This window comes from Poromitra crassiceps, assembly GCF_964638095.1.
Source record: "Poromitra crassiceps genome assembly, chromosome: 7".
NCBI classification, from domain to species: domain Eukaryota; kingdom Metazoa; phylum Chordata; class Actinopteri; order Beryciformes; family Melamphaidae; genus Poromitra; species Poromitra crassiceps.
The window spans coordinates 43813691-44051190 of NC_139628.1; the positions used below are offsets into that span (position 1 = coordinate 43813691).

The window sequence follows — 237500 nt, forward strand, 5'->3', positions numbered from 1 at the left end:
GTCCCTGTGACGAGAGGTTCCGATACTGCCAGACATCAGTCTTCTGCCGTGGGGGAGGGCCTTGGAGAGTTTATGACCTGGGTGGGAGGGGTCGGCCATGATGTGTCAATGTGTTAAATGTAAAACGCCGTGTCTTTAATTCCAGAGACGAGCACGGTGGAGAACGGCAAGCTGAACGGCCACGCTAACGGCTCGGTGGCTAACAGCCCCGCGGCGGAGGCCTCAGACGGGACCAAGCAGGCCTTCCTGCCCCTGGAGCCGGCCGAGCGCCTGGAAGCCAAGTCCTCGGTCAAGGAGGTCTTCAAAAAGGTCTCATAGCACAAGGCTGTCATTCATCCACCATGTTTACTTAAGGCTCAATTAACGTCTACGGATACAGAAGGAGGCTTCTGTCCGTACTCTGCGTTAATTTCATATGTGTTTGTGCACATTTTCTGAAAGCTTACAGATATGGAAGAAACAGCTGCTGTTTCGGAGTTTGAACACTGATAGAAATAAGCTGATGAGGGCTACTGCACGGTCCCTGACTCTAGCTCAGTGAGATAAACAGCTGCTTGTTGTGTCGCTTGTCGCTGGTTCAAACCCCACCTTTTTCACAATTTATGGTTGTGCTCGTCAGTGTGAAGACTTGTAGAAATCTGAAGCTGAAGTCCAAACAGCTCACAGCTCAGCAGGATGGGTAGGTGACTCTCTGTCTCTACCTGACAGTCAGAGCGTGGTTCAATCCCCAATGGAGAAGATATGCCTTTAACATGCCGTGTCTTTAACATGGCAGATCCACAGAAACACAGTGTGGACAGCACCTCCTACAGGCAGATCCACAGAAACACAAAGTGTCGACAGCACCTCCTACAGGCAGATCTTCTGACTTCTCTGTCTCAAGCCTGGCGGCCACACTGGCTCACCCTGACCTCAACCCATAAAAAATAAGTCAGTAAAAGTTCAGCTGTCTGTGGTTTCCTCTCTCATAGCCCCCCTGCTCATGTCTCTGTGGGGGACAGGGGGAGGCCAGTCCCCGCCCCCTTGGCTCCGGGTGGTGGTGAAGGGGGCGGGAATTGAACCGGCCACCCGCATGTTCCATGTGGTCGACATATCCATCGCACCACCGGCTCCCCTTCGCTCTCACAACTCTTTATCTTGAGTGAGGCTTGAACACACAACCTCTGGACTTTCACACAGTTGTCAATCTGTGCACCACTGAGTCTTACAAGGTCAACTCATTTCTGTGTCAAAGCTTTTCAATCTTCACTTGGGAAGTTGTTCTTCAAAATAGAAGCTTTCACTGAGGCTCGAACCCACGAGCTCAAAAATGGCAGAGGCTCATTCCCACAACCAACTCTCTGCGCCACTGGATCAGACTCCTCAAGGCAGGTTTTCTCCGAGCGTTTCAGTCTTTCGTCTCGTTGTCAACTTTCAAAGTCTACGAGTGACTGAGGCTCAAACACACAACTTCAAGGCCTTCACACAGTTGTCAATCTCTGCGCCACTGCGTCTTACAAGGTCATTTGATACGTATGAGAAAATCAAAATCAGCTTGATGTTTCAGCTGTTTACAGTACTGTTTTACACAGTGTTTGTGGCAGTTTACTGTATGTGGGGGAAAAACATTAAATGAATCCTGTTATTGTGTTATTATTAGGCTGTGTGTAAATGTAGTCAATGTTTCGTCATGTCTAAAATAATATCACTTCTTCCTCTTAACCAAAGGTGTTTAACACTTTCTCTGCCTTTGTTCCTTTTCAGGTGTGGGTGATGGCGTTCTGCGTGACGTTCGTGTTCACGGTCACTCTGTCCGTCTTCCCCGCTGTCACCGTGGACGTCAAAACGCTGTTTCCAGGCAGATGGGGTACGACCACAGACCACACCTGACCATGAGATCAGACCCCCACTGCACTAAAACATTATGCCCATATAAAACATTATGTATTTCTTGGGCCATGTAGCTAACAATAATGGACTGAATTGAAATGCATTCCTACCTTGTAACTGGTGTTCTCCTCCCCCCGCTTCAGACCGCTTCTTCATCTCGGTGTGCTGCTTCTTGATATTCAACATGTGCGACTGGTTTGGCCGGACGATCACGTCCTGGATACAGTGGGTGAGTGTGTCAAACAGTGCACCAGTGCTTCCCCTGCATCCGGTCTGCACCTCTCCTATGGTTGAGAAAACTGTCCTCACCACTAGCAAAATATAAAGTGGTGCTGCAGCTTAGGGCTGAACAATGAATCGAAATATGATCAAAATCACAATATGGCCAAGTGCAATATCCAAATGGCAGGAGCTGCAATTTTTTTGATAAATGTAAAATGTGTCCCAGCATAACATTAAATGAAGCGTTGTGATGCTACAGAGATGGCCCTCGTTTGGTACAGACCCTAGCAGAAATTACATAATTATTTTTATATAACCCCCCCCCCCCTCCCTCCCATAGTGAAAATGAAATGCAAAAATTACCGCATTCCCAATAAAATCATGACCCATATTGCAATTGCAATATCTGTCAGATCAGAATATGATTATTTTTTTCTGGCCTAGCTGCAACAAATGATGAGTTTGCCTGTGATTCAATTATCGATTGTTTTATTTATAACCAAACAACATTTCAGCATATTTACACACAAACAATTCTGCATGACAGCTATTGTTGTTATTGCGTAAAGCTGCCGTGACGTGATAAACGATCTTCTCTTCTCTCACCGCGAGGTCGAGCAGAGAAAGGTCAGCGGTAAATAGGTCAAAGTTTAAATAATTTGAACTTTGAGCGCTGCGCACGGTGGAAGTTCGAGCTGTGCGCAACACCAACGGTAGCTGCCACATTGTTGGGAGGCACCTCTCTCCCCATAGAAAACAACGGCACAGCGGGCGCAGAGCTGTTTTACCACAGATCATGTTTGGGGGGGGTTTAAGAATTTGGAGTCCTGGAAAGCCTGCACTATCAATACAACTTTTACATTGTTGTTTTTGAACGCAACTATTCCAAAGTTGTTTAACCTGGGTCGAATACTTGCCACAGTACGTCACATCACCACTGAGCTCATACTATTGGTTTTCTGATAACAGTTTTTCGAGTTTATCTTTATCAGAGTTTCTAGAAAATAAGTGACGTGCACTGTTTGGTTTGGCCTTTCTATAGCCAGAGTCAAATTAAAGCAACACATGAATATGCGAAATCAACAAATTGCCATGTCAGTCTATGTGCTGCGTCCCCAGTGTAGACTAGAGGCAATAAAAAGTTGTCATCTGGCCAAAACCAATACATGTGCAGCATGAGTCATACTGCATGACCAGTCCATACTTCTCTGTATGGATTATCCAAATGAGAGGTGTTTTTTTAACTAGAGGATATTGGAGCTGATAATGAGAATAGGAGTTGGAGTGAAGCAGATTGTGCACTCTGACAAGCTCCACCCATTCTTTGTGTTGTGCCAGATGGTTGATCTCTCCCACACAATGCCTCAGCTCCCAGGCCTACGCAGACGCAGACGCAAATCTACCTCCTCACTCTCCATCCTCGCCACTCTCACCATTTATCAACAGAGACATATTCCACACACAGCGGCGTTTGCGCTTGTGATGTTCGCATCGACAAACATCACAACAGCTCTCATTAGTTTTGGTGACGTTTGTGGATATGTGCTTTGTGTATTGCATGCACTTACTGTGGAAAACCCATTTCCTCCCCAAGGACAATAAACTATCTTCAATGTTCCTCTCTCTCCCTGCCCCCTGGTTCTCTCTCTTCCCCATATCCTCCTCTCCCATCTAAAACTCTGCCCACTCTCTCTCTCTCCCTCTCTCTCTTTCTGCCCCCCTCCCCACCCTCTCTCTCTCCTCCCCCTCTCTCTCTCTCTGCCTCCCCCCCCCCCCCCCCCCCTCTCTCTCTCTCTCTCTCCTCTCCAGCCTGGTAAGGAGTCTCGTCTGTTCCCGGTGCTGGTGGTCTCGCGGGTGGTGTTCGTGCCCCTGCTGATGCTGTGCAACGTGCAGAGTCGCTCCTTGCTGCCCGTCTACTTTGGGCACGACGCTGCCTTCGCCGTCATCATGATGCTCTTTGCTCTGTCCAGCGGCTACTTCGTCTGCCTCTCCATGTCCTACGCCCCACAGTGAGTGCAAACCACTCAATGCGGTCCCCACTGACATTTTAACATTTAATAGCTACGTTTGAGTTAGCCTGAATTAACACGACAGCCAGATATCAACAACATAATTTTGACTAGTCATAGTTACATTGTGTGTCCAGTCTGAATTTTCATTCGCGCTACGTCCTGCCAGTAAACAGGTGTATCGGAGGAAGCATGTGCTACTCTATAACTCTCCCCAGATCGGCAGAGGGGGTGGAGCAACGACCGGGACAGCAGGGGGAATTGGCCAATTGGGAAGAAAAACCGAGAAAAAAATAACGTTACTTGATTAAACAAAGGGTCAAAACGGCTTGCCATAATTTAGACGCTCAATAGATATTGTTGTGACACTGAACCCCAACCCATCCCCCCTCCCCGCTCTCTCTCTGTTTTCAGGTTGGTGGAGCCTAAGGACGCGGAGACAGCAGGCGCCCTGATGACCTTCTTCCTCGCCCTGGGTTTGTCCATAGGGGCGGCGCTGTCCTTCCCTCTCCGAGCCCTGGTCTAAACACACACACACACACACACACACACACACACACACATACAGTATATGTAAATACTGTAGAATCCACTCGTGCACACACACACACACACACACACACACACGCACACACACCTCGCCAGGGGAAAGCAGCGTGATAAATGGTTTTATCGTCCATCTCTCCCTCCTCGAGGACCTTCCACTTCTCACGCTCATCTGTCGAGTGACGTTCTGCTAAAGAAAGAAAACGGACTGCTTATGAAACGCCACCGCTGGCCACAGGAGATAAGTGGCATAGCAGGGATCTGTTGCCCCCCCCCTCACACACACACACCCACACACACACATTCAGCTAAACGACTCTTGGAAGTATAAATAAGGGAAATATGTTACACAGAATGCAGTCTAGTTTCTCATAGGAAGAGCACGGGCACCGTGCCAAAACCACAGCCTGAAAGCGTGTTGCTATTTATTTTATTGGACCTTTTTTATGTCGATGTGTGTGTGTTTCTCATTTTTGTGTTTTATTTAGGTTTGTAGATTTTTAGGGCATTATTCTCCCTGAAGGGAAAACCTTCCATGACCCCCATCCCACCAATAAGTAGATCATGACTTCATTTTCACCCACTGAAACCAGGATTATTGTTTCTGATAGGAAAAGTACTTGTTTTTACTTGATCAGCTTTTGATATGAGATTGGATTTTTTTTTAATACATTATACTATAGGACCTAGCGTGAATGAATGAATCTACTTTCTGTTAGATTAATTTTGCTGGATATTCCTTCCTAGATTTCAGATTTGCCAATGCACTGGCTCTATGCCACAGAGCTAGAACAAACAGTCTTTTCGTTCATCGTGCTTTTATTTACTGAGGGAGGGGTTGACTGACCAGGCGTTACCAGCGTTACCAGCGTTACCTTTTCCCTAGTAACCTGGCCCTCCTGTGAAGCACCTGCTACAGCCACAGTCTTCTACTGGTGACCACGGCATGATTCCACTGGGTTAATATGAGTGATCAGAGAGGTACGTGATCACTGGACAGGTGACCTGTCAGTCACGCCCCCAAAGCATAGTCTGCTTTATCGTCTATTTGACTGTAAATGGGGGCCATAATTTACAAAATGAACATCATGCTGTATTGAAGAAGACTTGAAACTAGTGACTGAAACCATAAACTCATTAGGAAAGTGTTTACTGAGGCCATACATCAAGTGAGAATTAGGGTCATTTTCCCATTGACTTCCACACAATCTGACTTCTTTTTGGAGCCATCGTTTGTTTGTCTCCAGCATGAAGGCTGCTGCTGCTGCCCTCTACTGGCCACAAAGGGTTTTGAGCCCTTCAGTGCTCCAACTTGCACAACTCCACTACTACCTGAAATGAGTAGGGCATCTTAGTTTCCTGTCCTACACTATTGGATGAACTGATTAATGTCAGGTGTGCCTGATCACTGTTGTTGTGACTGCAACAGTCAGGCACACCTGACATGAATCAGTTCATCCAATAGTGTAGGACAGGAAACTAAGATGCCCTACTCATTTCAGGAAGTAGTGGAGTTGTGCAAGTAGTCTATTCCTTTCCTCCCATACATTTGTATGCTCAAAAATGTTAAAGGCCAACTAATAATGGTGTTAAATGATGGTATATAGCAGTGGTTTTCAGTCTTTGTGTGTCATGAATGAACACCTACAAACTCTTGGGTTTAGGAATGAATCCTACAGGTATGTAGAACGGACAGAGGATGCAGTACTCAAGGTTTATGGCCCAGCAGACTTGTCTTAATGACAGGAAGTGGATCAAAAGCAGGTGGTTTTGCTGGCGAGTCTGCATTTTGACGATCAGGTTACGGGAGTACGACCGCATTCCTCTCCCGTTCCTCACTTCCTCTTCTGTCCTGCAGCTCAATCTTCACCGAAAGAAAGATGACCGACTTCTCATGTACTTTACTTCTCATGTAGTTTACTTCTCATGTTTCTCGTGACTTTGAACAAATGCTGAACTGCGTTCGCGCTGTTACATGTAATCCAGTGTTGTGACTTTTTGTTAGCCAGTGATAACAATACTGCGGTTCAATGTAATCAAATGTGGAAGTTACTGTTACAGTTGAATTTACTGTTACTACACACAGCCTGAGTAGCTGTCCTGTTCAGTATAGTTGACTGTATAATTATTAGTAATGCTGCCGTAACAAAGTCTCTGCCAAACACTTCACAATGTCAAAGGATAATGTTTTTGTTTTTATTTTTGCATTACCTGTGTGCCATGCAGCACTGAAAAGCCTACAGCAGTTTTAGTGGGATATCTTTTTTCTATCTGTGAATTTATTTTGGCACCTGTTCTGATTCCTAATGTAGATTTGGTAGTTTTTGTTTTTGTTTTTATTTTTTGAATGGAGTGTCACTTGAGGTATCATGTCAAGCGTTCCTGTGCTCCGGCCCGGTTGTGTATCACGACGGAAGTTCTCTGTCATCTTTTCATTGTTGCTGATCAGCTTTTCTCATTCAATTTGTTTTAGTTGAAATGAATCTATCAGTCCCTAACCTTGCGTCACCAGAGCCTGGTGTCTGTTACTGATCAGTTTGTCATCCCCGCCTGTATCCAGCAATTTGTTTTCGGTTTGTGCTGCAGTTTTATTGTCCCCCCCCCCATAGAAAAATTGTTCTATATGGTTTTAGTTCTTTTTATTTTTGCATATTAGCGACATAGCTAGATAACTCGCATCACATGAAGCCCTGTTTTCAGAGCAGAATTGCTTTTTGGAGCACAGACTGTTTCCATATCTGCTGGATCCACAACTGCCGTTTACGCTTTTTACCAGGTGAGATGCAAAGCTTTTAGCACCATCATCATCACCATCACAATCATTCCCTTCATCTTTTTGATGACAACATCAGAATCCCAGAAGTCTGAGAAGTCCCAAGTTCCCAAGTAACATTTGCCATGAGAAAGCTGAGGTAAACGGTATTTTCTAGTCGTAAGCGCATATGTACCCTTTTCCCACATGACCTGAATGCAGCATGAGTGAGAACTGGTGATGTGTGTGAACTCTGGCTTCATATATCTAAGCCTGTTGTGTGACTGACTGTGCACCATGGCAGAGAGTTCAAAGACACCAAATCATTATTGAAGATGTTAATTGCATCTACTTCTATTCCTGACAAACCTTTCTTTTCTATACAAGTTGGGTGATTAGATGTAGATACTAGTAAATGGTAGTTACAACTGTTGTTCTATCATAATTGTAATGATGAGGTTTTGCTCATGTCATCAGATTCCCTGTAAATATGATCTACTGCATAGGAAAACAATTCACATGGTAATTTACAAGTAGGAGGTGGGAATATTTTGTAGGCTGTGATATTTCCCACTTGGCCTCATGAACTGCAAACACGTGTCAAATGTGGCAGGAATGTCAACAGTCCACGGTAATAAACACACTTGTTTATGGTTGACTTTAAATAAGTAAAAAATAATTTTGGACAGGAATGTTTCCGTACCACCACACCAACTACCATGCATCACAGTGAAGGGAATCATGCCTATGCATGTTTGTATTGTATCTGTATAGTTTGGACTGTCATTAAATGGATTATTTTATACACTGATGTGTTCTGTGTGGCTGTTGGAGCTGAGGCTGTACTACAAAGCAGTATTTGGGGTTAGCGAGGTATCTTCAGGGTTTAGATTTGTGAGACTTTCCAGTCTCACAAAGGTGGTTCACTTCTTACTGGGGTAGATCACCTTGGTAACCTGCTACGGAGCAGGTTACGGAACGCCATCTGACCAATCAGCTCTCTGGAAACAGGGAGTCACCATTCCTACAGGATCCCGATATGGAAAAATAGGCAATAAAAATCACAATAAAAAAAACTAAAAACCATTAATGGCCATTTCTGATTTAACCAACAGTAAGAAGTGCTGTTGGCAGGGCGACGTGTTTACAGACCAGTAGAATCATGTTTTTTTTTCCATAACTTATATCACTGCTATATCTGTGATATATAGCAGGTAGGCTACTTAATTGACCATATTATGAAGTTACTGTTGCATTATGAATTACACTGATGTTATTAAATTGGATTCCTGACTGTGTAGGTCAATATCAGCTATTTCACATTCCATTACAGACAACCCCAAAGAACATGGGGCACATTTATGGATAGAAAATCTTTTTACAGCGTCAATGTGTCCACAAACTATTTTATCAATGAAAAATATTCCATAATGATGGGGAAGTTACTCCAGTAATCCTCTCTAGCCTTGGAAGTAGAAACAACAACTTTTCCAAAAACCATGCAAACTCCACACACAAAGGACCGGCTGGAGATTCAAACCCACAACCTTCTTGCTGTGAGGCGACAGTGAGCCACCATGCAGTCACACATTTAGGCCATTCTATGTGATCTCCTTTTGATAATGACTGTTATATTTTTTTCACTTCCATGCACTGGGCCTCCCCTGAAACTGTTTGGAGCCCCCCTGGGGACTTGCTTGTAGTACATGGTTTCCATTTGGACTAAAACGTTGACCACAAAAAGCAATTTTTTAGATCAACATTTTTTATTTGTGTTTTTTTGTGCGATACATTAACACAGGAAAGAAAAATCCACAGTACAAACTCGCATAAAGAAAGACTCAAATCCTTGAGCAATTAAATTATTTCTCACCTGTGTGGACTATCATGTGTGTCTTCAACTCTTCTTTACGACCAAAACCTTGACCACAGACTGAACAATTATATTGTTTCTCACCTGTGTGGATTATCATGTGTCTCTTCAAGTGTTCTTTACGACCAAAACCTTTACCACAGACTGGGCAATTAAACTGTGTCTCTCCTGTGTGGATTATCATGTGTCCCTTCAAGTGATCCTTGCGACCAAAACTTTTACTACAGAATGAGCAAATAAATTGTTTCTCTCCTGTGTGGACTATCATGTGTATTTTCAAGGCTCCTTTTTGAACAAAACCTTTACCGCAGACTGAGCAATTAAATTGTGTATCTCCTGTGTGGATTATCATGTGTGCCTTCAAGTGTCCTTTACGACCAAAACCTTTACCACAGAATGAGCAAGGAAATTGTTTCTCACCTGTGTGGACTATCATGTGTCTTTTCAAGTTTCCTTTATCACGAAAACTTTGACCACAGGCTGAGCAATTAAATTGTTTCTCATCTGTGTGGACGATTATGTGTGTTTTCAAGTGTTCCTTACGACCAAAACCTTTACCACAGACTGAGCAAATAAATTGTTTCTCACCTGTGTGGATTATCATGTGCCCCTTCAAGTGATCCTTACGACCAAAACCTTTACCACAGACTGAGCAATTAAATTCTTTCTCTCCTGTGTGGACTATTATGTGTTTCCTCAAATGGCTTTTATGACGAAAACATTTACCACAGAAAGAGCAACTAAAGTCTGTATTCCCAATAACTTCACTGTTTTTCTGTGAGTCTAAACCTGACTGAGGTTCACTAGTTTCCATCCATTCATCATCACTGTATTCAGTCTTGTCAGCACTAGTAGGTTGTAAATGACTAGCTGGATACGAGTTCCTGGATAGTTCTGATACTGCACAGTCCTCTCCATCATCTTCTGTTTTCATCTGTTCAGTTGAGCTGCTGGCTAAAGGCTCTGCCTCTCTGTTCTCCTCAGTTTGGCTTTGATGAAGCTGTGAGGACTGAGGTTTCTCTTCCTCATATTCACTCTTCACAGTGACAGCAGTGATATCAGCCTCCTCCAGCCCTTGAAGCTGCTCTCCCTCCTGACTGGTCCAGAGTTCCTCCTGTTCCTCTTTAATGTGTGGGGGCTCTGGGTCCTCCTGAAGTTGCTCTCCCTCCTGACTGATCCGGAGTTCCTCCTGTTCCTCTTTCATGTGTGGGGGCTCTGGGTGGGCATGACTTTTGAAGTTGACGAGCTCCGCAGTGTCTTGTGACAGCCTTTTGTCATAACTGAATTCACTATCACTATGTTGTGAGGCTGATAGAACATGCTGTTTGAGATCCATAATTCGATACCTGAGTTGCTGTGGGGTCTCTTTGTCCTGCTGTTGAGCATTACTCAACTCGTGGAAGAGTTCTGTGCTACTTTTCTCTCCGATGTGAGACCAGAGAAACTGTTTTAAGTCATCTACTGTGAGGTCATCTTTGTTGGTTAGCATTTCTCTGAAGTTACCTGGTTTGGTTACTTTTATCACTGTTCTAATAACCTCGGATTCACTGAAACCTTCCTTCAGACCCTCGTTGATTTGTTTGCATATGCTGTTGTATGGGATTTCAGACCCTGAATCAGATAGTTGACCACCGTGGATCTTAAACTCTCCACGGGGTAACAACAAGCCTGAAACATCAGTAAGTCTTACCACCTGATCAGAAACACACGAAGATGTGCTGACTCTAACACCCTTCTTCACAGAGTCTCTGACTGGAGTAGTAGACGTGGCTGGGATGACTGGAGATGACTGTGCTGATGGGAATGAAGGTATATGATGCTGGGAATCAGCATCTTCATCTTCTAACCCATCTTCCGTGTGAGCAGTGTCCGTAGTATCTTCCGTGTGAGCAGTGCTTGTAGCCGTTAACAAGCCCTCCACCACATCATGGAGAAGCAGCAGACAAGACATGCCTTCATCTTCCAAGTTCTTGAGCTTGTCACTCCTTATAAAATCGACAATCACATCAAACAGTTCGGGTTCAGTTATTGTGGATGTATCGATCTCTTCTTTTTGTTCATTACCGATTTCATGTGCCACAGTTTGTAGTTGACTGAAACTCAAATCTGGCAATTTCTTCTGCAGTTTCCAGATCAGTAGCTGGGAATCTGAAGGAGCCGTCATGACTGGATTTCCTGAAGGCGTGGCTCTCTGGATGACGCTGTGGAGGGCAGTTTTCCTTGAAGCTCTGGAAACAGGCGTCCGCAGACGAATCCCAGATGAGCCCTCAATTGTTACTGGCCTCAAGCCTATAGGGGTACCTGTCCTGGGCCAGTAGCTATTTAGCTACGCAGTCCTGGATGGCTGTGGAGCAGTAAGAAACGAGACAAGATTATCAATGTGTAACCGACTCGCCACTCGTAACTGACTAACTTTATTCTGCGTCTGACGAGCCATTTCAAGTATATTCACTAATATTACATTCAAATTCATATCGCTGTATCAAACATATTTCCGTATTAAACATTTCTGTATCAAAAACAAACACACATGCCCATTTAACTGATACTATATTCTGTAAAATCACATTTCAGTCTTATATAATGCGACACTTTAACATACAAACTGGCCTTCATTTCTAAAGAGTATGGTTTACTGTCCTGACTGAAAATAAGTTGTTTCAACTGTCACATCTTGGCACTAATGATAACTTGTGAAATACTATTGGACAAGTGCAATGTCAAATAAATGCGTGAAAATGAAAGAAAACAGTTCAATTGCATAACTGCAATGTAAAATGAAAAAATAATTAAAGAAAATAAAAATAAAACATCTCTAGTCTAAATGCATTTCGCTTCATTGCATTTACACTTGCAACTCATGGACTCAAAATGGACTTTCCCCCTCTTAGTCCGGGAGCCAAAGGCTGTTGTCGAATACAGTTTTTTTCTCTGCTGATTCTTGTAGTTTGGGGGTACCTATTCAAAATACAGGAGGGTGCCCAGTGAGCACCCTTGAGCATTTTTAGATATTAACCCCTTAAGTGCCAAAATCCCATAAAAATAGGGATTTATGAGTTTTCATGCAAAATACTCAAATTAGTCCGGGAGCCAAAGGCTGTTTTTTTATGAACCTTGTTTCGTTGGATAACGTTTTTTTCTCTGCTGATTCTTGTAGTTTGGGGGTACCTATTCAAAATACAGGAGGGTGCCCGGTGAGCACCCTTGAGCATTTTTAGATATTAACCCCTTAAGTGCCAAAATCCCATAAAAATAGGGATTTATGAGATTTCATGCAAAATACTCAAATCAAATGCATCCAATTTGCTTTCTCCAATGTTTATTCATAAAGGAGCAACAAGGTCATGTATAATCTAGCCTATTTGATTCCCACGCCATGTGCCCCTAGCCTGGTAAACCAGCCCGTCACATGAACTCACATTTAATTTGGTTCTCCGTGACCAAATGAAATGTGAGTTCACGTGACGGGCTGGTTTACCAGGCTAATGTGCACCCCCCACCCCTAATAAAAAACATGAAATTAGCAGAGGACTTTTAGTCTGATAAATCACTCCTAGGTGTTGAAGCGGTGCAGGTTTGCGCAAGTCAGACCCTTCTCCCCCACTCCCTTCTCTCTGCCAGTGTGTGTGTGCATGCGTGTGCGCACGTGTGTGTGTGCGTGCATGTTTCACCGGCTTTGAGCCGCAGCACTTTCTGTCTCCACTCTCAATTCCTTGTACAGCCGGGGGACAGGGGTCTACGTGCACTGTTCAAATCCTGTGCACACATCTCGGCAGGGGAGTTTCTAGGGAGTGGCCAGGGGCGGCACTGGTCACCCCTTAAATCTAATTGGCCACCCCAAAATCCTGAGGGTGCTGGCATCTGTGGCCAACAATACTGTCTTTCAGAGGCTGTAGCGGGCTAATTGTTAAGCTAAGCTAGAGTGACGTTAGGCTAAATTTTGGTGAGGGAAAACCTTTCTACATCCTTCCTAAATGCCGCAATCAGTGCCACCCTTGCTTGAGTCTGTGCCCCACCTGGGCCACCCCACTCAAAAGGGCTGGGACACTGCATCTCGGCTCAGACACATCTTGCCTGAAACAGACACACATGTCACTTATAGATGTGGCTGTGCTGCTTAAAGCGTCTTGGGGGTATGCACGCATTGATGAGTTTTGTTGGGGCTTTATGTTCACTGATGGCTGATAGTGGGCTCTCTGGAGTTCCGATAAGAAATTTCCAGAAAGCAGATGACCTGATGAGAGCCTTCAGAGGATCAGATTGTGAGTCAGACCAGAACAGCCAAACTTTGGGTTTAGGTCTTGGTGAAACCAATGATGCTGATGTCATACATCTGGGCTGAACGTGAGGGTGATTTGCTTCTTCATCTGACCACATTCCAGAAGATGCTTACCTACTACTTTGCAGCTGGCCATGTCAACCATGTCTGGTATGGCCTCTACTATCTTTGTTCCAGGGAGAAGCTTCCTTCACAAAGGAATTTTCTCCAGGGGCAGCATGTGATGTGACACATTAGTGGAATATGGAATGGCCTGTGGATCAACCAGTTCATAACCACTTTCATGAAGTACGGCCACAGTGATGGAGGGATCATTGGAATAACCATGAAGCCAGAGGCACTGAAGATCTGGGCCCTGAGCCACCACATATGCTGCAAGATTGAGTCAGACATTGAAGGAGATGGAAGAGGATGAGACAGATACTACAAAGGTTCATCTCTATCACAAGGAGGCTAAAGCCATGAGTTAAGCAGATGCCAAAGTCATGGACAGGGCTGGACTTTGTCAGAAACTGGAAACCTGCCTCCATCCATTGGATCCCAACGAACATCCAGGGGAAAGCATCGTGAACATCAAGATCACCAACACCAGTGACAGTGCCGTAAAGATGGGGGGGGGGGGGGGGGCAATGTTAGAAGATTTTGAGAAGACCTGGCCAGAGGGATTTTACAACACCATCTCAAACAAAGTAAAGACAATGAAAACAACCAAATCAATCCAAGTTGACAACTCCACAATTTATGACCTAAATGCCATGGATTCAAGGGTAATGGACTGGCCAGCTGATGGCAGGACTGGCCAGCTGATGGCACCATAGCTGATTTCATCAAAAATGTTAAGACACGGCTGAATTCATACCTATATCAGACAGTGACGCCTACCTCATCTTCGGCAGGTACTCTGATTACAGTACTGTATCAAGTCCATCACCTGAGATGTCACAGAAACAGGGGTCAGCTAGAAACACAATCTCTTAGCTCTTATGTGAGGAACCAACCCAGGAAGGATCAGCTTTTCCATCTACAGACGACAAGCAAACACAAGTTGGTGCCGGTGGTGACAGGGGAGGAGCCATGTGACAGGTGAGGTGACAGGGGAGGAGCCATGCCCCATTGAGATCAGGTTGGAAGAAAGAAGGAGCCAATATGCTCTAATCAACAGGAAGAAACTGACACCATCATTGTCCAAAAGGTCCTGAGTTGTGCTGGAGAAGCCCATCAAATCTCGTGGTTTCTGATGACACAGATGTGTTCATCCTACTCCTTCAGCATTACCATCAGGAAGGATTGGATGTACACCACACATCATGGAATCGCCCCACAAGGGCAATAGTGGACATCAAGTCAACACTGGCCAAGCATTCACAATTGTGAAGAACCTTTTACCAGCCCATCATATTGGGATGTGACAGTGCACTGTAGCATCTTACTATGCGTTAGGAAAAGGCTCCGTCATCAAAGTCCTCAAAACTGTACGAACTATCTGCCATTAGCAATGTGGTTGCACCATTCCAGCAGGTCCCCGCCCACCCAAGCCACTGCCTTCATCTCAGCCTGTTCTGGTATAGAGAGCCCAGACATGTCACACACAAGGCTACTTCTCTGGGAGGAAAAGAATGGGAAAGGACACGTCTGCTCCAAACTTAGCTGCTCTACCCCCAGTGAATGAAGCATTCATTGAGAATTTTAAGAGGGCCCACTTTCAAGCAATATATTGAAATATCAATGTAAATCTGCCACTAGCATTGAACACTGAGGAATTTTGATGGAAAAAAAGACACATGCAACAGGTCACTGAGCCCAACCACTCTACCGGAAGATTGCAAACTTGTCCCAGACTACATTTTGGAGATGATCAGGTGTGGCTGCAAAACCCTTTTAACTCCAATAAGTGCAACTGTGAAGTGCCTGGTTTGCCATGCACAATGTTCTGTGCATGTTTTAGGGTAGGGCGCTCAAGATCCAAATAGGCTTAACTACCATCAGACCATCAGCAGCAAAATGTGCCCTTCACACCTCCCAGTGTGTATCATCTACCGTACTCTGAATCTCTACATGCCAATGAGCATGGGTACGGTGGCTCAGTGGTAGAGCTGTCGCCTCACAGTTAGAAGGTCCTGAGTTCGATTCTCGCCTGGGACACTGTGAGCGCTGTGGTTGTGTTCCCCCCCATATCTTCAGTGCCTACTGCCCAGGTGGGTTATCTCGTCGTAAGGGCCTTTCTCTCTGTGTGGAGTTTGCATGTTCTCCCCGTGCTCCCCCAGGGGGTTCCTCTGTATATAACCCCCCCCCCCCCATTAAAAACATGCAGAAGATCAGATCGTCATCGTCATCCGACCAGTGACGACAACATCCGAAGTTGGTCCCCGGGCGCTGTACGAGAAAGCGACCACTGCTCCTGGCCTGCCCCTCGGAGGAAAGGACATGCCTGGATGGGTTAAATGCAGAGGACACTTTTCACTGGCCACCGTCAGCATGAGTGTGTTGTGGCCGCATGCATGTATTGTGGTGTTCGTGTGACAATAAAAGACGGGCTTGTCCGTTACGAGAGCAAAGGCTCAATGGATGTTCTCATCCAGCACAACCCCTATTGTCATAAAACATTTGTTTTGCTGGCACGGCCTAAAATGGTTAATATTATGTAGTGTGGAATTAAATACATTGTACATGACCTCCTTTATGAATAGACATTGGAGAACACAAATGGGATGCATTTGATTTGAGTATTTTGCATGAAATCCCATAAATCCCTATTTTTCTGGAATTTTGGCAATTAAGGAGTTAATATCTGAAAATGCTCAAGGGTACTCACCGGGCACGCTCCTGTATTTTGAATAGGTACCACCAAACTACAAGAATCAGCAGAGAAAAAAACGTTATCCGACGAAGCGAGGTTCAACCCCATGGCTCCCGGACTATCTCTCAATAAAGGCCTAAACATGATACCTTTTCACATAGCGTTAATCTCAGTTATTTCAAGCTAGCAGTGAAACAATAGATGCTAAGATGCTAACGAAAATACACTTGACCCAAAACAACATCCAGCTCAGTCTTTGAGCATTTATATCGCCCACAAATGTAGCCGAATGGTTATCTAACACCTGGTACTTTGTGAACCCACTATGTGTTGTTTTAAACCACATTTAGCGGACATACCTGCGGAGCAGTAAGAAACGAGAAAAGAGTATCAATTTGCAGCCAACTCCGACGCCATGTTTATTCTGCGTCTGACCTCTGACATGACCGACGTCACTGACACTTCCTACTGAACGTGGTATTACAGCGACACCTACTGTCCGAAGAAGTACTAGCATTTGAACCAAATGTATTATAAAAAAAGACGTACTGTATGGAGAGACAAACTTATGAAGTAGATAAAAATGAGGTGTAAATTTTTATTTTACGATTTTCCAACACTTATACTTATACACTTGTACTTTTCCCGGCTGAATCATCTTACTTTTGCTCTGTAAGAATCTAATTTCTCCATGGGGATGTTCATCTTATCTTATTCAATCTGATCTGGATCTGTCCATGTTGCATGTGATTGGCTATTTTTTACAAACCCATCCTCTTCCAGGGTGCACACCCCATGGTGCACGCGCGCTCATAGCTGGATAGATAAATCCTGGGTTAACAGAGCCAGTCAATAATAAAGATGTAGGACCAGTTATCTGGATTGCTAATGTTAGGTTTATTGAAGCCGGATTACTCAAAGATACCCTGCCTTTGTAGTACATGGTTTCCATTTTGACTAAAACTTTGACCACAAATCGCATTTTTTTATACATTTTTTGTGTGATACAAACACAGGACACACACACTCACAGTACATACTTACATAAATACTCAAATCCTCCCCATAGCAATTAAATGTTTACTTTCCTGTGTGTGTGGATTATCATGTGTCTGTTCAAGCTTTCTTTACGACCAAAACCTTTACCACAGTTTGAGCAATTAAATTGTTTCTCACCTATGTGGACTATCATGTGTGTCTTCAAGTCTCCTTTATGACCAAAACCTTTACCACAGAATGAGCAATTCAACTGTTTCTCACCTGTGTGGATTATCATGTGTCCCTTCAAGTGATCCTTACGACCAAAACCTTTACTACAGAATGAGCAATTAAATTGCTTCTCTCCTGTGTGGATTAACATGTGTCTGTTCAAGCTTTCTTTACGACCAAAACCTTTACCACAGTTGGAACAATTAAATTGTTTCTCACCTGTGTGGCTTATCATGTGTGTTTTCAAGTGTACTTTTTGAACAAAACCGTGACCACAGACTGAGCAGTTAAATTGTTTCTCTCCTGTGTGGATTAACATATGTCTTTTCAAGTTTCCTTCGTGACCAAAACCTTTACAACAGACTGCACAATTAAATTGTGTCTCTCCTGTGTGGACTATCCTGTGTCTTCTCAAATTGCTTTTATGACCAAAACCTTTACCACAGACTGAGCGATAAAAATGTTTCTTTCCTGTATGGACTATCATGTGTCTCCTCAAATGGCTTTTATGACCAAAACATTTACCACAGGCTGAGCAACTAAAGTCTGTATTCCCAAGAACTTCACTGTTTTTCTGTGAGTCTAAACCTGACTGGGGTTCCATCCATTCATCACCACTGTCTTTGGTCTCAGGTTCAGAAAAGTCTGCAGTCTTGTCATCACTAGTTGGCTGTAAATTACTAGCTGGATATGAGTTCCTGGTTGGTTCTGATACTCCACAGTCCTCTCCATCAGTTTCTGTTTTCATCTGTTCAGTTGAGCTGCTGGCTAGAGGCTCTGTCTCTCTGGTCTCCTCGGTTTGGCTTTGATGAAGCTGTGAGGACTGAGTTTTCTCTTCCTCATCTTCACTCTTCACAGGGACAGCAGTGAATAGGAACTTGGTGAGCTCAGTCTTCCCCAGCCCTTGAAGCTGCTCTCCCTCCTGACTGCTCCAGAGTTCCTCCTGTTCCCGTTTAATGTGTGGGGGCTCTGGGTCCTCCTGACTGGTCCAGAGAGCCACCTGTTCCTCTTTAATGTGTGGGGGCTCTGGGTCCTCCTGAGGCTGCTTTCCCTCCTGACTGGTCCAGAGTTCCCCCTGTTCCTCTTTAATGTGTGGGGGCTCTGGGTCCTCCTGGTCCAGACTGGGGCTCCACTCCTGCTGCTCAGGGGACACTTCTTTAATGACCAACAGCTGCTGGAGGTCTGGAGGCAAGGCTTCGCAGTGTAACCGCACAGCGTCCAGCAGTTTTCCTTGTCGGTCGATCTCATCTTGTGAACGAGTAGCTTCCTCCTCGTACTCTGCTATCGTTTTTTCAAACAGCCCAAATATCTCTCCAACAGCAGCAATTAGGCGCTGCTTCACCACCGCTTTAGACATTTTTATTTTCAGACAGTGACTGGAATTTTTCCTCAACGTTGTATCCTTCAAAGCCCCAATATCGTCACAGTTAACGTTAGCTTCACAGCTAAACCATCCGAGTCCATAAAAGAGGAACTTCTTCTTCCCCTCAGAGTTAAACGGAGCCCCGGTCTTCTTCCCCTCAGACTTAAACGGAGCCCCGGTTCCAGTTTATATAGTCGTGATAATATCAACCGCACATAGTTCTGTTTGTAAATTAAACTTCTTAAATGATTTATAACCAGGAAATACGCTACGCAGCTACGACCGACTCAGACTCCTTCTTCCTCAATATTGATTGGCAAACAACGAATTCTTCTTCTTCTTCTGATAGCTTTCCGGCAGACTAGATGCCTTACGGCACATTGCTGCCTCTCACTGGTCGGCAATATTACTGTTTATGGTGTTTCTAATTCCACAGGCGGCGATGAATTCAAGGACTGCTTTCACAGTCCTTGCCTGATTCTCAGTGGGATTCAGCAGGCTTTTTGTTTGTTTGTTTGTTTGTATTCAAACCTTTAATAGCAAAACACAAACCTTTACAAGAAAATAGACTATCAACATTTTTTATGGGAGTTGAAATACTATTTTGTGTCAAGTACAAAATCTGAGTGATTGATAAAATACTGCAGTATAAATGTATGATATTAACATATTCCACAAGTATAAGGATGATTCAGTACAAAGGACAAAGAATAAAATAAAACTACACATACATGCCGTCCTAGAATTAAAGTGCATAGGTCTGCATACATGTGTGTGCATACAAAATACATTATGTTCATTTTTCTCTAACGTGAATTGGCCTATATCTCCCCCCATCATTTGTCTGGCAAAGAGCATAGAATGCTGCATCTCCCCTTTATTTGTCAGTGACAAAGTAATAATTCAGTGCTTGCTTTCCAAGCAGATGTAAACATCATAACTTTGAATGAAGCTACAAACACCAGCATGTCTCTGCACTCAGTGCATCTTCTGAAAAAACCCTTGGTTAAGATATTTTCAAGTCTGTTCATTTGTGCCACTCACTCCTCCTTCAGCCTCCTCGCTGTGGTCAGTAAAGCCAGAGGTACAATGAAAGAGGCTGAACTGAGGATGAAACAGGTCTCTGCTCCAGCGATCCAGTAAACTGTGAAGATAACAACAGTTAATAGTTATATTAACTGTTATGTTAACAGTTATATTACAGTAATTTATTATACTATGCTTATGCTATGTCTTTAATATCTGTATACTCCAACATGAGTATGAGCGCCTGGCCAATCCCGGCGCTTGACTGCTGCGTAGGCGGGCACAGGGCGTGGTTTTTGCGTAACCTATGTGCGATTCGAAATCACGCTGCAGTGAGTGCGTGCACGGCGTGCAGCAAAGATGGCGGCGGTGCCTGGTGTTGTGATGATGTTAATACTACGATACTGGCACACATGCATTCAGCGACGCAGAAATGCAAGGCTGAAACTGGAAAGGGATATACGTCTGAGCAGAAGAAGATACGAAGCAGCTAGACGCCGTGCAGAAAGAGCCCACAGGAGAAAGATAGTCTCAGTGTTTGCGTTCTATGCGCTGCAGCGTGAGAGAGCCGTGTGGAAGCGAGGGAGACCGGATGGAAATCGATTCTGGCAAGATGCGTTGAAGAACTTTGACGACGTGGAATGGAAGCGTCATTTCCACATGTCCCGGTCTACGTTTGAGTATGTGTTAAGTCTGGTGGAACTGGCGCTAACACGAAAGGTTACACGATGGCGAAAACCACTAGAGCCACGTTTGAGACTGGCCATTGTTCTTTGGTGGTATGGCAAACCGAGTGAGTATCGAACAATCAGCAGTGTCTTTGGTGTAGGACTGTCTACTGTGTCCGCCCTGGTGCGTGAAGTTTCGTCTGCGCTAATGGTCCATCTATACAAGCGTTTCATTTGCCTGCCGGAGGGGGAACGACTTCAGAAGACCCTAGATGGATTTGCAGACCGAGGTTATCCAATGTGTGCGGGCGCCATCGATGGAAGCCACATTCCTGTTATTGCTCCGAGGCAGGATACGACTTCCTATTACAATCGGAACGGCTGGCATTCCATTGTACTGCAGGGGGTTGTAGACCACAATTTCTGGTAAGATGTGCTAGTTATAATGCGTAGTCTGCTTTACACTTGGTTTTAAAATGCGACCATTATCCAGATAACTTATCCGGATACAGATCGCATTTAAAAAGCAGGTATACATGGGGTCTTATTCTATTGTTATATGCAATGAGAAGGTGCCAAGAGTCAAGAAGACCCAATAATTGTACACCATAAGGGGATGATACAATAAAGTAATCTCTGAATAACTAGAATGCAATGCCGTACGTTTTGCTCATGCTGGTTGCTTTTGTTCAGCTTCACAGATGTATACGTGGGTTGTCCTGGAGGAACCCATAATGCAGGAGTGCTTGTCAACTCTCCTATCTGGAAGAAGGCGAAAGCAAACAATGGATACTTGTTCCCCCGTGAGGTATGGCAAAACCACATGTCTTGTGAATGGCTATGTGTAAGTTCACCACACGTGCGTGTTCTCCACCAGCACCTAAAGGCCCAATTGTACTTGTTAAAGACAGAGATGGACAGAGCCTTCTGTCCGTACGTATGAAACGCAGCAAAACCACATAGTTTATACACTCATGCATTTGACTACTGCCCACTGGTGAATGTATTGCTTAACATGATACCAACGTGAAAGACGCATGGAAGTATGTGGGCAGTGACGATTACATCGTTTGAAATGGACGCATCTATTTACATATGAAAATGGAGTATAAATGAGCCATTAGTGTGGTAGAGTAACAAACTATCTAACCTGTACTAATGTACTATAACTGTAATATATTTTTCTCCACAGAAATCCAGGACTGTAAACGGTGTGGAGGTACCCGTACATCTCATCGGAGACGCAGCGTACCCTCTGAAAAAGTGGCTCATGAGAGGTTTCACCCATCACAGCCTGACACCCGAACAGGACAACTTCAACTTCCATTTAAGCTCAGCTCGAACGGTGGTGGAAACTGCCTTTGGACGCTTGAAGGGCCGTTGGAGGTGCCTGGCCAGGCGCAATGATGTGCTCACTGCTAATATGCCAGACATTGTTACAGTTTGCTGCATTCTGCACAATGTTTGTGAGGTACACAAAGACAATTTTCTGGCTGAGTGGAACATTGAGGATGCAAGAGACCCACAACAGCCAGACCCAGATGTCTTGCATTTGCCCCGGGCAGACACACAACAGATCCGAGAGGCAATGATGAGCATTGTTCCCCCTGGGGTCCAAAATTAAAGCCAGCTTCCTACGTAAGCTAAAGTGATAAGACATGTAAACAACACTGTAAAATAATGTTTTTAATTTCTGTTCTGCAGTCTATTTCCGTGCTGTTGTGCATGACACGTGCAACTAAGTACCTAGCCGCGACACGCAACTCTAAATGGATTCTCCTTTAGAGTTGCGCATGGGTGCCGTGGAAGTCAGACCCAAAGCAAGCTCGACTGGCTTCAAACATGCACGAATCACAAAGACAAAAGTACTCACACGGCCGCCTTTCAACTGCACGGCAGCGCCACGCCCCCAGAAGAAGAGTCTCTGAAAAGGGAAATATACCGTTTCCGGCTACACAAATAAGCATCGTACTCGTAAACTGAAAGTTAACAAACATCGTTGCCAGTCCGGTGTGAGGGAAGACACCCGTGGCTACGTGTGAGTACTTTTGTCTTTGTGATTCGTGCATGTTTGAAGCCAGTCGAGCTTGCTTTGGGTCTGACTTCCAAGGAGAAGGGCAAGCCGTGCGCAACTCTAAAGGAGAATCCATTTAGAGTTGCGTGTTGCGGCTACTAAGTACCTAAACAAAACAATATCGGCTGATTATGTTCACAGGTCTGATATAGATCTGCCAAATGTTGCTCATCCATACATAGTGCAGTACCTGTTTGCAACGTTTTTTTATTTTTATTCTTATTTCTTACCTTTTTTTCCCACCTTTGTGCGCCCTGCAAGCTATAATGCAGGTGATATTAACATTAGACACAAGGCATGTGGCTTCATGGGCTAACGGGTCATCTTTTGCTACATTGTACACACATTGTACAATAGCTTTGTGTGATTTGTTAATAAAGTTCCTACACTTTGCTGTTACCCCTTTTCTGCTGAATGGCGTCATTGCTCAAGAGTTTCCCAAGTGAGAAGGGTCTACTGTTCCCAACTCCCAGGCTATGTAAATAGCCTACAGTAAGCAACACATGTGACTAAAGTGTGTAGGCTTACTAGGCTACAATAAAACAGAACAGACAGGTTACTGATATGGGATTCATGGCTTTTGTTCAGAATAGTTTATTATGTAGAAATAAAATAAAAAAATGATCTGGCCACTAGGGGTTGCACGTGCATCCGGTGCACCAACGTATAATCGCCAGTTCACTCACTTTCATGTCACCACCTGCTCTCCCTTTAGGTCGTTTTACACTACAACAGACAGCAACAGAGGCAGAAACACTGAAATTATTTAGTCTTATATTTTATTATCTTATTATTATAAACCAAACATCAAAAATAACATCACCCTCTTTGCTTTGCTCATAGTCTTCAACTAAACCCTAAATATCGCAGTATAAAACATATACAACACATTTTAATCATATATATATATATTTTTTAATTGACATTACATTTCCAATACAAAACAGCAGAGGGTGCTGCAGACCACAAGCACCCCCACTTCCCGCCCCCTGGTCACCACTTGCGCACAGGCATCCAATGACACTAATCATCAGACTTAATCTTCTTGGAAACAAATTTTGGTCTTAGATTTGTGTCATAGTTCTGTGGAGCCCAACATGAGCCCGACCAACAAAAAAAAGGGGTTTTCTTTATTTTTATTTTTTGGAGGGCCCCTGGGCCTTGCTAGTGATACAGTTTTCAATTAAGATTTATTTGAACACTACATCAGTCTCCGTAAAGACCATCAAAAATTGCCAATGCCGACTATATTTCAAGTCGTCACGGCGGGGTATTGGGTAAAGTTTTCAACCAGCAATAATCACGCCTCGGATAAACCTCATAGGCTACGATACTGCCACTGCGCAAGGATAAGTACGGAGTGGCACCAGGAGGGGAGTCTCTCCGCTGGATGACGCTCTCTGTCATGGTTTCTCTCTTTAGTAGGCTAGTGGTTTAAAATAAACCCACATTTTAAAAGTAACCAACCTCTGACACTCTCAAACCCACCCGACCTCAGAGATAACTGCAATTATGATCACCTGTAGGCTGGTAAAAGAAAGTTGATTACAAAACGCTAATAATACCCAGGCACACCCGGGGGCACGCAGACAAACACGCGCGTGCGCGCTTACGCACGCACGCACGCACACGCACGCACACACACACACACACACACACACACACACACACACACACACACACACACACACATACACACAATCAGTAGGCCTATCAAAAAAATGTATCTACTCATAGGTTTGAGAGACCTCTACTGTCCATGGAAATGCATTGCAAAATGTGTATATTCATTTTGGTCATACAATGCACTTCCATGGAAATACTATAGTAGCCTACACTGTATAATATTCAAGCGTTATAGTATTTAGGTGTTGTTTTATTGCACATACAAACGAGTCAAATGTGATAGTAGAAGGGATATAATTACTATGTCGGTCAGACAACATTCTCAAACAAATGAACAAGGAAGAAGTCAGCTGTGCCACAAATGCACAACGGCTGTACTAAATTTGAATAATCCTACCAGAGAGAGTGAGGCTTTTTAGACGAGAAAAACGCTAGCGCACTCACTTCTAGGTCCAGGTTGACCAAAAACCTACTACGGGGCAAGTTCATTATTTTATTTTACAGAGAAGGAAGCCCCGCCGTTAGGCAGGGCATCAAAAAATTAGTTGAAACTCATAATGTTCCTCTCCACGGAAATCTTTAGTAAAAGGCGAAAGATTTATACGATCTGAAGAGAAACAAGAGTGTACTAGATTACTAAAGCGTAAGGACCCGACCCCATTCTCCGTGTTACCAGCATCGGTTAGGGTTTAACAGTTAGCCTAACTTTTAAAAGTAGCACAAAATAATACACTTCTTCTTGGGACATGTGAGAGAAATTCATGTCCAATGAAAGTCATCGAAATGTTTTAGGAAACTGGCAAATATTACTAAATATAACTGCTATATATGCGCTTTGCATTATGGGAAATATGACGACGACCACGCGTTTGCTTTTTGAAATAAAACGTTTCCTATCACGGCTTCCTTTCGCTGAAGTAGCCAAGAGGCTATTGTGTTTTGGTAGCGCTTGTAGCCTAAATTATAGATGAAAGTGAGGTGAAAGTGTAATGTTTACGCCATAATTCAGTGCCTTTTCGTTTTATACTGGGCTGCTTTTACGCATGCGCACTACCCACTTTATCAAGTGTGTCTGGTCTGACCATTCTGACCCACTGACCTGGTGGTCTGACAGAGCAATCTGGGTCTTACCACGTGAGACTATGGACATTGGACAGCCTGGCAAGGTTTTTCCTGCCTGTTTCAAGTAGACACATCTGTCAAAAGATTATTTGAACAGAGATGAGAAGTTACAATGAAAGAAAGAAAAACTAATAATGGCCTCTACCAATGTCCCTTTTAATTGTTGCAGGGTGACTTGTGGACAACTATAGGCCTACTGTAAACATAAAGAACAAAAATTGCTTAAACTGATTTCAGATACAGAATAAATAAACTTAATAAACTTTCTTGTACTTGTAGTCCATTTTGTATACATGGTGTGGGTACCGGTAATAATGAATACAATATTAATTAATTTTGGCACCCCACTGTGGTGATACAAGTGTAATACAACTAATCTCTCTGCTGCAGACTGCGTGTAAATCTCTAAATTCATGTTTACACTCCATTGACTGTATACTCATTGGCATATACTGTCCAATGAGCACAATGAGCAGACCCTCCATGACCCCCCCCCCCTCACACACACACACACACACAAGTAGATTATGACTTCATTTTCACCCACTGAAACCAGGGTTATTGTTTCTGACAGGAAAAGTACTTGTTTTTAAATTATACTTATGAGATTTGATTTTTTCTTTTTATATAATTTATACAGGGTTCCCACACCTTCCTCAACATCAAATTCAAGGACCTTTCCCCCAAATTCAAGGACCCAACACGGCATAGTTTGAGACACGGATCAAGGTTAATTACTGTTACAACAATAACAATTTTTAGGATATGATAAGAACTAGCAGAAGCTCACAGACAATTAAAAATAGAGAGGCTTGAATGTGTGAACACTTCTCAACTGTGCTGTGTTAGTGATGGCAGGCTATGTGGTCTCTTGCCTTCTCAGCACAGCAAAAAGGTATACTGTGGAGACATATGCTACCTTTTGATTGATTTATTGATTTTTATTTTGGATACAGAATGACAAAATCCAAGGGATGACATGAAAAAGTGTAAACACTTATTTCCATGGTCCCTGGTCTTATAAAAACACGACATACAACATCAAATAAACAATACAGAAAAATCAAGGGCAAGAACAAGAGAGACATAAACCAATATACTATTACTCATCCCTCATTTGTTTGTTCTGGGCTTCTTTTAACCTTTTATTTATACCACACCACAGTAAGGCAAGGCAAGACACATTTATTTGTATAGCACAATTCATACATGGATGCAATTCAAAGTGCAGTACCAAGATATACAGGTATAGTCATAGTGACATTGGATTAAAGACGTAGCTAAAGTCCTCATGGTCCTTCTTGTCCAGGAACTTTGATATTCTTGCCAAATACTTTGTCCTTGTCCTTGAGTGAATTTTCCCAATGACAGAGAGGGCCATGGCTTCACTCGTCACACTGATCCAGTTGACTTCCCAGATAAACTTTTACCACAAATGGACATTTTTAGATTTTTTTTTATTGTTTTGCGTGTGATACATAAACACAGACTCTTATAAAGAGTTAAATCCCCCCTCCACTATAGCAATTGCATGTTTACTTCCCTGTGTGTGTGTGTGTGGACTATCATGTGTCTGTTCAAGGTTTCTCTACGACCAAAACCTTTACCACAGTTTGAGCAATTAAATTGTTTGTCACCTGTGTGGACTATCATGTGTGTCTTCAAGTCTCCTTTACGACCAAAATCTTTACCACAGACTGAGCAATTAAATTGTTTTTCACCTGTGTGGACTATCATGTGTGTTCTCAAACTTCCCTTTTGAACAAAACCTTTACCACAGACTGAGCAATTAAATTGTTTCTCTCCTGTGTGGATTATCACGTGTGCCTTCAATGTGCTTTTACGACCAAAACCTTTACCACAGATTGAGCAATTAAATTCTTTCTCACCTGTGTGGACTATCATGTGTCCCTTCAAGTGATCCTTACGACCAAAACCTAGACCACAGACGGAGCAATTAAATTCTTTCTCACCTGTGTGAACTATTATGTGTTTCAGCAAACGGCTTTTATGACGAAAACATTTACCACAGAAAGAGCAACTAAAGTCTGTATTCCCAACAACTTCACTGTTTTTCTGTGAGTCTAAACCTGACTGAGGTTCACTAGTTTCTATCCATTCATCATCACTGTATTCAGTCTTGTCATCACTAGTAGGTTGTAAATGACTAGCTGGATATGAGTTCCTGGCTGATAGTCCACAGTCCTCTCCATCATCTTCTGTTTTCATCTGTTCAGTTGAGCTGCTGGCTAGAGGCTCTGCATCTCTGTTCTCCTCAGTTTGGCTTTGATGAAGCTGTGAGGACTGAGGTTTCTCTTCCTCATATTCACGCATCACAGTGACAGCAGTGATATCAGCCTCCTCCAGCTCTCCCTCCTGACTGGGCCAGAGTTCCTCCTGTTCCTCTTTAATGTGTGGGGGCTCTGGGTCCTCCTGGGCCAGACTGGGGCTCCACTCCTGCTGTTCAGCGGGAACCTCTTCTACAATGACCAACAGCTGCTGGAGGTCTGGAGGCAATGCCTCTCTGTGTAACCGCACAGCGTCCAGCAGATTTCGCAAATGTCCTTGTCGGTGGATCGCCTCTCTTGAACGAGCAGCTTCCTCCTCGTACTCTGTTATCGTTCTTTCAAACAGCCCAAATATATCTTCAACAGCCGCAGTTAGTCGCTGCTTCACCTCGTCCTCGTATGCTATGGTGGTTTCAAACAGCCCAAATATCTCTTCAACAGCCGCATTTAGGCGCTGCTTCACCACCGCTCTCAGCTTCTGGACTTTAGATATTTTCATTATTGTCACAGTGACTGGAACTTTTCGTCCTGAACTATTTACTGGCACACTTTATCCTTCAAAGCTACAATAGCTACACAGCTAACGTTAGCTTCACAGCTAAATAAACCATTCATCCGAGTCCATAAAAGAGGAGTTTCTTCTTCCTCTGAGTTAAACAGAGCCCCGGTTCCACTTTATATATTCATGATAATATCATCCATACGTACGAGTCTTCCGTTTGTGAATTCTGAAAGGATATAATCGGGAAATACGCTACTGCTACTACTTAGCTCCTTACAAGAACGTTTGCATACAACGGCCGCCATCTTGCGTTGCGCGACGTGCCGACATCACAAGACTAGTCTGGGCACCTTCCACCCCGCTTTTTGTCATGGGGGCGTAAACCCCGGACCCAGAATTAACACCGGATGGCAATGCGCCTAACAACGTCTTTGTTGCCGTTAGCTTGACACGGTGATGTTACCTAAACTAGAGTCTGATAAAAACAAAGCTAGCGTTACATAAAACAAAACGTTTATGCAATATGGCATCTCCGCCACCACCGCCTGACACACCGGTCAAAACGGTGAAAGAGGATTCTGATACTTGGGTCAAATTGTCAAGTTAACGTGAAAGTTGACGAGCTAGAAACGCTGCCATCCGGTCTAGGGCGGGCTCTAGGCGGGAACCAGTAGGGTGACAAAATCAATTGTGGGCGGGAGCCAGGCTCTTTCTCGCCGAGAAGAGCCTGGTGACGCGAGGTTATCACAAGACAGTGCGGCCCTTCTTCGGATTTGATTGGCGGTTGGTACAGTGCGGCTCTTCCCGAGGAGAAGTGTCTGGTACGCTACTACAGGCAGTATGTCCCGCCCCGTCTTCCGGTTCTGTGTTATGGTCCGCAGTGTTTTCGTCCCCCCCATAGAAATGCAGCAGTAGGCAGCCTAACCTCGCCAGTCGCTACGAGTTAGAGAAACCATCGAAGAACCATCGACATACCAAATGAAGTATTCAAAGAAGTACTTAAAGGGGGACTAACCCCCTAGATATGTATCAGAACAGTGATTTGAAAATACCTATGGAAAAAAACAAGAAATGACATATGCTCTTGTCTATAGACCAAATCACCGTGACGTCACCATGTAAACAAATTTACTTCCGGGTACCACTTGGGGAAGGCGGCAGGTTTAAATGTGCGTGTTGTCAAATAAATGCTGTCAAACCCTCTCGTTGTTTTCAGCCGACTACTTTCAATTTAAATGGTTAAACGGTTGGTAAACATGCTTGTCCGACGTATCTAGCCTTTCTTCTGTGTTTGTTTTATGTAGTGTTAGCTAGCTAATAGCGTTTGTTTGTCTGTCAAACTCGCTGTTTTTTTGCAGTCGTTAACGTTACAGAGTAACCTCGCGTCACTAGGCTCTTCTCGGCGAGCCTGGTACAGACAGAGATACTGACGCCACGTCAATTTAATTTAGCTTCAAGTCTACTCTAGTCTGGTCCAACAGGTAAATTAGCTAGTCTGGTCTCCACTAACGTTAGTGAAAGTGTTGTTATGAATGATATTAAACAACAACACAACACGGACGAACCATTTTTGTCTTCTTTGTCTGTTTTTGTCTTCAAAACGTCAGTTTGTGCCGTTCACCGCCATTATAATGTGTGGACCCAGGGGTACCCGGAAGTAAATGTAAACATCCCGGTGATTTGGTCTATACTAAACTCTTTGGCTGTGTTCAAGTCAATATTTTTTTTCAGAAATCGACGCCATTACAGTTTGCCTACCACCTCAAAAATAATTTTTTTGAGAGGGGCAATATCTTTATAAATATCAACAACTAGCCAACGCTGGTGGCATGTATGGAAAGAGTGTTGCTCAAAATTGTTGATAGTTATATCAATTTGGTAATTCAGTGGCGAACTAGAAATTTAATTATTTTTCTGCATGTATCTCTATGGCAGGTGTCAAAACTACGTTACGAGAGCAAAATGACATGGGCTCGTTACAGCAGCACACCGCACAATAGGAGAAACCCCCCGCTCTGGGGTAACACAATGCGAGATTTCTCCACGTCATTCCCTCGTACAATTAGCGATAAACCGCGCAATGAAATCTGTTTTGAATTTACGTTTTGGGGCTTTTCGTGATTCTTGTTAAAAGTTGTGCAAAAGTTTTCCTCTCAGCGCAGTTGCAGGCTGCACCCTGGCTGGCGAAACAGCCTGGCTCCTGCATGCATGAGGGCGCTCTGTAACCTCACGGAGCAACAAACAAACACAGACAGAAATAGCTGGTCTGCAATTTTTCTTTGTGCGATTGAGGGAATCCCGCATCTTTTTGCGAAGGTGCGACTGGACAGGACGCTTTTCACAGACGGGCACAGTAGCTGAGTAGCCTGCGGATCTCTCCTCCTCCTCCTCCGCCCATTCACAGTCTGTCTGCTGTGCGCGCACCCGCGGGTGCATGAGAGTGCAGACTCTCCCGTTTGACTGGCCGAGAGAAAGTGCTTCCAAGTCGGACTGATAATATAAACAACATAATTAGAGCTTATCCAGGTAAGATATTTATAATGTAATGACACATTCAGCGATAAACTGTCTACAATGAAGACATATGTCAAATATGACAACGTGTTCAGTATTTTAAGAGCACAGGAGCTACTTGCTTGATCAAACGGTCAAACCCAATCCTGCGCGCGCCCCCGGAGCTTGGAGCTAGTGCATGAGGTTTTACAGTACGACTCCCGCCTGCCTGGGCTGGAGACAGCTGCTTCCAACTCGGACTGATAATATATACATCATCATTCGAGCTTATCCAGGTAAGATATTAATAAAGTAGTGACACATTCAGCGGGAAACTAACTATAATTAAGACATGTGCCAACTTTGACGACGTTTGGTTCAGTATTTTAAGAGCAAACTTCAATAGGAATAGGCTTGGAGTTCTGAGGAGCCGAAAGGGTACAGGGGGGGTAGGGGAGTAATTATCTTGAAATCCCATAGTCTTTGGGGGCACTGTGACGTCAGTGTGCCCCTAATCTCCCATTCATTTGAGAGGGAAAAAAAAAGCAGTCTCCGACCCTTAGAGGGCGCTTATGCCAGATATGCTGCTGAAAAATGATACAAATGGTCAAATGGCAACAGTTTGGTGTCAAATGTGGAAATTTTGACCAGAATTCTTCACACATCACCCCCAAAGTCATATATATTGGTTAAAAGCTGAAAAAAAGTGTTTTGGGGGTTAGTTACACTTTAACGAAACTTGCCGGTTCCATAACATTACGTCTGAACGGAACGCAAGAATTGAGCGGAATATTTTCCTGGAGTACAGCACTTTGGTTCCTACCTTCCGCCCATAGCCGGAAGTCTCGGAGCGAGGTTTTTCCATCCAGACTAGCGGAGCGCGTATGCGCGCGTCATACTTCGAAAGCCGTCTGTCTATTGTATGTCCTTGTGTGTTAAGGCAGAGGGAGTCAGAGAATGAGAATTTCATTGTATTTATACATAATGACAATAAAGCTGAACTTGAAATTGAACTATATGGGTTTTCTGCTTGAGGGATAGTTAGGTCTATTGTCTCTGGTTTATTTTTTATCGTGTCTTTAATAATTATTGTCAACTATTGCTATTACAGGTTTTGCACTTATATTGTAGACTATATCCTTTTCCCCGCTGAATCATTACTTTTGCTGTGTAACAATCTAATTTCTCCATTTTATCTTAATCAAATTGTCTGATCTGAATCTGTCCATGTTGCATGTGATTGGCTATTTGTTACAAACCCATCCTCTTCCAGGTGCACACGCTCATAGCTGGATAGATAAATCCTGGGTTAACAGAGCCAGTCGATAATAAAGATGTAGGACCAGTTATCTGGATTGCTAATGTTAGGTTAATTGAAGCCGGATTACTCAAAGATACCCTGACTTTGTTGAACTTGTTTGTTTCCATTTTGACTAAAACTTTTACCACAAATCGCAATTTTTTTTAGATCAAATTTTTCATTGTTTTGTGCAATACATAAACACAGGACAACACAGACACACACACATCCACAGTACAAACTCGCATAAAGACTCAAATCTGCCCCTCCACTACTATAGCAATTAAATGTTTACTTTCCTTTGTGTGTGGATTATCATGTGTCTGTTCAAGCTTTCTTTACGACCAAAACCTTTACCACAGACTGAGCAATTAAATTGTTTCTCACCTGTGTGGACTATCATGTGTGTCTTCAGGTCTGCTTTACGGCCACAACCTTGACCACAGACTGAGCAAGTAAATTGTTTATCACCTGTGTGGACTATCATGTGTGTTCTCAAGTTTCCTTTTTGAACAAAACCTTTACCACAGACTGAGCAATTAAATTGTTTCTCTCCTGTGTGGATTATCATGTGTGCCTTCAATGTGCCATTACGACCAAAACCTTTACCACAGATAGAGCAATTAAATTGTTTCTCACCTGTGTGGACTATCATGTGTCCTTTCAAGTGATCCTTACGACCAAAACCTTGACCACATACTGGGCAATTAAATTGTTTCTCACCTGTGTGGACTATCATGTGTGTTTTCAAGTGTCCTTTTTGAACAAAACCTTTACCACAGACTGAGCAATTAAATTGTTTCTCTCCTGTGTGGACTATTATGTGTCTCCTCAAATGACTTTTATGACGAAAACATTTACCACAGAAAGAGCAACTAAAGTCTGTATTCCCAATAACTTCACTGTTTTTCTGTGAGTCTAAACCTGACTGAGGTTCACTAGTTTCCATCCATTCATCATCACTGTATTCAGTCTTGTCATCAGTAGTAGGTTGTAAATGACTAGCTGGATATGAGTTCCTGGCTGGTTCTGATACTGCACTGTCCTCTCCATCATCTTCTGTTTTCATCTCTTCAGTTGAGCTGATGGCTAGAGGCTCTGCCTCTCTGGTCTCCTCAGTTTGGCTTTGATGAAGCTGTGAGGACTGAGGTTTCTCTTCCTCATCTTCACTCTTCACAGTGACAGCAGTGATATCAGCCTCCTCCAGCCCTTGAAGATACTCTCCCTCCTGACTGGTCCAGAGTTCCTCCTGAATGTGTGGGGGCTCTGGGTCCTCCTGAAGCTGCTCTCCCTCCTGACTGATCCAGAGTTCCTCCTTTTCCTCTTTAATGTGTGGGGGCTGTTGGTCGGTGTGGCTTTTGCAATCAACCAGCTCCGCAGTGTCTTGTGTATTAAACATTTCTGTATCAAAAAATAAACAAGACATGCCCTTTAACTGATACTGTATTCTGTGAAGTCACATATAATGTAAATCTCACTTTAAAGACCCTGGAAACCCAACATAAATATGCATTTTGAGTTCATCACACCACAGGAACCTATGTTAATAAGCCACCAGCCAAATTTGAAAGATGATGAATGTCGCAAAGTATATACATTTAGGTTTGAAAGTCATGGAGAAACAAGCAGAAATCTCCGGTGTCTCCTTCTAGGATTGTGTGGACATGTCGCATTGAACCTTTGTGTGTTTGTGTGTTTGAAAGCCATAGAGACACTGCATGTAATAGGCCACGCCCATCACGGGGGAAGAGCTCCGTTCATTTCCACACACCAGCGTCATTTTCCTTGAATTAAACATAGCTAAAAGCTGTTGTGTGGTGGGCTGCGCAGACAACAAATGTAAAAAATCGCCAGTTAAAGTTTTTTTGTACTCCTGAGCAAAACAAGGAAGCCATTGAGAATTGGCGAGAAGAAAAATATGGATCTAGCTGTCAAGAAGTAAGTTGGAGTGTGCATCTTCCGTATATACGATATTTTTGTGCAACACGCAACCATGCACGTGACATAGGAGAACGCCAGGATTGGACAGGAGTTTGTGTTTTCCCCTGTCTTGGGCATGGTTTCTGAATGATGACGCATTACGCAGTGTCTCTATGCTGGCTCGCTGGCCGGACTACTTCCTCAAATACTGGCCGAATCATGAGCGAGGCAGACCGCAGCAGATCGCGCGCGTACACCGCACTGGGACCGAACAGATATTAGAAATCAAAGTTTTACCACATGGGTCAAGAAATGTGGTCATAACACGGCTCAGTGTAGCCTACTACTTCATTTCTCTCCCGGTCTCTCCAGCTCTGCTGAGACCCGATCATAGAGAAAGTGAAAGTGGAGCGGGCTCGCTCAGAGACTCGGTCTATGTTTTATAAATGTAAAAAAAAATCGAAAATACCCCACAACAGATACAAAAACATGAGCATGTACAGACTTTTGAAACACTAATTTAAAGAAACGCGATGCGTCACCCTGGAGGTGAGGACCGTCTCCCAGAGTAATTTCCTCAAATGCTGCCTGGCAGAGCAGCACTCTTCCATGCGTTGGGGCTCTCTTCTGGCTCATGGAAGCCGACTTTGGTGCTTAAAATCCGGGTACAGGTGACCTCGAGCTCCTGGCTTTATGGAGGGGGGTGCAAGTCTTGGTGGTTTGTACCTGCCGAGATTTGCATCCCTGGTTTTAAGTTAAAACAGCCCCAAAATATGGTGGGGGTGCAAAACTCGGCATAACACCGGCCCGATTCAGACAGAGTCCCAGCGGGCTGCGGGAGCATGAAGGTTTTGTAGAATGGACAACTGCAAGCTACTTTATGATTGGATCCGCATCCTGATGTCAGGAGACAGTCATTTTTGGAGCCATAAGCACCACCCAATTCAAATCCTGCCTCAAGAACAATTGTAAACAGGGAAATCGTGACATTTAGGATTTGAGTTGAAACTAGACTAGGTTGAAACTAATGTCTCAAACCTTTTGAGGCTTACAATTAGTCACATAAGACCCTAAATTACATAGTTAGAAGGTTTTTCTGGATTTCGGTTTCCAGGGTCTTTAAAGTCGAACTGAACCTGTTTCAAACAAACTGTTAGAATATAACGAGAGAAGTAGCAAGGGCAGCTGTTTTGGGTCTGTTGCTACGGCCGTAAACCGTTTCGCTCTGTCTAGCAACTGTTTACAGCTACCGTAAACCGTTTCGCTCTGCCTAGCAACAGACCCAAAACAAGAAGGACGGCTTTCCCCTCCTGCTGCCCTTGTTACTTTCTGCTCTCGCGAACATCTCTCGTTATATTCTAACAGTTTGTTTGAAAGTAATTTAGTAATTTTGTGGTTATGGCCAAAGTGGCTGCCGCAAACCGTTTCATTTCACTTCCTGATGACACCGGCCCGCAGACAGACCTTTACAGTCTATGAGAGTGAGACAGACTAATCATCAAGACCACACTCGCCGATTCACTCTGCTTTCAAGCGAGACTACTCTGCGTTGGTCTCGTGTAATATTAGAGGTAAGATGTGAGGCATCGATATTAAATTTAGACTGTTTAATAACATCTTGCTCATAGCTGCTTTAAATAGGTGCACTGAATACCCAGGTATTTGAACTAAAAGAAAAGAAAAGTCATTTTTGGGTTCAGCTCGACTTTAACATACAAACTGGCCTTCATTTCTAAACAGTAGTATGGTTATAACGGTTACATGCTGCCAGTCCGAAATATCGGCACTCAGAAAGGGGCTCTATATTCCCCGTTTTTCACTAACCTCTCCCAGCCCCCACGCCAAACCTAACCTCCCCCCATGCCTAAACCTAACCTCCCCCAGACCCTAACCCAAAACTTAACCTCTCCCACCCCCACGCCTAAACCTAAGGTCGGCATTGCGGCTTCTAAGGTGAACGACCGCCAGTCCGAATAATGGAAGTTAACGTTCGGAGTGGCAGGGCTTCGGAAAGGCAGAGGAACCCCGGTTATAACTGTCCTGAGTTGTTTCAACTATCAGCATCTTGGCACTAATGATAACTTTAAGTTAAATACTATTGCACAAGTGCAATGTAAAATGCATTAGAAATAATTTAAGAAAATGAAGTAAAAATAAAACATCTCAATGCATTTTCCTTCTCTCTACCATCTCAGTCTGTTTACATGAACCAACGTGGAGGTGTAGTGGCCATTACTGTAATTACAAACCACAAAACTATCACCAATTCGTTCATTGCATTTACACTTATAACTCATGGACTCAAAATGGAATTTCCCCCTCACTCAATAGGAACTGTTGTTATCTTCTGAATGTGGTTAAAACGAACGAGCCTAGAAGACTATACCTTTCACATCATCTTAGTCATTTCAAGCTAGCAGTGAAACAATAGATGCTAACGAGAATACACTTGACCCAAAACAACATCCAGCTCGGTCTTTGAGTATTTATATCGCCCACAAATGTAGCCGAATGGTTATCTAACAACTGGTACTTTGTGAACCCACTATGTGTTGTTTTAAACCACATTTACATACCTGCGGAACAGTAAGAAACGAGACAAGATTATCAACGTGCAACCAACTCGGACGCCATGTTTATTCTGCGTCTGACCTCTGACATCACCGACGTCACTGACACGGTTTGAGTTGGTGTTTCCTACTGAACCTGGTATTAGAGCGACACCTGCTGTCACAAGAAGTAATAGCATTTGAACTAAATGTACGGTATTATAGTATTACAAATATATAGTATGTGAAGAGACAAACTTATAAAGTAGCTAGTTATTTAAATAAAAAATAATAATGGGTTGTCCGTTTTTATTTTACTTTTAATAAAGGCCATTTTACAACCCTGTATATTTGTTACAATTCCTCTTCCAGGTGCACACACTCTTAGCTGGATAAATAAATCCTGGGTTGACAGAGCCAGTTGATCAGTTATCTGCTAATGTAGAAGCTATTCATGGGCATGGCATTCTGTTTCTTAGTTCAATGGTTTTAGCCTACATCAAGTTTTCCACCGGGTGGCAGTGTGGACCGTGGTGTGGACAGAGCTGGTAAAGTCTATACAGTATGGTGTCACAGGTTTGCAATCATGCTTGTCTGATGGGGAGATCACAGTTTTTACCGCTTATCAGGTTTATTGCAATAGATTCAGATTATCCATCTCAATAGTTAACAGAATAAGTTTGCTGCCTGTAAACATAAATGGGAACCCCTCACACAAACTGCAAACATCGCCTGGAGATCAATGTTTTGAAGTATGTCAAAAACACCTCTCCTACACCCAGCTGAGTGACTATTGTTGGACCCAGTCCCAGGATCACTATAGCTAAAGTTAGGTTTAGTGAACCCGGATTACTCAAATATACAATGACTTTGTTGAACTAAAACTTTTACCACAAATAGCATTTTTTTTAGATACATTTTAATTGTTTCTTTTGTGTAATACATAAACACAGAACACACACACACATTCACAGTACATACAGTACTTGCATAAATAAAGACTCAAATCCCCCCTATAGCCTATATTAAATGTTTACATTCCTGTGTGTGTGGACTATCATGTGTCTGTTCAAGCTTCCTTTACGACCAAAACCTTTACCACAGTTTGAGCAATTAAATTGTTTCTCACCTGTGTGGACTATCATGTGTGTCTTCAAGTCTGCTTTACGACCAAAACCTTTACCACAGACTGGGCAATTAAAATGTTTCTCACCTGTGTGGACTATCATGTGTGTTCTCAAGTTTCCTTTTTGAAAAAAACCTTTACCACAGACTGGGCAATTAAATTGTTTATCTCCTGTGTGGATTATCATGTGTCTCTTCAAATGTCGTTGATCACCAAAACCTTTACCACAGACTGAGCAATTTAACTGTGTCTCTCCTGTGTGGACTATTATGTGTCTAATCAAATGGCTTTCATGATGAAAACATTTACCACAGAAAGAGCAACTGAAGTCTGTATTCCCAAGAACTTCACTGTTTCTCTGTGAGTCTAATCCTAATTGAGGTTCACTAGTTTCTATCCATTCATCATCACTGTATTCAGTCTTGTCATTACTAGTTGGTTGCAAATGAATAGCTGGATATGAGTTCCTGGTTGGTTCTGATACTCCACAGTCCTCTCCATCATCTTCTGTTTTCATCTGTTCAGTTGAGCTACTGGCTAAATGCTCTGCCTCTCTGGTCTTCTCAGTTTGGCTTTGATGAGGCTGTGAGGACTCCCCATCATCACGCATCACAGAGACAGCAGTGGATGGGAACTTGGTGATATCAGCCTCCTCCAGCCCTTGAAGCTGCTCTCCCTCCTGACTGGTCCAGAGTTCATCCTGTTCCTCTTTAATGTGTTGGGGCTCTAGGTCCTCCTGGTCCAGACTGGAACTCCACTCCTGCTGCTCAGGGGGAACCTCGATGACCAACAGCTGCTGGAGGTCTGGACTCGGCAAGGCTTCGCAGTGTAACCGCACAGCGTCCAACAGTTTTCCTTGTCGGTCGATCTCCTCTTTTGAACGAGCAGCTTCCTCCTCGTACTCTGCTATCGTTCTTTCAATCAATCCAAATATCTCTTCAACAGCCGTAGTTAGGCGCTGCTTCACCACCGCTCTCAGCTTCTGGACTTTAGACATTTGCACTAATCCTTCAAAGCTACAATAGCTTCACAGCTAACGTTAGCTTCAGAGCTAAACCATGAATCTGAGTCCCTAAAAGAGGAGCTTCTCAGAGTTAAACGGAGCCCCGGTTCCACTTTATATATTCGTGATAATATCATCCGCACAAACGAGTCTTCTTGTTTGTAAATTAAACTTCTTAAAGGATATAACCGGGAAATAATACGCTACTGCTACTACTCCTTTCAAGAACGTTTCCATACACCACCAGCAGCCATCTTGCGCGATGTGCCGACGTCACAAAAAGACTTTGAAAGCCACGCCCATCGTGGGGGATGCACATGTGAAAGCGCCCGTCTGGGGAAATACTGCCCACTGAGCAACGGAACTGTAACATTCAGAAGCTAATTATCCTGACACTGCTAGCTTTGAAACAGTCTGCTCAGAAATTAAATTCAGACATAGAGCTGGATCAGCAAACACTAAACTCTGGACCTGAATATGTGGACTGGCTGCTCTTTACAGCTCCTTTTGAAGCTGCATATGGCCTGATGTAAGCCTTCAACACAACTCCTTGTCATTTGGTAGTGGATACACACAGCACACACATTTCAAAGGATATAGGCTACCTGGCTTTCCTTTCCACATGTTGGTTCCACCATATGATAAGACCAACAAAATTGTTCATTGACTAATTATAGGTGTCTCTACAATGCTAGGGGAGTGAAACTCATTTTAGTTCACGTTCACATGGTACCCAATTTGGTCTCAAGTGGGCCAAAGAGGATCAATGCATAATAACCTATACATAACAACACCTCAAAATGTTCCTGTTTCTTTTAGTGCAATCTGGGCACGCAGATTCTATCAGTCTGATGATCTATCATCAAACTGATAGACTCTGGGTTCTGATTGCTTTTATTGTAAAGAAAGTAAAGATTGTAAAAGACCTCCATGTGTACATTTTAAGAACACGGTTTCACGTGGGCCTTATCTCAGCTACCATAGGTCTATCATATCAAATATACAATCTGTAAGTGTGTATTACAATTGACGGTAACTGCAATTCTTCTCTATATTCAAGGGTAATGAAAATACCATTTAGTGATGAATAGGCCTACAGAAAACATAAAATGAATAGGCTACATAATATTGTAATTTTCTCCTTAAACCTGGTACGATTAATTTTAGGTATCAAATCCTGAGCTTGAAAAATTGGATTGAAGGAATTCTCAGTGCAATTTTCCAACTTTGCAAAGTCATTATGTGGGTCGGATTGGACCCTTTGGCGGGCCGGTTCTGGCCCCTGGGCTGTAGGTTTGAAACCCCTGCATTAAGACCAACAAGTAGGGCCTACCGCTGGTAATACCCAGCTAGCAGATCATGGGCAGGTGGTTTGCTTGTCCTTGTGCATCGGTTATACAGCGGGCCACCAAGCGGTTCGCCAGTGGCACCAAAGTACAAAGCTAGCGGTCCTTGCACAGCGCATTGGTGGCGTGCCGCTGGTATTGCAACCACTACAGGCCCCTGGTATTGTTTATATGAAACTGATTTGAATACAAAAAACATAAACTGGAAGACTTGATAGGATGACTACTGCCTTGAAAAAGTCAAGTTCCTGGTGTTAAGTCATTATGAACAGTGTCTGCGCTTTGTTTATGCAAACAAATGGTGGCAATCTATTGTCATTCCTGTTTGTTTGCTCAGTAGAATAATGATAATGTGACATTTCAGACTTTTTAATTAACTCCCTGGAGGAACAGTCTCCTGGAAGAAAACACACCGAGCATCCAAATAAAGGTTTATTCCCCGTATTATTTATTGAAAACCCAGCAGTCATCATTACCTGTTGTCTCTGTACAGGCAGGGGGAGGGAAGGGAACCAATACCTGTTGTCTCTGTACAGGCAGGGGGAGGGAAGGGAACCAATACCTGTTGTCTCTGTACAGGCAGGGGGAGGGAAGAGGACTAATACCTGTTGTCTCTGTACAGGCAGGGGGAGGGAAGGGTACTAGTTAATACCTGTTGTCTCTGTACAGGCAGGGGGAGGGAAGGGAAATAGTTGTCATTCTGTTGTAAAGGCAAAAGAAAAAAAGCAAGGACAAAAAGACAAAAACAACATAGACTCTGATATGCTGACAGAATGACAACCTTGTATTGTTTTCTCATTTCTCTTTTTGAACACTTGTTTTTAAAATGGTTCAAGGTTACATGGATGCAGAGGAAGAAGAGAGCAGCGTGACAGAGCAAGTTCAGAGAGGGAGATACAAATAAAAAAGAAAGAAAGAAGAAAAGAGGGGTTTGGTGTCCGAAATCAAAACGTTCTTATTTCTCTTCGGCCGCGAGTGTTGCTTTTTTTCTGTTTTGTGTTGTGAAAAGCCGACAAGGGACGACCACAATTGTCCCCCTCGCTCGCTCTCTCTCTCTCTCTCTCTCTCTCACACACATTCTCTGTGTGTGTCTCTCTCCCTCCCTCCATCCTTCTTCATCGTTTCTTTGGAGGTTGGGCTGTGCGGGGAGGGGTGACGGGCCGGCCGGAGTTCATCCCTCCATACTGGTACTTTGCTTTCTTCTCAGACGGCTTCAGGATCTACGCAGAGGCCACAGAAACACAGGCTCAGTTTGTATTGGAATACATTACAGGCTAATGCAAGGCTTCTCAATTGTTTTGTTTTGTCCCATTTTTGACCCGCCCTATCTGGGAAGATATTTGCTTTTGATTTTATATTAAACTTCAAAATGGTGTATATTATGTCTATATGTAGAGATGATAGTGGTGAGAGTGAAGCCTAATGATTTGAAAAGTCATTATCCATGTTCTAATTGGGATGTCTAGTGAATATACATATATCTGGAGCCCCTGGAGGTGGTTGTGGAGGGAAGGATGCTACAAAAAATCATGGATGACACGACACACCCACTTTACGACCTGCTGGCTGGACAACGGAGCGGGTTCAGTCAGAGGCTCCGTCAGCTTCCCTGCAGCAAGGAGCGTTACAGGAGGTCTTTCGTACCCACCGCAATAACAATTTACAATAACTCCTGGACACGCAGAGAGAGGAGGGCCCTCCTCTCCCTACCGCCCCCTCCCCTCCCGCCCTCCTGAACATTGAATCCAATGCACTGTGCACATGCCCACATTGCACACTCACTATGTATAGTATGTATAGTCATGTCAATCATTATATAAATAACAAACTGTACAGCTTTAGTTTAGTTATAGAAATAATAGAAATATAAATAATAGTATTATTCAATACTATTTAGGAGTATTTAGTTGATTTGATTTAATTTACCTACAGTTTCTGGGAAACGTAAGATGTAAAGGCGGTGGAAGTAAAGTGGTATATATTGTATATTGTCGCGTATTGGTTTGTTTCTTTTCTTATTGCAATATTTTAATACTGCTGTTTCTGCACCTTACCTTAGTTGTGTAACTTTTTTTATTTGTGTAACTTTTTTTATTGTTTAATTGTTTAATGTCATTGATGCTCTTGTCATTGATGCTCTTGTTGCTGTCATTGATGCTACTGCTGCTGTAACGCCAGAATTTTCCCTCGGGGATGAATAAAGTACTCTATCTATCTATCTATCTATCTATCTATACCAATAGTAAAGTTAAACTGTTCCTCATTATAATGAATTATATATATACATATATATATATACATATACAGAGTTATATGTAACAAATGTACATATTTCACAATTATATACAGCAAATATACATAATGATACACCTATATACACAAGTAATAATAATATAGTAATAATAAGTGACCCTGTCCGTGTGGGGTGGTGGGGGATGGTTAGCCCAGGGAGGCATTGTAGAGTCTGATTCTGTGGGCAAGAAGCCGCTGTGTGGTGCACCAAGGCAGAATGAGCCTGTTGCTAATACTGACGCCGCATTCAGGTCATATGGTAAAGACTGTAAATACAAGCTTTCTAAATGCTGTTCACCTCAGCATTCAGGTGGTAAATAAATACTACTAATGACTACTAAAGAAACCGTCACGTCTTAGTGACGGTTATTCACATGACATGTGACCCTGAATGCAGCATTGGTGCATCCACCAGAATGGTGTAATAACCCCAGCCTGGTAAAACATCCTGATCCAGCACGCCCACAGCCATTTCCAGGAATCAAGATGTAACCAGGCCAATCAGGGACCTGCCTCATAGTTGACAACATAACTGGCCAATCAGGCAAGCTACTGGCAAAACAGTATGACGGCTCTTGTAGCAACGAGCAATAACATTAACATTAGTCGAGTAAACACAGTCATAAGTGCAGTTATTGGATAAATAGACTCAATAACAACAATTAGACAATAACAAGAGTATGCGCCAGCGGAGTTTCGCGGCGACGTTTTCGCCATTCGTCCGAGTTGATGATGTGGTTTGGATTTGGCGACGCTGATTGGCTGGAGGAGTTGTCTGTCAAGGCAAAGTACCACCCACTGAAATCACTGTGGAAGTCCAGACTGATACGTAGAGCAAAGCAGAATGTGAGTCACGTTATCAGGATGGCTCTACCAGGCTAGAATAACCCTGTCCTTTACCAGGCTAGAATAACCCTGTCCTTTACCAGGCTAGAATAACCCTGTCCTTTACCAGGCTAGAATAACCCTGTCCTTTACCAGGCTAGAATAACCCTGTCCTTTACCAGGCTAGAATAACCCTGTCCTTTACCAGGCTAGAATAACCATGTCCTTTACCAGGCTAGAATAACCATGTCCTTTACCAGGCTAGAATAACCCTGTCCTTTACCAGGCTAGAATAACCCTGTCCTTTACCAGGCTAGAATAACCATGTCCTTTACCAGGCTAGAATAACCATGTCCTTTACCAGGCTAGAATAACCCTGTCCTTTACCAGGCTAGAATAACCCTGTCCTTTACCAGGCTAGAATAACCCTGTCCTTTACCAGGCTAGAATAACCCTGTCCTTTACCAGGCTAGAATAACCATGTCCTTTACCAGGCTAGAATAACCCTGTCCTTTACCAGGCTAGAATAACCATGTCCTTTACCAGGCTAGAATAACCATGTCCTTTACCAGGCTAGAATAACCCTGTCCTTTACCAGGCTAGAATAACCATGTCCTTTACCAGGCTAGAATAACCCTGTCCTTTACCAGGCTAGAATAACCATGTCCTTTACCAGGCTAGAATAACCATGTCCTTTACCAGGCTAGAATAACCATGTCCTTTACCAGGCTAGAATAACCCTGTCCTTTACCAGGCTAGAATAACCCTGTCCTTTACCAGGCTAGAATAACCCTGTCCTTTACCAGGCTAGAATAACCATGTCCTTTACCAGGCTAGAATAACCATGTCCTTTACCAGGCTAGAATAACCCTGTCCTTTACCAGGCTAGAATAACCATGTCCTTTACCAGGCTAGAATAACCCTGTCCTTTACCAGGCTAGAATAACCATGTCCTTTACCAGGCTAGAATAACCCTGTCCTTTAACAGGCTAGAATAACCATGTCCTTTACCAGGCTAGAATAACCATGTCCTTTACCAGGCTAGAATAACCATGTCCTTTAACAGGCTAGAATAACCATGTCCTTTACCAGGCTAGAATAACCCTGTCCTTTACCAGGCTAGAATAACCATGTCCTTTACCAGGCTAGAATAACCATGTCCTTTACCAGGCTAGAATAACCCTGTCCTTTACCAGGCTAGAATAACCATGTCCTTTACCAGGCTAGAATAACCCTGTCCTTTAACAGGCTAGAATAACCATGTCCTTTACCAGGCTAGAATAACCATGTCCTTTACCAGGCTAGAATAACCATGTCCTTTACCAGGCTAGAATAACCCTGTCCTTTACCAGGCTAGAATAACCATGTCCTTTACCAGGCTAGAATAACCCTGTCCTTTAACAGGCTAGAATAACCATGTCCTTTACCAGGCTAGAATAACCATGTCCTTTACCAGGCTAGAATAACCCTGTCCTTTAACAGGCTAGAATAACCATGTCCTTTACCAGGCTAGAATAACCATGTCCTTTACCAGGCTAGAATAACCATGTCCTTTACCAGGCTAGAATAACCATGTCCTTTACCAGGCTAGAATAACCCTGTCCTTTACCAGGCTAGAATAACCCTGTCCTTTACCAGGCTAGAATAACCATGTCCTTTACCAGGCTAGAATAACCCTGTCCTTTACCAGGCTAGAATAACCATGTCCTTTACCAGGCTAGAATAACCCTGTCCTTTACCAGGCTAGAATAACCATGTCCTTTACCAGGCTAGAATAACCCTGTCCTTTAACAGGCTAGAATAACCCTGTCCTTGGTCGTACCTGGAAGGAGCACATGAGGGTTTCGTCCACGCTCATCATGCCGCCGGCGTTGTCGAACTCTCCGCAGTAGTTGGGAGCCGAGAACAGAGTCACCAGCTGCCGTTTGGCAAAGAACTCATAACCATCTTCTACCACCTGGGGGCGCCAGAGACACAGCAACGTTACACCATGCAGTGGAACTGTGACTCTGAATCACAGGCTCCCACACCCTCTTAAACATAAAATTCCAGGACTCTTCAAGGACTTTCCAGGCCCAATTCTCTCAAATTCCATGACTCAGCACAACATAATAATTTTTATAATGACAACTAGCAGGCTTTACAGAAGCTCAGCCTCACAGACACCCATTAAAAATAGAGAGAGAGGCTTGAATGTGTGAACACTTCTCAACTGTGCTGTGTTACACATTAAGTACAGGTAAAACAAATATCAAAAGAACCTGCATTTCTATTCTCGCACAAAATATATAAACTCAAGCACTTAGTAGTGTATTTTATATATATATAAGCAATATAAGCAATTGCAGGAATGGAGTCAGTGTGTGTGTGTGTGTGTGTGTGTGTGTGTGTGTGTGTGTGTCCTACCTAGTGGGCTCTGCAGATGAGGTCCAGTGTGTGTGTGTGTGTGTGTCTGTCTCCTACCTGGTGGGCTCTGCAGATGAGGTCCAGGTCGTGGCGGTTGAGGAACTTGCTGACCACGTCAGCGCCGAAGGTGAAGGAGACACCGCGGTCGTTCTCTCCCCAGCCCTGGACGTCTTTGTCTGGGTCCGACCACAGCAGGTCGCACAGCAGGCCTAGAGGAAAACACACACGCATGCACGCAAGCACGCGCACACACACACACACACATGCACAGGTAAACTTCAAGACACACACACACACACGTAAACAAGATATATCACTTCTGGATGGCGTCTTGGATGGCATCCTGCTGAACACAAATGTCCACTCCTATAAACTTTTGTTAACCACAGACCTTATTTCATGCATTTAATCGAAATCCCTATACTAAAATCCAATTCACTTTTCCCCTTACCAACCGAAGTGCTACTTCCGGACTCATTATATAGACCCCTTTCAGTTAGAAAACATGATGTTTTTTGTGGGTGGACCGCAGGTGGAGCCAGAAAGAACTTGTTAGCCAACACTGGCTAGCAAGTTTTGTTGGCCTGTTTTTTAACAGTGGCTGGAATATGTATTATGTAACATCATGGTCACTCACTCTCCGCGACCGTGAGCATTACTTGAAAAAGTTAACATTAACCAGATTGGCCGACTCTTCCTTTAGATGCCTATAACTATGTCCTGAATGGTCATGTAGGTTACAAGACTTGAAATACAAAAAATGAAGAGATGAGTTTTGTGTCATGCAACTCAAAGTTCTGCCTTGTCAGCAGCAGACAACCATGTGTCAGGCTTGGCTTTCCTGTAAACAGGGGTCATCATGTCTGCTGTTGAGTTCTTCAAATGTATTTTTCGGCGCTTTGAGCACCACAAGTGCCATCCAGTTCCATTGTATTGGAGAGAAGGCAGACATCTCTATGGCCGATATCTGAAAAACTAACACCAAAATCATCTGGATGGATAGATAGCACTACAGGTAAGAGGAAGAATATGTATTTTTGATTGGAGTGAACTGTTCCTTTAACATTAGCAGTAAGAGGCGGAGCAACACTGGAGAGACAGTAGTGTTTCAACATCACATTCCTGAAGTGAAACTGAAAGCAACAGAGCCGACAGCACTGCTGCAGTTAGAAGTTTCTCTCTTTCTCTCAAAAGAAAAATAAACCTAAGTTCAGTAGGCCTTTCTCAACAATACAGCAGAGTCTTATACATACACAGGTGAGTACAGCAGATCATATTTACTGTTTAAACGGAGAGCAGTGAGACATAATTGAGCTGTATCCAGATGGGATGTTTTTATTTTGCACTGATACTTGTCAAATGACATTTCCAACGAAGTGCAATTTAACTACATAACTCAAAATTACTTTTGATAATATTCCAATAATCTATCTTTGATATGTTCTAATATGAATATCAAAGAATTGTGTTTGAGTATTGTTATTTCATGCTTTCACTTTAGGTCTTGTGTCTAGATATGTCTGCTGCCAGCTGTCTCCTCTCTGAAGATCAGTTTCTGTGCTCCATCTGTCTGGATGTGTTCACTGATCCAGTCTCCATACCATGTGGACACAACTTCTGCAAAAACTGTATCACACAGCACTGGGATGTTCATGCCCAGTGCAAGTGTCCCATCTGTCAAGAGGTTTTTGACAAAAGACCTCTGCTGCGGGTCAATACTTTCATATCTGAGATGGCTGCTCAGTTCAGGAAGTCAGCTCAGATGAAAGCCAGCAGCTGCCCAGACCAACAACGTGCCAAACCAGGAGAAGTTCCATGTGACATCTGCACTGGGACCAGGCTGAAGGCCCTGAAGTCCTGTCTGGTGTGTCTGGCCTCCTACTGTGAGACTCATCTGGAGCCTCATCAGACAATGAAGGGCCTGAAAAAACACAAGCTGATCGATCCTGTGGAGAATCTGGAAGATAGGATGTGTAAGAAGCATGATAAACCACTTGAGCTGTTCTGCAAGACCGAGCAGATGTGTGTGTGTCTGCTCTGCACCGTTTTAGACCACAAGTTACATGACATTGTCCCCCTGGAGATAGAATATGAAGGAAAGAAGGCTGAGCTGAGGAAGACAGGGGCTGAGATTCAGCAGAAGATCTGGGAGAGACGACTGAAGATCCAGGAGATCAAACAGTCAGTAAAGCTCAGCAAGGAAGATGCAGACAGAGAGATAGCAGACAGTGTGCAGGTCTTCACTGCTCTGATGCAGTCTGTGCAGAGAGGCCAGGCTGAGCTTATTGAGACGATCCAAGAGAAGCAGAAAACAACAGAGAAACAGGCTGAAGGCTTCATCAAAGAGCTGGAACAGGAACTCTCTGAGCTGATGAAGAGAACCGCTGAGGTGGAGCAGCTCTCACACACTGAAGACCACCTCTACCTCCTCCAAAGCTTCCCATCACTGAAGACTCCTCCACACACCAAGGACTGGACAGAGGTCAGTGTCCATCACTCATCATATGAGGGGACTGTGAGGGGAGCCGTGGCTCAGCTGGAGGAGACTCTCAGGAAAGAGATGGAGAAGCTGTGTGCTGATGTTGAACTGAAGAGGGTCCAGCAGTATGCAGTGGACGTGACTCTGGATCCTGAAACAGCACATCCCTATCTCATCCTGTCTGAAGATGGGAAACAAGTAAAAGGTGGTGGTGTATGGAAGAATCTCCCAGACAACCCAGAGAGATTTTCTCCTAGTACCTGTGTCTTAGGAAAGCAGAGCTTGTCTTCAGGAAGATTTTACTATGAGGTTCAGGTTAAAGGGAAAACTGACTGGGCTTTAGGGGTGGCCAGAGGCTCGATGAACAGGAAGGGGACCATCACACTGAGACCAGATAATGGCTACTGGACTATATGGTTGAGGAATGGAAATGAGTACAAAGCTGCTGACCCTGATATCCTCCTCTCTCTCAAGACAAAGCCTCAGAAGGTGGGGGTGTTTGTGGATTATGAGGAGGGTCTGGTCTCCTTTTATGATGTAGATGCTGCAGCTCTTATCTACTCGTTTACTGGCTGCACCTTCAGCGAGAAACTTTACGCGTTATTCAGTCCCAGTGTTAGTTATGATGGTAAAAACTCCGCCCCTCTCGTCATCTCTCCTGTCAATCGCACAGATCATTAGACTAGTGATTTGCTTCTCTTGGAGAGGATTCACTGTCAGTTAACTGCTGCATTCACACAGGGCAGGGGAAACAAAATGTGATTTATATCCATGTTTGACCTGCGATGAAACACTCCTATCTGGGTCACAGCATAATGTAACCCCCCATTTGTGTCACCTTTACAGCGTATGTTGTTCTGTGACAAGACAGGGCTGTGGTCAGTGTATAAAGTGCCACAGAATTAAACTCGGCGGCTGCCCTATATACACATACATTCTTAACATCCAGACACGGAGACTCACAGAACAACCATAAGAGGATCTGAGAGCAGAGGGCTGCCATGGTCTGATGCTGCCGGCCTTATAAGGGCAATAAGTTCTACCACGTTTAATGAAGAGGGGCCGAGGCTTGGTCAGAAACCTAGGGCTTGATGTGGCTCGATTCCACTGAGCTTTCTATTACTTTAAATGTACTTGATTTCTTAGGGGAGCAATATGTGACATCAAAGTCAAACTGGCTAAAGGTAGATAGCATAATGTCACAACAGTTTATGTGTGAAACTATTGATTTTTTGTAAATACTGACCTGAAAAATTAAATATTTTACATTTGTGTCTTGTGTTATTTGCCTCAGGAAATACTGCTCCCTACTGGACAGTAAGCAGAGACAAAACTCTCAGGTGTTGTTTCAGCTCGGTTAGCGTTTTAATCATAATACAATCACCACTTCTAAAATATTTGGACTATACTCATTTAGATTATAGTTCATTATAATGTTCATTTTCATGTCACATTTTCTCGAGCGGTAGTGGAAATTCCCTTGCTATGGTGGCGCTGCTGGCGCACCAACATGAACAATAGCTTAATTTCATTATTATTCAATTCACTAGCAATTATCTCAATTGGAGAATGCAGAAGAATAACTTGATTCATGGCTCTCACTCTCTCACCACATGCAGACTGCAGTAGAGTAGTAGTAGGGTAGACTGCAGGGGTTTTCGGAGCCGTTCATGTGAGCTAACCAGCTCCTGTAGTTTGGTTCGTTTTGGTCAGGCGCCATCTGAATTCAGGTGGCAACAAATAAGCCCACCCATAGCCTAAAGTCCCTCACGCTCCTTAGACCTAGCATAACGATATGAAGCGAGAGCAAACCACCATCTGGACTGATGCTCATAGTCAGCTATTTCTTCATGTTGTTCTTACCTGGTATGACCACCAGAGAAGGTCAATTACGCCAAAGAGTGCAGACAAGTCCATCAAAGTGACGGGGACTGGTACTTATTGGACTGGTACTTATTGGACTGGTACTTATTGGCGGTGCCTCGCTCGGCTATGTCTCGCCCTTAAGCCAACACCAACAATAACCCCGTTCTGTATGGGGGTCTGTGAGACGTCTGTCTAACTTGGGGTCTATGACATGAAAACGTGTGTGTGTGTGTGTGTGTGTGTGTATGTGTGTGTGTGTGTGTGTGTGTGTGTGTGTGTGTGTGTGTGTGTGCCTGCGTGTGTGCTGCCCCACCTGTGTCAGGCACGTCTGTGGGTCTCATGATGCGTCTGATCTGCTCCATGGACTGCAGGTCGGGAGAGAGACCTGCGGGACACATGACATGTTCATAAACTCATACATCTCTTCCATCTCTCAATGTCTTCCCTGCGCTCATCCAGGTATTAAACTGCACCCGTGATATCAGCGCAGCTCTTCCAGGTATTAAACTGCACCCGTGATATCAGCGCAGCGGGAAACTTGCCCTGATCCATTTCCTTTGCGTCGGATTAGCGGATGCCACAAAAGCAGACTGTACGGTTCGTGGGGCCGGGCCCGAAATAACCCAGTATTGAAACTTCTCCAGTCAAACGATACCTGCATTCGATCCTTTTTGTACACAGATTTTTTTTGTACCTCCATGACAGCAGAAGATCTTCTCGTCCACTATGGCGGCGATGGGCAGGCAGTTGAAGCAGTCGGTGAATGTCTTCCACAGCTTGATGTTGAATCTGCGTTTACCTGCAGAGGGAACACGACGGCACTTTAAAAGTGACCGTATAAGGCTGTTTTTTTTTTTAGAGAATTTATTCCAAGCCCCCATACTTATTACACTGAATGTAATAAGTCACCAGAAAGAAAACAACCACTCTCATCTTGAACTGTGAATGTACCCGACGCTCAAATATAGTCTTGAGATAGTGGGATGAGAGAAAACGCTTGTGGTAACAGAACAAACATTAAAAAAAAAAATGCAGTTTTATTTCTGTTGTGTAAAAGCAACAGGCATTTTTCTTCATTGCACATCCTTAAATGCAGTGCTGCATTACAGTGGAGCAGGTCAAAATACATAAAAATTAAAAATGCTATGTTTAAATATGCAAAATCTATCATATAAAATGTAGCATGCATAAACCCCATCAGCATCACATACTATATGCAGCTGGAATGAGCTTTTGGGTTTTTGCTCATACAGCATTAGAAGTGGCCTTGGGCACTTATGCACATTATGAATGTATTATATTCATTATGATTGCATGAAAAATGCCAGTGGTTCTCAACCTGTGGTACCAGTACCACTGGTGGTACGGCGGGCTCCCTCCATCTCATACTTTCATATGGTGGTCATTCATGAGGTGGTACTTGGTGTAAAAAGGTTAAGAACCACTGAAGTATGCTATACTATAGTACAGAGCATTGACATATAATATCTCAGACCATATGAAAACCTTTTGGGTGTGAATATTTCCAACTGCAGCAATTGTGTTGCTGATGACAGAATGGTTATAGTGTGTTATCACAAGCAAGGATTGGGACTGCAACTAATGATTATTTTAGTATTTTTAGTATTTTGGTCTATAAAACGTCACAAAATGGTGAAAAATCTCGATCACCTTTTCCCAAATAGCAAGATGACATTCTTAAAATGTCTTCTTTTGTCCTGACCAACAGTCCACTCCACAACCCAATAATAATATAAAGATAATCAGTTTACTGTCATAGAAGACTTTAAGAAACCATAAAATATTCACATTTAAGAAGCTAGAACTTTAGTATTTGTTTCTGAAAAAATAATCAAAAATAATTGATTAAAAGAATAGTTGGCGATTAATTTTCTGTCGATCGACTAATCATTGCAGCTCTAGCAAGGATTATAATGTAGTGTATGTTTTTTGCAAGCAATCCTACATCCATGTGTGTGTGTGTGTGTGTGCGTGTGTGTGTGCGTGTGTACGAGGCGGGCACTCACACTCGTCGTAGAAGCCGTAGATGCGGTTGATGGAGGCACACTCGTGGTTGCCCCGCAGCAGGAAGAAGTTCTCGGGGTATTTGATCTTGTAGGCCAGCAGCAGGCAGATGGTCTCCAGGGACTGCTTCCCTCGGTCCACGTAGTCACCCAGGAACAGGTAGTTGGCCTCCGGGGGGAAGCCGCCGTACTCAAACAGCCTGAGCAGGTCTGTGTACTGGCCGTGGATATCACCTGGAAGAGGGAGGGAGAGGGAGGGAGAGAGAGAGAGGGAGAAAAGGAATGGTGTGGGGAAGATGGTGAACATAATGGCATCTACAGGGTTCCTACACATTTTCAATTAAAAAACATCCATACTTTTTCCAGACCTTGATTTGTTTTGAAGATTTTGTTTGCTGTTCAATAGCAAACAATAGACATCTTGCCCCTGCTGACTAGCTCATGTCACTCTATAGATGAAGATTGTTCTTCTCACAGCCACAAATATCAGGATATGTGATGTGATTGCCAGAGTTCCTGCACACTTTCCATTTTAAAATTCCATATTGTTTCAGGCAGACTCACTCTATGTTCTTGACTGGATGTGATTTTTGAGGCTATTTGATATAATGCATGCTGACATAATAAGAGCATCCATCTATCTGAACATTATTCTTCACATCAACAAAAACTGTGGACTCAAAGTGGGCAAAGTGAGCCTACAACAATATAAAAGCTATAATTATATGTGTATATCAGACCTGAACCACAACATTTTCCATACTTTTCCAGACATTCCCAAACTATTCGAGGCCTGGAAAATGATAAAAATGTTCATACATTTCTTTCCAGACCTGCTTAGGAACCCTGCATCTAAGACAGTGTTACGGTACAAATTGATTAAAAACACAATGCAAAAGTTGAAGTGTTTGACGGCCGGCCCGGCGGTACTGACCACAGATTTTGAGCGGAGCCTCCAGCTCCAGGAGGATGGGCTGGCTGAGGAAGATCTCCCGGGACTTGATGCAGAGGCCGCGGACCTCCGCCTCCGTCATCTGGACGATCTTCCCCGGACGACATCCTCGCACTGAGGGGGGAGCAGGGGAGGAGGAGAGGAGGGGAGGGGAGGAGAGGGCAGGTTAAAAGGAGGAAAGATGCGGACACACAGAGCGAGCGAGCGTTAACTACAAGCCGCAAATCCTAAACATCCAATGACACTCTGTCACGTTCAGACTCTTGTGTTTTGTGTTCACACTTTATTTGGCCCTTGTGCTGTAGTGTGTTTTGGACAGGTAGGAGGCGCGTCGCGTCGGGGGTTTAACAAACTAATCCAGTCTTCCAGAGAGTCTTCCTCGCTTTCCCGTTCCACGCTACTTTTAATATTTCCTCGGGCTCTAACTGCGTCCATCAGCACGGCATGGCGCCGCGACACAGAGCCCTGCGGGTGAGTTTTTAAATGAACTTCAAACTAAATACGGGAAGGCAAGGTTTAGTCAACAGACGCCAGACGGAGGCTGCAAATAGCCTGCGTGGGCGTTGTTGATGTTAAGAGTTTTTTGGAGAAACTTCCTGTTGTGTAATTGGCATTCAAATTCATACAGCCCTGTATAAGTGAAACACAGGACTAAGCTTCAAAGTTCATTTAAGTGCTCAGCACAACAGTGTTGTCAGAGACCTGTCCTCTCCTCTCCTCCTCTCCTCGCCCCCTCTCTACCTCTCCCCTCCTCTCCTCTCATTCCTTCTCCTCTCCTCTCCTTGCCCCCTCTCCTCTCCTCGCCCCGTCTCCTCTTCCCCTCTCCTATCCTCTCCTCCCCTCCTCTCCCCTCCACTCCTCTCATTCCTTCTCCTCTCCTCTCCTTGCCCCCTCTCCTCTCCTTGCCCCGTCTCCTCTTCCCCTCCCCTCTCCTCTTCTCCTCTCCTCTCCTCTCTCCCTCTCCTCGCCCCCTCTCCTCTCCTCCTCTCCCTCTCCTCTCCCCCTCTCTACCTCTCCCCTCCTCTCCCCCTCTCCTCTCCTTCCCTCTCCTCCTCTCCCCCTCTCCTCTCCTCTCCTCTCCTCTCCCCCTCTCCTCTCCTCTCCTCTCCTCTCCCCCTCCTCTCCTCCTCTCCTCCTCTCCCCCTCTCCTCTCCTCCTCTCCCCCTCTCCTCTCCTCTCCTCTCCCCTCCTCTCCTTCCCTCTCCTCTCCTCTCGGTGAGCTGCAGAAACTGGGCCAGAGCTGACTAAGACTGTCAGACGACACCGCAGCAGCCAGCAGCAGCATGGAAATCCTAGCAGACAGGCATTCAAAGCAACTTAAGATGTCAATCAAATCATCGGGTCAAATCAATGTGAATGTGGTCGGGGGACAAAAAGCAGCAAGATGATGCTTTTGTGCTAACTCAATGCTACACTGTATCTCCTAACCTGCTTTTCTTCCTCCTCTGTAAGGTAGAATGCAGAGCAGACGCCTGCAGGTGCCCTGCAGCTCTGAAGGTATTTTACATCTAAAGGACAACACAGTGCGCATGGCAGTGTGTGTGTGTGTGTGTGTGTGTGTGTGTGTGTGTGTGTGCGTGTGCGTGTGTGTGTGTGTGTGTGTAATGTAAGTGACCCTGCTATTTCTGCCCAGAGACCTTAAGGGCAAGGATGGTAAACATTCTCTCTCCCCCCCACACCCTCCCCCCTCCCAGCCAAACACAACCTGCTCTCACGCACACTCCACCTGAACAGGACTAGGTCTATGTTAAAGGAGCCCAGTCTGATACTGTAGGCTACTGAGGTGCTTCGACCGCGGATGACCTGGCTGACGCGCTCGCTACAGCTGTAATATATACGATAACATTGCATTGAGTGCTGCATAATAACAACGAAGAAGGCTTGTCCTTGATGTTCGGAACCCATCCATTTATTCCATTATCACCGATGTGAATACAGCAAAGTTATTCTCCACAGAAAGTAAAGGCAACAGCACACCAAACAAATGTTCCCGCTGCTGATAGCAACACGTAGCGACACGGTCAAAAACCATTTGCCCTTCCGGGTCAAAACACCTAGTGAACAGAGGTGAAGGCAGCACCTATATAGAATACCTGAGCCCAGGTAACACGGCACAGCGACACCCCATGGACATATAAAACATTACACATAATAATCATAGGAAATAATAGCAGACAAAATTTGGCTCCTACAGTCTATATTTAGACCGTCCAGCACACTCCACCTGAACAGGACTAGGTCTATATTTAGACCATCCAGCACACTCCACCTGAACAGGACTAGGTCTATATTTAGACCGTCCAGCACACTCCACCTGAACAGGACTAGGTCTATATTTAGACCGTCCCGCACACTCCACCTGAACAGGACTAGGTCTATATTTAGACCGTCCAGCACACTCCACCTGAACAGGACTAGGTCTATATTTAGACCGTCCCGCACACTCCACCTGAACAGGACTAGGTCTATATTTAGACCGTCCAGCACACTCCACCTGAACAGGACTAGGTCTATAATTAGACTGTCCAGAGGTCGAGATCAACAAGTGGCCCGGGCCAAAAAATGAGCAGCGCTTAGGTGAAGGCCAACAGATTTATCCATCTTCTAAAAGCCACAACACAACAAAAGACAACACAACACAGCACAGCACAACACAGCACAGCACAACACAACACAGCACAACACAACACAGCACAGCACAACACAGCACGCAACACAACACAACAAAACACAACACAGCACAACACAGCACAGCACAACACAACACAGCACAGCACAACACAACACAACACACTCTTCAATGAGCACAAAATACAAGCAGGAGGGTGTGTGTTTGTCTGAAGGTGTGTGTCCACTAGGGCTGGGCAATATCGCTATGAGACTATATATCATCTTAGATTTTGGATCTGGTAATATGGTGATATGCCATGGGTGTTGTCTTTTCCTGGTTCTAAAGGCTGCATTACCGTAAAGTGATGTCATCTTCTGAACTTATCAGGCTGTTCTATTATTTGCCTTTACCCACTGAGTCATTATCTCCATTACTGGTGATTATGTATAAAACATCTCATTGTGTAAATATTGTGTGAAAGTGACAACAGTCAGTCAGGGACAGAAACCCTGTGTTTGCATTTTATTTTGATCAGAGTCAAATAAAAAAAGTCAGTCATAAAAGTGCTTGTGAAGTTGTGGCTTTGACTTACAACTGAACATTTAGCCCACTTTGTAGAAAATACCGAGATATGTATCGTGTGTATCGCCATTCAGCCTAAAAATACAGAGATATGATTTTTCATCCATATCACCCAGCCCACTCGTGTGTGTGCGTGTGTGTGTGTGTGTGCGTGTGTGTGTGTGTGTGTGTGTGTGTGTGTGTGTGTGTGTGCGTGTGTGTGCGTGTGTGTGTGTGTGTGTGTGTGTGTGTGTGTGTGAGATTTCACACCCCTCCCTTTGAGCTCGGCGGTGACGCGTTTGCAGGTCTGTGTTGGCTCAGCTGACATGAGGGAGGGAGGCCTGATATAGGACAAACACACACACACACACACACACACACACACGAGCACACACGCGCGCGCACACACACACACACACACACACACACACACACACAGACACACACACACACATACACACATACAGTACAGACACACACACCTTAGCGACTGTAACCAGCACCGAAAGTCCTACCAAGTCTAGAAGGATCCCCTTTCAGCTTATGGGTTGGGTTAAATGGCCAGAGACAGGTGTGTGAGCCAGGAACACGCACGCACACTCGCACGCACACTCGCGCGCACACACACACACACACACACACACACACACACATAGACAGTGCTCCAGTGACCTTGACTTAGGAGCGTACCACTGTCAGCTTGTGGGGAGGTACCCCCAGCATCGTTTCTGCCGTCATCACTGCACTGCAGCTTCCCCCGGTGAAGGAGGTGAGAGCGGCCGAGAGATGCCGACAAGGAGAGAGAGAGAGAGAGGGGGGGGGGGGGGGGGGGGGCAGTACCACATTACCATTCCGCCCTGAAAGGTGCTGCTGAGCGCTCAGTATCTCAGTGGGAACGCAGCTAATTTGCAGACAAAGTGGCACCTCCCTCCACCAACCCCGCGCCCCGCATACTAACATGCATCGCCTCTGAAATCCTTCCACCAAGTAACACACACACACACACACACACACACACACACACACACACACACACACACACACACACACACACACACACACACACACACAGGCAGGGAGGACTACAAGTGCACTGATGCATCTGTAGCACCAGGATTAGCGATGATCCAGCTCCCAAGCACTTGTTGACTGGGGAAGTGAACCTGCCTGATATCAATACTTGTTACAGAATAGTCAACTTCAACCGATTTATCATTTAAATAAATTAAATAACACTAGGCAGCAGCATGTATGACTGTCTGTAACTTAAGTAGTGCTTGTTGGATTAGCACTTGCGTTGGCCTACCTACTTAATCAAACACTCAAAATACATGTAGCCTACTACTAGGCTACATCCAAACGAAAAGACCCACACACGCTCACAAAGACAAATCCCAACAGACACACTGTGTTTATCAGACAGAGTGTCACTCACTACTTGCTTCCTGGCAGACAGCGAGTGCGAATGAGCCAGATCCCCGCATGAAACAGCTGTGAAGCCTCACTTCCTGTCAGAAACAGCTGTGAAGCTTCACTTCCTGTCTGCCTAATTTGAATTGGAGGGAGGGGAAACGGAGGTTTCACCTCCCAGCTGCTTCTTCTGCTGCTGCAGATCTCAACTACAGCCTTTCTTGGGAAACCTCTCTCTCCACGTTCCAATTCATCACTCCTCATTTGGCAGTGATCTTAGGTTGGTCTTTGTGGTTTGTGGCTTGGTTTGTGTACATGTGTGTGTATGTGTGTGTATATGTGCGTATGTATGTGTGTGTGTGTGTGTGTGTGTGTGTGTGTGTGTGTGTGTGTGTGTGTGTGTGTATGTGTGTGTGTATGTGTGTGTGTGGGGGGGGGGGGGGGGGTCACAATCTGACCCCCGTCAAACTGAACGCTATGTCCTTTCTCTAGCTCATCTCCCCCGCTGCCAAATCAGATCACAGTGTGCACTGCAGCTCCCTCTCCATTCTCTCTGTCTACCTCTCTCTCCCTCCTCCTCCTCCTCCCTGTCACTCTCATCTATTTTGCTTTAGGTTGCATTCTTGGCTGCGGCTGGAGAGTCCCGGGTCAACGTCCTCCTCCGCCTTTGCGGGTGGAGGAGCCCAGCCTCACAGCCCTCCCACAGGAGTCTCCTCTGCATTCCAGGCGCTTCACAGAGGCTTGAAGCCTTAGTACAGGGCTTTACAGCCTGGGATACACCTGGATCAAAAGCAAACTGCCGCAGCTACACTTACCACACAAACTCACCTGTAGCACTTGCTTAGTCATCCACATACATAGATTACTTAGAACTCATTTCAAAAGTTTTTAGCTTTTAAACTTTTGCTAGTGCAGCGATACATTCCCTGGCTACCAACACGAGGGTCACAGGTTCGAGCCCCCGTGTTACCTCCGGCTTGGTGGGGCGTCCATACAGGCACAATTGGCCGTGTCTGTGGGTGGGAAGCCGGATTAAGGGTATGAGTCCTGGTCGCTGCACTAGTGCCTTTTCTGGGCAATCGGGGAGTCTGTTCGGCGGGGGGGAGGGGAACTGGGGGAATAGCGTGATCCTCCCATGCGCTAGGTCTTGCTGCCGGTGAAACTCCTCGCTGTCAGGTGAAAAGAAGCGGCTGGCGACTGCACATGTGTCGGAGGAAGCATGAGCTAGTCTACAACTCTCCCCAGATCGGCAGAGGGGGGTGGACAGCAGGGGGAATTGGCCAAGTACAATTGGGGAGAAAGGGAGGGGGGAAACATGATAAAAAAAATAAAAAATAAAAGCTTTTAAACAAAGAAGAAGAAGTGGGCATAAAAGCACCTCACTGAGACAATCCAAATCAAAAGAGAGATATATGAGATATTGTGCTGATCGTTTGAGGTCCAACTAGAGCGAGCCAACGTTCCCTAGAAGTGAAGCCCAGTTGCCCGGGCGCTATGCAAATCTATTCTCTCAATGTTTGGGAGGATCTTGAATACTGCCCAGCCCGCCATTGTCTTACATGGCTGAGCCACACCAGAGAGAGAGAGAGTGAGAGAGAGAGAGAGAGAGAGAGAGAGAGTGAGAGAGTGAGTGAGAGAGAGAGAGAGAGAGAGACAGCCATCGGTTAACCTGACAGATTGTGTGAACAGTCTGAAAGACAATGAAGCCAGCTGGGAGACAGAACCAGACTAGTAGGCTAGAGGCCTACTGTATCTATAAGACAATGAAGCCAGCTGGGAGACAGAACCAGACTAGTAGGCTAGAGGCCTACTGAAGCCAGGCGCAGCTGGGAGACAGAACCAGACTAGTAGGCTAGAGGCCTACTGAAGCCAGGCGCAGCTGGGAGACAGAACCAGACTAGTAGGCTAGAGGCCTACTGAAGCCAGGCGCAGCTGGGAGACAGAACCAGACTAGTAGGCTAGAGGCCTACTGAAGCCAGGCACAGCTGGGAGACAGAACCAGACTAGTAGGCTAGAGGCCTACTGAAGCCAGGCGCAGCTGGGAGACAGAACCAGACTAGTAGGCTAGAGGCCTACTGAAGCCAGGCGCAGCTGGGAGACAGAACCAGACTAGTAGGCTAGAGGCCTACTGAAGCCAGGCGCAGCTGGGAGACAGAACCAGACTAGTAGGCTAGAGGCCTACTGAAGCCAGGCGCAGCTGGGAGACAGAACCAGACTAGTAGGCTAGAGGCCTACTGAAGCCAGGCGCAGCTGGGAGACAGAACCAGACTAGTAGGCTAGAGGCCTACTGAAGCCAGGCGCAGCTGGGAGACAGAACCAGACTAGTAGGCTAGAGGCCTACTGAAGCCAGGCGCAGCTGGGAGACAGAACCAGACTAGTAGGCTAGAGGCCTACTGTATCTATCTATAAGCAGCTTTGAAAAGAGAGCAGGCACAAAAGGGAGCTGTGACATTTCAGAGAGTCCAAGTCCCTCAGGTTCACTTGGTTGTACTTTTCATTGCTGTGGGACAGGTTTGGCTTGGCCCAAAACCGCCAGAATTTTGACATTTTGGAGATGGAGAAGTTTTACAATGTGTAAATTGCAGGTAGTCTTTGCATCCAGCTAAACAAAATGTGGCAGCAGAAAGACTTCAGTCCAGCATAAAAGGACCATGCAAGCGTTCACAGCTGTTGCTCAATGGAGGCTGCTGTTCAGCTCTCATCTCTTCTGCTTCCGTGGCTGCACAGTATTTGGAAAGGGTCAAGGAGGTCAACAAGTTTTCCATTCATTTACAAGAGTTCACTTTAAACGAGAGAGAGAGAGAGAGAGAGAGAGAGAGAGAGAGAGAGAGAGAGAGAGAGAGAGAGAGAGAGAGAGAGAGAGAGAGAGAGAACTGAATCAGACAGATTGCTTCTTGGAGGCATTACCATATATGGCCGCTCCGGGCACTACTACATGGAAGGAGTAGGTACTAGGCAGGACAAGAGAGAGACGGCCCGTTTCCAGGCTCCACCATCTGATGCGAAGAGACCGAGACTAGCCAGGCACTGGGCTAGTCAGTGATAAGGGGGGGGGGGGGGGGGGGGGGGGGGGGCTGTCAGTGATGGGGGGGGTTGTCAGTGATGGGGGGGGGCTGTCAGTGATGGGGGGGGCTGTCAGTGATGGGGGGGGCTGTCAGTGATGGGGGGGCTGTCAGTGATGGGGGGGCTGTCGTTGATGTGTGTTGATGAGAGGGGGGCCATCAGTGATGGGGGGGGGGCTGTCAGTGATGGGGGGGGCTGTCAGTGAAGGGGGGGCTGTCAGTGATGGGGGGGGCTGTCAGTGATGGGGGGCTGTCAGTGATGGGGGGGCTGTCAGTGATGGGGGGGCTGTCGTTGATGTGTGTTGATGAGAGGGGGGCCGTCAGTGATGGGGGGGGCTGTCAGTGAAGGGGGGGGCTGTCAGTGATGAGGGGGGCTGTCAGTGATGAGGGGGGGCTGTCAGTGATGAGGGGAGGGCTGTCAGTGATGGGGGGCTGTCGTTGATGTGAGGGGGGCTGTCAGTGAGGGGGGCTGTCAGTGAGGGGGGCTGTCAGTGATGGGGGGCTGTAAGTGATGGGGGGCTGTCAGTGATGGGAGGCTCTGTCAGTAATGGGGGGGGCACAACAATACAGGGGCTGTCAGCTACAGTGAGCAACGTCATCCCATTCACATCGACAAGAAAACACACACTGACGTCACTCAGAGCTATTATCAGAAGGCTACTCAAAGAATGGGGTTGTAGTAACTTTTTCAGTCAGCTGGTCGACTTTAGTTTAAACATCGCCTACAGTGTGTGTGTGTATGCGCTGAAATCTGTTTGGCATGTCTCTCAGTTATTGGCATCAGACATTTTTATGGTGTTCTTACAGGGATTAAGGATAATTCTGATTATTTGACAGGGGGGGGTTGTATCGGTTACTCATCAATAGTCAGAGAGTATTATGTACAGTAGATGGATTTCAGTCAGCGCACTCCCAGATGGGAGCAGCAGAGAGCAGTCCCAGACTCCCAGCACAGAAGCAAATGAACTACTGTAAGAGGGGTGAGCTTCAGCAAAACCTATTGTAGGCACCTAAGAAGGCTCATAACAAACCAATATCAGTTTAAGTGTGTACGCTATATTAACAAAAACATGTTTTTACCTTGACGTCAACCTTTTATTTGGCACTACATCGTCTCAACCGTAGAACTTGCTCAAGGACACATAGCTGTTGATGGACAGGCACACATTAGCTAGAGTAGGGCGCTACGTTTGCAGATTTGTCAATTAAATCAATTGGATTCAACCTATTCAAAAATCATAGAAACCACTGACTATCAGCTGAATCAGATTTCTCACTGTATTCTGATATTCCTGTCATTTGTTATAAATTGCATATATAGTAATATTTTTATGAATCATCCATTTTTACACTCTACTGCTGCTATTTTGTACACCCTCTTATTGCTGTCATCTATACTTTCATTCGTACAACTTGAGTGCTGGACCAGAAAATGTGACTATTCGCATGGTATTCGCTTTTCTATTTTGGGATTCGGATTCGCTGTTGACTGAGCTACTACCAAATATCAGGAGGAGCCCAAAAATGGTATTCGGGCCAGCCCTATACAACTTAATATACTATACAGAGTAGACTACGTATTACTTAATATGTTCTACTGCCTTAATTGTGATTGGTTCGACTCCTACTGCCACAAGGCGTCTCTGCTGATTCGGGCACAAAAGCTTTCAGATAGATCAAATATTTCTGACCTTACCTTTAAAAGGCAAGAGAGCAACAACAGTAAAGATATTTAAAGGCGCCACCAACGGGTCAAGCGGACGCCATGAATCCTAAGCAGGGATGACTGTGCATGTTTTGGTTGCTGGTGCACCTAGATGCCCCGTCAGAGCGCTTTTAGCCCTCCACCTCCGTTCTCTGTCCCTTCCAACTGGGCACCGGTCCAGCAGTTCCCCCCTCCACTCCTCCACCCCTCAATCCCTCCATCCAACCCCCCTCCTCCCCTCTCCCACACGGGGGACGATGGAAAACAGTGACCCCCTCAGTGGACCGGGAACACAAAGTGACTCTGGCGCGGCGAGAACGCATTCTGCAAGCGAAGAAATCCCAACTGCAATGGCATTTTCCGAGCGCGCTTTGCATTTTCTGAGGACGTTTTGTCCGCATTTAAGTGCCACGGATGAATGGTCGCCATTGTGGGGCCCGAAGAAAGGATGAAACTGAGCGGAGGAGGAGAGAGAGAGAGAGAGAGAAACAGACAGACAGGCGGGCACAGATAGAGATACACAGAGTGGGAGAGAGACGGAGAGAAGAAGCAAACTGGAGAGGGAGAAAATAAGGCTTGAGTGTGATGGTGGTGATGGTGGTGGGGGAGGGGGGGGGGAGACAGAAAAGGCATGGGAGAGAATTGGAGAGAGAATGGGAGCAGTTTATTGGACAGCCTGGCTGGCGGGACCGCTGAAAAGCCTGGGTTCAGCTCCCTGCGCGGCGCGCCTGGTGCCAGGGGGTGAGCGCTCCTCGCCACACAGGCTCCACCATTGTTGTTTCCACAACAGTTTGCCACGCCAGCAGCCTCAGCACTTCTCCCACCACCGCCGCCACAACAACAAGCAGGGTGACGCTCGCTTCGTTCAAAGTGTCTCGTAGAGGAGCGCACGCACGCACACGAGCGGCCTATTAAGTCCAGTTATGATTATTACATTATAATAATGAATGATTGTTTAACTGTTACTTAACTTCCCTCAACTCAATGAGATATAAATTGTCCGGGAAAAAACACGAGAGTCGCATCACATAGTAGTGTGTTTAGGGTTCAGCCGATAAGACATTTTTGTATCAAAAGCCAATAACCAATACTGTATCTTCAAATTGTTATTAGCATTTCCATGCCAAAATAAATGCTGGCATGCAGTGTTTCCCCCATAATTGTATTCTTGTCAGGGTGGAAAAGATTCTGAAAGCAATATTTAGGTCTTCAGGGGCCACTAAAACTGTGAAAAACCCAGACTAATGACATTATTTTGAGGGTTTTTGGCAGCTAAGGAAGTGAGAAGTAAGTCTTTAAATGGACCAGACGAAGTACTGTGTCCAACTGGATGCAAAAATGCCCAAAACAGGAGCCGTTCTCAACAGCTCCTGCATGGAGAAATCCCCTATTATGGGATTTTATGTAACCATACTGGGCTGTAACTTCGCTTTGCGTCTTTGCCTATAAACCGAAAGGACAGAATGGCTATGAGCGAAGTGCCACTTTCCGTCCTCCCTCCTGCGTGGCCGGCTTATGTATGGGCCCGGGGTGACGATTGTGCCACATAAAGCCAACGGGCCACCTGGGCTGGCAGGGCAGACAGAGGGGCTGTTGTTGGTAAAGCCAGGGCCAGCGTGGGCTTAGCCCGGGCACATTGGGCTGTGTGTAGCTGCACTGCTGGATCACCTCACATATAGACCCAGCTCAGCAGCACTAATAAAACCTAATGACAAGCCGGAGGCCGGGAGTGGAACACTCGAACAAACAAACAGAGAAATGCTGCAGGGTTAGCTCACGACCTGACGTTACTGTAGTACCGCAAAGGTAGAGTTTCTTCTTGTGAAACCCGAGTCTCGCTGCTGAGGCATGCTACTGTCAACGACAGCAAGTGAGGGATTTCTACCATCTACTCTGGAAAAATACAACGTTAGCTTAAACGTGGCTGTCTCTTTACAGTACTGACTTTGCTGTGAAAACGGTGTTTTTGCTGAGGCATGCTGCTGGCAACTGATTCCCCATGATGTGATGTGATGTGATGTGATGTGATGTGATGTGATGTGATGTGATGTGATGTGATGTGATGTCTAAGGCTACGTTCACACAGCCATCCTTAGTGCTTGAATCTAATCTTTCCCCCCCTAAGTGACTCAGGTCAGTCTTTTTCATGACTGTGTGAACAGTACAAGTCACATTGAAAGTGACTTTTTTAAAGACGACCTGGGCTACTTTCAAATGTGGAAAAACATCAGATTCGAATCTGATGTTTTGGAATGTGACTCCAGTGTGAACAGACATCTGGCCCATATCTGACTTAATGCTTCAATGTGATTTTTACGTCATTCCAGAGCGACATTCATCACTATTCTGCGCTGGCGGGAGGAGGGAAGACCAAGCGGGCAGATTGTGATTACAAACATGGAAGACAGCTGTGAGGGAGCTCAGTGGAGGGACAGTGAGGTTTTAGACCTTATAAGTATTAGCAAGAAGTAGCAGCTATTGCTCCACAGAAAGCCATCATTCAAATGTTTTCTAAAGGCTCTCTTTCTCCTCCTCCTCGCTATCATCTGCACCCGTATTCGCTGGCTTCCACTGCACAATAACTTGTAAATTAAACCATAAACAACAGATGAAACAACATCTTCAGCTACCTCCATGTTTACTGCTGTCTTCTTCCGGGTTTATGTAGAACAGCAGTGCGCTGCGTGTGACGTTATAGTTGTTCTTCTGCACATGCGGGTCACTTCAGGTCCGCAACCTGTTCACACTGGAGTCTGATATGGGCCACTTTTAAAAAGTCTGTGTGAACAGCCACACAAAAAATCAGATGTGAGCAACAAATCAAATTCAACCACTAAGGATGGCTGTGTGAACGTAGCCAAAGTGTGTCCAAAATGGAAAACCTAGCTTGAGTCCACTGGGATACAGCCTCCACTCCCACTGTGGACCAATGACAGGGCTGACAAACTGTACATTCCACTAGACTGCACAAACTTAACATGCAGAAATAGATGCACAGACACATAAATAATGCCGTACTTAAATTAGATAGACCGAATCACAATGTTTCTTTACAATAACACGTAGAAAACTCCTGCGTCCTGTACGTATAATTTAATGGCGTGGAGCAAACGGGGGCAAGGAACAACTGAGATAAAGAGAAAATGGTGAAGTCTACTAAAATACACGTTTGATGGCTTCATATCTCATTAATAACAACACTTTGACTAACCTTAGTTTGAAGACCTAATTGACCTGCTGGGCCACAGAATAAAGACAATTATTACCACTTGAGTTCACCCAAAAACTGCGGTGAGATGTCGCCGTTGGGTAGATCATGTGGATTATCAAAGATGCTAACACAGTAGACTACAAGCACAGCCGAAACGTCAGATAGGTCTACGCAAACCTTTTCAGGTTCCATCTGGGCCCTTCTTGATCTAACTTCGTTCTCTCTCTTTCTTAAAAAAAAAAAAAAAAAAAAAAAAAAAACTAACCAACCTTGTACCACTAACCTAAACTTGTACCACTGTTCCTTCAGAAGTTGTAGTTGTCATAGACTGTGCTCCATAGTTGATTGCTCTATTGCTGACAAAAAATGTGTTATTGTAAGTCGCTTTGGATAAAAGCGTCTGCCAAATGACGTAATGTAATGTAATGTAATGTAATGCAAATATCTTTAAATGTTACAGTGTGCATGGTGCAGGTTAGACACCACTTTGCATTAATATGTGGGACTTTTATGTAGCAATTAGAATTCTCTTTTGTTTTTTGTTTTACCCCACACATAGCTGCAGCAAGACTGGTTTTTGTGAAGCATTTGGCACGCGCACATAAAAATCATAAAAATCTAGCAATAACACATGTGACGATTTAAATACTCAATAAACAATTAATGTGGATCATTACCTCCGTACGCCCGGTCTGTTCGTCCGTCGAGAGGCCGCAGCCTAAACTGCTCTCCTCCTGAGCTCCAGAGTGCCACTTGCGTCCGTCTCCGACGATAAAGTGATCCACCTGATACCATTGTGCAGCCGGGTTACACGAGCTGAGATGGTCGGTCCGCTGTGCCTTGCTGTGGCTCTCCAAAATTATATTTGCAAATAGGCGTTATTTTGAAAAACTGATTGCATATCGGGGGTCAACTAGTTTTACTACTTAGTTACGTTTGACTACTGAAACTATAAAGTGCCATATTATTAACCATAGAGCCCAAACTAAACAGAAAGTAAACAGTTGCCTTTGGGGGGGAAATAAAGCAGAGTTTTCTTCTTCTCTCGTCAATGCCGAAATGCATTCTGGGCAGTGTCGAATTATTGTACCAGAGGGTCAAAATGCTATTAGTTTTGGTCGTAAATTATCGTAGAGAAATACGATAATTATCGTACGTCTGCCACCGCTGATTCCGCATGCTGTAGCCTACACATTGACTGTATATTATTATTATTACAGTAAGTACAGTAGCCCGACTGACGTCACAGGTGTTATCGGCCCAGATGGCTCTTTTTTTTTGGCTTGTGCATTATAATGCCACATTTTCCTCCATATTTCTGCCCTGGGGGCATGTTTTAATTTTGTTTTTTACCTGCACCACAGTCTTTAATTAAGGCTGAAAATGACAAGAGAAATAAACAAGTTTGTCGATATCTCCGCAATTCAAATCATCGGCAGTTGTCTACCTGGAAATGATTGTTGTTGTGTTAGTCATGGTCATGGTGATTCAGTCAGACAGACAAACAACTTCACAAGTAAACAATTTCTACCATTGTGTGGCCTAACTTGTAACTCTCAGCCATAAGACATGCGGTGACAGGACAGTGACAGCTCTTTGTATTCACGGTGACAAGCCGAAACCTGAGCGGGCAGAAACCTGACGCATGGTGAGGCCGGAGAGGAGGAGGCAGCAGTGATTGTAAACTGTGTTGTCAGTGGATCAGGTTAGGCCTGTCATAGAGATGAACAGTCACGTGACATCTCTTGCCCCGGAAGTGAGTTTCCCATTCATTTTCTCCATAGACATTTCAATCCTTATATAACAGGTTTTAAGGCTGGAAGTTGGAACCAAGCCAACCCGTGACCTACCGAATCATGAGTGACCATAAAACATTTCAGTAATGGAGCAAAAACAAAAAAAATAACGGGGGAAAAATCGAATGTTTGTCTTTATTTTTTTGTATTGTTATATAAGGATTTTTCGAAATGTCTATGGAGAAAATGAATGGGAAACTCACTTCCGGGGCAAGAGATGTCATGTGACTGTTCAGCTCTATTTAGCCCTTGCCTGTCAAGTCCTCCACAAGCACTGTATATGATGCACTGCTAATGTGTTTAATGCATTAAATGTCCAACAAATAGCCTATCATGAATATATTATTGTCAAATTAATTGATACCTTGGTGTAATTACATAAATAATATGATATGATATGATTGGTACTAGCATAGCATACACATCCATCTGACTCACACCACTGGTATTCTTCATACTAGTGTTTCTCAAAATGAAGACCATATTTGTCATAAACTCCTGTTGCAGAGAGGATATCCCTTATTTGGTCAAAGGTTTTCTCTTCACTGAATAGGATAAACATGCTGGAAGTGATTTTTCCAACAGCCTTTCACTACCTGAGGGAGAAACAGAGAGAGCATATTCAAGTAAATAAGTGGAATAATAAAACGGAAACCCAGAGCTGAAGATCTCAGGGGTTGTCAAACTCCGGACCGAGGTCTGCATCCGGACCCAAACTATAAATCAATCCGGATCGGACCTTCTGTCAAATTAGTGACTGACGCGTTGTGTGATTGAACGTGCATTTAGTTGTGTGCGCGAGGCCGCGAGCACGTGTGTGACACACTGCAGAGCGAACCATCGTTGATTTTTACTTTCACAGAGCCGCTTGTGTGTGCGTGTGTGTGTGAGTGTGTGTCTGTGCGGCGTGCCCGTGCACGTGTGCGTGTGTGTCACCAAAACGGTAGGTAGTAATTTCTACCAGGGACAGCTGTGCCTGTTGACATTTAATGGGAGATCACAGAGCACTCTCAGTGAGCATGTGTATACTGTGTGTGTGTGTGTGTGTGTGTGTGTGTGTGTGTGTGTGTGTGTGTGTGTGTGTGTGTGTGTGTGTGTGTGTGTGTGTGTGTTAGGGGTGGGAATCGCTGAGTAGCTCACGATACGATATCGTCACGATACTTGGCCCTCGATAACGATATATCACGATACTGCGATACTGCGATACTGCGATATATTGGAAGACGATACATCACGATACCTGTGTAACAAGTGAAAAAAATACCTCTGAAGGCAAAAAATCATGTATTATGCATTTATTAGCAGAATTGACATGAACTCTCTGAGTTCACTCACTCACTCATACCATTTTCAATACCACGGAGGAAAAGTTACACATTAAGTCTTTTTATTATTACTATTAAAACAAGAAAACCTATATAACCTACCTACCTACCTATATAATTTCTAAAAGTAGATATTAATGATCAAACATTTCCATTCATGTAGCCTACAGTAGTTATGTTTTTGTTTCAACTACAAACATAAATAAAGTCAACTTGAAACTATGTTTCAACTACCACACACAGCATAATATTTTAGCCTGTTTATTTAAAAAAATAAAAAATAAAAAAATAATAAAAAATAATAATAATAAACATATCGATACTTGGCGCCAGTGTATCGATAACGTATCGCGGGTGGAAGTATCGCGATAACGTGGGTATCGATATTTTGTCCCACCCCTAGTGTGTGTGTGTGTGTGTGTGTGTGAGTGAGAGAGAGAGAGAGAGGAAGTGTGTATGTATGCCAAACAAATAATCGATTACTCAAGAAAATAATCGACAGATTAATTTCTTAAGTAATCAATCAATGAAAAGAATTGTTAGTTGCATCCCTAATCCTCTGAATGCTGAATAATATCATTTTTCCTGGATGAAAATTGTCTAATTGGAAGATGTTAAACGTTGGTTCCAATCCAAAAACATTAATAGCAGCTTTCGAAAAACCCATTACTGTCTGGTCTGCACTGCAGAGGGCAGACCTCTCAGATGTTTGACCGTCTGTATTTTGCTGCCAGAAATGGGCCAGTGGGATGAAACCTAGCAGAAGACGGCAGAAGAGTGGCTGAGAAGAGCTGGATGATTGGATATATACACAGCCAACATCTGGAAGCCTTTAGGACCAGATCCGGCCTATTTCCCCCACTGAGGTTTCCTCTGCTCTGAATAAACAGCAGCCAAATATGTAACCAGCTAACTAGATAGCCTGACCTAGCTGTGAACATAACATGGGCTCTATACTGCTAGTGCTAATCGTATCGATCTGTTACTGTTCAGCTAGCACACATAAAGAGTAAACAAACACGATTATGTAACGCCACTCGCCAATCAATCTGGATGATTACGTTTTATTGACATATCCACACACACAGTCTCTGTTGATCTACCCTGTGTGTTCATTAGCATAGGCTCTGTGCCAACCTGTGTGTGTGTGTGTGTGTGTGTGTGTGTGTGCGTGTGCGTGCGCGTGCGTGTGTATAGTGTGTCTGTATCTGATTTCCACCACAATGCATCTGTGTGTGTGTGTGTGTGTGTGTGTGTGTGTGTGTGTGTGTGTGTACGTGCATGTGTGTACATATTATGTGTGTCAGTGAGAGGATGGGGGGGGGGGGACAATTGATCATTACTGTTTGTACACCACTGTCTCTGCCAGTCCACATGTTTACTGAAGACACAGAGGAATACTGTCTCTCTGTGTTTGCTATTTGCTCAAGACAGAGAGAAAGAAGGAAAGACAGACAGTGAGTAAAAGAGAGAGAGAGACGGGGAGAGAGAGAGAGAGATACAGGGAGAGTGAAAGAGAGAGACAGAGAGAGAGAGAGAGTGGGGTGAACAGTAATAACAATAATAACAAACTATAGTAAAAGTAGAAACATGACTAGTAATAACAATGCACAGTAACAAGGACGTGTGAGACAGGCAGGGAGAGGGGGGGGGGGGACAGACAGTGAATGAGAGAGAGAGAGAGAGAGAGAGAGAGACCCAAATAGAGAGAGGTTCACCTATCTCTCAGGATCCCTTATTTAGCCTGTCTCAGAAGATCATCCCTTCTACCTAAAACAAAATAATGGTCCCACAGACAGACAGGCTTTCTTCGAAAGTAATAAGGTTACTCTGGTGCAATATTATTAATAGGCTCGTTCTGTGGTCGTTCTGTGTTGCTCTATAATGTAACAGCCTGACAAAAACCCAACGGTTGAAACGCGTTGCGGTATTTATCTTGCCCATATCACCTTCATGAAGATGTACTCTGTTTTGTTAAACTCTTTGTAGTACACAGGTACAATTACTTCCAATTAAATTTTGTCATTTAAATTCCTAACAGCTCCTTTCTTCAATTTTTGATATTCTACTGTGCCTGCTGAGCTGTTTTGGTCCACACACTGTGTGTTTTTCCTTGCTCTATAATGTGAAAGCTGTTAAACCCAGCCGGATCAATTGCCTTCCCTTGTATCTCACAATGGAAAGAATTCTCACTGACAATCCCCAAACATGCCTGTTGACTGGATGAATCTATGGGAATACATAGATGCACTTTCCTTAATTAGAAACGACTGTAATATTATGAAGAGGTTTATATATAGTACATCTGCGGTTGTCAGTAGGGAGTTTATAGTGATCCTATTATACATCATGGTATTTTCCATGATGTGATACCGTGTTGAATATAATATCCCTAAAGCATATGATGTGATATTTGTATGGTATCCTATAACTAAAAATAACTATGGTATAGTTATTTTTCATAGGGTTAAATTCAGGGGTTTAGTAGTTACATTTGGATGCGTTGACCTTACATTAGAGCTAACATGGGAAAACTCTTCAAATTCCTTGATGATGATGATGATGATGATAGATGAGGTCATTACACAATTTCCTGTCCTTTCAGTGACACTGCCAGTAGACAATGACTCAAATATTATGCTGTGTAGCTACTGTATTACTGAAACAGCTTTGACAAATTTGTTAACAACATAAGGGCCATTACAAATCCTATGGAATAATGCTGACAAATTCATTCACAGTTGGGTCAGGCTACTTCATTTTGAAAGGCTTACAAAATGCGAGAAGGGTTAGGGTGGATTATTCCCAAACATGGGGATACAAACCACACAGCCATCATAGTTCAAACTGGCACGCCAACGTCCATCCAAAAGCCTGTCTATTCTTGTTTTGCTTATCGACAAACGACATAGCCTACAACATAGAACAAGACTTTAGACCTTTTGTGATTACATATATTGATATGATAACATTACATCTTCTGGTAAATTCCAGGCGTACAGCTGATCAAAATACACTTCATAAGAAATAGGCCTTTTAGTTTAAAAAAGTTTTAAAGGTTGAAGTTTGTGTTTGAATAGGCGTTGGTTGGTGGCTTTAATCCACTGGATTATGAATGCCGAAGTGATGCAGAAATGGTAGCCAGTAGTCACGCATACTGTGGGAGGTAAAGTAAAGTTATGTAGGCTACTTATGCCAATAAGCGGGGGGGGGGGGGGGGGGGGGGGGGGGTCGTTAAATTGCCATATTTGTGAACTATACGTTTGACGTGACATTCTCTCCCATAGCCGATGCAGCCTGTATCGGACTACAAAAACACTCTTTACTTTAACTTTGTTACAAGCTGTTACAAGCATTTCCATTGAATGAGAGGACTTCAGTGTCCGTGGCTGTAAGTTTATCATAACTTCATTTAAAATCAACGACATTGTGAGCAGAGTGACGTTTGGTTGAAGCTAAAATGTGTGCCTATACGTTTGGTAACGTTACTACGGGAGCAGTTTTGTTCACCCCCAACAACAACACAGCACCGGGCATGCTAGCAACTCAACTCGCGACAAAACGACAGACACCTGAAATACACCCACTTACTTTAGCCTCGAACTCAACAAAATACTGTAGAAACAGAGTTGTGAACTCACCCTCTAAAAGCCTGGAAATCAACGAGTCGACGTCCAACTCCCCCTCCGCCATTTCTGTACTGAGCTGTGCTGTGTGTGAGGGACTCAGTGCTGCCCGCTATCCGCAGGCACCGCCTCGGTGTTCCTGAACGCACCCCAGCCGCCAACAAGGCCTCCCGAAATTATGCTGCCTTCATGGACTCTCGGAAAACTCCACTTTATAGAGAGCTCAGCTGTAGCCGGACGAAACTTGTTGAATGAGGTGTTTCATCTCACCAAACCCTCTTTAGCTCCTTTTAAACATGCAATGATGAAGACTTTCACACATAGTTCTTCCCAGTCAATTACTGGAATAACCTTTCAGGCACTGTTATTGATTTTCACCATCCACACATGCAGCTACCCAATGAGCTACCCTAACTGTAAATAGACTAACTAAAATCTACGGGTATAAAGAACACAAAACCACTTGTGTGTGGTCTTTATACACAACAGGTTCTCATTCCCATCTGCGAAAGGCACTCACTATGGTCATTCAAACACTGGTTCTGACAGGATGCTTTCCTCCATGATTAAGCAAATGTGAAAAATAGATATTCTTGTTAATGGAGCATTATTGTTTTTATAGGCCTAAACATTTAATTCATGTAAAAGTAATGAAGCAAAGACAAATAAGGTCAAACTGATGGATGGATGGATGGATGGATGGATGGATGAGAGTATGTGAAAGTGAAAATGCTAATTGGATTATTTCATTTTCATTTGGACTCAAATAACATATAAGCCGACATATGTGGGGAAAATTATAGGTTATTGCCTATTGTGGAATTACATTTTTATTTCAAAGTTTACCTTATCATCATGAATATAGTCCCTTCTCTGCTTCTATAGTTATATAATACACCCATAACTCATCTAGCTATTTACTCTTGTATCTAGGTCAAGGCCCAGTCAAAGAATATTCAGAGACCCCTGCACAGTGATATGGGACCCGAATGCAAAGGAATGTGATGTATTGGCTCACAGCGCCCCCCTCTGGCCACAATGCGACTGGGAAGCTGAAAAGTCAAGGTGATTTGTAATAGAATTTTCCTAAAGTGAAAACGTCTGATAAAAGCAGCCACGTACAGACTTTGTGTGTTATAGCCTACCTTTACCAAATTAATTTATTTTATTTTTATTTTAAGATTTGCAGGTGAACAAAGCATACAGCAGTGTTAAGCAAGTGAATGACACCAAGTATATTCTTAGGAGTAAAGGCTGGACCCCCATTCTAAAATCCTGTTCCCAGGCTGTGATGATAGTTCTTTTATTGCTTCCCTCCCACTCACAACTTATTTTTCTGTTCGTTTAAAGTGCGTCATCGGGGTATTTCCGCACCGTTTGAGTGGGCGGGTGGCGACTTGGAGAGAGAACTCTGAGTGGGCGGGTGGCGACTTGGAGAGAGAACTCTGCGAAGGCGGCGTCAAGCTGGCCGGAGATCAACAGGAACCGGTGCGGTTTCGGCACTTCAAAATAACAGCGTAAAATATGTCACTTGTGGGAATGAAAAAGTATGTCAAGTGTGGATATATATATTTTTTTTTAAATACAGTAAATGTCGATAACTGTTGATTATTAATTTGATTATTATTTGATTTAAATTATGTTCAAATATATTAAATTATATATATTAAATTATGTTCAAATATAAGTTATTATAACTTAACCCTAACCCAACCCTTAACAAACACAAACAAGCAAACACGCAAGCAAACAAACAAACAAACAAGTCAATCAATCAATCAATCAATCAATCAATCAATCAATCAATCAATTAATAAGATTATTTCATTATGCATAAAGGGAGCTTACATAACAAAAATCGCTACAATTAATCGATTAATTGTGTAGCGCCGATGGACCTCCATTCTTCCATTTTCACACTTCTGCCCTATATTAGCCTTCTCAAAAAACAAAAGCTTCTACATAATCCCCAATTAGGCTCGTGTTATTTTTTTTCCTTTATTTTTATTTGTTTAACCGGAAAACATGCCTCACTCTTGCTGCATCTAACTTCACAGCTGACGTGGGTGGAGCAGAGAAAGCGCAGCAGCTCTGTCAAGAAGTTTGGGAGCCTGCGCTCTCGCTGCCGCCGTGTTTGTTTGCGGCTGATAATTAGTTGACAAAACAAACATCGAATAAACCAACGGTCTACCAGACGAAGACAGCGTGGCCCGGACTCGGTTACACAGCCATGGACGGTGAGTGGATCTGTCTTGTTTTGTTTTTTGTGTGTGTTTACTGCGCTCACAGAGCTGTAGGTGAAACTGTACAGGGAGTTGTTTTGCGCACAGGGGAAAGCCCCACACTGCCTGCCATTGAGCGCTTGAGTAGGTCAGTCTCAATGGAGATCACACCGACAGACAGCAGGAAGTGAGACATAGCACTTTTATTACAGCCATAGAGAAATATGACTTTCCCTGGATGTGGTATCTTATATCGTAGCGTTTATTATTGCGTAATTCACCTGACATAATGCAGATCGAACATGTTGCCATTAAGAGGCCTGTTCAGATTCAGCATGGGGTTCCCTGGCCGCTTTAAATGCTATAGATTCCACAGTCCACTCCACACATACAAATATTCGTAAGGTAGCTGCTTGAGGATATCTCTTGGAGTTAGAAAGGTTGGTCTGTCTTCACATTTTATCCCATGTGTGCTTTCGCTGTTGTAATGAAATTGTCAGATTTTTTTTATTGTGTTTTTGTGTGACGTTCTCTACTAGGGATAGGGGTTCCCACACCTTCACATCAAGGGCTCCCCCAAAATATATTCACATTGTTGATAGCTGTGATTAAGTGTATTACCCTATATCCATGTTTATCATGTGATCAGAACAGTAATTATCATACTGGGCCTTCTTATTGCAGTGAAATAATAGTTATTATTATTGCTATTGCTATTATTATACCCCCAGACCAGTGTTTCTCAAAGTGGGGTCCGGGGACCCCCAGGGATCCTTGAGGGGGTTCCAGGGAGTCCCCAGCAAAAAGGGTAATCATTTATTTTCACCATAATTCCATCCATAAGTAACACAGAATTAAGGTTGGCACGATGGACGATGGCTTCGACCACCATCAACCTCTGAGCCTTCTACATCGGACCATCGTGATGTCCATTTGTGAGCGCAAATGTGGCAAAGAAACATATTAATAGATAGTAATGACTAATTAATATATCCTACACAGGCTAAATAGCCTCAGTGCTGGTCACAGTTTCAGTTTCAGTTTCAGCAGCAGCCCCTCCGCCTCCCCCTTTCTGCTGAGTGTTGTGTTGAGTGTATGCCCAAACCACCCCCCTCCCCCCTTTCTGGTTTAAAACATCTAAAAGCAAAAATCTTATCAGATGGGGGACCCTGGGACAACATTTTCTCAAATGGTCTAATTTGTGTCCGTTTAGGGGTCTTTGACTTGAAAAGGTTTGAGAACCACTGATCTACAGAGATTCATCCATATCACAGTAACACGCCCAGCCACCCATTGGGTATGTGTGACAAGTGGTTTATGTTGTTAATGAACAGAGGAAGCACAGGAGGAGTTGGTTTTGGCAGCTTGAGTGAAAGTGACTGATACATTGCAATGCTTCTGCGGATGCTTCAGGCCTGGGAAGGTTTCAGTATGAATACATTTCTGCTTCAAGTACGTTGAGTCATGTGTGAAGCCCAAATTATGGCGCTAGACATTTATTTTCACTTTGTTGATATATGTAAGATTTCATTTCTAATCTATTGATCGGTAGATTCCTTGCCTACCAACACGAGGGTCGCAGGTTCGAGCCCCCGTGTTACCTCCGGCTTGGTCAGGTGTCCATACGGGTCGGGCACAATTGGTCGTGTCTGCGGGTGGGAAGCCGGATGGTTATAGTCCCAAGAGGACGAGCACATGGACAGCTGCGGACACCACGGACGAGTAGTAGTTCTGTTTATACTAGTTTCTGGAGTCAGCTTGGATGAGGACGTGTGAAGAGAGAGAGAGAGAGAGAGAGAGAGAGAGAGAGAGAGAGAGGAGAGAGAGAGAGAGATGAGAGAGAGAGGAGAGAGAGAGAGAGAGAGAGAGAGAGAGAGAGAGAGAGAGAGAGAGAGAGAGAGAGAGAGAGAGAGAGAGAGAGAGGAAAACTAAGTGCAGATCTCACTGGTTTACCTACTTTTGGATTAGTGAGAAAGTTGCTAAAAAGGAGAAAAGAGATACTATGAGTGCTTGAGCAGAACTACTGTAGCCTACCAGTATTCGACAGACATTGACAGTGAATGTCATTAACATTGACTGTGACAATGGCATTGAACATCTAAAACCGTTACCCAAGATAAGTTGTCCACTTTCATCTTGCATTGGACAACTTTAAGGACTGTTGGGTTTGATTCTCTGGACAAAGACTGGGAGGCCAAGACAAGTGGAATTTTGTGTAAACTGTGCGCGTGTGTGTTTTGTTTTCGTGAATTTGGATTTTGAACAACGAGACAATTCAGTCAGCTATATAGGCCACAGTAGGCTTTATGGTTGTTCCACTACATTCTTTCACGGCCATATGCTCCCAATATCTATACGTATTGCACTCAAAGAGAATGTCCACGCTCCATTGCTTTGGTCTGAGGCAGAGAAGCAGGCATGTTAAGACTTGGAAGGCAAGCCTTTTTTTTTTTTTTAAACGAGCAAAATGCACGTAGTCGATGATGGGGTGGAGCTCTGACCACCTGGGCTTACCGTATATCACACCTTGCATCTCTTTATGATTCTATTCTCCACAATGCACAAAGTAAACACCTGAAACTAGAGTGCTGCAGTGAGTGCACACACCCCACTGAACAACTCCAGACACACTGGTAGAACAAATAGCTTCTTCACAATAAGGGTTGGGGTAATTTGACACCGATATCATAGCTCGCTTCTTGTCTTTCTTTGCTTTATTCTGCAGTCCGTCTTCTCTATGAGCTTGGCAGGCCATTTATGAGGAGCAATTATATTTAGCTGGGTGGGAAGCTCTTGTGTTCAGCGCCCTTTGACCCTTTTGGACGCTGCACTGTCCAGTAGATTTCCACTCCCCTCACGCCGCAACCAAGGACCCTTTGCCAAACCACAAATATGTGCTGTAGCAGTTGTGTTCGTCACATACACAGTTACACACTGCCACTGTGTGCTGTGTGTGTGTCATTTAGATGGAGGATCACTACTCGCTAAACTATTTTTTAATACGTGTGTTAAATCTCTTTCGTTTTCTCTCTCCCCACCATAGGACTGTTTGGATGGGGGCAGGCCCCACTGAACCAAGGTATGAATAATATGATTACTAATGTGATATATTGACTGATTGCAAACTTTCGATGAGTAAACATTTCAAAACTCTGGTGCATTGATGACCGGTGAGCGAGCTATGTTGCCTTCACATGCTGACACAAGGAAGCAGTTCTAGGCACAGGCAGTGTTGTGCAATCAGGAGAGCATGTGTTTTTCTCTTAAAAAGTAACCGACACTGAATGGGAGCCACATTGTCTTTTTTACATGGCTATCTGCTGGGATTTAAAGTAGGGATGGGACAATATATTGAAATGCAATACATTGCAATACAAAAATGTGTCTACGTATGTATCCGATATTGGCTCTATTTTATTCTGCTGTAGTAAACACAAATACGATTTGCCCATCACAATTTCACAAGCTCTCCATGCATCCATATTATTTGCACTTTCTAATGACATTTGTACATTCTGGGAAGCCAATGCCATTGCTAGAAAGATTTGTGGCTCAGAAGTAAACGTATTTCTGTGAAAAGCATTTGTCTTTCTTCTGCTTATATGATGAGATCGATAATTGAACAATAATCTTCTTTGATGCTGCATTGATGTATAGATGCTGGTATGAAATGCGGCAATATTCCCAAACAAGAGCAGAGGGGGAACAAACGCACATTTTCTGCTTTATTTTCTTTTTAGAGCTGCAACCATTAATCGATTGGTTGCCATGGCAATGTATGTCATGTCAATCGCCAACTATTTTGATATTTAAGAAAAAAAGTAAAGAAAATGCTCTGATTCCAGCTTCTTAAATGTGAATATTTATTTACTCCTCTATGACAGTAAACCGAATATCTGTAGGAAACACAGATCAACATTTTTCACCATTTTCTGACATTCTATACACCAAACAACTACCGGTAATTGATTCATTGAGAAACTAATCGACAGATTAATCAACAATGAAAATAATTGTTAGTTGCAGCCCTAGTTTTTCTTTGATAGCAGAGTAGAGATGTTTGATCTGGGAAATGATCTGCTCGTCTTGAGTGCCTCCTCAGGGAACCGATCCTCTGTATCTCAATAAACAGCTGAAATATCTCTTGGCCGTCCAGGTAATCCCTTCCTGGAGATCATTGAGCAGCCGAAGCAGAGGGGCATGAGGTTCAGATACAAGTGTGAGGGCCGCTCGGCGGGCAGCATCCCCGGAGAGAAGAGCAACGACACCACCAAGACCCACCCTGCCATCAAGGTCAGCCCAAAGCCACTTTGACGCTGTGCGTCAGGCGTGCCCAAAGTCCGGCCCGGGGGGCCAGTTGCGGCCCGCGGACCGATTTGGAAAGGCCCGCGGCTTGTCTCCCAAAATATACTATATGTGGCCAGTGGCCCTCCACACAGTGTTGGTTACTCAGGCAAGTTCACTTTGCATTTTGCCCCCGGTCACCTAACGATGACAACACTATCACACAGTTTGTAGACAAGCACCAAGTAGGAACAAGGCAGGCGGAACTAATATTTTCAGACGGTAAACGGCAAACGTTTTTGAATGGGGGCCAGATTAGATAATGTGAAAATACTTGGGGGCTAGCTGCTTCTTGCATCATATGGGTTATTAAAAAAAAATCACATGCAATACAAGTACTCTATTTCCCCCCAGTGCCATAATATTAGCCCTTGAATCAGTAGGGCCGTACAATCGCTGGTATGGATTTTGCTTAGTCTCGTAATGCCTCTTCACATTGAACTCTTTATTTGACTTTCCAGCGCTCCTGAAAGCGGCGGCCCTCGCTGTCAACTTTACGCTTCTTTGCTTTGGCCATGTCCGCTGCCCAGTGGGAAATATCTGTTGCTAGGTAACCGTTTGTTTGCTGTTTACCATCTGGAAACATTAGTAACGCCTGCATTGTTCCTACTTGGTGCTTGTCGACAAACTGTGTGATAGTGTTGTCATCGTTAGGTGACCGGGAAATAAATCGCAGAGTGAACTTGCCTGATTAACCAACACTGTGTGGAGGGCCACATATAGTGTAAGCCATACCCTAAGCCATGGGACACAATTGATACGATTTTTGCTTTTTGATTGCATTTTTGATTTTTGATTTTAGATGTTGGGCTACAAAAAAAAAAAAAATCCTATTAATGACAATGTACAGTCGGTGTAGACCAAGGCCTGAGATTGATTTTATCCACCAGCAAACAGTAGGAGGTGAATTAATGTTGAAATGTAGCCGTCACCTGTACAGGTTTTTAGTCCTTTTTTGAGTAGTAAAAAAAAAATCTAAATTTTTGGTTGAGCATAGAAGTAACAAATATACCAACCAAGGCCACACTCACACACTGGCTGATCAATGGCTGGTGGCTGAGCTTCATTCCAACCCTGATTACTCATGAAGATAATGTCAAGATGTTACTTCCGCCAAGGAGGTAATCATTCACTTTTCCACTCGATTGGCCAAAAGGAGGCATGGTGGTGGTGGGTGTGAGATCTCACCGAAAGGTGCAGAACTTCCACGTGGGGTGTCTACTGAGCACTAATCTAGCTAGATCTGTAATTATGATGAGCTATTGGAGGCTTAAACGCAATGCCGTCACACAGCGAGGCGTTATGTGAAGCTTGTATACTTACTGTAGGTAGCGGGGTGACTAGAGAGTCTTAGTTGGAGACCCCTCTTCAAGCTAAAAGCATTCTTTTGGGGGATAAAAGTATCCCATTACAGTACATTATCTCCTCCCTACAGGTGCACAACTACAGCGGTCCCTTGCGTGTCCGCATCTCCCTGGTGACCAAGAACCCGGCGCACAAGCCTCACCCCCATGAACTGGTTGGGAAAGACTGCAAACATGGCTACTATGAGGCCGATCTGCAGGAGAGACGAGTACACAGGTAGACTGGAGAGTTTGGTTGTGGTTTACATGTGACAGGGATGTCATGTGACAGGGATGTCATGTGACCAAACTAGGGGATTTGCAAAATGGCAGCAAAGCAGAATAGAAGGAAGCAGCAGCAAACCGGTTGTTGGACCCCCCCCAAAAAATGGGTGCTGGAGGGGGTCCAAATCCAAGGAACACCTGTAGATCCATCATGTTAGCTGATGTTAGCTACTTCATTCTGTCAATGTTATACAGTTTTTTATCACCAAACCAACTAGGTTTAACTCATAATTATTGCAATTAAAAGTCGTATCTATAGTATTAGTAATATACTAACTTCATGTGTAATGTATCCCTCATGGCACTTCTGACAGTCAAACTGTTTAGACGTGTCAGTTAGCTAACATTAAGATTGCGTGACTTGGCTCATGTTGTACCACGCAATGAAATTGGGGGAGGCACTATGGATCTGATTGGCCCAAGGTGGACATACAATTACAGCTCCAAGTAGTAAGCTACAGTAGTCAAACGTTACTTCGGATACACTTTCTCATTTAAGTGAATGGGAAGGTGTGTTCACACCTTTGACTGGTTCCGTACTTATTACCGATTGGCAGGACAGAGATTTTCTGTGGGTGACATTGACATTGTGATGACATTCATTGTTGCCTTGTTAAAACTAATAGTCCGTTACAACTTGAGTCTGGAGATAAATAAACGTTAACAACATGAACTAGCTGTTAACATAACTAACATCTCAACGTCAATCCAGTTGCTAAAGTTTTTTGACATTCTCCAGCTTTGCGTAATTCTCAATGATATCAAATTATACTTTTAATTTGGGTGTTTTTCGTTTGATCCAAAGACCGGTTTAGACCCTGTGTCTATTTGTCTGTCTGTCTGTCTTTATCTCTGTGTGATGAAATGCAAACACACACAATGTCCTGCCATCCCATGTCAGTATGTGATACAGAGTGAGGAAGCACACCGGTTTACTTTAGTCACCTGTTTTGTCACGTCTGGGTTAGCATTACATCATACATCACATGATGACATCATACAGTGCATTACAGACAGGGCTGTAGTGGAGGGGATTAAATCCACCTGAACAGAATAGAGTTAGAATAGAGTTTTAGGTTGAGATAAATGCACAGTCTACATCAGTGGTTCTCAACATGGGGACCGAGGACCCCCCAGGGCTCCTCGAGGGGGTTCCAGGTGGCCCCCAGCAAATTGATGAATTGTTCAACTTCACAATTATTTCATTTACAAGAAGAATACAATTAGAGAATGTAGAAGATAATAATAACTATTTTGATCATAGTTTCACTGTTATCTCTCTACCTACAATATAGATATTTTTCTAGACCAAATCATATCCAACAATATGAATATTCTCAGATTTGGTTCCGAGAGACAAAAACTAATCAGCTGGGGGTCCGTGGTGGCTCTGATGTGGACTAAATTAGGGCTGATGTAAATGTTTTTAAAAAGCTCAAAGTAAATCACAGGTGAGTTAAAGAGAGGTTTCACATATTGTGGCAAATGAGAGTACATGTAGCGGGTTGTGGTTTTACTGTCACTCGTTTTCTTTCTCACTCTCGGCCTGCTTTCAGTTTTCAGAACCTGGGCATTCAGTGTGTGAAGAAGAAGGATGTGAACGAGGCGATCACTTGTAGGCTGCAGACCCATAACAACCCCTTCAACAGTAAGTAGTCCTCTTTACAGACCAGAATATTATGGCCACACAAAGACCTCACTCCACTTTCTGTCTCATGGACTCTTTTCTTCTGTCATTATGTGGAAAGGAATGGTGCTGTGCTCTCTACCAACAGAGGTGGAAAGAGTTGCAAAATGTCCCACTCAAATACAAGTATTGTTTTTTTTTTCTTTCAGAGTCAAAGCTACCAACGTTTTTACAAAATAGAACACAGTTGCATATGCCCCCCCCCCCCCCCCCCCCCCCCGCATATTGTTATAGACTGTTTTGACCATTCTAAAACTAGCTAGCAAGACTTACACAAACAAATAAAACTGTAGCTTGATACATGGCTTTTTGGCTACTATTGTGGAAACATTTTAACCAATTAATGTCAGTTAACATATTCTCAAGATAGAACAAGGATCTCTCCGATTACCACTTGAAGTGAAAGTGTGTTTCATTTTACCAGAGAGTTTACAAGAAGGCTATGTCCATTTCTTGCTACTGTAATTAATGTGTGACTTCCACCTTTTGAGTATCAATGTTTATGAGAGGATGTGGTGGTTTGCCAGACGCCGGCCGGTGTTGTTTGACTGTGCGCCACACCCACCCACTCTCTCTCTCTCTCTCTCTCTGTTGTCTCTCTGTCTGGGCTGTAGTTCCTGAGGCCAAGGTGTGGGAGGAAGAGTTTGACCTGAATTCAGTGCGGCTGTGCTTCCAGGTCTCCATCACTCTGCCTACAGGGGAGCTGTTTGCCCTGGAGCCAGCTGTGTCCCAGCCCATCTACGACAACAGTGAGTGTCAAGTTATCCTTTATTCTTTATTGTCCCCGGGGGGAAATTCTTCCCCTGCCTTTGACCCATCCTCTACTAGAACAGCGGGGCAGCCGCAGTGCAACGCCCGGGGACCAACTCCAGTTCAACTCCAGTTCAACTGCAACTTGGTCAGGGGCAACATGCCTTGCTCAGGGGCAACATATGTGTCTTTTGATGGTGGGCGGAAACCCACATGAACACGGGGGAGAACATGCAAACTCCACACAGAAAGGACCTGGGACGGACCAGGGTTCGAAGCCGGGACCTTCTTGCCGTGAGGCAGCAGTGCTAACCACTGAGCCGCCGTGGCGAGTGGGCAAGGCCAATAGCCAATAGTCATTATGTCTTTCAATTAGATTTTTCATACCAATAACTCCAAGTAGGCAGAATTTCCTCTAGAAGTGTATTGTTGTCAGGGTGGAAAAGCCAGACCATCATGGCCAATACCGGAATTTTAATAAAAAGCCAATATTGACCCAGTATATTAGTAAACTATCTTTCTAGTCTTAATACATGTACATAATTATACTCATAGATTTCTGTTGACATCAAACAACTGTTGCGGCGCCATCTTGAGGACTAATTTGGAACAACAAGATGCCCTCTGCTTGCTGGCAATTGGAAATGGAGTGGACCACTAGTTTGTCAAACATTGACATTGTGAGTGAGAGCAAAAGTAGCTGAAGGGTTTGATGTACCATAATATAAATTATGTATGTAGTGTCAAAGTTGTGTGAACTGTCACTGTTTTAAAATGTGTGAATTTGGTTTAAATAAAAAGTGCAGCCTGTAAAGTCTGGTAGAGTGAATCCCAATTTAAAGGTTGAAAAAAAGGATAAAACTTGAACTGCGATTTCTCAAAAAGTACAAAAGGTATCAAGAAGCTGAATAAGAGTAATAAAGACAAGTCGTACGAAAAGTGTTGACCCGTTTAAAGTTTGAATGGAGTTTGAGGTACAAAGTATGAAACAGTAGTTCAAAGAGGGCAAGGTATTCTCCCATAGACTTAAACAGGTAGCCTACTAAAAAGTCATGTGCTGCGTTCGGTCCTCACGATGGCAGCCACAACAGAAACGTCACATGACTGAAACCCATGAATACACCTGCAAACATGAACTCTCGCATATATTTCTTTGTTCCTCTTTGCATGTTGACTTTTCTTGTCAGTCTGGAATCATTTACAAGAATCAGTCCGACAGTTGAAGCTGTGACTCTTTTTTTAATGTTTTTATTTCAAAGTCCTCAGAAATGGAAGTCGTCAGGGAAAGCTTAACTGTCCACGTGGGGATATCTGTCTTTGGCTTCACTGTGGTAGAATTCAAGTGAGACAACAATCAAAAGATATAAGACACAAGAACAACATTTCAGAGTTTGCATAGTCCAGTACATATTTACAAAAATGTACTGCAATCCCTGTCAGAGAACTAGTAGAGAATGTATTCACACTGTATATAGTGCATGAAGTGTTGAGTGGATTTCACAGCAGAAAGAATGTCCTGGCTGCCAAAGTAGTTTGTAGAATAGAAAAGACTCGACTAGTACAGGTTGGCTGCCTGTCTGAATGGCTTGTAAAATCCACTTGCCAGCCACAGCCCAAATAACTCTGAATTCAACAGGTGTGTGGCGTTAATCTTAAGTCTCGGCGCTGTATTTATTGATACCTAAAAGTTGTTCTCTCGTAGGGGCCCTGAACACAGCGCCTAAAAGTTGTTCTCTCGTAGGGGCCCTGAACACAGCGCTGTATTTATTGATGCCTAAAAGTTCTTCTCTCGTAGGGGCCCTGAACACAGCGCCTAAAAGTTGTTCTCTCGTAGGGGCCCTGAACACAGTGCTGTATTTATTGATGCCTAAAAGTTGTTCTCTCGTAGGGGCCCTGAACACAGCGCTGTATTTATTGATGCCTAAAAGTTGTTCTCTCGTAGGGGCCCTGAACACAGCACTGTATTTATTGATGCCTAAAAGTTGTTCTCTTGTAGGGGCCCTGAACACAGTGCTGTATTTACTGATGCCTAAAAGTTGTTCTCTCGTAGGGGCCCTGAACACAGTGCTGTATTTACTGATGCCTAAAAGTTGTTCTCTCATAGGGGCCCTGAACACAGTGCTGTATTTATTGATGCCTAAAAGTTGTTCTCTCATAGGGGCCGTGAACACAGCGCTGTATTTATTGATGCCTGAAAGTTGTTCTCTCGTAGGGGCCCCGAACACAGCGCTGTATTTATTGATGCCTGAAAGTTGTTCTCTCGTAGGGGCCCCGAACACAGCCGAACTGAAGATCTGCCGAGTCAACCGCAACTCTGGAAGCTGCAAAGGAGGGGATGAGATCTTTCTGCTGTGCGACAAAGTGCAAAAAGGTACGATGGCTCTGTCCAGTTGTTATTCAGACACAAGTGGAATATCATTTAAAGTAGATACTATGTCACTTATTCTCTAAGTGGGGTATGTGTACCCCAAGGGGATACTCGCAGTTACACCGGGGTATGAAAAATACATCTGTAGCCTCTGGATGTTAGGTGGAAGACTAGTGGATCCACAGCTCCAAAGATCTGGGACGTCTGGTCACCTTAGCTCATTAGTTAACTCTGGCATATTTACATTGATGTGGGAACTGAAATGTTTATGAATGTGCACTGACCCTGATAAGAAAAACAACAACACACCATACGAACACACCCTTGTGAAGTGATTTTTTTTGGGGCTTCCACTAGGCATGGGTCGATTTCCGGTTTTACCGGTTCGGTTCGGTGTACGAGCCCAAACCGGTTTGATCACGTGCGAACCGAAAAAACCTAAAAAAAGAAGAAAAAAAATCCATTCTGATTGCACTATTGTTCGTATTGGCCTCTTCTCAAGTTGCACTAGTATGCAAAATTCTTATTTTGTTTATTATGTTGATGTTTGGAGAAAAGTTAAGCTGAATAGTTATGAGAAATAAATACAGGGTGTGTGTGTTAACACAGGTGTCCTGCTTCTTTTTATTCAGTATCATTGCTGGTTGACAATACCAGCTTAGAGGTGTATTATCGCTATCAGGTGGACTGAAGTTGCACTACAGACAGTTATGGGCCACACTCGGGAGCCCTGCTTAAAAAAAAAAAAAAATTAAATGACAAAAAAAATCGGTATGCCGGTTCGATCCGGTTTAGACGGCAATATCGAACCGGTTTTAAAATTTTCAAACCGACCCAGCCCTAGCTTCCACCATAATCAAAGTGTCACATTGTACTTGGCTGCTTGTCACAGTGTGGCGTGTCATCTCATTATCGCTATCTTGATGATGCAAGCCGAAGCCTCTGAGCTACTTTCATCTCAAACCAAAAGCTTTTGTAGCGCCCCCTCGTGTTAACCAATGAAAAGTGACACTAACATTCACCTAGGTTCGGAAGTAGATACCTTGGAGATAATTGAATAACTCACGTGGAGAGAGCTGATATGAAGTTGAACAGTTGACAATTTTTATTGCCTCACAATGCAATAACTGGCAGTGCTAGCACACAATATAGAAATAAAATAAAATACAAACTTCAAAATTAATAAATAAATAAAATAGAAAAGTTCAAAGAAAATAGTCCGTTTAGTGGAATCCTCCCTTACGGAGTTAGAATTCAGAGTTCGCTTCCTCTGAGTTGGGATACTCCTTTAAGGAGCAAGAACGTGTTCCGTTCGGTGAATGAAGTACTCCTTTGTTTGCGTTCGCACACTACCCTATTACTACCCGGGTAGCTAACTAGGGTTTGTGTTCTTATCTGTCCTGAATGAATGGAATGAGTCGAGTTGAGTTGGTCAGATGTCCTCTGAGGCCGGATCCTACGGCTGGCCACACCGCTTTGCTGGCCCGTCCTCAGTCTATCGTCTCTGGCTTGGCTCGCCACTGAACCCTCCAGGGTCCAGGAAGATTCAATCTGGTCAAAAAAAACAATCTAGACACATACTCCAGAATGTACAAGTTACCATCTATTTTCTATTTCCGTTCATCATTCAATCTCATTAACTTACTTCCATCATCCGGAATATCTTATCATATATAACCAATAGCTGAGGGTATTCAATCAGTACTTCAATCATCATGAAATTAATTAACATGCATCACTACAAAAGTATTTTAGTGCAAATAAAATAATTATCCATCATGAATTACAACATTAGAATTGGTATTTTAAAATAAACAAATTAAATTATTTATCCTTTTAAACCTCTTTTTAAATGTACATATTCCCTTTTAAACATATACATTTTTTTTTTTACTATATATTCCCTTTTTAAACATCACCAACATGTTTTTAATGGACTGAATTATCACTTGTATTTTACTCAACATATGTATTTTAATAACCAAAATTAAATAACTATTTGTATCACAGACATGTGAATGAATACTTCTTTGAGCAATGTATTTGTATCACAGATATGTGAATGAATACTTCTTTGAGCAGTGTATTTGTATCACAGACATGTGAATGAATACTTCTTTGAGCAGTGTATTTGTATCAGACATGTGAATGAATACTTCTTTGAGCAGTGTATTTCAATATAAACGTAGATTGATGCAATGCACCTTTAACTGGACCATGCTATCACTGCTTCACTCTCCAACCGCATTTAATGCAGTAATAGCTAGCTTTGCTTAGCTAGCCACAGTCCCTTTGCTAATACAGTGTTACCACTGTTAGCAATTAGCATCGCGGCTAACGTCGTTAGCATCTATTTATCACGGCTAACGTTGTTAGCATCTATTTAGCAATCTTTTGTAATCATTCTAGAGCATTCACAATGATACAATCTGCACCACTGTAGTGTTTAAACATTAGACATCGTTTCCATAGCTCCGATTGGTTTTATGAAAAGTATCTGAAGGTATTGGCAACAGGCTAACGGCATTAGGCTAACATGGTGGTTTGTCATACTAGCAACCATTTTCTCTGCTTACCGAAGCTCACAGTGAGAGGGACCTTTCAGCAGAATGGCTCCTCACGTTCAGTTTCATGCACAGGATTCGGTCCTGATAAACAGACAACTTATTAGTAGTTGATATGAGGGGAATTAATCAAGAATTATGACGTTTGTGTAACGTTTCATACCGGGAGTTCTTAAAGGTGGGTCATAGCGTGCTCACCCCCCAGTGACTCACAGAAGCTAGAAAAACAAATGGCGAAGCTACAAGCCCAAATGGCTTCTCTAAAGGCATCATTGAGTAATGGTTCAGGCCAGGCTTCTGCTAATCCAAATAAGAAAAAGTATAAGCCCAAAGCTTCCACTGAGAAACCCTCACACCCTGCAGAGTCAAAACTCACAAAGAAACCTCGCCCATGGTATTGTTTCAAATGTGGTGAAGACGGCCATATCGTACCTTCCTGCAGTAATGAGGCAAACCCTGAACTAGTCGAGAAGAAGCGCAAAGAGTTGAAACAAAAACAAGCAGCCTGGGAACAAAGTTTAAACTGAATGCAGTTGGGGGAAGAAGGATCCTCCGAAAAAGAAAGCGGTCGTCAGTGACGACGACACCAGCTTCGCCGCCGAGTCCAGCGTCGTGATCGATGACAGCGACATGGACTCCCCAGCCCCGCCTCCTAAAGCCACGAAGAAACTGGCAAACAGCAGCTCGGAAATAGTCAAAGAAAGCAAACCCAATGCTCAGGCTAAGCCCAAGGCCAAGGAGGCGGCAGCCAAGAAAGAGGGGGCACCCAAGAAACCTTCAGCTGCAAAGAAAGCTGCAGATGTAAAGCAGCCGTCCATCTATAGTGTTACCACTGTTAGCGATTAGCATCACGGCTAACGTCGTTAGCATCTATTTATCGTGGCTAACGTTGTTAGCATCTATTTAGCGACCTTTTGTAATCATTCTAGAGCATTCACAATGATACAATCTGCACCACTGTAGTGTTTAAACATTAGACATCGTTTCCATAGCTCCGATTGGTTTTATGAAAAGTATCTGAAGGTATTGGCAACAGGCTAACGGCATTAGGCTAACATGGTGGTTTGTCATACTAGCAACCATTTTCTCTGCTTACCGAAGCTCACAGTGAGAGGGACCTTTGAACAGAATGGCTCCTCACGTTCAGTTTCATGCACAGGATTCGGTCCTGATAAACAAACAACTTATTAGTAGTTGATATTAGGGGTGGGAATCGCTGAGTAGCTCACGATACGATATCGTCACGATACTTGGCCCTCGATAACGATATTATCACGATACAGCGATACTGCGATAATCGATATATTGGAAGACGATACATCACGATACCTGTGTAACTGAAGAGAAAAAAATACCCCTAAAAGGCAAGAAGCAGGTATTATGTATTTATTAGCAGAATTGACATGAACTCTCTCAGAGTTCACTCACTCACTCATACCATTTTCGATACCACGGAGGAAAAGTTACACATTAAGTCTTTTTATTATTATTATTAAAACAAGAAAACCTATATAACCTACCTACCTATATAATTTCTAAAAGTAGATATTAATGATCAAACATTTCCATTCATGTAGCCTACAGTATTTATGTTTTTGTTTCAACTACAAACATAAATAAACGTCAACTTGAAACTATGTTTCAACTACCACACACAGCATAATATTTTAGCCTGTTTATTAATTATTATTATTATTATTATTTTTTTAAATAAACATATCGATACTTGGTGCCAGTGTATCGATAACGTATCGCAAGTGGAAATATCGCGATACCGTGAGTATCGATATTTTGTCCCACCCCTAGTTGATATGAGGGGAATTAATCAAGAATTATGACGTTTGTGTAACGTTTCATACCGGGAGTTCTTAAAGGTGGGTCGTAGCGTGCTTTCAGCTCAGCGTCTTAGTTAGAAAGGAAGCGAAAACCCAGAAAGGACGTTTCTAAACAGTCGTTAACCTGAGACCTAGAGCGTGTGCGCCGCCCTCTGGTGGAAACATAACATTACCCCCTAAACTACATATACAGGTTTAGTAACCATATATTTCATGTGGGTTACACCCTCCCGCCTTGAATCTGCATGAGTCCCTTCATGAGCTGGTCTCTGGTTCATAGGGGAACTATCATAGTCACCGAGTGTGTCAATTGCTTGGTTAAAGCTTTGTAAGAGACTCTGTGCAAAGGAGATTAAGGGTTTCCCTAACTGGATGTAGTGAAAACGGTCAGGGGGTTGTCGTGATCTGTCAGATCTCCGTGTAGGGTCATTTGTTTCTCCATTTGTCACATTTTCACTTTCCTTCTCTTTATCAGTTGCCTCGGGAGTTGGTGCATTGTTCAGCTCAGCATCTTGTTGGACTTCCTCAGTTTCTCCATCTGCTGGATCCTCCATATTAATAGAAGATGCATCCTTTCCATCATCCACAAGAGCTGGATCTCCATTTGTTATGTCCGGTTGATTGTCATTTGTCATATCCGGTTGATTTCCAGTTGTCATATCCGGTTGATTTTCAGTTGTCATATCCGGTTGATTTTTAGTTGTCATATCCAGGTGATTTTCAGTTGTCATATCCGGTTGATTTTCATTTGTCATTTGTCATATCCGGTTGATTTTCAGTTGTCATATCCGGTTGATTTTCATTTGTCATATCCGGTTGATTTTCAGTTGTCATATCCAGTTGATTTTTTCATTTACTTGCTGTCCCCTTGGGATTTCATACACTTGAACAAATCTTTCCTCAGGAATGACAGATGACTGGGTAGAATAGATCTGTTTCATCCGCTTCAGATAGATCACCACAAGGGAGTAGGAGATCCCTATGTAGAGTTTGGGTGGGGCCATCTCCACTGATGGGCTGTACTTTGTACACAGGTAGGTCCCCCTTTCTTTCCAAAACTTTATACATAGTTGACTCCCACTTATCCGCAAGCTTGTGTTTATTCTGCAGCCACAGGTTTGTCCTTCTGATCGACGCGTTCTGTAGAGAACGTCATCTCTCATTTCCAACCTTTTCCATTCCCTGAGCATTAGCTTGAGCTCTAAAGAGTTGGGAATAAGGTCTGGGTCGGCTTCATCTCCAGTCTCCAAGACTTTGACAACCTGTCCAATGACTGGGTCAGACCTCTGATGTTGTTGGAGTTCTGCCTGGCTGTAGGTAGGTATGGTAGAACAACCTAGGGCTTCCTCATCTCCGTAGATGTCTGGTACTACATCAGAATGAAGAGCGAGGGATTCCACCAAGGTGATAGAAGGTAGGTGGTTGTCAGCTTCACCTTAGGAGATGGCGTTGACACAAGACTGTGACTGTGTCAGCTGGTAGGTCTTGTTGGTCGGGAGATGAAGAGAGATTGTAGAAAATGCTCCATAATGGCCCACCATCAGGCCTGTTCTTGGGGCAATTGACATCCACGAACCAAGGCGCCAACGACGCAATGATGATGTCACCGCCGTGACATCGAGGACGATGTCAGAGTTCACCTCGTGAGGTCATCGGTGATGTCAGAGTTTCCCCTGTCAGGTCATCAGCTATGTCAGACGGTCTAGGCTGACTCAGAGCAGAGTTCCGACATCTCCATTCACTCCAATGGGACCAGTTTTTTCCAGGAAGTAGAAAGTGGAACTCTTGAGTAAAAAAGGCAGCACTGTCGAGTTGCAGCAAAATAGACAGTTTGTGTTGTACTTTGAAAGGATTTTTCATCCCTTGAATCAAATTTTACAATATCAGCTTTATTTTAGCATGCAAAAGTAGCGCGAGACCCATTCCTGGATGTTCATTGGCTAATGAGTCTCGCATTTTGGTCCTCCGCTGACGCCACTCTCTTACTAGAGGACACTAGGCTGACTGTGATGGCAGACGTGACTTTGTGAGGTCATCAAACGATGTCATACCTCGAATGTGGGGGGATTATAAAGGTGTTGTTCTGCTATGATATGTATGGTCCTGTTCCCTTTCTGCAACCTGTATGCCACTCTGTATACTGCTTCTGCCTGATATTCCAAATAAATTAGCCTGAAAGACATCCCTGTGGTTCTAATCGATCACTGCCCATGAGCCCTTACCTAAGATCCAGCAACTTCACACTTCACACAAGGCAAGCACACAAACTTCCTTACAGAGATGGTGTGAAGCGAACTTTAGACTGTGTTATTCTGTCCTTCCACTCTTCCGGGAGAGGGGAATCACCAAAGTCAAATGTGGGCTCTGACTTGGCATGTTCCTTGGCTGGTTGAGGAGTAACAGCACAACATTTTACAGTGTCAGCGTCTTTGTTTGAGTCTGGTATGTTGTCATAAATCTTGTCAGGAGTATGAAGCTCGGCAATGACACAATTTGAAGGGAGTGTTACATCATGCTCAGTTTCATTTCTCACCCACACAGCTAATTTGTGTGGACGCTGCTTGGGCAGGGTGACAAGACAGCACTCTACAAATATTCCACCGGGCAAGGCAGATGATTCTGGCTGTTCGACTATTGCACATTCGCTGGTGGTATTAGCTCTGACATAGCCTTCAAGCCAGACTCGCTCTTGAGCAGGTATTGCTGCACTTTACCCTTGAGGGTTGTTAAGCCTATTCTCCCTGTGGAGTTCACCTTGTTCCTGAGCTTGAGTATAATCTGCCTATAGCCATAGACTGAGGACAACTTGTTTGGGTCTTCGTCATTACAGTGTTCCTCATATAAAACATCGAGTGCATTTGTGCCAATGAGTACAGGTAAATTAGAATTACTGCGCAAATCTGGGACTACTACTAAAGCAGAAACTTCAGGCTCAGTTTCAACAAATTCCTTTGGGAACTTAGGAATACAGCTAGATGCTTATTATGTAACTAAGTGTGGTCTTTGACTGAATTTCAATCATGAAGACCAACCTCTACAACATAGTTTAGAGCACCCCATGCGTACATGCCCCCGGTCATTCAGGGTGTGTAACTCCTTAGTGACATCACTGATGACATCACAATTGCTTGAGTGACATCACTGATGACATCACAATTGCTCAAGTGACATCACTGGTGACATCACAATTGCTCGAGTGACATCACTAGTGACATCACAACTGCCCCTTTCCCAATATCCAATCAGCTAAGGACATCTGTCTCCTGATGTCTCTGCTGAACCAATCACCTAAGCGGTGGTGGTGGTGGTATATAGAGAGAGCCCTTGCTACTACATCATTACTCACATTTGGCACGCATCTGGCTGGCCCCAAGTTATTCGGTATCTAACTTGGTCTATTAACTGCACGTGTTTTTAGCTCCGCTTGTGAACAAGAGCATATTAGCAAGTGAAGATGGAAGAGGTAGCAACGTTACAGTTACTAGACTTACTCACCGATGATGTCACAGTTGACTGGAACAGCATCATCGCTGAGTGCATGAACTCGCCACAGCAAGGCGGCGTCATTCAGCACGCTCCAGTACACCCAGATACCTCACGGTCAGCAGATGGCGACCGTGGTGGTACAAGGTGCTGGAGACGGGGACCACCAGATCAGCACAGCAGCAACCTCCAGCTCGCTGTCATCACGGACCCGCCGAGTGAGGACCGTCACTCCGGTGGGACTGTCTCCAGCTGGCATGAAGGAATACCGGCTGGCACAAAACAAAGAGGCCGCCCGTCTATGTCGCCGGAATAGAAAAGAATATGTTCAGCGTCTGGAACAACGCAAGGCTGATCTGGAAAAAAAGAACGACGCCCTGATGCAGGAACTCCAGACATTAAAGGCCCGTTATTGTTGTGTTTGAGCCAGGCAGGAGATAGCCTCGCATCACCAGGCTCTTCAGCCAGGAGAGGTCGAGGACTCGAGGGAGACGCCCCCCTCCCTCTTTGCACGTGTTTTTAGCTCCGCTTGTGAACAAGAGCATATTAGCAAGTGAAGATGGAAGAGGTAGCAGGCAACGATGGATTGAGACAGTGGAGTCAATTGACTTCACACACTCCAGTCGACGGGGGTGGCAGACCCTGAACAAGCTGACCGGAAGGTCCACAACTCCTGCAAAGTGCCCCATCACTGCAAACTCCATCGCGTCGCTCCTGCTGAGTAATGGCCGCTTCCCTAACGCAGACAAGGACTTTAATAGAAGAACATCAGCAAGAGTCCATGAGCTGCTCAGGGCCCCAGGATGCGATTCCAACCTATCCACCACCTTCACGATACAAGAAATTGACCTGGCCACACAACGCCTGAAAACTGGTAAAGCACCAGGCATAGACGGCATCCACCCAGAGTACCTGAAACACCAAGGCAAGAAGGCAACGGACTGGCTCTGTTCCTTCCTCTCTGCGTGCCTCCAGTTTTCAAAGCTGCCAAAGATCTGGCGCCGTGCCAAGGTGATCGCCCTGCCAAAGCCAAACAAGCCGAGCAACGACCCGAAGGGATACCGGCCCATCTCATTGCTGTGTGTACCATTCAAGCTCCTGGAACGCCTCATCCTGGCACGCCTCACCCCAGTGATCGACCCCCAGCTGCCCAAAGAACAGGCTGGCTTTCGAAGCGGCAGGTCGACAACAGACCAGGTGACCCTTCTGTGCCACGACAGCTTCCAGGCAGGAGAGAAGGCTGGGGCTGTTAGGATGATGTCATCATTCCTACTATGATGTCGTCGTTCCTACTATGATGTCATGGATCACTGATGACGTCGCAGACGGTGATGATGTCATGATTATGATTATGAAGATTATGATTATGAAGTGTCCCAATCATGCCTTTCGGCTGGTGATGTCATGACACAGGTGATGTCATATTCGGGTTCTATGAAGGCTTGTTTCTGCAGGTCCTCTCTAGTGGTTCATAAACTAATATCACGTCAACCTCTGCAACCGTTCCCAACCTCGAACCGTGCAGACCCAGCTATCAAGTTCCACAACCTCCCTACTTCTCAAGACTTACCAAGTTTGCCTTGGCCATCAACTATCCGCGAATAAATCCACATGTCTAACACCAATCCTGACAGTATGAACCACTCAGAAATGGGTTTAGCGGATAACGTTCCATCGATCAATGGGGAGGACCATGAGGCGCCAAATCTGCAAGATTTGCAAGATCTGCAACAGGGGGTCCAACAGGGGTTTGGAACAATACTTAAGCTGATTGCCGACCAGGAAAAAGCAATCCAGGCTCTGGCTTCCAAAGCCGATGATCGGTACACCCTCCTGGTTAGCACAATCCAGAATCTGGCTTCCATTGCCCAGGATGGGTTCCGGAGGTTTCCAGACCTGCTGCCCCTCCAGCTACCGCGGCCATTACTACTAGCCCTGCTTCTCAGCCGCCTCCAGCTCCTAAGCGCATACTCTGGGGTGGAGTTAGTGTCATCCCAAAGCAAAGGCAGCCACATCTGAACACCAGCAGCCATCTGTACCGTGATCTGACTGGCAGGGTTCGCATCACACCAGAGGAGAGGCAGCGCCGTTTGGACACCTGGAGCTGCCTGTACTGTGGTCGAGCCGGGCATCACCTCTCCTCCTGCTCCCGGCATCCAGTAGGTGGGTCCACCACTCGCCGGCCTGTGAGACTCTCAGCGGGTCAAGGCTCTAGGAGTCCAGCCCCGAGGCCCGTACGGTTGGGCAGCGTTCCCTGCAGGACCCAGGAGCGGCAGTGTGTCTCTAAGAGGGTTAAGGAGTTGGAGAGGACTGTCGATCGTCTCATTGAGAAGTTCAATCACTGCCTGCAGATCAGCTCCGTCCCCCCGCAGGGGGCCTCCGAGTCTGCTGGCCCTGAGGCACAACCTGTGGACCTTCCCCTCGCCGTGTCTGAACCGTACCTCAGCAGCAGCCAATTCCAGTTCTTGACCCACACGTAGGTTCCAGCTTGATGCTGGGAGGTCCCCGTCGTGTCGTCAGCCTTCGGTCAGGAGCAAAGAAGAGGCGTTCGAAGAAGGAGACGGTGGGTGTCCTGCCCAAACTACAGGTCGGGAGGGCAGGCCTCGCTGAGTCAGAGCCCCCTGTGGCTCTGCCTTCGGAGACGGCGGCATTGGTTGGGGCTCAGCCTTTGGATTGTGCGGAGCCTTCTGGAGCCCCGCTCTGAGCTTGCAACACCCCCCCCTGCAGTTCCCCCGCAACTACCCGCGAATAGATCCACATTTCCCACAGCCATGCCTGACAGTGACATGACTTCCAAGTTTGGAGCGTCCACTGAGACTCCACCTTCGGAGCCCGCAGAGTTTGAAGTGTTGCGTCAGGGGCACAGTTCTTGGTAGGGGTCACCGGACCGTGACATTGTCCCTTTTGATGGTCTCCAGTCTCCCATGTTTGGATCGTGCCCCGGGGGATGGCCGACTCCAGAGGATCCACCGGAGTCGGCAGACCGAGTCTGTCGGTCTATCTATGGCTTCGATATCCAGTATTAGGGAGGAGCACCTCCACTGTCTGACACCCCCTTTGGGGTCTAACCACCTGCATCTAACCTCCTGCTGAGGAGCCCCTCCACCAGAACCTGCGGATTTTCTGTTCTCCAGATGCCATCCTTGATGGCCTCATTGGACGCCAGGTGGCGTCCGTAGAGGGGAGGGTACTGTTAGGATGATGTCATCATTCCTACTGTGATATCATCATTCCTACTATGATGTCGTCGTTCCTACTATGATGTCATGGATCACTGATGACGTCGCAGACGGTGATGATGTCATGATTCATAAGTGTCCCAATCATGCCTTTCGGCTGGTGATGTCATGACACAGGTGATGTCATATTCGGGTTCTATAAAGGCTCGTTTCTGCAGGTCCTCTCTAGTGGTTCATAAACTAATATCACGTCAACCTCTGCAATCGTTCCCAACCTTGAACCGTGCAGACCCAGCTATCAAGTTCCACAACCTCCCTACTTCTCAAGACTTACCAAGTTTGCCTTGGCCATCAACTATCCGCGAATAGATCCACATTTCCCTCAGCCATGCCTGACAGGGGCCATCTTCCTAGACCTCACGGCTGCCTATGACACTGTCTGGTTGCGTGGGCTACATATGAAGCTTCTGGAGACCATCCCAGACAAGCACATGGTGAGCTTTATAATGGAGATGCTGAGCAACCGTAGCTTTCGGCTCCACACCAGTAACGGTCAAAGCAGCAGGGTGAGAAAGCTCAAGAATGGCATCCCGCAGGGATCAGTGCTGGCACCGATTCTTTTCAACATCTACATCCACGACCTACCCACAACAACATCAAGGAAGTACGGCTACGCAGATGACCTGGCCATTTTGCTCAGCAAGCCATCCTGGGAAGCAGCAGAAGAGGGCCTCTCTGAGGACATGAACATCTTGTCTTCATACCTGAAGAACTGGCGCCTCAAGCTCAGTGTTGAGAAGACCGCAGCAACCATGTTCCACCTCTACAACAAGGAAGCTACCAGATAAATAAACATCATGGTTGAAGATGCCCGGCTACAGTCCCAGTCCTCCCCGACATACCTCGGGGTGAAGCTGGACAGAACACTGTCGTTTAAACAACACCTGGACAGTGTCAAGGGAAAGACCACCGCCCTCATACGGCGTCTAGCCGGTACCACGTGGGGAGCGTCCACAAAGACACTGCGCATCTCCACCGAGGCCCTGGTGTTCCCCGCAGCTGAGTACTGTGCCCTAGGGCTGCAACAACTAATCGATTAAATCGATTAAAATCGATTATTAAATTCGTTGGCAACGAATTTGATTATCGATTCGTTGCCCTTTTGGCAAAATTTTTTTTTTTTTTTTTTTCTCCATATTTCATTTGAGTTAAATTCAGATTATTGAAACTGGATTAGCCTGACCAGTTCTACTTGTTTAACAAGCTGAAGCATATGCTCTGCCTGTAATTCAAGAGAAGTCTGCCTTTTAATTTCATATTTAATTTTAGTTCAATTCAGATGATTGAAACTGGATTAGCATGGCCCCAGTTTAATTAAAAGTTATGACCAGTTTAACTAAAAATCATATAGCCTGCCTGTGATTCCTTTTTATTTCATATTAGTTAAATTCAGACTATTGAAACTGGATTAGCATGACCAGGTTAACTTGTTTTATTATTATTATTATTATTATTATTATTATTATTATTATTATTATTATTATTAACTTGTTTAAAAACATATAGGCATGTAATTCAAGATAAGTCTGCATTTTATTTCATATTTCATACAGTTCGAATAAGACTTTCTGAGCATGACCAGTTTGACTTGTTTAAATTTAAAAACATATAGGCCTGTAATTCAAGTCTGCCTTATTTCAATTGGTTTTTAGCCCTAGTTGCACTTCTGTTGCACTTTTTTGTTCATTTGAAGTTTATAACAGTGCATGAAGGCATTGTGTATTAAATTAATGCGCTATTTTTTGTGCAATTAATTTGAGTGGTTCAAAAAAAAATCCGAAATTTGGGTCGCGACTTCATGACAAGGAAAATAGTGGGTCCTGAGGCTACACCAGTTGAGAACCACTGCGTTAAAGCACTTTATTTAAGAAGATATGAAGATATCTTTTGCACTTACACCATACATTTGTATGTATTTTGTATTCGTTCATGCCCTGTCAAAGCTATTTGATGTAGCAAAGCCCGGTGAGTTTTTGTTTAACAAAAAAAAAGTTGTTTTTCAATAAACGGATGGAAACAATATCAGTGCATTTTTTAATCCGATTAATCGATTAATCGACAACTAACCCTACCGATTAATCGATTATCAAAATAATCGTTAGTTGCAGCCCTACTGTGCCCCAGTCTGGAGCCGTAGCCCCCATGTCAAGAAGCTGGATGCTGCCCTCAACACCGCCCTACGGACTGTCTCTGGATGTCTACGAGCCACTCCAACAAACCAACTACCTGTCCTCGCTGGAATCGCTCCACCAGAGATTAGACGAGAAGCAGCCACGCTGGCCCTTGCTCGGAAAGCACAGATGAGTGAATCCCACCTCCTCCACAAGGTCGTCACGGAGACACCACAGCGAACACGCCTCAAGTCCTGGCGCCCCTTTGCCACCCAGGCCCAGGAACTGCTCCGCATAACACCAGCTGACACCTCCAAGGCTGGATGGGTGAAGGCAAGATGGAGGGACCAGTGGAAGGCAGCAGAACCATCCAGGCTTCACCACTACATCAACGATCCCACAGCCGTTCCTGGCCAGCACCTCCCCCGTAAGGAGTGGACAACCCTCAACCGCCTGAGGACAGGTGTGGGTCGTTTCGCTGCATCAATGCAGAAGTGGGGTCTCACAGACAGTGCCCACTGCGAATGTGGGGACCCATCACAGACTGTGGAACATGTGATGACCAGCTGCCCCAAATACCGGCCACCGAATGGTGATCATGGGCTAATTGACCTAGACAATGACACACTGGACTGGCTTGCTGCAATGGAGCTGAAGGTCTAAGGACATACGACAGAAGAAGAAGAAGAAGAGGTAGCAACGTTACAGCTACTAGACTTACTCACCGATGATGTCACAGTTGACTGGAACAGCATCATCGCTGAGTGCATGAACTCGCCACAGCAAGGCGGCGACATTCAGGGCCTCCTACCGCCGGTCACCATGGCCAACTCTCCAGCCCAACAAAGACCCAGCACGCTCCAGTACACCCAGATACCTCACGGTCAGCAGATGGCGACCGTGGTGGTACAAGGTGCAGGAGACGGGGACCACCAGATCAGCACAGCAGCAACCTCCAGCTCGCTGTCATCACGGACCCGCCGAGTGAGGACCGTCACTCCGGTGGGACTGTCTCCAGCTGGCATGAAGGAATACCGGCTGGCACAAAACAAAGAGGCCGCCCGTCTATGTCGCCGGAATAGAAAAGAATATGTTCAGCGTCTGGAACAACGCAAGGCTGATCTGGAGAAAAAGAACGACGCCCTGATGCAGGAACTCCAGACATTAAAGGCCCGTTATTGTTGTGTTTGAGCCAGGCAGGAGATAGCCTCGCATCACCAGGCTCTTCAGCCAGGAGAGGTCGAGGACTAGAGGGAGACGCCCCCCTCCCTCTTTGCACGTGTTTTTAGCTCCGCTTGTGAACAAGAGCATATTAGCAAGTGAAGATGGAAGAGGTAGCAACGTTACAGTTACTAGACTTACTCACCGATGATGTCACAGTTGACTGGAACAGCATCATCGCTGAGTGCATGAACTCGCCACAGCAAGGCGGCGACATTCAGGGCCTCCTACCGCCGGTCACCATGGCCAACTCTCCAGCCCAGCAAAGACCCAGCACGCTCGAGTACACCCAGATACCTCACGGTCAGCAGATGGCAACCGTGGTGGTACAAGGTGCAGGAGACGGGGACCACCAGATCAGCACAGCAGCAACCTCCAGCTCGCTGTCATCACGGACCCGCCGAGTGAGGACTGTCACTCCGGTGGGACTGTCTCCAGCTGGCATGAAGGAATACCGGCTGGCACAAAACAAAGAGGCCGCCCGTCTATGTCGCCGGAATAGAAAATAATATGTTCAGCGTCTGGAACAACGCAAGGCTGATCTGGAGAAAAAGAACGACGCCCTGATGCAGGAACTCCAGACATTAAAGGCCCGTTATTGTTGTGTTTGAGCCAGGCAGGAGATAGCCTCGCATCACCAGGCTCTTCAGCCAGGAGAGGTCGAGGACTCGAGGGAGACGCCCCCCTCCCTCTTTGCACTGACTTAAATCACAGAGCACTTTTAGAACTTTTATATTTTACTGTGGCCTTTGAATGATATTTTTTCATCAACTTTTGTATACATTGTTACTTGTTTGCTTGTACTGACTTGAACAAAATGAATTTCCCTTGTGGACAATAAAGTACAACTAATTAACTAACTAGTTTGTGTTTGTTTGTATTTGGGGACAGAGTGATGACAGTGATGATGATGTCACTGGTGATGATGTAGTCTGGCAAAGGAGACTACTGATGATGGGAACATAGGGGGAGCTTCCATGATGGCCTTGAAAATTGTGGGTAAGGTCTAGATACCGCCAGGACGACAAGTTTACTGGATAGGGAATCCCTACTCTTGTCTCGACACCCTGCCTAGTCCAGTGTCACCTGAACGACCCTGTTAGTTCATGGAGCCTTAACAAGGCCTTAAAACAGAAACTGCAAGTAGCACAGAATAAACTGCTGAGAGTAGTGTATAGGGCTGGGTGACACAGGTCCCAGTTCCCTCAGCTTCAATGGTTCCCAGTAGAGGATAGGTTGCATCAAAAGCATAGGATCTTAAATGGTAGAGTACTTTGACAAGTTTCAGATTTCAGGGTGTGGCCAGGGCCACCAATGGCCACCCCCTAGGCATGTCCCATGTAAGGTAGGTAGTTAGTAGTTGTTAGTTAAGGTAGTTTTTTGTGACCTCATCTAAAGTGAGGGCTATCTATGCCTCACAAAGCATTTAAAAATGTGATTAAACGCAATCATTAAATACATTATAGATTAGCTGTTTAATCAGGAATCAAACATAACTGTGTTTATGAATTACGTACGAACGCTTAGTAATGTATGAACAATGTTTTATACTACACGATTAATTAAGTAGCCTAGTAATACTTAACTAATGCTTAATAGTGTGCAGTTATTATAAAGTGTTTCCATAACATCAACAAACACCAAAAATGTTTAGTGTGTCAGCATTAACTGAGCTCTTAGAAAGGTGCAGAATAAAAGTATCGCTTTTCCTACAAACAAATATGATTTTTTTTTGGGATGGGTCCCAAATTAATGTTTTGTTTATGTCTGTGTAGAATTGTTTAACTTTGAAAATTCTTGAATCTACAGGCCACCTTAAACAAGGTGTTACATTATGATTACGTTATGTCATTTAGCAGGCGCTTTTCTCAAAAGCGACTTACAATCAACAGTAGTGAAATCAACTGTGCAACAGTCTTTCACGTCACGTGACGTCAGCATGATGATGCCGAGGGGGCGTGACAAATTGACGTATTTTGACTCCCCGGGAGTGTGACCGGGTTGGGTTGGGAATCGGGATTGAGACTGATAGGTACATAGCCCAAGTATGGAACATTCTGGCCATTAGCACCTTCAACATCAAGGGATGTAAGGGGTTGGATGGGGTGCTCTGACAGATGGCTGTTGTAGAAAGAGGCAGATACTGTGGTCACTTGAGACCCAGAGTCGAGGAGACAATTACAGTCAACTCCTGACACACCTATGTTGGCTATACATTTCTGTCCTACAAGTCTTTTAGGAAGCTTAATTTGGTGTTCTATTTTGTGGGATTGGATTAATGCCTTAGTTTTAGTTTTTAGTTTGGGACATTCACACTCAGTTTCAGTTCCTGGTAGTCCCTCGACAGGAACTGCATTCAGTTTAAACTTTGTTCCCAGGCTGCTTGTTTTTGTTTCAACTCTTTGCGCTTCTTCTCGACTAGTTCAGGGTTTGCCTCATTACTGCAGGAAGGTACGATATGGCCGTCTTCACCACATTTGAAACAATACCATGGGCGAGGTTTCTTTGTGAGTTTTGACTCTGCAGGGTGTGAGGGTTTCTCCTCAGTGGAAGCTTTGGGCTTATACTTTGTTTTCTTATTTGGATTAGCAGAAGCCTGGCCTGAACCATTACACAATGATGCCTTTAGAGAAGCCATTTGGGCTTGTAGCTTCGCCATTTGTTTTTCTAGCTTCTGTGAGTCACTGGGGGGTGCCTTGTTTCCAGCGGTCATGTCCATATCAGTGGCATATTCTTCCACGGTGAGTGAGTTTGACTGGGCCTTTGTTTTGGTAACCCCCAAGTGCTGTTTCATTCGGCTGGACTTAGCAGCTTGCCGGTCCTCCTCGGTACGTAGCATGAGGAGTAACTCGGAGAAGGAGGGCGGGTTATTTTTCTTTTGCTCAAGCTGGAGACTGGTAATTAAGCCATTGTTCCAGCAGCCTCTGCAAAATTGCTTAAGCAGCTGGCGTTCTGAATCACTGGCAGCAAGGCCACCTCTTTTGACAACTTTACTGAGGACTGTCTGCAAGCGTTGCAAATAGCCAGAAGGCTTTTCACCAGGGTCCTGGTTCGTGTTTAGGTACTTAGCAAAAAGTTCATCCCCGTCATCAACAATACCATATGCGGAGTCGAGTAGGCCAAGATATTCATGAGGGGTTGAGTTAGGCCCAAGATGCTTGACAAAGTTGGTGGCGGGTGAAAGGAGGCTCTCTACTATTTTTCGGGTAGTATGTTTGTCAGACACGGCGGGGTCTGCGAGATGGAACTCAACGTTGCTGCGCCATGTTCATAATCAGACTCTGAATTTGGACATGGGGTTTTCCCTGAGAAGGGTCAAGTCACTGTTCTTAATGATATGCTCAACGACTACTTTTTGTACCTCAGGAGTGGTGAGCTATTCAGAAGGTAAGTAGGTGCTTTGCTTCCTAGTAAGGAATGATGCCTCTGCACCTACATCAAAAGGGAGTGAGTCACGTCCATGGGGGTGGGTCAAATCAGTGCTTATTTTTGTAGGACTTGCACTAGCTGCTGGGTCAGCTTGTTGTATGGGGGTAGTGGGCTGAGGTTCAGGGCTAACTTTGGATGTATCTGGTTCGGTTGTCTGAGTTTTGGTAGACACCTGAATCCTAGCGAGTTCATCCAATAAAATCTTCTCAAAGTCTTCCCCACTTAGTTTAGCTACACCTTTAGTTCGGTTAGGTATGTCTGGGTTAAGGTAGGCCCTCTGTCAGCTGTATACAGCTCAGACAGTAGCTCAATGTGGTGGGTAACGTCTGGATTACTAGTGGGTCGGTCGCAGGGTAAGCTTTCCAGAAGGAGCTCAATAGCTTCACCTGACCTAAATTCCACTATGGCTGTGTCTTTGAACTTCTCCTCACTACTGATTACCTTAATTACCCTTTCAACTTTACCAAACTGTTCCAAGTGCTGGAGGAGTTCAACATCTACATCCTCACCAGTTATACCAGCTACTAGAAGAGAACTAGGCACTTTAATGTTTTCTGAGATAATTGTATCCATGTTTGTATTGCTACCACAGACTTATTATAGATAGCTACTATCAATGTTCACATATGAATGCAATAAAAATGTCAAACTGTTCAACCTTCATGTGACAAGGACTTAAACTAACTCCTGGCTGGCTCGCCAAGTTTTATGTAGCGCCCCCTAGTGTTAACCAATGAAAAGAGTGACACTAACATTCACCTAGGTTCGGAAGTAGATAACTTGGAGATAATTGAATAACTCACGTGGAGAGAGCTGATATGAAGTTGAACAGTTGACCATTTTTATTGCCTCACAATGCAATAACTGGCAGTGCTAGCACACAATATAGAAATAAAATAAAATACAAACTTCAAAATTAATAAATAAATAAAATAGAAAAGTTCAAAGAAAATAGTCAGTTTAGTGGAATCCTCCCTTACGGAGTTAGAATTCAGAGTTCGCTTCCTCTGAGTTGGGATACTCCTTTAAGGAGCAAGAACGTGTTCCGTTCGGTGAATGAAGTACTCCTTTGTTTGCGTTCGCACACTACCCTATTACTACCCGGGTAGCTAACTAGGGTTTGTGTTCTTATCTGTCCTGAATGAATGGAATGAGTCGAGTTGAGTTGGTCAGATGTCCTCTGAGGCCGGATCCTACGGCTGGCCACACCGCTTTGCTGGCCCGTCCTCAGTCTATCGTCTCTGGCTTGGCTCGCCACTGAACCCTCCAGGGTCCAGGAAGATTCAATCTGGTCAAAAAAAAACAATCTAGACACATAGTCCAGAATGTACAAGTTACCATATATTTTCTATTTCCATTCATCATTCGATCTCATTAACTTACTTCCATCATCCGGAATATCTTATCATATATAACCAATAGCTGAGGGTATTCAGTACTTCAACCATCATGAAATTAATTAACATGCATCACTACAAAAGTATTTTAGTGCAAATAAAATAATTATCCATCATGAATTACAACATTAGAATTGGTATTTTAAAATAAACATATTAAATTATTTATCCTTTTAAACCTCTTTTTAAATGTACATATTCCCTTTTAAACATATACATCTTTTTTACTATATATTCCCTTTTTAAACATCACCAACATGTTTTTAATGGACTGAATTATCACTTCTATTTTACTCAACATATTATGTATTTTAATAACCAAAATTAAATAACTACCGGCATTTGTATCACAGACATGTGAATGAATACTTCTTTGAGCAATGTATTTGTATCAGACATGTGAATGAATACTTCTTTGAGCAGTGTATTTGTATCACAGACATGTGAATGAATACTTCTTTGAGCAGTGTATTTGTATCACAGACATGTGAATGAATACTTCTTTGAGCAGTGTATTTCAATATAAACGTAGATTGATGCAATGCACCTTTAACTGGACCATGCTATCACTGCTTCACTCTCCAACAGCATTTAATGCAGTAATAGCTAGCTGGCTTAGCTAGCCACAGTCCCTTTGCTAATACAGTGTTACCACTGTTAGCGATTAGCATCGCGGCTAACGTTGTTAGCATCTATTTAGCGATCTTTTGTAATCATTCTAGAGCATTCACAATGATACAATCTGCACCACTGTAGTGTTTAAACATTAGACATCGTTTCCATAACTCCGATTGGTTTTATGAAAAGTATCTGAAGGTATTGGTAACAGGCTAACGGCATTAGGCTAACATGGTGGTTCACTGCTTACCGAAGCTCACAGTGAGACGAGGACCTTTGAACAGAATGGCTCCTCACGTTCAGTTTCATGCACAGGATTCGGTCCTGATAAACAAACAACTTATTAGTAGTTGATATGAGGGGAATTAATAAAGAATTATGACGTTTGTGTAACGTTTCATACCGGGAGTTCTTAAAGGTGGGTCGTAGCGTGCTTTAGAAAGGAAGCGAAAACCCAGAAAGGACGTTTCTAAACAGTCGTTAACCTGAGACCTAGAGCGTGTGCGCCGCCCTCTGGTGGAAACATAACATTACCCCCTAAACTACATAGGTTTAGTAACCATATATTTCATGTGGGTTACACTTTCTTCCTCTATTTGGATGTGCCCCACTTCTAATTTTTCTCCACTGTCAAAAAAAAAACCCAAAACTAATTTACATTTCATACCCCATAGCTAACAAGCAACTGCTTAGCGCTGTGTTTCTGTGCCGGTTGTGTCGTAGCTACACCCACGTAGCAATACATCTTCATTGAATGCTGCACAGATCGAAATCACAGATCAGAAAAGTTTCCAGTGAGTGGAAATGTGCTGCGATAAAAATGGCCGACTCATGAAAACTTGAGTTTTGCTCTTTGTCAGGATCTGAGCTCATATTTCGTTCCCCTTTTCATTTAATTTATTCCCTTGGAACTATTTCTGCCTAATTAACACTAAACAAAATCACAGAACAAGGCCGTGGTCACATTCACTTAGTTTGGGTAGTTTGGTCGTGGCAGGTCTTCTCCAAACTTTGGGCTGTTGGCTGCAAGTTGAACCTGTCTAAGCTGCCTCACACAGACGTCAATGCGAAAATAGCCCCACTAGCTCTTGGACGAGATTATGAAACTCAGTGTTCTGTTCTCCCTTGGAGGATGTCATGTACCCATATAGCCACTGCAAGCAGAGCGATCACTATGTTTCTCTCATCCATGTTTATTTTCATCATTATCCCCTTTTTTACTTGACGTTAGCCAGCTAAAGCCAATTAGATATCGTGCAAGTTGTCAAACGAGAATGACGCAATAGTCCTTGTGCCCTTTGTGCTTGTGCTTTGTCACTAACGATGCTCACAGCTGAGTTTTACAGAAGGAAAGTCTCCTATCTGTTGCCTCTCTTTTAGCCTTAACTTAAACTTAACTTTCTCCTGGCTTTCCCCCTCCCCCTGCAGAGGACATCGAGGTGCGTTTCTTCCAGGACTCCTGGGAGGGGAAGGGCACTTTCTCCCAGGCTGACGTGCACAGGCAGGTCGCCATCGTGTTCCGCACGCCAGCCTACCGCCACACCAACCTTACCGAGCCCATCAGGGTCAAGATGCAGCTGCGCCGGCCCTCTGACCGCGAGGTCAGCGAGCCCATGGACTTCCAGTTCCTGCCCTCTGACCCCGGTAAGATGAGCACTGGACATTTGTCCCTTTTTAAAAGATGAAATTGTTGTGGAATCTGGGTTGTTCGAGCCCCCGTGTTACCTCCGGCTTGGTCAGGCCTCCATACAGGCACATTTGGCCATGTCTGCGTGTGGAAAGCCGGATTAAGGGTGCGTGTTCTGGTCACTGCACTAGTGCCTCCTCTGGTCAGTCGGGGTGCCTGTTGGTGGGGGAGGGGAACTGGGGGGAATAGCGTGATCCTCCCACTCGCTATGTCCTGCCGGTGAAACACCTCGCTGTCAGGTGAAAAGAAGCATTTGGCGGAAGATGCTCGGAGGAAGCATGTGCTAGTCTAGTCAACTCTCCCCAGATCGGCAGAGGAGGTGGAGCAGCAACTGGGACAGCTTGGCAGGGGGAATTGGCAAAAATAATCTGTGTTGTTTGATATCACTCTTACCACTGTTCCCTTTACAGATGAATACAGGCTGATGGAGAAGAGGAAGCGAACTGGGGACATGTTCCAGAGCATGAAGCTGGTGCTGCCTGGTGGTTGGTTGATTTGATCATTTATTTTATATCATTATTCTGCCGTCATTCTGTAATAAAATCCGAGTGATTTTCAGGGTTGGCTTTGTAATGTAATGCTGTGTGTTTGGGGAATTTCAGTGCCCATTCCACCAGAGAGACGACCCATAAACACTGCCAGGAGAACAGTCACGCCCAAGCCTCCGTCAATGAATATACAAGCTGGTAAGCATTTCAGTGTCTTAAGCCCTATTCGCACAGGACTATTACCTGGTAAGCATTTCAGTGTTTTAAGCCCTATTCGCACAGGACTATTACCTGGAGACCTCATGTGATTTAAAAAATAGCCCCCATGTCCAATAGAGTACTTCATACTATACTCATCCCCCACCCCCCTTCCTTTTTCTTTCTTTTTACGTTTTGGTGGCATCTCAACATGCTTAACTGCCAACTCCGTCACACACACTGCGCTCGACTTCACCACCACAGACTGTATGGGTTGTAGCTGCTGCGGTAGTGGACCAATCACATGTTGCATTAAATCTAAGAAAGCCTGCAGTGATTGCCTGTTGGCAAAACCAAACAAATAGTAATTTTTTTCAAGCTCTGTGTACAAAAGGGATTGAATGCAGGTATCATATGACTGGAGAAGTTTTTATACTACCGGTACTTGGTACTGGGTTATTTCGGGCTATCAGTATCATCATCATCACCAGTCATCATCATCAGTATATAAATGGGAGTTAGGGCTCTGTCTGTCTGTCTGTTTCTCTGTCCCACTGTGATTGTCCCACTGTGATGTCATAAATCCCACTGTGACATCATCAGTGATGTCATAAATCCCACTGTGACATCAGTGATGTCATAAATCCCACTGTGACATCATCAGTGATGTCATAAATCTGACATCATCAGTGATGCTTTTCTCATTGGCCACACAGCTGCGAATGCGAGCTGCAGGGCCAGCTCGGCAGCGAGCCCACGTAGCAGGCGAGCCTAGGAATCGAGCGAGTGTAGCACGCGAGATCCCTAGTACCTTAAAAGTATCGAGTACCGATACCCAGCCCTAGTATCCGATACACCAGAGTGATTCCTGTGAATGTCATTACACTGTGCAAATGGGTTTCGAGAAAGGTTGGGAGGTGATTCATGAATTCCATGAGGTTCCTACTTCCTACATAATACTAATCTTGTGTCAATAGGGCTATAGCTTGGGTATGCATGTGCACTTGAAGAACAAACTCATTCAACAATAAACATGAATTGAAGCGTTGTCTGTGGATTGTAGGTCATATTCTGCATAAAGACTAGCATACTGTACAGAATAGAGGTAGTGGAACTTGAGATGCATTGTTGTGTTGTCTCCAGCAGTTGTGAATCCAGTGGTGCCCCCTGCTGGCGGTGGACCGAAGCCCCAGCCCTCCTACTACCAGCAAGGCCAGCTCTACTCGGTCCAGACTAAGGTGGAGCCCTCGCCCTCTGTCTCCACCACGACTACAGGCCAAACATGGAAGTTCATGGAGAGCCTGACCCTTGACCCCCAGCCCAAATCCACTCCGGTGCCCAGCTACAAGGCCTCCTCCACTGCTGTCAATCAAGAATACTCTACCGTCAACCTCGACTTCTTCCCCAGCTTCTGTGCTGCCGTCACAGAGCCGGGGCCTTCTCAGGCGGGCGCGGCCTCTTCACAGCCTGGCTCCTTCGCCGTCCAGGGCTCCCAGTTCCAGGTGGACGACGACGAGATCCCGGAGTTCCCTAGCTTTTCCGAAGGCCAGGTGACAGGCACCCTGGACAGTCTCGACATGGAAGATTTTGTGGGCCTGCTGAACCCGGGGCTCATGGGCGAGGGCGGAAACATCATCTCAATGTCGGCTTCATGCCATCACGCTAGCTCCACCGCTACCCAGAACAATGCGGCATCCCAGAACCCCTCCGACCCAGCCAGCGCACCCGGGAGTACCTGGATGAACTACCCCAACAGCATCGTCCACCTGCTCAATCATGAGGGCATGATTGACAGCTCTCCCAGCAACGCCAGCCACCGCGTTGTCTTGGATGACTTTGACGATTTTATGTCTGCTGATGATGATCGTCTTATGTCCATTTTGAATAGTGGAAGCCAAGCCGGTTTTGTGTCAGGACACCCGACTTAGAGGTTGTCCATATTTTTCTTTTTTTAATGTATTTATAAGTCCAGTTCATCAGACCACGTGCATCTGTCATTTTACCCTTTGGGACTGAAACCCCTTCAGATTTATTTTGTTGTTACATACAGATGGACAAAAAAAAAGGAAATGTGGCAGACATGAAGGGTTGTGCTCAGACAGAATGCTGCAAAATTGCTCATTGTGGACCTGCTTATGGAAATACCCGACTCTTGATGGTATTTGATGTGGACAGACTTGAGTTGTATAGCTCTGGTCAGTGTTAACATTAATTGACCACTGCCTAACTTTTTTTAAGGGGCTAGTATTTCTCAGTAAAGGAATACTTTCTTTGAAGCTGAGGTTTTCCCCCCACTATGCAATCAAACCTGGAGGGAAGCCCGTACAGATATTGTCATTTATCCATAACGTTTATCATAGTGCCTTTTTGGTTTGTCTTCAACGAATGATAAAAGGCTGCACATCATCAGATGTCATACCGCTTGTTTAACCTACTACTTTTATCGACAGCTGTACAGTCGTCAGCATAAATCCATATGCTACACCACTATGTCACACACAGACATTTTTTAAGATAATACATTGCTAAATCGATTGAATGACTTCCTGTTGGACCATTCTCTTCTGGAACATGTGAAGCATGTTTTATACTGTCATAGTATAATCTTGTATAGCTCTGGTCAGTGTTAACATTAATTGACCACTGCCTAACTTTTTTTAAGGGGCTAGTATTTCTCAGTAAAGGAATACTTTCTTTGAAGCTGAGGTTTCCCCCCCACTATGCAATCAAACCTGGAGGGAAGCCCGTACAGATATTGTCATTTATCCATAACGTTTATCATAGTGCCTTTTTGTTGAAAAACCCCCATGCATTAGACACTCTCAGAATTCAGAGCATTCGAGATGTATTCTGGAGGTCACCAGTCACTGTTGCAACAGTTGTCTTGTAGATGTGCCTTTGTTGAGCTTAGTTGTATCACCTTGAGAACCAAATATAATGAAGGTCTATATGTAAATAATGATCAGGAAACAAGCATAATTAGTAAATGCACGCTCACAGCAGAGCAAGTGCACAAGATTCATGCATCACTCTGAATTGTAACGTGTCATATCAATATGTCAGTATAATTTCTTTTACCATCTCAGATGTCACCTTTCTACAGTTATTTCATGAGCAGTAGCTGCATTTTAACAAACTTAATGTTCAGACCTGTAGGCCACCTTGCTGTGCTCTGTAGTCAAAGCTACCTTATTGAAAACAGATGAATGTCTTGGCGGATATTTTTGTACTAGTATAAAATGAGCAAAATTAAATACTATGCAAATTTTGGTGTAATGAGTGATTGTTTATTCTGTCACAATCGATTCCAAAACAAAATCAAAGCATGTAAGACACTGGCTTCAAAAGGAAACATTTGGCAATTTTGTAATAATTTCACTACAAAGCAAAAACTGCAGAACGCCAATATTCTGGCTTGTAGAGATCATATTGAGAAATAAAAACAGATTCCCCCCCACTGAGAATACTTAAAAAAAAATCATTAACTACTTTATTACAGCAGGAGCAGACAAGATTGAAACAAAAGGTTTTGTAGTTTCTGTACGAAAAGGAAGAACTTGAATGACATCAAAATTCAACTACTGACAATCAAAAACTATTTCAAGGCAGTGAGTTGTAAAAATGGTTACATTATCAAAAACAAATGCTTCACAAGATGCACTGTAAATTTTCCTCATTTGTATAAAAAAAAACATTTAAAATAAAATCAATTATTTGTTCAGCCCTGCCAACCAGGTAGGCATTAGTGTGTCATGAACAGAAAATCCTGAAAGGTATATTGCGAAATAAGAAGGGGAGATTTTTACTAAGAATACTTATTAAGAATTACTTTATTACAGCATGAGCAGACAAGATTAAAAGTAGAGCTTTTGTAGTTTCTGTGCCAAAAGGAAGAACTTCACATGACACTGACTTCAACCACTGACACAATCAACAAAACTATTTCAAGTCAGTGAATTGTACTGCGCCACCCACTGCATGGGATGACTTGAAGTGCCTCTCCTCATATACCTTTCCTCCAACACTCTCTTCTTGTTCTCTCAGGCCTACGTGACTTCAAGATTGGTGACTTTGTTGACAATGTGGGAGCGTCGGGGTACACACTCCAGGTCAAATTTGCTCTCATATATGGTTGGACAGAGCTTCCAGCGGTTGTTTCGGTAGATTCCCAGGTACGTGTACACGTCCGGCTTGTAGGAAAGAGAGCACTTGACCCCGGTAGCACGGATGACCGAGTCCAGCCTCATAACCTCGTTCTCGTCCGCGAAGTTCTTGTTGTAGGCGCAAATAACCTGCTTTGCGTCTGGGTCTTTCTTGGGGTCATGGGGGCTCACCTTGACCAGGGAGATCTTGCCATCCAGGGCCGCTCTGGCCACGCATTCCCAGGCATGGTCCAACTTGAACCCGGAGTCCAAGAGCATGAGCCACTTCCCCGAGAGCACTCCATGGTTCAGGGCTAGCTCCTTCACCATCTGGAAGTTCACCGGCCGGCTGCTGGCCAACAGTCTCTCCCAGCTCTCCTGGAGGCCGGCCACGTCCCCACTGCCGGGACAGTGGTCGGGGCCTATCACAGCGATCCACCCCACGGGACCTCTACCACCATCCTCATCACCAAATCGGCACACTTGGGAGGGCCTGTTGCTCTCTAGCCAGCCGTCAAACTCTGCTCTGGGAGTTCTTCTCGAGTCGAATACAATCCAAGGGTCCATGTCTGCAGCCATGGCCTCGGCAGCATGGGTTTCAGCAGGAAAGCTGACAGTGTTCTCCACGTCGCCCTCTACTGGAGCCTCTCCCTCCTCCATGGTGCTGTCAGTGTGAGAGTATTAAACAAGTCCTATGGAGGTTCTCCTGTTGAAGGGAACAGGTGTAAAGTTAGTGCATTAATAACACGTTTTGTAACTACGGGTAAAGCTTACATTAGTTGTATTTGATTATCCATGCAGTCATAACAAGGAACTTGCTTTCTGTATTAGGCTATATGTTTGCCAGGTCGCCATTGTAAATAAGAATGTGTTTTGCTGGTTAAATAAATTAATGTTACAGCTAAGGAGCCATGTCGAATTACACTTGAGTTTCAAACATAACGCTGGTTGAAATCAAAACAGTACAGATGAATCAGTAGAAAGTTTAATCGCTGGACAATGTTCACTACTGTTACTGCTGCTAGCTAACGTTAGCCTGCTGATGTTTATTACTGCTGCCTGCTAGCTAACGTTAGCCTGCTGAGATGTTTAGCGTTAATACTGCTGCTAGCTAGCTGCAAATCAGCTAGCGTTACAGTAACGCTACGTCGTTAGCTACCTTTAATCTCCTCGCTTACTGTATTAAGGCTGACAAAAATAGTTTCGTTTGTTTAAAATCAGCATACAGTAACCACACTTAGTTAATTGTTCGGCCCTGTCCGGTGAGTTAGCTATCCGGCTAGCTAGCTAGCAATTTACCAATCCTCCCTGGTTTGGTCGTTGGTCTAGCAATTTTGAAGAAACTTTATTAAGCCAGCTGTCAGAGATACAACAAAGTTTGCACGCGGGACACCGCAAAACTCTTCTAATCACAACATAGGTGGTTAAATTGTTAACTATCTTACCTACTAAACACGACGAATATTCCTCGACCAACTGAACCTGGCTGTCGCCCAATCAATGCTATCAATTCAATTTCAATGAATCTGTTCCGCATCTGTTGCGCCCTCTTCTTGCATGGATGGGTCGGTAACGTTATAACAATTGAATGTTGCCACGTAGAACATGATTTTACGATGCACCAGACTATTCTGGTAAATTCGGCATACAAATAATCCAGCAAAATTATTATCAATAAAATTGTGAGCGAGTGGACCTATTATTTTACAATCTATGGAGTGGACCTATTCTTGATTGCTCGGTGGATATATCCATTATAGCTGTGACACACTCACGGCTACTCATGCTATCCGTAAATTGCCGTGTTTCTATCATGTGTGTGTGTGTTCGCAGAGATACAACTTGTAACAATTAAATGTATCCATGCGCATTGCATTGTTGAATGGACTTCGTTGGTTACATTCGCCACATACAAGAGAGAACCCGTTACATAACGGCGCTGAGACCCTGCGGAACCGAGCTGCCGACCAGGCAACAGGGAACGAGTGACGACGACGTGCTAACGAGCTAGCCGGGATAGCTATAGCTATCTGTTGGGTGCGTGGTAGGGGCGAGTTATAAATAATAACCAGGATTTATTTTTATTTTATTTTAAGTTTTCCAGCCAGGCCATTTAATAATGCCCAGCAAAAAGAAGAAATACAACGCCAGATTCCCTCCGGTAAGTCTGCAGTTTCCTGGACCGGTGCTGCTACTAGCCAACTAACGCTGGTAAAGCTAGCTTTAGCAAACGTTAGCGAGCTTGAGTGGGATTCGGCCTGCCTGGTTGCCTAGCGAGCTAAAAGAAGCCAGCTAGCTAACAATGAGCCCTGTACTACCAAAATATGATTCTCACGTGTGAGAAGTACATGAACGCCATATGGGTTTCAGTTAACTAGCGTTAGCTGGCTTGCAAGCCAATGTTGGTCAATGAATGTCCAGGGCGGGCGAAGTAGCTAAGTTAGTTGGCTAATGTATGTTGTTTTTAGCTAGATTAGCTCACTATGACACGTTAGCCAGTTTAAACCAATCTATGATGTTAGAGCTGTGTAATTAGCAAACGATCAAGGTCACCACAATGCTCAGTGTATAGACAATCTGACCATTATGACGGGAACGATGGGCATAAGATAACTATGCTATGAGAGGGCTCTCTTCATGATCCAGACCTTTCAAAACGATGTTGCATTGCACTTGGTTCCTGTCCGTTTCCACCAGGGCCTTGGGTCGTTGATCAACATTCTGGATCATGGAGATAAGCTATCTATGAAGTTGTTGCCTGTTTACAGCATGCTCACACTGCACAAACACAGCACTCATCCTGTTTACACACATGTACACACTGCACAAACACAGCACTCATCCTGTTTACACGCATGTACACACTGCACAAACACAGCACTCATCCTGTTGTTTACACACATGTACACACTGCACAAACACAGCACTCATCCTGTTTACACACATGTACACACTGCACAAACACAGCACTCATCCTGTTTACACACATGTACACACTGCACAAACACAGCACTCATCCTGTTTACACACATGTACACACTGCACAAACACGGCACTCGTCCTGTTTACACGCATGTACACACTGCACACACACGGCACTCATCCTGTTTACACGCATGTACACACTGCACAAACACAGCACTCATCCTGTTTACACACATGTACACACTGCACAAACACAGCACTCATCCTGTTTACACACATGTACACACTGCACAAACACGGCACTCATCCTGTTTACACACATGTACACACTGCACAAACGCAGCACTCATCCTGTTTACACACATGTACACACTGCACAAACACAGCACTCATCCTGTTTACACACATGTACACTGCACAAACACAGCACTCATCCTGTTTACACACATGTACACACTGCACAAACACAGCACTCATCCTGTTTACACACATGTACACACTGCACACACACAGCACTCATCCTGTTTACACACATGTACACACTGCACAAACACAGCACTCATCCTGTTTACACACATGTACACACTGCACAAACACAGCACTCATCCTGTTTACACACATGTACACACTGCACAAACACAGCACTCATCCTGTTGTTTACACACATGTACACACTGCACAAACACAGCACTCATACTTTTCTCATTACAGGCGAGGATTAAGAAGATTATGCAGACCGATGAAGAAATAGGCAAAGTGGCTGCAGCAGTACCTGTTATTATTTGTATCCTTTCTGCCTCCTACCGTCATCATTTGGCAAGCTCCAGGTTTTCGCTCAACGTTTTACTTTGGGGTTTGTTCTAGCCTTATATTGACTGTTTTCACAGAATTGTGTTGCTAGGAAACAGTTTGGAACCTATCTTATTTCCTGTCAGTTATTGTACTAGCAAACACTGCAACAGGAAGTAATGTGGGGGCGATTTAGAATGTTTATGTTGTCAAATTGAAACTGTCTATAGGTGGATTCTTTGGGGTATAATGCTCAATCACAGCAACTGAATGTTTTTCATACAGATGAACTAGATACTAGATCTGTCAAGGGGCCTCAAACTAATGGCCTGGCACCTGAGTCTACCAGATGTTCACTGCCATCATGTGTCAAGATCAGCCTATTCCACTAAAGCCCGCCAAGCCTTTCCTTTTCTTTTCAACATTTTAATTTTCAGAAATGTCTGTCTCAATGCTGTTATGAACTAAGGTTTACAAGTGAATCTTTTGTGTGTGTGTGTGTGTGTGTGTGTGTGTGTGTGTCTGTGTCTGTGTCTGTGTCTGTGTGTGTGTGTGTGTGTGTGTGTGTGTTAGGTCTGCTATTCCATACTTTCCTTAATTCAGATGTCAGCGAGAGCCCTGGAGCTTTTCTTGGAATCACTGCTTACAAAAGCCTGTCAAGTCACTCAGTCTAGGAATGCAAAGACAATGACAACCTCACACCTGTAAGTGTGTGTGTGTGTGTGTGTGTGTGTGTGTGCGCGTGTAAACACTTTCCTAATGAGTTTATGGTCTCAATCTCTAGTTTCAAGTCTTCTTCAACACAGCATGATGTTCATTTAGTAATTTATGGTCCCATACATTTTAGAGTGAAACAGACCATAAGTCCAAAAGTAATCGGTGACGTCACAGTACTGTAGCTATGTCCATATTTATTAAGAAACAAGCCTGATCTATGTTGCACTGTAAAATGAATGGTGGTGTCGGATTGTTCTATTGTTCTGGGTGTTCAAAACATACTAACTCTGCTGAAGTTCATTGTGGCATAGGTGGTGTGAATTCAGAACAGGATATCATATCAAAACGAATTTCACACATACTGCAGTTTCTAATCCTTATGACGTGCAATACAGTTGAAACAAAGTTTTAGGTCTGGATTTCCTTTTGAGTTAGCTTAAGACATTTTGAGTCACCCTATTATATGGTTGGTATATTTGGAGAATGTGCGTCACTGAGCAGATTTACAACGATGACCAAATCCCTTGTATTTCAAAGCATTTCTTGAGTAAGATGCGTCTAAGAATCTCACTGTGACTCACTGATTGTGTATATTGTTAAAATGGATTTTAAAATGCCCATATATTGGTTGTTGGGATGTAGATGTCTATTGTTTATATCACTTATCAACTTAACAATACTGCTGATAGGAGGGATTCTCGCTTTACTTTTCTTAATGCTGTTCATCTGTGCAAAAAGCAATGTAAAAAGTGTGTGTGTGTGTGTGTGTGTGTGTGTGTGTGTGTGTGTGTGTGTGTGTGTGTGTGTGCGCGCTTGCAGAAAACAGTGTATTGAAATCGAGCAACAGTTTGACTTCCTGAAGGACCTGGTGGCGACAGTGCCAGACATGCAGGGCGAGGGGGAAGAAAACCACAGTGAGGGGGGAGGCGAGAAAGTCCCTCGCAGGTATATCACACACACACACACACATTAGGCCAAATGAAATGTGGGCCTACTGTTGAATATTAAGTGTGCTGCATTTTGTCTCATATTCCATCATTGCAGCCCCAAGAAAATTGAGGCCAACTTTGTGAATTTTCACAGCCTCAGGTGTGATAATGAGCAGGACACTGTACCTGGTGAATGTCTCTTTTTTCACACCAATTTGGATGACTTGTGTGAATCGTCCAGATCCCGGAGGGGAGGGGGGGGGGGGGGGGGGGGGGGGCGGGGGTAATGGGTGACTGACAAATCTCCTTAACGATTCCGACAGTGTATTTCTGTCACACTCTGCAGTCTGCATTGAGCAAAACATTCTACTCAACTCTTAGGACCTGTTGCGAGGACCTCACTGGTTATGTGGTGTAACGCTGACAGAGTAAAAAACAACAACAACAACAAAAAGGTAGAAAGCCATACGAGCACTGAATTAGTGCCCTCGATTTAGTAAGCAGTGCACACCTCTTAAACCATGGATTTGTACCCGTGACTTGGGCTAGCTGGCTCTTCTTTCACCGTACATGTGTTTGCGTCATGTTTACTTATGGATTTATTTACACTATCTGCAATTTTCTTCCAGCACTCCTCCCTAGCCTTGGCAGCAGCAACACTGTTAGGCTACACTGTTATATTTTTGCCTTGCTCATATTTATCCATTACAGTTTGTTTGTGAGAGTAGGACATACAGCACATGTTCCTCTCATACTCGCTTTTACAATCAACGTGTTGAAATAGTTGTCAGCATATGTTTACATAATCTCCCAATTAACCTATTTTTTTGTGGATTGTTTTTATTGTTTGATTATTATTATTATTTTTAAAATATTTGTATTGCTTCTTTTTGCACAGTATTGTAGTTATGGGCTTATATGATATATTTTCTTTTCCCCATGGCGATCATTAGTTTCTTATCTCACATTCTCATATCTCTTAGTTATCTCATATTAAATACGCTGTTCTTCTGGGTCTGTCCAATCCATGTTGCATGTGATTGATCTACCGTATTTGATTACAAACCCCACCGCTTTTATATGAATGTGTTCATAGTAGGGATGGGCATTTCTAGCAAAAACACTATTCGAAATTCGCTGGCCAAAGTCGACTTTTAATCGAAATTCGAAAAAAGAAAAAAAAATTGTGTGAGTGAAATGTTGCATTGTCTCCCCTGATTCTAAATCTAAGGCTTTATTAATTGATAGAAAAAGCTTCTGCTGTGGATTTTTAGCTCAAACAAGCATTGCACCACTGAAGTAAAGAACATGTTACATGACATTGACATTTTCGAAAATAAAAAACAGTTTTGACAATCATGAGTGGTTCATTAAATATTTAGTAGGCTCAGGTCTGAGTGCCAAAGGGGTGCCAAAGTCACCCCCTCTCCCTCTTCATGGGATTTCATCCGCCATTCATTTTTCCATAAACCTTGCTTAAAATGCTTATAAAAATTGTTTTACTTGCTCAAACCAAGCGATTCGACTATACTTAGAATCAGGGGAGACAATGCAACATTTCACAAAAAAAAAAATATATATACCGTATATATTTTTCGAATTTCGACTTTCAATAATAAAAGTCGACCTTGATAATAACAACGAAAATTCGAAATTCGATGCCCATCCCTAGTTCATAGCTGGATAGGTACATCTTTTTTCTTAAATAGGAATCACCAGGCAGGCACCGTTGCATGTTAGGTGACTCTTCGTTCTCGCCCCCCACAGAGGTCGAAAACCAGGGTCTGGCCGCAAGAACGGAGGAGCTGGCTCCAAAGGCAAGGACAAGAAGCTGTCCGGCACCGAGTCGGAGCAAGAGGTGGGGATTGATTTGCATGCAGAGGCCATTGGCAGTCTGCAGACAGTGATTTGTGTGCGTGTGCGCGTTGGTTTGGCTCACTGTTGTGTTCATTGCGATGGGGACAGGACGACTCGGAGGACAGCGAGACAGATGAGGACGAAGAGGACGGCTCTCAGTCAAGCACAAACCTGCAGCCTGCTTCAAGGTTCCATAGGTACGGACATAACCACCCTTGCTCCTCTCTCACACACACACACACACAGTTCTACTGACCAATTTATTTATGAAATGTTTGTATATCTTAGGAAAACAGTTTTCCTTCAGTTCCGTGCATAATCCTATGAATATCCAGCAACACGTGCGATCGACAAGCCCCTGCAACACGTGGTCAGCAACACGGGTGTAAAGCTCGTCAGAATGACAACCTGAGAACATGAGGTCTGAGAACATGAGGGCTGCAACCTCGTGTGTGAACCAATGAGGCACGCTACAAACGAGTGCTGCCAGTTGTGCGGGCAGGCGAGCTGCGTGTGCTGGAAATACTGAAAATCAGCTCTGTTTCTAGGACAAGTAAGAGACAACTAAGAACTATGGGATAAGATATCATATAAATATGCAAATAAATTTGTAAGAAAAGGATAATTTGATGCAGCCCTAACACACACACGCGTACAAAGTTGCACATGTTAATAATAACAAGATAATAGACCCTATTCATGGCATTTGGAGAGGAAAATCACTCCATGAGTAGAAATAGCAGCACTCCAAAAATTAGAATACAAGACTTTGCTCAGATGATATATTATTTAGAATACAAGACTTTGCTCAGATTATATATTATTCGAGGCTAACGTGTTTCAGCATGGTGCCTTCATCAGAGCATCATGATGAATGCCCCAGTTCCTCGAATGGCCACTTAAGGCTGGACTCAAAAGGGAGTCGTTCCTGTGCACCCCATGTTAAAATGCCCCACTTTGTAACAGGGTTAAGCATGCTCCAAAACAGCTAATTTCACATTTCATAACAACTGTACGGGGGGGGGGGGGGGGTCTTTATATAAGCCACCTGTTGTAAGATAGACTATAGGATAGATAGACTATGTTTTGAGGTGATTGACAGGTTGCCCGTCGTGATTGCGCAGCTTGCCGATGACAGACTGATAGAGCTGAACAGTCACATGACGTCTCTTGCCCCAGAAGTGAGTTCCCCATTCATTTTCTCCATAGACATTTAGAAAAATCTGTACCGTATATAACGAGTTTTAAGGCTGGAGCCAAGCCAACCCGTGACCTACTGAATCATCATGAGTGACCATAAAACATGTAACTTGGGTCGAAACTTAGTTTTTTCCACTCTTGTTATTTTTTGTTTTTGCACCAATGAAATGTTTTATTGTCACTCACGATTCAGTGGGTCACAGGTTGGCTTGGTTCCAGCCTTAAAACTTGTTCTGTAAGGATTTTTTTAAATGTCAATGGAGAAAATGAATGGGGAACTCACTTCCGGGCAAGAGACGTCGCGTTCAGCTCTACAGCAGGCGGAGCTGCAGCTCTGGGAAACCCCTCGTCTAGTGCCATCTCGTGCCATCTGACGCGAGCTGCGCAAGGACCCCAAGATGGCCACAGGCTACACTACCGCGGAGTCCAAAAAACAATATCCATATATTTACTGTTGGTGGTCCTAATAACACCTGGTCCCCACCTCTTCTGCCTGTCCCTCCCCCCCCCACACCCCCTCACAGCCCAGACGTGCCCCCCCAGTACCTGCACATGGGCAACATGGTGTCGATGGGCGGCGCCACGCCGGTGCAGCCCCAGAGCGGCATGGCCTTCGCCCCCCACCCCTCTATGATGAGCATCGCACCCCCGCCCCCCGCTCCCGTGCCGCACAAAAACGACGATGACGACGATGATGACGATGAAGACTATGACTCTTAGCTCCCTCTCCCCCACACCACACCACACACACACACACACACACTTTTACCTTTTCATTTTGATCTCTTGAGTTGTTCTTAACGGCGGCTGAAAGACTCTTTTCATCGCAGCCTGCCGACAGGAAATAACGGCAAACAAGACCGCCGCCGCAGAAGACCGATAACTGGTTGTATATTGTGTTTTAATTTTCTTTTCTTTTTTAAACGAGAACTTCTTGTTTTATCGTCGAGAAGAATCCAACCAGGATGTTTTTTAAGAAGTCAGTCTATTCTATTTTGACTATTACAATGGCAGTCGTCAAATGTTTTGCCACAAGCCCCTCAGACAGGACATGATTGGTTTGTGTTGCCTTATAAGTTTTTTTTCCCCCTTGCGCACTTTTGTTTCTTTCTCAGTCCTCTTGTCTTTGAAATGAGTTGTTTCTTTCTCAGTCCTCTTGTCTTTGAAATGAGTTGTTTCTTTCTCAGTCCTCTGTCTTTGAAATCAGTTGTGACAAAGAACATATCACTCCTCGTCACTCAAACCCTCAGGTCGGTTAAAAAAAAGAAGAATCCAAACGAGCTAAAGCCTTATAGCCTTTGACGCTGTACGTGCAAAGGCGACTGCAGCTTATTAAAGTGTTCAGCACTTGTCTAAGGGAAAGGAATCCCAGGTCGCCCTCTCATAAATGAAGTGTTATCAATTGTTATAAATTGGCTATGATGTACCGCTGTTCAGATGTGGGCCATACTTCCCCGGCTTGGTCGCAAACTTGCTTGTAATGGCTGTAATGTAAATAAGGAAACAGGTGTATTGTTTTGTTTTTTCTTTCTTTCTTTTTTCTTTTTTTTGCTCACTGCAGCATTCTCAATTCTCCGCCCCCTTCCCCCCTTTTTGTCAATTTTTAATTCCCGTTTTTATGTAGAACCTCAACCATATCCGCATGCGGATAATACCGATATTATGTTAGCTGGTTTTTCCACATGCACTGTCAATTGGAGAAAATTGTATTATTAATTATAAGATGATATGATTTTTTTTTACACACAACTCACCATCTCTATTGATCTGTGCTGGCCCACGCCCATCAGAAGTATACTGTGACTCTCAATACCATAACTTTGTTTTTAAAGTTGTTTATCGCCCTCCCCTCATTTCTATTCTTTTAGCTGTTTAGGTCACCCCTCTTCGCCCCCCTCACATCTTCTATTTTGAATAATTTTCTCCTTTCGTTTGTCTTCATTGTTGCGTTTTCCTCTCTTAGATTGTTTTAAATGCATCCCTTGAAAGCAGAGAGATACAGGGCTCCCAATTATGCGTCAGTCTCAATATGAAATGTTTGAGAATAGACTGTTGAAATTGACACTGTATTGTAAACTTTTAACATTCTTTTTATTTTGTATGGGTGAAATAAAATTCAGATTTCAGTAAAAAAAACTCAATACCCTTTTTTTTTTGTCTCAGAGATGAGCGGGGTGAAGATGTTCTGCATTGGGCCAAACTGCGATGGCTGTTGACCTATTTTTCGTATTTTTTCACCTTCTTTTTAACAGCAAAACCTGAATCCAAAACATTTCACCATACTCTCCCTCCTTGATGCTTCGCTTTTCCATTTTACAGCAGCGGCATGCATGCTTTTGTAGTCCCCAACCCTGGTGCTTTGCCTTGGCTGCGCCTTTTTTCATATTTCTATAGATTTGGGGTTGTTGTTTTTTGCAGAGTGAGGGGGGGAAATAAGGACATTTTCATGGATGCTGCTCAGGTAGAGTCACTGCACCATGACTGATGCAACCTCAGACACATCACAAGGTGACAGTCACCTCCTGGTAGGAGGCAGCATCAGATCAAGTACAAGACCGTACATGTTTTGGGCGAGGTTTTCACAGAGTGCCGATTGTTCCCATGATAGACATATACTCAGCCTCGCCGGCACACTTTGCTCCTGCTGTGTATCCGGCCCCTTTCCTCCTTTTTACAGTCCGTTTTGTCAGCTTCGTCTACCTCCGCCCTCCCTCCACAACCAGCCAGCCAGCCAGCCAACCCTGAGCTGGAGCCGCAAAAACAACTGCATCCTTCCTGCACAAGCGATGACTCAGCTGTGGGGAGGGTGGAGGGCCAGGGGGGGGGTGTAGGTGGTTGACTTTAGGAGGTGGGTGTCCAAACAAACGCTGGGCGTTGAGAGGGAGGAGGGAGGGGGCCATCAAAGGGCCAACAGAAGGAAGCACACTGTTTCCACACAGGAGCCACCGGGAGAGGGGTGGGGGCAAAGGTGGCCCTCTAGATTCCCATCCCCTCCCATGAAGGGCTGGACTTCAAGGGAAGGGTCCATGATTTTAGATGCTTATCCTAAATGATTGATCACCAACCATGTCGTCTACTACAGTATTAGTCCATGGACGACGTGGTTAGGCTATATAATTATGTTTCTTTGCTCAGGGACAAAAACTGTGCACAACAACTTTTACATCAGAGTTTTTGTCTTTGAGAAATCAGCACCTGTCTCCTGTTAGCAATTGTGTTAGCAATGCTAGTTTATGTAGGCTAGGCTATTACAACTGTGGAAGTATATGGAATGGCTTCCTTTTGTTTCATACCCCATTGACTTGTGCTACCATTGAATGCTAATAGAAGGTGGTTGCCTATTTCACATGAATGCAAGCTAAAGTAAAAACTTTCGGCACATTCTAAGACAGGGCTTGATTAGTGATTGATAGTGATTAATCATCATGATTAGTCACGTGAACTCACATTTCGTGAAGAACTAAATTAAATGTGAATTCACGTGACCGGCTGGTTTACCAGGCTAGATTAATAGTGTGTAGGCTAGGCTTATAAAACAGGGTCCTTGAAAAAGGCACTGAAAGTTTTTGAAAATAAACAAATAGAAATGGGTCAATGAAAGTGCTTGAATTTAGGACTCTCTTTTTTTGTTGCAAGAATAAAATTAGTTATTTTGTTTTTGTTTTCATTTACTTAAAGCCCCTGGAAACCCACATCCACAATAACCTTCTGCAATTTGCTCCAACATGAGCTTACAAACCCAAAATAAAATAAATACAAGTATAGTTGGGCTACTGTGAAAATATAGATAGAAACAAACGAAAAACATGAGAAATACCACTACATGAATTTACATAATGTTGTGCAAAGTCTTCCCATCTTATTGTATTAATCTCTGTCAGGTAAAGTTGTAAACAATTTAGTGTGTCAAATTGATGATATATGAGGATATAGGTCTAGGCTAGATCTTTGGGGGGGGCATAATTCATGCTTTTCTGAAAGTATATTATATTGGTGGATGTTTTCCTTATGATGATCACCAACTGGGGTGTTAAAATTCTGTTTTACTGAATGTTTTCTCATCTTTCATATAGGCTCATTTACCTCTGTCCAACTGTCCTGCTCCCACTATGTCAAGTTAGCCAGAACAAACAGGAAAATACAAAATGTATTAGATGAAAAAAAGGAACCAATGCTAAAATACTGTGCTGTGGGGGATCTGCAGTGAATAGAAATAGAATATGTCTGAACGACAGCCAAACATTACAATTTTGTATGTTTTAACACTGAATAGTTATAATTTTAATCCAAACGTAAAGAGAACCCACTTAAATTCCTTTATTGCTCTGCCTATTTCCAGCTAGTTTGATATCTCCAGCTCCCTCTGCTTTTGGCATGTGATCATCAGTTCCTATGACATCATCAGTGATGTCATAAGATGAATTTGGTCAATAATGTCACTGATGACATCACTGGTGATGTCACAATGTCTATGACATCATCAGTGACTGACATTATTGACCAAAATCATCTTATGACATCACTGATTATGTCATAGGCACTGATTATGTCATAGGCATTGTGACATCATCAGTGATGTCATAGGAATTGTGACATCATCAGTGATGTCATAGGCTTTGTGACATCATCAGTCACCGAGATGTCATCAGTGATGCGAAGTTAGGCAATTGTGCGCTGCGCATGCCAATAGAGCAGGCGATTGTGCGCTGTGCATGTCAATAGAGCAGGCGAGGAGACGCAGCAGCTGAGCTGCGGGTGAGGCTGCAGAGCAGCCGAGCTGCGTGCGGCGAGTCCACGTAGCAGACGAGCCAGGGTTTCGGCCCTGAAGGGGGTAATAGAATCCTAGTACTATTAAACATAGGTATGGATGTGAGGTCACAGTGACCTTGAACTTTGACCACCAAAATATAATCAGCATCCTTGAGTCCAAGTGGATGTTTGAGCCAAATTGAAAGAAATCCCCTCATTATGCGTTTCTGCTCGTTAACGAGCATGGAGCAGGTGGTCGTGAGGTCATGTCACAGTGACCTTGAACTTTGACCACCAAAATCTAATCGGCAAACCAAAAAAAGTAGTCTAACTTGATTTGGTGACTTTGTCTGCGTAGTCAACAATTTAAATGAGCGTTTAATTTGAAAGTTTGAACCGGAAGTGATATCGTTCATTGTGTCTAACTTGACCCCAGTCCTGTCATCTGACTCTTTTCCTGTTGGGAGAGAAAAAGTTTTGAAACCCCACCCTCTCTACTGACTGTAAGCACACAGACGTAGAAGTGGTTCGAGGTCCTCCTGACGAGTGAACAACACTGACCAAGGAAGAGGAGTATGACAATAACGTTATGATGGAGTTGTTGCTGTCGCTCTTTGGATATCGACTACATTAATAACAACAACAACAACACCGCCAAGCCACAGGCCAGGCACTGAAGTCCAATTAGACAACGCCAGGATTTGTTTCTACTTCGTGGTTGGTTTCTCTCTGGAAAGTAAACTCGAGCAGGTTTGGATTGCTCTTCCTGTTACAAACTCGGTGCCCACAAAGTTGTTATGGAGTGATACGGCCCATTGTTTGTATGGATCGTAAGTATGGACATGGACACTATTGCTCAAAGACATGCGGGATTTGTTGCGGGAGAGACCGTTACTCGAGCTGTAGGCTAGCTTAATAATGCGTGTTGGTCAGCCCTGAAACTGCTGTTGTCGTAAAACACACGGGGTTGGCTGGACTGAATGCTCCTTTCCTGCTATTCTTCTCCACTTCTCAGCGCTTCCTGCTTGTGGTGGCCACTGCACTTAATGGCTAAAAATACATAGTAAAAAAAACTCAAAATGGACAGATAACTGTATAGTGGGAACCTTCACTTGTTAGTTTTAATGGCTGTTGTTTAAATGTTTGACAACTAAGTTGATGCTCATTTTATGTTTTGCCTTTACAGTTTTGGCCTCTTTTTTTTTTTTAAATCAGAATGAAATCAGGGTGCCATTTTTTATGTTTTTAATGAGGGAATAAGGATTACCCTGTCCACTGATAATGAGGTGACTTAAGTCCCTCCTAAATATAGACCCATAGAAATGATAATGTGCTCAAACATGTGCTGGGAAACCGCACAGCACATCACTTGAATAGAGAGAAATTCAATGGAGACAATTCTGCCTTTCTGAGCTTTGAAGGCAGTCAGCCACTTAATTGCTTTTGTTTGATTATGGCTATTTCAAATGGAGAGCCGCACATTCAATGTCGAGACGAATGAAAGACGCTTGCTGTTCAGTTGTCTTTGAATCCTCTCTTGTAGCCTGCTTGTTGGTCAAGCTTTTGAACCTGATGAACCAACAAGAAAGACAGGAAAGGGAGAGAGACGCAATAAAGTACTCTTTTGTACTTTATTTTCAAACCCTCGGGGTGCAGAATCAAATCCAGTCAAAACATCTGCTTGAGGCTCCATGGAGCCGCTGAAGAACATATTCAGCCGTGGCCCGCTGTCAAACTGGAAAAACTTGGAGCAATCGCAGAAAGGGAACTTCACCAACCCCGTGTGGACGGCCTTGTTCGACTATGAGGCGTCCTGCAAAGATGAGCTCACCTTGCGCAAAGGTGACCAGGTGGAAGTCCTGTCGCTCGACTCGGAGATATCGGGGGACGAGGGCTGGTGGGCGGGTAAGGTCAACAACAAGGTGGGCATCTTCCCGTCCAACTACGGCTCCTTCAAGCCCAGCGGGTACGGGAAGCTGCCGGTCAGCGGCGTGGTGGGTGACCTGGGCCCGGCCGTGGTGGTGGCCGAGTTCGAGGTGGAGGCCGTGGACTTCCGGGACCTCAGCCTGGAGGAGGTGATCGGCGTGGGCGGCTTCGGCAAGGTGTACCGCGGCACGTGGAAGGGCGAGCTGGTGGCGGTGAAGGCAGCCCGCCAGGACCCCGACGAGGACCTGAGCGTGACGGCGCAGAACGTGAGGCAAGAGGCGCGCCTGTTCGCCATGCTCACCCACCCCAACATCATCGTGCTGTTGGGCGTGTGCCTGCAGGAGCCCAACCCCTGCCTCATCATGGAGTACGCCTCCGGGGGCCCGCTGAGCCGGGCGCTGGCCGGCCGCCGCATCCCGCCGCACGTCCTGGTCAACTGGGCCGTGCAGGTGGCCCGCGGGATGCTGTACCTGCACAGCGAGGCCATCGTCCCCGTCATCCACCGGGATCTCAAGTCCAACAACAGTAAGTCAGCAGCCCTGTGTTTGCTACCGGCTTACAAGCCCCTTTAGAGGCGGGTAGCAGCCTGTAAACAGTTGGTCAGTTTCCCTTATAAATCAACTGTACTGTAATTCCCTCCGCTCCACATGGCTCAGAGTACCAAGTCATTCATCAGTCTAACCCATTCCCCCAGTCGTGGCCGTGTTGGGCCGATTGCAGTGAAGGGCGCTGACGTATTTGTCGCGGCTTCTCTTCGACCAAAGGCCTCATGGCACTGATGGAACACGGTGTACAGTGGTGTATAGCTGCTATAGGAAACGCTTTGCCATATCCAGAACAAAGGCAACCTTTTCTCCCCCCTTGTGAGAATATGTGCTCCAATAACTTGAGAATTATCAAGTCAAAACATTTCATTAGTGAAGGAAATTGAATTATCTCTCTGGCTCTTTTTTAATTTCCGAATTGAGTCAATAATCGGTTCCGTCGAGTAATTATTTCAGGGAGATGCAGTTATATCATCTTGAGCAATCTTTTTAAGAGTTTCAGTCACATATTCAGTTGAAGCTTGATCACAAGCTTTAGAAATAAAATTACTGTTATTACGACAAGATATCTTTTTGGATGGCAGCCCAATCATGGGACTGCGAGGCAGTGAAAAAAGCTCAGCGTCCACTCCACGCACGCGCAGGCAGAACAGAAGAGACTGAAAGCTTGACTTGCAGAGGTCAGGAATCCAAGTGGGAGCATTTCATCTCAGCACCGTCACAGCTCACACTTTGGACTTTGGTGCTCACTGGGGATGGCGGTGGTGGTGGTGGGGGGGCGAGGTTGTGGGAAGGACTTGCGTCAGTGTTTCGGGCCCTCGCCGCGCGGACACGTACGCGCTGGACCTTGTCATTAAAGGGAGATGTATCGCTGATGAAGCTCTTTGCCCCCTGCTTTATTTTTGGAGCATAACAAGTGCCTTCCTCAGCTTTAGCGGTGCCCTTAGCCTAAACATCGAGCCACATGAATTCACACAGGCCTCCTTCTAGTTATTATCATTCTTATAATTCCCTGGCTGTTATCTGTTGCGGTGGGTCCAAAAGTTAATGTCTTTTATGGGCGGACCGTGATCACCAAACCACCTTGGATAGTCCCCTGCAGAGAAAGATCAGACTAGCTTTTTGTTTAATTGGGAATGAAACAGGGATGCACAATGGTACAGGGATGCACAATGGTATCAGCCTATAAAAAAAGGCTTTCAAATTAAATATCGGGATCAGCCCCAAACGAACATTTCTGCTGATATGACATGCCGAGAAAATGAGCTTTTAATTATGCCCAAATGCTCAGTGCTTGACTAAATGGCGTGTTTTACATAACCTAACTTGAAGTAGTTTTCTCAAGCCCAGTGAAATGTGCACATTTCCAAAACCATTGCATTTATGTCTGCATTTGTTAGTGGGCCATCACGATAAGAGTCAGCATCAGGCCCGTAGCCAGGGTTTGAGAAATACTGAGGTCATTTTAGCGCGGCGTGGGGGGAAAATGTCCATTTTAAAGTAAAATGCTTCAATCTGGTGCACTTTTAGAGCAAAATTAAGAGGCTAGATCTATAAAGAACTACAGACATCATGTTCGATTAATATCCTCTTTACTGTGCTGTTGCTTTAAAATGATACAAAAAATAAATGTCTCCCCATATAATACAATTTATATTCTGCATACAGGTATACAATGGCCCATCTACACAAACATGACTTACAGGGGAGTTACTTACCCATTCACTTCAATAGAACTGTCCCCAAAGTCTAGCCCCAATCTAGCCCCAATGCAAAATTTGAACGTTGTGGTGAGTTATGTCTCTTCCGTCTATAGCACACAGAGAGGAAGCAAATTGTTGCATTTCTGATCAACTGTCATATATCATGTTATTTATGAGGGCTTTAAAACATCAATGACAGATGAATAGATCTGGGGGCCGGGGCTATTTTTCTTTAAAAAAAAAAAACTCCCCCCCCCCCCCCCCCTTCTTTTTTAATACCGAGGTCATGACCTCGGTGTCCTCAATGGTAGCTACGGGCCTGAGCATAATAATGTGTTAATTCCACTACAGACTTGATGTTCTCTGACATTAGGTGGGGGGAAATGTGTGCATATATCGGCACTCGGCCAAAAGAGTTGGAAAATATCTGCAAAAAATGTAGAATATCGTGCATGATAGAATGTGCGAGACCGCAAACATGCCGCGCTGTAGGCTTCTGAGAATTTGGCCTTGGTAGGGGGCGGGGCGCCGGGAGCTCCACTCCCCCGTTTCAAGGTTTGTTTGAGGTAAAGGATCCCTTGTTCAGCATGTCCTGGGAATACCTTTCTCCCCCAAGGCCTTCTCTCCACTCCCATCTTCTCACCTCCCTACCAGGTTTCCCCCCCGTTTGAACAAGCGTTAAGTGGGTGTTCCTGTCAGTCTCGCTCACCTGCCATCTACCTCCCAACGTACTCCCTCATTATTCCTCTCCCTATTCCACTTCAGCACCTTCCTGCGCACGTTTGCCATCCTCACACAGCTGCTCGCCAGTGCTGGAAAACCAAGCTGATCGCCAGAATAAAATGTCGGGATTGTGCATTTCTGCAATCCACATTTATGTACAATCTCAATGTAAATTTGAAAGAAATTTTACATTTCTGAAAGGTGGCATTTTACGTTTCTGCTAATCTACAATCCCATCATGATAATAAATGCAAATGAAACAACTTTATGAACAATGTTAGGCAAGTAAAACAAGTCGGTTAAGGTTAGGGTTATGATTTGGGTTAGGCTTAAATAACGAAAACGTTAAATGTGACGCACGGTTGAAATGTTTGGAAACGCTGTGACCATACTCTCGCTTGCCAGACTCTCTCCCTACAACGGGGGAGAGTGTGGCCGTACTGGCTGGCACTCGGGTATAGCGGCCCGGGGGGAAAAGGCTCTGTTTACCTTTACAACCAAACACCGAAAGTACAAAGCAGGCACAATCCAGGTCCAATCGTTTTCGGCGCGTAGCAACGAGCTAGCATTGTTGACGATGCCGTTTCACAGCGGCGTAGGCATTTTGAGATCGACAGATTCGACACGCACAGCGGCAGAGGCATTTGAGTTAGACAGATTCGTCACTTAGGGAGTGGAAAGGAAATCCATATATGGTCGCAGCCGGTCAGTCAGAGCGGGTCGGAGCCAATGGCAGAGCTTGCAGGGAGCGGAAAGGGATTTTCTTCCGCTGCCGGCTGAAATGGCCCTCCAGTGTGAAAGGCAAGTGTTTACGCCCTCCATCCACCCCGGCCCCGCAACACCCTTACTGGCCACCGCGCTATTTCAATAGCAGACTCTCGTTGATATACACTTATCTTATCTAGAAACATGATATGCACATATTTTTGGTTCAGAAACATTGATATTCTACATATGCGTGCAGAAAATGTGTACAATGCAGACATTTTATTCTGTCAACCAGGCTGGGGGGGAAACACCCTCCTGTTACGCAAAAACAGAGAAGCGTAGTGTTTGTATACGATGCAGGCCAAGCCAACACAATCCCTCTTTCTGTGCACCGGGAGATGGTATCAGGCCCGTGCCTCTTGTTGTTTAATTCTTCTCTGCATCTTTGTGCCTGGCCTGCCCCTGCTTGTCTCCGCATAGCCGTAGCCCTCCTGTGCCACTGAGCAATATCCTGTTGTGGTGCAGAGAGAGGGAAGGGGGCGGATGGAGGCTGTGGGGAGGGGAGGGGGGGGGGGGGGGGGGGCTCTGTCAGTGGTCCAGTGATGTGGGCTCAGTTGAACACACACAGGTGCAGCAGGGGCATAAGAACGTGCCGACATTCATTAACCCATTGATACCTGATGCAGCATTTGTGTGTGTATCCCTTTAAGACCGCGAACCGCGGTTCGCGGTCTTAAAGGGATACACACACAAATGAGGGATATACACGCAAATGCTGCATCAGGTATCATTGATCAAGGAGAAGTCCAAGAACACTCCGCAAATGGAGTTTAAAAGTAGCTAAAACAGGTCAAGTTTCGGTGTCAGTCCAAGAGCTTCTTCCTATATAGATTCTTCTGACGGAGAAATCCACCGTAGATAGGCAGAGACCAATTTCCCCATCGATAGTAGCATCAATAGACCAAAATGCAATGCAGCCTCAAGACCTGTTGTGTTTTGAGTAATGGCTGCAGGTAATTCATTGAAATAGGCAACATCACTAACTGAAGTAGAATTAGACGAGGCAGGTTGAGGGAAACTAGGTTGAGGTTCACTATAAAAGTAAATAACACTTGAAAAAAATAACCTAAGAGTGCAAAATTATCCGAGGGTGGATTTCTCCTTCAAGGAAAGGTGGAAGGTTATTCCGTTTAGGCGAATCAAGTGGATGCGTTGGAAAGAACCGTCATATCGGGCGAAAACTCTGCTCTTCACTGCAGGATAGAGTTGGCAGCACATTGCTACTTTAAAAAAGTAGTTGACTTTTGATCATGAAGAGCAGCTGTTACAGTGATGGATTCAAGTGAATAGTCATTATCCCCGAGAGGACTTTTAAACAAGAGGCAGAGTTAGAGTTCTACTTAATGACCAGTGGAGCGCACTGGCCTGTATGGAAGATGCTGATTAAAACAGGATCATTGAAGAAAGTGCAGAGAGACAGAGAGAGAGAGACACAGAGAGAGAGAGAGAGAGAGAGAGAGACAGAGAGAGAGAGAGAGAGAGAGAGAGAGACACAGAGACAGAGAGAGAGAGACACAGAGAGAGAGAGACACACACAGAGAGGCAGAGAGAGAGAGAGAGAGAGAGAGAGAGAGAGAGAGACCGAGAGAGACCTTGGATTGAAGCCAGAGGCCATAACTGGAATTCCACTGAAAGTAAATACAGCACAGAGAAGAGAGGAGCCTCTCTCTCACTTGTTTTGGTCTATATGGCTATATGGGTATGAGACACAATTTAACTCAAGTGGACTTGATTAGCCCTTCACATTCACATCAATAGAGTACACACACACACACACACACCACACTTGTGCATTCAATTGCCGATATAACCAACCGATAGTGGCCTTTAGTTAAAAAAACGGACTTCGGAGAGTCAGTGTTGTTGGCTTCTGAGATGATGGGTAGGGTTGAATGTTCACATTGTCATTCCAAAATATCGGTATCAGTATCGGCCTTCAAAAACGCCATATCGGTCGAACCCTAGTCGTTACGACGCCAGTACTCAAGCCAGGCACAAAGAGTTCATACACCCTGAAAACGGCTATAGGCATGGCCACGCTCTATGAAACTGTGCAGACGCTGCTTTAGTTAGAAATGGTGGGGAAAGTGCCAAGCTAAGCAGACGCGGGGCTGGAGCTCACAGGACCTGTTTCAGGAAGAAGCCACAGTTAGATCTTGGATCAACATGTCTTTTTTTCTCCCCCCCCCTTTCCACGAGTGCACAAACATCTGATACATCCCTCTACCGCCATGTTTTCATTCAGGGCCCCCAGCGCCCCACACAGCAACGCACCCAAAACACCCTCGCCCCGTTAGCACTGCACACACACACACACACACGTGCACGTGCTCGCCCAGCACCCCACACAGCAACGCACTCAAAACACCCCTCGCCCGGTTAGCGCTGCACACACACACACACACACACACGCTCGTTCTCACACACATCAACATTCCCCGCTTCAGCCAGGGGAATTATGAGGGCAATTTAAACATTTTAGCCAGCCACCGCCGCGCCGGCGATGGTATGGGAGGTATTTAGTATAAGGAAATAAGGGCATTTTATACCCGATAGAGTCTGAAAGTGCACCCTTGTTTTTGTTAAGCCAGCTGTATTATCTTTAAACATGTGTAGCGGAGGCGATAAGTAAGTGAAGTACTAACACTGTAGAGACGCTGTAATAGACATCCTATCTCTACACATGTACATTTGGTGGTACAGGTGCTCCACTATTGCGGTCAGTTTGCCATTCAAATCGTTTATTGACCGCGACTGGTTCTTCACTGCACCACCTTTTCTCATGGTGTGGAGAGGCAGAGCCGTGGTTGCTGCTTACTAGCGTTCCTGTTGAGTTCGTGTCAAGCCGGGATCACTGTTTGTCGAATGTGTCGAAGGTGTCATGAATACATGCATGAACTTGAGGTTTTGTGATGAAGTGGTCACTCACCCTAACCCTATATTAATCGGCAACACATTTTCATAGAAATACATTTCTCTTTATCGCTTATTATTATCACACAATAGTGATTCAACCTATACCCAGGTCATGAAAGTTATTATATAATTTGCTGTTTTATTATACACACGGTGTCTGGTAGGTCTTTCCTGGGAAAGATCCTCCGGTTTGTCTTTCAATAAGCAGTAGTACTACTCACTCACACTGACTGGACACACTGTTTGATTGACAGGGGATCTCTGGGGTAAGACAAAGTCATCAGTTTATGCTTTATGATCACTGTTACAGTAACGTAAATCCACTTTATTGCAACGTCCGGTGTTCTGCCAAACTTTATGTGGATGCTACGCTAGCATTTGAAATCAGCGCACGGCGTAACTCCGAAAGGTCAGTGTAGCAAAAACCCGCATCATCAGGCAGCAACCCATCCGTAAACACTGGCCCATCTTCAGCGCCGGCGTGCTGACCGGCACGTCCGAGGGGTGCTCGGGTGCCCTGACGGGGTGCTCGGGTGCCCTGGCAGAGAGTGGAAGGGGGTCACCGAGGCTAGAGCTCAGCTGTGTTGCTGCTAGCGGTGTGCGTGCGTGTGGGATAACTGATAAGGGAAGCGGGGTGTTGGGTCGGCTAACTCGGCGTACAGCTCAGCCAGCTGTGTTGTTCCCCTGCTCTCTTTATTTTGGAAAAGGAGGCTGCCAGCCTGCATCCGCAGATCCCAGCCTCTGATTGGATTGAAGAGCAGGTAGGATCTGGCAAAGGGATACACACACGCACACACACACACACACACACACACGCACACAGACACACACACACTACAGCGTTCCTGACTGTACGTGTGGGTGTTCGATCATTGTGTAGGTGCCTTAAATGTAGTTCAACATATATTTATATATATATATATACCGGTGTATATACAGTGTTTCCCACAGGATTTTGAGAATTTGTGGTGGGGGACCGCAGACCCCCTAGGGGGGTGCGGGGGCACGCCCCCCGCGAGATTTTTTTTAAACATTTTAAAGTAAAATGCATGAATTTGGTGTACTTTGAGAAAGCTTAAGAGCAAAATTAAAAGGCTAGATCTATGAAGAACATGTCATCATTACTGTGCTGTGGGTTTACAATGACAAACTAAATTTCTCCCTATAGGTCAGGGATACTCAACTTGCTTTGCCACTTTCGTGAAATGATAGAAGGCGAGGGGCCAGTTAATAAACAAACAATATACATTTTTCTGTATCGGATTGTAGGTTTTTGGGGTGTCAGCCGGAGTTTAGGCTGACAGTGTTGTGCACACTGGATAGTTAGTTAGGTTAGTTGGGTTAAGTACATACATAAGTGCCTGGGTAGCGAGCAGATGGCGGTATTTGACAATTTAGCAGCTAAATCATAGATTATTGAAAGATATTCCATATTCCAGACTGAAATGCTATAACAGAAGTATTGGCCAGAATGACATGAACATTTATTGGACACTTATTCAGCGGATATCTTGCATGTTGCGTTCAGGTGCACTGTAAAAAAAAAAAAAAAAAAAAATTTTTTTTTTTTTTTTTTGGTCAACAACTTATTGTGGTGGTCCAAATATTATTGTGGCGGCCCGCCACAAATTCCTTTATGTATGGGAAACACTGATATATATATATATATACATACATATTACATACATACATACACATACAAGCTGCATTGTGTTTGCGTGTGTGTGTGCAGCAGGATGAGTGAGTGGGTGGAACAGCAGCACTGCAGGAGAGGAGACAGAGGAAAGAGCAGACACTGGAAGGTCAGAGCAGAGTGCACAGGAAGCGGAGAGGTTTCCAGAACTCGGCCAGAGTGAGACCTCTCTCTCTCTCTCTCTCTTTTGTGTGTTTTTCTCCAGTCTGAAACATCATTCTCACCAGCTCAGCTTGGCCTTGTTTTCCGCTGCACAGATCACAAGACAGTTCCCATACTAATGAGCAAAACCTGCATAATGCTTGTGGGAAAATGGATATGTTATAAGGATTAGAGGATTGTTGCTTCCGAGAGTTTAGGCAGGAAAGGAAGTTGAGCTACACTGATTGTCTACGTAGTGAAGATAGTCTTTATCTCATTATATCTGCGATGGAAGAGATGATTTGAACATATTCTTCTGAAATATCCCTGACCTGTAAATCATCCTTATAAAGAACTATAGTAATCCTATATAATATATTTTACAAGGATACTATAGTATGCAGATATGCAGCTAGGTCAAAAAACTATACAGAAATCCTGTACTAATACCATAGATAGGTCATAGGAGATAAAGAAAATACCGGTATACAAGTGCGATTGTAATGTTTAATAATTGTTATATTATAGTTATGTATGTATATATAAGTGTGATTAAGTCACTATAAAGAACAATAAACTTGCAGATTTGTGTTTTAGTTATCCAAACATTTCTTAAAGGCAGAGCAACTGTGGAGGCAGATATGTGCAGTGCTACGCTTCATAATATTAGTATTATTCACTGGGTTTCAGTTAACTACAAAAACTGGAACAATATCATAATATTAGCATCATTCACTGGGCTTCAGTCTGTTACTTAACTACAAAAACTGGACCAATCAGATTATTTCTGCCTCCAGAACAGCTCTGCTTCCAGGAAATGTTTCCATAACTAAAACTTACAAGCTCACTATTGAGCACGACAGAGCATTATACTACAAACCTCTATAGGGCACTTATAGAGATATGAGATGGTACAATAACGTCTGTAAACTCTCTATTGAGTACCACATACACTGTTTCAGCTCCTATAGTAATATTAGGTAGGGCAGACTTTGGCACAGCCATATAGAATCCACACAGTACTGATACCTTGTCTCTCTGGCTGTGTTCACCTGCCTTAAGTTAAGTTAACCTTTATTTATCCCCGTGGGGAAATTCATCCTCTTGACCCATCCTCTACTACAGGGATACTCAACTTGCTTTGCCCGGGGGCCACTTTTGTGAAATGATAGAAGGCCAGGGGCCAGTTAATAAACAAACAATAAACATCTTTCTGTAGGGGATTGTAGGTTTTTGGGGTGTCAGCCGGAGTTTAGTCTGACAATGTTGTGCACACCGGATAGTTAGTTAGGTTAAGTTAGTTAGGTTAAGTACATACATAAGTGCCTGGGTAGCGAGCAGACAGCCGTATTTGACAATTTAGCAGTTAAATGATAGATTATTGAAAGATATTCCATATTCCAGACTGAAATGCTATAACAGAAGTGGAGTATTGGCCAGAATGACATGAACATTTGGACACTTATTCAGCAGGTATCTTGCATGTTGCATTCAGGTGCACTGTAATTTTTTTTTATATATATATATATATATATATATATATATATATATATATATATATATATATATATATATATATATTTAGAACACGGCTCTCTTGAATACTCTATTCTGATTGGTCAATCAACAATATTCACCGGTCATTATTTCTCGCCAACCGACCGCTGCTCTGCCACACCTGGATTAATCAGTTGATAAGAGCCTTTTGTCAGCAAGCCACTACTAATTAGGCCAACCAGTTGCAGCTGTGGTGTCTTGTGTGCCAATTACGAATGAAACCGCTTTGTCGTTGAAAACGCTATTAAAAAATATATTTGAATAATTATTTTGGTCAGATTATTGAATGATTTAGTTGTAGGCCGTGTTCTAAGCGGGATAATGTATATTGAGGCGGTGATTACTGGGAAATAATGACCTTCAGGTGAACGATTAAGCCCGACGCGTAGCGGAGGGCTCAATCCACCTGTCTGTCATTATTTCCCCCGTAATCACCGCCTCAATATACATTATCCCTTACATATACAGTATATATATATTTATTTTTTGCAAATCCATCGCGGGCCACACAGGGGCCACATGCGGCCCGCGGGCCGCAAGTTGAGTATCACTGCTCTACTAGGGACCTTCCTAGAACTAGGCAGTGGGCAGCCCCAGTGCAGCGCCCGGGGGCCAACTCCAGTTCGATTGCCGCCAGTGCAGCTTCGTCAGGGGCACTGACAGGAGTATTATTAACCCTAACATACATGTCTTTGATGGTGGGAGGAAACCCACACGAACACAGAACATGCAAACTCCACACAGAAAGGACCTGGGACGGACTGGGGTTTCGAACCCGGGACCTTCTTGCCGTGAGGCAACGTTGCTAACCACTGAGCCACCATGCCGTCCTTGACCTCAGGGCATCTGGGGTCAACCCAGTAACGACCTCCCCCCACTCTGAGTTGCAGAGAAAATGTCAACTAATGGAGGTTAAATTTCAACTCACGGGGACCAGAGGCTTGTTAATAAGTCAGCGTTTAACCTGGCACCAGGGAATCATCTATAACCCCCCTCTGACAGCTTTCATGTGGATGCCCAGGAAGTGAAAAGCCCTTTGAATGTGCTTGATGAAAGCAATGCTGTTCTTGCTCGCATAGTGGACACAAAGTGTGCTCTATCACCTGCATGACTCTGACTGTGGTCGTAGGTTTGACTGCACAGGGCAACAACTGGAAAAGGACGTAAAACCATATCGCTAATAATAATAAAACAAAATATAATATTCTATAATATAATATTCGTATTCCTATCATTTTCCTGTGATACTCAATCAATTCTGACTTTATAGTATATATCCTTTGTTGTCATTGTAATGTTCCTATATGACTTACTCACCGACATCAGTTAGTTAAACTCACCGACATGTCATCAGTTAGTTAAACTCACCGGCATGTCATCAGTTAGTTGTGGGCTCTCTTGTGAACTCATTGACACGGGCTCATTTTTATGCTCGATGAAAAAATGACTGTGAACTCAGACGAAACTCCAGCGGAGCTAGCTCCAGTTTCACTGTGTGAGTTGACATCTCGTGCACTATGATTATCCCCCCCCCTCTCTCTCTCTCTCTCTCTCTCCTTCTCCCTCTCCCTCTCTCTCTCTCTCCTTCTCTCCCTCTCTCTCTCTCTCCCTATCTCCCCCTCTCTCTCTCTCCTTCTCCCTCTATCTCTCTCTCTCTCTCTCTCTCTCTCTCTCTCCCTGGCTGCTTGGTCAGAGGTTGCCAGACTGTCTGTCAGCCTATGGCTTCGTCCCTCAGGGGACAAAGCTGCCGTTCTTCCTGGGGAAAGCCCCCACCCTGCTGGAATTCTCTCGCCTACGGGTGCAGAGCAGGAGCGGGGGGGTGAGAGGGAGGAAGGTAGAGTGAGCATAGAGGAGACTAGGTTCAACCGATATGGCTATTTGAAGGCCGATACTGAACTTTTTAGGATCGAACCTGCCGATAGCTGATATTCACTATCAATTTTCGTGCCAAAAACCATGAAAAACAAATATCTGAAACAGCATGAGACTCTAATGATCTCCATTGGGAAATAGGGTTTCCGCAGCACAGCAGGCAGCAGCAAATACTAATAGGATAGCAATAAATAAATAATAAGTCAAAAGGAAGCGATAAATAAATAAAACGAGTAAATGAGGGGGGTATTAAACATAATGTAGCTAACCGACAATTACAACTCTAGAACCTATTAAGCAGCAATGTATGAATAACAACGGTGAGATTAAAGCATTGTGTGGAATCCATATACTCTCGCATATGCCAACATTATATAACTGCTGCTGGTACTACTGCCATTAATAATAATACAAACATTTTCATGCCAGAGAATCTGATTTAAAAAGTCTAGTTAGAATTAGGCGTGGGTGATATGGCCCTAAAATAATGTCCTGATATTTCAGGGTATTTCTGCAATAACAATATATTGGACAATGTGACAAAATACTGAAAAATATTGTATTATTAATTTCAAGAACAGACAGTTGCAACAAAATAAGTATTATAGTTTTATACGTCAGCGTACATGTAAATGTAACAGTTTGCCTTCATATATTATATGGTCGCTTTCGTAACCAAACCACTTCCACACTACTGAAGCCACTCCCCTTTTTGGAATGAACTCTTCCACCATGGAGCCGCTTTCAGCCATGCTTGTTGTTGCTGTGTGTGTGTACGTCACAATGTTACGCAGTGTTGGTGTGACGTCATTACATCAACAAGTCAGAATATTACCATTATCACGATATGAATTATTGACGATATGAACATGACCTGTAACGTTATATTGATAATTGATATTTCATAATTGATATGATATGTCACACAGTTGGATTCAATTGTAGTATTGAACAATCCTACAATCAAGTTGTAATCGTAATCAGAGGTGGATGGTTCCAAACGTCGGCCAACTGAAATATCGGTCTAACCATAACAGAGTTGTGTGTGTGTGTGTGTGTGGAATGACAGATGAAGCATAGAGAAAATGCGGTGAGAGATGGGGCTGTAGTTACAGTGTCAAATGATAGAGAAAACATAATTAAGTGAGGTGCCGAGTGAAGAGGGAGAGATTGGCTTCGTGCGGCTGTCTGTCTGGTATCTCATAGGTTAGATTAGATCCCTTCTAGCCACAAGTCCTGGCTGTCAGGGTGCCCTTGAGCAAACACACTGGTGAACCCTTGTCTCTTAAAACAAAAGGTTTTCAAAGTGGGAGGCTCCAAACCGTTTCAGGGAAGGCTCAGTGAATCGAAGTGAGGAAATATAACATTAGTTATTATTACATTAGTTATCAAAAGGAGATCACGTAGAATTGCCGAAATGTGTGTGATTTGGCTAATAAAGAGATAGTTCAGGGATATATATAAACTTTATTCCAGACTCAGGACATTACAATAAGAAATAAAATAAAATAAAACCACACAGCAAATAGGTTTAAAACACATACAGGCAGCTATTCCAGTGCTTCCAGAAGTGTGACATAAATTTTGTGTCACTTTGTGCAGGCACCGCTAGGGCCATAATAATACAATAGTTACAATAGTTTTGGGGGATTTGACTGTTTTTCCCACTTCCAGAATCAAAAACAAATAAATGCCTCCAGAGTCCAGACCCAGACACACCTTTTTATAGTCTTGAAGCTATCTTGTCTCAATTGTTGAGATCAAGTAATTGTTGGGATCAAATAAGCATAATCATGATCCCATAGGCATCCAGTAATTTAGAAAAAATATGGTAAGCAACAGTAACCTGGGGGAAGGGGGGCTTTGTCCCCAAGACTTGCTGATGGGAGGACCATAGTCTCAGACTTTGGAAACCCCTGGCTTAGCATAGGTCTCACTACAAGACCTGTTCCAGTCTTGCCTAGGACTAGTGTTGTTACTGTTGCTATTGCTACTATGTGCACCTCTCTCTCTGTCTCTCTCTCTCTCTCTCCCCCTCTCTCAAGCCAACCGCTCAAAGCAGATGGCCGCCCACCTAGAGCCAGGTCTGCTCCAGGTTTCTTCCTATTAAAGGTGGAGTTCTTCCTTTCCGCTGTCGCCAACTGCTTGCTCATGTCTGGGAATTGTTTCAATTAACAAAGAGTCTGGTCTTGACCTGCTCTATCTGAGAAGTGCCACGAGATAACCTTTGTTATGATTTGGCACTATATAAATAAAATGGACTTTAGTTGACTTGACGGGGGCAGTTCACCCTAAACGCTTGATGTCCAGCCGGGAATCTGTTCAGACTACTGTAGGCAACGGGACAAAGAGGAAGTCGAGGGATCACACACACACACTACCTGATTCTGTCATTCAGAAATGTTTAACCCTTCGTACATTGCAGTCACTGTATTGACGATTGCTCGTCAATCACTTCATGCTACAGAAGCTACAGATTATATTTACATTACAAATGTATGTTTGAAAGTAACACCATTACAAGATGGATTTTGTATGAAACTTCTTTCAGGCTAACTTTGTAATTGTAAACCTATGTGGACTGATCCAGGCATGCTGCCATTTTCTACTATTTCATATGATGTACGGTATATATGCCTCCAAATCAAATTACTGTACATAGCATTGTTTCCTCTTATGGCCGATACCGATATATAAAAAAATGACTAACATCGGCCGATACCGATATGATTGTCGATATATCGTGCACCCCTAGTTAAAATCGCCTAGTGACCGTAGCTTTACTCTGATACTGGGAAGCCGAGTATAAGGCAGGCATTGCTACCGGCTGTGCATAAGTCATGTGATCTTTAGCAGTAGATCATGTGATCTATAGCAGAGTTTATAGCCGTGACTTCCTTGACTTTCCTGAAATGCATGGTCATGATTGGTAGTGATGTCAGAGCAACTTCCGTGCAACTGCAATCAGCTTTTTTTCCAATGAGATTAACTCGAGGGAATTTCACTGAGAAATGCAGCGTCATGTGTAAAAAGTGGCTCCACTGACTCCAAACAGGCCCCGGGCTCTTGTTTAATGATGTGAAGAACATGGGAATGTAAATAGCCGGGGTTTGTTTTCCCAGCTGGATTGACATAGTTGAGCTTTATCAATCCAGGTCAGCTTATTTTACAATGGCTACATCTCATGCGCAAATACCTGACGGCTCCATTCACTTTCCCAGGACGGTAACTGTTGTAGAGTTGAGTCAGTGCCTGCTGCACCAAACCCGTATCTAGGCCGCTCGCTGGTGCGAGTCATTTCTGCAACTGACACACACACTCTTGTTTCTGAACAACAAACAATAGCAAACAGAGTCCTGTTGCCATGGAGATCTGTCACGGTGTCTCCCTTGCAACATTGTTGATTTCGCCTCCTCTATCAGGCAGACAGTGTGTGTGTGGTCAAGGCAGATCTAGTCATGATATTCCCGTTTTGAGTTTGACATGGGCCGGGAGTTTTGGAGCCTATAGTTCCCAACCGGAAAGAGAAAGACTTGAGACTTGAAGGGCGAATGCAAAAATACTAATGATGAGATGAGATGAGATGAACTTTATTGTCCCCGAGGGGAAATTTGTCTTGGGCATATAGTGCCGTACAACAGCCACATATCGCAAGTACATAGAGGTTTTGACACAATACATGCAACAGACAGAAAAAAACACATCAAACATACAGTGTGGTCCCTTGCTAACATGCGCTTCCACTGGGAAATTATGCCAGCGGTGTAATATAAAAATAAAGACAGCGAACACTGGTTAGTTCAATTGGTTCAACACTTCATCCTAATGACTTCTAAGCATATTGCACAAGTCATCGTGGGTTTATTGCACAACCCTCATTGCAATTTCCCATATGATAATGTAAAAGAATAGAAGATAAAATAAATACAATTTTTGGAGGTACAGACCTCTCCTCAAGAGCAATGGGGTACTCAACTAAATGAAACCAGAACTCAATATAAGAACAAAGAGTAAGAATAAAAAAGAGTTAAGAGAATAAAATAAAATAAAAATAATAAAAATAGTCAAATAAATAAAATAATAAAATAAAATAAAAAAGTCAGAAGAAACCAACCTGCATGTGACCTGGTTTTTAAAAGAGGTTACAGCGATTACTCTTACATCTATACGCTCTGTATCGTCTGCCCGAGGGCAGCAGATCATAGCCACAGAATAAAAGGTGAGATGGGTCGTTCAGGATTTTGAGTGCTAGACTGATGACCTTTTTCTCAAAGATTGTTTGGAGAGGTGCAAAGTCTCTCTTCCCAATCACTTTCATTGCTGTATTTACAATTTTTACAAGTCTCGTTTTGAGCTGTACGGGAAGTGTACCGTACCATGCTGCCATGCCATATCTGATGAGGCTTTCCAGCACGGCATTATAAAAGGTCTCCATGATCTTGGTGCTAACACCGTACAGTCTGAGCCTTCTAAGAAAGTGGAGCCTCTGGCCCAGTTTACCACACAGGTAATCAATATGGACGTTCCATTTGAGAGAGTTTTCAATATGGATGCCCAGATACCTGTAAGAATTTACCCGCTCAATAACACTGTCATCAATGACCACTGGGTCATGGTCTCTCAGCTCCTTTGGGTCAAAGATCATTTCTTTCGTCTTTTTAGTATTTAGGATAAGGTGGTTACTCTCGCACCAGGCCTGGAAAGTGGCGATCTCATTATGATTTCGCGAAGGGCAGTCTTCTCCCTTTAGCAAACTTAAAATAATTGTGTCATCCGGGTTTCCAAGGGGGGAGGGTTTCCAATTTCCATGATTGGAATTTGGAAACCCTCATTCGTGTTTTGCTTGCACCTGTGTTTACCCTGCCTTTTTGACACAAAATGGCCCCTGTGAAAAGGGTCTATTGTCAACTTGTTACACTCAATTTCTATCTTCTAGTCTGACATTGCCTCCACTCTACACGATTTACATGAGGGGAATCCCGCAGGGGAATTCCACTTTCCCTAACCAATCACTAGAGAGTCAGACCAATGTATAGGCCTGAATCTACGCAGTTAATCAAGTCGAAAAGAAAGAAAAAACATCTCCCCTTTATTTCAAACTATGGTACTTATTTAAAACAGCCTCGATAGCAGAGTTTATTGACCGCCGTTGTTATTACTCCTCGGCACACTTTACAACGGGAAACAGCTTGACAACGCGTTAGTCCCGCCCGTTGCGCTGTTTATTGACGCTGATTGGCTAATAGTTAGTCCCCTTCAGCGCTGATTGGCTAATCTTTTTTTTTCAACCGAGGAAATCGCTGTTGCGTGTCACGATGCCAGATCAGAAGCAGCCAAAACTCAACTCGGTGGAGACTGAGAGTGGGTCGTTTTGAAGGTCTGGACCCAGGCAACACAGGGGCAAGAATTCACTAAACTCTTAGCTGTGGCAAAGTCTCTGCATCTGCTGTCATTTGTCACCCCAGAACTTCCAAAGCTGCTTATATCAGCTGAACCTGTGGGGACAAAGTGGAGCAGTGACTGATGAGACTAACAAGATTATTTAGTCAGTTTGATTAATGATTAGACCTGCTGTCAGCCTAGAGGAACATTCATCTTGAATACTCCTCTGAAGTTCATTTTCATTTCATTTTATGTAGGTTTTGCTTTCAAATAGATTTCTGGCAATTATTTACAAATCTTTTACGAGTACAAGTCAAGAGATATAAGCACTCATTTCATTTTCAGTTTAGTCATGACCTGACAACTTTCACTATTGATTTTGCATTGACTTTTCTTAACACCTGTAGACGGTGTAGGGAATGTTGTCCCTATTTATCTAAGGAATATGAGTCTTTTCACACACTAGCAGTGATCATGAAGAGATGTTTTCATAAGGTGGCACAAATATAAGATAATCCTACAACGTAAAAAAAAAATCAGTCTCATAAAGTTAACCATCAAATTGAAATATCCACTAACAATTGAATATTATTGGAATTATTATTTTGTGTGTGCGTGCTTATCTATAGATGTGTATGGGGCCCTTTTCCTAGAGAACAAAGGATCATAAATGCAGGCTTAGAATATGGGGAAAGCAGTGAAGGTCCAGTGAAGTTGGTAAACTAAAATTGAATGAGAATCCAGCTCATTTTATCTAACAACAGAATATGAGTAAGGAGAATTAGAACTAAGTATTCTTTGATGTTATGATCCAGCGTCTGTTGTATGTGGAGGGAAAGAGAGAGTTGGGCGCTCCTCAGCACGTCGCCGGGCTTCTGGCATAGGCCTCTGGTTCTGTCCTGGCTCGGGTCACTGTGCCTTCTTAGCAGAGGAAAGGTCCGTCCACATCCACAGCTTGCTTCTCCAGGGGAGAGAGGGTAGGCTGTGTGTCTTCACTCTGTGTAGCTTCTCCAGGGGAGAGAGGGTAGGCTGTGTGTCTTCACTCTGTGTAGCTTCTCCAGGAGAGAGAGGGTAGGCTGTGTGTCTTCACTCTGTGTAGCTTCTCCAGGGGAGAGAGGGTAGGCGGTGTGTCTTCACTCTGTGTAGCTTCTCCAGGGGAGAGAGGGTAGGCTGTGTCTTCACTCTGTGTAGCTTCTCCAGGGGAGAGAGGGTAGGCTGTGTGTCTTCACTCTGTGTAGCTTCTGCAGGGGAGAGAGGGTAGGCTGTGTGTCTTCACTCTGTGTAGCTTCTGCAGGAGAGAGAGGGTAGGCTGTGTGTCTTCACTCTGTGTAGCTTCTCCAGGAGAGAGAGGGTAGACGGTGTGTCTTCACTCTGTGTAGCTTCTCCAGGGGAGAGAGGGTAGGCTGTGTGTCTTCACTCTGTGTAGCTTCTCCAGGGGAGAGAGCGTAGGCGGTGTGTCTTCACTCTGTGTAGCTTCTCCAGGGGAGAGAGGGTAGGCTGTGTGTCTTCACTCTGTGTAGCTTCTCCAGGGGAGAGAGGGTAGGCTGTGTGTCTTCACTCTGTGTAGCTTCTCCAGGAGAGAGAGGGTAGGCGGTGTGTCTTCACTCTGTGTAGCTTCTCCAGGAGAGAGAGGGTAGGCTGTGTGTCTTCACTCTGTGTAGCTTCTCCAGGAGAGAGAGGGTAGGCTGTGTGTCTTCACTCTGTGTAGCTTCTCCAGGAGAGAGAGGGTAGGCTGTGTGTCTTCACTCTGTGTAGCTTCTCCAGGGGAGAGAGGGTAGGCTGTGTGTCTTCACTCTGTGTAGCTTCTCCAGGAGAGAGAGGGTAGGCTGTGTGTCTTCACTCTGTGTAGCTTCTCCAGGGGAGAGAGGGTAGGCTGTGTGTCTTCACTCTGTGTAGCTTCTCCAGGAGAGAGAGGGTAGACGGTGTGTCTTCACTCTGTGTAGCTTCTCCAGGGGAGAGAGGGTAGGCTGTGTGTCTTCACTCTGTGTAGCTTCTCCAGGGGAGAGAGCGTAGGCGGTGTGTCTTCACTCTGTGTAGCTTCTCCAGGGGAGAGAGGGTAGGCTGTGTGTCTTCACTCTGTGTAGCTTCTCCAGGGGAGAGAGGGTAGGCTGTGTGTCTTCACTCTGTGTAGCTTCTCCAGGAGAGAGAGGGTAGGCGGTGTGTCTTCACTCTGTGTAGCTTCTCCAGGAGAGAGAGGGTAGGCTGTGTGTCTTCACTCTGTGTAGCTTCTCCAGGAGAGAGAGGGTAGGCTGTGTGTCTTCACTCTGTGTAGCTTCTCCAGGAGAGAGAGGGTAGGCTGTGTGTCTTCACTCTGTGTAGCTTCTCCAGGGGAGAGAGGGTAGGCTGTGTGTCTTCACTCTGTGTAGCTTCTCCAGGAGAGAGAGGGTAGGCTGTGTGTCTTCACTCTGTGTAGCTTCTCCAGGGGAGAGAGGGTAGGCTGTGTGTCTTCACTCTGTGTAGCTTCTCCAGGGGAGAGAGGGTAGGCTGTGTGTCTTCACTCTGTGTAGCTTCTCCAGGAGAGAGAGGGTAGGCTGTGTGTCTTCACTCTGTGTAGCTTCTCCAGGGGAGAGAGGGTAGGCTGTGTGTCTTCACTCTGTGTAGCTTCTCCAGGAGAGAGAGGGTAGGCTGTGTGTCTTCACTCTGTGTAGCTTCTCCAGGGGAGAGAGGGTAGGCTGTGTGTCTTCACTCTGTGTAGCTTCTCCAGGGCAGAGAGGGTAGGCTGTGTGTCTTCACTCTGTGTAGCTTCTCCAGGAGAGAGAGGGTAGGCTGTGTGTCTTCACTCTGTGTAGCTTCTCCAGGGGAGAGAGGGTAGGCTGTGTGTCTTCACTCTGTGTAGCTTCTCCAGGAGAGAGAGGGTAGGCGGTGTGTCTTCACTCTGTGTAGCTTCTCCAGGGGAGAGAGGGTAGGCTGTGTGTCTTCACTCTGTGTAGCTTCTCCAGGGGAGAGAGGGTAGGCTGTGTGTCTTCACTCTGTGAAGGGGAGAGAGGGAAGAGATTGAGAACCAGAGCAGCCGACTGGCAAAGATGAAAGAAGGAAGTGCAAAAAGCAATTGCCAAGGTAGCATCAAAACATGCTTTTGTTTACATCTTTTTACCGACATGTCTCATTTCTGAACAAACAATCGATGTGTTGAAATCAGATCTGCTTTTAGGCTCGAGTTTGTTGATTTGTCCATTGGCCCTGTTGGACTGTATTTTAGAGCCCTGGCCTGCATCCTTGCAAACAAAGATGAAACTCGATAGTGAAGCACTTGAGGAGATTTGGTTCATCGATATGATGGGGTTCAGGTGGAAAATAGCTGTTATACTTGAAGTGAGAAATTCACTCCGATCCAACCTCATCGGGTCCAACCTGGTCCATCAAATACAGAACTAAATCTGAGGTCCAACCACTCGGTGCCATATGGGTTCACTACCAGTCTAGTTTCCTACTGTGTTCCAGATGTTTGTCAAATCCTACTTACCATATGCTTCAGTTCACAGACTCAAACATACACTGCTTCTATACCCTTCTCTACTGTGTGAACTTATGAGGAGTCGGTATTCCCAGTCGGCTGTCGCTTGTCGCTGCTGTCGGCGCAGTGGTGGTGAGTGAGGATGTCAGCAGACTGAAGTCATGTGGGTCAGTGGTTGATTTGGACAGAGTTTGTTGCTCCATGCCGGCGCCCGGTCAGTAGCTGACTAATGCGGAGGCAGGCAGTGTGATGGTGGTGAGAGGAGGACCGAGCGGAGATGAACTGAACTGTGGATGCACTCCTCCACTCAGGAAGTGGAAGGAGATTTCATGAAGTGTGTAGCATAGTGCAGACAAACTACACTTGACAGTAATTCACATGTGAATGCCAGGGGGCGTGTGTGTGTGTGTGTGTGTGTGTGTGTGTGTGTGTGTGTGTGTGTGTGTGTGTGTGTGTGTGTGTGTGTGTGTGTGTGTCTTTTCATAAACGGACAAGGTGTGTGTGCTGAGACTGCCTTTGTTACGTGTGTTTTGTGTTCCTAAAAATAATTTGTGTGTGTTGGGTGTGTATGTATGCAGTTAGTTCAGTGTTGTGTGTTGTGTGCGTCATGCATAAATGTGTATCCGTCTCTTAAGTACTGAAGGATATTATGTAAATGTATGAATTTGCCGAAATCCTGTGTGTGTGTGTGTGTGTGTGCTTGTGCACGCCAAGACTCCTTAAACTCTTTGTCACTAGTGGGTGTGTGTGTGTTGCTAAAAGCATGCGCCTTTGTGTGCGTATGTCTATATAGGCTAGTTCAGTATTGAGTGTTGTTGAGATCGTGCGTGTGTGTGTGTGTGTGTACGCGCACCATTATCTGTAACTCCAGTTGCTAGCCCCAAGCAGCCACTTTTAGCTGTGCTCTGTCTCGGTCAATCAGATGATAACAATCAGCATTCAGTGCCTCTCTCCCTCCCTCCCTCCCTCCCTCCCTCCCTCCCTCCCTCTCTCCCTCCCTCCCTCCCTCTCTTCACCTCCAATCGCTACAACAACACCCACAATTCCCTCCATCCGTGTCTGTCAGTGTGTGGAGCCACGTGACCCCTCTTAACCTCCACTTCCTAAAATAGCGCTGTGCTTTATTGTGCACGGTGAAGAGGGCCGGCCGCGGCGGGCGGGCGGGCGGGCGGGAACGGCAGATGGGCTCCCGTGTTTTGAGGCAAGGGCCCCTGGCTGATGCCGCCGTCACTTCCTGGAAGTGAGGTCACGCCGAGCGAGCGCTCCGGGTGGGAAATGGGGGTGACTGACCAGTGACCACCAGAGCTTTTTTTTTTTTTTTTTGCCAGACTCTGACCGGCAAGCAGACAAAAGCAGTCCGAGAGAGGGATCAGGGCCTGTAGCGGTAAATGCTAAGCGTATTCCCCTCACCCTGAGGACCTGTGGGATTGACAGAAACAATGACTCAGCTGTGCGATGGACAGAGATTGATTTGCTGCGGAAAGGTTAAATGAGTCGACGCTTTTTCTCTCTCTCTCTTTTCCCATTTTTTGTTATTAACTGGAGAGTCTGTCTTTGTTTTAGCCATGGGCTGCTTGTGCCATTTCACTGGTTGTAACTGGAAGTCATGAGGCTGGAGTTAATGCCAGGGTTCCCACAGGGCCGTGACATCCTACACACGATGGGTCATTGAACGTGCTTGAATTTATATATATTTTGTGCAAGAATGGAAATTGAAGTCAATTTTTTCCCTTTTTTTTTTAACACAGCACAGTGTGAAGTGTTCACACATTCAAGCCTCTCTCTCTCTCTCTCTCTCTCTCCTTTTAATTGTTGTTGTAAAGCCTGCTAGTTCTCAGTGTTGTAACCTAACTTGTAAACTATGCCGTCTTGGGTCATTGAATTTGAGGGGATTGAGCGTGGAAAGTCTTGGAATTGGATGTTTACGAATGTGTGGGAACCCTGGATTGTGATGTGCATACCGTGCATACCCCATTAAAAAAATAATAATAATACAAAACAAATCTGGATTGGGGGGGGAAACAGGAGATTGTTCATTATGTGTGAAATAAAATCCTGCTTTATTCTGTCCATTTTTGCACCTGTCAGTATTTTTGCCAAGTCATCTCAGTCCCTTTATAACATACAGCATATCTATGTATGAATGAGGACGAGTGTCCAACATCACACATGTTATCGTGTTGGCTGTGAGGAGGTGACTTTGTTAATAGTTAGCGTGTGACTGCGTGTGTGTGTGTGTGAGACTGCGTGTGTGTGTTTTGTGTGTGTGTGTGTGTGTGTGTCAGGCCCGGCGCCACGAGGGGGCCTCAGGGGGCTTAGCCCCCTCAGTTCAATTTTCGGCCCCCTCACTTGGAAAAAAAAAAAAAAAAAAACATTTTTTTTTTTTTTTTTTTTTTTTTTTAAAGAACAGTTAAAGGAGAATTTCGGTTTTTTTGAACCTGGAGCCATTTCCTGGCATTAATTATGAATTGGCCACTCACCTAGCGATGTCTGCAGCGTTTCTGGGCGTCCTAGCGTTGTTTTGAGATCAATATCGTCCAAGTCAGTGTAAAATGGAGTTGATTTGGGGCCAAGTGGTAGCCTGTATTTCCTGCATCTAAATAGCTATTTTTCTTCCCGTTTTCACCACATATCGCCATAATCAGATCCGTCAACATCCAGCCGAGTGTTATTTCACCCCAGGCTGTTTCCTGGACTGCACACGGATCAAATTACCTCAAACGTGATCTAGGTCACCAAGTCTCGTGAAGTCCCGCGATACTTTCCTGTCGACTGGCCAAATACAGGCAGGACGCTTTGCGGTCGTGGTTTTAGCGTAACCTATGTGGGGTTTGGCGTAACCTATGTGGGATTCGAAATAACGAAGGTTATGCCAAACCCCACATAGGTTACGCCAAACCCCACATAGGTTACGCTAAAACCACGACCGCAAAGCGTCCTGCCTGTATTTGGCCAGTCGACAGGAAAGTATCGCGGGACTTCACGAGACTTGGTGACCTAGATCACGTTTGAGGTAATTTGATCCGTGTGCAGTCCAGGAAACAGCCTGGGGTGAAATAACACTCGGCTGGATGTTGACGGATCTGATTATGGCGATATGTGGCGAAAACGGGAAGAAAAATAGCTATTTAGATGCAGGAAATACAGGCTACCACTTGGCCCCAAATCAACTCCATTTTACACTGACTTGGACGATATTGATCTCAAAACAACGCTAGGACGCCCAGAAACGCTGCAGACATCGCTAGGTGAGTGGCCAATTCATAATTAATGCCAGGAAATGGCTCCAGGTTCAAAAAAACCGAAATTCTCCTTTAATCTATAAAGGCCAGTTAGGCAATGTTTGTACCTGACATGTTTAGGCTGCTGTTTCTGCAGTCTTCATCAAATTTGATCAGTTTAAGTTGATGTAGGCTACCCCCTGTAAACATAGCTCTGTTGTTTCAGAATTGGCAGGGAAGCGCTATTTGCTGTGCTTTGGTTGTCACAAGGTGTCAGAGATGTAGCTATTTATTAAATTTGAACCTATGAACCCTTGAACCTCTATTAATGCCTTAATCTGCTGCTGTGAAATAAATGTTTTGTTTGATTTTGAATAGTAGTCTTTCTTGTGTTATTGCGCTTTTCAGAGGTTATTATGGTTAAAAAGTCCAGAAATAGGCATAGCGGGTATATAACCTATGTTTTACGATATAAAAATATCATATTTAAAAAAAAAAAAAAAAAAAAAAAATCGGAAAAAAAAAAAAAATCAGCCCCCTCGCCAGTTATAACAGCCCCCTCAGTCATTTCATCCTGGCGCCGGCCCTGGTGTGTGTGTGTGTGTGTGGTTTCAGCAAGTCAAGCTGCAGACATTGCAGTGCAAGTACCAAGTATCGTGAAAGCGCCAAGTCCCCTATCCCCCTTAACACACACACACACACACACACACACACACACACACACACACACAGTGCAGACAACACAACACTTCTTGTGATGCATTCCTTTGTGACGTCAAACGTGCTGCCTCTGGGCTGCGAGGCAGAGCACAGGATGTCAGAGTGAGAGAGAGACAAAGACAGAGAGAGAGAGAGAGAGAGAGAGAGAGCATCCTTATGTATTTCTGGTGTGTGAGACGGAGTCAATTTTCACATTTGCACATCTGCCAATAATAGGCATGCTAAGACAGAAGAGAGACTGAGCTTCGTCAGTGAAAAGACACCGTTAAAAAGAGGGAAACGGAAAATGGCGCCGAATCCAGAGTCAGAAAGTGACTGCAAATAACAGGATCCTTACTTCCCTATAATAAGTGAAATTCTTTGGCACTTCTTCTCCCCTGAGTTTTGATGCCCGCCTGAGCGATGGCCGGCCTGGCAGCAAAGGGGAAGGAGGAGGCATGGCTGCCGATCACACTGTCTGGGACGCGTGGTGCACAGTCACACACACCACACCAACAACACACATCATGATCATCGTTCTATTTCCTTTTCCTAGAAACTCAACTGGCCCGGCTTTGCAGCCTTGCTTAGTGGTTGCACAACATTGGCTGGTCACCAAAATGCGTTTAGTTATAGGTTAGTGCATTTTTACAACGTGCACTTTTCTCCAATGGGAGCTTAGTGTTTGCATGTATAGATACACCCATGTTGACCTAGCGTGCATATCTGATGCAGCCCTCATGCTGCTGTGAGGTGAAAACCTAAAACGCCCAAAGTGGCCACTAGAAAAGCCAGTGGATTTAGGTGAAGAGAAGGCAACAAGCCATTACTTAAAGTGGGGTCAATTCCTTGTATAATTTTGAAAATGGTAGCAAGACTTTATGGCTTATATAATCTGAGATATTTACGACCTTAAACTTCAATTGCCGCCAATTGAGCATGGCATGACCTTCCCTGTGTTAAGACGGACACGTGTTTTATCTGTAGTCAGCTAACTGTCACAAGTTGTGTTAACTGTCATAAAGTTTTGAAACTTAGTTTGGAATGCTTGAAGCTAGTTTTGGAAAATTTGAAGCTCACTTTTTTGGAATCTTTGTAGATAAGGACTTTGCACTCGTGTTTGACGTTCCATGCCACTTTAGAACACTTTTTTCCTTGACTTGTGATTTTTACTAATTCCCACAATTCTACTGCAAAATACTATATGCTCCACAAAATCAAGCACTTTTGGTCACAATAAGGGACAAAAAAAAATCCTGGAGGGACAACCTCCTCCACCCTTTCACCTGACGACAACAATAGGCTGCTGTGTTCTCAGATTGCTAACTATCCTCGCAGCAGAGTGTATATATCACAGCATATTTAATGGAAGGACTGTAACTGAAGTGGGTTGACTGTGCTTTGAACATGCATCATGGTGGTCTGCTGGTATGAGATGAGATGCAGGGAAGATGAATATCAGGGCTTCGTTACTCATGTTTTAAACTTTCTTTGAAAGGAATACATCAAGTCTCTTTGGAGATTGTTGCAACTTCCCTGTTGAGAGATGAGAACATACAGTACGTAGATGCTCAAATCATCCACAGTAGACCATTGGTTTTAGCATACACTTTGTTGAATGACAGTTGGCTCCATGCTAACACTTTAGCATACACTATTGAGTAATAGTAGGCTCCATGCTAACAACTTACATCAGCTCTAAAGCTAAAGCTAAGGCAGTTTCTTCTAGGATAATGTTAAAATGCACACAAAACATGATGTAAAAAATAACAGTGTTTTGTACTATCAGCCAGGGACTACTTCCCCTGTTTCCATAGGAAGTTAAAGTTGTTTCCATAGGAAGTTAAAGTGGTGGGCGATGGGGGACTGTGTACCACTAAAAATCACTGTGTGGATGAATACGTGGTGGTCACTCACACTGAAAGGGTTCCGAAAATAAACCTGTCTGCATCAGCTATATTGAAATAATAATGTTTCATTTTTACAAATGTATGAATCTACAGGCCAATATAATTAAATAACAAAAACGTTTACACACTAAAAGGTCAGTCTTATTTGGATAATGCCAGTGGCCTACTAAGTTAAGTTAAGTTATCCTTTATTTATCCCCATGGGGAAATTCATCATATCACTAGTGTATGCTAAAGTGTTAGCAGCATCAGAGCCACATCTACCAGGGACACCGGGATGATTTTGGTGACTATGTTCTTACGTAACAGACACACTTGATGTATTCCAGTGTTTCCCCTACCATTCTACAGGCCTGGCGGGCCCACCAGGCCAACGACGCCCCCGCCAGGCCAGAAGAGGAAATGCAAAGAAAATAAAAAATAAATCCTGCTCTCCCCAAAATTTCAATAAACCTTTATGGCATATTATTACAATACAACAATACTGGTGTTGACCGTGTTGACAGTAATAGAAGATGCCAAATCATTCAAAACAATAAGCATTTTGCTTTTAGGAGCATCGTGCCAGCGTGCGGCACTGTTCCAAAACGTGTCAACGTGTGTCATTGCATGGGAAACGCACATCCCATAATACAACTGTTTGCATCGCATCCCATAATAGTATGATGATACTTGGGATGCCATTGCGAACATAGATGCGAACAGGTTAGCTAAAAGTTTAGTGTCGCCAGCGAGGGCCCCCAGCGACGGCCCCCACCGTTTCGGTCGGGGTACGTTTCGAAATCCCTCCAGGCCTGAAATTTTTTCTAGGGGAAACACTGTATTCCTTTAAGGATGCATTGCAGAGATGGATGTCTTTACATTGGTTGGTCAATCGCAAGTGAACGGTGTCAGAGGATATGTGGAAATGCAATGTTCCAGTGTCAACTTGGATCGTAGTGGTCTGAAAGAAGAAAGAGGAAGGGGAAGTGAGAGAGAGCCTGTGCGTATCCGTGTGTGTGTGTGTGTGTGTGTGTGTGTGTGTGTGTGTGTGTGTGTGTGTTAGGCCCTGAGTTTAGTCTTGCATGATTGTTTCCCAATTATGCACGAGGAAAGAGCTAAATCGGCCTCTGCAGCCGTGCATTTAATTGCCTTATAATCGCCTGTATAATTAACCGTTCAAAACCTTGTAACGACGTCTCCCTCTCCCCCCCCCCCATCCCCACCTTCCTGTGTTTTCTCCACCCTTCCTCCACCACGCAGTCCTCCTGGCCCAGCCCATAGAGAACGAGTGTATGGAGGGCCTGACGCTGAAGATCACCGACTTCGGCCTGGCCCGGGAGTGGCACAAGACCACCAAGATGAGCACGGCCGGCACCTACGCCTGGATGGCCCCCGAGGTCATCAAGTCCTCCACCTTCTCCAAGGGCAGCGACGTCTGGAGGTAAGGGGTGTGCGTGCGCGCGCGCACGTGTGTGTGTGTGTGTGTGTGTGTCAGTCTCACAAATTGAAATAAGTAGTGGAAGAAGGTACGTGTGGAGGATTTAATGCTTTTTTTGGTGTGCATCTTTAAATTAAGTCCCGCATAAATTATAATTGAATTCGCTGGATGCAAAATAATGCATTTTCATATTCTGCTTGCAAGGTCTGAATGTTACATAAAGCCCATATTCAGCACTGACTTGCAGTAGGCTGTCCTGCTTGATTTGTTGCTCGCTTAATTCAAAGGGAAGGACAGACTCAAAGGCCCTTGACAGGAAAAAATTATCATCCTTTGTTGCTGGGAAAATACCATATTGATGAATATATACCAGCCTCCAGCAAAGGATACAATTGGCTTTTTTTTTTTTTTTTTTTTACAGGGAGCACACACCAGCTTTCCTAGCGGAGTCTAGCTGTTATCACTGCAAAACAGATGTGTTTGAAGGTGAAAATTGAAATCACTCAAACACATCATACTCGGGACAATTGCCTCCAATGTGTTGAAAGGAGCTGCGTTATAAATAGGACAAAATATATATTGGTGTCTGCTGGCACCTACATGTGTCAGAGTCCTGCGCGGGTCTGATTTTCAAGACCCGGTTCCGCCCGGCCCCGCGACGTGCAGTACCGACCCCGCTCCGCGAACCCGCACATATGATCAATCAGTACCGCAACCCACCCCGCCCCGCAGACATGAGACCCGTCCCCCGACCCGGAACCGCATATATATAATAACCGTTAATCTGCAGTGCAAACATTTTGTAGTGAACCAAACGAAACTGCCACCGTTTCACACGAGAGGCGAACAGCAGTCTTTCTGGCCGAGACTCGTCAGCTGATGTACGTTAATTAGCTTTTAGCAGCTGCTAGCTCACTAACCAGCTGGATAGCTCTGCTATCAGACACACAGACAGTTACAGCAAGCAAAGTGACTTACCAGCTATTTCCAATATGTCCGGTATAATCCATACTGCCTTTATGATTGCTGTTGGAGGAACGTAAATCCACGTTGGGATGAGACCTCTCCACTTTCACGCTATCCATCCATGACATGTTCTTGCCTGTTGCTATGAAAACAGCCAGTGTGTATGTTTGACTGGAAGCTAACGTTAGCCTACTATATTATCTGTCCGACTCGTATTGTCTCCAATCAATCACCTTGACCGCAGCTGAGTTTTGAATGTTTTGTGCAGTCCATATAGCGTCACACATTGCACAGTATGCGCATACTTGAAACGATGCCGGTTATGTAAACAAACTGCGAAAACGTGGACAGAAACTTTTCTCCTGTTCGAGTCAGACCAGCTGCCAGACACCCCCCCTGCCAGACACACCCCCTGCCTGCCAGACACACCCCCTGCCTCCATCTGAGTGTAACAGAAAAACACACAAGGCTCATACGTTGTCGTTGTTCCACCCGCCGCCCGGCCGCATTTATTAATTTTTACCCGCCGCCCGACCCACCAATTTACAGAAGTGTATTTTTTACCCGCCCCCCGCGTTTTTTTGCGGGTACCCGGCGGGGCCCCGCGGAACCCCGACCCGGTGCAGGACTCTGACATGTGTTCACTTCCCAGAGACCCAAGTATGAGATGAATGGGTTAGACGTGGGCTACTCAAACTTTTTATATCGAAGGTCCACTTAAGAATTTTACGCGAGTTCAAAGGTCAACGGAACAATGGCAGTAAAACGCGTCGACATAAGTCACGGCCATAACTTGCCCATTTAAACATAACTTTAAGCACACACTTTCAATACTGCTGCAGTAGGCATATATTGGCTTGAATCAGTGGAGAACTATTTGCCTAACTACTATGCCTTGCACCTGGGCACTTAGGCACTGATCCAATTGTTCACTGGTCAAACTGCTGCTGTAGGAGCTTTTAACAATGTTCATTGTGGAAAATCTATTTTAGCCACTCAAGTTGAACTATTTTCAACTCTGTGCAACCGACCAACCAACCACTGCAGAAAACTCCACGATCCACTGCACACTGCACAGCCGGTAGTGAGCGCGGAATCTGCGCCGCTTCCATACGAAAATAGAATCTGCGCCACTTCCATAGGAAAATAGTGGCATTTTGAAATCAAGGATGGTTAGCTACACACAACTAAATGCACGTTCAATCACATGACACAACACGTCGACAAGGTCTAATCCGGATTCATTTGTAGTTCGGTCCGGAGTTTGAGAACCCCTGGTTTATAGAGATGGGCCGGTAACCTAAAGGCCCTAATCCAAACAGCAGTCAACATTAGTGTAAGACTAGATTTTTGACTTAAGAACCTGACAACGACACAAGAACAAACAAGAAAGAAATCCTCAAGGGACCCCACAGAACAACCACCGTGCTTAATTTTATGCATCCGTCGGCTTTGTAAGCAAAATAGTTCCACATTTGGCTCCTGGCACCAGTTTTGTCACACAGTTTAGGTGGAGTGGATTCAGTTCAAGATATTCTGCTGTTACTGTTGGCAGGTCTTCAGCTGTTTAGTCCACTGTCAGAGAGCCAGACTGCCTCTCTGTGTGTAGAGCTGAAATGTGGCCTTCAAGCCTTCTTCAGTAGCCATTCATTTTCTATAGATGTTTCAGAAAATCCCAAAAGAGTTAATTAAGCTTTGGACCAAGCAGATACCAGTTGAATCATGAGGTTCACTGTGAGGCCTAAATCGGCACAGGCATACGGCACTTTGGAGCGGGTAACGTTTCCACGTTAACAGCGATGTGTCCGATGCATGGAGCTCGCTAAAGGTTGCAGATAGTGTTGTATTTCACAAGAGACTCAGGAATAAAACAATTTCATCATAACAAAGTTGGAGTCATATTAATGATTATAATAAGTAGTTTCACAAACTGTTCATGGTAAATCGACCTTACAACAACCTTTTTGTACTAGAACGTTAGTAAATAGGCTATGTTCCGCTGTCTGCATGTGGGCCTCCCACCATCTGTGTGTCCTTGTTTCATGCGCCACCTGCCTCGCAAAATTACGACAGTCACGGGCGTGCATGTCTCAAACTATGCCATGTTGGGTCTTTGAATGTGAGGGAACTTGGCCTGAAAAGACCTTGAATTTGATGTTTAAATTTCCTATTGGAAAGATGAATGGGAAATTTTCTTTTGGAACCCGACGCTTCAGCTCTATTAGTATTAGTATTTTTTATTAGTACGGTATTAGTATTATTATTATTATTATTATTATTATTATTATTAATAATTATTTTTCTTTTTCTTCTTCTTCCAATCCACATGCCACACATATACGTCCCCTAGAGGTGACATTAAAAGCGTCAATCTTGAAATCAGAATCCGCTTTATTGGGCAAGTAGACATACAGTACAAGGAATTTGACTCCGGTATACGTTGTTCTCAATGTACTTACACTGGTGGGGGGGAATGTATGCATATAAGATCAAACAAACAAGGACAGTGAGTTGACAGAGGTACATAAAACATTAACAAGTAACAATATTAATTGATTGCTATTTGCAATAAATGTGATGAAGAATTATAAATATGTATATGAGAAAATAATAACAATTGTATACCTACCTCGCACTTTAATGCCGCCAGCTGTGAGCGTAACAAAATGTACTTTAAGTGGCTCCTATGCTGAGCCAACACATTGCACCTTAAATATCTCCCTTGCTCTTACATCAGGTATTATATTGTTTCTATGTTGTTTTTATATTGTTCTCCTTTTTAGTACTCAGTTGTTTTTATGATATTTTATAATAGGATTTATGATATCCTAGTTGATATATCCACCAGGACCTTGAGTTCGTATTTCGTTCCCTTCCATGTCTCATGTTTTGGAATGACAATAAATAAATAAAATATCCTATCCTTGTACAGTCTAAGTATATGTAAACCACACTGGATTGTAAACAAGGCTTATATAATAAGATACAAGATAAGCAAAGCTTTGAGACAGTTGTTGCACAGTTAACACGTTTAACCGTATCGGGGGGGGGGGGGGGGGGGCGTTGTGTGCATGAGGTAGGTGCAAGAGGTCAAGTGATCCAAGTGTACAGCGAAGTGTTCGAGTGAAGTGAAATCGACGTTTTGCAACAACATCTAAATAGTATCCAAATTTCGCAACAGCCACGTGTTCTTCAGCAAAAACTGTAATTCGCCCTGGATAAGTGTAAAACCTTCAACATCAATGTAAACGCAGAGGAAAGTGAAAGCCAAGGAGAGAGAGAGAGAGAGAGAGAGAGAGAGAGAGAGAGAGAGAGAGAGAGAGAGAGAGAGAGAGAGAGAGAGAGAGAGAGAGAGAGAGAGAGAGAGAGAGAGAGAGAGAGAGAGAGAGAGAGAGAGAGAGGTGAAGGCATGGAGGCCCAGTGATGGACGTGAGGAGGGCAGCCGCAGACATGTGACGGCTTTCCTTCAAAGAGCTGCTCTGTGCTTTGTTGTGGGACATGTGTGCTGCACACTGTCCTATTGTCTCACTATAGACAGGCCCACACAGCACACCCAACCACAGCCCTGTATCTAGGAGTGGCTTTCTCTCTGTGTGTGTGTGTGTGCGTGTGTGTGTGTGTGTGTGTGTGTGTGTGTGTGTGTGTGTGTGTGTGTGTGTGTGCGTGCGCGTGTGTGCGCGGCCACATTTAACAAAGACAGGCTCCTCAAGGGTTCTCTGGTTTCTGCCAAGTGAGGTTTAAAAGCTTCTACAACATTAGTTTCTGACCAAGGCTTCCACATACAAATGTGTGCCCTATAACCCTAACGGTATCACTACGCCTTACGTGGAATGAAGCACGCAAGGACGTGTATTGCTTGCTTTAGCAACAGGGAACTATTTTTTGTTGACGGATTTAATGAAATCCCAATGCATTCTTAATGTCATTATTGTAAAAAAATGTTGTAAATGTTCTATAAATGCAAAACCATCATCAAATCGTAATCTCATTATGCTATTGTTATTCTGCTGATTTGGACATGTTCATACCAGGGTCTTAGCAGCACCACAAAGAGTTGAAGGACCATTTGAGCTTTTGATATAAAGGGGGAAAAGCTGTTTCTGGACTTCTTCTAGCCTTCTCAAAAAGGCTTCTTTACACTGATCAAAGGCGGTATAGAACCCTGTTATATACAGTATACAGACCGTTTGCTACCCCGTGGACACAATCTCAACTCTCCATCTCTCACACACACACACACACACACACGCTTTCTCAGTGTCCAACGTCTCTGACTGACAATAAGCCCACGCAATCTCATTTTCACTGCAGCAATCACTGCACAATCTGGAAAAGAGCAAAACGCTGGCGGGCGGTCAGCCCCGCTTTGAAAATGACGGGTAATCTCTGTCCTCCTATTCTCCGTTGTCTGTCCTGGATGGGTCGTCTCTGGCCCCCGGGGGGCGAGGCGGCGGGGCGAGCAGCGTTTGTGCACAGTCACAGCGTGTGGAAGTTGTAATTAAAGAACTAAATAAAAAAAGGCTGCGGCCGTGCTCTCCACTTAGCGGTGCGTTTAGTCGGTCCCGCGCGGCGGCTAATTGACAGTGTGGGAGATCCAAGTCCTAGCGCCACGCTTCATCTTCTGACGGCCCTGGACTACTCCCATTGTGTCTTTTAGATGCTTCGTGGCTCCTGTGTGTGTGTGTGTGTGTGTGTGTGTGTGCGTGTGCGTGTGCGCGCGCGTTCACATAGCTTTGCGCACGTGTGTGCCTTGATTCTTTGCACTCGGCGCCATCATTATAATGTATGTAATGTTAGCGTTAAAGTGCACTGTGCTCTGCTAAGCGCTTAAACATGAAAGAACAAGTTGAATTCTTAACTGCTACCTACTCTATTCATGGGTTTCAGTCACGTGATGTTTTTTGTTGTGGCCGCCATCTTGGCCTGCCACGCAGCATACGACTTTTTCTTTAGTTTAGTAGCTGTCTAAGTCTAAGTCTATGAGAGGACTGTTTAAACACATGCCCTCTCTGAACTCTAACTGCTCTCCCGTACTTTGTAGTACAAACTCCATTCAAACGTTCCGATGTTTTGGGTCCTGATTTGTGGGGGCTTTCGGGTCTCGTTGAAGAGGCGGATGGCAGTTGGGTAGAAGCTGTCCCTTTGATGAGAGAGGTTCTGATACTGCCAGACTTCAGTCTTCTGCCGTGGGGGAGGGCCCTGAAGACTTTATGACCTGAGTGGGGGGGGTCGGCCATGATTTTTCCGAGACCGCTTTATCATCCTGGCAGTGTGTAGGTCCTGAAGGAATGGCAGGCTGCACCCCAGAAAGCTGCACCAACACAATATGCATGATGTTCTACACCACCATGTTTCATACATATACATATACATATATACACTCACCGATCACTTTATGATGAACACGGTGTTAATAATAAAGTGCTCAGTCAGTACTAATACGGCGGAGGTATCAGGTAGCAAAGTGCCATCCGCCTCCTGGTTGTACGTGTTGCATTCTGAGATGCGTTTCTGCTCACCACAGTAGTAAAGAGGTTATCTGAGTTACCGAAGCCTTTCTGTCAGCTCCAACTACTCTGACCTCTCTCTCTCTCTCTCTATCATCAACAAGGCGTTTCTGCGGCCCACTGGATGTTTGTTTGTTTTTCACACCATTCTGTGTGAACTGTGTGAGGCCGTTGTGTGTGTGTGGAAATCCCAGGAGATCAGAGGTTTCAGAAAGACTCAAAGCAGCTCTTCTGGCACCGACAGCCATGCCACGCTCACAGTCACCGAGATCACATTCCCCCTATTCTGTTTGAACATTATATCATATCTCTGCATGATCGTGTGCACTGCACTGCTGCCACGTGATTGGCTGATTGGATAATTGCACGAGTAAGCAGGTGTTCCCTAATAAAGTGCACGGTGAGGGTATGTGTCCTCTCCACAGTACAGTCTGTGTGTGACCAATATTTGCTTGGTTGTCTGACTTTCCCCCCCCCCAGCTATGGTGTTCTGCTGTGGGAGCTGCTAACCGGGGAGGCGCCCTACAGAGGGATCGATGGACTGGCCGTCGCCTACGGAGTCGCTGTCAACAAACTGACGCTGCCCATCCCTTCCACATGCCCCGAACCCTTCGCCCTGCTCATGTCAGGTGGGACGTGTGTGTGTGTGTGTGTGTGTGTGTGTGTGTGTGTCTGTGTGTGTGTGTGTGGGGGGGGGGGGGGGGTAATTTGAAAAGGTGTGTAGACAACACACCTTTTCAAATTTCTGAGTTTCTGTTGCTGTAATTAGAATGACTTCACTTGACTTCAGGCACAGGCAGAGTAGCTTTGTGCCTGCTTTGCAATGTGATTAGTTAGATCTGAATTAAATACACGTTTTTAGGAGATTGGCTCATTGTACAACCTGTGATAAGAACATTTCAACACCAGTCATATGTCCCCAGTAGATGTTCGGCTTTGGTGCCCAATGCAATGCTAACACTTTAGCATACACTGTGTTGAGGGATAGCAGCCCTCCCTGCTAACACTTTAGTATAGGCCCTTCTCACGGCAACCGTTTTGAGGTGGTAAAGCAGAAAGTAAAGCAGGTGTGACCAAAACGTTAATGAGGGCCCCCGGCACTGGGACGCCTAAATGGAGGTTAAGTGATGTAATGGGTTTTCATTTCAGGCCTCAAGCTGATAAATAAGACAGTGCAGACATTTGATATCCACTATACAGTATGTGTGAGAAAAAGAGAGAGAGAGAGTAAGTTTGGAATATGGAATGTGCCAGGGTTAGTGTGGTAGTATTCCCACTGGGACCCTCCTTGGGGCCTCCCATGTTAAAAATGCATGCACGTACTGTAAGGCAGCTGGGGCGGTGGCACTGTCCACCAAATGGCATGTGGATAAGGAGAGTGTGTGACTTTCAGAGAGAGAGCGAGAGAGTGAGTGAGTTTCAGAGAGAGAGAGTGTGTGGTTGTGAGTTTCAGAGAGAGAGAGAGTGAGTTTCAGAGAGAGAGAGAGAGAGTGTGTGTGAGTTTCAGAGAGAGTGAGAGTTTCAGAGAGAGAGAGAGAGAGTGTGTGTGGTTGTGAGTTTCAGATAGAGAGAGAGAGAGTTTCAGAGAGAGAGAGAGTGTGTGTGTGTGTGTGTGTGTGTGTGTGTGTGTGTGTGTGTGTGTGTGTGTCACTGGTGCGAGAGTGCTCTTGCGTGCCATCACATTCGTGTCACCAGCAGCCTCTCTTTCCATTTCCCCAAAGCTGGGTAAAAATTACCCCCCCAAAAAATCTACTTTGTTAGATGACATGGCTGCAGAGGGGAAGTGTTATTTGGCTTGTTGTAATTTTTTTTAGGTTATTCATTCTTTTTTTTTCCCAGGCTCTTGACAACATCGACCCAAATTATGCAAAAGTCATTTTTCCACGTAGCCTCACCTCTCCTCCTGCATCTATGTCAACTTGTCTTTCACAGTTCTATTGAAAAACAAGCGATCACTGTAGAAAAAGCACCGGTAGCTAGTACCTCAGGGAATTAATTAATTATTGGATTGGTTTTTGATCTGCGTGTAATGCCTGAAAGTGCTTTAGCGAATTATGCAAATGCCCCATATCAGGTTAATTAAGCGTAGCACTTTGAATAGCTGATCAGCTTGATGCGAGATTGTGCTCAGACAAGTGCACAAGGGCAGTGAAATATTACAGGCGGTGCAGGATGTTGATTCAGCCTGCTGCAAAAACATTAATCTCAATAAGTCATTTTTAGTCTGGTATTGAGTCTTTAAATGTGATTTTTTTTTAAACGGGCGAAGTCGTCCAGTGGGGGTAGATGACTCAACACGTTTGATGAGTTTTCTTCAATCAAGTTATGCTATCTTGGTACTAGAGGAGTGAGCTTCCTTATTTCAAGATATCAATTCAAGAAAAGTCCAAATAAGTTCAACTGAAACTGCACTGGAAACAAATTCAGTGACAAATTCTTTGCAAGAATCTTTTCCACTTGTTTTAATTAAGATTTTAAAACTCCACAAACCAGACTAAATGACTTGTGAACACTGACATTTTTAACAATTAACGCAGAGCTATACAAACATACATGTTTTGATGTGTGGGAACCCTGATATTATATTATTTATTTATTATATATTAGATGTTTTTGGGGAACCCTGATATGAGATGTTTTGATGTGTGGGAACCCTGATATGAGATGTTTTGATGTGTGGGAACCCTGATATTATATTATTTTATTTATTATATATTAGATGTTTTTGGGGAACCCTGATATTAGATGTTTTGATGTGTGGGAACCCTGATATGAGATGTTTTGATGTGTGGGAACCCTGATATTAGATGTTTTGATGTGTGGGAACCCTGATATTAGATGTTTTGATGTGTGGGAACCCTGATATTAGATGTTTTGATGTGTAGGAACCCTGATATTAGATGTTTTGATGTGTGGGAACCCTGATATTATATTATTTATTCATTATATATTAGATGTTTTTGGGGAACCCTAATATTAGATGTTTTGATGTGTGGGAACCCTGATATTAGCCTGATATTAGATGTTTTTGTTTTTGTTTTGAACCCTGATATGAGATGTTTTTGTTTTGTTCGCTTATTTCAGCATTAGATTGACACATAACTCCCCAATTCCCATTTTCCTCTGCTTTCCCCCACAACTTCCTTATTTCTAGTAGTTTTCTCTGTTCATGTGATGCCAGTCATGCAGCTAGAACGTGGTCTGTAACTGTGTGTGTGTGTGTGTGTGTGTGTGTGTGTGTGTGTGTGTGTGTGTGTGTGTGTCACAGAGTGCTGGGACCAAGACCCCCACCACAGGCCCAACTTCAGCTCCATCCTGTCCCAGCTGATTGTTATGGAGCGGCAGGTGAAGGAGGAGATGCCGCAGGACTCCTTCCACTCGCTCCAGGAGGACTGGAAGCTGGAGATCCAGGGCATGTTTGATGAGCTCCGGGCTAAAGAGAAGGTAAGAAGAAGAAGTAGGGTTAGCCGCCCCTCGCTTCGGTCATTTAGCCGTATCATATACCTCTGTTTGACTATCTGTCTATCTTCTGGGTTTCCACTGGTCATGACATTTCTGGAATATCATTCAATTTTGAGACATGTATCTAATCCCAGGCAGGGAAAGTCATTGAATTGGTTGAGTTCAGTCAGGGGGATAGGGAGTCAGGGAATATCAGGGAATTCTGCACTTTTCTGAAATATCCCAGAATGCATTTTACGACTTGTTTCACACGTTCATAGCATTAGATGGGGGACCTATTCAGCCAAACTGTACTAGAAACCAAATTATTCTATATTCTTCTAAGCTGGAAAACATGACCAAACTAGGTAGGAACGAAATTTCTAGGTCACGGAAGAGTTCTGACTTATTTATGGAAAGTCATGAAAAAGCCATGGGATTATACATTAGGAGTACGGTGGGAAACATCTATCAGTTAATCCATCCATTCATAATCATAAATAAACTGAATTGACCAGGTACATCCATGATTATACATTTTTTAGAGGATGAATCACTCAGTGGTACAAAACACCCATCCTCTGCACTGCAAAAGCCTCTTGCATGCACTCTCTGTAATTTTGCCCCATAGAGATTGATTTTGATTGGTTGAAGTTTATTAGTGTCATGCATTCTATAGTGTCCATCCCTCATGGGCTTACAATACACACATAAAATAAAACAATAAGACAACGCATCAATTGTACAAGACCATCACAAATTGCAAGTACACAGCGTACTGCCCAAAGAACAAGACAAATCATTCCATCATTTTTTAAACAGAAAGTTCTGTCTTTGTTCCCATGCCTGACATATAAAACTTGCAGTCGGGAAGGTCCCTTTTTTAAAACACAGCTCCAATTTCTCATAGTCATCCAAGTAAAAAAAAGTCAGCATAAATAGAGGACATTTTACTAAAGAACCCTTCCCTTGCATCATCATATGCAGTGCAATAGAGCAAAAAGTGAGTCTCATTTTCAATTTAATCTAAATCGCATATCTACAGAGACATTATAAAAATTGGTAGATGCAATGCTGTAAATTAATAATAACTAAATAAGCGTACCACCACCTAGTGACTTTTCCATTAATGCTAGCAGACTGGGAGCAGACTTTGGTCTGTCGTCGTAGTTCACCCTGACTTTTGTGGAAATGGGGCAGAGTGAATGCTCTTTACCGTTTCCTCCTCTCAGGCCACGTGTGAAATCTCTCAGGCCACGTGTGAAATCTAACTCCACTAAAACAGCAGTTAGGAGGCATCTGCCATCGAGGCTCTGCAGGTTTTTATTGCAACCAAACTCTGCAGCAGCAAACGTATCACGCCTTCAACCACAGGCCAAGTTACAATGAAAACCTCTAGACCAGGGGCGGGCAGGATGCACATTGCACATGCAACATTACTAATCTGATTAATATCACATATTTGGGTGATGTACCCCATCAAATTGCTGTAGCAGGCTGTTTTAAAGCTAGAGCAAAGTTTCTGGTGTCATCTGAATGGAAGAATGGCTAAATTTGAATATGAAAAATATAAATGTTGGTATAATAAACTTGGATTACCAGTCCTTTTCATCAAATTAGTAGCTATAATTGGGAGTGATGGTGTTACAGTAGGCTACTGGTGGAAGTGTACCGTCACAATCTGGCCCTCTGATGATAGCGAGGATTTTTTTTTGTGGTCCTCTCTATCATCAAAGTTGCCTCGATAGAGCGGTCCCAGTTTATACAGGACGACTTGTGTACTTCCTCACCCCCCCTCTTAAGGCACATTTGTGTCCACGAGGGTCCGCTAGGGTCTGTGTGGCGTACATTTCGTCATCAGAGGGTTTACTCGAAAGGCTCTGTGCTGACAACCGCGTACCTCAAATATTTTGTGTCCATGCAGACATGGCCACTAGACAAGGGCACAACTGCACATGTGCTGGAAAACCTGAAGAGAGGCGCTTTTGTACTGCGGTGAAGTTTTAGGTTGGATATTCGACAAACATCAGAGTGAATGTCTGTCGAATATCCAACCTAAACGAACGGTCGTTTTTCGCTGCTCTCAACAGGGAGAGAGTAGCTATGGCTTCTTCGTCTCCCTCGCTCCCTCCCTCCCTCTCTCTCCACGCGTCCCCCAAGTCCAAGCGGACTCCAGAAACTAGTATAGACAGAGCTGCTACTGTTGCAGACACCATGGTGTCTGCAGCTGTCAGCATGCAGGTCCTCTCGGGACTATATCCAAGGCTATATTCCTTGTCCTCCTGCCTTCCTTCAGGAGCTGCGGTGCCGCGAGGAGGAGCTGAAGCGAGCGGCGCTGGAGCAGAAGTCCCACGAGGAGTTCCTCCGGCAGCGCGAGCAGCAGCTGGCCCAGTGGGAGCAGGACGTGTTCGAGCGTGAGCTCAGCCTCCTCATCCTCCACATGAACCAGAACCAGGAGAAGCCCAACGTCAAGAAGAGGAAGGGCACCTTCAAGAAGCACAAGCTGAAGAGCAAGAACGGCGAGAAGATCAGCATGCCCCAAGGTGTGTGTGTATGTATGTGTTTGTGTCAGTGCGTGTGTGTGTGGCCTTAATATTGCGTTCATGGCAATTCGGACCGCCGGAAAAAATGTGTTCCGACCTGTAAAAAGTGAATTGAACGGTATTCCAGGTCGGAATTACAGAAATTCGTATAATTCAGAGCTCTGCTTTGTCCGAGTTGACATCATAGACATATCCAAATGGCGACTTGTATCGTTAATGGTAATCACATACCGTAAATTCCGGACTATAAGGCGCACCGGTCTATAAGCCGCACCTTCAAAGGTGACTATTTTTTTCTTATATAAGCCGCACCGGACTATAAGCCGCGGGTGTTTTGATGTTTAATTACCATATGTAAGGCTTCGTGCACAGAGGGGATTGTCGGGAAAGAGATGGCTGTTTGGGGAAGCTCCCATTTATTAACATTTCAACAAAACAAAAGTCAGGTCACTAATCCCCAGACAAAATCACACATTGTGAGATGCTTAAAAATCACCATCGGCGGGAGCTTTATGCTGTGCAGCCAAGAACACAAGTGAAATTCGTTCTCTCGTGACCTGTGGTTCTCAACGTGATGGACGATTCACCTTTCTTGTTAACAGTCCTAGTGAGAGGCAGGTCGAACGTCAAAGGCACTTCATCCATATTTATGATCTGCTCCGGTCCGATGGAATATTCCTTGATCTTTCTTTGTGTGAATTCGCCGAAGTTTGTAATTTTCTCCTGGTAGTCGGGAGGGAGTTGCTGACACAGTCGTCCGCGCCCTGACGGACAGTCCCTTTCGTCTCGGGTTTGTGCATGATCCTTTGCTGCTGCTGCTGTTGTTGTTCCTGTCTCGCTACTGTCGCTTTCAGGCTCAATCGCCGCCATCGTCGTAACACAGCCAGTTCTCCATCTTTTGAAGCATGATGTTAGATTACAACGAGCTAGTTGTGTGGCTTAGCCTTCCAAAATGTTGCTGTTAGTTTTTAAGAATGTAATACATAGAATTGGGAATGTTACATTCAATTTCATTCAGACTGTCTTTCAGGCTCAATCGCTGCCTTTTTCCCCCCGGAGCGAGGGAGGAGGGAGGGTGTTTTACCGTAGTGGCTGAGAGAGAGTAGTGGCACAGTGCTCCAATCAGGTCGCGAGGCACATTTTTTGCAACATCATCCAATCAGGGTCTCGCTCTCATAATGTCTGTCTTGCTCTCGTTCTGCCTCATACCAACATCCATAGATTTTGGAGGTTCCCGAGTGGCCGTTTGCTGGAAAAATCCATAGATAAGCCGCACCGTTATATAAGCCGCAGGGGGCAAAAAAGGCCAAAAAACGGGAAAAAAGCCGCGGCTTATAGTCCGGAATTTACGGTAATTATTATAAAGACGTTTGTTGATGTTTTAACAAAATGTTACTGGAATGGGGATAAAATAATTCAGTCGTGGAGCTCTTCTAGTTCTAGACTTTCCAAATGTTATCACAGCGAATTAATCTAATTCTGATCGTGAAACGAGTCATTTCGCACGGGCTGTGTGACGCTCAAAACAATTGATCCACTGTTGTACTCGCGATGGAGTAGGCTCCAGCTAGGTTGCTGTCCCATTTCCAACAACAGCATGTTGAAGCTGTTTCCAGTTTTTGCGTGACAACGAAGAGCAAAGGCAAAGGCCCACGTACTCTCACGCCAGAAGTGCCAGGAGGAGGAGACAAAGGCTCTGCATTACAGAAGTTACGCACTATAGCTTTAAAAAATGTTGCGTTTTAGTTTTTTGTATTCATTTGAGCTGTGACTTCATTGACTTGTGGCATTAACAGGTTGTCTGCAAGTCTTGTCTTAAGGGGGATCAAATCCAGCCCTCTGATTGGGGGGGTGACCTCACCAACCACTGACTAGGCCATAACTGCCACCCATTAATATGATGATGTCAACTAAAGCTGTTGAAAGGTCTTGAATACAGTTATAGTTATTCAATTCAGCCTTAGAGATCTTAAAAGTCTTTCCGTTTCTTGATGTGCTGCTGTTGTTTTTTCTGGTGAGACAGGCCTGTATTCTCAATTGGTTTATTTTTCATGTTATTTCAGTACTGAAAATTGGGCTCATGTTTCATATTTCAAGTTTGTTTTGTTGAAACTATCAACTGGTTTGTCTCTGGATTGTTGACTGAGACAAGAAAACATATTTCAAAGGCCGTTACTGACTCATTCCCCAGAGAAGAACGCAAAGAAGAAGAACAACAACAACAACAACAAAAATACACAAAAAGATACAAGAGAGCAGAGAAGAGGAAGTGAGGGAGAGACTCTTGTGATGCAACTGCAGCAAGGCTTTGCGTAGGTTGCTATTAGGGTTTGACCAAAATGGGGTTTTTGAAGGATGATACCAATATTTTTGAATAGAAGCTGCCGATAGACAATATGTTATGCTGATATTCAATATATTTTAATTTGACTGTTGTCATTCCCCCACACTGTCAGGGTGAGAACGCCTCTGAAATGGCAGTAAGACCATGGGGCACAAACTCTGAGGCCTCATTCAGACTGCAGGCAAATCCAATTTGTTTGTCAAATCGGATCTTTGAGACAGTCTGTCCGCACTGCCAACAATCCAATTTGGGCAAGTGATCAGATGGGATTTGTGTGTCCAGAGACGTCACCAACCTATCTTCATGGGTTGCTGTGGTAACGACGACGTAGGCATCAGTAACGACAGTGCTACGCTGGTGCTGGCTTTCCAATGTGGAAGCATGAGAAATGGAGAATGGAGATCCATCATCTCGTCATCCAAACAATCACAGTGTCAAGTAGTGGTGCAGAACTCGCACCAGACAAGCTCAAGAGATTGAGGAGGCTACGTTGCGTTCTTCTGTGCTGCAGTAATGGCGGGCTTCACTGTGCAACGAGTGGCTTGGCAATTTTAGAATGGGCATGTTTGGCATGCTCTGTGGCTATCTAGGACCAAGTCTTGTCCGTCAAGACGCTCACTTTAGGCGGCCAATATCCGTGGAGAAACAGGTTGCAGTGGCAAAAGACACTTTTTGAAATTTGATTTGAGTGACCAGAGCATTCAGACTGAAGACATCCGTTGAAATCCGATTGGAATCACAATTCAAACCACCTCCAAATGGGGTTTGGATGTTTTGCTGTTCAGACTTGATAAAAACCAATCCGACTCCAATCTGGATTATGCCAAAAATCAGATTCTGGCAGTCTGAACAAAGCCTAAAACTCTCCATTGAAAGTTTTGAAACCGAGGATACTATCACTACTACTGCTACTGCTACTACTGCTACTATTATAGCTACTACTACTGCTACCACTGTGTGGCATTTTCAGCCTGCTACTGTCCATATCCATGCTACCGGGGGTTTCAATGGAAGTGTATGCGTGTGAGTGTATTTTGGTCTGAGCAAGCATGCGTAAATGCACTGTGCGTGTGTGTGTGTGTGTGTGTGCGTGTGCGTGTGTGTGTGTGCGCGCGCGCATTGTGGTCAGGCCTTTCCCAGCAGCAGCAGGGCGGTGATGTGGTGCGGGGGGGTTGATGAGAGGGGAGAGCGAGCCAACCACGCCTTGACGCTTCCTGTCCATATAGACACACTGCTGGCTGCCTCTCATTCTCTCTCTCTCTCTTCACCTCTTCATTCTCTCTTGCTCTCTTCAGCTCTCCTTTTCCCTATTTTTCTCCATGCCTGCGTACTAACTCAGATTATTTTCCTTCACCTGGATGGAAAACGTCATGATGAGGTCAAGGAAAGACGTGAAGGAGATTTCATAAGGACTTAGGAAAAGACAAGCGCAGTGCTGAGAGAATCCCACTGCACTTCCACTAGGCTATACGGAAGTCTGCACATGGGGCGTCTACCTTTTCTCAAAACCCTGCTGAGTGACTGAAACATTATCTTACTAGCTGCTATAAGTCACGCTGATTTCAAAGGTGAAATCCGTTTCCTGCTCGGTTGCTGAGAAAATTCTGTTTTCCCCGTGTTAGCAACATGGTTAGCAAGCATTAGCAAGTTATGTTGTTTGTATATTTTCCTGAATGGCCAAATGGTGTGTCCCTTTGCTGCCTGCTGCAAGGAATTGTGTGACAGCATTGTCTACTTTCCTTACATACAGGATGGTCCAGTCACTGGACCATCCTGTATCAGTGTATCCTGGATACACTGATCTCCAGTGTATCACCAGTGTATCCTATGCTGAAGGAGCTAAGTCAGGAACCACTGAAGGCAGCACCTTGTCTTAGTGTTTAGAGAATTTGAAGGTACCCCTGAGCCTTCTGGGTCATTTCACTCAGTGAGGAACCTTCCTAAGCAAAAAAGACAAGTTGAACGCAGCCACCTGCTCCATCTCTCTCTCTCTTACCTCTCTCTCACCCCATCTCTCTCTATTTCTCTTGGCCCTCCTTTCCATCTCTCTCTCTCTCTCTCTCTCTGCGTTACCCTCTAGCTCTCTCCTCTCTCAAATGCATGTATTATCTTTGTCTTTTTCATCCCTCTCTCTTACTATAGCTGCCTCACACCCTCCCCGTTTCACCCTCCCCCTTTCCTCTGTTATTTTCTCTTCCTTGTATTTTGTTTATCCTTCTCATCCTGTGTTTCCTTTGTACTTTGTTTGCACCCTGTGGAGTAACTCATGTATTCCATATCGTGTCATGGCCTATACTGTAGAAATAGATGTGAACAAAAACAAATGGTTTGTACTCTTCCTCTGTCCTTCACCCTGGTTGAGATGTTCTCAACCCATAGAGACTTTGCAGTTTGTGTCCCAAATCTCCCTATAACCATGTTTGCCGCCATCATGGAGGTCAGTTGGAGGACTGGCTGTGTTCAAATAATGTCTAAATATATAACAGCTGGGCTGTGAAAGGATAGATATCCAAACAAGATCGTTGTGTTGTGGGTGTAGGTCAATTAAAAATAAACGCCTGTAGTCGGATGAGTTAAATTTGTTTTCAAATGTAGGTTACTGTGACACAGTAAACAGATTAGCACGTCTCTACTCCAAAACACACAGCTTTAGCTTGAGAAGAGTCAGCTCAGCGAGCTAGCTAACAGTTTTTTCAACTGTTTGTTCAGCAGTTTGTTTGCTTTGTTCCGCAAAGCAACCGATGATAATTTCAACATGCAACTACTAGCAGCTTCTACTACTGTAGATATTAGCTACTGTGTAAGAACAACTGTCTACAATGGTGATTAGCTAACCAGATAGCCTAATGGTAAGCTTGCTAACAAGCTGATATTATGTAAACACAAAATTGGTCAGATTGAAGTGATCCCTGGCCCTGGGGTCACTTGGGGGGGAGAAAATGTCATGGATTTGTAAACCGTACCCTCTGATTCAATCTGCGAGTTTGGATTTGTAAACTATGTGCCCTTGGATTAGGAATTTGTGCCCTCGGATTCGCTATCCAAGTCCTTGTGTGTAAATTGTGCAAAAATAAACATGATACTTGATACTACAGTAGATGCCTTACAGAATAAGCAGAAAACAAGAGTTCCGCTTTTAGGCGTTTAGCCATCAAAATAAAAAGCGCAAAAGTTTAAACAGACAGATTCTGCAGAATTACAGTGTTAAATTAATTTGTATTAAATAATCACATCCAATAATTGGGGACCCAGGTTAATATTAATAAAATGCCATAATATGTGTCATTTACAACTATAATTAGACTAGATTTATTTGACAATTAAATACAAGTTAATTTGTTTAAAACTTATTTCTGCATGTTTAAACTCGTTATTTTTTAATGCTAAACACCCAACCCGGAAGTATTTTTTTCCATTATGCTCATCCAGGGCCTGGATAGCGAATCTGTCAGCACAGTTTAGCAATTCATGGGCATGGATATAAACCTTTTTTTTGTCATAGTGTTGAAATAACGAGTTCCCACTCAAAAACAGCCAACAGCTGTTGACCAAGAGCTGAGGACCTCCAACATGGCCTTCAGACGATGTGTTATGTCACTTGACAGACTGTCCTTCATTCGGACAACCCGGGTTTAAGCCTGGCAAGCATCTACCCTGATGACGTGCTGTTGAGCAAGCCACTGAATCCCTACCTGTGGAATGCTGCTTTGTAGCTGTTCCTCCGCTTTTGCTCCTCCGGTGGAGGGGACAATAAATAAAAAAGAGAATTCCTCTACAGGGATCAATGAAGTATTCCATTCAATTTCCACAACCTCGAAGGTTCAGCGTATTTCAAAGAAAGCATGATGCAAAAACAAATAATTGTTGCAACCTTGCAGTTCCTCCAAGGTGCATGAATCAAAACAAACCAAAAGAATGAAGTAATTCAGCTCCTTATGGAGAACAGTTGACTAAGCTTTTGTTTAAAAACAACGTACGCATTTCCGCTGCCATAGCGTTCTTCAAGGTTACATGGATTGCATGCATATACACAATAAATGCAACCAGTGACATCCAGAATGGCTTCCCCCAAGTCCGGGGAAAGAAAGCTGGCACCAAAACACAGGTTGCCTGAGTAGTTATGCTGCCGGGGGGGATAGAGAAACGTGTTTGTGACTACATGGTTGCCGGTTCAAATCCCAAGAATCTGTATTGTGGTTCTCGTCGTGCCATCTGGGTGGTCTGATCGTCTTGTGTGTCTTGTGTTGCAGATTTCATCCATAAGATTACGGTGCAGGCATCTCCGGGCCTGGAGAAGAGGCGCAACTCTCCAGATCTGGGCTCGGGCTCCTCGCCCTCTTTTGGCCCACGCTTCCGAGCAATCCAACGTGAGTGCGCACGCACGCACGCACTCGTGCGCGCACACACACACACACACACACACACACACACACACACACACACATTAACAATTTATTTATGCCCACAAAGGGGAGAACGGTACAAGGGCACAAATACTAAAAGGTGCAGGGGAGTACATCCACTAAATCATGGACTCGTGGCATACAGGTCTTCACAATATAAAACAGTACTCAGTCTTCAGGGGTATACGTAAGTAGCAGCATCTCTGCCATGTATGGCGACTGCCAATGATGGCAGAGACAGCACGGTACTTTGCAAGCGCACACGCGCACAAACACAGACGCACACACGCACACGCGCGCACAACATCTTGGTACATACACAGATGCACACGTCCATGCATGCTCTCAGAAGCAGACATTCAGAAAATCAAAGAACATATATGCACGAACACACACACACACACACACACACACACACACAGACCCTCCTTAACCACATTTCTCAGTCTCCAAATTCTCTCTTTTCATCTGCTCTCATCCACCCACTCTTCTTTTTTGTCTTCCCCTGTTTCCCTACGGGCCCCCCCCCCCCCCTCCTCTCTCTCTCTCTCTCCCCCTCTCTCTCCCTCCCTGGCTTACTGCTCTCTCTCTCACACACACACACCCTTTCCCAACAATAGTCTGTTCCAGTCCAAATATTATCTGACTTCCTCTCAGCAGCTCAGCATTTCTCAGCGGCTTGTTTTGCATTGTAGACCCCCTCCCTTCCCTCCCTTCCCTCCCCTCCCGGTTCCCACCGGCTGCAGTTACCTGCTCGCCGCAGCGAGGGGAGCCGTCGAGCCGTGCTTTCAGGCAGCCAGACAGCAGCAGCATTTTTTTTTCTTCTTCTTCTTTCTGCCTTCATATATGCATGTAGCGGTTCCAGTGCGGTTTTCTGAATTCAAAATAAGCGCAGGAGCAATGCATCGCTCCAGGAGAAGGGGGCGAGAGAGGGGGGGGTTGCAGCAGATTTACAATGCTCTTCTGCTTGTCAGCCTCTCAGACGAACGACCAGAGATCGTTTCCCTTCAGAGGGAAATTCTAGCCTGTAGATCACAGGGCTCTTACAAGACCAAAAAGGAAATTTGTGGTGTGGCAACAGGCAGCGAAAGGGATTTTTTTTTCCTCCCCCCCGCCGGGGGTTGACATAAAAGCGCAAATTGTGGTGAAACATTTATCTGTGAAAGTGGTTAGCAAATCCAAAACATCTGCCGGCTTCATTTACTCATTAAATCGAGGGCTGGCTTTCTCTCACATGGCTATTGACTCTCTTAATGGCAATTACCCAGCCCTGAGTGTGTGTGTCATTAAAATGTGTTTAGTGGATATTTATTCTCGCCCTCACAGTAGCGCGCAGTGGCTCATTGCAGGCACTTCCTGAATTTAGTCAAGTCGAGAGCTGGCGAATTGATTTTGCACCAGACCACCGATTTGTTATTTATTTATTTTATGATTATTATTTATACCCCAAGGAAGCCCATCTGGGCAGACTTTTGTTGTTACGTATGATTGATTTTGTGTAGAATTGCATGACCATCTATACCAGAGGTGGCGAGGGGAAATTGAAACCTACAGAATATCAGAATAGTCTTCCTCATACATTCTGTCATTGTCCCAACTTCTGCTGATGTTACATAACAGATAGCCCTGGAGGTCCCCTGACCCCATTTTGGGTCCATCTTGCTTAGCATTTTTAGCATCTCAGCAGGCTAGCTGTATTACATGCAGTGGCCACTTTTGTTGTTGCCCTTATTATTATAATGTTGTTTTGTAGCTGTTGGGGTAGGATTCATGTTGGTTGCTGCATGTGGTTCTCTCTCCGAGTCTTCTTCTCAACATCCCCTCCAGTATCCAGTATCTCCAATTTAGATCTTCATATCATAGATCTGTTCATTCATCACTTTTCCCCCCCAACACTTTTCCTTTACTTCCTTCCTTACAGCAGTTGTAGGATTCTACTTCTGATTGGATTCAATGGAACATCACTAATCCTACATGAGGCAATTAGATGGGCAACATGTGAAACATACAAAAAATGTTAGAAACCACCAAGATATAGAAATCATCATGGCAAGACAGATGACAGATTGCAACAGAAAAATGTGTCAACTCGTTATTCTATGTGACGTCGTTTAGCTACAGTCGGCGACTGATGAAGTTGCACCCGTTTCAATGTTGCAGCTTCTGTGCCTTTCTGTGACGTCCCACCCCCAACCTCGCCCTCCCGGGGACGACATATATTAACAATTCATCTATTGTTTCAAGAACTTCCCATAAGGAGTATTAAAGGGTTTTGACAACTTTCTTCACACCTTGCCGTTGCACAGCATTCGCACCCCGTTCACATGATGGAGGCGGGGAGCAACAGCTCGGGCGATATCATTGGCAGATGAAATCACGGCTTAGAACTCGGCGCTCTGCTCTCGTTTTTTCCCCAGCGCCTTTGCTTCCTTCCTCCCACACGTTTCTGTTGTGTGTGTGAAGCATGTTGGGTTTTAGCCTGGAGGTTACCTTCCAGACTGGAGCCGTATATCCGCCCCGCACGACGAGGAAATCTGAAAACGCTCTTTCAGAAGAAACTGGAACTTAAACTTTTCATATGGGGGGGGGGGAAACAAGTCTGAGGAGTTGGCTGAAGCCTATTGAATTTTCATGAAATTTGTCTGTAGCAGAGAATCAATTGAGGGTCATTGTGTTGAGTGTGTGTGTGTGTGTGTGTGTGTGTGTGTGTGTGTGTGTGTGTGTGTGTGTGTGTGTGTGTGTGTGTGTGTGTGTGTGTGTGTGTGTGTGTGTGTGTGTGTGTGTGTGTGTGTGTGTGTGTGTGTGTGTGTGTGTGTGAAAGCTGCCCTTTTAAAAAATACTCACCTCATTACAATGCAGCTAGGCACTGTGCATCTTAATGATGTGCCAGCTGATATTAATATCACTCTGTTTCTCTCCCTCTCTCTCTCTCTCTCTCTCTCTCTCTCTCTCTCTCTCTCTCTCTCCCTCTCTCTCTCTCTCTACAGTCAGTCCTAGTGACAACAGCAGGCAGTTTGGTCTGAGGCCCCTGGACGCCCCCAGCCTTAAGCAGGCCAATGGAGACCTGAGGTTAGGCCCCCACTGGAGGCCCCAGAGCCCTAAAAGCCCCAAGAGCCCCAAAGTCCTGCGCCTTAGCCCGCAGGAAAGCAGGTACGGGGTCGACGGCCAAAAGCCAATCCTCCAAAACTTTGTCTTTAATAATATTCTTCATTTATATTCTTCATAATTGTGTTCTGTAATCCCATTTGGGAATTTAACTCCCAGCATGCATCTGTTATTGAATTTTCTGTGTTGCTTTCAGTCTGTCGATGAGAGCCAAGCTCCTGGAGTTGGACAGCAATGAGAACGGAGAATCCAAGGACGACTTTGAGGAGTACAGACCCTCCACGCCAAGCGCTCTCCCTGGCCAGAATGGTAGCCAGCGCCCTCCTTCCACGAGCCACATCTCTTCCATTAGCCACTCTTATCAGTTATGCTGCCATGAGTGTGAACTATAAATAGACGCTGGATGAATAATAAATGTGTCAAGCATTCCTTTTCTCTCTTTTTCTCTCTTTTCAAAACTCATGAAAACACCTTCTTGTCTCTGCAGGCTCCACAGTGAAGGAGAGCCAGCGGCTGTCTCTACCTCAGGGAGACTCGGGCAGCGAGGAAGGGGGCTCCTCCCCGGCTGGCTCCCCCCGGCCGGAGAGGGGTCCTCTGGGCGGCCTGATCAAGACCACCCACCGGGCGCTACTGGATGGCGCCTCCCTCCTGGCGTCCGTAGGACTCGGCCGCTGTCTGGACGTCCCCCCCAGGGTGCCTCCTCGAACTAACCCTCCCTCCCTGGAGGACCATTGCCGCGCCCCCTCCGAACCGGACATCTCGCCCCCTAAGGCCCTCGCCTCGGACCCCGCGGTAGTGGACGATCTCATCACCTTCTCCAGCTCCGGGCCGCTCCCCAGGCCGCTCTTGGATTTAGTCCTGCAGCGCGGTGAAGCGGTGAGGCCCCTGCCGCTGACGCCGCCTCCGCCCAACCGCCGCGAGAGGAGCGGGCACCGGACCCCGCAGGCGCCGCAGAGTCCCCAGAGCGCCAGGATGCCCCAGAGTCCCCAGAGCGCCAGGACGCCCCAGAGTCCCCAGAGCACCAGGACGCCCCAGAGTCCCCAGAGCGCCAGGACGCCCCAGAGTCCCCACAGCGCCAGGACGCCCCAGAGTCCAGGCAGGGCCAGCCCGGGGGAGTGGGCGCCCACCTCCCAGCCCGCCAACGGGGAGCTGGGCTGTGAAGCCTGCGACCACGGAGCCGACAGGAGGAGGCGGTCCAGCCAAGGCCTGCATGCTTCTCAGCTAGGTCAGTGTGAATTAGGGCTAGGTATCGCCACTGATTTCCCGATTTGATACGATTCCGATTCGATAGGATACGATTCGCTAACAATATTTTAGTTACAATACCAATTTTGTTTGCATATGAAAGAGATTGTCAAAGCACTAATGCTGCAAATTGTACAACGAACGCTCTAACCTGGTGCATTATTAAAAATGTTAATGTTTACAGATGTTTAGTCAGTATAACGGGGTTAACGCTTCAAGCATCCACCGGAAAAGGCATTATATTAAAAGACCGATATTGGGATTTATGAATCGATTCCTTCAAATGAATAGCGATTCAATATTGATATATTGATATTTTTTTTTCTACCCAGCCCTAGTCTGAATCCCCATTCACACCCCACATGAACACGGTGTCCCACAATCCAGACTGGCTCCGTGATTTCATTTATCGACACGATTAATCTGCATCTCCCCAACACAGAGCATAAAGATGCATTGTCCGGACCCACACTGAAGTCCGATCGCTCCTCTTCCTCTTGCTAAATGTACTTCATCAGCATGACAATGTCACCTCAACAATTCATGCAGAATTACTGCTGTGCCTTTTGAGCACGATCTGGCTGGCACGAGGGAGGCTCCAGTGCCGTACCAGCCTTTTCATTTACATCAAAGGTTGTCTTCAGGATACTTGCATATCGCAGGTAACATCTGGGCCTCCCGTACTTCAGTGCTAACACCTTTTAGCAAAGTTAGCGTCCGATCTCGTGTTGTATTTCAAGTCAGAATTTTCGTCTCAGAGTTGAAGATGAATAGAACGCATATTGTGCAGCACACCTGAGTACACATAGGAACTAATAACAACAATGCTAATAATGCATGACCACAATTCCTCTTTGAGCACTTTGTCAGTTGGTTTGGGAGGTTGGTCTGCTCGTTGCTTCGGGAGCGGCCATACTGTTTTGCCAGCGCCTGCCCTGATTGGCCGGTTACATTGTCAACTATGAGGCAGGGTCCCTCATTGGCCCCTGCAGTTAGTAATTTCTGGAAGTCGCTGGGGGGGGGGCGGGGCTGGAAGCCAGACCGATCGGCAGAACGAAACGGAATGTGAGGTCACGTGATCAGTATGGTTTTCTCAGGCTAATCTCATAGGCCTCCTTTGTGCCTACCATTGAAACCTCCATGCAGATAAAATATGTATAAAGATCACACCCAAGAGGGATTAGCATCCCTTTTTTCCCCCTTGGAAATTACATCTGTGGAGAAGGGTTAGGAAAAGCAATTTCCAATCCTTATGAGGCATATTTAGACTTTTGTTTCAATCCATGTCAATGGCCTACATGTACCTTGACAGAGCTGCTATCTGCAAACACACACACACACACGTTTCATGCACTCTCTCAGTCTCATGCACTCTCTCATGTACACATGTATGTGCGCGTGTCTTTATCAAAGCGCTGAACGCCCACGTCGTAATATGCATTTCTTAGAAGCAAATGACACAGTTTAGAGCCGCTAATGAGGGTGGAGTGGTTACGGGGTGTTTTAAGAGCGAGTGGGCTTTCAGATGGCTTCGAGAGAGAGAGAGAGCCCTGTGGTTGGATTTCACACTCTATATCTGGGCCGTTTGACTCACAAAGCCTTGGATTCTCTACAGAGACGTCCTTACAGTTCTCCCCCCCCCCCCCCCCCCCCCCCCCCCAGGTGCTACGCAGACATGCCTCGCCTGTTCGCGCGCTAACAACCCTAATCGCACAAACCGCATGCGCCAATTAACATCCGGCACACGGGGTGGGGGTGGGGGCGAAAAGCCACATCTAATTAAACAGCGAGTGTTTTAGCGAAACATCTTATTATGTTTACTGACTGTAATGACTCAGGTGTTTACTGACTCCGGCTGTTGCCGGCGGACGGTGACTGTTTACTGACTGTAAATGAATGTTGCCGGCGGTGACGGCACACTTGAAAGGGAGATGAATTCAGTGAATTAATTCAATGAATTCAGGAGGACTCCTTGACTGGCGTTGTCGGTCGTCAGGCCTCGTGCGACTCCTGATTGCTCTTTCTCGTCACAAGCAGAATAGTTGAGTTGTCTCGGAGAGTTGCCACTGATGTAAGTAATGGCATTTGGCAGACACTTCACAGTCGGAAATGGAGAATGTGTTCATTCAAGCTAAATTTATTCCAAGTTTAATGTTCTAGTCATCTAAATAAATCAAAGGTCTAGGCACTTCTTTGTTATGACTAATTTAGACTAATTGCACCAACTTTCTTTGTTGTTTAAATTTATACCCGCTTTTCATGTTTCTTGTTTGGATCAATATAGTTGTAAGCCTTGTGTCTTCTGCACTTAAGTACTCTACATAACAATAATAATCAAGTCAGGTTAAATTTATTTATAAAGCACTTTCGGTAAAAGAGTCTTTACAGAGCAACAAAGGACATAAATACAAGATTAAATAAAATAAGATTAATAACATGAGGGAACAAACAAAATCATACATTTTAAGATTGGAGGCCAGAGCTCATTGATATCGTGTGTTACTGCAGTTTACAGTAGCAGAGAATAAATGGCAGATTATCTTATTTAAGCAGGGAAGGGAAGGACGGGATAATGAAGATAAAGAAGTTGAATATCTTCATCTAATGTTTTCTCTTTCTTTTCTTTGCAGTCCTGGACCTCCCTATGTGCCAAGACACACTGGACGCGGACGACAAGCCGTCAGCGCCCTTCTCCCTCTACCCGGACCCTCGCCTCTGGAGCCCCAAAACCCGTCGCCTGGAAGTCAACGTCATCCCCCGGCCACGCCCCTCCCCCATCCGGCCCCGCATCGACCCGTGGAGCTTCATCTCGGCCGGGGGCGGGAGCGCGGCCGGCGGCCGCAGCCCCCGCCGCTCGGACTGCCACCCGCTGGGCTACCAGCCCTCCCCCACCAACCCTTTCACCAACTGTGACCCCTTCCCCTCGCCGGACTGCGACCCTTTCACACTGAGGGCCGACCCCCCGGGCGCCCTGGACGCCGCCTCGCCCTTCGACCCCTTCTCGGCGCCCTTCTCGGCGCCCTTCCCCATGTCCCGCTCGGCGCCGTGCTCCACCAACGGCTCGCCCACGCTGCCTAGGTTCCGAGTGGCGCCCCTCAACGCGGCCGACTCGCCCCTCATCGACCTGGGCTGGGCGGCCGCCTGCAGCAAGCCCCTGGATGGCACCAAAGAGAAGGCTCGCCCCCGCAGGACTCTGGGGCTCAAGCCCTTCAAGTCCCCCACACAGCTCAGAGACGACAGGTTCTAAACCCAGCATGGCTGACTCTCTCCTATGGATTTTAATCACGCAGGAATGCAGTCCAAGACAGTGCGCACGACTATGTCCATGAATATGTCCTATGTGTTAACAAGGAATTGGAATCCTTAAAAAAGAAGAAGAAAGAAAACGCACACACCCATCACTCAGCTCCCATGGAAACCAGGGAGCCACAACCATTTATATGTCAGCCTGTCGCTTGGAAACCAAGGAACTTATAAAGAAGGAAGAGACGCCACTCACAGCATTTGAATTTTGCTTTGGGCCAGTTCTTTTGAAGTGAACGGTGCAGGCATGGTAAATCCCACTATGAACAATTATATCTGTGACGTTTCATCTTTGATTGAAAAGTGCTTCCACCAGATTAAAGAAAACACATGACGTGATGTTGACTGATGTGTTGTATCGAAATATGTCCGTCATATAGCTCAACTCAAGCCCCTGCTTGGTCCACGATAGCTAGCTTAGCTAACTACATCATGATACATGACGATGCATGATATTTCTTTAATCTGGCAGAAGCATTTTTCAATCAAAGGTGAAACAACACAGATATGATGGTTTGTAGTTGGACTTTCTATGCCCGCCCCATTCACTTTCAATAGAACTGCCCGCAATGTCTGGCCCCAATACAAAATTTGAAGTGATGTCTTATCCTTCTTATTAAGGGTCCTTGTTGGAAACCAGGATGCCAGCGAAAGGTCATCAGTGGTGCATTGGATTGTGGGATAGCGGCCTATCTGGCGCCCGATTCATTCTCCCTCGCCCTCTCTATCTCTGCCCCTCTCTCTCTCTCCCCGTCTGAAGAAGCAGATGAGAGAGTCCATCAGACTGCTCATATCTCCAGCTCTCATCTCCAGCTCTCATCTCCTCCTTACCTTTGAAGCAGTGTGACAATGCAGAGGTGGATAAGGCGACTTGCACAGCGTTATCTGCCTCTGCCTCTCTGCAGACTCTGAGAGCATTCAGGACAATGGGACATTGGAGTGCCTTATTTCGCGAAGTGTTTTTAATATCTCTCTCTCTTTAAGGTTCCTTGAACGGGTGAACCTGGCGCGCATAGGGAAGATGCTATGAATTTGGCTTAAATGTGCAAAGCAGCTTAGCATTGCTGTGGAAGAAAACGGTCTTTCTGTGCATACCCGTGTGTGTGTGTGCGTGTGTGTCTGTCTGCGCGTGCGTTCCTGCGCGTGCGTGTGCGTATAGACTCACTGTCAGGAGATGCGTGCTGGTTTTTTTCTTAATGGTGTCTCAGCATTGCATTTGGGAGAAAGCACTCTCGAGTGGTTCTAGCAGGCCACTCTATGCGCCGCACATGGAATCCAAGACAAAACCATGACCCAGGCATTCCACTTGGACGCCGATAACATTCCAGTCACATTCCCGGGGAAATGCCGGGGATGGGCCAGATTCATTTGGCTGGCAGGCGACAGAGCACAGGAAGCAAGAGCGCGGAGCCCTGTGCATTCCCGTCACGTGCCAAAGAATGTGACTGTAAGAGGGTACAGGCCTGGGACAAAGACTCTTAGCAAAATGCGTTTGTTTTTTTGCCACCATGGAGTGCCACACGGGTGGGGTTTTGCCACGTCGGATGATGCAACGAGTGCCAGCGAGGTTTTAGACAATCGCAGAAAGTGTTGAAAAGTCCTTTTCCGCATGCTTTTCTGTGATTGACAACTTATTTGGCACCTATTTGTCCCTAATAAACCCCACCCATCTGGTGCGCCAAGCAGGGTAAATCAAGCGCTTAGGATTAATCGCAAATGCTGAAGCACTTGACCCAGGTCTGAACACTTCCTGTGTACAGTCCCGCAGGATAGCATGGCTCCTAACGCCTTGTCCCTCCCAACTCTTTTCCATCAAAGGAAAAATCCACCCTAAAACCCATTAACACTGGGGGGGGGAAAACAAACAGCCACTGGTCATGTACCTTCCATATCTGCATCCGTTTTGTAGTTTGCCACGGTATTTTTCTTATTCCCGTGGGTCATCCGACTTAACGTGGATGACATGGCGTCACAGAGATCTTTCCAGTGCAGCTACAACGGGGTTTGGTAGTCAACAGGTTTTTGCGTCAGTCCCTCAGAATCAAAGAGCAAGCGCTTCTATCTAGTCTCGCCATTTTCTAGGCACATTCAACAATTATACAGGGAGAGAGAGAGAGAGAGAGAGAGAGCAAATTCTCTGCTGACAGAAGCCTCAAAAGACCAGAATGCAACGCAGCCCAAAGACATGTTGCATTTTGAGTAAGTGGGATGTGGCTTGCTTTTCCTCGACTCTTACTATGCTATCACTATTGTGCTACTCTCCATCTACGCGTACTGGGTGCAAGCAATTTCAGGCACGTTCTCGCCTTTCGGCGTTGTCGAAAGGCATTCTGGGAAACGTAGGAAATCACAAGCCGGGTTGATGGAAAGTTGGCACGTCAGAAAAGTAAAACTGCAACGCTTCGTCACAAAATCACTCACATTGAACATCACAGACCGACGATGTATGACCGTGTCAAAGGATCTGAGGGTGGATGCTTCCTTTCATCTCAGTCAAAACTGGTTGTCCCCATTGGCCTAATTGGTGTATGTCAAGCACCGAAGCAACTGAAAGAGACCCGCTAACGCCGTAGCGCAAGCTCCTCCCGTTGCCCCGGCTCGTTATTAGCACTATGCGAGGCACAAATGCTGATGGGGTTGAGCGCTGAAGCCGTGTCATTGGACGACAATAACAGCTTTGTTCGGATGAAGAGCGCTAACCTCGTCTCCAGAGGGGAAAGCTTTGTGATTAGCTTAATAATCCTGCTGACGAACAGAGGGGGGGGGGTAGCGATAGTGATAATTAGCCTTGTGATAAGGGCAGAGTGCATTAACACACTATTCAGATATTTGGCTAATTAATTGCCCCTCAGCATCACAAAAACCGCCCCGTATCTTCCTCACAAGGTATTAAATTGCTTTGTTTTACATCACGTTCAATCAATGTTATTAGCATATAAGCCGTTCCCTTTTGTTTGCATAAAACTCTCGTTCCGATATACCGCTTTCAAGACAGGTTTTGCTGGCCTCCCTCTCTTAACCCATTGATACCCGATGCAGCATTTGCATGTATATCCCTCATTTGTGTGTGTACCCCTTTAAGACCTTAAAGGGATACACACACAAATGCTGCATCAGGTATCAATGGGTGAAGCCCTTTGGCTCCTTAATTGTTGTTAATTGTCTTTTCTCTGTCTCGCCATTGGCTACACAGCTGCTGACCGGATCAAGTCTTCACCATTGAGGCTCTCCGTTCTCGCTGTCCTCCTGCACCCAAAACCGTTAGTGACAGGTAGTTTTCTCCTAAGCTTGGCTTCCTTCTTTCCTGGAAAGTTTTCTCCTGGGCAGTTTTGTCCTTGACACTGCAGAATATTCAATTCAATAACAAGACGAGTTTCTACCCGGGAAGAAGAAATTGCATTTATTTGAGTACAGCTCTCGATTTATACCAAGGAGTTTTCATTTGACAGAGGTATATATATATATACCAAGTGAATTCTGTTTGAAGTTGCATCAGAAATCAACGCGTCTGTTCATCACTGGCTGATGATTATCATGAAGCAGACTTCATGACAATCATACGAACTCCGCAAAAAAATATTTGAACCTCAAATCATAATGCCAAAAGACCTCAAGTATACGATGTATTAAATGTCCATACACACATGGTGCATTTACAAATCCAAGCTTCCAATCCATCTTTAGGAGATTGAAGTGATGACAACCTTCTACATAGACATACTGTAGATCCCATTGATCCCACTCGGGGGTAACTTCTTCCAAATTACCGTACCAGATTAAATGACATTAACGTGCGCTTTCGCCTCAAACAGAGACACCCGAAAATGATGACATATAATTCATGTACAACAATCACGGTGCAAGTTAAAAGCAGTCACATCTCTAGGTCTGTGCTGAAACAAATGTGTTGTGAAACAGGGTCACCTAAATCGCAGGAAATTCCTCATGGGCTGTTTATTATGTCCTCAGGTCCTTTTTATGTTGACCCACAGTCTGATCCCACACTCCCCCCGGCCGTCCTCCACTGTGTTGGACAAGGCCAGTGTGGATTTCTGCTTTACTCTGTGCAAACGCAAAATGTCCAATATTGAATTGGTCGTCTCTCTCAGCACAGCAGCATTCCCTCCCTCCCCTCCGCTCTCCATCACAGCCACCGACGCCGTGTCGCACTGACAACACACGAGTTATTGCGTCCTCCCGTCGTCGTGTCAACAGACAAAGCCACGAGACCTGTCCTCTGATCGTCATTAGGCTCGGATAGCTGTTATTGTCAACAGAGCTCAGTGAGGATACGAGATAAAGCGCGAGGGGGAAATCGAGATGAGTGAAAAGTCTGGCGGATCATTTCTATCGCGGAGTCGCCGTGTGGGTGTCAAGAATCCACTCCAACCTGCCACTCATATCCCGTCTGTGCGCTCTCATTCTCCCCGCATCCCACGTTGGAAGTGCTACCTCCAAACAGGAAATGTGAAGGCAATGAGCACGTTTTGCTAATTGACTTCACGAAGCATTACTTACAATCAACAGTAGTCGCCGCGCTTCTCATCACAAACGATGAAGTTTGTCACGGAAAAGACGGGACGGGAGTTATTTTTCTCCTCGTAATAAGCCCGCGGCTTCAAAGACCACCTTTGGCGCGGGAATACGATGCATTCATGCTGCTTTGATGCACGTACAAAACAATCCTACCTCAAGCTCCGTAGTCCTAACCTAATCTGACTCCTGAGCAACATTACAACAACAAAGAAATCCCTTTATAGTTTGGCAACTGTCTGAATGAGCGGGACACGTTCTAGGAAGTCTTTTGGGGACAGGGTCCTCAGGTCTTTTGGTTGGGCTGTCAGTTGTAGGTATAGCTGCTTTTCGTCTGACAGGGCTCGACAGCCGGCGCTCCAATAAGAATCTCCTGATGAGTTGTTTGTGACGCGCTGCTCTTCCAGGCGTCGCCCCCATCCCTCACTGCAAATCAGCATCCCCGCCACAAACTGACACGGAGAATTGAAAGTGAATTCTCTACAGGAGAGCTGAGCGCTGGTGACTAGACCGCTCCCTGGCTTTTTGGCACGCCACGTTTCAACCCGCAGATACATTGTAGCAAAACAACAAGCCGCAGAAATGATTTGACCATCATCACCTATTTAAAATTCAAGAGTCAGGTCACTGCCTCTGATCGATGAAAGACCAAATTGGTCATTGCATTAGATTAATAAAAACAAATGATATGGAACCAATGGAGAAACCCAGGGGCAGTGACCCTCTTCAATCGAATATTATTGCAGCCTGGGGGGGGGGGGGGGGGGGGGGGGCATTGTGGGCTACTTGTGAGTGGAGGTGGTGTTTGGGATGTTCAGAAGTGAAAATCAGAGCAGTTGTCAGGAAGAAGATTACAGGCAGGTTACTCGTGGACATTGTGAATGTGCTTACATGAATGACATGGGCGAGAGCGTACGCGTTGTCTACTCACCCCCATGCCAGTGGAATGGCATGGGGGTGAGTAGACGATCATTTTTGGGTGAACTGTTCCTTTAAAGCTTCGTTTGGCTTTGTTCACCATAGGATATGTTTTACATATCAGATTCAGGCTACTCCAACTACTGTATAGCAACTCGCATGTGCAGGACTACTATGACCCGAGGATGTGATTTGTAATAATTGGGCAGACTGTTGGGATGTTAGTCCCGTGCAAACCTGCCATGTGTGTAATTTGTCAAGTAAAAATTCGAGTGCCAATTTTGGTGAAGACTTTAGTCTCCTGATGATACTAATACCAGCTCAGTGGCCTTGTGGTCTGAGTGTCCGCCCTGAGACTGGGAGGTTGCGAGTTCGATCCCCGGCCGAGTCATACCAAAGACTATAAAAATGGGACCTATCTGCCTCCCTGCTTGGCACTCAGCATCAAAGGGTTGGAATTGGGTGGTTAGATCACCATATGATTCCCGAGCGCAGCGCTGCTGCCGCTCACCGCTCCCCCAGGGGATGGGTCAAATGCGGAGAACAAATTTCACACGTTGTGTGACAATCAGTGGAACTTTACCTTTTTACCTTTACTTTATGTTAATCAAAGCCACGGTTATTTCACATCCGGTCCTGTCATTTAAAATGGAAGCAGGGGTTGAATCTTGTGCTACTGGCTCAGACATGACGTTTGGCTTTGCTAAGTCAGGAAGTGACAAATTGTAAAAAAACTTCACGTGAGGTCCCTGAAGTATATTTTTAAGATTGTAAAGAATGTGTACATTAACAGTGAGCCCTGAGCGTGCACTGTAACTGGTGCACCAGGGTGTAGTGCTGCAAGCCCATCAACGTAAACAACAAAGAACATTTTTTGACAAAATATTCCACTCCTGTTTGCCTGGTATTGAGACGGGGCTGAATCTCTTTGCCTCACAGCTTCCTCAGAGTAAACTAACCCGGCTGTAGAAAATAAATGCATTATTGGAGGAAATGGCATTACTTTGCATTACGTTAATCTGACGGAGGATTGTGTGCATGTAAACAGATCTATTTGAATGTGTCAGCCTTCAGGGGGAGCCGGCTAGTCAGAGCCAGGGAATTGTTGTGCCACTACTCATTTTCAACTTTATTCCTTCAATTGCCGCAGCCTCCGGCGAGGCACACTTTCCCTCCTTCACGCTTACTGAGGGAATTGGAGAAGAGTTCAACAAGGGTAGGGGAATAGCTCAGGCAAACCACAATATATACATCTCATTTATTTTTATTGATTCAATCTTACCCCTGCAGCTCAATTAAGACTAAATTGTTAAGTGATTATATAGATGGGCCAGCTTCTCGACAGCTTTCACCCCATTTAACTTTTGTCTCCCCTCTCTGCTTGCGTGTGTTCAATTAACTGGATGTTACAAATGTGCCTGGTTATCCGCCTGGCTTCAGCTCTCACTCAGCCAAGCCATCAGCAGCGCTAGCAAACGCGCTCGTCCTCTCTCTCTCCGGACCGTATTAAACCCAAACACCTGCCCGCTCCTTTTGTTCGGCATTAACAGGGTGAGACCAAAATGATCAAATATGACCTTTCGGCGACTGTGTGCGGGAATATTGCACGTCCCGAAAGAGATGCGGACAAAAGCCGCGGTGGCGGCTAACGGCAGCGCCCAGCCCAGGTGCATAAGCTAATGCGCCGCCGCTCTACGAGTGAATATGATTCCCCGTTCTTTTCACTCTGTGCAGCCAAGGTCACCATCTGCTGTCCTCCCTTCTATGATAACGTTAAACGGCGTAAATTGAATGAATGCGAGCCGTGAAAGGAAGGCCAATTGGTTTCCAAGACCACGGCGGCGGCGGCCCCTCGTAGAAGGCTGGCTTCGCTCTGTTTAGAAAATAAACATGGATTTTATCTAGGAGGTTATTAAGTCCAGGGCCGGCACACTCCACCCCCCCTCCCCCCACTCCACAGTATAGAACAGCCCCTTTGTCGATATTATTGTTCTGCCTACCTATTGACACTCAATTACCTTGTGATCTTTCTTGGAACAGGAGCCATTCAGCTCTTAATTTTTGTTTCCAGAGTGGTGAATAAGTGAGTGTTGTGAAGCAGTCGCTTGAGTAAACAGCCCCGCTTTCTCAAATGGAATCCAGCATACAGATTGCCATATGATTGATTGTTGCCTGAGCACAACAGTGTCTGCGGACAAAAAGAATGAGGGATAATGGACCTGTTTGGTCTTATTCTTTAGGGCTATTGACGAACGGCTTTTAACACCCTGGTTCACATCTAGCACGGGCGATGAGACACGTGCATTTCAGGATGAGGGGTCTACACACACCGAAGGCAATGGCAAAGAACTAGCGGCGAACGAAGGCGGACTGTTGCGTCGCCTTTGTCGGGGCCAAAAAGTTGCACTTGAACACACCGCGAACACTACAAGCCGACGGGCAACTAGCACGTACCTTCTGCGCCTGCGTGACACCGAGGACTGTCTGCTGCGCATATACACACCTGAAACAAAGCAGTGTTTGCCTACCATTTTCACACCACTGCTTAAATTGTTTCATTATAGCTACTTCTAATCAAGAATATGTCTGATAAAAAAGTTGCAAATGGCACTGGCGTTGTCACCGCGGCCCTTGCCTCTATTCTCGTGCACTGATTTGCTATCAGCTGACCAGCCAATCAGAGGGATTTCTCTCACCGAGTGCCCAATGCCGATTCAACATGTTGGATGGGCCGACTACTGCCAGACGGCCCAGACATTGTTTATGGGCTGTGTGTGTGTGTCAGGGGTAAAGTATAGGACTGGGATCTGCAGGTATTTGTCGTACTTGGTCTCTTTCAGGTGCTTGTGCTTGCACTTAACTCAACTCAAACGATCCAGTGAGGCAATTTTGAACTGTTTGGATGGTACAAATCCCCGGGGCTCCAGTGGTCAAATCTCTTCCACTCATAGCATCACAGTACTGTAAAAGGCTTTTTCCCTGTGACAGCTGCCTACCAGACATTTCTAACATTTTATATATGGGGACAAAATGTGGATGTCATCAAGATTCTATTTATGAATGGCCATCTTTTTTACACACTGGACTAAAAAAAAAACATTTTTCTTCTAAGATGGCCATGGACACAGTCTACATTAGGATGATGGATTGATTGCGTAGTATGTTTGAGCAAAAGTGCTTTTTTTATTATTATTTTCTTTTTAGGTCTTCACTGGAGTATTTAAGATCAAAAGTATGGGTGCTTCACACAAGGCAGAATGACTTCACATTCCGGTTCTCCAATTCGACCAAATCCATATCGGAACGATTTCGATCCGAACCCCAGTTTTTGTGTGTAGCAGAAAATTGTCTGGTATAGCTTGAAAGATTTTGTAGAGATTTTTGTACATTGCAGCAAATTCCCAAACCAGATCAAATGTCCCTTCGGGGCACCCATACTGAAATTTTACGTGCATAAAACTGCTACCTATGTAGACAGAGACGAGGCCTTTGCTGCCGCTCGAAGATAGCAGGCAAGGTGGACCTCCTCCCTGTCTTCGTACGTATTTGCTTAAAAAAAAAAAATCCAGATTAATTTCTATGTCTATTACAAGCTACGCGACACGGCGACTTTATTGTCGCGTCGCCCTGGCAGCCATTTTTATGGTTCTCTCAGATCGGTCTCTGCTCGCGTGAGTAAGAGGTTTCCCGTCGTCAGGCTTTGAAATTCGTTGTCGATGTTGCGTTTTTGTGAAATCTCGCACTGGGCTGGGCCTAATCAACTGTTTTTATTGTTGTGCGTCAAGAGGATTATGTCTGTATACAGTATGTGAACTTTCTTTCTTTTTCTCTTGACTATTATAATGGGTTTTAACCTGTGGAAAAAATGTAAAGGAAAAAAAGCTCAAAAAGAGATTGAGACCAAATAAAATGTAACACCCCTGACATGGAATTTGTATGTAGTTTTTCTTCTTAGGTCATTTGCCATTGTGCTCCTGCGTTACATGGCTGGCTTGCTGGGGGAAGCTAAGCAGGTCTGGCTCTGGTTAGTCCTTGGATGGGAGGCCATCTGGTGCGGGAAGTGGTGTCGGAGGACCAGTAGGAGGTGCTCTTCCCTCTGGTCTCACGAATAATCTCTCCAATGCCCCAGGGCAGAGACAGGGACTCTATCCCGTGAGTGAGCTCCGTCCTTCGGATGAGACGTTAAACCGAGGTCCTGACTCTCTGTGGTCATTAAAGATCCCATCGGCACTCTTTGCAAGAGTAGGGGTGTCACCCCGGTGCCCTGTCTAGATTCCCACAGAGGCCTTCCTTCAATAACGGCCACCTAATCATCCCTCGTTATCTAATTGGCTCTTTCAGTCCTCACCTCTCCACCGTGATAGCTGATATGTGGTGAGCGCTCTGGTGCAAACTGATTGCCATGCATCCCCCTAGCCTGGGTAAACCCAGCCCCCAGTGACCTGCTCTCAGGCTTACCCTGCTCACGAGTCACAGTGACTGAGAACTCTGAGAGCAGGTCACGTGGGGGCTGGGTTTACCCAGGCTAGCATCCCCCAGGAGGGTGCTACACATCCCCCAGGAGGGTGCTACACATCCCCCAAGAGGGTGCTACACATCGGTGGTGGATGAGTTGAGTCCCCCCCCCCCAATATGTGAAGTGCTTTGGCTGCCCTGAAATGTGCTATATACTGTAAATGCAATCAATTATTATTATTATTATTTTCCGGAAGCGCTCTTAATGTGTTACAAACACCGATCGTTAGGTCGATTGTTGTCTTTAATAAGTTACTTTCATCAGCTATTAACAAACTGCAGCAGATACTGCTTTGTTTTCGCGTGTAGAGTTAAGTATCTAAGTATATATAGCTTATAGCTATCTTGGACTGCTGATGTTGGTGGCCAAGATTGCCCACTAAACACTCCCATATATCCTACTTGTAAAGTCACCAGGAGGTTGATGGGAACATTTTTCCCCCCGTCATCATCTTGTATTCAAGGTAAATCCAGTATGACATGAACGCCACGTGTGCTGCCAGGGAAGCAGGGAGAAATATGCTATTATTACCTTCTGATGACACCTCTCCATTTCTCCTCCATACAACGGAAACAAGCAGGGCTCACTCAGTCCAAATAGAGTGTGTGTGTGTGTGTGTGTGTGTGGGTGGTGTGCGCGTGTGCGATGAGACCTGTAGTGTGTGTGTGGTGAGACCTGTGTCTGTGTGTCATCTCTAACTCTGCTCTCTGGGCTGTTAGTGGCTTGTCGGAGGGCGCTGTCTGTTGCAGGTTGTGACTTGCCGTCCCAAGGCACGGAGCATCATTCATTGTGGAAGCCATCTGCCCGGTGAACAAGGAACTTTAAGGGACAACTAACTCTGCTCTATCTGGAGTTTGGCACTGAAATACTTAAGTGGCTATCTGCCATGTGGACTATTTATTTATTTACTTTTATCTCTATTTCATTATGACTATTATTATTACTTTAAATGCAATTGCATTTAAAGTTGCAGCCCAACATAGTCCAAAACAGCTAAGCTGTTTGGCTGGTAATTGTCTCTCTGTGCATATGTCTGTTTTTACTTATGCCCCAAGCCAAATTGCCTTTTTGGATTAATAAAGTTGTATTGGATTGAACAAAACCTAATAGTAAATATCCAGCCTGCTCCCCAGAATAAAACAACATTGTGTTTCTGCAATCCACAGATACTGAGAATATCAACATTTCTGAACAAAATGTACATTGAATATCACGTATCTAGATATCAACATTATAGAGTCTGCTTAGGGTTGTCAAACGTATCGATAAGTATCAATACTAAAAATTGTAAACCGATAAAATACTAATTTGCATTTTTTCCAGTGCTTTCTCTTAATGAAAAATCAAACCATACTATTGATTTTCCCTTCCTATCTTTGAGTGCTACCTGTTCCTTCAACAAGCTCAAAGTGTTCTAATGGCTGAGAGCAGGGGTAATCTATCGATATTTTCCTGGGTATCGGTATCAAAGTAAAAAATTCTAGTATTGTGACATCCCTAAATCTGCTATTGAAATAGTGCTGTGGCCAGTAAGGGTGTTCTGGTTGAGGTGGATCGAGGGCAAAACACCCAGGGTTTTCCAAAGTCGACATTTCAACCGTAAGTCACATTTAACGTTTTTGTTATTGCCTAACCCAAACCATAATCCTAACCAACCAAGTTGTTTTACTTGCCTAAACATAACCAAAATTGTAAAACTTTCAAATTAACCAATGTTTTGTTTCAAATTTACGTTGAGATTGTACATAGCCCTGGTTTGCAGACACCTAAAATACCCACATTATATTCTGGCAACTAACTGGCTTACAAATATCTGTCAAGAAAGGTGTACCTCCCCTCAAACTTGGGTCCTTTTGAAGGATGAGAGGAACAGTGTGTGTGTGTGTGTTGGGTGGAGACTTGACTACATTGCACTTTACTGCAGCTCTCTCCCCTCTCATCAGTCAGGTGGAGAACACAGAGAGAGTGGGGAAGGAGCAGCGTCAGCGAGGACGTGATGGAGCAACGCCTCGCCTGCCTGACCCTCCTCTACCCCGGCCCGGGCTCAGCCTCCTGTTGCCATGGACACTGTGAGCCAGCACACTGCACAGCCGCTGCACACAGGCAGGCAACTGCCCAACATAGACTATTATTAGTGGTTGGATTTGATTTGATTTGAGAAAATAAAATAAAATAAATCAAAAAGGTGAAGTGAGCCAATACCCCTTTGCGTGTGTGTGTGCCCTTATGACATCACTTTTGTCGTCATCACTGATGACATCATCACTGATGACATCACATCATTAGCTAATTAGCCTAATTAGATAATCCGTCAGGTCACCCGCACGGGTGCCCTTTACACACCCTGAAGGTTTCAGCCAGATCGTACTTAAACGGCATAGCTGTGGCCGAACACAGAACTTGAAACATCGCCCACATACTCAATTTGATATAGAGATAGTATCAATTTGTCTTATTTTAGTGATTTTAAACTCAGACATTCTCTACATTGTCACCAAATCATGCCTCAACAGATCATTTTCAGCATGATGTAAACTTACTGTACAGAGCTTAGCGTGAGGTGTTGATGTAAACGTACTGTACAGAGTTTAGCGTGGTGTTGATGTAAACGTACTGTACAGAGCTTAGCGTGAGGTGTTGATGTAAACGTACTGTACAGAGCTTAGCGTGAGGTGAAACGTACTGTACAGAGTTTAGCGTGAGGTGTTGATGTAAACGTACTGTACAGAGCTTAGCGTGAGGTGTTGATGTAAACGTACTGTACAGAGCTTAGCGTGAGGTGTTGATGTAAACGTACTGTACAGAGCTTAGCGTGAGGTGTTGATGTAAACGTACTGTACAGAGCTTAGCGTGAGGTGAAACGTACTGTACAGAGTTTAGCGTGAGGTGTTGATGTAAACGTACTGTACAGAGCTTAGCGTGAGGTGTTGATGTAAACGTACTGTACAGAGCTTAGCGTGAGGTGTTGATGTAAACGTACTGTACAGAGCTTAGCGTGAGGTGTTGATGTAAACGTACTGTACAGAGCTTAGCGTGAGGTGTTGATGTAAACGTACTCTACAGAGCTTAGCGCGAGGTGTTGATGTAAACGTACTGTACAGAGCTTAGCGTGAGGTGTTGATGTAAACGTACTGTACAGAGCTTAGCGTGAGGTGTTGATGTAAACGTACTGTACAGAGCTTAGCGTGAGGTGTTGATGTAAACGTACTGTACAGAGCTTAGCGTGAGGTGTTGATGTAAACGTACTCTACAGAGCTTAGCGTGAGGTGTTGATGTAAACGTACTCTACAGAGCTTAGCGTGAGGTGTTGATGTAAACGTACTGTACAGAGCTTAGCGTGAGGTGTTGATGTAAACGTACTGTACAGAGTTTAGCGTGAGATGTTGATGTAAACGTACTCTACAGAGCTTAGCGTGAGGTGTTGATGTAAGCGTACTGTACAGAGTTTAGCGTGAGGTGTTGATGTAAACATACTGTACAGAGCTTAGCATGGTGTTGATGTAAACGTACTGTACAGACCTTAGCGTGATGTGTTGATGTAAACGTACTGTACAGAGCTTAGCGTGAGGTGTTGATGTAAACGTACTGTACAGAGTTTAGCGTGGTGTTGATGTAAACGTACTGTACAGAGTTTAGCCTGAGGTGTCATAATCTGAGTCCCATTGCAGAAAATCAGATCAGGCTCCCACTAGTCGAGCTCCTCCATTCCCCTAAAGACAGGTCTTATTAACATTAACGAGGAGCTGGGATGAAGTTTTCTCTGTCTCTCTCCCCAGCGAGCTGCCTTTGAAGTGCGACAACGTTGAATAAAATCAACCCTGATATTTGTTAAAGCTGTGTTCAAATTTGATTGTAATCCCGAACCCTTGATAAAGAGTGCTTCAGATGTACGCTGCCTCATTTTTTTTATTTTTTTTTTGCACTTTTATTGAATTGATGTGGGAGTTGGGGAATTGTCAGTTCTTTAGCTTTTAATTTTCGCTTTGAAATTGATAATTGACACTAGAGAAACAAGAGAGAGGGGGCTAGTTTAGCCTTGGGGTGAGTTAAGGCATATGGAAAGTAGAAATAGAACAATTGAACATCAAATATGTGATTTTCATCGAATCAACAGGCCCGTATAAACTTATATGAAAATGTTCTACTTAGGGTCAGAATTAGGGTTTTCAAACACAATTTTGGGTCTACCCACTAAAGTTATACTACTACGCTGTCTAAAATTTGAAATGTGTATTGTTTTTTAAGATGGAAGCTGGTGGCTCAAGTTGCCCCGCACAGTCTAAATGCCTATCTCTATTATGTCTGATGATGTATGATTTTGAAACCACTAGAAAGCATTAAATCCTCACACTTTAAATGTGTTATGTGCCAATCTGATTTGTGATGTGTTCACCCAGCCAAATTACACAGAGTCATTTTGAGGCCAATGGAACAAGCCAGTACTTTGATAACATTGGCTTCCAACACATTGACAAAGCTGTTCCTGGTGGTGTCTGTGAGAGTCTGGAAAAACCAGGACATCGCAAGCCAAGTACAATACAGCTGTCTCAACTTCCCTAATCATGTACTCCCTCGAATAGTGCATGTTAGTGCTTCACTCCAGAGTCCAGTGCAGATGTCATTGAGTGGATATTGTTGCTATTATTTTCAAGGGGTGTCAATTCAGTGAAGTCTAAACTATGGGAATGTCCCTGTATCCGTATCATTTGCCACGCAAAACGTCAAAACCTGCTCATACATTTCTGGAGACAAGTGAATCCATGACTGATGACTGACAAGATATCATAATTTGGTCAATATGATATTTTTGTTGTTGTTGTAGGTCACCAAACTATCTGTTTAGAGGGAACACTGACTGCTCTTGAATTCTCCCTTTCCTTTTTCTTTTCTTTCTTTTTTATCTTTTCTTTATCTTTGCTCTCCTTTATAATGATAATAGAGATTTGGGCTCTCTTAAGGTATCATAAGTGCCACATCTTACCCTAAACAATTCACTCCTGTGTTTCTAATATCTGATCTGTTATAAATCTGTTAATTTTGATATAGCCTAACCTAAGCTCATAGAATACTGAAGGCGATCATAGGCCTCCCACTGAGACAAAAAAACAGCCTTTTTTCAGCCTCTGATTTTACTGTAAAAAACAACAAAATGCATTTCCTCTCCCCATGCAGCAGATTCAAGAGAACACCCAGGTTATTTCTTCAGGTGTTTCTACCCATGTCGCCACCAGAGGGCAATGTGTCAGTATGCACTGCAGCCACCTCCTGTGGCCAGCTGCTGCCTCAGATCATAATCACATGAGCCTTTTCTGCATTAATCTATTCAATTTGTTACCGCCATAGGCTGCCATTTTGCCACCGTGGATTTTTGTCATACACACACACACACACACTCTCTCTCTCTCTCTCTCTCTCTCTCACACACACACACACCTCTGGCACAGGAGGCAGCAGCTTGAACAGCTTAACCCCTCTCTGGTTGCTGGATGGAACACTGTTAGAAGCAGCGTTGCATGGTGGGACTGGCTAATGATGTTTTTAGGGAGAGCGAGACGTCCCACCGCAAAGAGCCACACATGTAACAGAGGAGCTGTGATTGACAGATTGAGATCAGGTAAATTACAGACAAAAGGCCTTTATGGGAATGTATCCAGCATTAGAATACTACACCGTCTTTACCCCGTATCATAACTTGTGTGCAGTGCCTCTTCGTCCCGTCTGGATTTGACGTCGGCTCGCTTGTTTAGTGATAGGGCTGTTTGCTGCATCCACCGTCGCGGTATCGCGACAAGTTTATTGAACGTGTTGCGTGTCCAAATTCAACCAAATTGATTCCTGCACTTCCTCGGGTCCCAGCAGCGCACCTGACAAATGAAGTCGGTCGGAAGAACGGCTCTCGAGATATGCAATAAATACACAGACAGACAGACATACATACAGGCAGAGATACAAATTGGTAGAGATAGAACAAGCATCAGCCAGAAGAAAGAGAAAGGGGAGCATGAGAAAACGTTTGGGATCCCTCTGTCATTCTCAGTAGGATATTGTTCAGCGGCTTTGGTAAAACAATATTAGAAAGGCCTTCACTTCAGAGCTTCTTCTTCTTTGGTAAAACACAGTATTAGAAAGGCCTTCACTTCAGAGCTTCTTCTTTGGTAAAACACAGTATTAGAAAGGCCTTCACTTCAGAGCTTCTTCTTCTTTGGTAAACAGTATTAGAAAGGCCTTCACTTCAGAGCTTCTTCTTCTTTGGTAAAACAGTATTAGAAAGGCCTTCACTTCAGAGCTTCTTCTTCTTTGGTAAAACAGTATTAGAAAGGCCTTCACTTCAGAACTTCTTCTTCTTTGGTAAAACAGTATTAGAAAGGCCTTCACTTCAGAACTTCTTCTTCTTTGGTAAACAGTATTAGAAAGGCCTTCACTTCAGAGCTTCTTCTTCTTTGGTAAAACACAGTATTAGAAAGGCCTTCACTTCAGAGCTTCTTCTTTGGTAAAACACAGTATTAGAAAGGCCTTCACTTCAGAGCTTCTTCTTCTTTGGTAAACAGTATTAGAAAGGCCTTCACTTCAGAGCTTCTTCTTCTTTGGTAAAACAGTATTAGAAAGGCCTTCACTTCAGAGCTTCTTCTTCTTTGGTAAAACAGTATTAGAAAGGCCTTCACTTCAGAACTTCTTCTTCTTTGGTAAAACAGTATTAGAAAGGCCTTCACTTCAGAACTTCTTCTTCTTTGGTAAACAGTATTAGAAAGGCCTTCACTTCAGAGCTTCTTCTTCTTTGGTAAAACAGTATTAGAAAGGCCTTCACTTCAGAGCTTCTTCTTCTTTGGTAAACAGTATTAGAAAGGCCTTCACTTCAGAGCTTCTTCTTCTTTGGTAAAACAGTATTAGAAAGGCCTTCACTTCAGAGCTTCTTCTTTGTTAAAACACGGTATTAGAAAGGCCTTCACTTCAGAGCTTCTTCTTTGGTAAAACACAGTATTAGAAAGGCCTTCACTTCAGAGCTTCTTCTTCTTTGGTAAAACAGTATTAGAAAGGCCTTCACTTCAGAGCTTCTTCTTTGTTAAAACACGGTATTAGAAAGGCCTTCACTTCAGAGCTTCTTCTTCTTTGGTAAAACACAGTATTAGAAAGGCCTTCACTTCAGAGCTTCTTCTTCTTTGGTAAAACAGTATTAGAAAGGCCTTCACTTCAGAACTTCTTCTTCTTTGGTAAACAGTATTAGAAAGGCCTTCACTTCAGAGCTTCTTCTTCTTTGGTAAAACAGTATTAGAAAGGCCTTCACTTCAGAGCTTCTTCTTCTTTGTTAAAACACGGTATTAGAAAGGCCTTCACTTCAGAGCTTCTTCTTCTTTGGTAAAACAGTATTAGAAAGGCCTTCACTTCAGAGCTTCTTCTTCTTTGTTAAAACACGGTATTAGAAAGGCCTTCACTTCAGAGCTTCTTCTTCTTTGGTAAAACACAGTATTAGAAAGGCCTTCACTTCTTCTTTGCCATGTTCATTTGCTGCAGTAGCTTCTCACTAATAAAAGCTTCCCTTTTGCAATTCGCCACAACATGCCTCACCTGTCTCCGTGCCAAATGTGCCAACTCTGTCTCTGTTTTGTCTTTGATCCGTATATTCTTACCTCTGTGTCGTCCTCTCGCCTGATTTCACGACTAACCTGCCTCCGCCGTTAGCCGGAGCGTGGCCGAGATAGCGCTGTGAAGTGGAGTGGTGTACAAACAATTACACAGCGCAACGCCGCCACGAAATCTGCCGTTTTTGTGGTGCCCGATAAGAGGAGCTGGAATAAATGTGCCGGCGCGCATGAAAGACTTGAGCGAGGAGAAGTGTTTGCAGGGTACATATTGCAGTTGGCCTTAGTGTGCATGAGTACAGAACAATTACATGCTTCATTGTTGTGACAAAAACAGGCCGAGACAGCAGCTATTCGCTGCTACTTCAGCTTGAGAAGTCTCAAACACTGGGGGGGGTGCCGCGTCTATGTGCCGACAGACCGCAGTGCAGACAGGTCGCAATGCCGATAGCCCACAAGCAGAACCAGCTGAGCGAGGCGGCGTGCAGCGTGTCGGTGGAGCTAACCTCTCCCAGCCACCACGCCAAACCTAACCTCCCCCAGACCCTAACCCAAAACCTAACCTCTCCCACCCCCCACGCCTAAACCTAAGGTCGGCATTGCGGGTGGTCGGCATAGCGGATGGACACCAACGCATTTCCCATCAAACAATTGTGCCGCTCTCACGTCTAGGTATAAAAACCAACCCTTACCTGAGCCAAAAACGTGAAGTGAAGACGCTAGCCGATGCGCAACATCCTCTTCTTTTAATGACATATAGTTGACTCTTCCAAATTGTTGCATAAAATCCACTTTTCTGTCTTTGAAAAACCAAAAATGTAGGTGCAATACCATTTCGGAAGTGTGGGGGGCATTAGTGAGTAACAGTGAGTCGTCGTTCCGGGTTGCTCCAGATGAATGATTTTCAAAGACAGAAAAGAAAGGGGCGGGGAAGCCTTATACCGGACACACAATGTTGGAGGGAGGGATGTCACGATGGAATGACTAAGTCAAATACAAAAGGAAATCAAAGACGGCAGAAGAAGTACAAGTGGTGGAGGAGGAGGAAGGGGGTGAGAAAAAAGACAAGAAATATGTTGTTATATATAATATATCTTGTTGACAGTTGAACTGTCACTCTCTCGCCCTGAGTTTTCTTCCGCACTCCAATACTGTAAACGAGCAGAAATATTAAGCCCAAACATGTGGTGAAATATGAAGATCTCCTCACCGCCAGTGGCTGCAGCGCTGCGGAAGGGCCAGTGTTGCGGTTCATTTGTCTCCCCGAGGCTCCGTCCCGCGGGACCCCAGGCTCCACATCCTGATTCATGAGCGGTGGTGGCTAACCGCTGGGTACACAGTACAGTGCGAGCTGTTATACTTACAACCTTAATAAATGGCGTTCTTAAGAGCCATTCATAGCCTGTCCCGAGGCGCGGGGGCGGAGGGAATGATGACGGATGGGCTTTCTTTGCCGTGGCTCATTTCTTATCCAAATGAAATCCGGGAAGTCCATTCATCCCCCTTAAGAGATAACACATTGGTTGAGTTGCTGGCTGTACATACAGGAGACTTCAGGAGTTGACCCACCTCGCTGCTGCTGTCTCACTTTCTTTTCTTTCTCTAGCCGTTAACTTTCTCTCCTCACATTCTTCTCTGCTATCTGGCCTTTTCACAAGTATCAGTTTTTAGTCTGTTTCTCTGTCCGAGCCACATGATTAAGTGAATTTAGCTGCACTAGGCAAGTTTTTGTGATGTGAAAATGCATCCATCTTATCAGACTATCAAATACATTGGGGCTGCAAGGGAGAAGAGAGCCCCCCTATTGTCCCAGATTAAATTCTGGAGTCAGGTAGGGTCACTGCCTGGAGGGAAACGTTCTCCGCACACAGGAAATGATGCATCAAAATAGAGAACAGTGGGTTTGAAGGGAGTTTACTTCAGGCACACTTGCATCGAGCCAAGAACACCGAGCAGTTTCCACCCACACTGGGTCTTGGTCAGGGTGTGGCTGCAGCCGTTCTTGTTGATTTTTTAACTTGGATATGCCCGAACCAATAACGGCATTTGACATCCTCGGGTCAGTGTGAGTGTGCCTGAAGTGAGCAGATCGTAGCACCAGTGGAACGGCATTCCATAGATTGGGCCACAAATTCAAATTTTCTGTCACCTTTAGTTTTCAGCCTAGACTCTAGAGGAACAGCTAGTAAGTGACCTGCTGGTGATGTAGGGATGAAGTAGATTGCTGATTTACTTTAAAAAGTAAAATAATTCAGGATTATAATTTAGAGTAAATTCTCTGTCTGTCTTTCTTTTCTTTATTTTGCTGCAGATATTCTGGGTCTTTCTAATGGATTGTAAAGGATAGGCAAAAAAATAAGCCTTGGCTTCAGGATATTCCTTTTTTCGGTCATTGATTGTATGAATTTTATTTGTGTGAAATGCTTTGATATGTACAATTGTACATGTATGATGATGTTTTCCCACTGTATAATCACACAAATTGTTATGTTTTGTTTATGGTTCATTATAACGTATGACCGAAAATAAACCATTCATTCATTCATTCATTCATGTAGGCAGGTGCCTGACCATGCAGGGCTCTATACAGTATGTGAAAACAAGAACTTTAAACTGGATCTTATTTGATTGGAAGCCAATGTAGCTGTGCTAAAATGGGAGTAATGTGACATATATTTACTGGACCTGGTCAACAGCCTCGCAGCAGCAGGGCCGTAGCCAGGGATTTCGGGCGCAGCAGCATTCTGGATCACTTGTAGACAGTCCAGAGATGACTTGCTAAGGCATGTGAAAAGAGAATTACAATAATCCAGGCGAGATCATACAAAGGCGTGAGCAATCATGTCGAGCTCCGCTTGAGACACAACACAGACTTTTGGAAAGTTTGGAAATGTGTTGATCAAAGCTCATAGCCTGATCAAAAACTACACCAAGAATCCCAAATTTACACCACACGGTTGAGGAAAGAGTGCAACCTTGGGAACATTATCGTCCGAAGCAATAATAAGGAGAAGATACTGGAGAAGATTGCTGGGCATCCAGTCCTATTATAGCAGTCGGACAATTGTGCACAACAGAAAGATTGTCAGTTTTATCTGGCTTAAAAGACATGTGCAGCTGAACATCGTGGGCGTAGCAGTGATAAGAGACACCTATAAGGCTGTCGGGTGTCGTTTTCATTGTGAAGCCCTTTTGAGAGTGCGGCTGCGAGGGAGTTCGACTAACACATGGGACAAGGCCAACAGGATCTCACAGGCCACACGAAAAGAGCAGACATCCAGATATTGCTCCTCTGAGCATACGCCATAGTTAATTCATCATAAAACTTGGGTTTTGCATTATCTATTTGAAAGATATTAGTACCTCGATAGTGGTTCTCGATACAGTGATTGGAAAGTGACAGGTAATTTGGTTTCCGTTGAATTCAATTACGTTCGGGCTGTTTGCGGCTACAAGAAGCGCACTCTGTCACAGTGTGAGTGTTGCGACACGTGGAAGCTTAGCGTGGAAGGATTTGACAATTATACTGTATATTCTAACACGCAATTACACTATCCTGTCGATGAATCTTCTTCTGCCCGTCCCGTCATATTTTACGCCATGTGGATCTTGCATGTAGGCCTATACTGTACATCTGGGAGTGATGTTTCTGTAAATGAGGTCCCAGAAGACACGGTCGGTGTGAGATCCTGTGTGAGATCCTGTATGATGATGGTGTGCCAATTTACATATCTAATGACAGGTAGGTACAACGTGAAGAAGAACGGTTCGCCGACTGTTAAACGCTGTTAAAAAGTAAATATGGTAGAACAATTATAGGCATGTCATTCCACTTTAGTCAGGTGCTTGTGAATGTTTGAATCGCGCCGTGAACCAAACATCAAAGACTAAAGAGAGTCAGAATTCATCCAGGGTCTTTATTCAGCATGCATAATGAGCCAGGATTTACATAGACTGTGGCGTCTCAGTGGCTGCTGGATTCTAAATTCTATCAGCCACTGATACTTTTTTAGCATTTTGTAATCACACGTTTGTCTCGCTATAAAAACAACAACAGCAGCAACAGTATCCGTTTCTAATCCTCCCTCACACCACACGCACACTTCATGCACAAACGCACACACACACGCACACACACACACACACACGCACACACACACACACACACACACACACACACACTTCAAATGCACAAAAACAAAATAGACACCCAAACAGCGGTGCACTGTAGATCCATTTTAAGTCAGAACCTTAACAGTCTTTAACATCAAACTTTAACAAACGCAGAACTGTAATCATAGGTCAGACCAAGCCCGATTTTAGCCTGCTACATTAGGGTGGGCTGGTAGGGGGCAACTTTGGCGGTAGGTTGCCAGAGGTTGTCGGTTCAGGGATGGTTGCATTACAGTAGTTGCATTATATTCTAATTTATAAAGAACGATTTGAAGCAGGGTGTAGAAGCCATTTCCAGAGTTAAGTGGAATGGGAAGGCTACACCAAATAGTTCAAATAGGAGTCAGCCACTTACTTGTGACAGGTATGGGAAGGTGTCATTATAATGTTTATGTTTATGTTTACTATTATTTATTATTTTATTTGCCTTATTGCACTGACAGATAATTTTATAATTTTACTCGTTTCAAATATTTGGGTTTTCAGGATGATATAGCCTAACTTGTCGCAGAACATCTATTTTGGCTTTATTTGGTAAAAGTGGAACTGTAGTCCTTCTGGTTTTCTTCATTGTTCATGATTTTGTGGAAAGCATTCACTAGACAGTCATTTGGAACAGTTGACAGTTGAGACAAGTACTTTGGTGTGTGAGAATGCACTACACGATTCTCGCCACAAGGCGGTACCTGTGGGCAAGTGGCGACTGTTGTAAACGGGATAGAAGAAGTATACTTGAATAACATAGCAGTATGTACCTAACACAGCAGTTGTCATGCAGCCAGACAGAAAAGTACAGAAATCTCTGGCTGCAACATACTGAATTTCTCCATTGGTTTGGGGTGAAAAGAAATATATTGTAGGCGGAGTTCCCAGCATGCTCTGGGGTAGATGCTTTGGGAGGTTAGTTAAAGCACTTCCTGTTCTATATGTGTGATGTTAGTTATCTGCAAGGTTATGTGTTGACTAATAGTACATGTTAATTACATTGCTTCACAATGTTGAAATGTTGGCACCATGGGTGAGGCAGGTGTGCAGTTCAGTGACCCCCTCTGAGATGCTGCGTGTGGGTGATTGTTGTAATGCAATGGACAGTATTTCCTGTAGTCTTGTGTTGTATTGGGCGCAGGATATGCTAATAAAACGGAAATAATCTCTCTATGCCTGTGCTTGTTGCAATATTTTCCTAACTCTTGATTTGGTGGGAAAGACTCATGTCTGAGTGGGCGTTGCCCACCCCTGCCCATAGCTGAAATTGTAGCTGAAATTGGCCTCGTCTGGAATGGAAATCGTAGCGACGTCCATGGCATTTTCTGCACAGCCGGCAGAGATGGGAAGTAACTAATTACAAATACTTTGTTACTGTACTTGAGTAGGATTTTCAGGTATCTGTAGCCTACTTTACTGTGTATTTATTTTTCAACTTTTTACTTTTACTCCCTTTAACACAAATATCTGTACTTTCTACTCCTTACATTTTCAAAACAGGCTAGTTACTTTAATTTTTATGCATGACAGACAAATATGCTGTAACCTTGTTTGTTTGTCTCTCTCGTCTCGCGCTCCCCCAGCTTTTACGCATTATGTGCAACTTTTTCATGGAAAAACCATGTCACAAACTGACAACTACTGTCTACTACCAATCACAGTTACTGAAGCTCTAAAAGAAAAGTCTGTCCAAAATAACCTTGTCCATTAGGCCAGGTGATTTGACTGCTCACCTTTCCTGTCTGACTACTGTCCTATCTAAATAAAGGTAGAAATGCCCCCCAAAAAATCTTCTTTAAAAAAAGACTGCAGGATATTTACTGAAGATTTTCAGGCTCTTAAGTCTGGTAAACAACTTCCTAATTGTGAAGCGCAACTTTCTTTTTCAAATCACACACTCATATTCCTCTCTTATCTCCTTCATGTCAGACCTACTTCAACAATTACAGATCAAAGTTTAAAGCTACAATATGAAAACTTAACACATTCACTGCCAGCCGTTTTTTTTTTACTGTAGGTAGGTTCTGCCAGAGGTTTTTTTTGAGGATTCTGGGTCATCTTTCAAGACCCGAGGATTCTTTTCTGCTAAGATTTTGTGAACACACAATATCTCAAAAGAACTAATAGAATGTGTGCTTTCTCTGTCTAAAAGAGTTAGTTTGTAGAGTTAGTAGTTATGTAAGCATTAGCAGTTGAATACAGCATGGTTTCAGCGTCTGAAAAATTATTTTGAGATAAACGGCTTTTTGTGAAATTCGATAGAACAGTCACTTTAACCATTCATTTTTGGCATCAGTAAGACGTCAGACATCTAAACAATAGTTTTGAACAGTAATTTCCTCCATAACAGCAGGAAACACCCCTCTCATTCAAACTCCTCCCTCCGTGTGTGTTCTTCTTGGCTGCAGCGGGCATGTCACAAGCTTGTTTCTGTTGCTGTAACCTCGCGTCACCAGGCTCACTGCTTCTGCTGCTGCTGCCTGTCTGCTGGCGGCCGCTGTGCAAGTCTGGATCGGCTCGCTCGTTTCTTGTGGTTTGTGTTGAGAGCTTTGATGAAGCTTTTGCGAGTCTGGTCTTATTTATGCTGCGTGTTTCAAAGTGTGTTCCACCCGTAATCTATTATGCAAATTTGCAATCCCGCACCGCCAGCAATCAGCGCGAAAACGAAAGCGTTTTCGCCATCCATTTTCATGAGAATGGCTTCCTCACACATGCTTTTTGCTTGCCTTCCTCTAGTCTGGGAGAGCACTGTCGCCACTTAGTGGGTCGGTGGAATGGGTTGTACATGTTCGGTGGCTCCAATAATTATATAAGAGATGTAAAAGGGTTAGATGCACATCCCACGGTCAAAAAAAAAAAATCCTTTTTTGACGTAAAAACACGTCATTGGCAGTCAACCGTTGGATTTAGTTTGACGTAAAAACACGTCATTGGCAGTGAACGTGTTAAGTGGAAGTGGACTATTCGGTTGTTAAGACTGACAACACACGTTCACCCCGCATCACCTCCGGGGCCAAGCGGCACCGCTCCTCATTCGCCTCATTCAAAACAACTAGGGCGGATCCCGTGAATCTTTTTAGATATGTTTTTATAAATATTTTTTTAACTTAACGTAACTTTTTATAGATAATCTGTTTAGACTTAGCGCCAAACTTTGTTTTTCTACGTACTTTCTCCGAATTGTAATGTACCTTATTAACTGCAGCCATTTCCTCTTCTCTTTCTCATTGCAAGGAAAGTGGTAGAATGACAGTTGAATAGTTTTTTAGTCTCGGATCTATTCCAACAATGAAGGACACAGCACTGCGGCATATTGACCAGGCAGAGAGGCTTGGAAGCTTGGCGCTTGGACCCGGAACTAGTATTGTCGGGAGGTCATACAGTACGTCACAGCTTAACAAGCGAATAGCTCACTCATAAACATGTGGATATTGTGTGATGTTTGAAGGTTGTTTTTTCAATCCCTGCCTCAGGCAGCACCAGTGATGCTATTTTTATCATCATCAGTAGTTTGAACACTGATAGAAATAAGCTGATGTAGGAGTCTAGTCAGTCTCTGACTCTAGCTCAGTCAGATAAACAGCTGCTCACTCGTTCAATTCTGACCTATCTTACTCTTTATGCTCTGTGTTGTTGTCAGTGTGAACACTGTGTCGAATTCAGAAGGTGTACTACAAACCGCTTATAGCTCAGCATGAGGAGTTGCTGTGTCTCTGTCGCTACATGACAGGTGAGGTGGTGGTTCAATTCCCGATGGAGAAGACTGCACCATTCTCTCTTTAACATCACTAGCTCTTTACGCCTAGCAGCCAGCTTTAATATTAATTAATTAGAAGTGTAATAAAAACTAAAAGAAGATTGTTATGCTTATTTCCACTTTTATTCAAATATAAATAACATTGCTGCCTCAAAATACACAAATGAAAGTTCAGTCGGTGCACATCCCAGGTTAGAACTCACCACCTCTCCCTCTGAAGGCAGCTGACATACACAGGGAACCACGAGGGGCTGCCACTGATGCTGTATTTCTCTGTGTATGACTTTTGAAGTGCCTGGCTATAGGTCAAAATCGGGAAAAGGCTATATTTGAGCTTTTAGTCAATTTAGAAATAGTTAAGTAGACTGTTATGGCAACAGATTAATTACTGGACTTCCAAACATCAAGTTAGATTCGGCTTTGGGGGTGGTGGTGGTGGTTGCTTAAACCTGAGCTAAACCTCTGGTGTCACTCCACATTTACTCTTTAGGCAAGGTGCCACAATAGTCTACTGGAAATTTCTTGGACCCAGTAATGTTGTTTCTTATGAACCTTTATGATTGAAATCAAATATTTATGCCTAGTGGATGAAATTCAACTTGGTTGCTAAAAGGGTTTTTAAGGGGCTATAAGAAACAACATTGGGTCCAAGAAATTTCCAGTAGACTATTGTGAGAGAGAGGAAAAAAGTGTTGGCATTGCCGGAGTTAATGGGGGGGGGGCCAGGGGGGCCAGGTTCCCCCAGTAGTAAAAAAAAAAAAAAAAAATGCTCACCATTTTAAATCTCCATCTGACTGTCTGGCTGAATATGATCATATAATTTATATCCACTTTGACAAGCATCACAGGTATCTCTTTGCTAAAGCTGTGACAGGGGGGCCTCTGACAGGGCCTTGCTGCAGCCGCCCCCTCGCCCTGGAATGCCCTCCCCAGTCATATCTGACAGGCCAAAACTCATTGTCTTTCATACTCATTATGTCATCTTTCCAAAAAAGCTGTGGATCTTTTACATTTAATAAGTTGAATGACATTATGACAAGCTCCACATAGTGGTGGTGGAGCAGGAATTAAACAAGCCATCTGCATGCTTCCACGTCTCTATGTGGTCGACATATCCATCGCACCACCAGCTCCCCTTCGTACTCAAAGCTCTTCGCTGAGAGCTTTTATCTTTTTCGTCTGTCACTGTTCAAAACTGACTGAGCCTTGAACCCACGACCTCAAAAGTTACTGAGGTTTGAAACCACAAGCTAAACACTGCTGGGCAGTAATGAAACTCTCTGAGCCACTGGGTCATACTTCTTAAGATGGGCTTTCTCAGAGCATTTCATTCTTTCCTCTGGCTGTTGCTGTTCAAAACTGACTGAGACTCAAACCCAAGACCTCAAAAGTGACCATGGAACGTGCATGCAAGGGGTGAAAAGAAATATATTGTAGGCGGAGTTCCCAGCATGCTCTGGGGTAGATGTGTTTGCTTTGGGAGGTTAGTTATTTTCTATATGGGTGATGTTAGTTATCTGCAATGTTATGTGTCGACTAATAGTGCTGTTCTACATGTTAATTACATTGCTTGTTGCAATATTTTCCTTTTGATTGGGTGGGCAAGACTCATGTCTGAGTGGGCATTGCCCACCCCTGCCCATAGCTGAAATCAGCCTGGGGTCAGACAGACAACAGAGCCATCACACTGACCTACAGTCAAACAACAGATCATCACCTGACCTACAAACAGACCATCCATCACACTGACCTATGTAGCTGGAAATGTCAAAGTAGAGATGCAGTAGAGTTGTTTGTGATTGTTTGGCGTTGTCATCAGTGCTGCTCTCCAGCTGCTCCTGTCAGATCCCCTGGCCTGCAGGAGACTTCAGATATCCTCCCCTCCCTGCCTGAAGACAGGTTAGCTGCATGTTCTCCTGCTGCAGCCTGCCTGCCAGCACACAAACTGTAAGTATGCAGTTGTATAGTAACCTGTCCCTCTTATAGACGAGATAGTTTTACATCTCAAATGTATCGAGATATTTTCCAGTATGATGATCTCTCTCCTTATGTTAAACCTACCCCTGTCTCTTTTTGTGTCTCTCTTCCAACGTTTCTCTCCAAGATAGAATGATGTGCATCCAGACCTCCATGATGACCCTGCTCACTGACCTGCTGCCTATCTGTGAGGCTGCATGTGACCTGCTCTGCTCTCCCACTGCTGCCTGTGTTCTCCTGCTCCTGCCTGCCAGCACACAAACAGTACGCAGTACAGCGGAGGTGTCGCGTTGCCGGTGGTGGAGGACGTCTTGCGAGGTGGTGCAGCCACCTGGACGGGTTGCCTGTCTGGTCATTCGGGGTGGCGGCCATTTTCTCGGCGGGGCGGCGTAGTGGGGTGCCGGTGTGAGGCGGGCCGGGGGGGGTGGTGAGGATGGTGTGTGGTTCTGGGGACTGCGGACAGGGGTTCAGAGGCACGGAGGTGACACCTCCCCCCCCCCCCCTCCCACACACACACACATACACTCACACACTCTCTCCTGGCGTGGTGGAGCTCGAGTGTGTTTGGAGAGGCGGCGAGGTCGGGCCGGCGGCTTGGCGCTCTGACGCCGCGGCGCTTTAATTAGCGTGCTCCTATAATGGAGCCCTATCTGCAACGGGCTGTTAATGAGCACCTAGTCATCCTGTGTGTCCTTCATCTGTTCCACATAACCCAGACCCTGAACAAGCTCAAGCTGTGGATGATTAGCCAAAATGACAGGAGGGGGGGGGGCATGGGTGAAGACGGTGTGTGTGTGTGTGTGTGTGTGTGTGTGTGTGTGTGTGTGTGCGTGTGTGTAGGAAATGTTTTGGTTTTGCACAGTCACAAGAGCTTGAGGTGTGGACAATGTGCAGTTTCCTCTGCAAGCCTTGACATGGACTTTACACACACCCCCACACACAGAGAGAGAGAGAGGAGCAGCATGATGACGAAATCTGGTTACCATGGCAACTGGGCAAAAATAGTAGGGGAGGGATGCTTGAAGTTTTCTAATAAAAGGAAAAAAGATAAAATATGTGTATACAGTATGATATATTGCAGCTGCAAAATTCAATTAATAGACTATTTTGATAATTGATTAATCGGTTTGAGTAGGCCAATTAAAAAATATATATAGTAAAAATAATTTGATTCCAGCTTGTTAAATGTGAATATTTTCTGGTTTCTTTACTCCTCTATGACAGTAAACTGAATATCTTGGGGTTGTGGTCAAAACAAGACATTTGAGGGCATCTTGGGCTTAGACATTTTTCACAATTTTTGGACATTTTATGGACCAAACAACTGAGAAAATAGTCGGCAGATTAATTGACAATGAAAATCATCCTTTGTTCGTATCAAAGAGCTGTTGGATAGAATTGGATCGTTAACATCACATCACTACTGCAAACACTCTCACCAAGTGATTTAGCAAAATCTGTCGACACGTCTCTCTCGTTCTAAGATCTCTCCATCTTGTGTTCATCACCTCTCTCTCTATTTCACACACACACACACACACACACACACACACACACACACACACACACACACACACACACACACACACACACACACACACACACACACACACACACACACACACACTCTCTCTCTCTCTCTCTGTCAGTGTGAGACCATGTAATCTGCTGACAGTCAGATAGAGAAGTAAGTGGTGTGTTTGTATGGTTTATTCCTGTGGCTTTGGAGGTTTGGAGGCAGATACCTGTTCATCTATCATCCTCTGTACTGTCTGCCCCACAGTCTGCCTTTCTGCTGCAGTGACAGCCGCTTTCTCATACACACACACACACACACACACACCCACGCACTACCCACGCACGCACATACACACACACCAACCCAGTCACCAGAATAAAATGTTGGCAGTTTATGTTTCTACAAACCACGGATACGTTACAGTTTGTCTATCAAAAGCACGTTGCATATCAACTTTTCTAAATAACCAACGTAAGTTTGAAAAAGTCGGTTAATTGAAAACGTTTCCAGTTAATTTCAAAAATATTGCGCGAATAAAACAACTTGTTTAAGGTTATCAACTAAAACAACTTGATTGCGGTTAGGATTAAATAACATTTTTTTTTTTAAATGTGACTTGTGGTTGATAGACTTTGGAAATGCCAGTGCGGGGATCCAACACAGCTCGCCAGTGTGAAATGCAATTGTGTTTACGCCCTCCATCCACCCCGGCCCCAACACCCTTACTGGCCACCACGCTACTTCAATAGCAGACTGTAACCTTTAGTATGGTCCAGCATTTCATATTTGTTGTTTTTCATGTTTATTCATTTTATAAGTAGGCCTATCTTCATAAGGTTAAGTTATTATATTGGTCTGTTGATGATGCGACGTTTATTTTGAAAGAGTCGACGGGAAACGGATAAAGTCTGCACTGCGGTAAAAAGCAGTAGAACAAGGACAAGTGTGTCCGCATGCTAAAAAGAAATAAGGAATAAGGTAAAAAAAAAAAGCTATTTTGTTTTAGCACCTGGCTGATAAGGGCACAAGGTTTGTCATCTTTTCATTTCATGTAGTGTTTAAGCTGCAGCCATGTTATGGAGCCGTTCTTTAGTTCTGTTGGGTTTTGTTGTTAATGTGTTTAGCCTAGCATGACTGCTACATTAGCGCCACTGTATTCATAGCAGTATTCCGATGATGTCACAAGGCTTTTTCCTACCAATATGGCGCTACAATACACACAGCCCATTGGCTGTAAGTGTCACTTGATTGTCATCACCTGTTAATTGATCACAATCACCTGTTGTTTTCCTACCAAAATGGCCGTGTGGTGATGTAACAGAATACTATCAATACAAGGCATTGTGGTCGGGGGAATTGGTTAGTGGAGTTTGCAATGCTATGAAGAAATGCAGCATTTGTGGGTTTTACAGTGACTGTAATATTATTGCCCAAGGTTAAATATGCACTTGCAACTTAGAATACGGTATAAATATTTCATTTCATAGAACTCAAATGTACTTACCTTAAAGTCGAGCTGAACCCAAAAATGACTTTTCTTTTCTTTTAGTTCAAATACCTGGGTATGCAGCAGAGGAGGTTTTTCCAGTGAGGCATAGGAGGATGGTCCTCCTCTATTAGATTGGGGATTTTATATAAAAAAAAATATTATAATTTTTTATTTTTATTTTTTATATTTTTCATTTTTCAATTTTTTTTTATAATAAAATATCAATCAAATGTGTTTTTTCTTATGTGCAGACGCTCATTTTTCCATTCATTATATTCTTATATGCTTAAACAACAGTGACCTGAACTGATGGAAAGGAGAGCTCCATGCAGAGAGTCACTCTGGCCCTGGTCCCAGCCTTTAGTAGGCAGATAAAAAAACTTCGCCCTGTGGGTGTTTATTTATTTGGTCATTTATCTAATGAAAAATATGATTGGTTGAAAAACACTTGCAATTCACAGAAACCTGACAGAAACACGTGAGAGTGATGTGTTTTCCCACCAATCACATTGAGCTGGAGGTTCGCACGCCCCAGAGTCGTACTAGAGGACACTAGCACGCCCTTACCCTGGTTAAACCAGGTGAAATCTAATTGGTTGTTGGTTGGATAGATGGCTGACAGTGATTGACATTCTGTATTGTCCAATGCTGAATAGCCTACGTCTGAAAATCGTGTTGAATCCGCAGCGCTCCATTGGAAATACAGGAAATGAAGACCTGACAGGCTAATAGATAGATTTACAGACAGTAGCACCTATATTTTCCCCTTTCTCTTTTCCTATTAACCTATCTTTTATATTATCAAGCAGTAAGTTAGCTCACAAGCCAGACAGTCGTTGCATTGTATTACGCAGAGTTTAGAGAGGGCAGCGTGGTTCACACGAAGGACAGAGGCTCACAAGCAAACACTGGGATAATTTAACCTCATCGGCTGCACTCGCACCGGCTACAGACTGCATGGATATTCAAGTAAGTCAATTCAGTTCGAGTTATCCGGGTCTTCTACTAAATTCGGCGTCCACCAAGCAGTGCTACTTTTTCGTATTATATTGTTTTATGCTGAATAGCCCGCCATTTGGCGATCTTAAACTCGCACATTTTTTAACAATTTGGCAGCGCGGAACCAGCGTGGAACGAAACAGCAATTTGCATAGCAAATTGCAACGAATCTTGTAGCCTATGTTGGACGTAGTGAAGTGTTTTTGATTGATTTGTTCATCCATCAAGCCTTTTACTGACAGAGTAACTAACTAACTTAAGTTTGATGTTGCCTGCTGTAACAGTGTGGATCTATAAAGCGGTCTGTAGCCTAATAATTTAGAAGAAATAAAGAATCGATTGGGACGAAGCATGTCAACCTAGGATGTCGGGAAGGGGGGGGTAAATAACGCTCCAAAGTTGATGAATTGGAATGTAACTAACATGTTGATGCAGCAGCACTGTTGAGAGTGTGTCCCCCTGTACTGATAATGATGTTATCTATCACATCCGCTAACCTGTTGCTCGTTGAACAAGTCGGCATTTATCAGCTCAGCTGCACCGTCAAGCTAGACGTAAGGGGGAAGAGGACAGCAGAGAGAGAGAGAGAAAAATTGCCCACCCAGTGCCCAATTCGGTGTCTGTTCTTTTATTCCTGGTGGGAATCTTTTGCTTTGGATAAGGATTTCTCTGCTGACTGCATGGATTTCTTTTGTGCACAATCTAATGTGCTTTTCGCTTAGGTTACTGTAGGCTACATCACCTTCCAGACGGCTTCTAGAAGAAAAAAATGCTTTTAAATGAGCTGTTTGATAAAACTATTTATAAACCTTATTAATAAAAATGCTTATAAATGAGCCATTTAAATTAAATTAATTAATTTGACAAATGAAAGACTGATGCTGATTTGCAAAATGCAATTTAAAATGTGCATTTTTTAATCCATTTTCATATTCTTGCTTATTCGTTTTCATATTATTTGTCCTTTGCATAATTCATTTCGCCTTTACTTTACCATTAGACAACTGTTTTACTTAAAGCACAATTATGCCACACTGTATACAGGTATGGCGCGCACACGAAAAAAAAAAACGCCCAATTTTTTTTGGGCAGTACTCACATTATAAGCTGCAGCAGTGATCCTTCTTTATCATCACCAGTAGTTTGAACACTGATATAAATAAGCTGATGAAGGAGACTAGTCAGTCCCTGACTCTAGCTAAACTCACTGGTAGAAATCTCACCTGTCTCACTCTTTATGTTGTGTTATTGTCAGTGTGAATACAGTGTGTAGAAATCAGAAGCTTAACTCCCAACAGCTCATAGCTCAGTCAGCTGAGCGGCTGTGTCGCTGTCTCTGTCTGACAGGTAGACTGTTGGTTCGATTCCTGATGGAGGAGACATATTACAGCACTGCCCTGTCTTTAACATCACCAGCGTAGCGCCTCCTACAGGCAGATACACAGAGCGACACAGCGCCTCCTACAGATCCACTGAAATGGACACTGTGGACAGACTGCAAAGAGATCCAGACATGTCATATACTGAGTCTAGAGCACTTTTTCAAAAAGTTATTTTTACACCTAGCAGCAGCCAGGAGGAGCAACCAGAACAGTTACATAAAACATATTTCCGATGTCAGTAAAATTTCGGCTCTCTGTGGTTTTCTGTCTCATAACCCTCTGCTCATGTCTCTGCAGAGGTCAGGGGGGGAGAACATCCCCCCCCTTAGCTCCAGGCAGTGCCAGCGGAACGGGATTAGAACCCACAACCTCTGGCCCCGGTGTCACTGTGTGTATTATTCCTTCACACCACCAGCTGCCCTTCACACTCACAGCTCTTCTCCGGGCGCTCTTGTCTCTTCCCTCTGCCTGTCATTATTCAAAACTGACTGAGGCTCGAACCCACGACCGCAAAAGTGGCTGAGGCCTCAATATTGCCGGGCAGCAAGCCTACTCTCTATGCCACCAAGTCAGACTGATTGAATGAGGTTTTCTCAGGGCTTTAAATGACTCTTTCCTCTGGCTGTCGACATTCAAAACTGACTGAGGCTCGAACCCACAACCTCAAAAGTCACTGTGGCTCAAACCCACAAGCACCAAACTGCTAGACAGCAATCCAACTCTCTGAGCTAGTGGGCCATAGTGATTAAGACTAGACGATTAAAGTATAGTCTTTATGCATCTTAAAATATGTTTTGAAGGGACCTTTTAAGTTGAATAGTATTTGAATTATATTAATATGACGTGAGTTTCTATTCGCCTTGCACAGAAAACCTTTTACTTTTATAAAAGGAAAAGGGGCTAGTGCCGCACTAGCTTCCTCCCCTGTTTCCAAGCTCACCAGCCACCACTGGTATGCAGTGCACCTATTTAATAATGTATGCAAACAAAATCACAAAAGTCTAATTTCTTTCGTTTTTCACACTTTTTCACATCAAAAGTTCATTTTTCAAGATTTCATTGATAACAGTAATGTACAGTTTGCTGACGTCACCTAGTACTATCAAATTTCTACCCCATTTCAACCAATCATATCATGACATGCAGCTGTCAATCAAATCTTCATTTCAGGATAATTTTCTCTTCCAAAAGAAAGAGAAAATGGCGCCTAGTGCCGGTCATCTGGCAGAATTCCTAGCCCATAAACTAAGTACTAACTTGCCCAATTGTTAGAAACATGAACAAAAAACAAAAACTATCATCTCTATCGTAACTGGCTCGTTAAAACACGCATTCCAGGAATATTATTCACATTTATAACGATAATGGCGCGCGCCTCCAAGCCTGACAGCCTCCCTGGCTGTCAGGGGTCGTCTCTCGGAGTTTCCAGGCGGGCGGGCAGCACCCATGCATCGGATTGTCCGCTCGCTCCGCACGAAGCTGCCTGGTACTCTGTGGATCCCACTCGCGTAGCACGACAACACGCTGAATCCCACCCGATTTCGGGGTGGAACACGCCAGGATTGGCCAATGCCAAAGCCAGTCCACAGAATTGTCAAATCAAATAATCGACACCGTATATTGTCCGCCTCTCAATTTGTTTTCAGTCTGAAACGGACTCAGATGCACGGGTTCACCTCGACTTTAAGTTAAATATACTTACCAGTAGCACTCCATCAGAGGTTGTCATAAGCTAAAAGGGGTTAAAAGGTTAAAATGTGATATTTCATGATTGGAATATAGTCATTAATTTAAGTTAAAGTTAAAAAGATGGTAATGTTTTTATTTTCCTTTCTTTCCGTAGCTCTTACACTGTGTGTGTTACGGTTCAAGGAGTTCAAGCTTAAAAATAAACACTTCAGTAACCATCATCAGTTGGAGTGTCAGACCATCATTCAGCCGGGGACGCTACACAGACTCTATGATGTGTATAACGGTACGTATCTAGAAATGTGATAGGCAACATATTTTTGCTTCAGAAACGTGAAGTTTTGTGGACTGCAGGAACCAGTGCAGACTGCAGAAACAAATGCAATGCAGAAAGTTTATTTTGGTCTCCCTCTAAACTCCATTTTCAAACCCCTCATTGCATCTTGCGCACACACACACACACACACACACACACACACACACACACACCTTCCAGTGGTGTGTTCACGGCTCTCGCCTCTCCCCTCCATTCACGCACAGCTCTTTATACATATTTGACTTGTAAATTGAGGCTCTATTTGTGTCATGCCCAGGAGGCGCTGTCAATTAGTCTGAACGCCGTGACGCATCTTGTGAATAGAGAGAGAGAGAGCAGTGAAAAAGATGAGAGAGATGGATACAGCCAGCTACTGTAGATAAATACAGGGGACAGCCAGTGTGGAGAGAGAGAGAGGGGAGTGGGAGTATTTTACCTGCTGGAGCATCAGACAGACAGAGGGAACCCCCTGGGTGGCGGAGCAGATCCTGGATCAGCACAGGTGTCATCATCAGATGGCAGACCCCCCGCCCTGAACCCCCACCACCACCACCACCAAGTGTCATGGCGACAGGCTCTCTGGATCAGTCACATGTCGGCCTGATGAATGTAGGGGGAGGGAGTGCTGGGATTCATGCTTCCAAATGTCCAACATAACCATAACCAAGTTGTTTTATTTGCATAATGTTTTCAAATTTGTTCTCAAATTTGCATTGGGAAGATGTTGGTTGGTTCATTTGAAATGTTGATATGCAACGTATTCTTGGTTCAAAAACGTTGAAACGCTGGCAACATTTTATTCTGGTGACCTCATAGTCAAAGCCGATGGCGTGCGACTCGCGAGCGATGTCGTATTTCTTGTGAATGTAAAGTTCTCGGGCTTGTTTACAGCAGAGCTATTAACAATACTCTGCCAGGCCAGCAGGGGGACAGACGGCGCTTTGTTTCCTGTCGTTTCTTCAATTTGATGAATGCCGAATGATGCGGGGAAGAAGCAGGGAGGAGAAGTGGGTTGGTGGGGTGGGTGAGGTGGTCTCAAAGTGTGTGTGTGTGTGTGTGTGTGTGTGTGTGTGTGTGTGTGTGTGTGTTCGTTCAAGGCGTGGTGAGAGCGGAGCAGAAAATGGCCACAGGGCAAAAGACTGGCAATTGGATGGAAGAAGGGATGATGAAACATGGAGGAAACGCCACAGAATGGAGGATAGTAAGTGGATGATCCCTCTTTCTCTGCACCCCCCCCCCCCCCCCCACCTTGACTGACCTCTGCTCCAGATTCCACACACACACACACACACACACACACACACACACACACACACACACACCTTTTGTTTGGATGCTGTTCAATCCCCTCCGAGTCTCTTAGAGTTTTTTGGCTGGCCGGCTCTAGAGATGCGGATGTCGCTGAGTGATGACGTTACTCCATTGGTCGGCTGTAGCACGTGGCACACCCATACACACGCGAGTTCTTTGGCGCATGCTTCCCAACCAGACAGGGCGGGACTCAATTCACTAGCCAGCCTCTGCCTGTAGCCTGCAGCTTGTTAGCTGAAAATTTGAAAAAAAAATCTGAAAATCACATTTTAAAAACACTTACACTTCACAAGTCAACAGTGTTCCTCAATTGTGAAGGTTATTTTCCTGAACACACACATCGCTGTTTCATAAAACCTTTGTTAACCTCAGACCTTATTTCATGTATTTAACCAAAAATCCCATTGCCTTTTCCCCCTACGAACCAGAAGCGCAGGGACTTCTGGGTACGTCACAAAAATATGTCATCCCTGTGGTATCCTATACTGTAGACTAGGAACACTTTTTTGGCGCAGAACATTAACTCATATTACGATGCCTCAGCAGAGCTCCCATTTATCACAATGAGGGCTGGGTTGATGAAGCTGGAAGCAAATTAGTTTCAAACACAGTGGAATGTGCTGATGTGATAAGACCTTTACACTATGTAGATAACATAGGTGTAAGAGTAGTCTCTTAAAACAGACTGTCTCATCTACATCCGGCGAATGCAGCTATATACAGTCTGTACGTTACACCCCCAGAACATGCACAAGGAAGTTGGGAAAAAACCTTCAGACAGGAAAGAAGTTTGACGGAATCCGACCAATCACGACACGTGTGTCCACGAAAAATGCGGCATATTGGATTTTGATTGGACTAATGAGCGGAAGACCCGCCTTTCTGCGATTCTGATTGGACTAATGAGCGGAAAACCCGACTTTCTACTTCCCATTCCGGTTGGTGCATGATTCTCCCCCACGAAGTACAGACGGTATGGCGGAAGCATTTGAAAATTGCGGAAGCCAACTCGTCTGTTCTAAGAGACTAGTGTAAGAGGGGATTGATAGATATTAGTTTAAGGGGAAATACACTGTAAAACACTTTACAGTTTACTTTTTTTTCTTTTTTTACAATTTTCAGAGACTTCACAGAGAGACAGTGTGTTTTAACAGTTCAGAAAGTCTCAGAATTTTTTTAACAGCTGAAATTGTTTTTTTTTTTGCCTGGTTTAACTTTTTACAGCGGGTTCTTCACCTCTTCACCAAACCCTCTATTTTCTCTCTCTCTTCATCACTCTGTCTATGTCTCTCACCCACAGGAAAGCGAGGCATGGGCGGATGTAGTAGCATGGGCGCGCGGATATATATATATATACATAATATAATATATATATAATAATATATATTATATATAATATATATATATATATAATATATATATCACATACAGCATCTAGTAATGAGCAGTGAAATGTGAGTTTGAGCCTCAGTTACTCATAGCTTTTGAAAGTGGACACCCAGTTGAAAGACTGAAAAGCTCTGAGAACACATGTGGTGAGAGCTCTGACCTGGTGGCTCAGAGAGTTGCTCGTGGGTCTAAGCAACAGGCAGTTTTGAGGTCGTGGGTTCAAGCCTCTATTTTGAAGAACAACTTCCCAGGTGAAGAGTGAACAGCTTTGACAGAAATGACTTGACCTTGTAGAGTCAGTGGCACACAGAGATTGACAACTGTGTGAAAGAGGTTGTGTGTTTGATCCCCAGATTTTGAAGGTTGACACCCAGATGAAAGAAAACCTGTCTGGAGAAGTCTGACCCGGTAGCTCAGAGATGTACAGTAGTCGTGGCTGTCAGTTTTGAGGTCGTGGGTTCGAGCTTCACTGAAAGCTTCCATTTTGAAGAACAACTTCCCAAGTGAAGGCTGAAAAGCTTTGACAGAAATGACTTTCTAACTCTAACCAAATTGTTGTACTTGCCTAAACCTAATGTCTAACCCTAATGTTTTACAGTATACAAACGTGTGCTTCAACCAGGAATTGAACCGCAGTCCTCAGATTGGAAGGCAAGCACCTTACCCATTAAGCCACAGGACCAAGCACACCCTGAGCTGCACTTTTTTCACACCCTAACTCTAATCGGAACCACATTTTTTTCCTTGTCGCACATTTTCAGGAAGGAGCAGTTGCGGTGACCAATCAAAAGAGTTTGGGGCGTGGTTGGCCCATACTAGTAAACAATGATGGTCCTGTAATGATACCAACACGAACACGGTGATATCAGGACGTCCTCTTCAATTAGTGAGTTCCTACATTCCCCAGAATGCCTTTCAACAACTTCTTACTTTCACCTGTGGGTTCTATCTGTAAGCTGGAACATGATAGCCAATGATAGCATTATAGCAGAGTGAGTGTTTTTTTTTTAAGTGTTTTACAGTATATTTTCCCTTTAAGTAATATCTATCAATCCCCTCTTACACCTAATATGTTATCTACATACTGTAAAGCTCTCTTCAGCACATTCCACGGTGTTTGAAACTAACTGATAAGTAGCTTAGGCTATGTCCAAAAAAGTGGAGAGCATTCTCGCACAGAAAATGCTAAAAGCTCATGATTACAGTACATGATGATGCTACCTGTTGATGCAGTGAAGGTCCATCGCAATCCCAGCGTTGGAGCACTTACCTCTACTTGTGTGTGAAACGCAGCACTCGGCAGAAGCAGCCGTTGTGACTGCAGCGACTCCTTCTTGATTGGAGAGGTGTTGAGGACCGTACTTGATGTTTCATGTTAATCATTTTCACCAGACTTGGTGCTTTTGAGCTATTTTGAGCTTTGAGCTGAGCTTTACTTTACATTTCACTATGAAGTCAGTATGATCTGGTGTGAAGGAGGCTGGATGTCAAGACAGAGAAACAGATGCTAGTCTATTTTTGCATGTTTTCCAAGGTTGGGTTCAAAAGAGGTAAGAATTAGGGCTGGGCAATATAATCGATACGGCAATATATCGCAATATTTTATTTCCCGATACTGTATCGATACTTGAACGCCAAGTATCGCGATTTTTTTTTTTTTTTTTGCAGGCCATGCCATGCCAGGCCTCTGCATCTGGTGATTCCCACCCCTAATCGATACTGTATCGATATTTCCCATATCAATGCATTCAGTAACACTCAACACTCAGTAGTTTTGACTAAATTTGTCAACTAACTTATCAGTATAAAGTGATGTACATATTATTACACTACCTGGGTGGTACACAGTGTGTTGTATCTTTAGCTCTATTATTTAATTTTGAGTAAATTCTGTAGAATATCGCAATATGTATTGCATCGCAATATATCGTGATACAATAGTATCGTGACCCAAGTATCGTGATACGTATCGTATCGTGAGATCCTTGCCAATACCCAGCCCTAGTAAGAATGAATGGTAAATATTGGGTAGGGTAAATAGGTTATTTCGAATAGGGCGGTTTTATCTGACCGAAGGTTCGCTGTGTGTGTGTGTTGGGGGGGTGAGCATGTGATATGTTTTCACTATCTTGTGGGGTCCAGATATACCAACAAAAGAAGTTAACAGATCTTAATGACACACACGTTTGAGGATCAACCTTAGGTGAATCATGTATGTGTTTCTCGTCAATAGTGTGTGAGATCATAACTGATCAAATTGATTGATTCGATCAAATCAGTCATAGTAGAAGGGGAAAAAATAAAGAAGGACCCTTCTGGGAGAAATTGCAAGCAACGAACAAACTAACCATGATAAACAACATAGATCCTTGTGATTTGGCAGCCCAAGACTGGATTACAGACGGCTCCTGAACTGAAATAAGCAACTGTGATTGCACATGGGCAAATAATTGCCACCCGGTTCTTCTTGCTAAATGACAGACATGACCTGCTCTGACCTGGTGGTGTTTTTCAGAATCACGACAGAAAAATCAAAACACAGCCTCCAACAGAAAGGCAGTGGGATCATCATAACATTGCGGGTAAACACGGCCTGATGTAAACTTCACATTCTCTATACTTGGTTAAAATAGCATCCCTGTGTCTGCAATATACTAAGTTATACACTGCGAGTGAACTTACTTTGCAGTTAGTTTGCCTCCTGAACGCAACTCAACAGTCCTCGTCCTCTAAATCCAGCCGGCGCAGCCACGGCTGAATGCTAGTTGTTTACTTATGGCAGCAGAATATAAGATGTATGATCCTGAACACTCCTCAGGGGGTGCTAATGAATCGTGCATCGCTTGTGTGCCCCGATGTTTCTGTACGCTGCAAATAATCGGCTGCGCTTGACATAAAGTTGAGACCTAAAAGTCTTAAGCCTTTCAGATGAAACACATTTTCAGGATTGATACTGATAGCAACATTATATATATATATATATATATATATATATATATATATATATATATATATATATATATATATATATATATATAGAGAGATGTGTGTGTATATATATAATATAATATATATGTATATGTGTGTGTGTGTGTATATATATACACATACACACATATATACATATATATACACGTATATATACACATATGTGTGTGTGTGTATATATACCGTATATATATATATATATTTTCATATGAATTAAAGCCCACTGTGGGGGTTCCCAGCCCTGCAATAGCTTGCTATATGACCAGCATGTAATGTTTGTATGTCAACCACGATGAAGAGCTATGGTTGCTTCCGTGACTTTCATTGACTTTGTTGTGCTTTTCTGCATATTATGCCTAAGATCAAATATAAGACCTTTCTATAAATGACACTCCTGGTTACCAGGCTGAAAGAGTCTGTGAACAGACCACGCGACACAGGGAGTAAGAAGTATATAACCAAGTGTATTCCCCTCTGTTAATGTACACATATTTAGAGTCATCTCACTGGAACACTTTACAATAACATTTAGAAAGAACAGGAAGATACTGGGAGGAGTATGCTTGGAATGGAGAGAGAGAGAGAGAGATAGAGAACAGAAACCAGACAAACCCGGCAGGAGAGTGAATCGACGGCGCCTTGCCAACTGACACGGCCGCCATCTTTGTCTGTAGCGGTATAGGCGGGAGTAGATATAAAACAATAAAAAAAAGGAGGAGCTAGATGGAGGGATGGGTAGAGCCTGCTCTCTGCACAGGATATGGGGACGTACAATCTGCCATACTGAGGAAAAGGAACGGATGCGGGACAATAAATGGTTGACAGATATGGAGGATGTGAGAAAGGAGAGTAACGTTTCTCCACTGAAAAAGGAGAAAAACGTGTTTTCACGTTTATGAACCCAAATCATATTTGCTCAATTAACCAAAAGAAAAAGAAAAGAAAAACATAGAAATTTCAATTTCCCAGAATCAATTATCATAGTTCTTTTTTTCTCCAAACAGGAATGATAGTAGGGAAAACACATTTCTCTTAGTAATGGGATGAGAGTCAAATATTTAGACATTTCACAAAGTTTTTTTCAGGATTTTTCTTTTCTTTTCATGGTACAGTTTTCTTTTCTTTTTTAATAGAGTTGAGAAAATTGGAATACTAGAGTTCTGTTGTACATCTTCCAGGGAACTGCCGTTCGCCTTGTTTGTGTGTTCTTTCCACAAAGTTTGCCCGTTTGGCTGCTGTCAGTCCAGTCAGGCGTAGAGAAGGGGGGGGGGGGGGGGGGTGAGGGTGGCGGGGCGGGGCTGGGGCGAAAGACAGTCGCTTTTTCAGATGCAAAGGTTATCTCTCTCCACAGTGGAACTCCAGCAAAAAAAAAAATCATTCTGAAACTTTTTCCCTAGAATGTCTCATTGCTCTGGAGAAAATAAGAATCAAATCAAATCAAATAAAAAAAACACAAAAACCAGCAAACTGAAAAACCTCTCTGGTCTCGTAATGTTTCTTCGCCTGGACCGCCAAGGAGACTGAGACGTGCAGCAAGGCGTTGCGTCAGACGTACTGTTCATGAGAGGGGTTCGGCTGGGGCGGTTCGGGGGCGGGTCATGGGGGAAACCGGTCTCATGTCAAAAAAATTCCTAACCGTCCCGTCTTCGCTGCGGGCAAACTCTCACTTTTTTGCACTTTTGCTGACGATTAGGTCCATGTAGGTTTCTGCAACGTCTATACATGTATTTATATTTATATAGAACAGTTCATCTTGTTTGCTGGAGGTTTTCTCTGTTTCTTGTGTGATTAGTAACTGTATGGATGTGATGCAGTTCCTCTGCGGGCCCACTAGGGGGAGGGAGGGGCCTCAAGAGCCCCAGAAACACATGACACAGATCTGCTGGAACAAAACGACGACCAATTTTGGCCTCAAGTAGTTTTTGGCGGCTAAAACGTACAAGTTAGCATCCGTCGGTTCGTCGGAACGGCGGTGGTAAAATCTCACATGGTTGCTACGTGTTTTTACGTTTTGTCGTTATCGTCGTCGTCAATCATCGTTGTTTATTTTTCTTTTTTTTTCTCAAAACTCCACAGAAAGGAAAAAACAGTTTTTTTATCTCTTTTTCGTTAAATGAATACTACATGCTTGGAACACAGCAGAGGTTTACGTTGCGTCGGCTGCCGTGGTGCACCGTGGACAAGGAGAGAAACAGAGCGCACGAGCGAATGAGAGGGGGGAGAGAGAGAGAGATTGGACGAGAGGCGAGAGATCGGAGTTGTCAAATACTTACAGAGGCGGGGGGAGCGGAGAAGAGGGGGGGAGGTTGGATCTGACACGGGCGTTCTGTAAGTTGGCAGTATATTGATTTTACAGAGGAGGTGTCAAGTCGCTAATTCGGCCGGTCAGAGAAGAATGCGCTGATACTGTCTAAGGTGACGGCTCACAGACCACAAACAAAGAAGCACGGACCTTCACTCAAATACTGACGCTGGCGCTTTGACTACAGTACCACCAGATAGTTAATCAACCTGTCCTACGCTGCTGACCCATAAATCACTGTGTTATCAGTATTTACTGCACGGTTGTTGGCACGGTTTGAATTGAGCGAGGTGTGTAAATAGCCTTTTCCTCACGTCCACGCCGCGGTTAGCATGTGATAATAAGTCAAATCAATCAAAGCCACGCTGGATGGTGCGAACGGAAATATGACGAGAGTGAACAGTAAGTCGCCTTGCCATCCTACTTCGCCTACTGCCTCCCTCGGATTACACTGGAACGGGCGAGGAGAACGGCCGTCCGATGGCGATGATACTGTTTTAAAATGAGTTAACCCTTTTCCTTATACTGCCTCCTGTCTCTCACTGTCTCTCTCTCTCTCTCTCTCTCTCTCCTCTCTTTCCACCTCTAAGTGCATGTCTCTCTGTCTCTGCGTGTCGCGGGGCGGCTCGCTCTTCCCTCTCAGACGTAGTACTCCTTGTCTTTGTTCTTCTTGTTCTTGGTGACCGTCTTGGCAGTGCTGGGCTGTTTCTCCTTCACCAGGGCCCCGTTGCTCTGCTGCGTTGCCGAGTTGCTGATGTAGTTGCGGCTCTGGTCCACCTGGTACGAGCCCTCGTCGCGGTTGCGGTACTTGTACATGGCGTAGAGCAGGATGAGGATGCAGAGGGCGGCCGCCGCCACGATGCCCACCACCATGCCCGTGGTGCTGCTGGACTGCTGCACCTCCACGGCGCCGGGCAGGCCTCTCTCGGGCGACGTGGGGTCTGGAGTGGGCACATGGGGGAAGTTAGGGGGGTAGGTTATGCCCGGGACACGTCGGTGGCCCGGGTCGGAGGAGGGGTGCGCCGGGGGCAGCAGCACCTGGTCGCGGGTGTTCATTTTCCCGGCGGGGATGTTGTTGTTGGCGTTGCTGCTGCTGCCGCCGGCGGGCGGCTTGAGGCGCGGGCTGAGCTGGTCGGGGTTGGCCGTGGGGGTGGAGGGGAGGGGCGGGCGGTGGGAGTCGGGGAGGCGGGAGAAGGGGCGGTCGTGGGGGCTCTGGACGCCGCCCTCGCCCCCCGCGCCGGCGGCCGGGGGAGGGGGGAGGACAGTCCTGTCGGTGACCAGCGGGGAGTTTTTGTAATAGTCCTCGTCGTCCGACTCGGTCATCTCCCCCGAGCCGTACGCCGACACCTCGATGGTCTCCTCGCAGTCCTCCTGGTCCAGGGGGCAGGGGGGCCGGCCGTTGGGCAAGGGGAGGGACTCTTTGGTGGTTTCGAGCAGGGTGAGGAAGGGGCGGTAGGTGGTGGGGGGCGGGGGGAGTACTGGGTAGCGGGTGGCGATGGACGGGGGGTCTAGGGAGTCCACCGTTATTATGGGCAACACTAATTCACCTCCTAGGACAAGAAAGAGACAACGAAGAGAAAAGAGAGTTAGAGTCCGGCCGGAGAGAGAGACCCCTCCAGAGCAACCAAAGAACAACAACAACAGCTCAAATGAATACAGCAACACCAGTATTAGAACAGCACTAAAACTTATGAGGTTAGTTATCAGTTTAGTCTTTTCTTGGCTATTTAAAAAGTTAATATGCTGACAAACTCTCTCTGTCTTTGCCAACTGAAAATAAAATACAAGCTGGTGTAAGAAAATATTCTATCCTAGCATTCCTGACTGACCTAGCACCCTACGCTAGACTGCATTAACCTACATGGGATACTAATATGTCACTAGTACAACAAGATAAAAGACTACAAATTACACTGAACAACGTATATTCTAACGTGCTACACAGCCTAGCCTTGACTGACAACTTTTCTAGGCTCACCAATGAGATGTTTCTGTTGTGATTGGTTAAATAAGATAGCAAACCACGAGGTTCAGGTCACTTACATCAACAAATTGGCCGCATGATTTTTGCATGAAAAAAAAAATTACAAAAAGAAAGCTGTGTAAGATTGTTCTCGGATAGTAATAAACAACCTCCCTCCCTCCTTTCATCTCTATCATTCTTTTGGTGTGGGAAAATAATCATAGTATAAAATATATATATTCTTGAATTATTAATTCCCCCCCCTTTTCTTTTCTCCACTTTCTCATGATGAATGGGATAAATCCTATCTTCCTGTATGGGCATGGTGATTTCTATGGTTAATTTCTAATTAGCTTAATCTGTATGCAAACCCTTAGGGGCGGCTGACGAAACTGATGCCCATAATTTCTCCCCCAAACTCTCAGTATATAGTACACTGAGAGACAGAATATCAAACTCAGTATATAGTACACTGAGCGACAGAATATCAAACTCAGTATATAGTACACTGAGACAGAATATCAAACTCAGTATATAGTACACTGAGCGACAGAATATCAAACTCAGTATATAGTACACTGAGACAGAATATCAAACTCAGTATATAGTACACTGAGCGACAGAATATCAAACTCAGTATATAGTACACTGAGAGACAGAATATCAAACTCAGTATATAGTATACTGAGAGACAGAATATCAAACTCAGTATATAGTACACTGAGAGACAGAATATCAAACTCAGTATATAGTACACTGAGACAGAATATCAAACTCAGTATATAGTACACTGAGCGACAGAATATCAAACTCAGTATATAGTATACTGAGAGACAGAATATCAAACTCAGTATATAGTATACTGAGAGACAGAATATCAAACTCAGTATATAGTATACTGAGAGACAGAATATCAAACTCAGTATATAGTACACTGAGAGACAGAATATCAAACTCAGTATATAGTACACTGAGAGACAGAATATCAGACCCTACTGTTCCCTCTCTTAGAAGGCTCCCTGATGCCTAACTCCCTCCCATAATCCTTCAGTTCTTTTGCAATCAACCACCAAGAGAGGTGGCGGACACTTAAAACATAATCTTAATGACTCATAATTTGTCAGGCTTTGGTTATTATGTGAACTGATTTTTTTTTGCCCCCTTGTGAAATGAACACCCAGATTAAATCAACATTATTGGGTGTGCATAATCATGTAAATCATTGGGATTGGAAGCCCAATTGGGGTTAAGTGTTAAACATGTTAACAGTTACATAACACAATATCAGTAACAAGACAATCTAAAGTTACATTATACGTTACATTTCATGTCATCATCGCAATCATGTAGTCGCTGGCATTTGTGTAAGGGTCACAATCAAAGGAAACAATTGAAAAACATGGCAGGGGGGGAGATTTGAATGATTACGGCACATTTTAGCGGGAGAAAAAGGGAAGATAAGAGCAAAACATGACCAAAGAAATGCCAAATACGAGCGGCATCAAATCACCGCTGGCGCTCTGTTCATTTTGATGAGCTAAAGTCGAGCGACTCAGAGGGAGAGGGATGGGGGAATGAAGTAGGACGTATTAAGGGGAGGGTCTCTGGGATTATAAGGGTCCCACGCGGCTTTTATCCAGCTCAGCCCACGCTCAAGCGCCCGCCCACACCTCATCAGCTAAACAAACATACAGTTTCACTTCAAGAATGGCACAAGGGCTTCGTTACACACGGGCGATGCATTGAGTTAAACAACAACGCCGAGTCTAAACACATCAGCAAATAACAACAGACTTTCACAGAAAGGAATTAAAATATGGGTGCTGTTAAAGGGACAAAAAAAGTTAGTCATTTCGTCAATCCTCCTCTTAACTTCTTATTTCAAATAACCGCTGCCGGAAAGGTCTAGTTTCCATGGCAATTGCTCAAGTTATTTCTTCTTCTTTCGTTCTCTGTGTTTGAGGGTTGCGTTTCACCTTGAAGACGGAGAGGACAGCGGAGCAACGCGGTGGCACATTTGAGGAACAAAGGCTTTTGGAAGTGCGGCGCGTTCAGAAGTAAATCTTTTGGTTTTCGCGCAAAGACTTGTCAAAGTCACAGGAGAAGAAGAAGGAGCTGGCGGTGGCGGGGAGGAGCGTTTCCTGGACCTCCGAGATAGTCCCTCAAAGATACAGTATGCACTGTGTGACTGAGGGTGCGCCGCTATCTTTACTACACCATCTGTCTGTATGGCGGAGATGCTGCCAATGCAATTTCAAGCTGTATACCTGGCTGCCGCGCGGCGTGCAGTCTGCCCCTCACTTACTCTGCTGCCTCCACTTAACTGTGCGCCCCGGTTACACCACATGCGGCTGACATTGCAAATGGATGCTAGTCGGAAAACACCTCCGGTCTTCTTGTTACAGCAAACGCCTTGTAAGCGTCAAAGCTGCTTAACCTGAATGTGAATGGAAGCCAAGCGGTGGCATATTGCTGCTGATTGTGGAGGTATGTTATAGCAGTGGTGTATGCTGCTGATTGTAGAGGTATGTTAAAGCAGTGGTGTATGCTGCTGATTGTGGAGGTATGTTATAGCAGTGGTGTATGCTGCTGATTGTGGAGGTATGTTATAGCAGTGGTCTATGCTGCTGATTGTGGAGGTATGTTATAGCAGTGGTCTATGCTGCTGATTGTGGAGGTATGTTATAGCAGTGGTCTATGCTGCTGATTGTGGAGGTATGTTATAGCAGTGGTGTATGCTGCTGATTGTGGAGGTATGTTATAGCAGTGGTGTATGCTGCTGATTGTGGAGGTATGTTATAGCAGTGGTCTATGCTGCTGATTGTGGAGGTATGTTATAGCAGTGGTGTATGCTGCTGATTGTGGAGGTATGTTATAGCAGTGGTCTATGCTGCTGATTGTGGAGGTATGTTATAGCAGTGGTCTATGCTGCTGCTGATTGTGGAGGTATGTTATAGCAGTGGTGTATGCTGCTGATTGTGGAGGTATGTTATAGCAGTGGTGTATGCTGCTGATTGTGGAGGTATGTTAAAGCAGTGGTGTATGCTGCTGATTGTGGAGGTATGGTATAGCAGTGGTGTATGCTGCTGATTGTGGAGGTATGTTATAGCAGTGGTGTATGCTGCTGATTGTGGAGGTATGTTAAAGCAGTGGTGTATGCTGCTGATTGTGGAGGTATGTTATAGCAGTGGTGTATGCTGCTGATTGTGGAGGTATGTTATAGCAGTGGTCTATGCTGCTGATTGTGGAGGTATGTTAAAGCAGTGGTCTATGCTGCTGATTGTGGAGGTATGTTATAGCAGTGGTGTATGCTGCTGCTTGTGGAGGTATGTTATAGCAGTGGTCTATGCTGCTGATTGTGGAGGTATGTTATAGCAGTGGTGTATGCTGCTGATTGTGGAGGTATGTTATAGCAGTGGTCTATGCTGCTGCTGATTGTGGAGGTATGTTATAGCAGTGGTCTATGCTGCTGATTGTGGAGGTATGTTATAGCAGTGGTCTATGCTGCTGATTGTGGAGGTATGTTATAGCAGTGGTGTATGCTGCTGATTGTGGAGGTATGTTATAGCAGTGGTCTATGCTGCTGATTGTGGAGGTATGTTATAGCAGTGGTGTATGCTGCTGATTGTGGAGGTATGGTATAGCAGTGGTGTATGCTGCTGATTGTGGAGGTATGTTATAGCAGTGGTGTATGCTGCTGATTGTGGAGGTATGTTATAGCAGTGGTCTATGCTGCTGCTGATTGTGGAGGTATGTTATAGCAGTGGTCTATGCTGCTGATTGTGGAGGTATGTTATAGCAGTGGTCTATGCTGCTGATTGTGGAGGTATGTTATAGCAGTGGTCTATGCTGCTGATTGTGGAGGTATGTTATAGCAGTGGTGTATGCTGCTGATTGTGGAGGTATGTTATAGCAGTGGTGTATGCTGCTGATTGTGGAGGTATGTTATAGCAGTGGTGTATGCTGCTGATTGTGGAGGTATGTTATAGCAGTGGTCTATGCTGCTGATTGTGGAGGTATGTTAAAGCAGTGGTGTATGCTGCTGATTGTGGAGGTATGTTATAGCAGTGGTCTATACTGCTGATTGTGGAGGTATGTTATGGCAGTGGTGTATGCTGCTGATTGTGGAGGTATGTTATAGCAGTGGTCTATGCTGCTGATTGTGGAGGTATGTTAAATCAGTGGTCTATGCTGCTGATTGTGGAGGTATGTTAAATCAGTGGTCTATGCTGCTGATTGTGGAGGTATGTTAAATCAGTGGTCTATGCTGCTGATTGTGGAGGTATGTTAAAGCAGTGGTCTATGCTGCTGATTGTGGAGGTATGTTATAGCAGTGGTCTATGCTGCTGATTGTGGAGGTATGTTAAATCAGTGGTCTATGCTGCTGATTGTGGAGGTATGTTATAGCTTAGTGTTGGCCCGGCTCTACATGGCCTCACAGTACTCGATGTTGTTGTTACTGTTTTTAATGGGAGAAATGCCGCTTGCCGTGAGCAGTGGCTGTGTTTTGTCTGCTGCCTAAAAGCTACCTGAGGTGAACCTACGCTTTTAGAAAAGACTTTGGCGCTTGAAAACAGGAGGAAAATAGATTTTTTGTTTTGTTGTCGTTGCTCCTATTCAAATATCCGGAAGGATCACTCCCACAAAGTGTGCCACATCGCCTCTCCGCTCGGCCCTCAGCGACGATAGAGGAGCCACAGCCTGGAGGCCTGATGGCGTCGTGGCGATGGATTTTCGAGGCGGTGGCTATTGGAGAAATAATGAATACACAGCCCTCATACACAGAGCGAGTCACATCTCGCCACTCTATTAGGCACTTATCAAACGGACCATCTTTTCATTTCCTTTTGTGTGACCCGAGGCGACTGCGCCCAACAACTTTGATTGGCTCTCCCCTTCCCGATGACCGGACCCACTTTTTCCCCTCCGTATGCAGCGCTGGTTGTTCAGTGAACGCCGGCCCGTACGCGGGGTGGCTTACAGGCCGTGGAAGTTATCTGGTATTCTACATACATCACAAACGCAATGGAGCATCTGCAGGTTTGAAAGCTGCCAAGAACCGTAGATGGATGTGAAATGAGGGGACACCCAGGAAATTTGACCGACGACGATGTGCAGGAGGCAGCCGAGTTCAGCGTCACGATGCCTCAGTAGAAATCCATTGCTTCAAACAGCTTTGGAAACTGTTTAGAACTTGATATCAGACAGACATGTAGGTCCTGATCTCACAAAACGATGCAGGTAGCAGGTATGGATGACTACCTCAACTTTCATTTTGACGCCAGATTTATGTGGGTCCTACCAAGATCTGTTCAGTGTCTGTCAAAATGTTTTCCACACACACACACACACACACACACACACACACACACACACACCCCCACCCACACACACACACACACACACGACTCAGTGTATTTAGCAATGTTTCAAGCCCAGGTCCTGACAAGGGAGAGAAGATGGTGACTCTGTATCTAGTGTATTAGAAAGCATCTGAAGAAGAGCCTAGTGCTGGAAACGTCACGCAGCAAATCAAATCTTTCAAATAGGAGCCATCTTGTTATGCGGATCCTTCTTTTTAAATTGTTGCCAACGTGACAGCAATGGCTGCTATTGTTTTCACTTTGTGAGTCATCAGGGCAAAACGTGGTCCTGGAGAAACCTATTGTAGCAGGAACTGCACAAAAGCCGCTTTGAGTACTGGACAGATTTTGCGGATGCGATAGCGTCAAAACCGTGCAAGATGCGGTCACAAAACCAAACCTTACAAATGTGTAGTTGAAATCAAAATGAAGGCCGAGTTCCAAGCAAGGTGGCCTGCTACCCCCCCCCCCCCTCCCCTCCCCTCCATTTTACACCCATGTCCCGCATTCGTTTTGTGTGTGATCCCATCGCAAGATGGTCTCTAGTTTAACTATTTTTTCTTTAACCCATTGATACCTGATGCAGCACTTTTGCATGTATATCCGCGTGACGCGGTTCGCAGTCTTAAAGGGATACACACACAAATGCTGCATCAGGTATCAATGGGTAAATATTGTCCTGTCACTTAACCATCATACTCGGCACGAGCCCGAAAGATATGAAGCCTGATTGATTGAGTTGGACTTGATCGATGAGAACAGCTGAGGCAGTGGAGCCCTGCTCACATGATGAGCCCCTCCCTTTATCTGTAGCCACGCCCCCACACCAGCAGTATGACTCATCTGCTCTGTATTGACTCAGGAGCAGACAGACACGTGAGCACATGGATACTGATGCGTCTCTGTCGCTCTCCCCGACAAACACACTTATTCTGCCGGTCACGTCGCCTCGCTCACATCCGTTTGAAATATTTAGAGCAAAAAGGTTGTTTTGGAGTTTTGAGCGGTTCTATAATTCAGCTTTGATTAGGCCGCAGATGGAAAACACAACAGCGTGTCCGGGCATAATATATCTCCCTTCCCCTTTGCTGTGTTTTAAATCATGCCACAATAGATGCAATTATGGCCATATCATCTGTAAAAGCCCCCCCCACCCCCCCCCAAAAATAAATAAATAAATAGAGAAAGACTTCTCCCTGTTTCTTCATACATACGACTTCATAAACTGTTTAGTGCTGCATTGGTCGCTGTTGGCCTCAGGCCAAGTGATTTATTTTGACACTGATGGATGATGGCTTTACTCATAACACGTCTCGCTGAGAGTTATGTGTCGGCGGTTGTTGAGAGACACCCTTTGCTCACCGGCACCTGGGTAGAGCCTACCACTTCAGCTGCATGTGTTGTCTTTTTATTTTTCTGCCGTTAAGAGCTGGTATATCATTTAAGAAATTACAATACCAGTACCAATACCAGTTAGCCTGGTTAATAGCATCCTGATCAGCATGGTTTACCAGGCTAAATACCAGTACCCTTAGGCTGTTTTCTCAATGGGAACGATTGCTTTCGTTCCGTTCCGTTCCGCACCCGGGATTGCCCCGCCCCCGGGATTGCCCCGCCCCCTCCCCTCTCCCCCGCTGGTCAGCTTTCACATTACAACATTTCTTCCGCGCTCGGAAACGGAACAGAGTGCACTTGCGTCATCAACTATGCCTGCAGTGTATCCTCACTCCGTGTGTTGTCTATGTGGTTCGGAACGGTTGGCTTTCACACTCGCAAGTGTTCCGTGCCCGGGCACGCCAAAGCGCTCCCCAGACCACCTTTTCAAGTGGATCCTGTCACGGTTCCCTGTTGCGCACCCGGGCGCAGAACGGAACGCAACGTTCACACTCGTCAAATGTTCTGAAACTGGGGTCAATTTGGGTACCGGGGCACCAGTGTGAAAGCACCCTTAAAGTGATACCGATACCAATAGAGTAGTTCATTCGCTACCAACTCCCTCACATACACACCGCGCCTGACTTCACCACCACCACATACAGACTGTATGGGTTGTAGCTGCTGTGGTAGTGGGCCAATCACACGTCGCATTAAATCGAAGAATGCTTGTGGTGATTGGCTGTTAGCAAAACCATAAAAATAGTATTTATTTTTCTACTTTTAGATCTGTGTACAAATAGTTTGACTGGAGAAGTTTCGATACTTCGTCGTCTTAAGAGGTCTTAGCTGACGAAGACTGTTGCACAGTTGATTTCACTACTGTTGACAAATGTACTATTGTAAGTGGCTTTGGATAAAAGCGCCTGCTAAATGTAATGTAGTGATGAGACTACTTGGTACTGGCTTATAATGGTGGGGGAGAAGGGCCAACCTACAACATATAAAACCTATGTTATTAGCAAAGTCAGGTCACATTCCCTCTAAAAGCTTCTATTACATTTTCTCAGATGACTGCTCTGAAACCTGCACCGCTTCCTTCAACACCTGCGTGTGAATTTTATAACCTATTTTGTTCTCCTCTCTCTCTCTATCTGCTTCACATCGCTCTCTTCCGCTTGCCTCTGCCTTCCAGCATTATTTGCTGAATTAAAAGCTCTTCTCCCCAACAAACAAACGCACAGCTAAGTGACTCTTGGGGGGGAAAACAGCACAATATGAAATTATTAAGTACAACAAAAAAAAAATTACAGGGTAGGTGCTTCCGAATAACAATCCGAATGTTCCTGCCACCATATTCCCAGGAGCTACAAAATCAAACCCAGTCCCATTAAATACAAATAAATAAAAATAAAATAGACTTCACATGAGAGAGAGAGAGAGAGAGAGAGAGAGAGAGAGAGAGAGAGATAGAGAAAACAAAAATCTTTGACGGGGAGAATTGTATCCAATTCTTCACAATTTGCGGTGGGAGTAGAAAGACCCCCCGCCAAGAAAGACAGCAGCTCGCCAGGCGATCCGGTGGCGGCGGGGAAAAAGATCCCCGTTAATTAGTATTTTAATAGGATTTCACACACATGGATACATTATTAATATAATTTACGGCAGGGCCATTTTCTCTAGGGGAGACGATCTGAATCGCCCCTCCTGTAAATGACTAAACTGTGCATTGCCTTACTTTCAATTGAAATGGTTAGCAGGCGTCTGGATTGTGCAGCAGTTCTTCTTCACCTCTCTTGATATGTGTAATATAATCCCCCCTCCATGCATTTCTTCACTGTAGCTGTATGGAGTCAAGTCTAACAAAATGCAATAACACTGACTCCCTGACTGGAAGCTCTTATTAATCCCCCACACTGAGCTATATGAATCATGAATCATATAAATCTCAGCGATCCCCAAACCGTCACCCCCAAGGGATTGGAGACGAGAAGCTGCATATTACAGTAGTCATTTTGGTAAAAAAACGAAACACTCTACAATAACGAGAGCAAATACGTGTTCAAGTAATCATTAGTTAAAGTCCCTGGAAACCAAAAAATACACATGTTTTGAGTTTGTCACACCACAGAAAAATGTGTTATTAACCACCCAGCCAGATTTGAATGATTAAAAATGTAACCAAGTATATAAAATTAGGTTTAAAAATAATGGGGAAAAATAAGCAGTATTCTCTGTTCTGAAACCATGTGGGCGTGTCTGCTGAAGTGCTCCCCTCCCTCCCCCTCCCTCCCTCCCTCCCCTCCTCCCCTCCAGTGTTGTGCCGCTTGATACATTCTGATGCATCTTTTGAGATTCCATCGTTCCATCGTCTTATCGCCCGATCTCTCGGTTTCACACCTGGATCTAAAAGAGAATTAGCAGGTTGCCTTTATACTGTGTCGTCTGATTCATTATTGAAGAAATCCTCAAAGCTCTGATCTCGTTGGAGTAAAAACTGATAGCACCTAGCACATCCTGGGACTGACGAGTAGCTCCGAGGTATGAGAGAGAGAGAGGGGGGGGGGGGGTGACAGGGAGAGAGAGAGAGAGCGGGGCGGGGCGGGGGAGAGAGAGTATGGCTGAGGTCGAGCATAGACAGAAAGTGAAATAGAGAGATTTAATGAGCGGGGCTGATTGGAGAGAAAGAAGAGGGTTGTTTCGTGCAGGTATAGCAGAGGGAATATCTTCTGTGATTGTGTGTTTGTGTGAATACAATTTGTGTATAGATGAGTTTTTGCGTAAATTATTGCGTGCGTGTGGAGAGGCTACATGCATGTCAATACTGTATGCACACATGTCTGTGTGGGTGTGTGTGAAACTCAGTCGGGACCGGGAATCATATACTGCAATAGACCAGTTTTGATAAATACCTGAGGACGCCCTGTGCAGTGCTTCTCACCATGGGTGCCGGCTGGGTGCAGGGAGACCAGTTTGTATATAGAAATATGCACATGCTAATGTGTTCGAATATGAACAAACGCTATATTTTTTTCCTCTGGTTGCTGGTTGGTTGCAGGCAGACACCTGACCATGACGTGTGGAGAAAATGTGAGCATGATGGGATGGGAGTCATGCTACCGGGATTGGGACGGGACAGATTTTTTTTTTTACTCTGGCCCGGGAGTGGGACAGACGGGACGGGAGTATTTTTGTGGGAGTGGGACGGGACAGGAGTGAAAAACCACTCCCGTGTCACCCTCTAATCATGTGTACCAGTCATAGATTGTATAAAAATATGGACATAGCCACCGTGACATCACCTATTGGTTTGTGGACTCCCAATTTGAAGACTCGAGTTTTGCATTGTGACCGTCGCCATCATTTTTTATCGTTTTATTGGAGCCAGAAGTGACCATATTTGGACGAGAAGAGCTGCTGAGCCGCCTGCTATTGGTCCGTTAATCGGCAAGCTGTGAGATCAGTGGACAGGTGACCTGTCAATCACCCCCCAAATCATAGTCTGCCTTATCGTCTATTTTTACTCTAAATGGGACCATAATTGAGGTCATAAATCAAGTGAGAAGTCAGGTCATTTTCCCATTGACTTCCATACAATCTGACTTATTTTTGGAGCCATAGACTGTATGAACGGGTGAGTTATATAAAAATTCACCCCCATACAGTTGTCATGAATGGGGAAATTAGCTATAGAGACCACAACTGTTTTTGTACCAGGCTGTAAACATGTTTATTTTTGCTGTAAAGTTGGGTATTGGAGGCAGCCTCAAGTGGCCATTCGAGGAATTTTGTTGGGGTTCTTCCGCGATGACCTAATTTTTCCTAACTGAAGGTTGGGGCTTGGGGAGCATGTATAATGTGACTGGGCATGTGTAAGAGTGCACTTTTTGGTGTTTGAGTGCATGATTTTGTATGCATGTGTATGAATATTCATGTGTGTGTGTGTTTGTGTACATGTGTCACTTCACTACTCTCTATCCCCAGTGCTCATCCCCATCTCTGAAATCCCGCTCTGAGGCTCTCCACCTCGCAGGTCTTCTCCCTCTTCTGGCTCATTAAAGCAGCTGGAGGATCCAAACCCAACTGGGCTGGGTGATGTAATTAAGGCTCCTAACAACGTCAAAGTTTAATTAGCCCTGTGGGAAAGGCAGGAATCATTCACTGGAATACCACTACACTCACTCTCTCTCTCTCTCTCAATCGTTCTCTCCAACTCGTCCCCGTCTCTCTTCCAAGCTTCCTGTCTCTCTCTCTCTCTCTCGAATCCAGCTGTCTCAATCTCGCTCGCCGCTTCTCTGTTCTGCTTTGAGCGCAACGGGACGTGACACAAATCTCAACGAGGGTCAGTCCTTCAAAACGCAGTCGCTCCGGCTCTCTCTCTCTCTCTCTCTCTCTCTCTCTCTCTCTCTCTCTCTCTCTCTCTCTCTCTCTCTCTCTCTCTCTCTCTCTCTCTCTCTCTCTCTCTTACTCGTCCATTCCTTAGGTCTTTCTCTCTCGCCTCTT

General features: G+C 44.6%; 8 protein-coding genes and 2 long non-coding RNA genes across 12 annotated transcripts in view; 7 read left to right on the forward strand and 3 right to left on the reverse strand.

Moving 5' to 3' along the window:
- The window catches only part of LOC310779101 (equilibrative nucleoside transporter 2-like), a 24100-nt gene extending 15895 nt beyond the window's left edge, over positions 1–8205 (forward strand). Inside the window, exons 9-13 of the mRNA XM_083639599.1 lie at positions 146–309; positions 1744–1846; positions 2013–2098; positions 3901–4100; positions 4515–8205. Coding sequence (XP_083495725.1) covers positions 146–309; positions 1744–1846; positions 2013–2098; positions 3901–4100; positions 4515–4626 — 665 coding nt within the window. The 3' untranslated portion in view covers positions 4627–8205. The remainder of the gene's footprint in view (positions 1–145; positions 310–1743; positions 1847–2012; positions 2099–3900; positions 4101–4514) is intronic.
- A 12204-nt stretch (positions 8206–20409) lies between these two features.
- LOC310779156 lies at positions 20410–22936 on the forward strand. The gene is made up of 3 exons (XR_014552814.1): positions 20410–21039; positions 21307–21421; positions 21806–22936. It is a non-coding gene; the product is annotated as an uncharacterized lncRNA (long non-coding RNA).
- Positions 22937–40398: 17462 nt separating this feature from the next.
- On the reverse strand, positions 40399–72221 carry LOC310779221 (serine/threonine-protein phosphatase PP1-beta catalytic subunit). Its single transcript, XM_083639727.1, has 8 exons — positions 72129–72221; positions 52789–52920; positions 51858–52088; positions 50525–50629; positions 50144–50215; positions 45543–45694; positions 44902–45036; positions 40399–41182 (listed from the first exon to the last, which is right to left on the reverse strand). The coding sequence occupies exons 1-8, from the start codon at positions 72178–72180 to the stop codon at positions 41078–41080; spliced, it is 984 nt and encodes a 327-aa protein (XP_083495853.1). The 5' UTR covers positions 72181–72221; the 3' UTR covers positions 40399–41077.
- On the forward strand, positions 46633–49044 carry LOC310779826 (E3 ubiquitin-protein ligase TRIM39-like). Its single transcript, XM_083640339.1, has 2 exons — positions 46633–46742; positions 46987–49044. Exon 2 carries the CDS (start codon positions 47002–47004, stop codon positions 48643–48645), a length of 1644 nt encoding a protein of 547 aa, XP_083496465.1. The 5' UTR covers positions 46633–46742; positions 46987–47001; the 3' UTR covers positions 48646–49044.
- A 1983-nt stretch (positions 72222–74204) lies between the features above and the next one.
- On the forward strand, positions 74205–109901 carry rela (v-rel avian reticuloendotheliosis viral oncogene homolog A). 2 transcript variants are annotated; one of them, XM_083639681.1, is made up of 11 exons: positions 74205–74350; positions 77379–77414; positions 78492–78628; positions 80115–80260; positions 81864–81955; positions 82609–82743; positions 85011–85115; positions 106438–106653; positions 107107–107181; positions 107299–107382; positions 108526–109901. In XM_083639681.1, the coding sequence occupies exons 1-11, from the start codon at positions 74344–74346 to the stop codon at positions 109308–109310; spliced, it is 1818 nt and encodes a 605-aa protein (XP_083495807.1). In that variant the 5' UTR covers positions 74205–74343; the 3' UTR covers positions 109311–109901. The 2 variants fall into 2 exon arrangements, with proteins under 2 accessions (XP_083495807.1, XP_083495808.1); XM_083639682.1 differs by having other exon boundaries at positions 108529–109901.
- Positions 109902–110048: 147 nt separating this feature from the next.
- On the reverse strand, positions 110049–113044 carry cUnh11orf68 (chromosome Un C11orf68 homolog). 2 transcript variants are annotated; one of them, XM_083639683.1, is made up of 2 exons: positions 112970–113044; positions 110049–112230 (listed from the first exon to the last, which is right to left on the reverse strand). In XM_083639683.1, the coding sequence occupies exon 2, from the start codon at positions 112182–112184 to the stop codon at positions 111429–111431; it is 756 nt and encodes a 251-aa protein (XP_083495809.1). In that variant the 5' UTR covers positions 112185–112230; positions 112970–113044; the 3' UTR covers positions 110049–111428. The 2 variants fall into 2 exon arrangements, with proteins under 2 accessions (XP_083495809.1, XP_083495810.1); XM_083639684.1 differs by having other exon boundaries at positions 112974–113012.
- A 472-nt stretch (positions 113045–113516) lies between these two features.
- drap1 (DR1-associated protein 1 (negative cofactor 2 alpha)) lies at positions 113517–122052 on the forward strand. The gene is made up of 7 exons (XM_083640373.1): positions 113517–113685; positions 115161–115233; positions 115849–115942; positions 116775–116900; positions 118652–118742; positions 118850–118938; positions 120466–122052. The coding sequence occupies exons 1-7, from the start codon at positions 113644–113646 to the stop codon at positions 120659–120661; spliced, it is 711 nt and encodes a 236-aa protein (XP_083496499.1). The 5' UTR covers positions 113517–113643; the 3' UTR covers positions 120662–122052.
- Positions 122053–126381: 4329 nt separating this feature from the next.
- On the forward strand, positions 126382–182258 carry LOC310779904 (mitogen-activated protein kinase kinase kinase 11; the record flags this gene model as incomplete). The annotated part of the gene is made up of 10 exons (XM_083640414.1): positions 126382–127141; positions 154443–154623; positions 161574–161722; positions 164362–164537; positions 166831–167077; positions 173672–173788; positions 176812–176974; positions 177126–177238; positions 177417–178154; positions 180805–182258. 10 exons carry the CDS (start codon positions 126382–126384, stop codon positions 181419–181421), a joined length of 3261 nt encoding a protein of 1086 aa, XP_083496540.1. The 3' UTR covers positions 181422–182258.
- Positions 182259–186796: 4538 nt separating this feature from the next.
- LOC310780185 lies at positions 186797–190091 on the forward strand. Its single transcript, XR_014552910.1, has 2 exons — positions 186797–186922; positions 186976–190091. It is a non-coding gene; the product is annotated as an uncharacterized lncRNA (long non-coding RNA).
- Positions 190092–224936: 34845 nt separating this feature from the next.
- The window catches only part of nrxn2b (neurexin 2b), a gene marked incomplete at both ends in the record, with an annotated part of 582739 nt that continues 570175 nt past the window's right edge, over positions 224937–237500 (reverse strand). The window contains one exon of the mRNA XM_083639787.1: positions 224937–225238. Coding sequence (XP_083495913.1) covers positions 224937–225238 — 302 coding nt within the window. The remainder of the gene's footprint in view (positions 225239–237500) is intronic.

What these genes read in the sequence shown, in the direction of transcription:
- LOC310779826 (XM_083640339.1), top strand. Translation starts at nt 47,002, where the DNA reads ATGTCTGCTGCCAGCTGTCTCCTCTCTGAAGATCAGTTTCTGTGCTCC.
- LOC310779221 (XM_083639727.1), bottom strand. Translation starts at nt 72,180, where the DNA reads ATGGCGGAGGGGGAGTTGGACGTCGACTCGTTGATTTCCAGGCTTTTA. An exon ending in CTACGGCTTCTACGACGAGT is followed by an intron (nt 50,630 to 51,857) that starts GTGAGTGCCCGC and finishes TTCCCTCTGCAG; the next exon opens with GTAAACGCAGATTCAACATC. An exon ending in CACAGACGTGCCTGACACAG is followed by an intron (nt 45,695 to 50,143) that starts GTGGGGCAGCAC and finishes GTTTTCCTCTAG; the next exon opens with GCCTGCTGTGCGACCTGCTG.
- rela (XM_083639681.1), top strand. An exon ending in AGACCCACCCTGCCATCAAG is followed by an intron (nt 78,629 to 80,114) that starts GTCAGCCCAAAG and finishes TCCTCCCTACAG; the next exon opens with GTGCACAACTACAGCGGTCC. An exon ending in GTCAATGAATATACAAGCTG is followed by an intron (nt 107,383 to 108,525) that starts GTAAGCATTTCA and finishes TGTTGTCTCCAG; the next exon opens with CAGTTGTGAATCCAGTGGTG.
- cUnh11orf68 (XM_083639683.1), bottom strand. Translation starts at nt 112,184, where the DNA reads ATGGAGGAGGGAGAGGCTCCAGTAGAGGGCGACGTGGAGAACACTGTC.
- drap1 (XM_083640373.1), top strand. Translation starts at nt 113,644, where the DNA reads ATGCCCAGCAAAAAGAAGAAATACAACGCCAGATTCCCTCCG. An exon ending in ACAACGCCAGATTCCCTCCG is followed by an intron (nt 113,686 to 115,160) that starts GTAAGTCTGCAG and finishes TTCTCATTACAG; the next exon opens with GCGAGGATTAAGAAGATTAT. An exon ending in CCTGCTTCAAGGTTCCATAG is followed by an intron (nt 118,939 to 120,465) that starts GTACGGACATAA and finishes ACCCCCTCACAG; the next exon opens with CCCAGACGTGCCCCCCCAGT.